The following is a 288,358-nucleotide window of genomic DNA, read 5'->3' on the forward strand; positions in this document are numbered from 1 at the left end:
TCACCTTCATTCTGTTCTTACGATCGTTATGCAAATTTTTGTTGTACATACAATTTACATAATGCACCTATTTAAAAAATGGTTCACAAATAACAGGTCTGGGACCTGTCTTTTATTTATGAATTGTTAATTCTTTTATCTTTTTCGTTTGTTTGTTTCATTCTGATTCGCATATAGACTGTATGAACTAGTTGGTCTTACTGTTTTTGTTTTTTAAAGAACAGAAAACCCTCTTTGAATAACTGTCTTTTAGTAAAGCCTACTGTATTATGTAGTCTCTGTCCAGCCCCATCACCTCACCAATTTCTGATTTATAAATCACTCAAAAGTTTCTTCAGATAAAAAAAAAATATGCATATGAATACATCTATATACACAAGAGCAAAAAGATGAGTGCGCGGTCAGGAAGAGGTTGTGAATATTACCTGATACATTTTCAAATTGTACTGGGGTTAGGAAATTGGAGTGGTAAGGAAACTACCTTTTGTTGTAATTAAGAAAAATGTTAGTTTGAAAACTTAAGTTCAAGATTAGACTTAAGTTGAGCTCTCAACCGTTTGTGTTAGATTTGCCAAGGCGTGCCTGTTTGGTTTTCTGTTTATGTCCTATATTTCAAGGGCATGTTCATCCTCACAGCCACCATATTGTGCATTTTCTTTACTTTCACTCCTCCTTCCCTTCTCCCAGAGCTTCGCTTTTGTTCCATGCATGCAAAGCTCACTTGCCATATTACTATATTATTTTCATGAGATGGAGATTTTTCCACGATCAGTTGCTAAGCTGCTCCTCAAAATATGTATGGCCACTATTCATATTCCTGATCCTCCTACACCAGCCTTTGCCAATCCAATGCCCGCCAGATATTTGGGACTGCAACTCTCATCAGCCCTAGGAACTGGGGGCCAAAAACACCTGGAGGGCACTCGGATGATGAGGTGGTTCCTACACAAATGCTCAGAAAAAAATTATTATTATTATTTTTTTAAAAAAACCCTTATAAATAAGCTTTCTTTTATAAATATGCTTTTGGGTTATTTTCTCTCTCTTTCACAATAAGCATTCTTGGAATGGAGCAGCTTTTTAAAATAAAAAGAAAAGAAGCATTTTATGTATTTATCTTTTTTGAGTTTACTAGCAGATGTTTGTTCAGTTCTTGGGGCACCTGAAGAGATTTAACATCCAGGCAATGTGCTTATACACACATATGTATGTATGTGTATATATATATATATATATATATATATAATATATATATAATACATACATGCATGCATGCATATTTTAATTGTATTCAATGGGAAGCGATGCTTTTTGCTGTTCTGGTTGTCTTTTGTTTGTTTTTTTAAAAAATGTTGCTACGGTAGCTTCTTCACACTTCAAGTCTCTGTCATCTCTCCGTTTCCCGCTTTTTGTAAACACACACAAACAACAACAACGGTTGGTTCAAGTCTTAATTCATGTAGGGTGCCAGGGTTGTGTTTTGCTTTTGCTTTTTGTTTTGTTTCTGCCTTATATCCCAAGCTGTCTGATAAACTCAGTGAGGGAAAACGAAAGAAAACGGAGATGAAACTTACGCCAACGTTTTATCCTTAGCACTGTTGCTTCTACCGATGGTTTACTACTACTGTTCTGTAGCTGTGTAAAAAAAAGAAAAAGAAAAAAAATGTGAAATAATTTCAGGGCGGGGGGGGGGGGAATAAATAAACTGTAAGTGAATATCTTTTAGTGGCGTGCATTGTCCTTTCTTTTTGCGTAATTGCACTCCCACCCCCACCCCCCGCTACGGTTTGTGGGAATGTCACAAGATGTCTCGGAGAACAGTTGGAAGGCTTATTGCTGCTTGAGGGGATAGCACATTGGATTAGCCTTGTAAATGCTCTGGAAGGGAAGCCGCTTGGGAATGGTACATGAACCAATCTGAGCTCCTTCGGTAGAGCTAGGCCTGCTTTTCAAGACCTAGCTCTGGCCCATGTTTCCTGGAGGGTAGGGGTAGGGAACCTTTTTCAGCCAAGACGCCTCATTCCCTTCTGGGAGCAACACCTGTGGCAGGTAAGGCCAGGGGCAAATGCCAGCAGCATACAGATTGATACAGCTAACCTGACCTAACCACATCTCCCCCTTACACTTGCAAACAAAACTCACTGCGCTCCACTGAAGGCAACCAACCATGCCCTGGGCCCCCAACCTATCTTGCCAACCAATGATAACTACTAAATTAAAAAGAAAGAGAACCTACCCACAAAAACCTTGCACATACACTATGCAAAAGAATGAAAGTTTGCTGCCTCTCTTCTCCCCCAACCTTGTACTATCTATTAACATTAGTGTCTCACATCAATATAACTGATCTGTAGGAACTGAAAGCAGAGGCGCTGTATGTCCTTTTGTAACCCAATAAAATCTTAATAAAAACCATTTTTTTAAAAAAGAATTTAATGGGAGCAGTTGGAAGCTACATTTTTCCCCATTCTGCAGAACTCTACCCCCTTTCTTGTCATGAAAGAGAGTGACAGAGTATGTGGAATTGGCTTTACTCAGAGTGAGAAATGTTTGCTACAGAACAGGTAATGTGTTTATGGAAAGGGTTCACAGGACTTCAGAGTTATCCTAATAGTACAATTAAACTATTGTGGTTCTCTTGATCATTGGTTTATGCACAAGAGACAGAATACTCTGGTGAGAACTTGTTTACAATAAGTACCATCTTTTCTAACTCTCTTTTAAAATTCTATTCTAAAGTACTTCTCTAGATATTTAATTACTGCATTTATGCCCTATCTTTCATCCTAGGAGCTCAAAGTGGCATGAGCATGGCTCTCCCCCTCTCCATATTATCCTCATAACAACCCCGTGTGGCAGGTTAGGCTCAAGAGATTATTATTGCTATATATTCATTTATAAATTTGCAAACCTATTCTGGAGGAGGTCCTAAATATATTGAACAGAAGGCCATGATCAAGTACCAGCTGCTCAAGTAATCCAGTTCAAAAGACAGTAGGAGATGCTGGAAATTATTTACTTTGCCACCCAAATGCCCAGTGAATTTAGCCATATAGATAAATGATATAGGGGCCTGTCTCAGTCCATGAGTCTTAAAAATAACCAGAGTGAGATTCAGGTAGGTAGCCTGAGGTGTTAACTTGTAAAGAAAGCATCACAAGCACTTGTTCTGAAAACGGGGGGCGGCACAAAACCTATAAGATCCAATGAGGAAAACAAAATGGCAAAAGTGACAATTCTGTCATTGCACAATCTTAAGAGCAAGCTCAATTCTCCACCTGATTATCCTTAAGGGAGCTAAAGCAGGACCATCTACACAAAAATGGGAAATAGTAGCCGGTTTGGGGAAACCCCAAGATGTGAAGACGTAAAAACAAACAAACAAACAAAAACTTAAGAGGAGGAATTCCTAAGGGGGAGAAAAACCCCAAACTACATGGTCAGCCGCTGCATAACTTGATGTGGGAGGGGAGAATGGGAATGGAATGGAGTGCCCTGAAAAAGGGTATGGCTGGCTGACTGGCTGGAACCCTGAACCTTTCCCACTCCCCTGCAAGCAGGCCAGATCTGCATCTGCCCTACCCCACACAGGGTCAATCATCTGACATTACAAAGGATAACAAGCCTCTTTGAGCATGCCTTAAGGGGCTTTGATCTGAGATCACAAAGGGGTTTGCCTTGCAACCACTGCTAAGGTACTTGTTATTTCCTCCATTTTGGCAGGGGGTTCAAAGCAAGCCCCTTCTTTATTCTGGAGCTAGGGATGCTCCCACTGCCCATCAGCTGATTGGAATCACTTTAAGCTCACAGTTGTTTCTCTTTAAGCTCACAGTTGTTCCTTTGAAGCCATGCTAGTACCTGTCTCGCACCTGACATCACATATGACAGGTGTGGTGAGTGGTTTGCCAAGAATGGCTTGGCAGGCCAAAATGGGACTCCTGGCTGGCCAAAGTTGGCCTGTGGGCTAGAGGTTCCTCATCCTGGAACAGAAGGTGTCCTCAACTAGAGGACTGTTCTCTACAGAGTAGGACAGTTGGCCACCCTATGTCAAGAGTCAGCCAGCCACGGTGTGCCACTAATCTGTCCCCAGGGAACAGTACAAAATGTCATGAACGGTGTCTTTCTACTATATTATGACTACCAACACAAAGGCATAGTTCTCTAGAGGTACAAAATAATCAGGTAAGATTTGAAATTGAGGGTGGGGAGGTGGTCCCTGCCACTAAATGGCACATCGCATTTGTACCCATTCCCAGACAGAGCTCCTGCAGTGCTGCATTTGTAATCTACCACTCTGTTCAGGATTCCCATAACCAGAGGTATTTTATGCAGCAATGCATGAGACTATCAGCTAAACTGTCCCTGCAAGGCTGCTGCTTGGACCGTCTCTACTTTTGAGCCAAACTATAACAAAGGGTGGGGGAGGAAGTCATACTTGAGGTTGCCACCACTTATCCACCTCAGAGGCCGTGACATCACTGTCGCCATAACGACTACATTTCCACCCAAGGCCTAGGCCCCCTTGCTTGGCTGCCAAGGGAATGAATGTCAGTGACAATGTAAGTGCCCTCTGGCACAAATCGGGGCTTTCTTCCCATTCCCTGCATATGGACCTGAATCAGAAAACTAAGTAACTCTATTCAAATGAATCCCAGCCCCTTGATGAATTGGTAAGGATTTGGGTCTGCTTGGGGTTTCAAAAACCCATGAAAGATTTGTGCATCCAGCATGAGAATTCATAAAAGACGGGCCGTTGCCCCGCTCCCTCCAGAAGAACCCTAATTCCTAGATTCTGAGCTTCCATTCAAAAGAAAAGTATTTTTCTAGTATTTGTAAAACCTGAGATATGAGGCACTTCATTCTTCAGAGTGAGGCCTTGGCCTTCTGTTCTAAAGTCCTATCCTGATTACACCACAGACGATAGCTTTCTAGGCCAGGAGTCTTGAGTACTCTGCTATCATTCTGCTCTGTTGTTCTAATCTGGGGAATGCCTGAACAGTGAGATTTCAGTTTAGGGAAGTGAGTGGAGTGACTCTGATACACCCCGGCTGTCAAGCTTCAGGGTCTTGCATGCACGGCTTTTCCTTGGAAGAAATCTGTCTCTCTCGAGTGACTCATAACAGAGGCATCATATGCAGGGAGCAGGGGATGGTGGCGAAACAGACTGGGATTCTGTTGGCCTTCATGACTCCTCAACTCTGACTCACCCCATCTAAGGAGACTAAAACATCTTAAGACTCAGCAAAGATAAGTTAGGTCACACAGCTGCAAGGAAAAACTGTGTGTGTGTTGCAGCTTTCCTGGTGTTGGCAATGGCACTATATGTAAACTGTTTTTATTTTCCTTCTTAAACATCAGAAATTAATTTCTAGTTGTTCCTGTTTCACAGGGAATAGCATCTTTTTGCTAGTCCCTACCTGTAGAAAACCAGTGGCTTTATTTCTGCCCCTGTTTTCATTTCCAGGGCCTGCCTTTTTAAAAATGTTGTTAACATGAATTCCTAGAGTGGCCCCCCAGCTGGAGGTTTACCTGACGGTGGCTGCAGCTATTTCACTCCCTGCTGTATCCCAGAGTGCCTGACACAGCATCACTCCAGGGCCTTGTGGGAAATGTAAGTGGCCCACCACATCTGGGCAAGTTCATAGCAAGGGATGCAGCGCAGGCTCCACTGCCAGCCAGCCCTGCTAGGACCCCGGGGTCCTGACAGCTGCCCAAGTGCTCTCAGTGTTGACACTGGGCCTACAGAGTAGTAGTTGTTTGTTTTTTTGAGGTTCCTTCTAGGGTAACCACTTACATGCTGGCAATAAAAGACACACCTTTTCATCAAATTGTCGTATGCCTAATTTATGTGTATAGTTGGACTTTCAGAAATGTAACAGAAAATGTCATAATGGCAAAGACTGTGGTCAGATGGCTTGGCAGCCTATTCAGTCCAGGTGTTTACTGTTGATGGGCAACTTCAAGGGCCCCCTGCTCCTAATTCTTTAACTTTAAACCGGACTTTGACTGAACAGTCCTTTTAATAGAAAATGCCTTCACACAGAGGATAGTCATCTGATAGCCCTTCAATAAAGGACTGTTCTCTGTAAAGCAGAGAACATGGACTCACCCTAGTTCAGTTCCCTTTCCTGTTCTTCACAGTTAAATGTTGAGGGGCAGGAATTCACTGTGTCTCTAGATCACAGGTACCTGTATATAAATGCAAATACAAGAAACAAGGCATTATTATGTGTTATTGTGAACTGGATTTCTTACCTGCCTTTCACCACAAGGTCCCAGGGTGGGTTACAACAAAGGATGTAAGGCAGCATGGATTTATGTTCTGGCCCACATTCGTTCCACGCAGCGCTGTTTCTGCTCCAGTTCAGCTTCCAACTAAAACGACAGAATTCGTCTCACTGTGGCAGAATTTTATGTAATTAATTGTGTTGTGGTTATGCTATTCCACACCGTTAATTTCAGTGCAAAGGAAACTCAATGCATATGGCAGAGGGGTTAGTCATCCAGAGTGGCTGGGGCAACCCAGTCATATGGGCAGGATACAAATAATAAAATTATTATTATATTGCTTGTGGACTGATAACAACAATCCGCTGGTATCTGTTCCAGACATGGGACAAAAAGAGAACATCAGGAATTTCTGCTCCCATTTCTGTTTCCATCAAAATTATCAAACATCCCTAGTTACCTACCACAATGCAAAATGACAATTCTGTATGGTCTCAAGGGCCATACAGAGAGGCCTGGGGGCTACATCTGGCCCCAGGCCTAAGGTTCCCCATTGCTGTTCAAGAGGAAGGGCACAGGCCATGCAGAGTTTACTGCTGGAGAAGGCCAAATTCTGCTGACACCCTCTAATACCATTCCTTGCGATGGAAAGGGAGCTACCGAAAAGGTGGCATAGAACATGAAACCTACCCAGAGTAGACCCATTAAAGTTAATGGACATGACTAAAAGGTTTATTAATTTCAATGGGCCTACGTTGGGTAGGATTTATTTGGTTACAACCCAGTGTTCTTGAGGAAGGCTCTAATACTTGCACTTCTGCAGAAACCTATGATTTAAACATCAAATGTGATCAATATTAATCTCACTTCTGCATTTTTTAAAATATCGACTTGGCTGAATACAATTTTTAAAAGCCCCCTGGGTTGCATCCCATTAATTTTTACTCAGAATAGACCCGTTAAAAATAATGGACAAATCATGACCATTAATTTTGGTGGGTCTGCTCTGAGTAGGACTAACCTTGGATGCAGCCCTGTGATTGGACTCTCCAATTTATTTCCATTTCACAATCTCTGCTGCCCTCATTGGGCAAGAATAGGTAATGACAATTCCCACTCTGCTCTTCCAAAAGCATGTTTTCATTTCCCTACATGGCAGTAGCAAGGTAGTGCAGCATGGACACAAGGGACAACACGCTGTTATTTATTTCACAGCATTTCCTGTGGTGGTCTACACTAACCCGTTCCAAATAAATATACCAAGAAAAATATGCTAGTTAAATTTACTAGATAAATATATTAGATCACTCCCAAATTTCTTTATTTTTAGAGCGGGTCCAGAAAATGTCCCTGATGCCAGTGTTCATTATTTTATATTGCCAGCATAAGCTGCTTGCTATGCCTTCTTTCCTTAAGGGTGAGGCTAGGACTTGCTGATCAGAAGGTCGGCGGTTCGAATCCCCGCGACGGGGTGAGCTCCCATTGCTCGGTCCCAGCTCCTGCCCACCTAGCAGTTCAAAAGCACGTCAAAGTGCAAGTAGATAAATAGGTACCGCTCCAGCGGGAAGGTAAACGGCGTTTCCATGCGCTGCTCTGGTTCAACAGAAGTGGCTTGGTCATGCTCCCTCGGCCAGTAATGTGAGATGAGCGCCGCAACCCCAGAGTCGGACACAACTGGACCTAATGGTCAGGGGTCCCTTTACCTTTACCTTTAGAAGTTTACTGAGGGACATTCTTAGAAAGCAACTTCCAAATAATTGGTGATAGGTCATATCCAAAATCTCTTTCCCATTGTCCTTTTGTTAAATAATAATTTCATTTATTTAACAATTTTTGTATTGCTATTTTAAGCTGCTTCTTTTTTATAAAAAAAATTAGCACAAAAAATTAGTACAGGTATCTGTGTATTCTGGCTTTATGTCTGAAGAGGGCAGCAGAAGGCAGTTCATTTCAGTGAGAAATTTCTCATCCCTTGTGTTGTGAAAGGAATCCCTTAAAGGCTCCTCCCTAAACTTTCAGCCCTATGGGAAAAGATTATCCCCACACGCCAGCATATTTACTTCCATGCCTTCTTTACAGCATGTGAAGGGATATTAAATGGACTAGGGTGTAAGAGACCAAGGTTAAAAATAAATCACCATCTGTGAAGCTTCCTGGGTGACCTCGTGCTTGTCACTGTTATATGTTTTAAGGTTGTGAAGATAAAATGCGGAAGAGAAGAATCATAAATGCCACAAAAGGAAAACCAGGCACATGTATTAATTGGTTCAAGACGGAACAGCTGGTCATGGGAAGGTAGCGACAAAAACAAGCCAATTCTATTGGGTCTGGTGACTTACCTGTCTGCTCTGAAATTCAATAGAGCTTACAACCAGGTACGTGGGGTTAGTTTATTAATTGCATTTATATCACCTCCCAAAACAGTTCACTGGGTGTCTCTCAAACCAAAGCAAGACAGTTTAAACTTAATTAAAATCAAAACACAATATTCAATTTAAACCGTTATTAAAAGTATACTTCAGGTTAAGGCTTCTCCAAGAAAATCCACTTTAGCACACACACACTGCAAACAGAATATGCATGTACTTAAAACCAGGACAACATGGAACGTGTTTGGGCTGTGCTTTTTAGTTTTAATGTTTGAGAAATAAGAGGAGAGTGACACTGCTGGGGTGGGGTGAAATCCAAAGAAAGAAGTGATGGTGGAAGGCAGGAAAAGATAAGAGTACTGTATTTTCTAGCCAGAAAATAAAGAAAAAGAAACGTGCGCACACTCCTCCCTTATCCCCCCACCCCATACACATGAAATATAAGTAAAACAAGGTTCCTACTGTGAGTGAAATCTCTCCTCTATGTACTGCAGACTGCAGGAAGAATGCATACTTCTTTTTTTAAAGATTTTCTTGATTTAAGAATGCATACTTCTGATTTGGCTAGTGAATGCAGGAAGCACACATGGTCCTGATTGGTATAAGGTGGGCTAATTTACAGGGAGGGCCACCAGGTTCCCTCCCCCCACCCCATGGCTTCCTTACAGGGAAAATGAGGGAGGGAAATGGGCAAAAGATTACACCACACAATCAAAGCCATTTATATAGGGCTGTGACCTGCTGGGTGGTTATTTTGACTGGCGAACTGGAGATGGGAAGAAGCATCTAAGAAGCCTCTCAGGCAGTGGAAAATGTAATAATGACTGTGGGCGATAGGAGAGAGATTGGATTCCATTCCACGAAAATGTCAACCTACAGAAAGTATTTGAAAGTATTTGCAAGACTCCTCCCCTTTAAGACTGCAGCTAGATCAGGCTTTCCCCTCCTTCCTTTTTAGTGTTGAGTTTGGGTAGGCCCAAGAGCTCCCTGCAGGGAGCCTGTGCACACCTGATGGTTTTCTGAGGCCACCATCAGGAAGGATCACCCCTCTCATAATGCGGGGAGAGTGATCCTGCTTGGTGCTGGGTTTGGGTGTGCCCAAAAGCTCCTTGCATCAGCTGGTGTGAAGGGGGCGCAATCCTGCTTAGCACTGTGGCCCCACTTTATGCGAAGACTCCTGACAACCAGCTTGGGTTGCTGCAAAAAAAGCAGCTTTCGGCAAGCATCGTCCTCATGCTCAAGTCCCACCCTTACCTATATGATGTAAGGTGTAAGGTGGGGGGCCATGGCTTGCCCAAAATGGCCTCATGAGCTAATTGGGAAGTTGTGCAGGCCAAGGCTGGCCCAGAGGCCAGAGGTTCCTCACACCGATTTCGAGATACAACAATTTACCTCAGGAGCTAAAGCCTTGACCGAAGCAGAAGAGTGGTACTATTACTTCCCTTGATCTGGACGCTATACTTTTGTTGATGCAGCCTAGAATAGCATTAGCTTTTTTGCTGCTGCATCACACTGTTGGCTCATGTTAAGCTTGTGGTCTACCTAGATCCGTTTCAGACGTCCTCTATCTTATATTAGTGCAGCTGGTTCTTCCTACCTAAGTGAAGAACCACTTCAGGTGGTTAGCCTGAAAGAAAGCGCAGAACAGAAATAGCCACTGAAGTACTGGTGTTAGTGGGCAATTTTGTTATTGTTGCGTTTGAAACTGGCAAAGTGAAAAGAAAATTTGTTTGCCAGGTGATGCAATATGACAGTCATTAGTACTACATTCTTTTTTTTAAAAAAGTCGAGTCGCTCATAAGTCGAGGTACCACTGTATCCAAATTGCAGGTGAATTATTGAGGTTGCAAAACTGTTGCATGTGTCACAAACAAATAACAGTGTTAACTGGAGTTAAATAACATTAGCTAAAACACAAATTATTCTGCAAAAACCCTCCAAATATTACATTGGTCACTACAGAAAAAAACCCCAATCAAATTTCTCCCCCAGACCTGTCCCCCCCCCTCCATTTGAAATTGAATTTTATGGTTTTAGGTTTGAAAGCTGCCCAGTGAGCAGTGTTATTGGGCACCCATACACAAATGGCATGAGATGTTTATGCCGTACACAGATTGTGTCATGTTAAAACCTGACGTGTTTAAAGTGGCACTGTTATAAACTGGGTAACAAATTTGCAATATTACTTGAACTTCCAGTAGACGGTGACAGTAATTTGGTATTCAAAATATGGACTCATTTCTTTATGAAATGTTTTCCATGAAGCAATATTGCCTCTAAGAATATAGTGTGAAAATTTGATATTCAATTTCCAGCAAACACTACCTCTGCGTGCAAGTGAAATACTCCACATCATTTAGCATTGTTCTTGCTTTCTTGTTGATGGATGATCTATGTAACTAAACAAATGAGCTCTGGGCTTACTGAAACAGAGTTTGCATAATGGAATACAGAGCCTTCACACAATCATCCAAAGCACATATTTTAACCTTTCCACTATATTTCCAGAAGCTCATTTTCAATGGCAGTGACATGAAGTCCCACCAATCTGATTGATGATTATGGTTTTGTTTACTTATAGCCCATCTTTGAACCCAAAAGTTTCCAAGGTGGCATATATGAAACAGTTCATAAGATACACATGTTAATACCAAAATAAGCAAACCAGCATACCATATTTTTCCATGTATAAGACTATGTTTTTTATTATAAGAAAATGTTAAAAATTGGGAGTCGTCTTATACACAGATAGTGCAGAGGGGGGACTGGCGATTGGTGGCAGCTGTGAGCAGGAGATTGTCAGAGGCGATTGGGCAGATGATTGGTGGGTGCGGCAAGGCCTTCTGACAATTGGGTGCTGCTACGGCAATTGGGCGTGTGATTGGTTGCTGCGGCATGGCAAGGCCTGCTTGCGATTGGCTGCTGTGGGCAACCCCCCCCCCAAAGCTCAACTCTGGGCAGCAGCTTCAGTGTCATATCATTTCTGTAGACCTGAATAAAACAAAATGTGTCTTCATCTGATGCCTAAAAACAGCCAATGTGGGAAACTTTATCTCCTTATGGAGAGAATTCAACTTCTGGGGTGCCACAATAGACAAGGCCCTGCTCTGAGGGGAAAGCAAATAGGCAGAGGCAATGGTTAGGAAGAGGATGTGGGAAAGGACTCACTGAGATGCTTGCCCAATTAAGCTCTTCTATATTCTGTACTCTTGGCAGAAGCAGCTCATTGAGTGTGGCACAGCTGCTATACTAGCTTCTTGGCAGGAGGGGTGAGGTGCCAATCACCCTCCTGGTTAGCAATGGTGACTCACCTGCCCCACCCAACAAGCCACTTCTGATTCTTGGGGAGCATTTTGTTCCCCAGATATTAGACCAGAAGGGTATTTTGTCCCACAATCCAACCCCCTTGGAAATTATCAAGCTGTAAGCAAATATTTATCCTCCCTAGCAGCAGGGCTTTTTCAGCTGGAACTCGCCGGAACTCAGTTCCAGCATCTTTCAGGTGGGTGCCATTGCCTTTATAAGAGACCAAGGGTGTCGGGGTATGGGTGCTGGAGCTCCTCGTGCACGGCCTTGGACTGGTATGCACGAGGTACCAGTTGCGGGGAAAGCGGCCAGCGTTCCGCGTGCTTTGAGCACGGTCGCCGGCCAAGCCTCACAGTCTGAAGGATGATGAGTAAGCCAATTGAAGACTCTGATGGTGTGTGAGTTCCTAGTTGCCTTCTTTAAAGAAAAGTTGCCTCGTGAAATAAAATATATACCCTGACTCTGAATAGACGGACCAGTTTAAAGAAATAAAAATTTTTACTTTACCCCCCGTTAACCCCAAAGGAAGACAGACACCGGTTGTATCTTTAGTGGCTTCGGCAGAACCCGCGTAGGCTCGTCCCCTAAGCTAAGTTCTCCTAAGCTTAAAGACCCTGCGCGCCCAATCTTCCGCGAGGCTAACTAAATAAACTAAAACCGAAATATCTTCCGCGGGCCTATCCCTAGGCTAACCTAAAAGAACCTAACTAAAACTAAAACCGAATGATCTTCCGCGATCTAACTCTAACTAAAGAAAAACCCATCCAACCCGTCCAGCCCGCTCCTAGCCCCTTAAACTAAACTTGACTTCAACTAAAACCCAACTAAAAGACATAAACGAACTTCTCCTAAAGAACGTGCGGTCTCTTGCCTAGCGGGGTGCCTCTGCCTTTATTAGGGAACAAACGTGACATCATCATTAGTATTTAACCAATAAAATCACTGTTGCTGCCCTCCAAAAGGGCGGAAGCAAATTTAAGCAAATTTAACGCTCATTAACAACTTTGAACATGACCGGATCTACAAAATAAAGGCGGATTAATCTTGTAAGTGAATCACACTATTCATTCATGCTTTCACTTTCACTTTTGCGCGCAATTATACCAAAAGTAAACCTTAAAAAATCCATAAAATAACCAATTAATTATGAATCCATGGCGGATCCGTGAAACGTATTCCGACATATCATCTTTCTTTTTTTGTTTTAAATTAAATTAATTTGATTTAGTTATATAAAAAGGAAGGTTAGAATATCAGCATTATCTGACACAAACATTACCATTTGTTTAGATATAGAACTCGACATGAAAGGGCAGAGCATCAACAGTGCCAACAGTGTCCACATCAAAACTGTGATATAAACACTAGCAACACCATCAATATTCATCCCCTTCATCAGAGGAAATACTTGTACAATAATGTAGCAATAAAGTCATGAAAATAACAAACCACTAGCCGAACATAAAAAGTGATCGATCCGATACACTATAAACCTTCTAGGCATAATAAATACTTCAATATGTAGTGTAACACAACAAATCACCTCATAAGCATGTATACTTTCGCGTGCAGCGTAAAACAAACAAATTACTCCCCAAACACAAGAGAGGACCTGATGCAGGTCCAAAATTAAGAATAACGGATAACGACTGCCCAAACATAAGAGAGGTCCCGATCCGGGACCCAAAATTAAAGTATAACTAGAGCTGGGGCTACATGGCCTACCCAGACCCCTCCCCATTTTTTTTAAATTTTTTATTTGGAAACTAAGGAAAATGGATAAGGAAACATAAAAGGGTTGTGGCTCTGAGGCTACAGAATCGAGGGAACTTTAGATTCTGGACTTACCACAGCGACCACAGGTAACGGGGAACTAGGGTCCGATTCCAGAGAGGGGATTTAAGCCACCTATGTACAAGTGGTTTTCGCCACAAGAGGGGATTTAAGCTACCTACATAAAGGTGTCCCAGCCAGGATGAGGATTTAAACCATCTACGCAAGAGTTTCCAGCGAAACGAGATGGGAATTAAACCAACTACATAAAGGTCTCCCATCAACAGCAGGAAACAGAGTGAAGGGAAAAGCTGGGAACCTGGTTTACTGCCAAAAGGTAGCATATAGAGGGGTATTCTTCAAAGAAAATAGGGGTACCAAAAGGGTAGGATGCCACCAGACTTGACACATATATCTTGAACAAATCCGAGAATGACCAATTCTTTGACCAAAGGAAATCATTTCAAATAAAGCATATAAGTGTTACCACATTTTGAACTACAACTTTTGCAAGCACAACGTGGAGATTTAGGATTATTGAAATAAAACATATATGTATGAATATGTCTATGACTAGAACTGCACAAAGACAATGTTTTTAACCTTACATAAACATTTCCATATCATCAAAGTTGTGACGCTCTAAATGGAAACCATTGCAGAAAAGCTTTGCATATATAAACATCCATATCATTAATTACCAAGCTATATGGAAAACACATGTAATATGCGAGGCGGATATTTCAAGAAGCATACAAAGGCAAATATGCAATTTTTACAAGTACAATAAAGTATAAGACAGGTTTAGAACTGCAAATTGGTGTTGGAGAGGAGGATGAAGACGATGAATGAGTTGCCGGTCGTCTTCTTCTCCGACTACACATGACCATGTAGAAGAAATAGTCCTGGAACTCAGGAAAAGTTCATGGAGCTCAGGAAAGTACTGAAACATCGAGTTCTGAAGAAACAACGATACCTGTAGAAGAAAGGAGGTTAAGCAAGCAAATCAAGGTGATCTGCTAGTGAGTGCAGGTATGAGAGTAACTGGAACAAATCTAGGCAGCCAGGAACCAGAGGCCGCCCAGAGGCAAACAAAAGGCCTAGGCAGTAGGAGGGTAAGGCAAACTGCCCAGAACTCAACTGGTGCTGTCAGTTGAGCACTTTTGAAGAATTGCTGCATTTGACACTGGAAACTAGTGCAGCCAAACAACGAGGTGGATATTCTCAACTTGGTTCCTTAGCTCTCCAAGGGCGCACACATCTGGCAGGCACCCAAACAGCCTTTTCTTCAAGGGCAACGGCAGCATACCCACGACCCCAAGTGATGAGTGGAACTGGTCCTCGCCATTCAATGTCAGGCAAGAGGCGATAAGAGACCAAAGGTCGAGGAAGCTGTTCTTCTTTCTTGAAGTGGAGATCCACTGGGGAATGAGGCTTGTTATGTGGAAAGAGAAGAAAATTTAAGGTGAACAGCACCTTTGCAACTGCCAAAGGGATCTCCGAGGCTGGAAGGTGACGTCCTGCGGTCTGTTTGTGGAGCAGAGTTTTGAAAGTGAGGTGTGTCCTTTCAATGAGAGCTTGGCCTGTCGAATTAAACGGAATCCCGTGGGATAGGGAAATATTCCATTGCACACAAAAGTCATTAAAGGCCTGAGAAGCATAGGCCGGGCCATTATCTGTTTTAATGGCTTGAGGTTTTCCCATAACTGAAAAGGTTCTCATGCAGTGCTGTATGACGTGCCTCGTAGTTTCCCTTCAGTGCTGTAGCCCAAATGAAACCTGAAAAGGTGTCCACTGTGACATGCAACTTAGACATTGGAGCAAGGGCTGGGACATGTGTCACATCCATCTGCCACAGCTGATTCGCCTCCGTGCCTCGAGGATTTACAGCGTCAAATGGCAAGCAGATAGGAGACTTGGAGCACGAAGGGCAGCATGAAATAATGTCCCTTGCTTGTGACATTGGAATGTTGAAGGTCTTGTGTAGAACCTTTGCTGATTGGTGGAAAGTTTCATGGCTTGTCACAGGATTGTCAAACAAGGAGAAAGCTAGAGTCCTGAGGGCAGCGTCTGCTACTGCATTTCCTTCCACCAGGAATCCTGGAAGGTTAGAATGAGAGCGCAAGTGTGCAGCAAAAAAGGGAAATGAACGTCTCTGTAGTAGTTCTTGAAGCTGTGCGAACAGATTAAAGAGATTTTCGTCCATGGACGGAGACAGATAAGCAACTGGAAGCGATGATAACAGTCTATATACATACTGAGAATCTACAACGAGGTTGAATGCTTCTGTAGTGAAAGTTTTAAAAGCGAGAATCACTGCTGCCAGTTCCGATCTTTGTGCTGAAAGTTGTTTCTCTGTAAACACAGTTTTCCATTGTCCATCCTCCTTCCATGCAAGGACACCATAGGAAGAGGAGCCATCTGTGAACAGAGTTTTTGCAGTGGGAATAGGCTGAAGCACCAACATGGATGAAAGGTGATAGTTTACTTGTTGCAACAAAGTGAATCTTTTGTCCTTAGGAGGATTATACAAGAATGAACCGACAAAATCTGCAATAGCAATTGGAAACTATCTGAAAACTGAATCAAAGTTAGTACTTGTTCTTGAGAGAAAGGAAGGTAGATGGAAAGCAGATCATTTCCACTCAGGCGAATTGCACGGCCTCTGCACTTAACAAGGAGATCAGCAACAGCGTCCATACTGGGGTACACATTCCTTTGAGGCGTGTGCGAAAGATGAATCCACTCCACGATTGCCACCTTTGAGGAAGTATCCGGAACGTATAAGGCTGCTGTCGGCAATCTTGGTGTAGTGAAGATAGCACATGAAAGAGCGCAGTTGGCTGTTGGCACACGATCTACAGCTATTTGGTGCAGTTTTGTGTTTACCCCTTGTAAAGCAAGACGCATCTCAGAAGTGCATGGAATAACATCTGAAGGAGATGTATGTCCCTTAAGAGCAGAAAACAATGGCGAGAGTTCAGATGTTGGAACTGCTAGAGACTTTCGAGCCCAGTTTATCTGTCCCAAGAGATGCTGCAATTGTGTTAAGGTAAAGGACTCTGGGATGACTATGCTTGGCATCTCTGGCAGGGCTGTGTCTTGAAGCAGTCTGTGACCCAAGTAATGAAATGGAGCAGTGCGCTGTACCTTTTCTGGGGCAATACAAAGCCCAAAAGAGTTCAGGATGCGCGTAAGATGCTCAATATGATGCTCTGAGACCTTTTCTCCATGGATCAAGATGTCATCCATGTAATGACAAACTTCTAAGGCTGGATATTGTGCTCTGAAAGGCTGTAATGCTTTATCTACAAAGTTCTGGCAGAGAGTCGGCGAATTCACCATTCCTTGAGGGAGTACCTTCCAAGAGTATCTGGAAGCTGGTCTGGTGTTATTGAACACAGGTAGAGTGAAAGCGAACTTTTCTTGATCTGCAGGTGCCAGTGGAATGGTAAAGAAACAATCTTTAAGATCGATGATTGCAAGCTGATGGTTTCTAGGAATGAGGTTAGGGTTAGGAAGTCCACATTGAAGGGGACCCATTGGAACAATTCTTTCGTTGATTTTCTCAGGTCTTGAAGCAAACGCCATTTTCCACTTTTCTTCTTGATGACGAAAATTGGAGTGTTCCAAGGGCTATTAGAGGGTTGCACACGATCCTGGTGTAGCAGCTCTTTGATTAGGGCCTCTGCTGCAGCGAGCTTTTCTGACGTCAGCGCCCATTGGTCGACCCATACAGGGGGTCCTTCCTTCCATGTGAGTGGAAGAGCATGTACTGGCGCTGATGCAAAGGCCCACAAAAAATGCGTATGGACAACAGTTCTTGCTTTAGACAATAAGTCTCTACCCCAAAGGGTGATAGGCACATCCATAACAAGTGGACGGAGCTGCACCATGGAGCCTGAGTCTGACTGGAAGGTAATCGGATGCACGCTCTGGTGGGCGGGTTCGAAACCTCCGACTCCGAAGACTTCCTGGGTGACAGTCGTTGCCCACTGGTCAGGCCAATCTTTTCTGGCGATCACTGTAACATCTGCGCCTGTATCAAGAAGACCCTTGATCTTTCGTCCACCCATTTCTAAGACGAGATGAGGGCGTTCTTCTGTAATCTTGATTAGCGCCATTGCTGTCTGAGGAGGCAAAGAGTCTACAGGAGCTGTAGGCGTAGAAGTAAGCAAATAGAGTCTGGCAATTTCCAAACCTTTTGTTAGGACACAAGGAACAGTTGAAAATCCTGGAATCAGCAACTGCGATGAATCTGTGATTCGAACTAGGCCTGCAGTCAGTGTGACTGTGGCAGGGAGGCGATCCATCCTAGGCAGGATAAGGCAAATTGAGGTGTCTGGGAATGGACCACGAATGGATGTTGGCAATTGCTGAGCAAACCATGGATTTGAAAAGTAACAGTCCTCTGTTAAGAAGAGTGGTATACCTGGGACAGAAGATTCTTCTTGTTCTTCGTTAGCAGTGTCTGAAGACATCTTTTTGGCTTCGGGTTTTTGCATTGCTGAAGTTGGCAACTCTGAAGCTGCTTGGCGTTGAGTTGGCAAACTTGAGGTTCTTCCGTTGGTAAAAGTTGCTGATGCTGTTGAACCTGCTGGCATTCAGTCAGTTGTGCATCAAACTGGCAGGATGGAACTTCTTCTTTGACACAAGACAGTTGAAGTGGTTGTCCATGATAATTATTTGATTGTGGCGGGTTGAGCTTAAAAGCTGGAGGTGACACAAAGGTGTGGACATTGTTAACTGGAGTGATGTTTAAACTTCCACAAGAGGGAGCTGTCTCACTCACTTGCATTCTTTGGCCACATGGAAAGTGATCATCAGCTGGGTTGCAACTTGAACACTGCTGTTTCATCAAGGGCAAATGTCCTTCAATGACAGATTGACCTTGATTTGAAGATGAATAAAGCTCAGGAGTTGCGAGATTGATCTCAGTAGGATGTCTTCTCAACGTTGAAGGCAATTCTGCGATCAGAGACTTGACTGTGATTGCTTGCTGTGAAGCAGGGGTGACATCAGTAGGAACTGAAGGGCAGTTAGCAGAAGGTGAACTGAATGCTGTGTTCTCTACTGGAATCCTTTGAATAGGTAAGGCAGATGATGAAATCTCTGGAACCTGAATGCTTGATGAGGTCACATCTTTTCTCTGGACATCTGAAGAGTAGATATCTCTCTGGATCACTCTTTTTTCCTGATGACCTGGATAAGGAGTAGCGTTGTTCACCTTTCTGGGATGGTTGACCTTCATGATGTTCTTGAGCTTGCACCCTATTGTTTTACCGGGGCCGGGGCGTGGCCCGCAGAACCGTTTCCCTGAACTGGAGATGAGGTAGGTGATGTGTTTTGTGGATTCAAGCGACAATCATTCGCCCAATGAAATCCTTTCTGACAGATGGGACATCTCTCTGGTGGCTTGGCAGAAGGCCTTGGCGTTGTTGTGCACTGCGACCTGAAATGCCCATCGCCTCCACACCCATAGCACTTCTTGACTGGCGTAGAGCTGTCTTGACGTGGCATCTGTACCGCAGCTGCCAAGAGCTGTGCTTTGTAGGAGTGGGTACCAACATTCTGGCAGACGCGTAGCATCTCAGTCAATGTGGCATCTGGACGAGCTGCAACTGCTGTTAGGGCATTCTTGCAGTCATCATTAGCATTTTCAAAGGCAAGTTGTTTTGTCAGCATGTTTCTGGCATGACGATCTTCTATCTGGCGTTCCACTGCAACAATCAGGCGATCCACGAAGTCCCCATAAGGCTCTTTTGGACCTTGCCTAACTGCAGCGAATCCTGATACTGAGCTAGCATCTGTGCGATTGGGTAGTCTGCGCCAAGCTTTGACTACAATGTCTGCTATGGTGACGAGTGCAGCATCAGGTATGGCTAGCTGTTGATTGAGATTGGAGTAATGTCCTGATCCTGTGAGCATATCTTCTGTGGCGAGTGGCGTTGCACGTCTGGCTGCTACTTCTTTCCACTCTTGCAGGCACAGAAGAGCATCTGTAGGCGACAGAAAGGTGCGAAGAATCAACTTCCAATCAGATGGCAGAAGTCTACTAGTGGACAGTCCTTCAAGTAAACTTCTAGTATAAGGAGCTTGAAGTCCATTTTCGCGTATGGCTTTTCGCAGTTCACGTAGTGTTTCAAAAGGAATGGCTTGATATCTTGCAGGTTGTCCTCCATTAGCACGAATCACTGGAAAGATGTGCATTGGATCAGCACTAAGTCTATTGTCCCCAAAGCTGCTTCCAAAGCTTGGTTCTGCAGATGGCGCATTGCTGTGGATCTGTAGGTGGCATCAGTGAGTTTAAATCTTCTTGATGCTTTCCAAATGATGAGCCACTAGATGGTGCTAAAGAGTCTTTGACATCTGGATGCCTTGAAGATGGCTGGCTATGAAGACAAGATGGCTGACTTGAAGTTGGATGAAGACAAATGGCTGACTTGAAGTTGGAGCATAAGGTTGTTGGCTCTGTACTGCAAGTCCTGGCATCTGGATCATCATTGTTTGGCTTTGCTCTTGTCTTGGAATCTGCATTGGCATTGGAGGTGCTGAGGGTTGGTGAATTGCTTTTGTGCTGCTTGCATCGAAGCTTGGATTGCTGTTGATTGGAAATCAGCTTGCTGCAAACTGGAGCTGCTGGCTGAGCGCGGCCTGCAGGTCAGCAGGTTTGCTGGCAAGAAAAGGCTGCTTGCTGCTGCTGCTGCTGGATCGCTGGCAAAGCGCGGCTTGCGATGAAGGGAAGCGGGGACCGTTGCTTGGAGCGAGGTCCGCGGCTGCTGCTGACTTGAAATCGCTGGCTGGTTAAAAGGCCTGCGATGACTGCTGAGCGACTGGCGGTGGGGCAGTCCGCGGCGGGGCTTGAAAGGCCGACGGCGTCTGCTGCACCGGCACAGGCGGCAATGAATCTGGCAATGACAAATTGGACAAGGGCGAGTGCGGTGTACGACAACGTGGCCTGAACTGGCTGCTGCGAGGGGGCCGAAAATGGCACAACTGCAAGCGGCAGCACAGGGGCACTATTAAAAGCAGTATTTCCTAAATTCACTGTTCCATTAAGCAAAACATTTCTTGGAGCGATTGTTGAAAACAGTTTCTTACTTTGCTCCATACTAATTGTACAGGAATTCCGATTTTCGGGTTGGCCATAAATTCTAACACCGATCCTTTCCCATGAGGCTAAATCTTTCGTTCCCTCCTTAGGGACCCAGGGACAAATTCCCCAATGGTTTTAACTAAAAGCTCTACTTCTGATTCAGAGACAGGGTGACCATTTCTTTTCAAAAGGTACAATAAATCTTCACAAAATTTTACTTGAGCAGTTGAGAGTGAGGAGCCCATTTTTAAACACTTTTCCAAAAACTTTTCCTCCCCCACCCGTAGGCTTCTACTAGGGGACACCGGTTCTACCCGTAGGCTTTAACCGAAAAACCTGGCACCCGTAGGCTTTAGCCAGAAAACCTCCGCCCCCCACCGTGGGCTTCTACTAGGGGCTACCGGCCCTACCCGTAGCTTTGACCGAAAAAACCTGGCACCCGTAGGCTTTAGCCAGAAAACCTTTCCCTCCCACCCGTAGGCTTTTTCGGGAGACACCGGCCCTACCCGTAGGCTTTGACCGAAAACCCTGGCACCCGTAGGCTTTTGCCAGACCCTGGCACCCGTAGGCTTTTGCCAGAACCTTCCCACCCGTAGGCTTAGGGAAGACCTTACTCTGCCCGTAGGCTTACACTAAACTCCTTGCCGCTCTACCCGGGGACCCCTTGGGGCAAAATATACGCGCGCGACTTCTATTTACACTACTTTGGGCAAGCGGTGGATTCGCGCTACTGCAGCGAAATCCTGGATAAACCGGGCCGTTATACCTCACCTCTCAATGTCTGTTTCCGAGCCACTTCCGATATGTTGCCTTCAACGAGTCTTCGTGGAAGCGATTTTTTGACTACGCTTTGCCTCACACGGGGCACCACTTGTCGGGGTAGGGGTGCTGGAGCTCCTCGTGCACGGCCTTGGACTGGTTATGCACGAGGTACCAGTTGCGGGGAAAGCGGCCAGCGTTCCGCGTGCTTTGAGCACGGTCGCCGGCCAAGCCTCACAGTCTGAAGGATGATGAGTAATCCAATTGAAGACTCTGATGGTGTGTGAGTTCCTAGTTGCCTTCTTTAAAGAAAGTTGCCTCGTGAAATAAAATATATACCCTGACTCTGAATAGACGAGACCAGTTTAAAGAAATAAAATTTTTACTTTACTCCCCCCGTTAACCCCAAAGGAAGACAGACACCGGTTGTATCTTTAGTGGCTTCGGCAGAACCCGCGTAGGCTCGTCCCCTAAGCTAAGTTCTCCTAAGCTTAAAGACCCTGCGCACCCAATCTTCCGCGAGGCTAACTAAATAAACTAAACCGAAATATCTTCCGCGGGCCTATCCCTAGGCTAACCTAAAAGAACCTAACTAAAACTAAAACCGAATGGATCTTCCGCGATCTAACTCTAACTAAAGAAAAACCCATCCACCCGTCCAGCCCGCTCCTAGCCCCTTAAACTAACTTGACTTCAACTAAACCCAACTAAAAGACATAAACGAACTTCTCCTAAAGAACGTGCGGTCTCTTGCCTAAGCGGGGTGCCTCTGCCTTTTATTAGGGGAACAAACGTGACATCATCATTAGTACTTTAACCAATAAAATCACTGTTGCTGCCCTCCAAAGGGCGGGAAGCAAATTTAACGCTCATTAACAACTTGAACATGACCGGATCTACAAAATAAAGGCGGATTAATCTTGTAAGTGAATCACACTATTCATTCATGCTTTCACTTCACTTTTGCGCGCAATTATACCAAAAGTAAACCTTAAAAATCCATAAAATAACCAATTAATTATGAATCCATGCGGATCCGTGAAACGTATTCCGACACAAGGGAGGCGTTCATGGTGAGTTCCAGCATCTCTTTTACTAGAAAAATAGCACTGTCTAGCAGTAAGTGATTCTCAGTTATGGAACACAAGGGCCTGCTGGCTATAGCAATGGGGCAGAATTTGACTCAGTTTGCATTTAAAAGCAACGCTAACCTAATTCAAACTTTCTGAAACAAAATACAAACCAAAACAAAGCCATCCTTGGAAATTCATACTTCTCTGAATTTTGTAATGCAGTTTTTCAGTCAGGTAATATATACAAAAATGCATATTCCAGGGTAAAGAGTTTGCAAAAAGGTATATGCTATGGAAAATAGCATAGAGAAAAGGGGGGGGGGACTGCTTTGCGAAACTGGATATATATTAGGAAGAAATTGCCCTAATATACTGGAGAATTTTCATAAGAACTTTTTAAAAAAAAATCACAACAACTTGTGGAAATGTGAAGATTAGAAAAATGAGAATCTGGGGGAAACCAAAATCAATGGATTCATCCACTCTTAGCTGGCTATGACATTATTACTGTCTGAGTGGGTGGCACGACCCATGTGATAGCAATGTAATGTGATTGTGGCATCTAATGGCTGCTCAAAGTAGGGCATTTGGCTAACTCATATTAGACATAACACCCTAAGAGAGAAAAAGAAGAGAGAGAATTCACAAACATATGGACTCTCTCACTGTTTTTGGAAACCTTTGGGTTAATTAATTACACATTTGTTCAAAACTGGTTGCGCTTCTAGAGGCAAATGGTTGAGGATGCCTCAGAGACCTCATCCAACCTAATGACTGACAGCTATCTATCTCTTATCTAGATGCTGCATTGCATTTTCCCAGGTGCAAAACACTGCATTCGGGCAAATGTGGGACTTTCCAGGCACTGTGGGGAATTGCCCAGCTATGCTAAAATTCCTCCCCTGCTTACCAGAATCAATTTGAATACCACTGCCACACATACACACATATATGTATGTCCTGTTTTTCCCTTCCACCCTTTATAGCTTGGCCAAGGAACCTGTAGCCCTCCAGATGTTGCTTCCCATCAGCCCAGCAAACATGGCCAGGGATGATGGGAGTTGTAGTTCAGTAGCATCTGGAGGGCTAACAGCAGAGAACAAAAAAAAGTCCAGTAGTAATTTGAGACTATAGCAAATGTACTGCCTATTAGGATCCCCAACCTGATGTTGTGCATTTTCTTTCAACCAAGGAAAGAAGACAATGTCAGCTTGTTCCAAAGATTTATGTTGAACATGACTTTGTACAAATAAATATATATATATATATATTTCAGTGTTCTTGACATTTTTAGTTACCCCTGAAAAGGCAAATTCCTTTAAATTACAATGATTTGCAATTAAAACATGTTTCATAGCATTTATTTATATAAATGTGTGTATGAAATAAAATAATTAAAACGATGGTACACACAACATACAACATCTATTGTATGCCAATTAACACGTTCCCTGTTGCCTGGAAATTCTAACCTATGGGGTTGATAAATCTAACAGCTGGATGCCTAAACTGCAGTCCAGCCACAAAATGTGATGCCATAATGGTGCTATACTGGTTGGTTGTTTTTTCTCACTCCCACACCCTTATTAGCAATTGGAACAAAGGTGGGAATACAACTGGCTCAAGTGGGTGTCCTCCCATAAACCATGTGATCTAAAATTTGCTTCTTGGCATACTACTGTTTTTTGAAGAACCATGACCATTAGTGGTAACTGTAAGTTGCTTTGCTTAGGATACATACTTTTTTGAATTTGTGGGTGCCTATAACCCTAGCAAGTGCTAAAATTTGTGGGTGCCTATAACCCTAGCAAGTGCTAAAATACAAGCCAGGCTAGCTTCCTGTTTAGAGGTAATCACCTGGGTGACGGGCCATGAAGAGAACAAAGAAAAGGTGATGAGCCATTAAGTAAGCAAAGGAAAGGGGGCTCTGTGTGAGACTGCCCACTTGCAATTCACAGGTAGTGAGAAGGATAAAAGCCAGAGTTTAGAGTTGAAAATGTTTGTAATGTGACCTAGAAGTAAAACAGCAGGCTAGAAAGCCAGAGAGGCAGACCAAAATGTTTGATTTCTGTTTGAATTAAAGGCTGTGGCAATGGAAGAACAAGACCCTTTGGGGGTGTTAATGCTGTGAACCCTTCCATCATAGGCTCAGGTTGTATATATGTGTAAATAAACCACATATCATAAAGACACTAGTCTCTGCTGTGCCTCATTTCCAAAAGCACTTGGGTAAGCACTTGGAAAACCAAGGAGTGGTGGTGCTTGGATTTTCTGAAATGCTTTCCCTCTAACTGTGGTTCCAGGAATGTGATTGCAGAGAAGCAAGTGTGACAGCAGGGACCCCTTTTGAACTAAATCTAGGTGCCACCAGCCTTCAGTGGGTGAGGGGTGTCACTTAGAAGGGTGTATAGCCTGTGGGGAGCCTCAGGGGTCAGAGAGAGACCTGCCTTAGAACAAACCTGCATACCCTATGAACCAAATATAGTTCATCAACCATATATTGCTGTGACCAATGCTATTTTTATAGAAAAAGAGGTATCAGAACTCACCATTAATGACTCTCTTGTTCTCTTATAATGGTAATGGCACCCATCTGAGAGATGCTGGAACTGAGTTCTGGTGAGTTTCAGCTGAAAAAAAGCCATGGTGGTCACAGATAACCTCACTGCTTTTTTATTGAGATGGTGAAATGTGATATGTAGCTGTTAGGCTGCATTTAATTTAATGCATCCAGTTCATACCTTCTTGTTGTGTCTTGACCTTACATGGAGATACTAGCCTAAATAATACGCTATTATGTAATGTGGGTTCTGTGTCTCCATTGCACATTAATGCACAGGTGATATTAAACATATGTCAACTTTTTACTAGTCTTGCTCCTGTTACTTTAAATAGCAGAAGTTTAGCAGGTGAACCTTTTTCAGGCATGCAGATAAAGGGAGGGGACAAGCTTATTCTGCTAAATATCTGCTGTCAGAAGCATGGGGGCAGGAAAAAGTTGGCAACTCCATGTTAAACTGATCTACAAATTTTAACTGCTAGTGAGGCTCAAAAATTGAATTGTTGTTGCCAGGTAGTTTCACAGTAGGACCTAAGATTTACTGCACGTAGAAAACAGAGAGGTAGAAAAATTAAAGATTATTTAATACGCAACAGTCAGCATTTGCTTGCTTCATTCTTATGGGTGGAGAAATGAAATCAAGGTGTGACCCAGAAGTACTAACAAGATAGTGATCTTTTCCTGATCCCAGTCATCCAAGAGGAGTGCCTTAAAACTATCAAGGTTTTACTCTTCTCATTCTAAAATCACTTTATTTCACCATTGGGTATTAATGTTTTTATTATTGTTGTTTCAGAGAAGATCTGTCTAATACTGTATATCAGAATACACATTTACTGAATTCTTAATGTACACAGAGTATTTATAAGCACACAAAATTAAAAATTAGCTGTCCAGAACTTTTGAATTGTTACTTAGGTCAGTTGTGCAACAATTATTTTTTAAAAAACATTTGAGGAATGAATAGTCCATTAACAAGAGGTAGGTAAATGTTCTAGTTAGTTTCGTAATTCAAATAGATTTTGTGCCAAAGGGTATTAAGCAAATTAACTGAAGATGATCTTATCCAGATTGGTTCATTGGTATAAGAAAATTGTAGGTTTGAAATAAAGTTAGTTCAGCGACTGTGACTTCCTGCGCAAAAATTCCCAGAAGATAACCAAAACCTCTCTGGCAGATGCTTATCTTTCTCTTTAAAATATTTGAAATACCTTACGCAATCCCTTCCTTTTATTGTTTTATGAAATTTACATGTATGCTAAACTGATATTCCGGGAAGCTTTGAACAATTTTTTCTTCATTCCTTGTCCACCGGAAAATGAGACTTCAATAATCCAAAATTCTTTCCCCTTTCTCTTGAGAAGCAGAAATAACTAGATCCCTCCTGGCTGTACATTTACTCAGTTTGTCTCTTTCTTTCTTTCTTTCTTTCTTTCTTTCTTTCTTTCAAAAAACCTCCGTATCTCAACTCTTCCCAGAGGAACCAAAACACTCAGAAGCAAGGCTATTTTCACATGAAATTATGGAACTATTCACACAAACAATGCCATGATTAGTATGTCACCACACAAAGCGATTTATAAAAAAATATATTTATCCCCTTTTCATCGGGCTTGTTCTTGTGCCCTCAACAGCATCCTGGCAAAGCACAATGTAGCAGCTGCTGCTTTCATCATCCTTTAAATCTAAGCAAATCAAAACATCTCAAGCTAAATATCTGCCTCTTGGATTGCTGTTCAAGGATACAAGACAGTTTAAAAAGGTTGGCAAATAAAGTTGCATAACAGGTAGAAATCCAGGAAGTGAAGCTTTCCCCAATCTTACATCCCCATGCCTGGTGTAATTGCGCCCCTTTCCCAAAGGCAGCCAAACAGACCCAGGGGGCAGAAAAACAACGAGGCAAGGCAGCCTAAGGGAAACCAGAGCAGTGGGGGAAATGAATCAAGACCGACCCAAGAAAAAGCATTCCCTCCCTGCTTCCACTTACAGAAGCCAATTGGACTAGCAGATGAATCTTACTTTAATATGGACCTGGGCCATCATTATTTATTGCACCTGAGGTAAGCAGACTAATTCAGGAGGCACAGATTAACCTGTGTGGCACATAGTTCTGTCTTTGCTGCTCATTCACCACTCTGCCTGGGGCCTACTCACTGCTTGCTCAAGCAAATGCTGCAATGTAGCATTGGTGCTGCTGGTGTGCATTATGTGAATAGAATATAGCACATGCTTGTTGCCCGGAGTAGTCAATGGTCTGGGCTGGTAGATTTTCTGTAAGCATACTCAGTTAAGGGCTGTGTTGCATTGGGTAAAAGGGACTAAGTGAGACAGCCAACAGCTTAGGCCAGCAACAAATATTAATAGTTGTCGGGTGGGGTGCTGGCTCAGGAAAATGTGGTGGTGGTGGTGGGGAGCTATGTAGGGTGGCCACTTCACACATCACCCCCCCCAAAAGGGAACCACATTATCACCACCCCACCCAGGACAAATGAAGACAAATTTGCATGAAATGCGCCTGTTTTAATTTATAGAAGCAGATTTGGAAATAATTACTATAATTTAAATAGAAATGCAATATATACCACCATGTGACTTTTGTGCCTGCCCAGGAAAATAGCCTGGTGTTTTGCCATCACCCCACCCCCAGTACCTGCTGCCTTAGATCGCCACGTCCGTCTACCAAATAAGAGTAGCTGCATGTACATGTCGAAAGTTATTTAACATAGTACATATTAATCAAATTGCTTTACTGCTGCTTCTCATCTATCCTAGCACCTTTGCACACTGGAATACTGAAAGCTTAAATTGTGACTTAACAACTGAGTTCAATCCTGCTGCACATTTTTTTCTTTGCCTACCAACAACAACAAAAGTGCTAGGCAACTTTAAAAAGAAAAGAGATTGGGGCTGAAATTTCAGGGAATTGGCCTGGAATTGCTCCAAGTCTAAGGGGGCTAACAAGTCTTCCTGTGGCAATAGCCCGCAGTGCTAAACTAAACTGAGGCAGTAGCCTGAGGCATTTTTTTTTGAGGTATTATTAATTTACATACTGCTTATATGTCAAAACGACGTTGGTTTGGCCTCCTGTGAAGATAACATTGCCAAACGTAGCATGAGGGTTCCCAAGGTGGGGTCAGTGGTCTTCACCAGTGTTTGGATGCCAGGCACCATTTTGAATTAAGACTGACCAAAATGTAATTTTGGATTAACTCCATCCGATTTTGGGCATGATGGATCCAAACTCACAAATTGCATTACCCTATATATATATATATATATGTAGCAGTCACGAAATTAGAAGATACCTGCTTCTTGGGAGAAAAGCAACGACAAACCTAGACAGCATCTTAAAAAGCAGAGACATCACCTTGCTGACAAAGGTCCACATAGTTAAAGCTATGGTTTTCCCAGTAGTGATATGGAAGTGAGAGCTGGACCATAAAGAAGGCTGATCACCGAAGAATTGATGCTTTTGAATTACGGTGCTGGAGGAGACTCGAGAGTCCCATGGACTGCAAGAAGATCAGACCTATCCATTCTTAAGGAAATCAGGCCTGAGTGCTCACTGGAAGGACTGATCCTGAAGCTGAGGCTCCAATACTTTGGCTACCTCATAAGAAGAGAAGACTCCCTGGAAAAGACCCTGATGTTGGGAAAGATGGAGGGCACAAGGAGAAGGGGACGACAGAGGACAAGATGGTTGTACAGTGTTCTCGAAGCTACCAAGATGCGTCTGTCCAAACTGCGGGAGGCAGTGGAAGACAGGAGTGCCTGGCGTGCTCTGGTCAGGAGGAGTCGGACAAAACAAAACAAAACAAATATATGTCACACACTTTATCTCCCATTCTATACCTATCTGTTGATCGATCTATCTCTGAGCATATGGATTGGATGTCACCCACCCTGTGTCCGGTTTTTTGTTTTTATTTCACCCACTTGCGTTTTCCCTCCCAAACCCATAAGGGAGACGGAAGAGACTGGCCACGTGAAGAACGTTTGCGTTTTGCACCTACACATCAGCGGACATACGAAGGAAAGGAAGGGAAACGCGGGTGTGCCTGCTTGTATATACGCACGCACACACACACATCTCTCTCCTGTAGGCTACACACACACACACACAAACGGCGCGCTCTTTCCTTCCTCTCATTCATTTACACACACGTTGCGCCCAGACGTCTCCCTCCGCCCCTCCGCCGCCGCCGCTCTGTGGCTCCGCCGGGTCACGTGGCCGTGCCCTCCCCCGGCCAACCCTCCGCGCCTGCCTCCCTCCCGGGGCTTGAGAAGCAGAAGTGGGGAGCCTTCCTGGGGCAGCAGGCGGCGAGGAGCAGGGCGGGCCGCCAGCGACGACCGAGCGAGGGGGACGACTCCGGCTCCCCGCCTCTGGGACTGAGGCGCAGGTGAGGGGAGACGCCGAGAGAGAGAGAGAGAGAGAGAAGGAAGGTACCCCCGCACTTACTTACCCTCTCCTCCTCCAGCCCCACCGTGCGGAGCCCTCTTTCCTTCTCGCCCTAGATTTCCTCAGCTGCGGGCGGGTTGGGGCGGCGGTTCCTCACACATTCTTGCCTTCCTGTCCCGCCTCACTTAGTTATATCGCAGGTATTAAGAGGTGCGGGGCGGGTTGAGGGATCCCCTACATCCCAGCTTCGGGCTATCGGTTGGTTGGTTTCTTAAATACTCACTACTACTACTAATATGCTGATGTTCCGTAAAGATACTCTCAGGGAGTAAATGCAAAGAAGTTTTTGTTGTTTTTAAAAGGAAATTTAGAGAGCGTGAAGCAACAGATTAAACACTGGCTGCGATATCAAGACTGTGTACGTGTTCCGTGGGGTTATTTCGAGTGCTTTCCTTCCAACCCGAGACAGGTTGTGGTTACTTCGGCATCTTTTTTCTCCTTCCTGTCGCTGACCCGTCGCCCACCAAGTGATAGCGCTGGGGATCAGAAGTTGACCAGGAAAGAATAAACCAGGGAAACTGGCTGGCGTGTCTCGGCTGTGTAGGGAACACGTCGTTCTGCACATGCTCTACGGGTACTCACTTGACAGCCTTCCTATTACTGCAATTTATTCATTAGACTTATGTCACATGCTTCCTCTCAAAGGACCCCAGGGCGGCATTCATCCTTAAACAAGTTATGACTGCTTTGCATCTTCTTCCTCTTCTGTTCACACCCCCACTCTTTTGGACTTCACTGTGGATTAAAAAGGTGTTTAGTCTTAAATATGGCTGGAAATGCCCTTTAACTTGACGCCTGGCAAGGCTGGAGCGGAGCTAAGTTTATGCACATGTTCTGGGGTACTGGTCCCCCCCCTTACCCTCCTCCAGGCCAGCTCTGATAGAAAGGAACTAACTGCACATGCTCTTGGCCACTCTGTTATATTAAGGTGCTGCACCTTCACCACGTCTCCAGTTTCTTGTCTCAGGTCCCTCCTTGCTTGGTCAAAATTTACTTTTTCTTTGCACAGACTTTTAAACGAGGAGATTGTTCCTGAAAGAGTACTGCAGCTTATTTTCTTTAGCTTTTTGTTACATATTTTTTGAACTTCTCATTACTTCACCCTTTGCCATTTGCCTTTAGTGTCGTTGAACAGAAAGGCAATAAATCAATAGGTTTTGTAATAAATCAGTCTTCCTCTGGGGAGCCCTGGCTCTTCACCCATTGGACAACCTTGCTTTTGACAAACTCTGTTTCATTTGCTGCCACCTCTGTCTCACTGAAGAGCCCGCTGCAAAAGAGGGAAGGAAACCAGCTGTCCTCCCTCCCTCTCCCCCCCCTTCACTTTTCCCCCAACAGAGAGGTGGGTGGGTTAGTAACTGCCCGTTTAAATGCAGAGTGAAGGAAGGAAAGGTAGTGGTATGAACAAAGAGGTGAATCTGGGTTCAGAGAAAATGTGTGTGTCAACTTTGTAGGAAGGAAACAGATATGTTTATCACTATTTCAAATGTATGAACATTGTTTTAAGGTTGAAAAGCCAGTTTTTCATGCTAACCTAAGCCTCTGGGGTGCCCTTGAAAAGGAAGGGGTTTCTGTAGCCACCCAAACTCCCTCAATTATGTTGGGTTAGGGAAAGGACTTCATCTGGGGAGCAGTGGACGCTTCATACAGCAGAGCAGAAGGAACAACTTCAGGTAGGGTATCTTTTGTTGTTGGTTCAGTATATGGTCATCTTCGTACATGATATTGGATGAAAAAAAATTGAATGCCAAAAAAATGGATTATTTGCATTGTGAGGAAAAAGGAAAACTGGTGACTGGCAGTGAAATCTTATGCATGTCTACTTGGAAGAAAGTCAGTCCTAATGAGTTCAGTGGGACTTCCCACCAGGTGTGTAGAATTACAGTATGTAATATCAAATACACCAAGTATCTAAGAACTGCAGTGCTCTTTCATGGGGCTACTTTGATGCCGAAGCAGCTGTCCATCTTTTTGTGCTCTCCACCTCCCTCTTTCACTACCTTTGATCGATAAACAATTAGAGTAGCTTTTATTCTGTCATAATCTTTAAGGCCAATCAAAGATGCTTGTTTTACCATATGTATGCCAGGTTCAAACAAGAAGGGGATTTGTAATTTTCTCTTCTTGCTGTTTGTACTCCAGTTTTTCTAGTTCTGCTCTTTATATTTCCTAAAGCCTGATAAAGCAATGAAACTTTCTACAACTTTTGGACAATTAGTTAGGGTACTTGCGGTAAGCAACATCTTATGTTAGTAATAGTACACTTTAACAAATGTAGGCTAAAACTGTGTGTTCTCAAATTGTGTAGCTCAACATGAATCCTCATGGTTTATAAAATCAGATAGATAAAGTGATCTTTCTGGACCATATTCTCTGTGTATGTTCATTATATGGTTTTGAGTTACTCAGAGCGTATAGCAGGTTTCAAACAATAGTGAAACTGGTTATAGATACTGTTTTATTTTCATTTATTTCACACAACTTTATACACACAAGTCCAAGGACATAGAACATGCTGATCAGAAGAAAAGTAGCGTAAATGATGGTAACAAACCTTTATTTAATAAAATACAACTGGAGAGCTTCAGAAATTATTACGCCTTACACATTTTGTGTTTTGAAGGGCATGACCAGATGGGAGCTTCCTGTGCTTTTGATTTCATGTATTAGTGCCCAACTAAGCATATGGAAATAATTTCCTTTAAGGCAGTTGTAACATGACAAAGGAGATCTGATGGGTCATCCTGTAACACTGATCCCAAGACTTTGGGATAGCAGCAATACATGACTGAATCCTTTGATGCTGAACTTCCCGTGCCAAGATGTGTTGTATGATTAATTTATTATATTGTAGCTAGGTAACCCACATGTACAAACCCGGGTGCTTTGATGTTCTAGGCTTGGTACAAATAAATATCAAGGACCTAATTTTCCATGGTACTACTAATTCACGTGAGTTACCTGTGGGCTTATGCGTCATATCTAGTTTCACTGCTGATGTATTAACTTCCAGCTGAGCTACTGGCTTTCAAACTGGTGTTTGGATTTTGCATAGGCTAGGGGTTTCTGACTTGAGAGACACGGGAGGCAGTTTAACCACACACACACAAATCCTCTCAATAAGCACTCAAGACAGAGTTCACTTGATGGTTTTTGCCAGCAAGAAATGTGTACTGACCATACTTCCCTGGTTTTGACTTCTTTGGAAGTTCACATTATTTGTTTAGACTAATCTGATCCACACTTGCACAGGTTTGTTAATTGATCTGTCATGCTTTGTAGATAGTTAACTTCATTTGCAGGCTAGGTAGAGAAGATGGTTGTGTAACTCAATTGTGGCCACTGAGAACTCTTCAAGTCATTATCTAGGGAAATCTCCCCTGGCTGCATGATATTTCCAGGTTCCAATGTAAATTTGAGCAGGCTGTAATAAAAGCCAGTGTAGTATTCCAGTGGTGGATCAAATCTATTACAGTATATTTTACCTGCAGAATTTCAAGATTCATCATTTAGTTTGTCTCCTTTTGTCATACACACTGAAAGGTTTTGAGAATGTTTCAGACAATAATATTTCTGACATTCATAGATCCAGAGGCTTTCCACATAGCTACTGACTATTTTTACTTCTTGTTCAGTCCTGGCCACAGAAAATTCTATACTTTTATCCTGGCTGTCCTGTAATTGCTTCTCATCATTCCATTTCTTGGTATTGCTGCCACTTCTTCAGTGCCCGTTAGTTTTATGTATTTTTCAATGCCATATTTTATTTTCAACTAAGAAATTCTGCACAAACAATTATGTATGTTATATACCCAACAACAACAACAACATACCCAGGGTTTAGAGTGCAGGCATCAGTTCAGGTGCTGAATACATTTATCTGGCATGCTGTGCAAACAAATAGGCATAAAACCTCTGACTTTGAAGGATAAAGTCTGCTGTGTAGGAAACTGCCATAATGAGTAATTATGATTTGTTCCATTGGATTTGTTCCAGCAGCTCAGGACCAGGGAGGGCAGATTGCATGCTTGCTGTATCTACTTTTGTGTTTTACTGGGACTCAAAGATCCACCAACTGGAGCAAGGTGCACAGAATATACACTAAAATAAAAAATAAAGAAGAATAATTAAGTGCTCTGAGCTGCTGCTGAATTCAGGGATCTGTGAGCTACCCTCACAGTCCTTCCACAGAAAACTCTATGATGGTTCCCTCAGGCTTTCTTCATTTTAGCAGCCTAATTTGGACAAGGGCACAGGGAAAGAGTCATTTTATTGGTGTTCATGTTAAACAGTTGAGAGTCAGAAATCCTTGCCAGTGTGCTGCACATCATCTAGAGATCAACAGTACCAGTAGCCTCTGTTAAGATGGTGTTTGTCCCCAGGATTTTGGTAATGCAGCATTTTTAAACTCCCTGCAAGGAATTCGAGAGTAAGGATGTGGAACACTGTGAGTAGCATTTGCTGAGGTTTGGTTCATATTTTCCTTTTCCATCAGGCAGCAAAGTGAAAATTAAAATGTCAAAATACCTTTCACTTTGTGCTTTGCAAGGCAATTTAAAAAGGTAGCAGTGCAACCCACCCTGGACCTGAAGGTGCGTTTCAACTACAACCCATTTGCTCATAGCTCTTTTTGGGGCAAGATGATTGAGAGGATGGTAGACAGCTTCTGGTGTACTTGGGGAAAAGGGATTATCTGGACCATTTCAGTCTGGCTTTAGGCCTGAGTTTGTCACTAAAACTGGGAGACAGGTGTCAGGAACGTAGCCCTGTTAATTCTACTTTAACTCTGTTGCGTTGGTTATATTTGATCAGGGGTCAGCAAACTTTTTCAGCCGTGGGCTGGTCCACTGTCCCCCAGACATTGTGGGGGGCCGGACTATATTTTGAAAAAAATATATGAATGAATTCCTATACCCCACAAATAACCCAGAGATGCATTTTAAATAAAAGGACACATTCTACTCATGTGAAAACACGCTGGTTCCCGGACCGTCCGCAGGCTGAATTTAGAAGGCGATTGGGCCGCATCCGGCCCCCGGGCCTTAGTTCGGGGACCCCTGTATTTGATGATGGTATCTTCCTGGAATGCTTCTGTCAGCTGGGAGTGGGAGTCATGGAGCTATGGTGGCTCTGCTTTCATTCTTGCCTATAGGCTAGCACCGGGAGACCCCCTGATTGGCCCCTTGGCAGTTATACTGCAGGAGTCCTGCAGGGCTCCATCTTGACCTCTGGGTTTCCTAACATCTACATGAAACCTCTGGGAGAAGGTATTCCATAAATTGTGAGGCTGAAATGCTTCAAAGATCGCCTTTCTCTTCATCTGCTAGTCCAGGCCTTTAGATCTGCTGTGGAGGGCCTTGCCATCCTGCCAATGAGGGAAGCCCACTGTGTAGTGACGGGGAACAGACCTTCTCAGTGGTGGCACCTTGCCTGTGGAATTTCTATAAGACACTTCACTCAGGTCTTAGTTTGAAATGTATTTTAAGTATTCTTTGTAAACTTCTCTGCAATCTTAACAGATGAAGGACAGTTTAAAAATCGAACAAATTGGAATTGCAGTTAATTTATTCACTGTTAGAATGATAAAGTACAAGATGCAGTTCAGCCACATGTTATGTTAGGAGCAAATTGAGTAAAATACTCCCATAAGCATTTATCTTCTTTTTCATGTTTCTTCTTTTCCCCGTCCTTTTTTGTGTAATCTAGGGTCTTTTTTATTGATTCTTGGAGAATCTGAAAGGGCTAGTGAACACATATGTTTCTATATATGTAAGTAGTGTTGATTGCTTTGTTATACACAACTGCTATAAGATACCAGATACATGGTATATTGTAAACTTACAAATAAATAAAATAAAAAGTGAACAAATTAAGGAAATAAAAGGGTGAAATATTTGCATTTCTAGAGTAAGATAGTGCTTTAAAAATTTCTAACTATTAACAGGCAAAAGGAAGGAGTTAAGCTGAAGATGAGGACTATGAGAAGGAACAAAATAAAAAAATTCATTCCAGTAGCACCTTAGAGACCAACTAAGTTTGTTATTGGTATGAGCTTCCTCATACCAATAACAAACTTAGTTGGTCTCTAAGGTGCTACTGGAAGGATTTTTTTTTATTTTGTTCTGACTATGGCAGACCAACACGGCTACCTACCTGCAACTAGGGCTATGAGAAGGAAAACAGATAATTGGGGCCTGGTTGTTAACAAGGAAACTGAAACAAGAAGCTTGTAATAAAAAGTAGAGGGCAAAAAGGCTGAGGGGAAAGAACAGTAAGGGAGATGGATTTGTTTTTTGTCTGAAGTCATTTTTGGGCTTTGGCTGAAGATGTTTTTCCAATCCTTCTTGTGTCCTGCTGTTGGTTGGTATCTATAGTATGATTCCAGGGGAAAGCTTGATAGCTATTTCTTCCTACTGTTTTTCATGAAGGAGAGCAGACTTGCTAATATTTGTGCCATGTAAGAGAAAAGAGAAGAGACCATAATTCACTGGTAATTCACAAGGTTTGAGTTTCAACTTTGCAGTTGTATGGGTGTGGCAAAATAAAGAAATACTTCAAACTGGTAAATTTTAATATGCCAACTAAGTCCAAAATTTTCTACCTTTTTACCCAGAAGTAAGCCCTTCTGGATGCAGTGATTCTATCTCCTGAGTAAATAAAGATTGAATGGCATTGTGGCTTAATTGAACAGGTTGTCATTTTAAAGTAGTGTAACCATTTATTCATGATTGACAGAGCATGTTTGAAGTACTGGAATGGGAAGCTTAGTTCCACGCTTTTTCAATATTTTACAAGTTAATCCATGGATTACAACTGCTACTTCACTGACACTTCATTAGAGCTTGCTGCACATTCAGAATATTAAACTGAGCATGAGTAAATTTATAATTTAAGAATCGGAAGTCTTGTTAGCCCAGCAGTGTAATTGATGTCACTATCACTTTGCATTTCAGTTCCTCGTAAAAAAAAGGGGGGGGGGTTTCCACCCTCAAGGTAGTTGTAATACAAGGCTTGTTTCGGTGTTACCATTCCATTCTTATTTTTTTCCTTTTTCTTCCTATCTGTATGCCACAATTGAAGTGCAAATGTGTTCTTTTCCATTTCCAGATGCTTTCCAAAATCATGAAATAATCAAGAAGCAAGGTTGAGTCATTGAAGGAACACTTGCAATTAAGAATGCAATCCTATACACGTCTACTCAGATGTAAGCCTAATTGAGTTCAGTGGGATTTACTCCTGGGTAAATGTATATAGGATTTCAGACTGGATGATATAGCTTAGTCTTAACCATGAATCAATAATGCTATGCCACATGCTTCATTTGATCCAGAGTGCTAAACCTGCTATAGAAAAAGTTGCTTGCTCTTTATGCACTTTCACTTGGCAGCAAGCTTTGCACCATGTCCTTTTCCTGTTAATAGCTACGTTGAGTTGAGTGAATGGGTTACATTTAAATGTTAGGGCCAAAGTAGAAATAATGTTGGAAATGCTATATCTCCATTTGTTTAAACCTTTTCAGATCAACAGTTGCATGTGGGGGCAGATGAGAATTAGGGGTAGGGTGGGGGGAAACCATTTCCCAGCACTATTTCTCCATTGGAAATTGACCTCCCCACAGTTGATGATTTCCCATTAGGAAAAACATCTACATGCATGTATTTTTTCCTCATAAGAGAATTAATAGCTTCAGTCTGGGCTGGGGATTTTCATCGGGGGAGGGGTAGAGTTGAACCAGTTTCCCCACTGAATTGATATACATTCAAATATCTTAGTCCTGATCACTATTTGATTCTTACTACTTTATCAGTAATCGCTACTTAAAGCAAGCATTGCTAATTTGAAGAGCTTGATGTTTGCTTGATATAAGAGGTAGATGGTAATTAATTATATCACTGTTTCCCATGAAAGCTTAATTGAGTTTGATGGATAGCTCAGTCTGTACTAATCTCAGGGTTGTGGGTTCGAGCTCCACGTTGGGCAAAAGATTCCTGCATTGCAGGGGTTGGACTAGAAGATCCTCACGGTCCCTTTCAACTCTACAGTTCTGTGATTCTATGAAGCTAGTGGGGATATTGAAGAAATAGAGATTGGTGGGTCTGGTATAATATCTTGGAATATACTAATGTTGTTTATTTATAGATGGTTTGAGATCATTTTATGATGACTTTGAGGGATGAGCCTGAATATGCCACTCTCCTACAGAGACACCAATCTCCCAACTGAAATATATGTTTGTTTATGTTGGGTTGATGTTTTTACTATTCAGACCCAAGTTGACTTGGTGACTTGGATACAGAGAACCCCTTGTGTTACCAGAAGGAAATTCTGCTTATGCAAATATGGTTCTCCAATTTCTATGTTATCTACATATGCTTACTTTGTTTTGGTGGACTTCACACTGAGGCCTTAATGCCTGGTGCAGCTTGGGAGTTTGTAGCTTCTGTGATAACTGTGAACCTGTCTGAACTGTTTACAGTATACCCAGTCTGACTAATTAGGTATTCATTCATTTTTAGCTCTAGGCTATGTAAATTAAAAGAGATAGGGACTTTTTGGTGACCAGGGATATCATAGCAGTGAAGACCTGTAAGACTCCTTCTCCTTCCATTTTTAGATGGCTTCGGTAGATTGTTAAAAATTGCAACCAGCTTTTGATAATGTGTTTGAAGGAAGAGCTGGTTATAATAGCATTTTCTGTGAATGATTTAGCACTGCCATTTTTTTGTTTGGTGTTTTGCATTTAACATTTATTTGGTTATTTTATATTAGAAAAGTGGGTAGTAAATAAATCCTAATAAAACTGGACCATATCTACTGTACCTTTTCCTTGGGAAAGAAGATCTTTTACATAATAAAAAAAAATGTTTATATAGCCCTTCTAATATTAACAGCAGTCTGTATACATTGTCTCAGTAATTTTTGCCAGTGTTCCTTTAAATGAGGTCAGAATAGTGACCTCCATCTTACATATGGTGAGAAATAGGTGATAGTGTCCTGTCTTTGGAGAACTAGCTATGGCAGAGGTGAGATTGGAGGCAGATACTTCCTGGCTCTCAGCTCCATCACTTACAGCCTAATCCTGTGCATGTTTACTCAGAAGAAAGTCCTGTTTGTTCAGTGAAATGTAATCCCAGATAAGTGTGTTTAGGATTGCAGCTGTTATTCTCTTGCCTTGTGTCTGATTTTGATCCAGAAACAAACCACTGTCAGGATTTTGATCTTCTTAAAACATGGAAAGCCATCTGGAGGGCAATACATAATCTGGGGAAGGGGATGGAGCTAAAATCCCCATTCTTCTACAAATCATTGCATAATACTATTAAGGACAAACAATTGATGGTGATGCCTTATTGCTGAACTAGAGGCATTCTTGCTTTGTTTTCCATAGAGTGAGATCATACTATGTTGACTGCTCAAGCTACTCCACCCCGGCCATTGTTAATAAGCAGTACATAATTGTATTGTGTTGGCTAGTGCAGTGCTGATTCCTGTCTTCTAAAACATTTGGTTTGTTTTAAAATGCACCTCATTTAGGTAGGGATATTTGTTAAAGTTCACCAGATAGTAATGGAGATCTGTGTACCTTGACCCTAAGAGTGGTTATTCGTGCTAGCCTAGTTTCACTTCTAGAAATTCCTTTTGCTTGAAAAAAAAGCTGCAAAAAGTTTCTTTTTAACAAAAAAAAACCACACACCCCTATTTTAGAATGATACATCTTTCTTCCTCTGCTTTTTCCTTTTCAGCCCGCTGAAGATTTGCTGCCTTTACCCTGAAAATGTCCAGGAAAAGCATAGACTATGGGGAGCTACCTGAGTATGAGAAGAGTCAAATCAAAAGGACCTTGGAGCTAGGCACCGTCATGACACTGTACAGCCTCAAAAAGAGTAGTCCAGAGAGGAGGACAATCCAAGTCATTATGGAAACTAGGCAGGTGGCATGGAGCAAGACAGCTGACAAAATAGAAGGTTTCTGTGAGTATCTGCTTATGGTCGTCATTGCAAATAATTGAATTTAACCCGGTCATGAGCTGCTATTTTCTTAGATGTGTTGATGGGAATGAAGAAGTGGTGTATGTTTACTGCTTTAGTGTATAACTCTGTATACCGTGTACAGGTCCAGTTTAGAAAAAAAGAGGGGATTGAAAGTGACCCCACCCTTCAGCTGACTACCAGGCCTTTTACTCAACACTTGTGACTTTGTAGATGGATGGACCTAGGACAGACACATTAACTTAAGCCAGCAGCAGGGAATTTTGACCCGGGGGGCCTAATTAGCTCCAATGGGGATCTTAATTTGTCCAGCGAGGCTGTTATTTGTCAGGCCACATCCACCTGCCCCATATGTGGCATCAGATGTAGGGCAGGTAAAGATGCTTCCTGATCGTTCATTGGAAAGTGGGGCTTGCTTGCAATGTTTAAGTAAGTTTTAACTGTGGTTGGTGTGATGTCTAAATTACGAAACCAGGGCCAGCTCAAAACATTTTGCTGCATGAGGTGGAAGACAAGGTTCCCTCCTGTTCCTAAACTGACTAATTGGTAGCTGAATCTTACTCCAACACTTACTTACTTACTTAGACATGTTAGTTTGCTACAACAAAAACAAATGACTGCATTGTGGCACCTTAAAGACTAAAACATTGATTCAAGCACCAGCCTTCATCCAGTTTGTGAAGTATACAGCCTAAGTAAAGCAAGAAGGAAAATAATTATTGGTTGCTGTTGCTGTTGCTTTTTTTTTAAGGTGGCACCAAGAGATAGCAGTAGGTGCGTCACAATAGTTTATTGAGCCTAATTGAATGCAACTGCATGCATATGAGTTTTTCATATCCATGTGGATTTCTCTTTCTAAGGTGAAGAATGTCAACATATTTCCAAGTATAACAATAAAAAGAATTTGGTCTGCTTTTTTCTTATTGAAGTTTTTTTATGTAGAAATTTTAGTTGTGATAAATAGTGTGATCCAGATTTCCTCGACACTAATGTTACTGCATCTTTAATTGGCTAATAGGAGTTCTGTTTCTGAAGGTGGATATTACTAAAATTTCAGCTGCTGTTTATGAAATATAAACATCAGGCTTTTGTTTTGCATGGATTAATAAGTTATCTTTCTACAATCTAAAAATAACTACTAACCTGAGGAACAAGTTCAGTACAAGACTCCCACGGTGGGAGTATTTAAAAATAAGAAATGCAAAAACAGCTACATATAAAACATGGAAAGTACAATAGAAGCCTTCCTAGAAGTGTCATCCAGGGCTATTTCTGGTATAAAATTTTCATCCACATCTAAGATTAAATAAATATGTGAAACGTTATGTTGGGAAATAGCGTTTGTTGGAAAGATTTCTGGGCAGGTCTTTAGATTCTTGCCCACCTGTAGTTGCAAAACTCTCCTTCAGAATCATGTGCATGTTGTCTTGCGTAAAGGATTTTAAATATGCATTTCAGTACCACATTGGATCCACCCCATTAACCTCTGTGGGATTGCAGTGTTCAAAAGCTTTTTATGCTACCAGCACCTACCACGAATCCTCACATTGAACCGGAACTAAGCTTAAGTATGTGGAACTGCATTTGTACATACCAATTTCCAATTAGCACGGTATCTCTCCTTCCCTCCCTGTTTTCTCTCCCACTTTTCAAAATGTAGGTTGTAAACGTCTTGTGGAAGGAACCTATTTCTGTCTCTTGGGCTACTATGTTAAGTTCTCTCTACATTGATGGAGTTAAATAAACAATAACTGTAATATCAAGACAAAATAAAAAATTCCTTCCAGTAGCACCTTAGAGACCAACTAAGTTTGTTCTTGGTATGAGCTTTCACGTGCATGCACACTTCTTCAGATACACTGAAACAGATGTCACCAGACCCTTATATATAGTGAGAGAGTAGGGAGGGGTAGCCCAAGAGACCCCGCCCCACTCTCTCAACTTAGTTGGTCTCTAAGGTGCTACTGGAAGGAATTTTTTAATTATTTATTATTTTGTTTTGACTATGGCAGACCAACACGGCTACCTACCTGTAACTGTAATATCAAGGTTTCAGAAGCTTTGAACAATAAGTACACAAAGTTAAATAAAGTTTCAAGCTATGTTAAGGTTATATAATCACAGAATGGAGGCATTTGTACCTGTGGTTTTTTTGTTTTGTTAACTAAAATATTACATAGGAGTTGTAATTTCTAATGAATAGCTTTTTTGAGAAAATTGAGTGGTTAATGATCAATATTTTCTGACAGTTAATCTCTCAGAAGATATTGATCGTTGAACCAGATCTTTTTTTTTTTTTTAAAGTCTCCTCGTGGTTCAGCCTGTTTAACAGCAAGCATGAAGGTGGAAATTCCTTAGCTGCAGGTTCAGTCTGTTCAACAGCAGGTTAAAATAGCTATGTTTTAAAAAATGTGCTGAAGTGCAAGTAAGAATTAAATCCCATTTGCTTAATGAAGGTAGAAAAAGGTGGCTGTGTCCTTTCCTTTTAAAATAATGGTTGTGTTGAAGTTAGGCATATGGTTTCCTTTTTGAAGTTTTTCTTCGTGATTCCTGCTTGGGGATGTGGGATCAATCAAAACCTATTGCAGGCTTATGTGGAAAACTGTTGTTTTATTTTAAAATTTGTTGAATCTTTGATGTATACTTTTTGAAAGATATAAGGCTTTTTGTGCCACTTCCTCACCAGGTGTTTTAATGTGGAATTTCCACTCTTTACCCTGTGAAAAGCAAGTGAAAATTGACATGACAGAAAACGTACATGTTCAAGTTTGGAAAGCTTTGTAGCTTACAGTGAGAGAACATTGAGAGTGTCATTCTAAAAACATCATTGTTTGGAAGCACCCTTCCTTTCTTAGGACATGTCCATATTTTTTTTTAATCAGTTTGCATTTATGAAATGTGGAATTTTAAGTATTCCCTTTTAATTGATACCTACTCCAAAATCATGGGAAACAATAAATTAATGACAGTGGATAACTATAGTTGGAAAGATTGCAGTATGCCTTGTAAAAACAAATAGTACATTTTGTGCAAAAAAAGCCAAACCCACAAGTTTTAGATGCTTAGATTATATAGATGTCTAATGAGTTGACGAGGAAAAAGGGAAGAAGAAAAGAAGGCCTAGTTTGTGTACCAGAAGTAGTAAACAGAGCTTCATAAGCACATTGAGCATTATCTCCTTCCGTAGTTATTCATGAAGCAGCTTTATAAGCACAAGAGAGGTCTCTCTCACTTGCTGATCATGGCTTGCATCATCATTATTAGTGTAGGGTGTTTGGCACACCACTAATAAATGAATATTGGACGGAATTTGATAGTTACGTCTCAATATATTGATGCCATTTCACTAATGGCACAATCCTATACATTGCTGCTCAAAAACAAATCCCCAAAAAGTTCAGTACACTGGAAACTGGATTGCAGCCTGATTCTTACTGAGATGTTCAGAGTCTTGTAGGCATGATCTCCAAAGGACTAGCATTCTGTGTGCCTGGCAGTGAGAAATGTGCTAAATGTGCACTATTCCAGTTTGTGGTTTTCCCTTCCTGCCACAAGTATAGGGCTGGATCCTGCAGTTTTTTATTCAAGGCAGAGCACCAACTAGCTCTGTGTAAATTTTAGCCTATGTGTTTTTCTTCTCACAAGCCAAGGCAAAAATACTTACTACAATTAGTAAAACTTCTTTTGACTAGCAGCTGCCATTTGTGATATGATGCAAATGTGCTAGAAGAGCAGCAGTTGTTGTGGGCAGAGAGACCTGAGTTTTGCAATTCAAAAAGGCTTTTGATACTTGTTGTTTTGCTTTTAGGTTTGGGGGCAATAACCCATCTTCCTTTCAGGATGGTTGACTTTAAATTCTGTCATGCATAGCATTCAATACACTTCCTTCTTGGATGGCTAATTTGCAGCTGTATGCATTCTCTCTTTCTGCCCCCCCCCTTGTTTGGCTTGGCAGGGGAGGGGGGAGGGGAACTTGCAGGTGGAAGTGTGGGGATTCATGGCTATCAGCCCCCTGCACAGTTCCTATTTACTCTTGGATATCCTGTGTGAAAGACACTTCTACAACTAGTGACCAAGGAAGGGTTGTTTAACACACTTGAGACAAGGCAGAGTTACCAATACTGGAGGGTGGCATGGAAGAAAGAGATGGGAGGCATTTGCAGGGTCATACTAAAGAGGCATGATATTCCTGCTTTACTTAAAGGTCAGCACCAACACTTTGAATTGTGCTCGGAAACGTACTGGGAGCCAATGTAGATCTCGCAGGACCGGTGTTATGTGGTCCCAGCAGCCGCTCCCAGTTACCAGTCTAGCTGCCACATTCTGGATTAATTGCAGTTTCCGGGTCACCTTCAAAGGTAGCCCCACGTAGAGCGCATTACAGTAGTCCAAGCGGGAGATAACTAGCGTAGCCAGGATTTTTGTGGGGGGAGTGCAGAACCTCAGTTAACTATGTATTTTTATTGATTTTAGGGGGGCAGTTGCCTGTCCCTTCCACCACCACCCTGGCTATGCCCATGGCCAGCATTGATCGCTGATCGTGACATTGTCCTTTACTAGTGCAGGGGGAATGCACCAGATCTCAAAAAATTTTCAACTGGCATAATTTGAGCATATGATTTCACCTCTAGTCTCTGTTATGTTTTCTGGTGTGCTAAAAGGTTTCCTTGCAAGTGTATCAGACTGGCAGGCAGATTCCCCATGTCATCCTTCTTTCCATTTCAGGTCTTTTCCATGGTGTGGACAAACATTTTACTTGTGCTCCATGTGTGACTGAAATTGTTTACCTAAGGAGGGATTTTTACCCTTCTGTCCAAAGTTTCAGGGAAAGTGCTTTCCACTGTTTGCTTGAATTGGAGTCATTCATAAGTCCTCATGTTCTTCTAAAATTAAATGTGGGGTATGTTGACACAAAATCGCTAGACCACGTACTTCACAGGGTAAATGACTACAATTTTCTTGACTCAACTCTGGCTGCATGCATCTTCATGTTCTGTATGTTGCCATAGCAGAGAAAGATTGCTGTTTCTTCTGTCTTGAAGTAAGAATTCTCATGTTGTTTAAGCGGGGAAGGATGAAAACTTCATTGTGTAGCCTAAGTGAGATGGCACCATATAGTATAACATTCCTGCAGTCTACCTGCTGCTCCTACAAAGGTTACAAACAGTAGTACAAACCTTTTAAAAGAGAGAGAAAGAGAGCTGAAGTTCTCACAGATGAATTTTGTGCCCAGTACCAGATTTTGTGCTTGAGCCCTGTTCTAGGGCTTGCAGTATTTGTCATGATCTATCAATACAGTGAAAAGTATGGAGTTTGTTCTGTGTTTTTTTTTAATACTTCAGCTGAGCTATGAGAGTGAACTGTATGAAATTTCCTTAAAGAGGCTTCTTATTTTTGCAGTCAACTCATATAACTCGGATGTGTAAATAAAACCGAAACAGGAGTCTAATGAACTTTCACAGTAGAAGCAGGTACACAATAAACATTTTCTGTGATTTGGCTCAAGGCACTTACTGTGTTTCAGTGATAGAAAAATAGATTTATTGCCCCCCTCTGCATGCAGAAGACTATTATGTATTTATTAAATTTGTAGAATGCCCTTCTCTTAGCGGAGCCCAGATTACAAGATAAATGTCCAGCATTTCCCAGTAGGGCTGGCTAAAACTCTTGTCTGAAACTCTGGAGTGTCCCTGCCAGTCATTGTAAACAATACTGGGCGAGATGGACCAATGGTCAAATTCAGTAGAAAGTAGGTTCCTGTGTTTCAGGAGTTTGATCACTCTAGCTTTACTTGCACACGATCTTTGTTTCAGTCCTTGGCATTGCCAGGTAGGGGTGGAAAGTCCTCTTGCCTAAAACAGTGGAAAGCCACTCTGCGTCAGTATAGACAGTACAGGGCTGGATGGGCCAGTGGTCTGATGCAGTAAAAGGCAACTTCCTAGGCAAGATAGTGAGAGGCACACACCAAATTCTTAACATGTGCCTGCTTCTACAGCAACAGAGAGGAACAAAAAGAAATTAGATCAGGCACCCCCAAACTCGGCCCTCCAGCTGTTTTGGGACTACAGTTCCCATCATCCCTGATCACTGGTCCTGTTAGCTAGGGATGGTGGGAGTTGTAGTCCTAAAACAGCTGGAGGGCCGAGTTTGGGGATGCCTGAATTAGATAGTAGTGCGTGCTTCATTCTTAGATATAAGATCTTCAACAAGGCAATTGATGAGAAAGGGAGAAAGCTAGCAGTTTTTCTCAACTGTCACTTCTTTACTTCTGCCTTAATGGATGATTCATGGCAGTGTGAACTTGCACTTATTTGATTCACTGCTTCTTCCTCCTAGTACAGAAGCAGCAATATTTTTATGCTTGTATGCATAGTCCTTTACCTTTTTTGCACTTGGGTTATGATTAATTGACTAAAACCTATTTGATCAATTAAAGACATGCATTTTTTTTTAAGTATTTGCATAATCCACAGATAGAAGGGCTTCATCTTCGATGAGGCAGTCCCTTCTGCCTTTGGGAATGCTTTTGTGCCAGCTTCTGCCGCATTATCACTGAGGCAGGCACTAACACCTTCTTTGCTTTGTGGTTGGCTGGACCAGCATACATTTCATTCACCTCAGATGCTTTTCCAGATTTAGCCCTCTTCATTGCCTTCGCTCCCTGGATCTCTCTTATCACAGGCACCTGGCATTAAATAGTATGGTGGAGAAGAAGAGTGTGTTAGAAAAGGTGCTGGGAAAGGCATCAGAGGTAATAGTGGAGAAGTCTCTCACAGGTGATAGCTCCAATTAGAATAGACGAGTAGAGGCATAACTTGTCTAAAGTGTGTGACTTGCTACAAGCCCTTTGGGTTTGCGCAGTTTGTAAATATGGTCAAGTTCCTTTCAGAAGACAATATCATGCAGAACAAAGCAATCATTTCCTCTTTCTTCCACACGGTGCACCACAGATGTTTCTGGGCTTTTGCTGTTTCTTTAGTGAAGATGTGCAACAATTATAAGGTTAATTCAGATTAATTTTTTAGGCTGTGTTGCTAACAGTGTGTGAGAGTCCTCCTACATTGGCACCACCTGTTCAATAATAGCCTTTGGAGTCATGTTTACTATACATTAGGTATCCCAAGGCAGTAGTGACACAACAAACATAGTTTCCATTTATAAATCCTTGTCAACGTTTAGGAGTTGTGGACATTTGAAAAGATGCTGTGCAGCACGATTGTGTGTGTGTTTACACAGAAGCAACTCTCAGAAACCAAAGGCACAACAGCCTTCATTAAATCTTGCAATCCTTAACCTTCAGAGAAGAAAAGGTTGCATCGTTAATGGGAATTTGCAGAGTTGTGGGAAATAGTTGCTTCTTGTCTTTTCTCCTGCACCCATTACTATCACCATTCTGGAAAAAGAGGTGAATATTTGCATACTTGTTCCGCATGACACAGCAAGAGGTCCTGGGTGCTGCTGCTGCACTGCCACATGACTCTTCCATATCTACCCCATTTTTGCTAATTATATCTGTTCCTGTCTTGCCCATCTGGAGTGTTAACATATAACATTCCAGGTAGTAATCTCAGCATGATACAAGTGAATTGGCAAATGATGGAGACATACTTCTTTACCCTGGCATTTGATACCTCTGATTTTATGACCCACCCTATTTTTCTTTGTAGTTGTGAATTTTTAAATTGTTTTTAATACTGTATTTTAAATTGTAACCCATTCTGAGACCTAGGGCTGAAGTGCAGATGGTGACGATTAGCCTCATACCATAAGGAGAAGGAAACAAGTACATAATAAGAGCCTTGTTGGATTAGCTTAAAGGTCCATCTAGTCTGTCTTCCCCCTGTGGGCAACCAGATGCCTCTAGACAACATTGCAGGAGTGAATGTAGGATCTCTCTGGCCCTGTGAGCAGGGCCGTCTTATCCATAGGGGCTAGTGGTGTGGCACGCCAGGGCGCCGGCCCCCCCAGGGGTGCCCCCGCGAGCCTGCCGGCATACTGGGCGCCCCCCTCCCCAACCTGCCCCCGTCCCCACGGGTGGGCTGGCGGCCGGGCGCTCATTCGCCGGCCGCACAGCCGCTGCCGCCCATGCCGCTCCCGGGCGGGCTGCGAGCTGGCCGCCCTCGCCTCCCGTCCCGGGAGCACTGGAAGGGTGCGCAGAGCCCTGCGCCGCTCCAGCGCCATGCCTCTCATCCCCCGTTTGCCCACCCCCCCCCGAGGGGTGGCAAGCGCGGGAGGCGGCAGAGAGCCGGCACACCGGGGGCGCCGGAGGGATCGCCGCGCCATGGCGGCCAATCTCCCTAAGACGGCCCTGCCTGTGAGCCATATTCTCCTAGGCCAACAACTGTTTGGAGTAAGTTAATGCTACTCTGTGGATCTTAGTTGATATCTCTGTCTAAATTGCAGAACCCTGCCCACAACAATACTATGTTTGTTCCCATGAATTTGATCCAGAAACAGCAGTTCCGCATTTGCATCTCTTAATATACTGTTACATACTCACCAGCTTCCTCAAGAGGTGAGAAGTAGCCTTTCAATATAAGATGACTGGATGGTGCCTTTTTATGTTAGTAAGGTGGCTTTGCAATATTTGTTTAACTTAAATATAGACAAGCATAGTGTGTTAGAAGCAAATTGCAGACAGATCTGCATTAGAAAGAGGGTTGTGGGATCCCATTTTCAAAAGCAAAAGAGTTGGCTGGGTGAAGAGTGCCCCCTCTCTATCTCTCTGATCTAGCTCTCTGTAGCCCTTTTGTCCCAGTGGCTTGAGATGGAGGCTGTGTGCAGGTAAACCACACATGGGATTGAGGATTCTGTGTGTCTTTCACACTTCTCTTTTGCTTTGAAAATCTGATCTCCCTCTTTCTATGTAATGAGGGTGATGCCAGACTTTGAATATGAAGAACTGTCAGTGTCATGGAAAGTCTAACTTGCAGGCTGGCTTGTATTTCCCTCTGCCTGGCTGGTTGCAGATGTGTGTCCTGGCTGATACAATTCTATTTTAAGGGGTGAGTAGGGCAAAAAAGTGTCTGATTTAAAAGCTGCTACGTACTACATGCTGACCACAATACATAAAGTATTTTTCTGAATTATTTTTCCGAAGTATTCCTCTTTCCTTTTGTAATTATTTGACTGTGTTGAAAGCTCTCTTCTAGTCCCTGTTCTTATAGTGGTTATGCAAAAGCCTGATTTCAATAATGATACAGTTGTTTACCTGTCATGATGCAGTAGCTTTTGGGTTCGGTCATAGTGAAACAGATAGTGTCCATAGTGAAACAAATTGTGGCTTCCTGCCAGCCTGTTAGGTTGTAACCAAAGTCAATAGGATCCAGTGCCCAAGCTATGATACTTGAGAACGTTAATTTGAATAATCTTGCAAAATGGCTTTTATTCACTTTCTTATCTAAAACAGATGTTCTAATTCATGGGACGTCTTGGGCGCACCATTTTGTTTCTTCAACTGGGTGTCTGTGGTCACATGAAAAAATCAACAAATGTGGCCTTCTAACTGCTTGCAGGTCTCTTGAGCTGTTCATTTCCTCTGCTTTAATGCTCGCTTACCTAGGCCAGACTTCCTGTTTATGGTCAGTCAGAGGAAGGGCTAAGTGAAGTTAGCTATAATTCTCTAAATGTACTCTGCAAATAGGTTTGGTTTGGACATATTCTAGGCAGCCTTCCTTTTTATGATTATTTTACAAAATTCATATCCTGCCTTTGGCATAAGGCTGAAAAGCACTTCTGTTGACTGGTTTTACTGTCCAAAAAATTGTTCCCCTCCCCATCCCATTACTTCTGAATTGAAACTGATTGGGTGTGGACTGTGGAAGAAGGCTGGCATGGCCTCACAAAAGAGAGAAGACCAAGGTGGCTCAATGGTACGGGTTCTGAAGGGGTGTGTGTGTGTGTGTGTGTGTGTGTGTATAATTGACGACAAGCCAATATTGTCAGTATGATTAAAACAGTGGGGAGCCTACCCCTATTTATCTGCATTAGATCACCCTTCCATCTCCATATCTCTACCCATTTCTTGGTCCTTCTGAGTGTCACGGAGGCAGTGGGCTTCCATATTGGTAGCTGATCTTCTGAGGCTTCTGCAGTGGGTGGAGATACCTGCATGTGCAAAATTGGACAACCAACAGACTGAGCTGCATGTGGCCCCCTATCTCATTTTATGTGCTTCCTGAAGCATCTCCATTCTTCCATCCCATCAAGACTTCCTTCCTTCCTTCCTTCCTTCCTTCCTTCCTTCCTTCCTTCCTTCCTGTTTGTTTTCTCCTCATTTTCCTTGGCTTTTAAAAGGTGGTTGTCTTTCTATGTAGTTTCAGTCTGGGTGGACTGAATTGGAAGGGACAGTTTTTTTGAGAGAAATAAATTGAAGTATGTTTCACTATTTTCTAATTGTATGGCTTCTTCTCTGTCTCCCGTCCCAGCACCACCATCACCCCGGCTATTTGAGAAGAATTGGCTGACTTTTGCCATGTGTGTAGACACACATACACCCGGCAGACGCCTACCAGTTTTTGCTGGGAAGTGTGTGGGTGAATGAGGAACAAAGCATGCACACCCACAATCACTTCTTACTGATTTGAGTGTAACTTGCATCCTCTTTTTAAAGCAGGAGCTGTATTGGTCTGTTTTATTCTTAAAAATCCCTCTTTATGCTTAATTGAGAGTGAGCCTAACTACCCCAGTGGAACTTAGTTATAAGCAGAGCTGCATAGTACTGCGAATTCTAATAAGACGTAGCCATGGTGAAAATTGAAGCGGGGTGACCTTTGTTCCAAATTAGTTAGCCCAGAATACTTGTCTCTCTGGCTCTGCCCCTCATCAGCTCTGACTTTGTTCACCATAGTATACCTTCAAGGGAATATGTCCCTTGCAAAGGAAATAGGTTGCCCACCTCTGGCCTACTGTATGCTGCTGTATGGAATAAAGCAGGGCAAGCTACCATTTTAGTTGAAATATGAATTGAGAATGTTGCATAATTTAGCAAATTCAATAGATTTCGTTCTGAAAGATTCAAACTGGTGAAGATAGCATAAAAAAACTCTTGATTGATAGGGCTGATACTATAGTTCCCAGTTAAAGCTCCTCAAGTGTTTTCTTAGTTATCTAAAGGCCAGTGATCTATAGCACCAAACATCTGCTTACCAGCAACTGCAGTCCACATAACAGATACAGGGACTGGCTCAGACCCTGTGGCAGACCCAGATGTGTTGCCCTCTACTCTGGCAGCACTATTACAGGATCTAATATTGTAATGCCATCCACAAAACCAGGGGTTAGTTTACTTGTTTCTTTTCCAGTGTGATATACGCCATCATCTGCCAGCAGTACTCTTATTAGCATTCTGTGTAGAACAAATATAGACCATTCTCTGTGTGAACAGAAGTCTGCATTAAAAATGGCAATATTGAGAAACTGGGGTGTGTGGGGGGCATTTCAACCTTCCAGGATGCTTTGTAACTGACTGTAAAGTGACCACACTGGAACAGAGGAAATTCAAAGGTAGAGTGCAATGTAAAACCACTGAATTGCAATACATCAAGAGATTCAGCGCTATCACTTACGGACTGAATGAGCACAATAATCTTATGATGACATGGTTTTTCTAATTGGCTTATTGATGGCAGTATGTCTCTGTCTGTTGGTTTTTGTGAATAGCTACTGTTAAGAATCTAATTATCACCATCTGTGCATTTCATTTCCTTCTGAGCTCGCTGATTACAACCCCCTCATGTGTTCCATTTAAACCTGAAACTCAGTGTAACACTAATGCATCTGATGGGCTGTGCTACACAGAAGCTTATGCATAATGGTTGTGTAAGTCTTTGAAGTGACACTTTGTTGTTTTATAGCGAACATTTGAATTTAGAATGCATGTGTTCAACTTAGGACTTCTTGCTTTACTAAGTTATGGCTGTGGTTAGAGAAATTATAGCTGCTGTGTGGGGTCTAGATTTTTCTAAACTTTGTGGTTTCATTGCAGTCCCTCCAACTAAATCCACGTGGCACCATGTCTTTGGACACACAGCCCTTATGTAACCTTGATGTTAGCTGTCTGCATTTTAAGTCCTGGAAATCCTTAATAAATTTTGTTGTCCTAAAATTATGTGCTCGTAAAATTGTGTGCTTCTCCTCTATAAGAAATAGCTTTTAATTTTCTGTGTAGAGGAGAAGTATATCACATTTTCAGCTTTATTTCTGAAGATAAATGTTACATTGCTTTAATCAGGTGTGTGTCCCATTTACTTTTGAGGCTGCTTCAGAATTGGCACCACATTATCTTTGTGTTGCATCCTATGGTATATTTGATAGTCAAAAACCAAATGGTAAAATGTAAGAATGAAGCCATTGTTTTTGCCCTTGAGGACAGTAAGGCAGATTTGCAAAAGGAAACACAGGCTTTTTAATTTTGTGCTTCTCATTTGCACACATTCGAACCTTTCTGAGGTTGAGGAGTGGAAATAAGAGTCAAGTTCCTTCTCTGAAAAAACAAAACCCCACATTCTTCAAAATGACTACACTACAGCATTTTCCACATTTTCTACCACATTCTTGCGGATTTTATTGCAGGATCATTTATACAGCAGGGGGACAAGGCTAAAATGGGGGCAGGGAGGTACTATGAAGGAACATACTCCCCTTGCCCCCTTGTGCCTCTGCATGCAATGCGATGCAGGGCAACAACAGCATACAGTGGTACCTCTGGTTATGTACTTAATTCGTTCCGGAGGTCCGTTCTTAACCTGAAACTGTTCTTAACCTGAAGCACCACTTTAGCTAATGGGGCCTCCCGCTGCCGCCACGCCGCTGCTGCCCGATTTCTGTTCTCATCCTGAAGCAAAGTTCTTAACCTGAGGTACTATTTCTGGGTTAGTGGAGTCTGTAACCTGAAGTGTCTGTACAGTGGCGGAGTAAGGCTCCGCGGTACCCGGGGCGGCAAAGGAAACGCCCCGGGGGCGGGGCGTCGTGACATCACATTGTGACGTCATGACGCTCCGCCCCCAGGGCGTTTCCGGGAGTGCCGGCGCCGCTTCTGCAGCCCTCTTTTAAGCCGAAGAGCTCGCTTTTAAGCTCTCCGGCTCAAAAGGAGGCTGTGGAAGCGACGATCCGATGACAGAGTGCGCCTGCGCGTGCAGGCGCACTCCGTCGTCGGGCCGTGCGCTGCCGCTCCCAGGGTGACGGAGGGAGCGGCAGCGCGTGGGAATGGTGGGAGGGGCTGCCTCTTGTCACCCCCACGTGCCGCCGTTCGCTCCATTGCCCCAGGAGCAGCAGCACCGCACACACCGTGCGCTGCTGCTCCCGGGGGGACGGAGCGAGTGACGGCGCGTGGGGGTGACAAGCGACGGCCCCTCCTGCCACTCCCCACGCTGCCGGTCACCTCGGGAGCAGCAGCGCTGCACGGACGGGGTGCTCGCTCGGCCGTGCACTGTTGCTCCTTGGGTGACGGAGGGAGCGGCAGTGCTTGGGAATGGCGGGAGGGGCTGCCGCTTGTCACCCCCACGCGCCGCCGTTCGCTCCGTCGCCCCGGGAGCAACAGCGCACGGCCGAGGGAGCACCCCGTCCGTGCAGCGCTGCTGCTCCCAGGGTGACCAGCGTTGCCTGGGGAGTGGCGGGAGGGGCGCGGCTTGTCACCCCCACCCGCCGCTTGTCACCCCCACCCGCCGCTTGTCGCCCGGGGGCGTACCGCCCCCACCGCACCCCCCTAGCGACGCCCCTGCCACTGTACATAGTTTCTGCTTAAGGCAGCTATCACAGGAATCGAGCCATTAGTCCACCTAGCTCAGTACTGTCTACAATGACGGGCCATGACTTTCCAGAGTTTCTGATGGAAGAGCTGCTGGAAAGTGAAACTGGGATGTTCTGCTTGCAAAGCAAATGGTCTGTTACTGAGGCTTTCCCTGTAAAAAGCCAATTTGCTTTTTGTTGTTGTTTTTGCATGATAACAAAAAACCCAACATCCTATTTAATCACATTTTGCTGATTTTCTTAAACATGCAATATTCATTAGAGCTGAATAATCCCCAAAGGTGAGATTTTAATGTTTGTACCACTACATTATGTGAATAATCTGAATTATGCTTAGCATTAACAAACTGGAACAAACTGTGGTATGGCTCAATAAACACATTTGAGTGAAAGTGGTACAAATAAGTAGGAGCAGCCATCAGTTCTTGTATCCAGCCTGCAAAGCGGAATGAAACCACTTCCTCAGTTTACAAATGAGTGTTTTATCAGAAGAATGCACATTACTTGTGTTTTGGGTAAATTGAAATTTCTTTCCCTAACAGGACCAGTGGTCAGGGATGATGGGAATTGTAGTCCCAAACATCTGGAGGGCCGGAGTCTGCCTATGCCTGCTTTAGCAAGTTGTAGAATACGAGAGAGAGACATACCAGTTCTCAATTTTTGCAGGCTTCCTAAAACTTGGAGGAGCGCTGCAGTTTTAACACCAGCTTTTCACTAAGGAAATAAGGTTCCTCATGGCTGTGATGAAAACTTTTCAACAAATGTTTTTGGGGAGTGCAGACAGCGGTTTCCCATTAGGATTGGCAGGGTAGCCAACAGTATGTAGAGCCAATGATAAGCAGAGCCCACCAGTTCTAGTCTTGCCTCCATTCTCATTCTTGCTGAGTTCTATAAGGGAAACGCTGAGACTAAGAAGGAAGTTGGCAGCCAGGGCCATCCCTTGGACTGGTTGTAAGTAGGAAGGCAGGTAGGCTTGAGGAATCAAGACTGAGGTTGGTGGGGCAGTTCCCAGTTTGCCCTAATCGTCTAACCTCCCCAGGGTATAGAATTGGTGGTGAGTGAGAAGGGGGTCACTGACCTTTGTGCCTCATTACCATGAATTATTGGAGCAGTGCCGGTGCAAAAATATGCCAGTGAAATGCCATAGTGTGGTCAGGATAAGGCATTCTGGAAAGCAAGTGGGTGAGGGGAAAGGTTAACTGGCTTCTTTGAGAAGAAGGGCAGGAAAGAAATCTAATAAATCAATTTATCCTTTCAGCAGGATGCCTCTTCAGCTATTCCTGTGCAATCCTCTGCTTGCTCTCTAGTTGTTAAACTGAGGAATACTGCAAATTAACTTGTGCTCTTTTTGCTTTCTGTTGCGCAGTTCCTTAGACAACAATTTCTTCATGCTGACATTGCAATTTATAAACTAGTTGCCAATTTATAAGCTAGTGTCTAAGTAAGTGAACAGTCATTCATTCTCTGTATGGGAGCATATGTTCAATTGACAGTTATGTTTTTCTTTTCAGTGGATTTGATGGAAATAAAGGAAATCCGACCAGGAAAAAACTCAAAGGATTTTGAGCGGGGGAAGGCAGCACGGCAAAAAGATGACGTTTGTTTTACTATTTTCTATGGTACTCAGTTTGTTCTCAACACCTTAAGCTTAGCAGGTAAATGTGTTTTCTTTGGATTTCTCTTTTTACGATCAGGGATGAAAGCCCCACCTCTTCCATGTTGTCTTTAGTTTATCCTCTTAATCCATATTCTCAAATGTAACTGAATTTTAAAAGTTCTTTTCAGTTCTATTCATGATACTCTGTTTATGATTCTCCTTCTACTCTGTTTTCTCTCCCTGAGTTTTCTGTGTGTGTACTTCTCCATGTCTTATAAGATGAAGTAGCCTTGCAAATAAGTACCAGAAACGCTGCATACACTTAGTTAGGTTGTGTTTCATGAATTAATATATGCCACTGCTTGGCCCTTAGCTCTGACAAGTTTCTTGCTTGGAAAGCATCCTGGCTCACTTTAAGGCTTGATTAAAAGCTGAGTGGTTAAAACTAAGAAAATGGAAGTACTCTTACTGAATGTGGTAGGCATCTGTTGAGCATCTTCATTTCAAGGTTAAGTGTTTTCTTTCACTGGCACAAATAAATAATGTGGGCATTTCCCCCCTGAAATTTTACTGTTTTGATTAGCACAAGTCAAACACAGTGCATTACAATCGTACCTCATGTTACGAACGCTGCAGGTTGCGTTTGACACGGGTTACGGACCCACCAAACCCGGAAGTACAGGAACGGGTTACTTCCAGGTTCGGCAGTTTGCGCACGCGCAGACGCGTCAAATGACATCACACACATGCGCCGAATCGCGTCATGCACATGCACAGATGCGGCGCTTCATGATATGGACTGTTCATGATGCGAACGGGGCTCCGGAATGGATCCTGTTCGCATCCAGAGATACCACTGTACTGAGAAGTTTTAAATGACCGGGGTAGGTGGTTGAGAAAGGGGTTAAATAGATAACTCAGATTATCCAGAGTTTTAAAAAACATACTTAATTTCTTATTCTGACTTAACCTTATATTTAATCTATCTGAGACTCTGTGGACACATCCTATATAACAACACTAATGTCTGTGCACAGTATTTGGGTGACTAGGAAGGGAGCATGTCATCCTATAATATTGCAGACACTCAAGAAGTCTGTAGATGCTCTGATGTTTAGAAGTCATGTTCATTTCAAGGGATATGTGGAATATCGAGGAAGGAGAAAGCACATGTGCATTAACTCTATGCTACAAAATGAAAATCATTTGCATATATCCATATTTATTCCTCCTGAAGCTTTAAAAATCCTAAGTTTTAGTGCCATTCTTTTTTAAAGGAATGCCTTTTTGGTGAGATTTTACTGTTTCTTGCTAGCTTCCAGGTGCATGCAGACAGTTTCTTTCAGCATTATGGGTTGGTGTTATAAAGCAGTGCAGTTGAAAAAGTTCAACCTGCCTTCTTCCTGATTGTGTGTTCCTTCACATACCATTTAATTTTGCAGCTGACTCAAAGGATGATGCTGACAAATGGCTGTGTGGCTTGAATATCTTGCATCAAGAAGCAGTGAATGCTTCCACTCCAGCAATTACAGAGAGGTATGTGAAAGGAACCATTTCCCATTTTTCTTATGACAGGAATTTAAGAGTTTAGGAATTCAATTAATTCCACAGGGTAAGAAAAGCAGTAACAACTTCTTAATGTGCTACATCATGTGTGCTGTACGTGGTACTGAAGAATGCTAAATTATTTTAGGAACATAGGAAGCTGACTGACAGACTCTCCAGGGTCTCAGATTGGAGCCTTTCTCAGCCTGACCTGGGGATGCCAGAGATTGAATTTGGGATCTTCTGCACTCCAAACAGGCATTGTATTATAGCCCCTCCCACTGGAACATAGAATATTATTTGGGGATTATTACCAACTCCATGATTCCATGAATTAGCCTTTTGGACAAACTGACATGGGATAGCTGCAATTGTTAGTTGTGGACTTGCACCAAGAGCATTTTGTACTTTACATTTGGGACAGACTGCACAGTGACAAACCTGTGCATTCTTCTGATCTACAGCCTGTCACATCTCCCTGATTAATGCACTTGCATGGTGTAAGTATATGCAAAGATGTATGTATTTGTGACATTCATATTTTTAGGTGTACGTTTTAGCACTGAAAACCATCTGGCGTACACCTAGAAATAAAATAATTGAAGTGGCCCTTTGTCCCTCAGCTCACATAGAGACTCGGACTTAAGACAGTGAGCAATAGGTTCATGGAGCTCTCATTTTTCTTGAAGTGGTAAATACAGTTTTGGAGGGTGATTTGGATTGGGCCCATGGTGCTGCAGGTATGGGAGTTAATCTCTTTTCCCTGTCCCTTTTCTGTTTCAAACTGTCTCTCTGAATATGCTCTCTGGGGGTGAGAGAGAGAGAAAACACGGGGGGTGAGGGTGGGATGGAATTTTGACCTCCAGTGCAGCCCTGATCTAAATCCCTGTCATTCACCTGGTTCACACATCATGTCAAGCGTACTGAAAATAAACTATGGTTTAACATGAATGAGTACTGTGGTACCTCAGGTTACGTACTTAATTCGTTCTGGAGGTCCGTTCTTAACCTGAAACTATTCTTAACCTGAAGCACCTCTTCAGCTAATGGGACCTCCCGCTGCCGCTGCACCGCCAGAGCATGATTTCTGTTCTTATCCTGAAGCAAAGTTCTTAACCTGAAGCGTTATTTCTGGGTTAGTGGAGTTTGTAACCTGAAGCATATGAAACCTGAAGCGTATGTAAGTAACCCCAGGTACCACTGTAATGTGCTTCTCAAGTCACAGGTACTTCACTTCTCCATGCCAGGAAACAAGGTATAGTCTTTTGGTTTATTTCTCTCCAGGCAAGTCATAAATGGTAAGGCAAGAACAGACTTTGCCTTGTACTCATGATGATGGCTTGTTTCCTGGCAGCAGTAGAGGAGCAAAGTGCCTGTGCTGGCAGCACACTGCTTATTCACACAAACCATAGTTTATTTTAACTATGTTTTAATGTTACATGTGAACCAGGTCATTGGCATCATGTGTAATATTTGCAGTATTGTTTCTTACATGGCATGAGTTGGTTTTCCTTATTAGCACCTCTTTTGTACAAAGAAGAGAAGAGCAGAAAGAGGGCTGGAAGATCCATGTAAATAGGAAGAAGTAATTTAAATTGCTGCTGTTATTTTTGTTTTTCTCCAACTCCTGCAAATGAAAAACTGATTACAGAATGAAGAGGCAATTCTGCTTCCTTTTATCTGCCCTGAAGCCAAAATTGCTGAATGAGTTTGTTTAGTTCTTCATAAAACTTACCAGTGCTGTGTTTTATGCGTTCCTTATAGCTGGCTCAGAAAACTGATTTACTCTGTGGATCAATCCAGAAGAAACAGGTAAAACTGCTGTCTTTCGTGTTTGCATTGTTTGTGCTTGGGTCTGTCTGTGTTTGCGACTTTTTAATTGGGATATCAGTACAGTAATATATGTATGCATGCATATTGAACTCTTATAGAAATCAGGCCTGAATAGGGGTGTGGTTGCTCTTGAGCAAATCCATAGCTGATTATTGCATCCTCTTTTTGCAGTCTGCACCAAAGATGGGTGGTGGTGTGATCTGAAAGTCTCCCATCATATGAGGAGTAGTTTTCCTGATTGTGTATAGTCTTCTTTAGATGTTCCTTTTGAATGTATGAAAGGCAAGCAGCAACACTTGTAGTGAGGACCCCCCATTTTGAAAACCCTACACCAGGCATAGGCAAACTCGGCCCTCCAGATGTTTTGGTGTGGTGTAGTGGTTAAGACTCGTAATCTGGTGAACCGGGTTCGCGTCTCCGCTCCTCCACATGCAGCTGTTGGGTGACCTTGGGCTAGTCACACTTCTTTGAAGTCTCTCAGCCCCACTCACCTCATAGAGTGTTTGTTATGGGGGAGGAAGGGAAAGGAGAATGTTAGCCGCTTTGAGACTCCTTCGGGTAGTGATAAAGCGGGATATCAAATCCAAATCCAAACTCCCATCATCCATAGCTAACAGGACCAGTGGTCAGGGATGAGGGAAATTGTAGTCTCAAAACTGGAGGGCCAAGTTTGCCTGTGCCTGCCCTACATGTTAGTAAGGCAGCCGCTGCAGACTACCTCCTATAATGCATTGGCTGGTAAAGGTGCCTGATTGTCATCAAGGGAGTTTCACTTGCCCTTTCACCCATTCAGAGCGAACAACTGAAGAGGGTTTACATTGTTGAAGCCTAAGGGCATATATGTACCACAAACTTTAAATTGGTTTAATAGTAATTTCATATTCCAAGGAAACCAGTGGTGGTGGACTAGGGATTTCCAGCAAGATTCTTGGCACCTCCACACACGGCAATTTTCTGATTGTGGGGTAGGAGTCATGATAATTAAATTATATAAAGCCAATATATGTTTATAATGAAGGCAAGACTTACTGTTATTGTGGCCCGCAATGGTTAGCCCTTTGACCAGGTGGCGAGATTTTGAAATAAAGCCTTGCAAAGGGGCTCATGCAAATTTGGAACAGACATGGAAGGATGGGAAGGGGCTGAAAATGCACGTGAGAAGTTTGGTTTGGACATCTTGAGCAAGGCAGACTGTGAGATGTTTCCATATGTTAGTGTTCAGTCATGTTTGAGAAGAGAAGCTGAAGTATTGGACCAGCAGTGGAATGATCTCCTGCCAAATAGCTGACAGTGTGTCAATGCTTGATCAGCAAAGAGTACTGCAGCACTTTTACAGATGGATAGGTTACTTTAAACCATAATTAGGGCCCATCCAGACTTCCCTTTGTGCTGCACTTTCTAGGGATAGATCTGTACTTTGAAGCTCTATGTCCAAGCGGGCCTTTTTTTGGTCCTGGTGCTTTCCCTGGGAAAACCCATGTTTTACCACTGAATCAGAGCAAATGGCCCAGGGAAAGTGCCAGGACCGAAACAAACAAACAAACACCACCACCACTTGGACATAGAGCTTTAAAGTGTGGACCTATGCCTAGAAATGTGGGAGAAAAGGAAGTCTGGATGAGCCCTTAACATGCCACAAGACTTGTAGGCAATTTTGGTGCAAGAGATTAATACAACTACCCCTCTGGAAGTTGTAAATGATTGATCAATGCATCTCAGTGCATGTGGCTTCTGTGGTATGTGGCAGCAACAGGGTCAGGTTATTCAGCTAGAGAATTTTTATGACTAAGGTTGAAGTTTTCTCTCGGAAGAAGGGCAAAGTGCCAACTGCAGCCTGTTTATTTGATGGCAGCTGTGCTGGCACCTGTGTTTAGATATAAAACACCACAATAAGGAAGGGTTGTGATGCATGGGAGATCCTTGGAGCAGCAACGCCTTTGCAGCTGCCATAAATGTGCCCTATCTGACCTTAAATCCTTTTTGCTGTGTTTTGTTCAAGATTCTCTTCCAAGATTAAGGAAGAGAGAACTGGTAGCATTGCTTTTTGGGCTCCAAATTTCGTAGGGAAAAACATGAACTTGGTTTAAACTCTCAGAATCCTGATAGTTGATCAGGAGGTGCATGCTTAGCAAGTGTAAAATCCCAAGTTCAGACCTTGGCATGTCCATTTAAATGATCTCTAGTAGTGGGTCTGAGAAAGATCTTTGCCCAAGACTTCGGGGAGCTGCTGTCAGTCAATGCTGGGCTAATTGGACCAGTATTCAAATTCAGTATTGTGACGTGCAGGAGATCTTTAGTGGAACAAATCTCATGCAAGCCACGTTAAGTGTTGGGAAAATGGAAATATGCGTATGTAGTATCTATTTCCCTCCCAAATTATTTTTAACTTTTCACTCTCCTGCTATTTGAGTTGATAGGAGACTCAGTATGGAAAGGCAAAGGTAACTGAGAGGGTAATGTGAGGGCTTACTTAGAATTCAAAGGCCACTTCCTTTTTAACATTAAAGTTGTATTCAGACTAAGTTGAACGCAATGTCAAAGTCCACCTACCTTAAATTAAAATTCAGCAAGTGTATAATGGAATTATATTGATAGGAAATATCTCAGACACAAAGTACAAGCACCAACACTGAGTTCTCTGATTGCTGAAATCTGGTTTCTAAGACACATCTTACACATTTCCATAATGATGATGATGATGATGATGATGATGATGATGACAATTTTATACCCTGCCCATCTGACTGGGTTTCCCCAGCCACTCTGGGTAGCTTACAGCATATCTAAAAACATAAAAAATAGCAAGCATTAAAAAAAAACCCCCGATACAGGGCTGCCTTCAGGTGTCTTCTAAAAATGTAATTTATTATCTCCTTGACATCTGAAGGTAGAGCGTTCCACAGGGAGGGTGCCACTACCGATTGCTTTTCTCTGCAGTCATGAGGTCTAGCCACAAATTCCTATAATTAAATACTAAAGAAGCTTCAGACACCCCTAGTTCTTGAATCCCTAGATTAGGGACTTATTGGGAAAGGCAGAAAGCCAAAGTTGTCTGGTTCTGTGTTTTGAGAGTACTTTAAGACCTGCATTTTACAGTTGCATAGTCATTGTACTGTTTCTCTGACACTGGCATCATTCAAATGTCACAAATAAACCATAGTTAATGGTTTGCTGTGAATGCATTGATCTTGCCCATTTGCTCCTCCCTGGTACTGTGCAGGAGCAACAAGCACGATCTCTAGCTAAATGTTGCATCTGAATTAGTGATGGTGGTCTAAACAAGCCATGACAAGAACAAACCTTGGCTACAGATTGTGATTTGTTTGGCGCTAAACAGACCATGGTCTCCAGTTCTGGCATAGTGCTAAGTCAGGGGTTGTAGTTTGTTTCTCCTGCACACTACTGCGGTGGTTAAAATCTAGGAAGATCAGCCTCATCTTGATAAACCATTAAATGTACTGTGTAGATTGTGCTAATGGCAATTTAGTTTTAGTCAAGTCTACAGAATGCTCCGCCTCCATTTTTTGGTAAATGGGGTTTTCAAAGGGTAGTTGGTACAAGTTGTATATGTAGAATACTTCCAGGGTGGATTTTTTTTGGCAGGATAAATCTGAAATCAAAGCACTATGCCATTAAAATGTTGTGGTATATTGAAAGGAGGACTAGTGTCAGAGAGAGAGAGAGAGAGATTTGTAAATGAGTAACACGAGTCTTTCCTGCTTACTACGGAGTGCTTTGTTATAATTTCAGTTCCAACCGGCTAGTTTCATCAGTAAAGTAAAGCCTATGTTGCTTAGGGTGGCGAAAATATAGCAGTTTAAGCATGAACTTCAAACTTGAGGCAGCTCCCTATACTATGTCATATACATTCCTGGTTTGAAAAAGTTACGTTAATCTAAGCTTCAAACTAATGAATTAATTGCTGCAGAGGTGAAATTTTAAAGGTTTTTCTGTTGGCTGTTTTTTCAACCGAGAGTACCCAAACTGACTTCCCACTGATCTGAACTGATCTGAACAAATTCATAACGCTCTGTAACAACATTTTAATTTTTAAAAAAGGTTAGAAAAGTTGCACACTTTTTTCACACTTGTTTGACCTTGAGGCTGATGCATTATACCAAATCTGACAAGTGGTTCATCTTGCTTAGTAGTTTCTACTCTGGTAGCAGAATATCAAGGTCTATCTCTGATTCGTTCAGCTGGAGATGCAAAGGGTTGAACCAGAGACCTTTTTCTGCCATATATTCCAGGCCAGTCATTTAAGTTGCATGTTGGTGAAATACAAGGCCTGGTGCTATGCAGTTTGGCTACAAGAACATTGCTGTTCATCTTTCTCCTTGTTCTCTGACTTTCAGCATCAGCCTTAGAGAGCTGAAGACTGTTCTCCCATCGGTAAACTTCAAAGTGAGCAGTGTGAAGTTCCTGAAAGATAAGTTTGCAGTAAGTATGTGCTGACTGCGGGAGAACTGGACTTCAAGGAAACATCCAGCAGAATGCTTGTCTCCAGGGCCCAATTCCCTCTCCCTTGGTGATTGCTTCATTGCCCCAGTGGAAAACAGTTAGTGTCTGTGCACTGCCCCCCTGTTGTTTGGGATATTTGCTGGTGGTGTGAGGGAAATGGGTATACTTGCAGTCTGGGGAGTAGTTGGACGGATGTATTTATCTACCAAGCTAGAGGCTCTGCTTCCAGTTGCTTCCGTTACTCTGCTTCCAGTTTCATCACCAGCAGAATTTCTATGCATACTCTGGCTTTGGAAAAAGAACTGTATATTTCACTTTTTCAGTCCCATTTGTTTACTTATTTAAAATGTCTTTGTATTTTTCCCTTCATTATATTTCAGGAGAGGTTACAGTTAAATGATTAATTGTGTTTGCTATGTAGCATTATCAGTATATATTAAGGATGGGGAACCTCTGGCTCTCCAGATACTATTGGGCATCAACTCCCATCAGTCTCAGCCAGCAAGGTCAGGGATGATGGAACCTGTAGTGCATTGATATCTGGAGGGCCTGGTGTAAATGGTGTTCTTAAAGATAAGCAACCTGACCCAAAGGTTCCTCCTTTATCTTTCCATATTCAGATTGTGGAACATTTACTAAGATCAAGGCCAATGATTTTCAGAGTGTAGCTTTTCTTTTTATTAGGCAGGGGGAAATGTCAAAGTTTTTTAGAAAAAGAGCTTGAAAAGACCATAGAATCCAGTATGACATGTTTTCTCTGTTTAAATTGTTAGACATTGCATACAATTGCATTTCTCTTGCTTCCTAATCTACAAAATAAAAACAGTTGAATTCATTTATAACCTTTTGAGATTTGTGTTTTATATGGCTACAGCCTTTGGAGGAAAACTAAACTCGGTGTCATTGCTTGTTTCCCTTCCCCCTTACAGGAAATAAAAGCTGTTAAAGAAGAACTTAGCTTTGAGCAATTTCATCTGTTCTACAAGAAATTAATGTTTGAGCAACAGAAATTGGTAAAGCTCTTATCTCACATTACTTCCCCTTAGTTATCATATGTGTTGTAACTTGAATACAGTACTTTCCTAGAATGCAGGCCTTCCCTGTCCCATCACATACAAGCATGTTGTGTTAGTTCCTTTCTTTCAGTTTTGAAGATTGAGAAGCGTAGTTGTCTCTTAAGATGAGAAAATCTGTACTATCTTGAGAGAATAGGGAAGGGTGAATGTGTTTTGCAAAATTAGGAAGTGCCTGAATGAAGAAACCTTTACTTGAATGAGCAAGTTTACATGCTTTGTTTGTTTGTCATTGTTTCCTTCCCCAGATTCTTGATGAGTTCAAGAAGGATTCCACTATGTTTCTTCTAGGGTGAGATGTCTTGTCATGCCACTTTATCCACATTCGTGCTTTAAATTTTTGGATATGAAACTTTTTGGGATGTGATGATAACAATAATTTTATTATTTTTAACCCGCTTATCTGGCTGTACAGGACATATCAAAACATAATAAAACATCAAATATTTAAAACTTCCTGATTCAGGGCTGCCTTCAGATGCCTTCTAAAAGTTATGACATCTGAAGGCAAGGTGTTCCACAGGGAGGGCACCACTACCAAGAAATGATTGTTTTTCATAATATATTAAGCAGCGAGCTACGATTATGAGTGGGTGGGTGGGTTTACTGTATCACTTATAAACAGTAACAATAATTTCATCACCAGTCTGCAAATGAAAAATAACTCCCGTGTGAAGTTGGACATTCTGTTTTCATTTGACAGTCTCTTGTAAATGACCTGAGGATGTTTTTGTCAAGGATTAGTAAATGCCCATAAGAACAGTACACAGAAGCTGTTAGTAATATCTCACTAAAGGGAACCATGGTTAGCATTAACTTTGGTACAGATGTTTGAGTACCACGCCATAATGAATACCAAAAAAGGAAGGGAGGGAGGGAGTGGAAAATTCCAGATTACTCTCAATCTCTTACTCTTAGTTAACAGACTGAGAAATACTGTGCCTCCACCAAGCCAATGACTACAGTTGTATTTCGTAGATGAAGTAGTTTGTGTATAAATGAGATTTCCTAATCTAATCAAGATTAGACTCATTAATCAGCGTACCACAGTGCCTTTGTTGTGTGTTTCAAGAATAACGTAACTACTCTTTTTCAATTTCTTAATTAGATAAACAATTTTTAGTACATATTTGCATATGTTGCTACAGAGCCCAGTTTGTTAGTTTTCATGGAGACTGCTTTTTTGAGTTCTGCATCCTGTATGTTAAGATCATGTAGGTAGGTTCAGGTAGATATAGCTAGTATTCGGGCTTTAACCGGTTTTTATAATACCAGTATATCTATTTAGTATATCTAAATTAATATTGGTGAATAAAGACAGCAAACATAATTTCAAATCCTCAGTGACTGGGATTATTTATCAGTTTCATTTTCTTAATTATGTTTCCTCAAAGGGTAGAATTCTCTTATTTTCTATGGCATGGTCAAATATTTTGGGTATGTTGTTTTGCTGGTGTTCTTTTTTTTATAATTGTTCTTTTCTTTTCCCTTTCTGTTGTAGAAACACAGATCGCCCAGATGCTTCAGCAGTGCACTTGCACGACTTTCAGAGATTTTTGCTACATGAACAGCAGGTGAGATGATTCCAAAAATCGTAATCAGCAAAATGAAAAGAAAATATGTATGAGTGTAATATAGTGATAAAGCGTGGTTTGAGGGAAATGCTGCAGGGCACTGGTAGAGCATCTGTTCTGCATACAGGCTGCCCCAGGTTCAATCCCTTTCATCTCCAGATAGGGCCGAGAATATACTCTTTCTGAAACCCCTGAGAACTGCTGCCAGTCAATATGGACATTATTACAGAGCTGGGTAAATCAGTGGTCTGACTCATTCTAAAGCAGCTTCCTGTCTTCCTATGCTTAATGAGGCATTTCTATCTTCTTCATTCAGGGAGACCCTCTTGGTGTAAGATGTGGCTTTGGAGGCCACAGACAGGAATGAGCAGAAATCAGGGTCACAGATGAATGAAATTTGTGTCAGGGGCTCACTGGATCTCACCTAATGATGCCTCAAATTTGCACATAGAAGTAGCTATGAATTTACAGAATCAGATAATTGGTTGCTGTTGTGTATGGTATTATGTAGAAAATATAAGGTGGTGCTAATATCTGATAGCCTTCATCAAATATTTGAAAGCTAGATGATGGAGCAGATTTGTTTTCTATAGGTCCAGAGGATGGAACCCAAACTCACGGCTTCACATGGCCATGTGTTTGGATAACGTGGAAGACGTTACTGTAGCCAATCACCTCGCTTAAATAAGCACGTGCCATACAACATTGCTCCACATCTGGGAGGAGTTGAGCTTTCAGTGTGGCAGCATCTATGCTCTGGAATAGGCTCTCTGCCTATTATCTTTAGACAGTCACCCTCGTTCTTAAAAAAATGCTTGCTAAAAGCTGTTTTGTTTTGGCAAAGTTATCCAGACGTGTAATGTGTATTTTTGAATTACACTGATTTTATTTGCTTTAGGTAAATGATGGAGAACCTGTGGCTCTCCAGATACTATTGGACTCCAACTCCCATCCACCCCAGCCACCATGGGGAATGATCAGTGGTGGAATTTATAGTCCAGCAACATCTGATTCTGCACAGGATCCCCCTCCCTGTTTGAGGTTTCCCATCAGCTGCTGTAAGAGCTTTCAGTCCCCTGCAACTGTAGACAAAAATCTCCTACCAGCTCATTTCTGTGGTGGTGGTCTGTGCCTGAAAAGAAACACATACATTAATTTAATTACTTGAATCAATGATGGAGATATATGGAGATGTATTTAAAGTACACTTGTATACTCTTGAATTTCCAGGAATCTTGGGCACAAGATCTTAGTAAAGTAAGAGAACGGATGTCTAAATTTGTAGATGACACTATGAGAGAAACGGATGAACCCTTTCTGTATGTTGATGAGGTAAGTTATTTATTTTATTTGCAACATTGCTACATAAGCAAAAAAGGAGCCCTGTCTAATTCAGCATCCTATTTTCCCAAATGATTAACCAGATGCCTCTGGGAAGGCGATCAGTAGGGCATGTGCAGGCAATCACCGTCTTGCAACCAGGAGGTAGTAACCCTTAATAGACTTGGAGTGTGTATAATTCTATTTTCAAATTCACCTAAGAGCCCAATCCTACACACCCTCTCCCATGTTGATGCCTGGGAATCGGGATTAGGAGATGGCATTATTGCAGCTATGCTACTGGAGAGGAGTGCTGCTGGCTTGGAGGGCTCTGCTGGTTGGGGTTCTCCCGCCAGTGGTAGCTGGAGGACAGCTCCATAATGTGGTGTTTTGTAGCAGGGTCAGACCAGAGGTCACTTTAGTTCCACTGGATCCAAAGCATCCTGGAGCTGGTCTAACAGCAACAACGAAAAGGGTTGGAAGCTTCCATTTTCTACCCTGTCCTTCACAAGCCAGTAGAGCAATGGATGTGGTTCAGTGAGTTGTTTCCCACCATCACAGCTTGTGGCAGTGAATTCAGTAGTTTAATTTGTACTCTTTAACTCTAATACTGTTTCCAGAGTCTCTTAACAATTAAAATAATCCAAAACGTAACAAATTGGAAGTAAGATTAACTTGATTAAAAAAATAAAGCAACTGAACCCATACCAGTAAGATAAAACAATATCAAAACATCTTTTTTAAAAACCCTGGGCAAATAAGAAGTCTTCGCCTGGCATTGAGAAGGCAACAAGAGGTAGCACCAGGCAAGTCTCTTCTTAGGAACACAATTCCAAATACTGATCCATAAGTATTTGGAACAGTCACCTTCAACCATTTTAGACTTGGGGCCCACTTTTAACTTCAGTCAGTTAGCCTATGACCCACTTTTGACCACAGAAATCCATTTTCCTGCTTTTGAGTGATAGTCAACAAAATTTTGCTCAGAGTAGACATATAGAAATTAATTGTATGACTAAGAATAATTGATTTCAGTGGGTCTACTATGTGTAAAACTTAGCTGACTACAATCTAGTGTCTCTAGGGTGACCCAATGAAAGGAAGGACAGAGTTCTTGTAATTTTTAATAGTTGCCCAGAAGAAGGAATTTTGGTAGATGAGCTGATCATGCAGGGATGAAGAAAGGAATGCCTTCTAAACTTTGCAGCTATTTAGAGATACAAGAGGCATGTCCTTTTTGACCTCTGATCACCCTCTCTCTCCTCCTCCTCTTCAACAACAGCAAATCCCATAACCAAAGCAGGAAAATGGTGCGGATGCCACGGCTGTGATCCATCTTAGGTTGCGGGTCCTAACCAACTAGTTGAAAACTAATTGTTTTGATTTATTTTCTGTTTCACATTGTGCTATGATTCTAGTTGGGGAGATTGGTCATTTGGTTTTGTCCTTTTTAAAAATTGAAACTCACTTATATTTCTCTCTCTTTGTTTGCCTTAGTTCCTTACTTACCTTTTTTCAAAAGAAAACAGCATATGGGATGACAAATACGACTCAATAGATCCTCAGGACATGAATAACCCTTTGTCCCACTACTGGATATCTTCTTCACATAATACGTAAGTTTCTAAATATATATATATCTATTCGTCATCCTTCATAAAATGGCAAATGTGCAATTCCTTTTAACACAATCCTTTATGACCTAGGTACCTCACAGGAGACCAGCTTCGTAGTGAATCTTCACCAGAAGCTTACATAAGATGTCTCCGAATGGGGTGCCGATGTATTGAATGTGAGTAACCTGTCTTCCATACTTCCCCCAGAATTCCAGATGTAGGAATTTGAACTGTACCTATTATTAGGAGAAAGCGACAATTACAAGAGGATCTTGTGGAACCCCATTACTTTCTAGCTTTGTACCTCTCCATTTTAGTTTGGCGTCTCCTGATTTTTTCTTGTCGCCTTAGTTAAAGTAATTAGGGGCTTCAGTGTTCATATCAGCCATTGTATCACTTTTTCAGTTTAAGGTACCAGAGAAACTGCTGCAGTGATCCTCATGTTGGCCACTAAGAAACCACATAAAAGTTGGGGATCAAATAAAGAAAATGCCAACGAAGCACAAAGGCAGCTGCAGAGGTTGGTTTGGAGCTTACAGTCACTGCATCTGCCTTTTGTTCTTTCAATAAAGACAAACAAACAGTTTTCTCCCTTTTCAAATCAGAGTTCCACAGGCACTTTCACTTGCAAAATATTTCTGTAGTTCAAGGGTCAGCAACCTTTTTCAGTTGTGGGCTGATCCAACATCCCTCAGACCATGCCGGACTATATTTTTTTTTTTTGGGGGGGGGGGGAATGAACGAATTCCTAGGCTCCACAAATAACCCAAAGATGCATTTTAAATAAAAGCACACATTCTACTCATGTAAAAACACGCTGATTCCCGGACTGTCCACAGGCTGGATTGGGAAGGTGATTGGGCCGCATCTGGCCCACGGGCCTTAGGTTGCCTACCCTTGCTCTAGTTCATAGCAGCAGCAGTAGAGAAGCAGACGTCATTTCCCTCTTATGTACTTTGCATTGTTCTTTCTTGCTGTCTGAATTGCTGAGTTGTCTTTAAACTTTGTGGCCCTTAAGCATGGCTACCTTTTTCTCTGTCTATGGGATCAAGCACTCCAAAGCTCTGGAAACAGAATGTTGTCAGTTGAACATTGCACTTTTTACGTTTCCTTCATTGTCTACACTAGTGGATTGCTGGGATGGTCCTGATGGGAAGCCTATCATTTATCATGGATGGACAAGGACAACGAAGATAAAATTTGATGATGTTGTGCAAGCCATCAAGGAACATGCATTTGTCACATCCGAGTAGGTTTCCATTACTTTTTTAAATGAAAGTATTTCCTAAGAATAAAAGATAAAATTATTACAGTCTAGGTGATATTTCTTTAAAATCCGCCATTATGATATTATGGCTGTTTGAGGTCATTTTAATATGAATAGAATCATAGAATTGTAGAGCTGGAAGGGAACCAAAGGGTCATCTGGGTCCAACCCCCTGGTACAGCTGTGTTCTGTTACTAGAACCTTGTCATGTATTGGTCCAGTATTGGGGACAGGCACTAGGTGGGTGGAAAGGAGAGTGATGAATTGAAAGTGTGTTGGCTTTGCTCAGCCTGGGTCGTACCGAGATGCGTTTATATTAGCTTGATTAGGCAAAACAGGAGCTGGGTAGGTAATTTGAAAGTCTTTACTCCTGCATCCTCATAAGTACACATACCTAGACCTCCCCTTAGGAGGAAAGACTAAAGTGCTTGTGGTTTTTCAGTTTGCTAAAACAATGACGGAACAAAAGAAAAACAGATTTATATAATAGTAGTAGTAGTAGTAGTAGTAGTAGTAGTAATTAATATAAGATCAACCAGCTTAGATGGCTTTAAAAGGGGATAAGACTATCAGTGGCTTCTGAGATTGCTATATGGAAACTCAATGTCCAGAATCGGCTTGCCACTGATCAGCAGTTGCTGGGTATTCAGAAACTTCAGTGCCTTTGTGCCCTGTTTATGAATTTCCCAGAGGCATGTGGCTGGCTACTATGGGAGGAAGGATGCTAGGTTAGATAGACTCATGGTCTGATCAGATAGAGCTCTTACCTAGAATTGACTTCTTCCCCTTGCCTTTGTTTCTTTTGCCCAAGGTACCCAGTGATTTTGTCAATTGAGGAGCATTGCAATGTGGAGCAGCAGCGTTACATTGCCAAAGTGTTTAAGGAAGTATTTGGGGATCAGCTTTTAACAAAGCCCATTGAAGCTAGTGCTGATCAGCTGCCATCACCAACTCAGCTGAAAGAGAGGTTCATCATTAAGGTAAGTTGCATCTACTGAAGAAAATGTGTTTGGGGGATGCTGGTGTTCTCCCTCCTCGCCTCCTACGGAAGATGGCAGCTTCCTGCACTTTGCACCTGGCACTGAAGCACACAATCAAAAATATATAACGTTTTCTGGAGAAAGCCTTGTATTTTCCAACCCTAGTATGAGAGGCCAGCTCAGGCTTCCTCAACCTCGGCCCTCCAGATGTTTTCGGCCTACAACTCCCATGATCCCTAGCTAGCAGGACCCAGTGGTCAGGGATGGTGGGAATTGTAGTCTCAAAACAACTGGTGGGCCAAGGTTGAGGAAGCCTGGGCTAGCTGATTAGGATGCACTGTTCTGGTTCTCCACCAGCTGTGTGGACTGGTTAGCAGCTAACTAAGATTGAAGCATCATGCACATCTGTATTGAAACAGCTGCAACTACTTTTAAGTGTTCATTTGAAGTGCTGTTTGCCTAGCACTTGAGAGGCACTGGACAAAGGGAAACATCACAAAGTCAGAAGGCAGCTTTTTCCCCAGGACGAGAGCAAGCATTTGTTAAGGGGGTGGGGGACTCCTCTCATTTTGTACATACTTCTAATAATATGAAACAATACATCTGTGAGAAATGTTTCCAACCAAAACAGCCAGTGTACATGTTGACAGATATGCATTGCTCCTTAACAAATCCTGGAAATGCAATGTGTTTCAATGAAAGCCACTGAGGAAGTTCTGCTTTTTGAATTTGCACGCTTTAGGCTTGAGCTGCTTTCCTTTAATAAATGGAGGTGTTTTATAAATGAAGCATGATTTGCACACTCAGCCTACAGCATTCCCCATCGTGGCAAGCAAAGTAACCTGGAGAGACTACATATCTGCTTTTAGGCAGAGGACTTGATGTGATAAATGAATTTGTGTGTAAGGAGGGAAAGCTGCCAAATTGTATACATTTCATTAACCCCTCCCCCCTCCAAGTCGCTGCCTGAGTAGTTGGCAGCTTTTAAAAAAATTATTCAAAAGTTATGAATCAGTTTTAAAACTGGTTCATCTACTAAACTTTACAGGTCTGCTCTGTGTATTCAGAGTGATCTCTGATCACAGGCTGACGATTTGCAGTGATAAACAAAGAGATAAAATAGCAGTGCATCCAGGTTGGTACGGAAGATTACATCTGATATTTGTAGCCCCCTTACACAGGATGTGCTCTTAGGTTGTCAAAGCAGAAAGAAAGTCCAGCTAAGAGATGCCAGAGAAATCCCCCAGAGTCTTCCTTTTTCATAGCTGCTCTGTTCATTTTTTATTAGCATAAAAAATTGGGACCAAAAGGTGACGTAGATGTGAACACTGAAGATAAGAAAGAGGAAAAAAAGCAACAAGGAGAGCTCTACATGTGGGACACCATAGACCAGGTAAACATTTTTTTTTGTTCTGTTTCTATTTTATGGCACAGAATTTCACAGATGACTGAAATAAATCCTACAGAGTTGTACTTGAAGAGGGAAAAGAATGCTGTTCGCATATTGCTGTAATCTTACAGTGCTTTTGTACAGTATTCTTATAACAGTTATTTTGCGTTCTAGAAATGGACTCGTCATTATTGTGCTGTAGCGAATGAAAAGCTCTCATTCAGTGATGATATAGAGCAAAATACTGAAGAAGAACCATCAAAGGTATTAAAACCATACATTTGTTTCTGTTTGATGTTAAAGGCATAGTAGAGTCATAAGCATTTATAATTTGAGAACTGCATTTCATTGCTTTGCTCAGGTTTTAGAGTGTGTGATGCAGGAATATGTGGCATAGAAGGATGGAGTAGCAAAATTCCAGGAACCTTGCAATCTCTGGGTGAAGCTCAGTAATAAACTGTATGACCTGTTGTGTCACTTAAAAAACTAAACCTAAGAGATAATGTTTCCCCATGGTTCTTTTTTCTTCTTTGAAGTATAAAAGTAGCCTTTGACTCTTACTGCTTGATCAGGGTTAAGAGATTTAAGTATAGAGGTCAGCATGCTTGCTAAATTAGTTTTTGTTTTAAACAGACTCTTGAGCTGCCTAGGAAGCTTATGGCAATGGTGAACCAGACACATGCTTCATTCTCCAGCTTCTTAGCCACTTCACTTCACTAGATGCATTAAAAAAAAATACAACCCTTATGAGTTCACACTTTACAAGAGAGTGATGATCAAATTCTTTATATTATCCCGCGGTGTAGATTGTCTCCTTTAAAAGGGCTGCTGCACCTCCTACGTTAAAAGAGGTGACCACCAGCAACATGTGAAGCCAAACAGCACCCCTTCCTCTCTCTTGGCAAGTGCTTCTCCAAGCACCCCCCCCCCTTTCCCAGTTTGGAGCACTGCTTCTTCAGATAAAACTTTTTGCTTCCTGATGAACCCTGCAAGAGTCGAGCTCAGTGTTAGCTTTATAGAGGAATGGCAAATTGAATCTTAACAAATGGAAACTATCCCCTTTTATACTGTAGGAAGTGAAGCGTGCTGAACTGCACTATGGTGAGAAATGGTTCCATGGAAAAATGAAAGAAGGGAGAAATACTGCTGAGAGACTGCTCCAGGAATATTGTGCTGAAATGGGTGGCAAGGATGGAACATTCTTAGTGAGGGAGAGTGAAGCTTTCCCTAATGACTACACACTGTCATTCTGGTAACAGATAATTTCTTTCCTTTTGACTTCTTCTTAATGCTTTAGCAGGTTGCAATTTTCCTGGTTTTTCTATAGGAATAGCATTTTGAGATATACATATAGGAGGACACTCACTCAAGCAAAGGAGAGAGGAAGGCTTTCATAATTATCTCTTCAAACTTCTGGGGTTTTAAGGTGCAACAAGGAGGGGGGGCATCTGAAGGTGTGCTCCTGTCTAACCAATTGATGGGTAGTAGGACTACGCCTTCAAGCCCCCCTCATTTTTCTCCTTCAAACCCAATGATGAATCCTGGTTTACACATCTATTATATTTATGGAATGTTACATTTTCACATGGGCTAATTGATTTGCTGAACTCTACAGGTAAACAAACTGAGCAAATGGACTTCGTGCTTTGACAAACATTTCCTGTTTCCAGTGCCAAAATCCTTGGACCATAATGTCAGTTTCTGGAACACTGATTTACATGTCATAAATTCTTAGTCTGAATATTTGATCAGTCCCTATTTTCCCTCAGTCTTCCTTCCCACTCCTCTTGGTTCACAAGCTGAATAAATAGCAAGAAACTAGAGGCAGGTGTATGGATGTGTTGGATTTGGAAAACTAATTGGCTCATTCTTTTCCATGTTTCCCAGGAGATCAGGTAGAGTCCAGCACTGTCATATCCGTTCTGCAATTGATGGAGATACCGTAAAATATTTCCTGACAGACAACCTCACCTTTGATAGTGTCTGTGATCTAGTTCAGCATTATAGAGAAGCACACTTGCGGTGTGCCGAATTCGAACTACGTTTGACTGATGCTGTGCCTAACCCCAACCCTCATGAATCTAAGAAGTATGTATGGCCAAAACAAAATTGGGGGGGGGGAGTGAAATGCTGTTTTTAATGCTGAAGCTTACTGCTTGTCACAGTTACTGTGGATTATGAGGAATTAAAACAAAAACAAAAAACTGGCTTAAGCAACCACGGTTTAGCAGTTTTGCATTGAATATGTGCTTTGACTTGAACAGTCCGGAAAGGGAGAATATTAAGCCTGCTGGAAAACCAAGAGCTCCCAGATAGCAGACCAAGGCAGACTGAGGAGATTTTAGTTACGTGGGATGCTCTTGCTGAGTCCCTTCTCTTTCTGCTTTTAAGTGACACCCAAGTTTTTTTTTTTAAATTCTTATTGTTTTGCTATGAGCTGGAATAGTAGTTAGAAACTGCCATTCAAGGAGCACATCTAGACCTCATTTGTATTGCAGGATATCCTGCTCATTTCGTGTTTGCTTTTATTACATTGGTACAGCTCGTTACAGTCTGTGTTACAATGTTAAATGTTGATTTCCTTTTACAAGTGTTGGTATGTGTTGGTTTATTCTGGAGTTACTGGGCCAGGCTGTCAGATATGTGGAGAAGGTTTGTTAGTCTGTGATCCTCCCAGTCAATGACTTTTCATAATAGTTATACCCTAGGTCTAATCTTGAGTTTCTCGAGTTCTCCTTCGGGCTGTCACTGATGCACAGGAAAGGGCTAGTACAGTCCTGGGGGGGGGGAGGAGGAGGAGGAGGAGAGTGTATTGGAGACAGATCTCCCTCTAATGGTGAACACAGAAGTAACAGCAGCAAAAAGACACTTGGCAAGTTCTTCAGTGAATGCGGCTTCACAATTGAACTGTCAGATGTGCATATCAGTAAATCAAACACTTTCCCCATTTAGAAAAGGCTGCAACAGTGACGGCAGGAGAGCAAGTTCAGGGCATGATACGCAGTGGGGCAATACTAGCATTTGCCTCGCTGTTGTGCACATCTCTCGGAGCCAAACAAGACTCTTACAGTCGTGCGAAACTAATGGATCTGTTAAGCAGGATATATAAAGCAGAACTGACTGGTCTGATGTGTCAGGTAGATTAGGTGCTTTAGATACTCATGCCTGCCAAGAGAACAGAACCCAACTGAAATGCACTTTGAATGAGCACCTGCAATGCAACCAATGGCAGTCAGGAGGAGAATTAAACTCACCCCGCCCAAGCACCTCTATGCTCTAAAGGTGCGGTTTAAATCCAAACCATGCCTGGTGATGGGCAGTTACAGTGAGCCCCTTTGAAGTTGTTTCCTGGCATCATAATGATGTCGGGTAAATTACGAGTGGGTGGCTCTGCCCACCTGTCGAAGTTGGCTCACAGACCTGCCGACTGGATGCAGTTCCCCACCCCTGCTGCACTCAGGTGCAAACCAAGGAGGAACTACCATGAGATGTTGTCTTATATCTATTTTACTTACAAAAATTGGGTTACAAGATTGACAGCGATGGTAAGATCGTTCTCCCTGCCCCCCAAAAGAAATACACTGCTGTTGTCCATCAGTAAAAACTCATTGTGTGTATTATTGCTCTATTAGTTGTTAGGATGACCTTCTCCTTCCTACATCCACATGCATGTTCTTTTCCAGACTCCAAATTGTCTTGTTTGGGCTTCTTATGCAGTGTGAAAGTGACAAAAACTAATGCTGTCAGCATTTAGCAGTAACTTGCTATTTATTTCTTTTATAACCGGGACAAAGTCTATACATCACTGAGCATCTGATGCCTGAAATCACAATTTTATCACTGACTTAATGGCTTTTATCCTAATGACCCAATTTTATCATTGAATTAATGGGAATATGTCAAGCTCTGAAAGCACCTCTCTTCCTGTTTTTGTAGTTGGTACTACAGTAACCTGAGCAGAGGAGAAGCAGAGGATATGCTGATGCGAATTCCTAGAGACGGAGCCTTTTTGATAAGGAAGAGGGACGAACCCAATTCCTATGCCATGACTTTCAGGTGAGACAGAAACTTTGTAAATACGACCTGACCTGACATGTATGATCTGCAGGTCGGACCTTAAAGCTATTTGTTGCAAGGACCAGAGGGGAGTATGTAGTCCAGTTCAGACACAAGTTAAGGTGTGTAACAGTGAATGGGTATCGGAGGGGCCAGAAGCACGTAAGTGGACAAAGCAGGTAGATAGCTACATTCCGTAAAGCAGAGGCCCGAGGGAAGCAAAGAGATGCAAGAAACAGGAAACTCTGGGGCAGCAACTCCATCAGATAAGAAACTTGGAGAGAGGAATCAAGCCTGAAGCAACGGAGATAAGGCCACGTTACCTGGTTCAGCTGGACTAATGGGTGGCGGTTCTCTACTCTGTTCACTATCTGTATTAGTGCTACAGTGCAGGAAAGACCTAGCTAAGAGCTGCTTACTCTGCATGGTGGCTACTCCAGCGGCACAAATTAAGACACTCTGGCCATACTGGCAAAGTATGGAAGATAAGTGGGGGTGGGTGGTGTAGGGGCTGACTAGGTGGGAATGGGGAAGGAGTGGATTAAATGCAAGAATTTCGGAGCTTGTAATGCTCACCTTATGTAGAAGGCAAGTACTGCAAGCCCCTGAGATGTGCATTTCTGAACCAGGAAATTCAGGGTCATCGTCGTCGTCCCGTCCCCCCAATCTGTCTCTAGATAACGACATCACTCCTGCAAGAACTTGCCTAAATAGGAGGAAAATGAAAATGCCACTTCAAAGCTTGAGGACTGATAATATGATATGGCTGGGTTTTTTGTTTTTTGTTTGTCTTTTTCTAAAGCTTGCTCTCCACCGTTTAATCCCACAGAGCTGAGGGGAAAGTGAAGCACTGCCGAATCAAACGAGAAGGCCGCCTCTTTGTCATGGGAACATCTGCTTATTTTGAGAGCTTAGTGGAGCTGGTGAACTACTATGAGAAGCATCCGTTGTATAGGAAAATGAAATTGCGCTATCCTGTGACAGAGGAGCTGCTGGAGCGCTACAGCACGGCAAGCATTTTACCTTTTTAACCAAAGTGCCAAGGCTTCGCATAGAATGCTGGGTGGCTTTCAGGGATTTATTGCATACGAGTATATTTCTCCCTCCACCCACAAGAGGTCATCCTAAAGACAGCTTTAGCCTGCTGAGCATTTTGGGATTTTCAGAATTATCCATGGTACCTAGGCCCCTTGCCCATCCCAGGCAGCATATAAAGCGGAACCAACTGGGCTTCAGCACTGGAACGTGCCTTCATGTGCCTTCAGAATGTTCTCCAGACCAATATTTAATGCTCTGGGAAGACCATTGCTTTTTAGCTATGGATAATGGGGTCCAAGATGGTAAAGTAGGAATCCCTTAAAATTAATAAATAGAAAACCAGGGATATCGCTTACCTGGGATTTGAAACCAGCTTTGCATTCTGATTAAGAGATCATAATGTTTTATGCCGGTGCATGCCCTAAATATTTTGCTGTGGCTTTTAGTCCTGTCTACCCTAGTAACATGCAAGAAGGCCTAGTTGGCTAGTAGTTCTCTCTTTTGACCAGTGTGTCTGGCCAATTGCAAGTCAATGATTCCAAATGCCTACCTACAGGCTACAGTTTTTGTTTTGGAATGGAAGATGAATATACTAAATCAATCTGTTCTCCAGATTTTGGACTATAACTTCCATTGCCTTAGCCAGCATTTTTGTCCTAAGTCCTTATCCCACCCAGGGGGATCCATGTGTGAGAACATTTATTCTTTTCTGTGCAGAAAGCAGAGGCACATGATTTAAATTCTTTTCACCAGTGAGTTCAACGATAAAAGAATAGTAATTATTTTTTCCCTAGGTCTTAAAAAAATTACTGCTAATAATAATAAAAAAAATAATTTTATTATTTATATGCTGCCCATCTGACTGGGTTGCCCCAGCCACTCTAGGCAGCTCCCAACAAAATATTGAAAACACAATAAACATGTTGTAATCCACTATGAAAGCTTCAATTTCTACTTTTAATATTAAAAGCCAGGCAGAAACCTTTGCCAAAATCCTACTGACACACACAAAAAGAAAAAAATCCCCGAAGCTATGATAGGGTGGGGAAATCACAAAACTCTGCTCAGTTGCTACAATTATATTTGGACAGTGTAATTTCTTATGTTAACACATTAACTAAAAAGCTTTGAGTTAATTTTTTCTAATTTACTTTCTTTTTTTCTAATTTACTTTCTTTCCTTTTTCAATCTTAGGAGAAAGATCCTAGCTCATTATATGAAGTGAAGGCATATGTGGAACCTGGTGAAATAACACCTTCTGTGGTATGTTAAAGTTTTGCTCAAACTTATTCTTGATCTGAGAGAAAAGAATAGCTGAGAGATCCTTTATCTTAATTTCCTGTTAAGAGAATTGAAACGACTGATTGTAGGTAAAGGTGTATTTGGGGTGGGTGGGAAAATGTGTGTGTGTGTTTGTTAGAGAGGGAGAGAGAGACTGACTATAGCCTAACTTAGCCTTTGCCAAACGTATAGGCTACAGCTCCCATCAGCTCCTGCCAGCAAAATGTCTGGAGGGCAAAGGCCTCACTTTGAGCTAAAGCTCCTTTTCATTTGTTTCTCTTGAAGCCACAGAGAACTGTTAAAGCCTTGTATGACTACCAAGCGAAAAGAGACGATGAGCTGACTTTTTGCCGAGGGGCTTTAATTCATAATGTCTCAAAAGAAGTTGGTGGCTGGTAAGAAGACATCTTTAATATTTTTGCTACGAGTTGGTGATGTTTTCTGTAGACCAAACTGTTTCTCAACCATACATTTCGCAACATGCCTTTGAGCATTTTTTTAAAAAAATGTGAACCTCTCTATAGTACCTCATTTGGGTATGGTGTCTCAAATTTGATTGGTACATGTTTCCCTGTCCCCCTCCCTCAGGTGGAAAGGCGATTATGGGTACAAAGTTCAGCACTACTTCCCAGCCAATTACGTGGAAGACATGTCCTCTGATAACACAGAAGATCTTGAGAATCAGGTAGGAAGATACTTGTTATCTATATTCTAGAGTTTATGATATTGACAAAATCCATTCAGTTATTCCAAAAAAAGTGGTAATGCATTCAGACCCTTCTGTGTGTAAGGTTGCCTTTCTGGATGCTGCCCCACATGCATACAGAGATGCAACATTGTGGACAGAGGGTGGGATTGTATGCAGCACTGTGCTGTGCACACAAACAGAAAGTTGGGCTTAGTAGCTCTTCTCTGTATGAAGAATGTGTATTGTCAGCTTTGAGATTCTTGGCATGTGCCAGTTTCTCTCTATTTCTAAAGTGGTGACAGTCATGTGGAGTATTTATTTTCATACGACTCACATGCCAGTAATAATAATGATAACACAATAATAATGATAACACTAACAGTTTTTTAATTTATATCCCGCCCATCTAGCTGGGTTTTCCCAGCCACTCTGGGCAGCTTACAACATACAGGTGAAACTCGTAAAATTAGAATATCGTGGAAAATTCCATTTATGTAAGCAATTGTTTTCATTAGCTACTGGAGTTTAATATATGAGATAGACTCATGACATGCATAGCGAGATATGTCAAGCCTTTGTTTGTTATAATTGTGATGATTATGCTGTACAGCTGATGAAAACCCCAAAGTTGAAATTGCTAATTTGGGGTTCTCATCAGCTGTACGCCATAATCATCACAATTATAAGAAATAAAGGCTTGACATATCTCGCTTTGCATGTCATGAGTCTATCTCATATATTAGTTTCGCCTTTTAAGTTGAATTACTGAAAAAATGAACCTTTCCACAATATTCTATTTTTTCGAGTTTCACCTGTATATAAAAACACAACAAAACATCAAACATTAAAAAATAAAATATTCAATACAAACAACAAACCAATAAATCAATAGAAACCAACGACAACAACAATAACAAACAGTTTACAGTTATACCCAAATTAAAATAGCTGCCAACCCCAACTAAACATACCAACCTGACAAAAACAAAACAGAGGAACCAAAATTTGAACCATTTGAAACATTTTAGCCAGTTGTCCCAACCCAAGAGGAGTTCCAGCAATGTCCCAGTGGCCTGCCAGGAGTCTCTCTTAGCTGTTCAGGGTGAGTCTGGGCCCTGCCCCTAGGCCAGGTGGAAATGGGCCTTGCAGCAGGGAGCAGCCTTCTCTCCAGCACTCAGTGTGGCTTCCAAGCAGTTTAAAACTATAAAATCAATACATAATTAAAGTACACAGTAACAGTTCTATTGGGGCATTAAAGCAACCTCGATTAAGCCATACAATAAAATGATATGTTATAAAACATGACAATTAGAAACTCTTAAACACTTCACCCACCAGTTAAAACAATAAAATCAGAAATTCAGTTCTGCCTAAACAGGTGTCTTCAGAAGTGCTGTACCAAGTCTGTGATTGCATGCCTGAATAGGTGCTAAAGTATATGCAGAAACTGGCCTGGAAAGATGTTAGGGGAACTCATGCCTTTGCTGTGGTAAATGAGGCTGGACTTAACTTTCACCTTCTGGTGCTGCCAGGTTAACATGAGAGGAGCCCATGCAGTGTTGGGAGGAGTAGTGTTGCTACAGCTCCCAGCATGGCAGTGCAGATCTAAATTTCATGTGCAACGCTTAGCCAAAAATCCTGACTTTTAATAAGGAAGTATATGCATGAGCTGTGTGTGAATGCACAGAGCTTTTTGGGAGGTATTTTGCTTCCCGTGATATATATTTTATAAGTAACTTTAAAATAAAAAATAAAAATATTGGTGTTCAGTGTTAGTTATGCTAGTGCCCAGAGGATAAGACTATCATACTGGGAAAAGATGCTTAGCTGTGCTGGTTAAGAACGTAATGGAGCGTGAAAAATCTGCAATGGTCTCACAAAGGAGAACCTGATCTTCTGAAAAGCTTTCCAGCTCTGCCAATGAAATTCAAGGAAGGCAACTATTAGAATGTTAATAATTACTAGCTTTGGTAGTAGTAAATGGACTTCCTTAATCTTATTATCACCAAGCAGTTTAATTTTTTATGGTTGCTAATATTATTCAGTGACAGGAAACCCATACACTTCAGGAATGAATATGAGTGTAGTTCCTATGTTCTGTCAGCTACAGAATAAGTAGAAAGTATAGATTGAAAGCAAACTTGGAAAACGAATTGGTCACATCACTGTAGCAGTTTAATTAAGCAGCAAAACTGCTTAATTAGTGATCCAGAAGCTCTGCTTTAAGCACTAATTCTTCCTTCATGGTGAAGCACTGGTCTTGGGAATTTAATGAATTCATTTTTTTTTACATTGCAAGGACATTTGATAAAGGGGGCAAAACAACCAGATTCAAATATAATAATTTTTCCATTTCAGATAATTGAGGACAATCCTTTAGGGTCGTTATGCCGGGGTATTTTGGATCTCAATAAGTATAACGTTGGTATGTATTCCTCTCTCTTCCTGACTTGTTACATGTAAAGCAGCTTGTGTATGTGTGTGTTAGAGAGAACAGTTTGTCAAGTCTACCTATTTTTATATCCTTTATATCCTATATCAATTGCTTAGTTTTAGTGTCTCTGTATTATCACCCCAAATATGTCTGAACTGTATTTTAATTTTTGAATGACAAGGGCAATACTGCAATTTCTTATCCAAGTATAATTTTGGAGGGGAGATGCTCATTTGGAGGTGAGAGGGAACAGATGTACTCCTCTTTTAAAAGTATGGATTTAATGCATGCTCAGAAAAGAGTGGGGAGGGCACAACCTCAAATAAAAATGCACTCAAAAGGTTCATAAAATGGTAGAGTGTTTCTGTGAGGCAGAAGAACCTGGTATTGTTGCCTTTCTGCCACTTAAAAATATTCTTGTACAACTGAGGTTGTACACTGAAGAAGTGTATGGTCCCCAAAGCATTAAAATAAAATTTGAAAAGATATGAAAACAACTACTGGTGTCTTGTGACACCTGAAAGTCTTAACAGATTATGGTGATCCTCGTCTGAGGCCCTTTTTCATGTGCCACTTCTGTGAGAGGTCTGGAGGGTGGCAACATGAGAACGGGTCTTTTCTGCGTAGCTCCTTGCTTGTAGAATGCTCTCCTAGGCACCAGGCAAAAGCATTCCTCTTCTCCCAGGCCTTTGGCTAATTAAACAACCTGTGGTCTTTTAAATTGTGGGATGGGGAGGGTGTTGTTTTTGTTTGTTACTGTGTTGTGTATTTCTGTGTTTTTATACTGTAACCCGCCCTGTGATCCTCGGGTGAAGAGCGGTATAGAAATCTAATAAATAATAATAAGCCATGACAAATAAAAAACAAATAGATAATGGCAAATTTATTATGGCATCTGTTGTAGTGAACTCTGGTCCATTAAAGCTTATGTTATAAATGAAACTGTCTTTAAGGTGCCCCAATACTTAAGCTGCTCTCATATGAATCAAAGGATACTATAGAGTAGTTGAAGAATGCTGAGGCTTTTAATATTACTGTTTTGTAATAAATGTATGTTTTCAGTGATTAATGGGATCCTACCAGGATCTGGTGCAAACTTCTCTAAAGTGCTGTTTGATGTCTTAAGACGTGTTTATTATGTACATAAGATTTATTGTTTTGGATTCCCAATAGTAAAAATGACACAGGGAAAACATGGAAAGTCTTTTGTCTTTATCCTGGAACCCAAGAATCTTGAAGATGCTCCTGTTGAATTTGCAACAGAAAAGGTGGAAGAGCTATTTGTATGGTACCAAAGTGTCAGGGAAATCACAACGAAAACTACTGAAGAGGTACTACGGAAGCCATAATTTGCAGCACTTAATTTTTAATGAGAGTGATTTTGATTTGAGCAAAAACTGAAGGACCAGTAACGTGGTCCACACCCAACATCTGATTCCCTTCCAAGCAAAGGTGCTTTGAGAGAAGCCTTTATCATCACCATTTTAAAAATTCTATATCATGTTATATTTCAAAGAAATAGCTGAGTGGTTTCCAATACAGTGGTACCTCGGTTTAAGAACAGCCCTGTTTACGAACTATTCGGTTTACGAACTCCGCAAAACCGGAAGTAGTTTCCTGGTTTGCAAACTTTACCTCAGTCTAAGAATGGGATGGAAGGGCACCGGCGGCGGAAGGCCTCATTAGGGAAAGCGCGCCTCGCTTTAAGAACGTTTTCGGTTTAAGAACAGACTTCCGGAACAGATTAAGTTCGCAAACCAAGGTACCACTTCTATCATGAAAGCATAATATGCATCTTTTTGTTTTGCTTTATGTGTCAATAGCATGCAAGTTTTAACTTGAAAATAATACCTCAAAGTGTGACTATGAAATCAAAGCAGGATTTTTTTTGGGTGGTGGAAGTTCAGGGTTTTTTTTTTTTTTTTGCTCTGCACTGCCAAAATGTGTTTTTCCTTAAAAAAAAACACAAACCCACACAGAACCTGAAAGTCAGAGTTCATACTTGGAAAGTAGGGAAGTCTTTGTGCAGGCCTCCACTAGCAGAGCCAGTTAGCTGAATCCGAACCCTTGTTTCAGCATCACTGCAATTTGGGCACAGAGAGCGTGCAGGGATAAAGGGAGTGTGCAGGGACAAATCTAAAGTTGAAAATTTGGTTTCACAATTTTCTGTTTCTCTGACACCAGCTGAATGATCTCAGTGCAGATGACTGCCCTGGACTAATGTTTTAACTGTGTTAAATCCTCAGGAAAATTTCAGGGTGTTCTGGGAGAAGAAGCAGTTAATTGCCATGGAATTGTCTGATTTGGTGGTATATTGCATACCCACGAGCAAAACAAAGGACAACCTAGGTAATGCATTTTTAATTATGAATTTGAACTCTTCATCTGCTAGATTGCTAGACATGATCAAAGAGTATACTAGGATGTGTCTAGAGAATAGCAACAGATATTCAAAGGAGGTTTAGATGCCTGAGGAGTGAGAGAGAAAGAGTGAGTTTGGTTGGCTTAGTGAGAATGGAACACTGGGAGAAAACTTAACCAGTCTTCAAAAACATGTGACATATGAGATTCAGTTATTCATTGCTTGCTTGGTTGGGGCAGGATTAAAAATAATGGTTAAAAATTGCAACCAAAGATTTGGACATTTCTAACTGCAGTAGTGGCTGAGCATGAAAGCTGGGTGCCTAATGTTGTTAATGAATCTTTATCTCTAGAGGCCTCTTAGAGCAGGTTCAGACTTTGAGGCAATGTAATTCTTTGGATGACCTTTTTGAGGTTAGTGGCAAATATCAGAGGGATTAGGCTGGGCCACCCAGTGTCAGGGAGAGTGGCTTGCATTGATAGCCCTCCATGCTTGTGTAGGATACGATAAATGGGTATGCTTGAAGACACCAATAGAGTGGCTTCTGAGGCTGCCCTTCACACCCAGTGGTCCCATTTTCTGAGCAGGTTGTATGACCTGTTGGCAGTCCTTTCACATTGTAGTAACCTGCTTCTCTTATTTCATAGAACTCAGTGGGAGCCACTGCAAATTAAGCTAGCCCTCTTCAGTGTAGCCATTCGTTAACTTCCATTACTTGGTTTCCCTACAGTGCATTGCAGGAGTGGCGAAACTCAGGGAATTGGCTTACATATAGACTGCCAACTCTAAAAAACAACAACCACATAATTAAAACTTCATAAAATTCTAAAATCATAAAGATGTTTGTACATATAGCTCAAAAGTTTATACACTGCTTAATTGACCAAAAAACCTCTAAATGTGTTACAAAACATTCATTAGATATATGTATAAAACTGAATGTTAAAAACAAGGAGACATGAAATATATCAAGCTATAAATGAAGCCTGCATTTTAAAAAGAAATATACATGGTTAAAATTACATTTCAGCGTGGGCTTAAGCAAATTTGCCTGCTTCCCTGCCACTTTGCTGCATCCTGTTCTCTGGCTTCCTTAGACCAGAGTCAAAGCTGCACAAGGTGTAAAGGGCTGAATTCAGATTATAATGTGTTCTGGAACCATGGTTTAGACTTGATGTAGCACCAGTGCCAAAAACATTGGCCATCACTTGGAGAAGCATATTTAGTCAAGGGACAATGAAACTTGCCATCAGAGCTTCAGTGAAGGCATATATTAATGAGTGGCTTCTTCCCACCTCCCTGTTTTGTAGAAAATCCTGATTACAAAGAAATCCGTTCCTTTGTGGAGACCAAAGCAGAAGGCATTGTCAAGCAGAAACCCGCTGATCTACTAAAATACAACCAGAAGGGACTGACACGAATATACCCAAAAGGGCAGAGAGTAGATTCCTCGAATTATGATCCTTTTCGTTTCTGGTTTTGTGGATCACAGATGGTGGCTCTTAATTTCCAGACACCAGGTAAAAATCTCACAATGGAAGATTTTACCCATTTCTCAACCCACCCACCACTTTATAAGCAAGCACCTCTTTCTTTCCATGGTATCCTGCTTAATTGCTTTTTCATACATCCTGAATTGCTGAATTCATGCATTTGGGGAAAGTGTGATACCACTTGTCTTTATTATTTAATGTTTTTCTAATCCCTTTAGATTTATTAACGTAGGAAATCCGGCTAACAAATCTTTTAAATCTTTCTCCAGATAAATACATGCAAATGAATCATGCCTTGTTTTCCCTTAATGGACGGACTGGTTATGTACTGCAGCCAGAAAGCATGAGGAGTGAGGCTTATGACCCGGTGCCAAATGAATCCAAGAAGAAACTACAGATGATTTTGACAGTGAGGGTAAATGATGATTTTTTTAAAATTAAAAATAAATAAATTGCTAATTAATTAATTAATTTAATTATTACCCACCCTTCCTCCTAAGGTCCCAGGGTGGACTACAACACGAAAACCATATTTAAAACAACCTACAGTAACAAAAATAATGTGGATCACAAAATATAAATCTCAAGTGTCAATAGCCATGGCAAAGAGCTGGGTCTTCAGCTTTGACTGGAAGCTGTATAGTGAAGGTTCCCTCTTCTGTGAGGAGGGAGTTCCATAGCCTAGGGGCTGCCATAGAGCTTGCCCCCTCCCAGCCACCACTCCCCATGTCTATTAAAGGGAAGGGAAGCCAGGAAGGCACCTGGGAGGGTTTGTAGGGAAGGAGGCAGTCTTTCAGATTAACTGATTGAAGTCCAGATGTTCCTCATCTGTAAAAGTATGTATACTTTGTTTTCAGCAGTACTTCTACAGACTCAGCAGTCTGTAACTTCTAGGAGAGATGCCTTGTGGAAAGGAGCTCTTCCATGGAAGGGGACAGGGTCTTTGTGTTGTATCTACCAGTAGCCTGTTTGGTGGCACACCCTATCCATAGTGCACATGTTCCTTCCCAGTGTCAAACAGTGCTTGCTTGTGAGTTCATTGCCCTTGTTCTCCTGAATACAGAGACAGCCTTGTCCTGCTGTTGCATATATATTTGGCAATATTTTTTGGTCTTCCTGGGCTTGAGAAGGTTGAGTCAGATTACCTAGATACCCTTCTATTTAGATAAGGGATTTCTGCCAAGAATTTGCTAAAACAGAGTTCAGAAGAAAGCGTCTTAGAAGAAAGACAAGCTAAACGAATTCTGTCACTTCATAATATAATATAGGTCATTCTCATTGTCCTGATGATTAAGTCCTAACATAAAGTATATACATAATCTTGAAGGTCTGTTTGGCTGGATCCACTATCAAAGTAATAAGGTGCTCACAGCAAAAACTGAGCTCTTAAGTCACATTGGTTTCAGTGGGTGGACCTGGATCACTCGTTGAAATCAGTTGTGACTTAATGTGTGTGGGGGGGAGTTGGGGGGGAGTTACCTACATAATTCAGCTGTTTGGTGTTGGACTAGGACATGGGTTCAAATTCCCATTCAGCCATGTAGCTCACTGGGTGACCTTGGGTCTGGTATTGTGTTGCAGCCTAACCTACTTCAAAGGGTTGATGTGAGGATAAAATGTGGAGGGGAAGAAGTGTGTAGGCCATGTTGAGATCTCTGGAAGAAAGGTGGGGTGTATTTAAAAATAAAAAATTTAAAAAAATCAGCAACTCAGTTAAACTGTCTGAAACAGGTAATCGGAGCTCGCCATCTTCCCAAGCTTGGCAGAAGTATTGCCTGCCCATTTGTGGAGGTAGAGATTTGTGGGGCTGAATATGATAACAGTAAATTCAAGACAACTGTTGTGAGTAAGTACTTTTTAACTCTATGGAAATATGGGTTCTGTGGCAATATAAAAGAAAGAAGTTGCATCGTGCGTTGGAATTAGGGCATGAAGAATCGTGTTCAAGTCTCCATTCATCTTCAGAACTTACTGTGTAACCTTGGGGCAATCACTGTGACTCTTGGCCAAATAACTATCATAGAGTTCCTTGGCTGGAATAATAGTATCATAAATAAGTAATAAATAAACAGTATCATAAATTAAAACAAGCGGAGCAATTGATCACGTTACATAGCATTGCAACCTGGTATGGCATAGTTGAAGGAGTGGCCAACTCCAGCCACCCAGGAGGAACATCATGGCAAGGGGAAGCACTGCTTGAATGTTTCCTCACCTCCTTTCCCCTTCCCATTTCCTTTTATGACATCTCTACTAGGTTGTGAGCAGGGACTGCTTTATGTTTTATAGCACTTAAGAAGCAGCTGCTTTACAGGTGTTTAATAATAAGAATTGCATCATTTAAAAATTCCACTAGTTACATACAAAGGATAGAAAAAGTGACTCCTTGGAATGTCTTCAGTATGCCTTCAGCATTTTCTTGAAAACCTGGGACGTGGTCTATCCAATGTTAAGCATTTCTGTTGGAGGGAATTGACAGTGTACTTGACACTCTTAATGGAACTTTGGCAGGATGGTGCACAAGTTACTTTTGGAATTAGCCATTGAATTTATTGAACCCAAATTAGTCATATCTGTTAACTTCATTGAGTCTACTTTGAATAGAACTAGCACTGAATACCACACACTAACTCCCCTGCAAGAAGTATATCAGTGAGGTAGTCACACCCCCCCCTTTTATAATTCGTTGGCACTCTTTTAATTCCAACATCTTGGCTGCTTCCTTTCTCTGCCTGCATTGTCCTAAAAATAAATAAATCAAAAGAAGCCATTGTCTTGCTCTATGCTTCTGATTATTCCTGAAGAAAGCCCAGAGAAAGAGGATGGAGAATATTTTGACATCAGCATCGCTGAAGATCATACTGCTACCAGATTATTTCATAATTGCTTTTTCTTGGCCTTTGTTAGTAAAAGCAGTGGCCACTCCGTGTCCGCAACCAGAGACCCCTGAGTCAGCTCAGCCAACATCTTGCAACTCCTGTGATTTGAGTCCACATTAGCCTCCAAAGAGTTTAGCTTGCTTTCTTCTTTTTCTGAGGTGTTCAAGCTTGAATGGGCCGACCCACTTCAGAATAAAAACAACTAAACTTCTCCAAATGTTCTACACTTGCCTCAAACCGTGGAGGAGCAGAATGTCACAGTTGCATGCTTTATATCGTGAAATGTTTGTTTCATTACAGATGACAATGGCCTTAACCCAGTCTGGGCATCTCAAGAGCAAGTGAAGTTTGAAATCTATGACCCCAACCTAGCATTTCTGCGCTTCGTTGTCTATGAGGAAGACATGTTCAGTGATCCCAACTTCTTAGCACATGGCACTTTTCCCATCAAAGGAATCAAATCAGGTAAATATTAATTATAACGCTGACAGGTTGAACCAAGTTTTTGATAATTTGCACATTTCTTTGGCTTTCAGATCCTAGGCGACATGTTTGCTGCACACCAAAAGGGGAGCTAGGAAAGTCTCCCTCAACTGATACTGATCAACTATAAGTGACTGCTGAATTAAGCTGGGGGGGGGGGTCTTTGAGTCTCACTCTCTGCATACGATAAATCAATCAATCACATATTAGATTTTATTGTATGTGGTAAGCTAAGGTGTTTTTTTGTTTGTTTGTTTGTTTTGCTATAACCATGCTGATCGTCCAGGCCCTGGAACCAAGTAAAACCTTTAGCTGTTCTGGCTTGCAAGCTTTTGACTCACCCTTGTCAAGATTTTCCTGACATGCCAGCTGCTCAGCGTTTCATCATGAATAAACCCCCACCTGGAGTTAATTATCCAGTGCTTAAATGATAAATTCTGCAACTACGTCTTTCATTTCCTTAGGCTTTCTGTAATTCTTTGCTTATTCGTGGTAGTCTGCTGCTCTAGATATACAGAAATAACTGCTCAATAATTCCTAACACCTGGAACAATATTTTTATCTTGCCTTTTTCTGAATTTATATTTATTTTATTTTAAATCATTTATGGACAAGGCTCTTTACAAAATAAAACATGCAAACAGCTATTCAAAGTACGGTAGAGCAGGTATTAAGAATTCTTGATATTTTTTCCCTCTATGATATTTCTCTCTCTATGAGAACATGGTGAATCAGCAATAAATCAATGGCCATAGAAAATCTGCAAGTTTTTTCAGTGCAAAAGAAATAAGCTCTGTATGTAGTATTTAAGCCGTTTTGAGATGGGGAGGCAAGAAATGTGAATTTTATGGCTGAAATTTCTTCCTCTTGGGGAAGCCCCTCCTCAGCATTATCAGTCCTGCTACAGTGGACTTATTCCTGTATCAGTAATAAACTTCAGCCATGATGGAGTTAATTCTTTCTCTTCATCACACTCTGAACCTGGAATGAATCCTGAAATAAATCCCTGCTAAAGATTGTCTGGCTAGCTTAGATTCTACTTTGCTTTTTGAACTGTTGCAGAAATTGAGATCCCTTGTGGCAGCTTGTGGTTTTTTCCAGCTCTGGTTCATGTGACTGTCTTGCGATTCTCCATGATGCCCTGTCTTTCCTGCTCTGCCTGCTGCTTCCTAGTAAATCTCCAAACTCTGTTCTACTTTCAAGAATAGAACAGGTGAGCTATAGGCTGTTCCATCATGTGTACGAGTTTGGGGCAGCCTTGAAGTTATAAGTTAACCTTTCTAATCCTACCCCTTTAGGCTTTCGGTCTGTCCCTCTCAAAAATGGATACAGTGAGGATATAGAGCTGGCTTCCCTCTTGGTTTATTGTGAGATGCAGCAGATCCTGGTAAGTGCAGAAGCTGTTTGACTTCCACCATCCACTAGGATGGAGACCTACCATGCACCAAAATGTCCCCTCACCAACTTTGCAGCTGTATTTGCATAATTGGTGGGGGGATATGAACCCCATTCATGTCAGTGGGAGCTATTTCTCTAAAACTAGCTGCTGCATGGGTTCATCAGGATTAAAGCTGGGGAAAGAAGGATGCTCCACCCAACGTGCTGCGACCCTAATGACATTCTCCCCACCTAAAAGCACATATAGAAAATATTGCAATGTTGTTTGAGCATCAGCACACATATACAAACTGTGTGTTGCAAGGTTTACGAAGCTAATGTATGTGAAAGTGCTATATAAATGCCATTCTTGGGTTGGTACCTAATAACCTCTGGCGGAGTTCTGTTTCCAGTATGGGTTTTTGCTGTAGCCTTTTCTGCAACATAGCCATTGAAAGCCACTTTTGAGTGTTGGCAGGTCATTGAATGAGATGCTAAGCAGTGATTGCTGCTGGGAGGGAGAGTTGGTGGAAATTGCAAACATGAATGGAAGTCTGCAATGCGGCAGAATTGCGGGACGGCCAGCGCCTCCTCTGCCGACGCTGGAGAGCTGGGTGTTGGGGAGTTGTCCCCAGGCTGAGTGTAAGCTTCCAAGTTGAAATCTGGCTCTGTGCCAGCCTGCTGGATTGATCAATGGCAGACTGGCTTGGAGGGCAGGACACACTCTGGGGATGGGCCTGACGGAGCAATCAGGCTTCCCTCAGGTCCACTCCTGGGGGATTTAAAGTTGTCCATGCTAGCCCCAGCACCCAATCTCCTTTGTCAACCCACTCCATCATTGTTGCATTTTACATCCTGATTTGGCCTTGCTATGGCAACTGTGAGCGCCGTATTTGGGGCCAGGTAGGAATTTGCCTATCAGGCTAATTGGTTATGGCCTGGGGGTTTTGCCTACCTCATAGCAATCATCACAACTTAGTCGGTTTAGGCATCGGGCAACCTTAGTCTTTGATGGGGGGGTGTTGTATCCTTGGCCTTTCCCTCCAGAAATAGGGTATCCTGTTAAAGGGATTCATGAAGGAGTTGCTTCTGTTCATATGCCCAGAAGGGCCTGGGCCTCAGAGCTCCTCTAGGTGGCGATCCCCTTATTTGATGTATGTCATTGCAATCCTGGCAGGCGGGCCGGAAATACAGTCGTACCTTGGAAGTCGAACTGAATCCGTTCGACTTACAAAGCGCTGCTTCTGATTGGCTGCAGGAAGTTCCTGCAGCCAATTGGAAGCCACAGAGGCCCCGTTGGATGTTCGGGTTCCAAAGAACTTTCACAAACCGGAACACTCACTTCCTGGTTTGCGGCATTCGGGATCCAAGGTACGACTGTAAATGGTTACCCATCTGCCTATGCCAAACCTCTTCATTTGTAGACAAAGTTGTGGCCTGATTTATTGTGTGGTGTCTTTTACTGGTGGCTCATTTGAGTGGAGGTGCAGGGAGTGCGTTGTCTGGGCCTGCAAGTGCTTTAGGCTTACACCCCTTTGACTCCAACCCATTTGTATTATTAACTTGGTTGCGAGTTTTCCATTCTATTATTTTGCAGTCAGGTGTAACATGGCCCCTGATATAGACCCAGTCCAGTTGCTTTAATGGGAGAACATTGAGCAATACCTTATTAAAATCAGTGGGACAGTAAAAGAAGTGCTTAACTTTGATTTGATCATGGTGTGTGCATTGCTAGAAGGGCTTTCTTTTCCTTTTAAAGGAAGGTGAAGAAGATCTCTATTCATCATTTCGGCAACTACGACAGCGCCAAGCAGAGCTGAACAATCAGTTATATGACACCCGACGAAACTTAAAGAATCCCAGCCGAGACGATTTATTGCAAGAGTTCAATAAGAACGAGGGTCAGCTGCAAGTGTATCAAGAGACATGCAACAGGAGGTACTTTGATGGTGACACTGCTCCCAAGAAATCCCCAAAGATCCTGGATAATATAGCATAAATAAAGGAAGTACGAGGAAGAGTCCAATGAATCACCTTTGTTTCACCTTGATCTGCTAGGAACTATTTTCTCAGCCAAAATAGGCCTGGCTTCTTGAACTAGCAAACTCAACAAACAGGGCTGTCTTCCAGCTGGAAGGCAGCAGTTTTACAATGCTAGAGTACAAGGCAGCTCCATGATTCTAGCACATAGGGAATTAAGACTATAAAATCAATCAGATGTTCAATGTTTAAAAGCAGTTTATAATGATGACTCTTAGTATTTTCTTTCCTTAAATTATGTATTTCCTCAGATATCAACTGCTATATAAATGCAATGCTGGCCAGGTGGGGGACTTGGATAGATGCATGTTCTGCCACAAGCCTGACTTTTTTCCTTTGTCCTCTTTCAGACTGAGGGAGAAGAGAGTCAGCAACAGCAAATTCTACTCCTAGAGGAACTGGGTTTCTTTTTGATGCGTTATTTATAAATTCACCTGGTAAGAGACATTGATTTATTCTGGAAGCGCAGCTTAGAATGGAGGTTCAGCAGTCAGAAGAATATGTTTTCTTGGCTGTTTCAGTTGGGTTGAGGTTTTTTGGCAGGGAATGAGGAAAAAATTACATTGTATATACTAGAACAATCTGTATAAAGCAACAATGCTGAAGGGTGGAGTAGCTTGTATAGTAAACTTTAGTCAGCAACAATGTGTGATGTTTGTAAAGCAAGCTTATCAGTTGAGAACTTCAAGCTCGTGTGTACCACAATGATTTTGTGCCACTTGTATGACCTTTGTTTTTATGATGGCCATAATTCAAGAGCTGTGTGTGCTTAAGCCTTTCCAGATCCCACCGTGACACACCTTTATCCTTTTTGCTAAGGTCTCTTGCTTCTTTTGGTAGGTGGAATTACTCTCCCAAAGTTGCCTGGCAGAAGCCTGCCACTGCCCTCAGCTGTCATCATCTGGAGTAAATTGCCTTTGAAGACACAGCTGAAATTGCAAGGGAGAAAAAAAGTACCAGATATTATGGACTGTGCAGGGTTATTTCTACACAATGGCTTGATGAATGCCAGATTTCAAGGGGGGGGGGACTTTGTGTGTTTTAGAAATATTATCTTATCTGGTTTGTTTTGGGTAGAAATTTTATTTTTAAATATATGTATGCATCAGTGATATGTGTGTGTAAAGGCTGATTGGCACTAAAATTTACATGGGTTTGTACTATTTTGAGAGATTAAAAGGTGCCTAACAGTTAAAACTTTGTGTTATGTTTTTACAAAAGCAAGCCACTTACCTCATAGGCATGCCTTATTTGCGGCCGGTTGCTGAAAGTTAAAAAGTGCCAATTCCTCCTTTACAGTTCTGATTCTAGCCACAGTTGCAGAGTTGCAAGAGAATCTAAGGGTCATCTACCCTCTGCAATTCGGGAGCACAGCTAAAGAATCCCAACAGATGGCTATCCATCTATGCTTAAAAACCTCCAATAAAGGATAGTCTGTCACCTTCCACCGTAGTCCTAATGATTTAGTTAATGTCATAACAACACCTTTTTGGCGGAGAACACAATGTAAACCAATAATTAGCATTTCAAAGCAATGGTAGATAAAAATGAACCACTGAGAAAATAAAACAATACTTCAACCACTATACTGTAGTACTTTTATGGTAAAGTGCTGGTTGAGTGTCCTTTGTCTCCCTGCAGGGCGATAGAAAAAGGCACTCAATTCAAGCCACGGCTTGAGAGGTGCCTAATGCCAGTCGATTTACAGATGGGTAGGGCACTCACATGTCAAAGTGGCCCATGTGAAATTGATCACTTGGTTTTGGTTCTCCAGTGAAAGTGGTTCCCTGCCCCCTAGTGTAGACCAGTGGCACTCTCCATTTGGGTTTGGGCATCAATACCAATACCTCAGGTTACAGACTCCGCTAACCCAGAAATAACGCTTCAGGATAAGAACAGAAATCGTGCTCTGGCGGCGCAGTGGCAGGTCCCATTAGCTAAAGTGGTGCTTCAGGTTAAGAACAGACCTCCAGAACGAATTAAGTTCTTAACCCGGGGTACCACTGTACAGGTGTGTTCTGTAGAAATGTTTTGGAATGCTGGCGAGTCAAAGTGCATACAGAAGAATGGTACTCCTCCCAGGATAGACATTGGCTAAAGTGAATGCAATATTTTATTTGGAAAAAATACAGACCTCCTGTACAGTAAATACAACTTAATGGGCGAGATAAAAAAAAACAACCTTTAGACTTCCTGGTTATAAAAAGCTTTCCTCCCCCCTCCCCAAGTCAACCCTCAATCTGTGACCAGTATGCCACCCAAAGGGTGCATGGACATTCTTGGAAAAGTACTATCTACCCATTTACAGCATGGTAGCCTGCAGCTATTTAAAACAGCAGAGCTACACACAAATTTTGATCTAATTTATTTAAATAAACTATTAAAACATCTAGCTATGCATTTATAACAGAGTGTTCCAGCTAAAAATGGCCTGCAGGCAGCAGACGACAATCATTAGTCTACACTGGTTGCTTTCTAAAATAAATAGAAAAAATAAATAAGGGGGAAGACAGGGTCATTTTCAATGAAGAGACCAGTAAGTCTCTTGCATATTGAAGCAATCTACATACATAATTTTCAAAATTTAAAATGTTTCTCAAAATGTAATTTTTTATTCAACACAAATTTGGAGCTGAGTTTACAAAAATTGTGTGTATATTTTAAATAAAGGGATGGCTAACTCATGGCCCTCCCTGATATTGTTAGACAACTTCCATCGTCTTGGGCCAAGGTAGTCCAAAAACATCTGGAAGGCCACAGCTTAGCCACCACTGATTTAGACAGTGATGGTTAGGTTACTTCCCCCTCTGTTACTTACAAGTTAGAGGATCAGCAGCAGCAGAAACTAGCTGCCCTGCAAAGTGCCCCCTCTAGACCCTACAGTAAAGTATTTGTTTAAAATATTCCTACCTGATAACGGAGCTCAGTTCTAATATATTACATTCAGTTACTAAAAATTCTGCACTTTTATTTCCTTAAAAAAGAAGAAGTTTCAGTATCAGAACTGTACAAACGTCTGCCAGAATATGAAAGCAGAAGCAGAGCTACATCAGAGTCATGATTAAATGTGTCCCTAAGCAGAATGGTACAATACAATCGCACCCCGAAAGAGATATGTATGTTGGAACTGGAATAATGCAGTGGAACATGCATTATAGACATACAGTGATTTGTGTACGCTTTGCGGGAAAGAGAATAGTTCAGAGAGAGGCAGAGAGAGAAAAAGCCCCATTTTCCATCAAGAACTGGAATGTCCTTTTATCGTAAAGGGGAAATGGTGTCAGGTGCTGTTGTGTTTGGATCAAGAGTAGATGGTGATGACTTCTCGGCCACCACCTCTGACAAGTAACACTCGCTCCAAGCCTTCGGTCAAGACCTCAAGAAATTCCATATCTGGGTCAGCTGAAGTCAAGGCAAAAAACCTTTATAGATTGACATGAAAAGCCTTTATAGAGTCCTATACCGAGTAAATAGCCTTCACGCACACTTAAAACAATCTAAAATCTCTTTGGAAACAAGTGCATACTACATTTGTAACTCAAGGGGCACAATTCAAATAGAGATTAACCCTCACAGAGCGTTGAATTAACTCTTTCACTAAGGCCAACAGGACTTCAAAGAGTTTAATTCTAGCTGAATGATGCATTGCTACTATAATTTGCAAATGTTAAGAGAAAAATCTCTACCTGGAAACTCTCAAGTCCCTGTATGCCCCTCCCTTTGGGTAGAAACAGAGCTGTATTTTAGTATCATTATGGCCTTGCCTTTCCCACTTTCAATTTAAGAATACACAAGGTGATACAGATTGTTTTTATATCATGATGTGCACAACAACAAAACAGAACCTAAAACTAACAGATGAGCACCACACACCTGCACAGCAAAAAAATAATAATAATTGTACTGGAAGGGACCCCAAGGTTCATCTATTCCAACTCACTGCAATGCAGGAATAAAACGGAGACACAGCTAACTAACAAGCTCCAAAGGCGCTTGGCATCAGCACCAGTTGAGTGAAGTGTCAAAAGGAAGATGAGCGTACCTGGGGACCAGGCCATAAACAAATAGCAGAAAACCTGCAATGTTCCTCTGAGCCAAGCAGTCTCTCTCCTGGATGCTCAGACGGCCTCTGGCTAAAAGTGCCTTTTTCAGCTCTTGCCGGTTCACCAGCCAAGACTCCTTTTGAACAGAAATCATTTGCCTACTCTACATGGGGCTGCCCTTGAAGATAATTTGGAAACTTGGTCCCAAATGCAGTGGCCAAATTACAGGCTGTGGTTCCATTTAGATCACATATAACCAGTATTCTAAATCAGCTGCATTAGTTGCCGGTTTGTTTCTGGACTCCATTCAAAGTGCTCATTTTTGCGTTTAAAGCCCCAATCAACTGAGGGCCCAAATATCTGAAAGACCACCTCCTTCCCTACAGACCTACCTGGGCGCTGAGATCAACGGATGGGCCCTCTTCCTCTGCCCTTAGAAGTTTGGGGTGGCGGCCCAGGAAGCAGCATTCTCGGCAGCAGCTCCTAAGTTGTGGAACTCCTCACAGAGCTGCATCTAGCAACTTCATTATACAGTTTTCGGCAAATGCTTAAGAAGTACCTCTTTATCCCAGCCATTGACACCTGAGATGTATATAGTCGTGCCTCGGTTTTCGAACAGCTTAATTCTTGAACATTTTGGCTCCTTAACGCTGCAAACCTGGAAGTGACTGTTCCTGTTTGCAAACTATTTTTGGAAGCAGAACATCCAACGGGGTTTCCACAGCTTCCTGCAGCCAATCAGAAGCCACGCTTAGGTTTCTGAACATTTTGGAAGTCGAACGGACTTCCGGAACGGATTCTGTTCAACTTCCAAGATACAACTATATATAATTTTTTAGTTTAAAAAAGATGGTTTTAATGCTGTATTTAAAACTTTTGTAACTTGTTCTTGGACCTTAGAGTGAAGGATGGGTAATGAGTTTATTATTATAGTATTAATAATAATAATATTCATCCTTCCTCAAACTCAGATGAATCCAACTGCAAAGCCTCTTTCGAGTTTGTTTGCTTCTGTGTGTTTTACATGGGGTCATTAAATTGCCATGAAAAAGGATACAGTTTTCATCTCCATCAGTGTTCTTGGGAGGTCCAGGCATGTTGAGAAGAACAAGTCGCGCATCATGGGATCGGTTTACAATGACTTCGTTCAGCTTCACAGCAGTGTGCATCCTCCGGACATTTGACTGGTTTCTGTCGAAGGGTCACAATTACAAGTGGTGTTAGAAGTCAGCATTTGCAAGCTTAGAGTACTAATGAAAAGCATTGCCAACATGGAATGTTACAAAAACTTTAGTTCCCTCCCATTAAAAAGGTGGGTTCTCAAGGACTGTCAAAATCTTGAAATGCTGGTGTGTGCACCCCTCGTCCCCATTCTGCTTCTGTTTTGGGGTAGGTTGTAACAGCAAATGCCACACAGACAAGGTTATCAAAATGCGATTCTCTCACTTCGTATCTCATTAAATGTAATATGAAATTTCCCCATTTTTGCATTGGCCCATTTTATACATCCTGTAAGGGCCGTGTAGGAAGAGCTGTAACTAAGTGAAAAGCTAATGCCATTATATGATTTCCTATCTCAATCTCCTGGAGAAAAAGTAATCAAGAACAAATCAAGGTACAGAGTAAAACTGAGTGAACAGGAAATCTTCAAGTGGACAGTCAACCGGAATTACAAGCACTTTGACATTAGACAGAGGGAGAACCAAAGAAAACAAGGTTTAGGATGTTGCATTTCTTTTGACACACTGAGTACCAAAAGGAATGGGATAGAAAGGGGGCTTGTTTTGACTAAAACAGGATGCATTTGCTGTAGCATTCCACCATCCAACCAGGATGCTAATAAAACAATTGCCAAATATCAATACATTAAGTCATGCAACATCTGCAGTCTTTCTCTGACCCACAAGAAATTCAATCTGCTCCTTTGAGCCTTCACAACTATTGCCAGCATCCTTATAAAATTGCAACTTCTGGCCAAATGCCCATCAACCAACCTAATGATCAGTTTCAACTCTGATGAAGCTAGTAAATACCTTTGCTTTTACTTTAATTTCTTAATTTAATTTACTTTAATTGCCCTGCTTTTATTTTACTTTAATTTCCCATTTCGTGTAAGTGAGAACATAAGACTTCTGGATCAGACCCGTTAATCATGTCTAGCAGCTACTGACAGTCTTTGCTTCCCATCCAAGAGCTACTTTAAGCACACCTAAGGGTATGACCCATCAGATTCTTTAAAAAATCCTGTCCCCTTCTGAGAGAGAAACTTGGGGGAGGCTTTTTGCTGCACACCCCCCCCCCGTTGCTGTTAAAATACGATCCCAAACCCACACCTCCTGACTATGCAACTGCCACCATCACATCTAGCTTGGACCTAAGAGGTGGATATAGATTTAGATTATTCAAAACAAGCAAGCCAACTTACAGATTTTCCCATTCACTGACAGCGTGAAAGCAAACCGTAATGATAAAATTAATGTTAGCATAAACAGAAAAAAGCCAATTGTTTCAGACACAAAAAGAAGACATTTTAGTCTGGCCCTAAGAGCAGAACAATAAATCACAGTAATCAAGATACCCTGGCTTATTGCAAAGCACAATCATGACCATAGTGACCTGGTTCTCAAGGCACATTAAACCACAGTTAAAACAAATGATGGTTTGATGTGGATGAGCAGTGTGCTCATGATGTAACTGCAGGTGATGTAACTCCTCCAACTCTTGGTGCTGCTGCCCCTACTGAGAAGGAAGCCAAAAGTGGATTTGTTATGCCATCCAAACCCAGACTCGTGCTTGGCTTCTCAAAACAAACCTTGGTTTTTGCTTGGCTACAAAGAAATCACAAGACAGGGTTTGGATGACATTGTAAGTCAGACCATAGCTTGTATGGCAGTAGGGGATAAGCTTGGCGCCCAAGATTTCAGATGAATGTACAGCACACTGCTTGCTCCCATGAAACCATGGTTTATTTTCATGATGGCTTAATGTGACATGTGGACCAGGTCACATTATGTCCTCCCACACATTCATTCTCCAGCAGCCTTTAGGTCCCTCCCTGTATTTTTCTCCCTCAGCTCTTACGCCACTCCTTATCTTTGCCTCCAGACTGACATCACAAGGCTCACAGCAATATGAGAATCTCACAACCCCACTCTGTAATCAATGCTCTCAGCATGCAAATGAGCCACACTTTCAGATAACTAGTGCATTACCAAAGAGGCGTGTACCACTCTATGCATTCCTGGACTCCCGATGCCAGCAGAGTCCATCCCACCCTTTGTGGAAGAAACACCATTTCAAATACTTTGCTCTTGTGCTGCCAAACCAAAAGGCAAAGTATAAAGCTTAAGCCCCCAACGATGCTACAGACATGGATTAAGGTGTGGGTATCCTCGCTCAGAAGGAACCTCCACACTTACGGTTTAATACTGATGAGCTCTCTGAAGTTCTCCACTGCATTGTTACGGATTCGCTTATCAGAGTCGTATTTCTCCTTTGTCCATGTCATCTGGATCCTTTCTGGAACTGCTTCTCCTTCATCCTCCTCATCGGAGTACAGGCTCTCTAACCTTATGATAGAGTGCCTGTCCTTCACCAGCTGAGCCTGGAAGGATAAACATGCAGGCATATTGTTTTCAGAAGTCAGCAATCTATGGCTCTTCTACTCAATGCTTTTTGAGAGTCAGCAGCTGGAAATGATTGAGGAGGAAAGGGATTTTGAAATGTCTTGGTACAGCACAAGAAGGCAATGAGCTATCAGTGCAAGTGTGGCCCAGACCTCAAATTACAGGGGGCAGAGAGGCCTGGCCCCCTTACTTTTTGGAGATTGCTCTCTTAACTGCTGTTTTTGAAGCTTACAGAAGGGCGAGGATTCTGCTAAATGTGGGTGTGGGTGTGTAGGTCACATAGATTTCATTAAGGGGGGAGCTATCATCTTTCCCACAATCCAAGCTTTGCTATGGCCTTGCAAATGCAGTTACATTTGCAGCAGTCTTGTAAACAGCCCCTGGTAAGGCCAGCTTTTGCAGGTCAAGGCTGTGCTTCCAGGTGACCAAGCAGGCAAGAACAGAAGAAAACAAGAAGAGCTCTATTGGAGCAGACCACTTCCCTAAACAGATGCCTATGGAAAGCACACAAGGAGGGCTAGAGCAAATCAGCTCTCTCATGCAGTTGTTCCTAGCAACTGGTATTCAGAAGCACTGGAGATAACACACAGCAGGTTTTAGCCATAATTTCATACGCCACTGCCATGTTCCCACACACTCAGCAGCCCCAAAGGTTGCAATCTTTCTTCACAGAAGAACCGATCCAGCTCCTTGATCATTTGCGCTGTTCTTTCGCTCAGTTCTACAAATACCCTTTTTAAGATGTGAGGATGGGAATTGTACACTGTATTCCGAGGGCAGCTACATCATCAATTTGCATAGAGGCATTATGATACTGGCTGATATGCCATTGGCAGTTCATATTTTCAGTCCCGCCCCTAATGATGCTGCCCGCCTCTCCTCTTTCAAGCTACCAAAGGTACATGTGGGCACAATGACTAGTAAAAACATTTGTGGGCTTATACGCAAGGCTGACTGGCTGAGAGAAACAAGGATTTTGTTTTGGCAAAACTGGCATTTTCTTTTAGAAACATGAAAGCACCACTGAAAACTGAGGCGTAGGAGTGAAACTTGTTGCAGGTGTTCAGGCACAGAAGACTAAGTTTTAAATGCAAACCTCATCTCAATGCATGTGTCCATTTCCAAGGTGGTGGTGGTGGGGGGGAATGTGAAACGCATGTGTTAAAGCAATCACCTCCCAGTTCCCCCATTGTCTGAGGTGGGCTGGGTGGTAACTGGAGAGTGGTTTTACAGTGGTGGCATCTCTATGACCCAACCACCCAAGTGAAGTTTCCCAGAATAGCATTTTTAAAAATAAGCCTTTTGTTTCCAATACGGTGAACGTGGCAATTAGAGAAGAAATGGTGAAAGAGGTGTCTGCAGATTTTGGGACACTTTCATCAACACTTTACATGATTTGATACCAAAGCAAAACATACCTCCCTTTCTCTCTCTGTTTTGGTCAATCTCATCTGCCTCAGCATCTGAGATCTCTGTTCCATCATCAGAGTCCGTTCGTAAGTGTAGGCGGAGATATCGCTGTTTTGCTACGAAAACAAGAAAGACAGTCTTGTAGCTACACATAATGCATTGTCCCAAACCCTGATCCACCACAGAACAAGATAGACCCCATTACCATTTCCACTACTTCTACTTCAGCCTCTATTCGGAGGTGGTAGAGGAAGGTGGCCAGATCTTTCTTCATCTGGATGCTGTTGTCATCCATCTGAGCTACGGTGAAAATTCTCATTTTACATTTTCGCCAAACCTGTAGAAGCAGAAAATATATGTGTATCTTCTCAAAACAGAGCCTGTAGAACCTGGTAGTATACAAGGCTGCACAAACCTTAAAAAAAAACCGAAACCAAAAACCGCTCTTTTAATTTTTATAAATGCATAGTTCAGTGGTAGCCAACCTGCTTTGCACACCACACGCCCCAGGTACAATTCTTGGCAACTCCAGGTAGGGCTGGCAGACCCACCTGCCTGAAACCCTGGAGAGCCACTGCCAGCCTGCTTCAACAGTACAAAGCTAGGTGGAGCAATGGTCTGATTTATATAAGGAGCTCCCTGTGTTCCTAAGTTACATAGTTGTGTATAAATGTGTGAAGGGCTGTAGCTCAGTTGTACAGTACATGCCTTGCATGCAAAAAGTCGCAGGTATCTCCAGACAGGGCTGCGGAAAGCTCCTTCCTAGAACTCAAGAGTCGAAGCCAACCTTAGTAGTAGAAAACAGTGAGCTAGAGCGACCAATGGTCTGACTTGGTATTCAAACAGCTCCCTATATTCTGATACTGAGATAGGAAAATAGTGTGTGTGGCATGTTACACCAGGATGGGGCTGATGGGAACTGTAGCCCAAAACACCAGGTTGAGAAGTTAACATGAACTAAAAAGTAGGTGAATATCAACATTTGGCTCTCCTAATCGGAGCACCGGGCACCTCCAAATCACCAACTGAGGTTCTTTGTCTCCTTCCTAAATGCTGCTGCAGCAGTGACAGTCATGCCAAAATAGCAATGGCAGTTTGAGACCTCAGCAGAATGAGTTCCTCTTCTTGGAGGGACTTTCTGTGTAGCTTCCTGTTTCACGCGACTGTCATCTCTTGGAGCAGCACCTACAAATGCAGCTGAGTAAATTTCAACCATATGGACCGACTGCCAAGATTACTCTTCAAATGTTGCTTGTTTCAGTGGCCACTGCTTCTGTTGATTTATATATGGTTTTCACTATATTTTGTTAAGCATTTTTCTAAAATGGTTTTAGAATATGTACTCTCTTTTAAAAACCTTGTAGATTGCTTGGGTGCTTCCAGGCAGAGCCAGTTATACAAAATAATAAGCTAGTGGTCACATCCACATCATACATTTAAAGTGCTCGGAAACAACCTTAAACAGTCGCAGCTTCCTCCAAAAAAATTCTGGAAGGGTGGATGAGAATTGTTAGGAGCCACCATTCCACTGCTAGAGCTACAATTCCTGGAAGTGGTTTCATTATCAATCCCTCTTCACAGGGAACTCGGAAGAACTGTAGCTCTGGGAGGGAAACTGTCAGCACCCTTAACAGACGACAGCTCCCAGAATTATCTGAGGGAAGCAATGAAAGTTTAAAGTGGTACCGTAATGTTTTAAATGTATGGTGTGAACATGGCCAGTATTCCACAGCTTGGATTGACACATAAAAGCAAATGGGTGAGCTCAACCTATCCATCTAGCTGCTGGCACTCTTACTTTATGCTGTTTGAGCAGAAAAGGAAGCAGCATCAGCATGCCTCCATCATGCACAATCCACCAGACGTCGATGTTCCCTTCATTGTAACGCTCATGATTGCCAGGGTAGAAGGAAACGTTTTTGGGCACCAGCAAGGCAAGGTGGGCTGCAGTTGTACAGCGTACAGTGTCTGGAGGCAAAAGGAATAAAGACACATTGTAATACAAAGCAAACAGGATTGTGCACCACTGACCTGCCTTCTTACTAGTGGGTGGCTTTGGCTGTCCACTTCCTCCTCCTTAGTCCCAGTGCTGCTCTTGTAGAACTCAACAGGGAGGAGGATGGAAGGAAAACTAGAGTCAGCTGGCTCAGCCTCTCTTTTTTTTTTTTTTTAAACATATTTATTGATTTTCCAACATATATTTCCAATTACCAAACAAATTACAATGCCAAATTAATTATACAATTCCAATTATAACAATTCCAATTATGCCAAATTTTTAACTTGTGAATTCCCCATGTCTCGGACTCCGGAGCGCTTTCTTATGATCTTTTCCAGTTGCTTCATAAAGTCAATATTTTCACAGCCTCTGATAAATGCCAGCAAGCAGACACTCTTATAGTAAATAATGTCTCTGTGTGGAAAAAGCCATCCTCTCCCAATATCGCATTTCGGCTGACGCCATCTTGAAAGTCTCTCATAAATCAAACTTGTAAATCAAACTGCGACACACCAATTTCTTCCCCTGTGAGCCGTCCCCACTCTTTTCCGGGAGGGCCAGACCCTCGTAAATTCCACTATCAATCGTCCATCAAATCCGGCTTCTCCCTTTGAAGTGGTGTACAGCTCCACAGGCTATCATCAGCACTCGGCAGTTAATTCTAGCTGCGTCACAGCCAGCCGAGGATCCTCCATTTCTGTTGAGTCAAGTCCAGATCAAGTTTCACCTCCACACAGTTTATTTTTGTAATTTCCATTCTAATTTCCATTCTGTCTTTAAAGTCCACTTGCCATTTGCCTGTGAAAGTGGATTTTCTAGGGGGAGGTTTCGCCCGTGTTAAGTAGATATTGAGGCAAAACAAACGGAGATTCCAGAGCTTACCCCCCCTTCTTTTCCCTCCTTCACATACCAATGTAAAGTCCGCGTCTTCTTCCAATCTTCATTCTTAATCACTCAGGGCTGCAGTTAGCAACATTCTTCCCACTCCTTTGTCCGAGACATGCCCAAAATCTTTAAACAAATTTATATATCCAATTAAAGGGAGCGTGCACGAACGGGGCCGGCTCCAGGAGCTGCATCTGAAAACGAGCCCTATGTGCCCAGACTCCCCCACCGGTCCCGAAGGACCCAAAGCGGGTTAAGGAGTACCGCGGGCAAAGGCAGCCCTCCCCGTCGTCCCGGGGAGGTGGGAGGCTGCTTACTCCCATCGCAGCCGCCAAATTAACTCGTGATAGATAGCAAAGATGTTAAAGTCCGCCATCCTCCCGCTGTGCACGCCGGGAACTCAGCTGGCTCAGCCTCTCATCGGCTGTGGCTCCACCTAATGTTGGCCACTCTGCCTTCCACCCTACCAGTTCCAATGGATAGCAGCCACCACTGATGCAAAGCACAGGCAGAGATATATACAATGACATCAAAGCATGGTGAAAGTCAACACCAGCTGCAATAAATGGGGAAGGGGGAATTCATTCAAAGTGATGCTACCACACCAGAAGCAACTTTCTTTTTTTCTTTTTTGAAACATATTCCATCCCAAATTGGGCTTTCTAATATGAGAAACCAAATTTACAGCATTTTCCACACATTAAGAGCAAGAACACCAAACAACATCCTAAGAACTTGCCTATAAAGGTTTTCCAGGCTCTTGAGTCTTCACTCTGCCTCCAGCCATAAGGCCACCCCAGGACCACCGTATTATGCTTCATGCCTCCCAATCCGCATGACTGTATCAAGTGGGAAATGCCATCCCGGACTTTATTAGCTACAACGACTTGGCAAAATCCTTTCACCTTCTCAATCTCGATCATATTCTTGATTGTCTGGAAGACAGCCAACAGGATTAAGGTGTCTCCCATTAAGAGGTCAACCCTCATGGGGCAATTAAAAAACATTAGAACATGCAAACAGATTTCTCCACTTGCACATCTTGACTTGTATTTATGGGAGGTTCTTCCTTACCAAAAGAATAATTAGTACAGGGATTTCCAAGAAATGGATTTATATATGTGGCCATGTTGGCTGAAACACCGGAGTCTAGAGGGATGCCTGAGCAAGATTTCTGAAGGTTGGAAAAATGGTGTCTGTGCCTGCTCTCTACTAGCAAAAATGGAATAAAATTGATAAAAAAGAGGGAATATGCAGCATGAATTTTGCAAATAACAAGAAACTGCGCACAATACAATATATCTGCGTAAATTTTAAGTGTATGCATTTAAATGACTGTTTCTTTATTATTCTCCTCCTCTCAAACTGATTCCCAGGGGCAGATTATGAAATTTCAATACACAAGAAATCTAATGAAAAAAACTTACAAAAATACATGAAAAAAAAATCTGTAGAACAGCATAACACCAGCACACCAGCAAAGTTAAACTTAAAGATCTGAAAAAACAAAGTCTTGCCTTAGAACAAAATGATGTCAGACCAGCCTCCCTAAGTAGAGCATTCCATAATGGCTGCCACCACTGAGAAAGCTCTTTCCTCAGCAACCTCTCACCATAACTCAGATGGTGGAGAAACCCAGGAAAAGGCCCGACTAAAATATTAGTGTACAAACAACTCCCCATTTGTGTAGGGATTGCGTTGGGTGATTGCATGCGTAGACCCACCCCTCCCCTCCCCATCCCACCCCCTTTTGGAGCCAAAAATTACACAGCCGCACACTGGTCAAATGTGTGTAAAATGGCCATAGTCTTAACTTAAAGGCCCTGATCTCAAGCCACAAAGTTCAAGACCAGAACTCTAAACGGAGCCCAGAAACAGACCAGGAGCTAGTCCCACTGACACAGCACAATTTCACTTATTTTTGGTAGAGAATTTAATTTTTAATCTTTTTTGATGTGGAGGACACACAGCCTTGGCAGGAAAAAAGCCTTGAAAAAACAAAACAAAACAAAACAAAACACTGCACTCATTCTTTAGTCTTTGGTTCAGCTGAAGCCTTAGCACATCTCTGAAAACACATTATTGGCTAGAAAACAATTTGCTTGCCTGCCAAGAGGCTTTTTCTGGATGGAGCCTCAGGCCTTAGAAAGCCATATAAACTTTATTGCCAGATGCTCCATGATACATACAATTTGTGTCTAGCCTCCCCCCCCCCATGCCCACCTGTTCAGCCGCCTGTGCTTCTCCATAGCTCTCCAGGAAGTTGCCTTGTATCGCTGTTCCAATGATGGTTAGTCCCTTGCCGGCTTTCAGCTGAGAAGCAAACGTCAACAGTCTGGGGTATTTCACATGCAAATCTTCGTCCAGTTTCAGAAGCACCAACAGCTGCGGTCTGAAAAGAGAGGAAAAGAAATAGTTCTGGGGCCAGGTTTTTGAATATTAAGCAGCTCTTAAGGAGCACTCTGGCTTGGAAGCGTTGAAGAGTTATTTCACCAACTGGCTTTTATACATTCAGACAGCTTTCACTAGGAGACTGGCTCATCAAAAATTCACTTCACATGGGACGTTCGCCTCTAAATCTAAGCCAAACAGGCTGAAGGCTGCATACTAAATAAAGCTACCCATCCAGACTTTCAAGGGGCTGACGGACGTGGGGGTGGGGTGGGGAGACAGCTGGATCACCATAATTATTTGTGCAACGTGTGACATTTCTATAAAAGAGGACCATACAGTCAGAAAGTACGTAACAATTTGATTTATGACAGGGCTTTTCATATCAGTGTTCCTAGAATGCTGAGGCAATCCTTCATGAGAAGCTCAGTAACAGCAGAAAAACTTGTCTGAAAGACAGTCCCAACACTATTTGTTTCTTCTCCCTCTCTCCAAGGAGCTCAGTGTGGCGTATATGGCTACCTGCTCCCAATTTAGTCTTCTAACAATCCTGTGAGGTAGGCTAGGCCCAAGGTCACCCAGTGAGCTTCATTCATGAATGGCTGCCAGGTCCTAGTCCAACACTTTAACCATTACTCAAACACTGGCTAATTGCTATGCCTCTCTCATTACGACTCTTTCCCTGCAATAAGTAGCCTTGGAGAAGTGGAGGGTGTGCACGAGGGTGTAATCTTTAGTTGCACAAACCCAAGCAGGACATTAGATATGGTGACATGGGAGGAGATGGAAGAAGCAACAGAACCTTATGTGAAAATTACAATATCCAAGGCAAGAGGTTCATAGCTGAAAACTGTGCAATGCTGAAATGTTGCATTTCAGTTGTCTTCAGTTTGGCTCCTACTGGTTGTCTGCAGACAATCTTCCAGCATTTTTGTATTTGGGGGGGAAGAATCTGCACATAAGAGCCTCTTCCACACATGTTTTTTTAAAGTAAGTAAAAAGTCCTGCATCAAGGGGCTTGTAAAATAAGCCTTATTTTGATTTCATGCAAGTTCAGAATCTGGGGAAACCACAACTCTCCATTTCATTAACTGGGAAGAAACAAGAAGAGATCACCTCCAGTTCTTGGTGTGTGGGGGCCCTTCCTCCAATCTCAGCAGAGCATATCGGGCAGCACTTAGAGACAGGCCCCGGATCCCATCACCCCATTCCTTCTCCGCCCTGTAAAGCACAATTTCAAAATTAAACCAGCTTAGGGCACGACTGCCTTTCCAGAAAAAAAAAACCTGTATTTAGATCACTTATTTGCTGTCTCACAGTATAAATGGACTTCCCATGACTAGACCTCGATACTCTATTCATTTGTTACCCTTGTATCTCACTCTTCCTTAGGAAATCATAGAACAGTTTACATAAAGTTCCCAGAGTTCTCCCTATATAACAGGGAGGTGTTCCTTACCATTTGGCCACACAGACAATGGCTTCCGGGTGGTGGTGGAGGGCCACGTTTTCCCCTTCCCTTTCCTACCATATGAACACTGACCAGGTTTAGAACCACTTAAGAGAGCACAATGCAAGCAGAAAACCACTCAGTTTTTGTGGCACGGGACAAGCAGAAGTGTGGACAAGCCCAAAGTCATCTGTTTGCCCAAAGACTTCCACAATGATATTCCCCCTCCTCTGCTCCCACTATTTCAAGAACTGTCCCTGTGGAGCGGATTGTGGGGGGGTGGGGGTGGAAGAGAGGGAGAGGAAGCTCTGTTATCCAAGTAGAAAACCTTGCATGAATAGAACAACTTTGTTGGACACAACCCACAACAATTCAGAAATTAAATGATAGAATTAAGTATCCTTCCGAAGATTCAATTCAGGGCTCCCCAGGGTATAGCTACTGTTACACCCACACCCAGCAATCACATTATCATGTTATTTTGATCAGAAGCTACTTACCCCTGGTATTCAATGTACTTGTAAATCATGCCTGCAATGAGCATTGCCACTAAAGCATAATACCAGGAGGAGATGAACATCAGCGCAAGGCAGATACTCATGCCTAAAAAAGACAAGGCCCTGAAGAAAACAAAACTCAAATGTTAGCACATATTTAGAGCTGGTTCACACATGCATGTGGGCATTCCTTGATTTCTTTACCCTTGGTGACTGGCGGCTGAATGGGCAGATTCCACTGAACAGGACTGTGTTGGAGGTGACCCAGGAACTCTTTATTTGTAATGTTTATATATCAGTGATGGCTCATTCACACATGCAGATCATCAACTGATGTTGGTTGTCATCATGCAAAGGGCACATGTGTGAATGGTATGCTGAAAAGCATTTCCAAAACTCGTTTAGCTTTCCGCTTTTAGCTTTTCACAGGCTCCCAAGTGCCCTAGCCCTTAATGAGGAGGGATCAAATGGCCATATGAATAAGCTTGTGAGACACTCTTTCTTTCTTTCTTTCTTTTCTTTCTTTCTTTCTTTCTTTCTTTCTTTCTTTCTTTCTTTCTTTCTTTCTTTCTTTTCTTTCTCTCTTTCTTTCTTTCTTTCTTTCTCTCTTTCTTTCTTTCTCTCTCTCTCTCTCTCTCTCTCTCTCTCTCTCTCTCTCTCTCTTAACTTACCAGTGGTAGTACTTAAATCTGGGCCTCCAGTTTGGAGTTCTCAGGAGTGTTTGCACTGCACAGGCTAAGTTGACAAACAAGTAACACATCAAGAAAAACCTAGTTGAGGGATGAAACAGAGAAAAACACATCACATATAGGTCTGGGCCCACTGTAGAGAACAAAGCACAAAATTCACAGCTAACATAATGAAGACCGGTGTGAGGAAATGGAGGGGTTTTAAATTAACACAACCAATTTAAATTGCTTTTATAGTAACCCTCCAATCTAAAATTTCCAATGTTTGGGGAGAAACTTTAGTGATACAGTACTGTTGTAAGTCTGTAGGATACGCAGGCCTTTGAGGTTTCGATTTGGATATATCCAGGTTCAAATTCCTTCTTGGGTATGGATGGCCTTAGACAATCCCTCACACATGTTCCAAAGCTAAAATCCTGAATTGAACCCACTGGGAGAAGAGAGTGATACAAATTTATATTAAAGACAGTCTCTCTTTCTCTCAACCTCCTAATGACCCAGGCCTTGGCCCAGTCAACATATGATGGCTACATTTTAAAGTGCTATCTAAATGTTTTTTATATTATTACACCTGGAGGGAGTTGAAAGGATGTCATGTGGAACTTTTTTTTTTTATCCCTGGTGACATGCTGACATCCATTATAGTCAGGCCTGTACAACATGTGAGCCAGCAAGCCAAACATCAAGCTACCTGCCCTGGTATTCTTGGTGCTGCAAATCAGCAGAGGAGGCTGCCTGTCAGCTGACAAGCCACCATACATGGCAGATGGGTTTGGTTCAGCACTGTAGGTCATAAGCTGTGCAGGCCTGGACTACAAGGTTATCAGTGTTGTTGCTTCCTAACCCAGAAAATTCAGGTCCTGTTGTCCTTTGCACATTGTTCAATCCTGGCCTGAACTTCCTAGCATCAGGGTTTGACTCTGTCAACTTGGATTTGGCCTCATTGGTTCATAAATTGACAGCTGGGCTTAGTGGCATTTTACCCCTGAACCGAACACCTCCCAATCCTTTTGCTTTACTGTGACAAACTGGAGCCACCACTAAGTGGCGCTGGAAGCTTACATTCTACAGCTGGCTGCTGAAAGCAGAGAAGCATACAATTGCCATCCTGTTTCATGCTGCAATAGTTTTCCAAAAAGACACACAAACTGTGTTCCTGGGAACTTGTTTTCTCTGAAATAAGCTTGTTCATAACTATCTACCTTCCTCTACAGTGCACAGCCAGCATGTATTATTGGGTACAATCTCAGTACATACACAACTCTATAGCTCAATGGGCCCGGTCAGCAGTCTCCACAAAGTCAACTGTGCACTTTAGCACAATTTCTAGAATTGCCTGTGGTATGCAAGGTTTCCTGGGCAGACAAGTCTATGTGGAAAGCAAAGCTGAAGTATAATGGGCACCTCCTACTTCACCAAGACTCACAGGCAATCAAAGTGTGGAGCAGATTTTCAGCTAGTTTCAGCTAGTTCATGGCTACGGGGTGCAAAATCACTGGTGCATTTCTTCCTGGCTCCTCCTAGCTACCAGCTACCATCTTTAATTCCCCATAATGTCCCTAGTTATGGCATGGTATCATTCCAAGGGGCATGAGTGGATTTAAAAGGTTACAACCAGCAGCCACAGCAAAGAACCAGGACGTCTTAGTGACTTTTGTGATCCTTGCCTTCAAAATTCATCTCCACTAAAATTTGGTTTTAAAAAACCTTTAACACAGCTGATCTGCTTCTATTAAGTGCTGCTAATACACAACCTATCTTATGGGAGTAAAACTTAAAGGGGGGGGGAAACTCACATAGAAAGAATCGGGGCCACCATATCAAGGGATGCGATAAGAATGCCGAGTTCTGCGATCAGTGCTGTGAGCAGAAGGGCCCAGGTTGGCTCACCATTTGCCTTCCCGTGGCCAAACACCTGTAAAAAGAGATAGTAGAACAAAATGAGTTTGCAGTGCCTCACTTAAGTTTTGAACAGTTTATAGAAAGCATCTAAAGCTTGTGCTGGAAGTGAGGCGGGGGGGGGGGAGAGAGAATAGTAGTAGTCCAGGAATTTATTTGTGAAGAATCAAAATATGCATTATAGCTCCGGGGGGGGGCATATCAGCCTTTCCCCACCCAAAAAACATTCATTAGAACATCTGTAGGGAGCCCTCACATGCACAAGATAGTATTATTATTATTAATTATTATTATTATTTCTACCCCGCCCATCTGGCTGGGTTTCCCCAGCCACTCTGGGCTTCCAACAACAAAAGTGAACGCCTGAAACAGGCTAGCTCTCTGATAGCTACCAGTTTTCCACTGCTCAGTATATATGACCATCATAAGCTCCCCCTCACTAATAATTTTAATAGTAGTAGTAGTAGTATTTTCCCTCCTTGCTTTCTTAAAAGACATGGAATCTAGCCTTCACGATCAAAGAGTCAGCTCCCTGTTAGGACCCTATTTATGCCTCAGAGAGCACACAAAGCTCCCGGATTCACAAGGCTCTTTTCCAGGAACTTGCTCAGCACAACATGTACCAACCCATAAGAAAGGAATGATGTTGTCCTTGGCGATTGCTTGAAGCAGCCGCGGGGCACCAGTGAGGCTCTGCAAACCCGCTCCGCAAGTAGAGAAAAATGAGCCTATCACAATGACCCACGGAGAGGGCCACGCAAGAGTGCCCACCACTAAGTTCCTGTTCACGGCATCACCATATCTGCAGAAAAGATGGGAATGAGTCGATATATATATGGTCTTTGACTTGGTGGCTCACATCTCTAACTGGATATGCAATTTCAGATGCAAAAGTAGCTGGCAACAAAAGGTCTGTTATTTTCGACTGCAGATGCCATGCAATCCCTTCCCACGACAGTGTCCCCGTTAACACACAATGCTAAGCCAAACCATGAATTATCACAAATAATAAAACAGAGAGTTCTCTCTCTATCCTGCAGAGGAGATCACAGCCACTTTGCTACTCCTCAACCATTTTGCTGCCGTGCTGCACTAAGCCATGGTTTGGTTTAGCATGGGGCTTGTGGTTTAACCCTTCCAGACAAACCATGAACTCTAAAGCATAGGCCAAACCTTGGTTACAGTTTTGCTTGCATAGAATCAGCGCACACGCACACACAGAGAGCCTTGCACATTAGCAGCTGGAATTGATAAATGTGATACAGAATGAACAAATATCAGGCAATATGCTAAAGAGAAAGGTAATTCCACACAGCAAAAATGAGAGGCAAAGCCATGATTTTGACCACATTGTTTTACACATAAAAGTAAAGCAGAAATTTAATGGTTACTTACTTATCTCTAAGAACAACACCTTCAATGCAAGCACCAAACAGCAGCACACAGCTGAAATCTGCACATTCCATTAAAGAAACCAGCCTGATTTCGGACAGTGTCAGTAAGACACAACACATCCCTATAACTATAGCACTTGCCATAAAAATCCTTACATATTCCTACAGAGTTGGGGTGGGGAGCCTGTGGCCCTCTAGGTGCTGTTGGGACTCCCACACACATCACCACCAGCCAGCACGGGCCAGTGCCACTCAAACTGCATTACACTGCACTGCATGGGTAAATCAGAAATTTAAGGGCAAGGGTGGGGAACCTTTGGCCTGCGGGTCAATCTCGGCCCACCAGGATGTCCCAATTAGGCCTGTGAATCTATTTCCTCAAATCTACGTCTACCTGTTTATCAGTTCGTGTCACTGGGTGACATCAACTGATGGGCATGGTGATGGGTAGGGTTCAATCCTGCTGGGTGCTACTTCACCAGTGCATGTCCTTCAGGGAACATGCTGACGAAGCAGCCCCCCCCCCACCAGTCAACTGTGATATGCAAGTGGGACCACCCACCTATCAGTCACTTGGCATCAAAATGACACCAGAAGATTGACAAGTGTCAAAATTGGCCTGCAGGGTGGATGGGCGAGATAAAGATCGGGCCTGGCAATCTGAAAAGGTACTCTATCCCTGGTCTAAAAGGGGGGGGGGACTTGTAGAAGGGACCAGTTACTAAAATGACACTTAGAGGGAGATAAGAGTTAGGTTGGAATGTAAGTTAAGAGATGTCATGCATGCACACGAAAGCTCATACCAAGAACAAACTCAGTTGGTCTCTAAGGTGCTACTGGAAAGAATTTTCTATTTTGTTAAAATATGCAGAGTTAGGATAACAGCCAGGGCCAGAGGCAGCTGTATTAGTGTAGAATCCTGAAACATTGGAAACTATTATTTAAGAAAATGTTACTTGGTTCCTTACTTAAATAGGAAGCAGACCACACCAGTGTGAAGCAGAGCTGGGGTTGAGTGGGCATACAAAGGGAGAGTCCAACTGCTTCCTCCAAGTCAGTTGGTGGTGGCAGCAGGAACCTAAGGGAAGTGTGGACCCAGTGGAGTATCTGTGAGGGCCTACCCTTAGGGACAACCTAAGGACAGGACCTTGCAAGAAACTGCAGGAACATCACAACGGGCAAACAGTCTGACCTAGTATGGGGCAGCTTATGTATTAGAACCACCACAATCTTTTTATTATTATTATTATAAAAAGGATACAGACTAGAGACGTAGTTATAATAGCTAGGATAGTTCCAACAGGAATAGACTTCTGGGCATCTTTGAGGTCTCCAGATCGGTTTGAGCCAGCCATGATCCCTTAAAAGAAAAGCAAGAATGTAGGAATGAGAAGCACTTCTCCCCCACACACAGTTCCAAAGTGCCCAGAGGTATAAAAAAATCTGCCCATCTCCGTATTCTCACCTGTCACTGAAGGGAAGAAGATGCCAACGAGCACTGTGAAGGAAGTTGCTATGTCTGCATAAACGTAAAGGTGAAGGTTGCTCTTATGCCCAGCCACATCAACAGATGGGCGACCTGCTTTCTCCAGAATCTCATCTTTCTCCAAGTAATTGCTCCAGACGTTATCTGGGGTGGGGGAAGCCATCAGGAGCACAGAGTGAACAAATAACTTACTGAAAGAGACCCATCGCACCCTGGTCACCGTTTCTTTGAGCTTCTGCCATCAGGACGGAGATACAGAACAATGAAGGCGAGAATGAGCCATCTCAAGAACAGTTTCTTTCCTAGAGCAATTTTGCCCTTAAATGGAAACTCTGGACTCTGAAGTCATCTTATTTTACTTGTTGTATTATATATGTATTTATTAGTATTTTTAAATTATGTGGAGTGCCTTATTTGAGTTGATATAGCAACCGAGGAATTTCGTTGTTTCCCGCAAGGGGACAATGACAATAAAGATCTATTCTATTCTATTCTATTCTATTCTATTCTATTCTATTCTATTCTATTCTATTCTATTCTATTCTATCTGCCCATTTTCTTTGCTAGACACAAGGAAAATGTTATCAGAGGATGATTTTTTTTAGCAAGTCCAAGAAATATCGTATCAGGTATCTTATTGTGCAGGAGTATGTCTCTGTCTCTGTTTCTCTTTGTCTCTTTGTCTCTCTCTCCACACACACACACACACAGTCATGGGGAAAAGAAAGTGCACCACCCTCTTTGAATTCTGTGGTTTTACATATGAATACATAATAACAATCACCAGTTCATTAGCAGGTCTTAAAATTAGGTAAATACAACCTCAGATGAACAATAGCACATGACATATTACACCTTGTCATGATTTATTTAACAATGACTCTCTCTCTGTGTGTGGCACAAGCTTACCCAGGTTCTGCATCTAAAGCATTTTGGTTCTACAACTTGTATAAATCATATAGTTCCAATTCATTAGCAACTCTTTTCTTCTGTAGCTAGGAAAAGCAAAGAGCTTAACAGGAGGACCCCGTACCTCCACACTATGACCAATGGAGATCTCATTCAGAAATCTTTCTACACACTAAGCAGTTAAGAATTTAGTATCTTGAATTTCTTTTTTTTAATCCAAAAGAAGGAATATTTTCAGGATGGTTAATTCTGTACCTGATACTGAAGTACAAAGCAGTGTGCTACAAACGTTCAGGTGTGTCACATCACTGAATTTAAGCTCATATTTTAAGGCCACGTTTTCAGTGTAGCTTCTGGCATACCCTTTAGTCCAGGGGTCAGCAAGGTTTACCTCGCCTGGGCCAGTTCACTCCCGCGGAGATCGCTCCATGGGCTGGATCGCCTCTGCGCAGACACGATTTCCGGCATGTGCAAATGCGCAGATGCGATTTCCGGCGCCATGGAAGCGAGTCCCCGCTCCGCCGGTTTAGCGCAGCGTGCGGGGACTCACCAAATGGGCAGCTTGGTTCGGGGGCGGCTCATGGGTCGTTTAAACGACACCCCATGGCCCACGGGCCACAGGTTGCCAACCCCTGCTTTAGTCCTCTGTACTATTTTAACGAAATCTAAGTATGTTTAACTGAAGGAAACACACATTCTTCCCCTTTTTACTCTCCCTTCCCCATTCCTCCGTACTCTCCCCTGTGTTGAATTTCAGGTTGCAAGCGCCTTTGTAAAACACAGTGCACACTGCTTGAGAAACAGAAATAATTAGAAAGGAAGGAAGCAGCCTTATGCAGAATCAGATCACCATCCATCTAACTCAGTGTGGTGTCTCACTAACTGGCAGTGGCACTCCAGGGTTTCAGACAGCATATTTCCTTTCCTAGAAATGCTAGGGATTGACACTGGGACTTCCTGAATGCAAAACATGTGCTTCACCAAAGCCTTTGGCCATAACCAGTGCCAGTGCTATCATTAGGCCAACTAGGCAGCACAGACCTCAGAGGGGTGCATGACTGACCGCTGAATGGCATAGTTTTATACCGATTACTTTTTGTTATATCTTATACATTTCTGATAATATTTCACTTTTATTTTGTATTTTGAAGGCAGTTTCTCAAAATTCAACTTATTAAAAACTCACATAGGCTAAACAATGTTGCAAAAGAGGCTAGTTGGCTTGGCAACTGTATCAACTGAACAAGCTCAAGTATCAGCACTTGACCTGGAGGAATTGGTGACAAATTTTGCAAAGAAAAATATTTTTATGTGCCTGGGATGGAAATTTTGAAGAGACATGCATCACAATTCGCAAGATTATTCAAAACGATTTGTGTGCTAAAACATTTTCTTCTGCATTTGAGAAAGATTGTCAGAGATTGTTGCATGACTTATTGCAATTTAAAATAAATTTAGCAATTGGGTTTTGGGCTTTCCATTTTTTCTACAAATCATATGTTTTGAAAAACTGAGGTTAGCATTTGGGGGGGGGGGCAGGCAGTGCAAGTAGTTAGCCTTGCCAAGGGTGCATAATATCCTGGCACTGGAACTGGGCATGTCCCAATAATAGTGGAGAATCACACAGTAAAGATATGTAATATCTTTGCCTCTACCTTTCAAAACGCCACTAGCAGGTCCAGGAATCCCTACAATTTCAGTAACGTTGTTGAACTGGAAATACTCATCACAGAATCCAGAGGTTATATTGAAACCTGGGCAGAAAAGTTCCGTCAACTGGGAGGGCACAGTGACGTTGTCAGTGACTGTAGTTTTGGCACAAATATCAAACTGGTCCCTTGAAAGAGTCCTGTTGCTAACATGCAAACTCTGGGAAGACACAAAGGTTTGGAAGTTTGTTATATATAAGCTTATAGATTTCTTGCAAATCCACAAAAGAAAAGCTCTCCCCTTAAGTCCATAAAAAGCAGCAGAAAATAGATCACTTTTATAATGTAGGAATACAACAAGAGCTCTGCTGGATCAGACCAAAAGCCCACCACCTCCTTAAGCATCCTGCTTCCCAGTCACCGATCAGATGCTCCCAGGAAGCCCAAGAGGAGGCCATGAAGGAGCCACCCCTTTCTGGCTGTTGCTCCCCAGCAACTAGTATTTGGTGACTTCTGGACCTTACGTTTTGACAAAGCTATTATGATTCGTAGCCTTATTTTCCAAGACTCTGCTTAATCCTCTCTAAACTCATCTAAGCTAGTGGTCATCAGCATACTTTATGACACCAAATTCCATAAATTCAGTATGTGTTATATGAAGTAGGTAGGCGATTGACTGATTAAACTTATGCTGATCAGTTCAAGTATTAGGAACGCACATTAATTTTACAAAACACTATCATTTCTTTTCTTTCTCATCTTTTTTTCTTCTATTTCTTCAAAAAACTACCCTCAACATTTTTAGTCTTTCCATGCAGAGAAAAATGCAACCTAAACATTTGGAGGACCCTTTTCTGCACTTTTCCTTTGCTCTAAAAAGGCACTGAATGTCTTCTTTTCTCTTAAATGCTCATTATCTCTTGCTCTTCCCTATGCTCCTTCCCTAAACATGCCTTTCTCCCTCCCTTAAAGTGCCCCCTTCAGCTTATCCGATTAATCTAGAGGTGGGAAAACTTTTCTCTCTGTTGAGAGCCAACATTTGTATTTTCATCCTTATTTTTCAAGTGTATGGACTGGATTGGAAGGGGCAGTATTTCATTTGATAAAAATAAATGGATGCAGGTTCCCCCCTTTTCCCAGCTGTATGGGCTTAAGGGGGGAAAGTCCCATCTCCCAACCCAACAGCTACGATTTTTTTATTTTCATTGATAGCACTATTGTAAGGAGCTTTCAATCAACTCTGTTTCAATTGTTGGCATTTACTTACGGAAAAACGGGTGGCACAAAGATGGATTTGATTGCTCCAGCATAGATGGACAAGATGGATATTATGACACAAGCCAAAAACAGAGATGCAAATTTGTTGACATATTTCACGCCTACAAAGACCACCACAGCCATGAACGTGAGGAACAAAGTACCATACACTCGCATGTTATTCAACGTGGCGTTGGAAGTGTCATGGGCCCCAGTTGGATGGAAAATGGCCGCTTGAGGAGCAATGTATGTCTGAAACAGTTAGAACACAATGTCTACAACAAAAAGAAAGCAATTTATGATGTCCTTAGGTTTAACAGGACATCCCTGGAAAAACACATATATATCCAAACTAAACCAAATTGAGTCTCGCGTAGCCTATTATCATAAACAAACATGAACCAAACAATTTTTAATCAATTTTGCAAGATCCCAGCATGTAATAAGTCTTCGCAGTGGTGGCCCTGTAGTTATGCAATTCATGCCTTCTGAAAGGGCATTCTGAAGGCTTAACTCTGCTCAGTGACTTTCAGAGAGTAATCTATCTTGCAGATTTTGTGCTGTGGGGGGGTTCCATGGATTTTAATGTTCCATTACTACTTTAATTTATAGAATTGTTTTTGCTTCGATTTTCTTCCTTTATTTTTTATATCGTAATATTGCAAAACAATTTGAGATGTCGTGAAATCTGTATTGTGAATATAATTTCTCAAAAAGCAGTATATACTGTACATGTAATAAATATGTAGATAGAATACCCTTAAGGTATTATTTTAAGGCTCTCTGGAACTGTGAGCAAGGTAAGTGAGGCACTGGGCTTTGTTAAGGAGGCAGGGGGCCCTGGGACTTTGCTAGAGCCCTTGTGACTCCTCAAAGCTGGGTAGGAAGCCCTGCACCGGGGGGGGGGGGCAGTTCTGGAGGGTCCTGACTTTACGCATTTTTGTGTTTACATGTGAACCCCTAGAACTGAACCCTTGTGTAATATGAGATTTGCCTGTAATTCTAACATGTTTCATATTTCCCTGAAATGTATTTGTCACTACTTACTAGCAAAATTTCAATGGCACCAAGGATGTACATAGCGCCTGCGAATGTTGTCCCCAAGTAAAAGCACAGTCCCACTGCGCCACCAAATTCAGGGCCCAATGATCTTGAGATCATGAAGTATGAACCGCCAGCTATAAAGTTAAAGAGAGAGAAATGTTTTCTTTAGGATTACACAAAGAGCAATTGTAAGCTAGATGTCCAAAAAGAAGAAGAAAAAGTTGCTTTACGTAAATTAGGTACAATTTTTTTCTATGCTTATTGAAAACAGGCATCACTTTCGTAACTAACAATAGCTCTGCTGTTAAATAAACTCAAGGAATGCAGAATGTTTCAGAACTTGGCTCAAATAAAGTTTTGCTCTTCCGTTTCCCAAACAGAAAATTTTGCACCTGAAATACTAACAAATTTATTATGGCATAAGCAAGTGTTTCTCAAACTTGGGTTCCCAGTTGGTGTAAGAAGTGGAAAGAAAATATAGGTTAGTACACAAACTCATAGTGGGTTTTTTTAAAAAAGCTCTCAAACTGCAGTGCCTTCTCATTTGAAATATTGGTTTCATAACCACAAGGGAAATTATCTTTTCCATAAAAATGAAAACAGGCCCATGGGATTCTAGAAGCAACCAGTCACCATTGGGATTGTGTGCACACATGCATACACGCACATGTCCAGAACAGCATTCCCAGTACAGCAAAGCATATAAATCTATTAGCACCAAGTTCATTTGGTTAAAAGGGAAAGGGGGGGAAGAGAATTCAGCCATCCAAACCATGCCAAACCTAACAGCTTGCATTTCCTTTCATTCACAATTTAACCAGGCAAAAGATATCACCATAGCCAATTTTCCATCTTGCTGAATGTCATGACAGAGAGTGGTACTCATACTCATTCATTTTGGCTTAAGTGAGAATTCCATGCAAACTAGTGCAATGAACAGAGGCGAAACCTTATAGATTACATTCAGGATCAATGTACAATAGAAGCCAATCTATTGAGCTTTAAAGGATACATGCTTCCGGTACTCATCTACTTGGTACACGGATTCCAAGTGGTTTAAAACAGCATCTACAATGGTTAAATTACACAGTACCTGGAACAACACCATTTGTTGCAATAGCACTCATCGATATGGCTGTCAGCATGGTCTGTGAATAGGAAAATAATGGATGTTTACAAGTAACCTTTGCAAGGAAGACTACAGCTGTTCCACTGTTAGGGAACTGTCCACGGCTCAGCGCAGGGTGGTGGAAGGGCTCTTGGGATGTTACAGAGAGCCCTGGCCCCACCTGACCAGCAGCACCTCCTCTTCCAGCAGAAGAAACAGCAAGGTCTCCAGTGGGGAGGGGCAGGCAGCTCCGGGTCTTGAGAGCAGAGGCTCTGGGGATGTTGGAGAGACCCTGCACTCCCCTCGCTCAGTGGGCGAGGAGGGAGACACGCCATTTCCGGCACCCCAAGTGCGCAGAGGGGTGAAACGCAAGGAGGGGAGGTGGAGATTTGGGATACTGAGACTCTTATGTTGGGGTCACAGCCGGAAGGGGCCACTCCCAGATTCTGCAAGTGACTGATACAGACATGAACTTGTAGCTCTGCACTGTAAATAGCATGCACAATAAACCTGTTAAAAGACGGTTTGGAGTCTTGCCTGGTTACTCGCGAGCAACCACCCCACAGACCTTACATCCACTATGCTACCTTTCCTCCACCTGTTGCTCTTCAGATATTTTGAACTACAACTCCCATCATCCCTGATCACTAACCAAACTGGTTGAGAGCACAATAGGCTGTACTATGAAGATAGAAACCACCAAGTCTGAAAACACAACACGTTTTGGTGAATTCCCAAAGCCCCTCTCTACTCACTTTCCCTCTTTGTGTGAATAATGTGTGAAGAGGACTTATTTACTTTATTTATTATTACATTTATATCCCACCTTTTCTCCAGGGAGCTCAAGGTAGCACATATCTTTCTCCCCATCTCCTAATTTTATTCTCACAACAAACTTGTGAGGTAGGTTAGACCGAGAGATAGAGACTGGCTCAAGGTCACCTTCATGGCTGTGTGAGAATTTGAACTGTGGTCTCCCCGATCCTAGTCCAGCACTCTAACCCCTACTCCACACTGGTTTGGTTTGTTGCCTGGCTACTATTACAAAGTGGAGATAATGCACAAACTTTTACAGGGTTTTTAATTAATTTTTCTGAGGCTTTTGTAGTGGACAAGAGTGTGCTAGACTTTTGTCATTATCGTTCTCCTTTCTGTGTTCTGTAGCCAAATTATTAGATTTATAGTGCTCTCAATGAACTATAGTGCCCTGCAAAACAAGTCTTTTCCACAGAGCTGGCAATTTAGACAGTGGGAAAGACAAAACGGAAAGGGGTTGCACAAGAGACACACCCAAGCAAAATAAATGGCCAAGGCACTGAGGCACCCAAGCAAGGTAAGTGGGCAGACATTCCTCCAACTAAACACTCACTGTTTTCTATCTTTTAGGAAATAATACAGATATTACATGATTGAGCAAGGAGTCTTATTATGCAAAAGGAGGCAGGCAGGAAGGCATCTTGAAGAGAAGAGCTTTGCAACAGAGTCATGTACTTACACAGCAGCAGCAGATTAAGACAATCAGGAAGGACTGCAGAACACCAGCCGTTCCCACCATCCATGTCAATCGCAGGAAGAGAATGACCCCAAAGATATTCTGCATACACGGCAGGTAAACGCCCATCAAGGTGCCCATGCTGGGTGACTGAAAAAGACACAATGTATGTAAATCAACCTCATTCCACAGTGAGGAATTCTGCAGTATTGCATGTACTGGTTATTGATCCAGGGATGTCAATTTGGCATCTGTGGGCATTAGTGTGGCTGGAAGTACCTCCTATGGTGCCTTAAAAAGGTCTTAATAAGCATCCATCAAAATAATTACAATGATTGCTCTTCCTGCCCATTCCCTGTTTGCACTGGCTCAGCCTTTCTGACATTAAACATGCCTTTCCTACATAAAATGTGCCACCTCAGAGATCCTCGCATTTCATTGGGTGCAAGAATTGGACAATCTCCTTCTGTTCTGAACAATTTCAAATAGCTCCACTCTTGTAGGAAAGTGCAGTGGGTGGCTCAGGTACTTGCCCTCTCCGTGTAAGTTGTGGGTCTACTGTATATGAAACAACTGGAATTTACTTGAATTTGATTACTGAACAAAAGTATAATAATCAAAGTTGTTCATTCTGGGTTTTGGCCAAACACACAATGCAACTTGTGTCTAGGGTCCAAATTGCAGCACAGCTTCTAGTCTTCAAAATACTGCCTTTCCCTTCCAAACCTGCCTGCTGGCCAAGGACTTCAATGAGAGTCCTGCTACCTTTTAGAGGTTACATATGTGGCAACCATAACGCTGGGCCTTGTCAGTGGTGGTGCCCCCAAGCATTGGCATTCTCTTCTGAGAAATGTTTACCTCCTAGAAATGTTACTGGGCAGCCACCTTCCCTCCATCTCAGCACCAAGTTAAACTCATTTTAAGAGCTTGAGCATTCAGAGAGAGGAGAATAGGAAAGTTTTAAGGTGCTGTTGGGATTATAGCTGTTTTTATTTGAGAATGAAGTCTGTATTTTTAGTGTTTTAATTAATGTTGTTAGCCACCTTGCATAGCCTAGGCTTGTAGAAAGGCAACTACCACTTCTGAAGGGCCAGCAATCCCAAACCACTCAAACTACCACTTTCTCCACATCTCTTTTGCCTCTAGAATGGGAAACAAGGTGCCGGGGTCGGGGGTTGTTATTTGTCTTGTCAGGCAGAAGGGACAAGCATAGGAAGGAGACTCTGCTTGCTGACCTATAGGGTCAGGGAAGCCTCTTGTTCACAAATGTGGAGAATTATTCACAATTAATAGCCTCTCAAACAAACTCCAGGGGACAAAATTGACTAAAACCTTCATTGATTTCTCTGTATAACAGAAATAGCTGCTATAGTTCTGAATCACAACAGAATCAATGCCCTCTGCTTTGAAATTAAAACATACAGTATTGAGCTTTTGTGGTTGAACATAGAAGGGAATCGTTATTCCATGATGGATATAGAGGTTAAGCTTAAGCCCAGACAAAATGCTACTACATCATGCTACAAACAGCAAAAACAAACATTTCCGCCACAAATGATTTATTAGGAAAGCAATAACATGGAAATAGGAATTCATGCAATCTTAGCTTATCTTCCATTTTATGTAAAGAACTGTGCCCAATTGAAATGTACTGTATTAGTACTAAGCCCGAAATGGCTAGTGACCCAGGTACCTAAAAGAGCATCTTCCCCAATGTCAATCATCTCAGACCCTGCAATTGCCAGGTGAAGCCTTGGTGGTGGTCCTGTCACTGGGGCACCGCCCAGCTGGCATTGCTGTGTGACAGGGCCTTCTCAGTAGCAATTCATCTGTCACCCTCACTGAATTAAATGAGGAATTTTAAAATATTCCTGTTCACTCAGGCATTTTATGCCGGAACCTGGCCACCCTGAAATTACTGGCTGAGAAATATGATGGTTTTCAACTGTTTTAGAATGGTTAGAATGGTTTTCAACTGTTTTTTTATTTTTAAAAAATATGATATTGGTGTTGGGCTCCTTTGGGAGGAAGGGTGAGGTATAAATTGAATAAATGAGGAGGAGGAGGAAGATACTACTAGTAGTTGTAGTTGTTTTAATTGAGGAGAAAACCCTACATACTTTTGATATTTTCTTTCTTGCCCCTTCCGTGCTTTCTGCTTCCTCATGTTCCTTTGCTCCTTGAGTGAGATTTGTGTAGCTGACCAGCTTGCCAAGCAGGGAAGAGACTTTTGGCCGAATATCCAATTCCTCCTGCAAAGGAAACACAAGATGGTGAGGTTTAGTAATGACAGTAAATACATAATTACATAGTACTTTCCGTGCTCAAGGCACTACATTTATATGATCTCAGAAATTGTTATAACAGCCTTTGAAGTAGACCATGGGTAGGCAAACTAAGGCCCGGGGGCTGGATCCGGCCCAATCACCTTCTCAATCCGGTCCGCAGATGGTCCGGGAATCAGTGTGTTTTTACATGAGGAGAATGTGTCCTTTTATTTAAAATGCATCTCTGGGTTATTTGTGCGGCACAGGAATTTGTTCATCCCGCCCCCCAAAAATATAGTCGGGCCCCCCCACAAGGTCTGAGGGACAGTGGACCGCCCCCCTGCTGAAAACGTTTGCTGACCCCTGAAGTAGACCATTGGGGTGGTTTCCATATAATGGGGAGCACCTCTCCCCAACATACCACCTCCCATATCTTCTGTCTGCATATTAAGTCTCAGAGCTAGTTATTCTGCACATTTCCTGCCAACCATCTCGGTCGGCAGAACTGGCACGACTACAGGTACCACATAATACCCACTCCACATTTGGTAGCATTCCTCAATAATTTAGCGTGGCAGTGCCTACACTTTCAAACTCTCTGCCTATTGAGATCAAGCAGGGAGTTTCACTGTATACTTTTCGATGCCTGCTAAAAACATTCCTGTTTAGACAAGCCTACTCAGATGCTTAGAAAGTTGAGGTAATTTAATCTGTTCGAGTATTTTTATTTTTGTATGTTTTAAGCAAGGTTGTATTTTTTCTTGATTTTACTGTTTTATCTTTTGTAAACCGCTTTGAGGTTGTTGTTGTTGTTTACACAATCAAGCAGCATATAAACTTTATTAAATAATGAATGAACGAACGAACAAATTTAAACCAGCAAGCCACCCCTCCCTACCAGCTACCGGTAAAGACCTCTCTCACACAGAAAGCATTCCTTACAGGTGGTTCTGACTTGCGCTGACTGACTGTTCTTGCATTTTTCCATACAGAATTACACAAAGTGTAATTGTGGCACAGGCCACAATAAATGTGTTAAATTTTTAAGAAGGTGTCATAAATCTTTCTGCAGCAGACCAACACAGCTCTCCTCTGGAATTCAGTGGCAATTCAAAGTTCTTCTGAGTTGTCTATTCTGTTTTAGGGTTATTGACCCTTAATGTTTTTGATGATTTATTATTTTAAGCTGCTTTTAGTGCTACATCTGGCAGATACTTACAGCTGATAAAATGATCAAAGAAAAACCAATAAAATAATGTTGTCTGGGTAGAGAATGACAGCAGGCTCTACAGTATAACTTATCAACTTTGAAGCCAAGCAAAGAGTTGAATAAAGATCTTCCAATTTCTGCCTTTGTTTTCCCTCACCAGTTCAGCCTGCAGGTAAATGTGGTCTGCCATATATATATATATATATATACACACACACACGCCCACCCTGGACCAATATGGGTAAAAGTATATTGCTGTTGCTAAGCAACTATATCATACACCAGTCACTGTAAAAGGCCTATGGGACAAGGAAGGCCTAGTCCCTCAGCAACCTTCCAAGCCCTGCTTCCTGAACTTTCTGCTGACATTACAAATAAAAATAAATGACTATTTTGGAGGCCCAGTGCTTATCAGCTTTCCCAGTGTCTTTTGGAAGATGGTAAGGCTAGGAGCATGCTTATTACTCTGCAAGCAGCTGAGTAGAATCCTGAAAGCAGGTTTTTCCTTATAGCTGCAGAAGTATTTTTTTTTAAAAAAAAGATTAGATAAGTCATTTATTTTTATTTGTAATGTCAGTTTGATAAAATAAAACATGTCATGTTGTTAAGAATAAATACAATGAACAATTTCCAGAGGCATACCTGTGTTAATCTATTGCAGGAAAAAAGGGAAAAAAAGAAACTGTTTTTATGTCGTAATAAAACATGTTAGTCTTTAAGGGGCCACAAAACTTTTAGTTCTTTCAATACAATTAAACAACTGATAACCTATTTGGTTACATGAAGTTTATGTTCTGGCTGTCATGCAATGATTTCCTGCTCCTTTATTTAGATCACCCCTTACCTTAAAATATTATTTGTTTGAATTCCTGTTTTTTATACTTTTATATGCTTTCATACTACTGTTTTGGGTTGTTTTTGTTCTAATGTTATTGTTTGTTTTTATGTCATACACCACTTACGAGATTTTTAAGTGGTTTATAAATGCTTTTAAATTAAAAAACTATATGGGCCTACTTTTACAACTTAATTCTCTCATGCACATCAACGCAGTAGGGCCTACTGGCATCTTGCTTGTCAGTCTTTGATGCCACAGATGGGATTTGCAGAGGGTCCGGACGTTGGCTGAGGGGATCTGCTAAATGGACACCAAAGGCGTAGCTTAGCAAATGAAGTTTGCTGGAGGGTTTGCTTTCAAGAGGGAAACTGACATTTGCTGAAAAAGCAAGCAAGTCGGCCAACCTTTCCCAACAGTTACCACAAAGATGTGTTTTTTTAAAATACAATGCAACACACCCAAAACAAAAACAAAAGGGTCGACTGCTGGAGCCAAGTAGAACATTCCTCACAGCAAATGGGAAGCTTCTGAAGGAGCTAATGAACTGAGCAGAGGCCTGCTGAGGCAACCTCAGGAGACCTGAAGGGCCATCTCCATGGAAATGATTTGCACAAAATGGAGCATCTCACTTGAAACCTGATGAAGCAGCTGCTTGCTAGCATCAATTTAAATTTTTTTTTGTAAAAAAAAAAAAAAAAAAGGCCTGGCAGGAGACTGAGGCACGGTTCTATAGAGACAGGCAGAAAACTGCTCTCAACTTTTGTAGTAAAGTCAGTACCCAGAAGGTAGAGCAACCATCTGGCAACATTTCTACCCTGCATTCATATGCTTCGTAAATGCCCCCAACTCCAGCTAATGTAACTGTTTCAATTAGGGCTGCAATGTTTAACATATTAATCAGTTTACAGTGAAATACTGCATATGCAGCTCAGAAGTAAGTCTCAGTGAGACTCACATCCGGGCAAGTGTCCATAGATTTGCAGCTTAAAAAACAATAGTCATACCTCATGTTGCGTTCGCTGCAGGTTGCGAACGGCGTGGGTTGCGGATGTGCCGAACCCGGAAGTACTGGAATGGTACTTTACAAGAATTCAAGTCTGCCTTTTTTAATGCTAGAGGTGCTGGGGATTAAACTTGGTAACATGGGCAAACAAAGCATGCCATCTACCACTGAAACCTGAAACCTTGCCTGCACTAACAAGCATCAGAGAAAAAGAAGACAATTGAAACTTTCTATTGTGTTCTCTCCCACCAATAACTGCCCCACTAAAGGGATATCAAGAGCAAAGGCACAAACCTGTGAAGAACCAATTTCCCAGGACTCATTTTGAGACATGACCACACATCCCATGGCAGAATGGTCACCGCATTCTCTTATTCAAACACAACACAGGCAGAGGATTCTCCTCTGTGATGCAATGCTGAAGGTTCTGGGTTGAAAAGACTAATGCCAATAAGACATTACAGGGTTAGGACTTGTCTTCTTTTTGAGGCTGCATTTTAAAAGGAGGCATTCCAGAATTGTCAACAGCAACTTGGCTGGGGCAAATTGGAAATGCCTAATAAAAATTTCTGTAGACTAGTAACTGCTGGATTTCTTTGCAAGGCTCTAGTTTACTCAAGCTGTGAAAATGCAGATCAGAAAAGGTCAACTTTGCACTTGTTTATGTGCTCTTTTGCATGAATTTTTAAATGCCTTCTTTAGCTCAGCCTTTATCAACCTAGTGCCTGCAATTATTTTGAACTACAGCTCCCATCAGCCCCAGCCAGCAAAGCCATATTGGCTGAAGCTGATGGAGTTGGTAGTTCTAAACATCTAGCAAGGGCTGCTTTAGCTACTTGATTCCCCCACGAATTTCTCCAAGAGCATGATAGGAAATGGTTAGTCTCCAGAAATAAAATTCTGGACATGGACAGGACATGGTTTTCTGGGATTGCTCAAGATAAGGAACCAGCACACCTAAAACTGCCACAGTGGGCCATGGCAGTCAGTGATGGGCCTACATAATAGGGAAGAGGCATTCAGAGAAACTAAAGACACATTGGGGACTGAGACAACCTAGATAATGTGGAGACACGTGCTGCAGGGATAATGAGATGACTGTAGTTCCTATGCTCTTTGTCAAGAAAGATTGCTCCACTGGCTCTGCTAAAGCAAGGGAAGGAAGAGTTGGCAACAAGGGTGAAACAATTCCCCAAGGTCATTGCGGGCTTTCGCAACAGCCACCAACTTAGATACACAGGGAAAAGAGACTTGAGGAAGTGGCTCAACACATTTTATCCTTGATGGGGCAAGGGGGGTTAAGCACATCCATCCACCTGCCACCTCTCCCCTGAAAGCTGTCCCTTCCTTGGCTGGGGCTTATAGCAGCTGGCATCCAGCAACACCTGGGCATAAAATGAGCCCTGCTAAATCAAGTCAGCATCCTGTTCTCACTGTGGCCAACCAGATGTGCAAGGGAGGCTGACAATCAGGATCTCAGTGCATCAGCACTCTTCCTATTTGGAATTCCAGCAACTGGTGTACAGAGGAGAGCAGTCAAGAAACCTGGAAACTGTATTTATTCCTACTGTCAAAACTGGGAATCCTGGGAGCTGCAGTTTGTTGTGGGTGCTGAGTGTTGTTTAGAGACCCCTATTCCCCTCACAGAGCTACAATTTCCAAAGTGGTTTAGCAGTCAATCCAACTTCCAAGTGGACTCTGGGAATTGTAGCTGTCTGAGGGTAATAGGGGTCTCTAAACAACTCTCGGCACCCACAACAAACTGCAGCTCCCAGGATTCCCAGCCATGACTGTTTAAGGTAACATGATACTGCTTTAAATGTATAGTGCAGATGGGGCCAGAATCAGCTTCCCACACTTATGAGTAACTGTTCAAGTGGGAACATGGTTTAGGTAGCCCTAAGAAGCTGAAGAATGAACAAAAAGTCAAGGCTGATTTAAAAATTATTATTATTATTATTATTATTATTATTATTATTATTATTATTATTATTATTATTATTTTACCTCAAACAAAGCCAAGTTTCTGTCATAATAATCTCCTCCTTTGCCAGGATCAGAATTGTTGAGGAAAGGACTGCTTTCTTTGTGGTTGCCATGGCCTGTGGGAAGAAGAGAAGAAGATTCTAGATCATTTGGGGAAGAAGACCACCTCATAATTCTGAGAAAAGGAAGAGACATAATTGGCTCACTTTCATCGTTTTCTTTTCTTTTTCCACCAGCCTGTGATCTTAAAATTGATGGCTTTCAGAAATTTATTACGCCCAGAGAACTCTTTATTTCTCAACTGACAAATGTACATGCGTGAACATGTGCATGCACACACTCACACTGCAGAGCATGCTGGGACTCTCACTACATGCGGAACGCCAGCCAGGACAGGGGTGAGAGGGGGTGTCATTACCCTATAGAGGGGTGGGCAACCATTTTCCTGTTGAGGGCTGCATTCCCTGGCAGGGCCCACACACTGGGGGGAAGGCAGAAACAAAAGTGTTCTGGATTAAGCAGTCTGAAATAAAGCCCGCTCACCTTCAATTTCTACCATCAACTGCCTCAGATTAGAATATTCAGTCTTTTACAGGTCTATTCAGAAATAATCCCCACTGTGTTTGATGGGGTTTACTGTCAAGTACAGTCGTACCTTGGTTCTCAAACGGAATCCGTTCCCGAAGTCCGTTCGACTTCCGAAAACATTTGAAAACCAAGGTGCGGCTTCTGACTGGCTGCAGGAGCTTCCTGCACTCAATCGGGAGCCGCGTTGGACATTCGGGTTCCAAAGAACGTTAGCAAACCAGAACACACATTTCTGAGTTTGTGGCATATGGAAGCAAGGCGTTCAACAACCAAGATATGATTGTATACAGGTCATGTTTGTTTTATTTATACAAAATATCAAAACAGTTATGGTCCAGGAAAGGAAGTGGAAGTAATTCTTTCCTCCTCCCTTAATATGTACAATTGGAGGTGGGGGTGGTGGATATAGCCCCTTCCCATTTTTTTATGAAACTACATGGAAAAAGAAGGAACACACAATTTAGAAAGCCAGAAAAATAGAAGCAGGAAAACAAAGAAGGAACAAAATGGGACGGAAGAATGGGGCAGATTCAAGAGTCATCATGGGTCTCAAAGTAAGTTTTGGTGCTGAAAGGTATCCACCTGTGCCCTACTTTATCTTTGATATGCCTTAAATTTCACCCAAATATCCCCTTTTGGGAAGAATGGTAATGACAAACACTTTCAGGGAAGCTTTCCCCAAACCTCAGTTTGAAAAACACATGTCTGGGTGTGAGACTTTATATACAACAGAAAACAGGGCTTAAGAAACTGAGTCCACTGAGGAGCAGGCAGAGGAAAAGCTGTGCCTTCCCTGAAACGTCCAACACATAGAAATGAGTACATCTAACTTAGCTTTACGCTTTATATGCTAGTTTTCTATGTGCAGAGATTAGTGGTAGCAGGATGAAGGAAAAAGCAGACATGAGAACCCCCAACAATGAAACAGCCAAGAAACAAAGTTTACTAACTCATTGAATGAGCACAGTTCGACCCTTATTGATTGCACAATTATATAAAAATCATGCACAATTCCATTAATCTGATATTTTGACATTACCGGTACTTCAGGAGGTGGCTGTCCTCCGCCCCAATTAAGGTAAACAAGTGGGCAGAAAGCAGCAAGAGAAAGAAAACAGTTCTGCTAAATTACTTCTGGACTTTTAAAAAAATAATAGGAAGAGATACATAATATTCAAAAAGTTAACCTAACCGTGACAAAACTAATGACATTTGGGGCCCACCAGTCTTGACAAGTTTCCTTGCACAGTCATCTCACAGGAGTCACATGCCAAAGAATAATTTTAATTTTTAATTTTTAGAGCAAACTTAAAAGGCAGTGCTAAGAACAAAAATTTACCCAAAATGACATTTTGTCAACATTTTCTTTGACGTTACACTTCCTCCTTGCTTTTACTTGTCTTTAAACCTAATTTAGCGATTATTATTATTTATTACATTTGTTAGCTCGTTGTTGCACAGAAGTTTCTAAGATGCTTACAACAATTTTTTTTAAAACATAAATATATTGTAATATTGAGATATTCATATAAAAGCACAAACAGTTCGCAAAAATATGCAAAACAACCACAAGAACCGCAGGAGGCTTTGGTAGCAAGTTAGCAGCAAAATCATCCTCGTCTATCATAAGCCTGGAGGGAAAAACTTAATTTTTTACCTGGTGCCAAAAAGATGTCAGTGAAGGTGCCAGGTGAACCTCACTGATGGAGATCCACAATCCTACGAGGCTGTGATATGAAGTTGCTGTGGCAGCCAAACCAATACAAATCTTTCCTGGGATCACACCAGCAGGACAGAAGTGGGGTGGAATTCTCCCACTTTCAGTGGCATTTTTAAAAAGTATTTTCCACTTCACTGTTCCCAATGGGAGGGAAGAGGAATACACCAGCCCTAGAGACAGCATACAGTACTTATCTCATTCTGGGTGCCTGAGGGGGGGGGGGTTGTTGCACCCTGATGTACTCCAAACACTCTCTCAGAACACCCTCTTTCCCCATCTCTGCTCTAGCATTGACAATGGACCTTCCTGCAGTGGCCAGGAGAGGACCTTCGAGGGGAGACCTCTTCCTACATCCACAGAGAGGGAGATCCACAAAATCCTAACCCCCCCCCCCCGAGTCAGATTGCTCTGTAAAACACTTCCATAAGTACTAATACTTCTCAAAATGTGCCACCCTGCAGCATACATCCCATTGACTTTAAAGGATATGTAATTAATGTTAAAAACAACTTGCACTTGGAATTGCACCTGTCAGTGGAACGTTATGAAATGTTGTACCAAGAATTGTAAGAAAATCTTGATTTAAAACTTTGAAATTCCAACTTCAGCACAAATTTGAACTTCTGGCTTTAAGCTTTTGTTATAAGGAAAATCTACCCTAAGTGACCCAGAAAAACCCGGCCCACCCCAGCCAACAACTCACTAATTGACTTAAGGGCTGCCACTCTTCAGTCAGTCTCAGTTACACATCTAAAATAAAGGGGTGAAAACAGTGGCCTGCTTTACTGAGATAACAAATGTGAAGAGCCTTCAATGTTTTCTGGTGCAAGTATTATACAGATGCTGATAAATTATAGGGGAGCTCTGCAACTTTAAATGTAGATTTCAGTCTTTCAAATCCACTCTTTGTCCCTAAAACCTGGACTTTGCTCAATTCGAGTCCCACCAGCTATGTCCAAATTTCCAAATAATGTTTTCAGAAATCGCAAGATTAAAAAACAACAGTAGTAACAGCGATCTGTACGCTCAACTAGCCAACTGGCATGGGATCCATTTTGCCTCACAGATAATTATTTTCAGAGTTAAGAATTAAAGCCAAGTATAAAAAAGAGGGTCAAGTTTCCAGTTAGCTTCTACACAGTAGTATCTTTACTTGGTTACTTAGTTATAGAACCTGATACTCTGAAATTGTTTGCTTTACAAACAAAAAACCCTCCAATCTATTCAGGGTTGTTTTAGATGGCTCTCTGCCAGGAGAAATTATGCCTGCCTGCTTCCAAATGCAATACAAGGGGGAAATGGAACCTTCAACTATTCAAGTAGAATAGCAGTATAACTAATAAAGAAATATCTTGCCCTCCTTTTGATTGAATGGTTTCTAAACCTGTCAGCATTCCGACCGGTTGTGGAAATGGCAGAACAGGAGGCCCCATCCCACGTAGTCGCCAAGGCAAAATTTCAGACTTCCTCACAAAAACCTGATGACTTCCAGAAAGGCAGAGCAGGATTCAGTGTGCAGGATCTAATCTGTTTGTTTTTTGTGTGTTTACAAGGTTCAACAGCTACAGCCAGATGCAATAGTGAGACAAGCAAACATGTGTACACTAAAAAGTAATGAACACATTGCCTCTGAGCACATGATCAACTCAGGAATTGGTGTTCAGTACCAGAACAAAGCTCACAAGTTTGTTCACAGACAAATCTACTCCTGGCTTCTCTAGCTCACCAGACATAATTCTGTGCTTCAGCAGCTTCATTTGGGGGTGGGGTGGGGTGGGGTGGGGGTGGAGCATTTCAGTTGTTGCTGTAAGTGTAAAGCAATTGGAGGTCAGAGATCCTTGCCAGAGAACCTACTGATAATCACAGAGATCTTCCAGTAGATTGTGATAAGAACCTAAAAAGAACCCTGCTGGATCAGGCCAGTGGCCCATCTAGTCCAGCATCCTGTTCTCACAGTGGCCGACTAGATGCCTGTGGGAAGCCCCCAAGTAGGACCTTTGAGCAACAGCACTCTTCCCACCCTCCCAGCAAGAGGCATTCAGAGGCATGCTGCCTTCGAGAGGGGAGGTAGAAGAGCCTTATCCTTTATGAATTTGTCTGATCCTCTTTTAAAGCTATCCAAGTTGGTGGCATCGCTACACCTTCTGGAAATGAATTCCATAATTTAATTACCAGCATGTACTCTGCAAAGTTCCTTATTGTCACATGAATTCTGGACCCTACATCTGCAGCAACCCTCGGTTTCAAGCATTTTAACTGCAAGTTTGCTGATTTATAACTTACCTGAAGCATCTAACCAAAAGTTGTTTAATAACCCTATTTATGCGGAATTTGTTGAAATATTTAACTGTACTTGAAGAGTTATTCAGAGTTCGGGTAATGTAAGAACAGGATTGCAGGATATTGCTCCATAAAGATATACAAATTTATTCCAGAAATATGTGGTTATGCAAGCGGTGTTAAGATATAATGAACTATGGATATTTTGACAAGTACTAGAGGGACAACTGAACTTGCATTTGCCAATGGGTAGGTCAATGTGGGTGGTGTTTGATGGTTGTCCGTCAGTCTCGGATCATGACTGATACACATGGGGGAATACATTATTTCTTATTTCAACTGAGCAGACTTCAAATCATCCTTGCCTCAATCCTGGTGGCATAGCGGTTGGCAGTTGGCCAGAAGGTGCTCATACGTGCTGCCTTTGGCACCTGTGCATCAAAGGCAAGCCATAATAGTCGGTCAAAACAGTTCTCTGTAATGAGCACCTTGTAGCATGCTGTCATCAGATCTGCTGCCAACCACCAGAGAGCGGCTCCCAAGTGTTAAAATGTAAGACTCTAACCTTTCCAATGTTCAGTTGTAAATGGTATTCATCATACCTGTTAAGGATTAATAGCATTAATCGTTTTTGGATTTACTTACTCTGACCCACTTGCACAAAGTTTGTAACCTACAGGTTGAGAAACACTGTATTACAGGAAATGTAGGCAGGTGAAAATGTTTGAGGGCTAGTAGCCTGTGTACACTTATTTACAAGGTTGCCTTTGATATGTGGTTCTCTGTCTAAACATGTACTTTTGCTTTGCTCTTTTCAAATCACTCCCATAAGTTCCAAATTCCTCCACTGTCAGCTCCAGAGTCAAAAGGTTTAAAGTCAAGTTCACAGCAAGGACATCCTATTTTAATCTCCATCAATATGTTGATTTGGCCATTGCGGACAGCGCATTAGATGAATTGTTATATTCTCAGTGGGAGTACATTACTACCCTGGCAGAAACATTCATTAATCAAGATCACCTTCAGTTAAATATCTGCGTAATCTGCACATTTCACAATTGCTCCTGCTCCAGCTCCAGCTCGGAGAGCCAGTGTGGTGTAGTGGTTAAGAGCGGTAGACTCGTAATCTGGGGAACCGGGTTCGCTTCTCCGCTCCTCCACATGCAGCTGCTGGGTGACCTTGGGCTAGTCACACTTCTCTGAAGTCTCTCAGCCCCACTCACCTCAGAGTGTTTGTTGTGGGGGAGGAAGGGGAAGGAGAATGTTAGCCGCTTTGAGACTCCTTCAGGTAGTGATAAAGCGGGATATCAAATCCAAACTACTACTACTACTTCTTCTTCTTCTCATAAAGCTTAAAAGGCATCTCATTTCAAGGCCAACTCCCCCTTTATTAGGAGAAATGCTTTGTAACTGCTAAAAAATTTCAAGCAAACAAAAATCATGATTTTTTTTTATGTAGTGGATTTTTTGTTTTCACTCTTTCAGCTGTCAAGTGTTATTTAACTTCTCCAGACACTCAACAGGAAAACCACCTTAAAAGCATCCAGCTAAACTTGCAAATAAAAGAGAAACAAGACACCTGCCCATTCACAAGTTGTGAAGTCATTCATCTTCAAGCACCTTCAGCTGTCTTCTATACAAGCCTTCTAAGAAATGAGCATGAGGAGCATGCAAGCTTTGTGGAGTGCTGGTAGCTGCCCAGAAAGGATTCCCTTTATACCATCCCAACTCCAAAGACATTGGCGTCTTTAGCAATTTTCATTTTTTGAACCAATCTCAGGACTAGCCTTTAGCATGCGTCACATGATAATATCAAAAGGCCTGGGGGCACATTGGCAACTAGACCATATTCGGGGAAGGACCATAGCTCAACAGTAAAGTTTGCATGCAGTAGGACGTAAGTTCAATCCCCAGCATCTCCAGATTTCACAGGAAAATGTATTGCTTATGGGTTGCAATCAGCTCACAATTTCCACTTATACTCACAGCAGATCCACTGAAATTAATGGACCTAAGTTAGTCATATCGTTTAATTTTGATGGGTCTTGTCTTGAGTATGACTAACACTAGATACAACCCTGTTTTCATTTGTTTCAGCATTTTAAAAGCTGCCTTTCTGTAAAACTAAGAGGGGGCAAAATGTAAAGCATGAATTCTACAATGCATATTTGCAAAGATGTGCTTCATACCTTTGGAGTGGCTGGGATTCCCTAGTGAACACATACTCCGTGGCAAACTCAGGTTTGTTGACATGAAATGTGTGAAAAGGTTGTTTGTGACTCACTTTCCCATTCCTTCCTATAACAAGGGTTTAAGCCAGGCTTCCTCAAACTCGGCCCTCCAGATGTTTTTGGCCTACAACTCCCATGATCCCTAGCTAGCAGGACCAGTGGTCAGGGATGATGGGAATTGTAGTCTCAAAACATCTGGAGGGCTGAGTTTGAGGAAGCCTGGTTTAAGCCAACTTCAGTCAATGAGTCCAGCTGCAACATATGTAAGTTCTCCAAAGCGAGCTGACGTCAACAGTTTGATCTTCATTAGCAATATTGAATTTTGCTTCAGAACAGACCAATCAATTACTGGAAGCCTGAGGCATTTGTGTCTTAACTTTAGGAAATGCAGTTGCCAACACATGGGCAAATCATTTGCCTTTCACCTTTTTAAAAAAAAGGATTATTAAACACAACAGAATTTCATTTAAGGAATTATGGGCTAGCTCAGGCTTCCTCAAACTCACCCTTCCAGATGTTTTGAGACTACAATTCCCATCATCCCTGACCACTGGTCCTGCTAGCTAGGGATCATGGGAGTTGTAGGCCAAAAACATCTGGAGGGCTGAGTTTAAGGAAGCCTGGGCTAGCTCGCATGGTTTGTTATTACAGTCATACCCCGGGTTGCGCACGCTCCGTGTTGCATACATTCGGGTTAAGAACACCCGCAACCCGGAAGCGTTTCCGGAGCGCACGCGACCCCCAGATGCGCAGAACACTTCTGTGCACTTCGCACATGCGCAGAAGTGCTCAAATGGCACTACTTCTGGGTTTTTGTTTTTGTGTGCGTTCAGGATACACACGCCCGCGTTACGCACAGCAACCCGGAACGGATCGTGTGTGTGTGTAACCCGGGGTTCCACTGTATTACCTGACCAAGCCCAAGACTTGTGACCTCTCTCTCTTGAAAATATGTGAAAAGTTTATCCAATAGCCAAAAGTAACTCAACTAAAATATTTGATTGGGGCAAAAAATTAGTAATAATTCATATGCCATTTAAGTGAATTTTGGTTGCAACCCTACACCCACTTACCTGGAAGCCCTATTAAATGACTTGACATGTAATGTATAGTTATGATTGAGCTGTTCAGCATGGTTTAAATGCTAGATTATTTTTTTTTAAGTTAAAGGGTTTTCAGGGCACACTGTCCTCACAAGGCACTTTACAGCTGGAGTAAGAAGATGGGAGATCATGAACTACTGGCAGATCTCTGAGTGACCTGGAATTGTGACAGCACCAAGAATTGGCCTCCCAATTATTTTACAATGGCAACAAAAATAATGACACCCCCCCCCCCAAATTATACTGCTGAAATGAAGAAAGCTTAAGGGGTGTGGTAGAGAAAAGAGGACATTTCGTGCAGTAGTAGGACTGTAAGCTCCATTACTTTCTGATGCTCAAAACAGATTTTGGGACTCAAGAACCTCTCCTTTTAAGTAACTGTCTTTTGCTCCATGCTCTTGTTGGGGCATCTAGGGGAAAGATCTCACAAGCCTTAAGTCTGTCCAGGGCTGGTTTACAAGGTTCTTAAAGCACACCAAAATATAATTACAACACATCACAACAGTAGCTAGGGATTTTTCCAAGAGAAGGACAACTCAGCCAAGCACAAGCTTGAATAAATGTGTCTGCAAAACATTCAGACAAGTTCAAAGCTTTAATATTATTATTTTGATAATCATAATTTCTTATTTGTATGTCGCCCATGTATCTGAGTTGCCCCAGCCACTCTGGGCGGCTTTCAACAAATTAAAACATCAAACACAGTTTAGGATAATTGAATGTATTTTAAGACACAGTAGTCCAATAGGCTACCCTTACATTATATATCGAAGGCATTGAAAACTAGCAGCATGCTTATTTTAGCATGTCTGAAGAACTGCTCAGCACATGCAGAAGTTATTTACAACTTCAATTTTAGATTTGGCAGGTATCATACCCATTCCAATTGCCCAATTATAGAATCACAGAATTGTTAAGTTGGACAGGACCCCAAGTCCCTGCAATGCAGGAATCACAGCTAAAGAATCCCTGACAGATGGCCATCCAACCTCTGCTTTAAAATCTCCAGTGAAGCAGAGCCCACCAACCTTCGAGGTGCATTGTGTTCAATACACACTCTTTAGCTAATTTTCTGAAATGAAGCATTTCCAAAAATGGGAACGAAAAACAAAAGAAATAAATAACTATCCATTTCAAATGTTGCCACCTGAAGGATTCTACAAGAGAAACAACTCTGCTAAAGGAAGGAAGGAAGGAAGGAAGGAAGGAAGGAAGGAGGGGGGGAGCATAAGCAGACCAAACCACAGAAATATTGCAGGTCCCAAATCAAGGAATACCTACCCCTTAGCAAGAACCCTTTGCCTTTCTCTGCAACGGGGCTCACCATTCTTCTCCTTCCAGTCCTTTAGACCACATTTAGCACCAGGTATTTGTGAAGCACCAGGGTGCCAAGTACAAAAACAACACAGATTCAGTTGTGTACTTCCCTGGAATGGACACCAACAGTCTCTGACTACCGGCTGCACAGCTGCATGGTATTGATCAGCCAAGCTTACTACGTAGGGCTCCTGATCATCAGGCGAAATCAAAACCAATATGACCCTGATGGCGTAACCCCTCCAAGCCTCGCTGCCATGGATGAGCTATTAAAGAAGATGACAGAAGATGTTTGAGTGGTCATTGAAATCTAAAGCCTTGTTTGTGGCAGTGGTGGCTGTTACCCATCAAGACTAGCAGGGTGGAAGGCAGAGATGCAGTCAGAGCCAATGACAGGCAGCACCAGCTTATTCTATTTTTGCCCCCTATTGAATTATACAATGGCAGCACCAAGACAAGGGAGGAGGAAGAAAGCTGGCAGCCACTGCCACCCCCCTAGGCTGGGTGCAAGGAAGATGGCAGACAGGTGGGGGTTGGCTGAGAACGAACTGAGGTTGGTGGGGTAGTGGTCGCTTGCCCTAATAGACCAGCACTACTGCCTTGTGGTATGCAGAAACAGCACACCTACAGTGCAGATAAATCCCTTTCTGAACGGTGATAGCTCCCAGATAAAGATAAAATTACATTTTACAGATAACAGAAAGATGCAAGTCCACACAAGCCAAGAGGGTTATGCTTTCCAAAGCAAGACAACAGATTCCCACCCCCTGAAGCTTACAAACCAAAGGATGATAATGGCGGAAAACAGAGGGTTGGGGAAAGATACAGGACAACATGGTGATTTGGTAAAGGATGTTCACAAGAGCCCAGAGCACACTCTCTGCATGCATTAGGGCTCAGCTTCAGTCTTTGGTATCTCCAGCTGAAATTATATCAAGTAGCAGAGCTAGGTAAAGAAAAACCCTTCTGCCTGAGCCTTTGGAGAGCCACTGCGTAGTACAGTAGATGCTACTGGAAAGGCAGGACTCAATACAACACCACTTCAGAGGGTCTTCAGGAGCAGCTGGAGATCTCTAAGAAAACAAATCCCAGTTTCCTAGGCTTCGTTGGAGAAGCCACAAATAGTAAGACAGCAACAAAAACAAGTCAAAATTGCCAATATAGGTGTGTCCTTAGGTTTAAACCATTGGCTAGTCATTAGGGGTAGGGAACCTGTGGTCCTCCAGATCTGAGTTCTCCAATCTTGGACTCCAACCCCCATCATCCCCAGCCATCATGGCCAATTGTCAGGAATTATGAAAGCGGCAGCCCAACAGCATCTGCAGAGGAGAGGTATTTCCTTTCTTTCTTTTTGGGTGGCTAATCCTCTGCTGGGCATTTTGCCAAACCATCACCAAGGAGAGACGGCTCCTTCTGGTCAGTCAAGCAAGAAGAATGCTGAAGAGTTGAGCAATAATTTGGGGGGTAGGGAAGAGGACACATACCGGTACATACATTCATCAACTGGGCTGATGTTTTATGGCAAAACCTGTGGCCATCCAGATGTTGATGAACCACAACTCCCGTCTTTCTTGACCACTGGCTAGGCTGGCTTGCGCTGGAGTCTACCAACACCTGAGTCTAAGAGCCCTGCTAGATCAGGTCAAAGACCCATCTAATTCAGCATCCTGTTCCCACAGTTGCCAACAAGAGGCCCATGGGAAGCCCACAAGCAGGACCTTCACACAACAGCACTCCCAACACTTGTGATTTCCAGCAACTGGCATTCAGAGAAATTCTGCCTCATAACAGTAAAGGCCTTCATGGCTAGCATCAGCTGATGGCCTTATGTTCCATCAATTCGTCTAATCCTCTTTTAAAGTCATCCAAGTTGATGGATGCCTATGGGCTGTGAAGACCTACTTCCTTTTGTCTATCCTGAATCTTCCAGCATTCAGCTTCCTTGGATGTTGACAGGTTCTAGCATTATGAGGGAGAAAATCTTCTCTTTCTCCACAGCAGGCATAATCTTATACACCTCCTTAATGTCCCTTGTTATTATTTGCTGGGCCACAGCATACCCACTCCTGTGTTTAAAGGTGTATACATTTTAGGGAGCCTAGGCCAATGAATGGCATCCAAACCAAAGCCATGCAAATAAGCCCACAAGTACCAGTCATTACCAAACTGCCTGCCCATCCATGCCAACACTGCAGAGTGCAATGCAAGGTGTCTACTTGGCTTGTTTGGCTGCTATCCATGCTATGACCATGAAGGTTTTACATGACACTCTCCCATCTGGCATCTTCCTAAAGTAATAACAATCATAATAGCTTTTGTACATCTAGGCTGGTTGCCAGAAAGCTATTTAAGTTTGCCACAGCAGAGGCAGATTTAGGGGAGTGCACTGGGCATGGAGCCTTTGGGATGCCACAACTATGATGTTGAATGAAAGGTGAGACATGGGAGGGTGAAGACCATCAGACAAGTGAATTCCATCAGACATGATGCTGCTATCAAAAGCTACCAGAATGTGGAAGAATACAAAGGGTATTCAACCACAGACTTGCCAGCTCTTGCAATTTAAGACTTCAAGGATGATCTCATTTTCACTCAAGTAAACCAGGTTAGCAAAGGCTAACTTGAATGACTTGAATGCACAAACCAGCCATCACAGTTCCAACACCACAGACATAATTTTTGCATCAGTACCGTATCAATACACAATACAGTACTTTTTGATGTAGACAGTTCACACATTCAATGCTTGTGGCAAAGAAACCAAGTGATAGACAAGCATGTCTGGAGCTGGTTCTGGAATGTTGCATCATGCAACACAAATGTGCCTTTGCAGGGGGCAGGGGGACAGGCACTGCATGCTTGCTATGAGCCCCACCTATAGGAGAAGGGTGGACCACTCTAGCCAAAACATCGCTCAATCTCCTCCTCATTTTCCCCAAGAAGGAACAGGAGTTTTGCAAATGTTGGATAGGGCAACTGCAATTAACATGCTGGAGCCTCTCTCTCTCTTTAACACAGCACAACACATTCTTGGGCTCCTATTTCAGCAATTTAAACTATGCAACAGCAAGCCTCAACAAGTTAGCCCTCTTGGAGAATTAACACAGCTCAGCAAAACAAACTCCTTGTTTTCGAAAGGCTTTGATCACACAAAACTTGCATCCAGAGGTATAGACAGACACAGACAGACAGACACACGACACTTCACACAGGCCTTGTTTCCTGCAGAGAGCTAAATCCCCTGCCATGTGAGAAGTACAGCGGGAGCATTCATTTTGTCCTGAAAACACTTACATTGGGCGGTTTCCATGTGCGTGAAACACAACGGCCTTAGGCCACTGTGAGAAACTAATCCTCATTGTAGTTTTCTCCTTAGGCAGCTATGCCCCTTGGACAGAAATTTCCACAAAGGTCTCATTAGTTTATATGGCTAGCGATGGGGGAGCTGATGATGACTTAGGCATGGAAATACGGTACATAGTGTACTGGATGGGGCGGATTGCATGGGCCTCTCTAAACAGAAGGTGGTCCAAACTGATAAATCAAGGGAAGGACCTGAAATATCACTGCAGGTGGCCACATCCCTCAAATCTCCCATGGCTAATGAGAACTCCAGGATTGACTCCTGAATTGACTTGCGGGGACAAAACGAGACACATAAAACCTATGCATGAAGGGTGTTTGAAAACTGCAAAAGTAAAGTACCCCTGAAAAATCCCTACATGAGTACCTTGGACACCTTTGCTCATGCATATGGAATTAGGTAATTGTAGACTCTGGACTAAAAGATTGGGAACAGGGTGTTTTAAAAAGCAGAATTTCCAACTACACAAATTCCCCATAGAACATCCCACACTAAAAGAAAGAAAGAAAATTATATGACATAATTAGGCTAGCAGGCTAGAGGTCCACAATCCCAATCAAATGCTTTAAATACAGCAACCTACAAAGCATCCTGCGTGCAAAGAATAAGAACACACACAACAGAAACCAGAACATTTCATCATCTGGCCCAGTGGTCTTAAACTGCTCTAGACCTGAGACTCACCTCTGATTCCCATTCTGCAAAATGGGATCCAGTTGTACATTTTCACTCTTGATTTATAAACAGTGCTAGCAATGCATTACTATTCATTCTAAAATGGCAACTCACAAAGCACTATTCTTAGCTTTGCCTTAGCATTAGTACTAAATGAAAGCCAGTGATGCTAACATTTGATCTTAGGGCCAAGAAGCGATTGACAGACTCACAATTTCAGTCTGACACCTGGGCATGTTTCTTCTAGGTTTTTTTTTTTTTTTTTAAGGGTTACCATGGTTGGTACCAAATGGCAGGAAGCAGATGACAGCATCAGTTGCCAATTCTGGGTATCATTTACTAACCAAAATCCTACATTTTTGTGATGTTAGTTACTGAAAGTGTACTTGCGTCACATTAGAGCTCAATGAATTGTTTCTGGAACTCATATCTTAATTCCAGAGACTGTGTACAGCATATAGTGACTGTATCCGCTATATACCCTCAGAATTCTGGGTGGAAATAGGAACCAAAACGTGTAATTACCTGTTTTGCACATTGCATAACAACTCCTCTGATATAAGCAAATTTTATTGTTTGACCTTTATAAAAATAAAAAATAAAAAATTGTGCAACAGTTGGAACTATGTCAGTGGAATTTTCTTACTAACCTCTCAATCAGTTCCAGCATTTTTTAAAGGCCTCCAATGTCTTAACAGTCAAAAATTGTAAAATTTCTTCCTGGCATTGAGGTTTTTCATTAAAGCAACTGAACACATCTATAAGGTGTGCCAATCTTAAAAAGCCACATTTATGAGTTGTCAAATAAAAAAAGCATAATGTCGGTGATTTATTTCTCAAAAACTTCAGAACTTCATGCTGAAGCACTTGTGATTGCTTTTACGTGTAACAACAGTTTTGTGTTCGGAACCCATTTCTTTGCTGAGAATGTCTATCCAGAATACTAGCTTTAATTTTCGATTTCCGCACCTTTTCCTAGAACAGAATTAAGGATTTCACTCATGTTTGGTCCAGTCATACTTAGCTGGATTACAACATGGTGGCGGCAGCTTTGTTGCAACCCACCTGGTGTGGGTCCCAACTGACAGGTAGAAGACTATAACTAGCCCATGCTACATATAAACAGAACAAACACCCTGAACAAGGAACACAGAAAGCTGCCTTATACAGAGACAGGTCATTGATCCATCTAGCTCAGTGCCGCCTCCACTGACTGGCAGCAGCTCTCCAGGGTCCCAGGCAGGGTTTTCCCCAGGGATTGAACCTGGAGCTTTCTGTATGCAGAGCTGGTGCTCTACCGCTGAGCCCCAAGCCTTTCCCCTTGTAAGACTTTGCAAAACAACAACAACAACAACAACCAGAATGCTTGGTTTGCCATGCTGCAAATAAATCTACCCTGTTAAGGTAGAAAACATTATCAACAAGTAAAAACACTTAAGACTTTTTTATTCCAAGCACAGAAGTCCCACCAACATACAAAAAACTTGGAAACCACTTACCAGGACCAGCTCTTATGCTGCTGTTGTGCTGAGTGTCGCCCATTCTGTGACATTTGCTTATAAAAGGAAATAATGAGTGCATTAATGAGGGGTTTTTTTTTTTTTGGTAGACTTCTTTGCTGGCCAAGAGATCAGGAAAGGGCCTTAATCTCCACTTAGCAGGGGGCTTCACAGCTGCAAACAAGCCAGGTTTAAGCTGTTCATTAAAGGGTAATCAGGTAGCTTTTCCCCCCTTTTTCTTTTTTGCAGCAGAGGGTAGAAGAGTGGCCACTGCTGCCGAGAGAGGCAAGGGTACCAACAAGCTGTGAACCAGGAGGCCCAGAGTTCACATTTCACTTTGCCAATGAACACACTAGATGGCTCTTTTAGGACCACATTTCCCAGCAAAAGCGGTTTCACTGAGCATCCTCCAGACATATGAAAAACAAAACAGAAAAGCATCCATGGGAGATGGCAAAGCCAGAGTGGCTGGGAAAACCCAGCCAGATGGGTGGGATATAAATAATAAATTTATTATTATTATTATTATTAGAGTGCGAGGAACTCTTCTTTCTATGTTCCTTCTCAGAATCTACCTGCTCCCCAAGAGTACAGTTCCTATTTGTTTTCCATAGCTGGTGGGAAAAGCTGCAGGGATGTATATAAGGACGTAAGAGCTTTCTGGACCAGGCCAATGACCCATCTAGTCCAGCATCCTGCTCTCAGTGGCCAAACAAATGCCTGAGGGAAATCCACAAACAGAATCTGAACACAAAAACATTACCTTTTCCCGTGGCTTCCTGCAACTGTTATTCAGAAGCATTGCTGCCTCCAACTGTAGAGGCAGAGCATAAATTGGTCTAATCCTCTTTTAAAGCCATCTAGGTTGGTGACCATCACTGTCTCCTGTGGCAGGAAGTTCCAAAGTTTAACTATGCACTTTCTAAGAAATGCATAGATAAAAATCTTCCAACATTCAGCTTCACTGGGTGTCCATGAGTTCTAAGTGTTAGGCGAGAAAGAAAAGCTGTTCTCTATCCACATGCATAATTTTATAAACTTCTATCACATGACCCGGAAGCTGTCTGCAGACAAACATAGGTTCCCTCGGCCCCAGAGTCGTCCACGAGTGGACCTAACGGTCAGGGGTACCTTTACCTTTACCTTTATAAACCAGAACTGTACACAGTAAAATGGTCAAGGAACAGCTGTAGCTGAATGGCAGAGCACCTTCTTTGCACACAGGAAGTCCCAGCTTCAACCCACAGCTTCTCCAGACAGCGCTGGAATGTCCCCTGCCTGAAACCCTGGAGAGCAGCTGCCGCTCAGTGTAAACAATACTGAGTTATATGAACCAATGGTCAGACTTGGCACAAGGCAGCTGCGTTAGCAGGCAATCTTCCAGCTGCAAATTACAACCTCCTGGAAGGCTGTTTATAATACTGTTTGCTCATCACACAAGTCCTTTCTCTAAGTCTTCCAATACACTTGAAAAGTCCAGATATAATTGCACGACTGCTCATTTACCTGACTGGAAGACATTATAAAATTAAGATGACACCTCCCCTTGGATGTGACAGGCAGGATCTTCAAAACTTTGCCACCGCCTCCTCTCCCAGAACAAATGTAATAGGCTAGTTTCTAGAGTCCTATTTTCCAGATCTTCTTTGCCTCAGAGAATTGGGGTGGGGGTGGGGATGAGCTTTGCCTCAGGCCTCACAAGGCTGTTGGAAGGATTACGGAGATGAACATGAAGCACTTTGAAGATTAGAAAGTGCTATATAAATGCAAAGTAATAGTATTGTAATCTTTACTAATAACTAGGGCTGCGCAGAGATGTGGAGGCTAGGAGAGCGGCAATTTCTCCTACCCAACCTCCAGCCTTTGCAGCTCTAGCGATGACTGGACAATTAATTTGTTAGTTCAAATGAGAAAAAAAAACGTATTTTGACCTAGCTAAGAAAATGCCCCAAATTAATTAATCAATATATATATATATATATATATATATATATATATATATATATATATATATATATATATATATATATATATATATATATATATATATATATATATATATATATATATATATTAACTTAATTCTTTTTAATGCAAAAGAAACTTTTTTTATTATTATTATTTTAAATGAGTTTTTCTGTTCAATCACCAGCATCTTCAGGTAGGGCAGGGAAAGACCTCATCTCAAAACCTTGGAGAACTGCTGCCACAAAGCTAGCGAAGATGCCAGAAAGCTATATGGCCCAGTGGCCTGACTCAGTATTAGGCAGATTTCTACGTTCCTAATAATCATAATGCAACTTGGAATCAGTAGCAGCCCAAGAATGTCCCATGCAACATCCATTAGCTACAGCCTGCCCACACACATCTATCTGTAGATGGCAGAAGACCTAGGTCAGAAGATGAGGGAGCTTCCTCAGCAGTTTGTACCCTTCAAGCTGTCAATGAAATCCAGCCCCACCGTATGCCTCTTTCCCTTTGATCTGCCTACCCCAGAGCCCAGAGCAAGAATATTTCAAGATGGGACAGCCATTTTCAGTTTTCTTAGCAACTTTCAATCTCTGCTGCTAGGTTCTGTGCTGGCAGGACACAAGGAGGTCAGGGGCTGGGCCAGCAGGCATGACCCCACCCCACCAGACATTGATCTGTACATACCATGAACCTGTGTGCAGAGAAGGGGTGGAGAACACTTTTCTGCCCTAGGGCTGAATTTCCTTGTGGGCAGCCTTCTGGGGGGCATGTACCAGTGGTGAAATGGGGCAGAACAAATGTAATATGCTAGTTTCTACACAAACGTACACACCCTTCTCCAACCAGGCAAGCAAAAGGCATTATAAGCCTCAAGTTAACCACCGCAGTATAACCAACCTCCAGATGAGTTTCCCAAAGCTCTGACGCATTTCAGCTCTGTGTATTTAAAACCTCTACCTCCAAAAGAAGTGTCACCAAGAAAGTTACACACACCATGTTTAAAGAGTTAAAAATGATTCCTCACATGATTCCTAACCCATAGTTCATAAGATTTTTTTTTTAAAAAAAAATGATTGAAAAATATTGGTATCAGAAGAACCCATTTGATCGCTGGACTGGAAAGGCCAGCCTCCAATACCTTAGAGGGTTTACATCTGATTGCATTAATGCTGCCATGTCTGCAAACTCAAAGAATTTATGTACCTGGCAATCAAACACGACAGTAAAGTCAACAGTGGCACACTCCCAAACTGGATCAGTGACAGCCTGCCTTATTAGCGGTTTCAGAACAAATGAAAGTGACTGGAAGATATACAACTTTCTGCAGGACATCAAATGCAGCTTTGTCCCACTTGAATTGGCAAAATACAAAAATGACACTGGCTCTCTTTGTAGAAAAACTAATCACAGTCATTTTATAATGCAACCTTATGCATGTTTACTTACCTTAGTCAGCCCAGAACACAGGAAACTGTCTTATATCGAGTTAAACCATTGGTTGAACTATCTCAGTTTTGTCTGCACAGATTGGCACTGGTTTTAGACAGGAGTCTCTCCCTAGTTCTACTTGGAGATGTCAGTGATTGAACTTGGAACTTCTGACTGCAAAACAGATGCTCTAGCAATAAGCTGTGACCCTTCCCCATCACCCTCCCCAAACTGAAAGCTGCGGTGGAGAGGAGATTGTTCCCCATCTCTCATGGAGGTACTGTATAAAAAAAAAACCAGTGACAACAGGGGGAACCAAGGTCCTGGCAACCACAAGTTTAACTTGGTTAGCAAAACCAGCCAAAAAATGGCAGCTCCCTATACCCAGGTAAGTGTGCATAAGGACTGTATCGCTTCAGACTCCAAAGGGGCGGGAGAGATCATAGTTGACAACCCAGCTCAGGAGGAAAATAATTTTTAAAAGAACAAAGAAACACAAGGCACATTGGTGCAAACCAGGGAGATAAATTGCTCGGGGGGGGAGGGGGGAGAGAGAAGAAAAGTTAAATGTTGACGCACGCAGAGAAGTTGGGTCTTTGAAGGTGTGGCAAGCTGAGACAAAGCCTCATCTGTATTCAGAGGCTTCTATGCATCAACAGGGAGAAAGCTTTTGAAATTAATCTTATTCAAGCAGCACATCCAAGTCACCCGGAGATATAGTATCTCATATGATCTCCTGAATTTCTGCCAACCAACCATCAGCAGCTGATTCACACTCCACAACTGCCACAGAACTCTTTGGAACCCTCTAGGCTCAGCCATACCACCCTCAAACCTGATTGGCTCAGAGAGAAATAGGAAGCTGCCTTACACCAGAGCAGATGATTTGTGCATCTAGTGTTGTTGTTGTTCAGTCGTTCAGTCGTGTCCGACTCTTCATGACCCCATGGACCAGAGCACACCAGGCACCCCTCCCGCAGTTTGGCCAAACTCATGCTAGTTGCATCGAAAACACTGTCCAACCATCTCATCCTCTGTCGTCCCCTTCTCCTTGTGCCCTCCATCTTTCCCAACATCAGGGTCTTTTCCAGGGAGTCTTCTCTTCTCATGAGGTGGCCAAAGTACTGGAGCCTCAACTTCAGGATCTGTCCTTCCAGTGAGCACTCAGGGCTGATTTCTTTAAGGATGGATAAGTTTGATCTTTTTGCAGTCCATGGGACTCTCAAGAGTCTTCTCCAGCACCATAATTCAAAAGCATCAATTCTTCGGCGATCAATCTTCTTTATGGTCCAGCTCTCACTTCCATACATTACTACTGGGAAAACCATAGCTTTAACTATACGAACCTTTGTCAGCATCTAGTGTAGTGTTCTTTAATCTGATTGGCAGCCGCTTTCCAGCTCATCCGGCACAAAAGGGTCTTCCTGACCACCTAAGATCCCTTTAACTGAAGATTCCAGGGGCAAACTATATGATCTGTCACTGAGCTATGCTGCCTCCCTCCCCGCAGCAACTGTTTTTCTTTGGACACATAACCATTGCAATTGTCTTAATATTGTCTTAGTATTATATTATTATTTCATTGCAACTTGCCCTGAGACCTTATCATAGTGAAAGGTGGGTAAGAGTCAGTAAGTATCATTGGTTAGGGGGTGCTGAACTAGGCCTGGGAGACAGGGGTTCAAATCCCCACTCAGCCAAGAAACTCACTGGGTGACCTTGGGCCAGTCGCCATCTCGCAGCCTAACCTTCCTTACAGGGTTGTTGTTGTGAGGATAAAATGGGGGAGGAAGAGAACTCTGATGCACACCACTTCGAGCTTCTTGGAAGAAAGGTAGGGTATAAATGCAATAAATAAATAAACAAATAAACAAATTCCTATAGAGAAAATAGCTGCCTTTTCTCCCCATTATATGCTTTCCATGTGCCTCCCTCCGACCCCAACACACACTATTACCCTCTCGTCTGGTATTATTTATAATTTTGTTTATCACATTTCTGCATTCCAAAGTATCTTCAAAGACCTCAGATTAACAAATATGAGATTCTTCCCATTTTATCATCACAACAAGCCTTTGAGGTAGAATAAAGGAAGAAGGCAGTGGTTGGCCCAAGGTTTTCCATTACAGTGGTACCTCAGGTTAAGAACTTAATTCGTTCTGGAGGTCCGTTCTTAACCTGAAACTGTTCTTAACCTGAGGTACCACTTTAGCTAATGGGGCCTCCCACTGCTGCCGCGCCACCACCACGCAATTTCTGTTCTCATCCTGAAGCAAAGTTCTTAACCCGAGGTACTATTTCTGGGTTAGCGGAGTCTGTAACCTGAAGCGTCTGTAACCCAAGGTACCACTGTACATAGTTTCTGCTTAAGGCAGCTATCACAGGAATCAAGCCATTAGTCCACGTAGCTCAGTACTGTCTACAATGATGGGCCATGACTCTCCAGAGTTTCTGATGGAAGAGCTGCTGGAAAGTGAAACTGGGATGTTCTGCTTGCAAAGCAAATGGTCTGTTACTGAGGCTTTCCCTGTAAAAAGCCAATTTGCTTTTTGTTGTTGCTTTTTGCATGATAACAAAAAACCCAACATCCTATTTAATCACATTTTGCTGATTTTCTTAAACATGCAATATTCATTAGAGCTGAATAATCCCAAAAGGTGAGAAAATCTGGGGTTGTACCCAATGTTAGTTCTACTCAGAGTAGGACCCGCTGAAACTAATGAAATCAATGGGCCTACTTTAAGTGGAACTTATCTGGATACAGTCCTTGGTACAGGACACTAGAAGCTCCAACAGCAACCTAGGTCTTGGCTTGCTTTTGGAATTCTGCAACAAGAAAATTCTGCAATAAATTATGAAATAATAACCCATTGTGCATAAACGATTGCAAAAGGCAAAGAGTCCTACAAGGCATGGATGGGGTGTGATTGCCTGGTGTGGCCATCACTGGCAAATATGCCAATGCAATGCATTGGGTGTTTGCAGATCTGCCAAACCTCCATATCTGAGCTGCTAAACACCATGACAAGATCACGCCCCAAGTTATTTACACAGTGGTTTTATATCTCATTCCTGCTCTCTGTCTGATCTAGGTATTTTAAAGCCCTCTACCTCTGCAGGACTAAGTGTCTGAATGACTACAAGAGGAAAAGCAAACAGCAGCCCAAGATTAGAGAGTTTAAACTTTAATGAACAGAGAATCACAAGTTTATGTCAACAAAAGAGAAAGCACTTGGTTAAATAGTTATATTATCTACAACACACACCCCAGCATTTAAGTCAATGGGGTGATTTCAGAGTTCCATTCATGGAACAAGGGGCTCTCAACTTCCACTTCTCTGCTCCAAAGGACTGGGTTAACCCTTCAAATCAGCACCCAGTGGTGGCACAGAAGAAATAAGTGAAAATGCTCCATGTCTTTCCATTTCTGTTTGCTGAAGGGCTCCATCAGATCCAAGCCACTCTCTTTAGCACCAGAGTCCCCACTTTCTTAAAATGCAGAATCCATATTATTATTCAAACAAATGAATAACAGGACTCCATCAGGATGTTATGGACTCTCCTTCACTGGAGGTTTTTAAGCAGAAGTTAGATGGCCATCTGTTATGGATGCCGTAAAAGGGGTTGGACAAGATGACCCTTGGGTTTCCCTTCCACCTCTATAATTCTTTGATTCTATGAACACCTGAATGGCTTTTTTCACCCCAGTGTTTAAGGCAAATTTACCAGGTGGGTAGAGAGGGTGAAGGAAGGAAGTGGACTGCCCCACAGCAGCAACCAGACTTGGCAGAGGAGGGTGAAACAGACATAGGACTACTGCTGAAGATCCAATTCCACATAGGTCATTCATAATCTCACAACACTATTATAGGTTGCAGGGGCTGAAGAGTGGAACAGTTTATTATGCAAAAACAACTTTGACCGAGACCGGAGAACATAGGAATCAACCACATGCTGAATCATGAGACCATTGGTCCATCTAGCTCAGCACCATTTACACTGATAGGGAATGGCTCTGCTGGAAACCGCCAGAGGAGGAGAACGCTCTTGCGCTCAGGTCCTGATTGCATGCATCCTACAGGCATCTGGTTGACCCCTGTGAGAGCAGGATGCTGGACTAGATGGACCACTGGCCTGATCCAGCAGGCTTTTTTATGTTCTTATGAGATGCTGGGGATTGAACCTGAGGCCTGCTGCATTCAAAACAGATGCTCCACCACTGTGTCACAGCCCTTTCATTGGAGATCCATTGCTAAATAGCAGAAATGTCATGGGCCAAATGAAGCAAATACCCTTAAGTTGTGTAAGGCAAATGTTCATATAAATCTGAACAGGAACTTGCAGCATCACAGGTTGAAATCTTGAGCACAGGAAAAATTAAAAAAAAACACAACTAAATATGTATTTTTAGAATTGCCAACCCTTCTGCAGAATTTCACACAAGTGCTTTTAAAACATGATCTGTCATTCTTGTTTTTTTAAAAAAATCCTGGACAGCCCGACTTTTAAAAAACAAGCTGAAGCAGCTCCCTGTTGTTTCCTCCACCCATTAAAATAGCCACTCACTAGGCCTGTAGTGACCAGCCTTCGGCTAAAATGCTTCCAACTTTGCAGTTTACCAAGTAATTGTTGAAAAGGCTACCACCGCCCAAGCTTCAGCAAATGGGCACACTTAAGTTCTGCTGATCTGCATCCAAACCAAATGTCTGACAGCACCAAGCTAAATAAGAAACCAGCTGAGCTGAGCTAAGACAGCCAGAAGACCAGTGGCGGAGAGTCCTGCATAAATTGAAGCTTATGGACAACCTTTAGATATAACCCCAAGCATTTCTTAAAAAGTAAATAAAATTATTACACTTATTCTTCCAAGGAGCTTAAGACTGTAGGAAGGGCCACAGTTCAGAAGGTTGCAGGTTCAATCACCAGCATCTCCAGGCAGAGCTGGGAGAAGCTCCTGTCTGAAACCCTGGGAAGCCACTGCCAATCAGTGTAGACAATATGAGCTAGATGGACCAATGGTCTCATTCAGTGTAAGGCAGCTTCCTATCTTCCTAAGGCAGCCTGCATGGTTCTCCCTGTAGCTCCACCTTGACTGACTGACTGGTTACTTAGGTACTCAACAATACAGTAGTCCTGCTCAGTACAGACCCAGAAATACCAATGGAAACAACTAACTTGGGTTGATTAAATTTACTGGGTCTACTACTCTGAGTAGGACTTAGCTGACCACAACCCTGAGTTTAGTTTATTGAACTGATAAATTGGTTCCCACAATATAATAATGTACTAAAACAATTTGCAATAGTATTAGACTTGGATATTACTTTATACTAAAAAGTCTCAAACAGATTTACAATATATACTATGCAATAAAACCTAAGTAAAAAAAATATATGTTGAGGTAGGTTAGGCTATGAGTGTTTTGCAGACCAATGCTCAACACAACAACTTCATGGCCATGTGGGAAAATCTGAACCCAAATCCCTATCCCAACATTCTAACCCCCCGTGCCACTGCAACACCCCGTACAAAAGGCTACCCAAATAAAGGGTTACAAGATTAAGTTCTTACCATCATCCTGCCCATTAGACACCGCTGCTCTAAATGCAGGTCATTCAACTGCATGGCCCCAAGTTACTAACTGGACTCATTTTGCACCCGGTTCTGATTGGTGGCCCCTGGTGTCCTAGTAAAAGACTACAACATAGATCCTGCAAGCCTGATTTACAGCATCAAATGCAGCTGAGCAGCCTAGAAGACTGAGTAATAAGCTCTCTCACACCTGAATATCATTAGCCAATTAAATCAAACAAAGCAGCTCCACTCCCGAACCCTACTGTGAACCATGATTGGTTGGTTGCAGAAGATCCACCTCATGAAGACTCCCTGGAGCTGCATTACATTTAAATCAATGCATACCAAAAATCATCATTTTAAACAGGTGTCTAAAACAAGAAAGTATTTCTTTCTGACTCCCAATGATTAAGATAGTAACTCTGGTCATATAAAACCAACCTTCACCACCTTTGCGGTCCTCCGAATGCTTTGGACTACAACTCTCATCAGCTCTAGCCAGCATGGCCAATGGACTCAGAGGACATCAGGGTGGAGAAGACAGCTGTAACCATTCCATTGCATTTCCCTGTAATAAGACAGTGCCACCCTATTAGGGGTGAGTTCTTGAGATCATTTCCTAAGGCTAAGCCACCCTCTGCATCTGAAAGAAAGGGCTGAGCCTTATGACTAACGTGGCTTTTCCACTCCAACCTCAACAGGCTCCCCATTCATGAAAATGTGAACTGAAGTGGCAGGGTGGGTGAAAGCACTTTGAGCCATTTGGCTATTTCCATTCAGAAGGAAGAATCAGAAGAATGGTGGAGTGGGGAGGAACCAGCGGCATCGCAAGGGGGGGCAGTGGGGGGCAGGCCGCCCCAGGTTCCAGGGGAGGGGTGGTGACACTTGGGCTGGCCCCACCCCGCCCCGCCAGCAGGCCTTGAGCAAGCCGCGGAGCGATGCTGCTCCGCCCCGCGGCCTGTGCGGGGCCCACCCGCTGGTGTTGCTATGGGGCTACGGGGGCTGCCCCACCCCTGCTGTTGGAGCTGCCGCGGAAGCAGCAGCGCTGGCCCAGACGGAGTGCGAAGGCGCGAAATGTCGCACATGCACACTCCGTCTGGGCCGGCGCTGCCACTTCCGCAGCGACGTTGTGAGCCCATCAAGTGAAAAGGCGGCTTGTGGGGCTGCCGCGCACGATCAGCAGCTCCCCACAAGCCGCCTTTTCACTCGTCGGGCTTGCAACGCCACCGCAGAAGTGATGGCAGGGGCCCAGCAACGGCGTGCACACACACGACATTTCGCGCGTGCGCACTCCGTCCTGACGTTGCGTCATGATGTCACGACACAACGTCACAATGCCCCGCCCCCAGGGGGTGCCTCCGTTCGCTGCCCCGGGTGGCAAGGAGGCTTCCTCCCGCGTCTGGGAGGAACTTTAGAAGTAAATCCCCATCCGGTATACAGAGGGCCTTTTTAGAGTCTCCAAAATAGTTAGCGGGACGTGGGTGACACTGTGGTCTAAACACTGAGCCTCTTGGGCTTGCCAATCAGAAGGCTGGTGGTTTGAATCCCCGCGGTGGGGTGAGCTCCTGTTGCTTGGTCCCTGCTCCTGCCCACCTAGCAGTTCAAAAGCACGTCAAAGTGCAAGTAGATAAATAGGTACCCCTCCAGCGGGAAGGTAAAAAGCGTTTCCGTGCGCTGCTCTAGTTCACCAGAAGCGGCTTAGTCATGCTGGCCACATGACCCGGAATCTGTACGCCAGCTCCCTTGGCCAGTAATGCGAGATGAGCGCCGCAACCCCAGAATCGGACACGACTGGACCTAATGATCAGGGTTCCCTTTACTTTTTAAAAATAGTTAGCAGTTCCCTTGGCTTCTTTTAAAAAAAAAAAAAATATGGGAAGCATTTCCACAATACATAAGTCCCACTCAGTGTTCAAAGAGGCTGACTCTCTGGTGTTTTTAGGACTGAAGCTTTCATTTCTCAGATTTGTACACATCCCAGCTGTTCTTCATTTTAAGGAGTGAAACTTTGTTACAGATTAACAGAACTGTATAGTAAAGAAGAGCAGGCAGAAAGGAACTGCATAGCCCATCAGATCAGTGCTTCATTTCAAGAAAAAGACGCCAGATTCTGTTTGGTCTGGAAATAAGGCCACAACTGCCCTATGCATTTAGAGCAGCATCATAGCACTATAAACAGACATGGCTTCCCCCATAGAATCCAGGGAACTGTAGTTTGTTAAGGATGCTGAGAATTGTTAGGAGAGTCCTGCCCCCCCCCCCCCATAGAGCTACAATTCTACAAATCCCCTCAGAGTTCCCTGGAAGAGTAACTGGTTGATAAACTAAACTACACTGGAAATGAGAAACCAGGGTTCAAATCCCTGGTTGTCTAGAGACCTACCGAGTGGCCTAGCCTCCCCTACAGTGTGTCACTATGTCTACCTCAGCGTTGCAAGAGAACACCACTGTGGGCATCCTGGGTAGGGCAGAGGGGAAGAGCAGGATACAGATATAACAGGCACATTTTAGTTACTTCAATATTTCTAGGACCAGGTCCACCCAAAGCATTATTTTATATGGCCAGGTGGAGTCCAACAACATCTGGAGAGCCAAACCTGCTTTGACAGGTGTGCGGAAGCGGGAGGTCTTTGGCAGGTGCTGCCACTTGTCACACAAGGCTAGCGTGAAGATGCACGAGCTAAAACTCCCCCTCTTGGAAGGTACAAATATTTAGTTGGCTTTTCCATCCTGTCACTTTCCTGCCAAAGCCTAGCCTCCTGTCAAGCATATGTCTACCAGCAGATATCCATTAACCACCACAGATAAGAGCATTACAGCATCAGGTCTGAAGTCCATCTAGTGCAGCATCCTGGAGCTACAGGGAACCAGCCTGTTCCAGCATATGCACAACACTTCAGATATTCAAGGACAGTTATCATGCCTTCCTCTAGAACAATGTTCCCCAAACTTGGGTCTCCAGCTGTTTCTGGACTACAACTCCCATCATCCCTAGCTACCAAGATCAGTGGTCAGGGATGATGGGAACTGCAGTTCAAAAACAGCTGAAGACCCAAGTTTGGGAAACCCTGCTGTAGACCTTCTCTGAGCTAGGCTGAACATGCTTTCCCAATCCTTCCTCATGGGACCTGCTTTCCAGGCCACTCACCACCCTCGCTGTCCCTCTATGAGGATGCTCCTTTGTCATTTGTCTTCTGTTGTTTCTACAATGCCCTGAGACTGTAGGATGAAGAGTGGTCTAAAAGTCTAATAATAAAAATAATAGCCTTCTTAACTTGATCATAAACAACGTAGCATGAAGGGTGGGCAGCGAGGGAGGTCAAGTTTCCCTGATGATGCCCAATTGTTCAGGTTGGTCAAAAGAAAAAGGGTCTGTATATGGCACAGATTAGACCTGGGAGTTAGCTGCAAGGCAAAGGCATCTCACTGCCATTCTGCACACACTCACGAGACGCACATTTTCTCCTCCGCAGGGATCGGGAACGTGTGGCCCTCCAGATGTTTTTGGACTGCCAATCCCTATCAAGAATCCAGAAACACCTGGAGAGCCCCACACTGCAGTTCCCTTCCCGGCAGTTCCTCACAAGCTGAGACCACAAGGCGAAGCCGCCGCCGCCGCCCCCCAACCGCTCTCCACATGCTCAGAGACACCCCTCCGTTACTCTGTACACGCCCTGAGAAACGCCTCTCTACTCAGCCTTGGTGGAGAGCGGCTCTGGAATTCTTCGCATGCTCGGGGACCTTTTCTCCGCGGGCTCCACCTGCTCCCTCCCACCAGAAGTAACGGGACACAAAAACGGTATCTAGAAAGAGAGAGAAAGGCGACTGGAGGGAAGGAGAGGGAGAGGCCGCCGCCGCCGCCGCCGCCACGCACACACCCACAACACACCAGCCAACTTTTTTGCAGCCGTCGGCCCAACTTTCCCTCCACTCACCGTCGGAGCTGACCGTGTCGTAGGCATCGCGCTGGTGGGAAGCGCGGCGCGCCCCGTCTCCGGGCTCGCTGTAATCCACCCAGCTGAGTCCTTCCAAGTTGTCGTAGTCCGTCCGGTGCTTGTCCTCCACGGGCACGACGGTGAAGTGCGGCATCGTCTCGGCCACGCCGCGGCCCGCCTCTGCCTCCGGTGGGGCTTCTCAGGAGCAGGCGGTGCGCGGCGGAGAGAGCGAGAGGCGCGCAGCAGCAGCAGCAGCAGCCGGGCCAGGCTGGCATTCCAGCAGCCTTGGGTCACTTCCTCTCTGGAAACCCGGCTCATCGACTCCACCCATTCCCCCCTCCAGGCTGCAAAAAAGAAGAAGCTGGGATCATGGGGTGGGGGCTGGGGGGTATTCACCACGCCCCCGGGGGTGGGGTCTGTTTCCCCCAGCAAAACGCTGTCGGGGATGAGTGAGGGGCAGAGAGGAAGAAGGATTTCGGTTGCGGGAAATGGAAGAGAAGGGCTCCTGGCCCCCGTTTGCCAGCCCGCGACCGTTCAACGAGAAGCAAAGATCCCATAAACAAAGAGCATATATAGAAGTGCTTGGCCGTCTAGATGTTGTCGGATTCCTCCTCCGACCAGCTGCGACCATTGGCCACGCTGGCTGTGGCTAATAGGAAATGGGAGCCCTACACCAGCTGGAGATGGCCACAGATTTCCCGCCCCCGATCCGGATTGCAACGGTAGTGCCCTTAGGCTCTGGGGCAGAAGTCAAGGCGCCCACACAGCAGGATGTGCAGGAGGCTGAGTCCCCCCCCCCACCCAATAAGGCAGGACTGTCTTGCCACATTTTGAAATAAGGCACTTTACCAGCTGAAGAGTACCCCGCCCCTCACAGATATGTTTTGGACTACAACTCCCATCAGCCCCAGCCAGTGCTTGCTGGGGCTGATGGGAGCTGTAGTCCAAAACATCTGGGAGGCACCAGATTGGGAAAGCCTGGCCTAAAAAGAATTCAGCGGAGGCTGGTCCATTAGGGAAAATGAGGTGCTGTCCCACCAACCTTAATCTTAATTCGGATTCCCCCAAGCCTGGTGGACTTCCTACTTACGACCTGTCCAGAGGGTGACCCTCACCATCAGCTGCCTCCTCTTTAGCATCCGTGTTGCCCTATTAGAACTCAGCAGGGTGGAAAGTGGATCAAATCTCACCTTAGTTGGCGCTGCCTGTCATGGGCTCTGGCTTCGCCTGGCATTAGCTTTGACTCCACCTACCACTGACCTTGCTTTGTGCCCCATCATACCCAAAGGGCGACAGCCACCACCGAAGAAATCTTAAGTGAAAAAACGCCTGCCTAACGTCACCTGTTTTGGGTTGCAGCAGACTGCCTAGAATACATTGTCTGAGCAATGCTTGCAGTAATTCTGTAAAGTAAGTCGATTTATTATGTGTAAAGCTTGTGCACGTCACTTAGTAATTATGCAGGTTTCCAAGGCGTAGCAGATTCCACTCTAGGGCAGGAGTTTTCTTAGACATGTTGCGTGCTCCTAGTCACAAGAGTAAAGCCTGTGCAAACTTACTTTTGCTTGTGTTATCTACTCATTGCATCTGTTTGCCATCCTTGCATTTAATCACTTTTATATTGTTTCGCAAGTGACTTGTTCCTCCCTGATCACTCTCAAATCTAATTGGCTGAGCTAGGATAAGAGGCAGAGTCAGCGTTGGTTCCAAATGTCCTTTATTATAAACAACAGAACTAGAACTCAAGAACAACCCATGCTGCGTGTGAGCCTGCCCAAGCCAGACATATACAGGATCCCCTGGGGCAAACCCCTTAGGTGCCTTCCGCTCCACGGTGGATGGTTGCTGCTCTAAGGCCCTGTCGGGATGTATGCGATCCAGGAGAGTAGTGAGCCTCCTTCCCATAAGCAACTCAGCTGGGCTACGGCCAGTTGTTGCACTTGGGGTGATGTGTTGAGCCAGCAAAAACTCTTAATCTCCAGGTTAAGACACAGTTCAAGGACACATACTAGCCAGGCAACAGCACTTCAGGCAGGTGCAAGATGGGGGGTGGGATCCCACATTCAGCTCCCAGTCTTCCAAGTACTGCAAGCTGATAAGGGACATTTATTCTTTATGGAACCCTTTCAAAGTAAATAGTGGTGAGAGGCTATCGCCTCCCACACAGTAATTTCAATGACACTTAAAAAAAATCTTTCAAAAATAACAACCATAAAAAAGCGCCTCCAGGCAAACACTTAATCACATTTGACATTCAGTCTAATTTTGCCCTTCATTGTCCTGGAACAAAAAATGTGTTTCCTATTCATTAGGGCTTCCTCTTCCCAGAAGTGTGACGGCGGCTTTTATTTTTGGGTCTTAGTTAACATTGAATTTGACTCATTGCGCCCCGTAATAAATTTTGAGTGAGAGAAGCCAAGATGATTATTTTTTAGGCGGTAGAAACTTCGTGCTGTATTGTGAAGTCACTGAAGCAGCCTGGTTGAACTTATGCAGTGACCTTTGGCACGTGAATAGAAATCCTAGAAGCACGGTCCTGTTCTTGTCTGAAATGATGACCGTTGTGCAAATTCTCCAGGAAAATTGGAATGGTGAGGGAAATTTTTGAAGGCCCAGGCATACTCAGGGCCAGATTTAGATTGGATGAGGCCCTAAGCTACTGCAGGTAATATGTCCAGCTGCCCTTTGTCGACAACAAATTGTCGCTGTTTTTTTGTGTTGAATATATGCTATATGGCAGGGGCGGCCAACTCCTAAGAGACTGCGATCTACTCACGATCTACCTGTTGGATGTGCCTACTATATGACAATTTATGGACCTAACTGGTATTCAAAGCCATTTGCACATGTAGAATGTAGAGAAAACCAGTGGTATTTTAAGGAGCAGGCTAGCAGGCAGGGCCCATTACTTACAGCATAGGAGCCTACACAACACAAAACACTGTTGCTGTATGTAGGTTTTATTTCATTTGTTTTTTATCTTATATTTTGAAAAGCATTCATATCACACCCACTTCTTCAGCCTATGCCCCAAAAAACACAACTCCTCTTTTCCATTCTGCCAACCTCCCTATCTCACCTTTGCTTCATGGCTTTCTAGCTGCAGACTCAATCTGCTCTCTTGCAAAGCTGAAGTGCCTTGCAACATTTTATTCTCTTTACAAGTGGAACCGGTTAAAAGTTACCACACTTTGATTATAGCTTAGGGCTTGCAGAGGCCAGATAAAACGGACAGAGGACTGGCAATTGGCCAACCTGTTTAAAGGGAGGCTCCTGGTGAATTTTAGAAATTAAGCTTCAAATGTGAAAATGAGATACTGCATATCAGACGAAGTAAATTTATATAACCCCCAATCACACAGGTCTAAGATTATTCGCTGATGAATTTATTTCTAAGGAATCCTGAGAACATCCTTAATAAGCTGCAGTTCCCAGGATTCTTGGGGGGCGGGGGGGTGCTTTAAATGTATGATATGTATACAGCCTAAGATCCATTGCTATGCACGCTCAATTTAGGGCAAGTATCACTGGACTCTGGGAGACTTACTTTTGTGTAAGCATACACCGCATGGTGCTATAAGTCACCAGTGATCTTGTCCACAAATGTGACAATATTTGGGATTAGGTACACTTTACAAAGGAGGTGAACCTTCTTGTTTGCTTCTCTGAAATGTGGTTGAAGACAAAGGGACTCTTTGAGAAAACAGTGCTTCTGGAAAATTAAATATTTGCTGTTTTGTGGTGTTCATTTAAAATGTCTGGTGTACTGTGGATATAGAAAAGTTTTTTCTCCCTCCCTCATAGCACTAGAACTTGCAGACACCCAACAAAGCTGCCTAATGGAAGATTCAGGACAGAAAAAAGAAAATACTTCTTCACACACAGCGTGTAACTTTGAAACTTGCTCCCACAGGAGATCGCAAGGGTCACCAAATTGGCTGACTTTTAAAAGAGGCTTAGACAAATTCATGGAGGAAAGGGCTAGCCATGATGGCTATGCTTTGCCTCCATGGTCAGTATTCTGAATACCAGCTACTGGAAACCGCAGGAGGGGAGAAAGTGCTCTTGTGCTCAGGTCCTGCTTGGGGTCAGCAAACATTTTCAGCAGGGGGCCAGTCCACTGTCCCTCAAACCTTGTAGGTGGCCGGACTATTTTTTGGGGGGGGGGCGCGGATGAACAAATTCCTATGCCCCACAAATAACCCAGAGATGCATTTTTAAATAAAAACACACATTCTACTCATGTAAAAACATGCTGATTCCCGCACCATATGCAGGCCGGATTTAGAAGGCGATTGGGCCTGATCTGGCCCCAGGGCATTAGTTTGCCTACCCATGCCATACAGTCTAGACATTGGGTCAGCCACTGTGAACAGGATGCTGGACTAGATGGGCACTGGCCTGATCCAGCAGGTTCTTCTTATGTTCTTATTAATGTGTGACTGGGTGACTATAATCAGAAGTTTGTTGTGTTGGTGTCTGATATTTTCATGTTAGAGAAAGGGGCTTCTTCCAGACTATTGCTATTTTGCAGGTGGGATTTAACTGCATACAAACAAATTCAGGTTGTGCAGCTGAAGTAGATTTGGTGATCTTTCCCAACAAACTCACTTTTAAAAAGTGTTTTGGTTTTTTTGTGGTAAGGAAGGTGACCAAGAATTCACTTGCAAAGTATAACAATAGCTTGACACAACATTGCTTAACCTCCCTTGCTAATGTTGTCGTTCAGTCGTGTCCGACTCTTCGTGACCCCATGGACCAGAGCACGCCAGGCATGCCTGTCTTTCACTGCCTCCCCCAGTTTGGTCAGACTCATGTTGGTAGCCTCGAGAACACCGTCCAACCATCTTGTCTTCTGTCATCCCCTTCTCCTTGTGCCTTCAATCTTTCCCAGCATCAGGGTCTTTTCCAGGGAGTCTTCCCTTCTCATGAGGCGGCCAAAGTATTGGAGCCTCAGCTTCAGGATCAGTCCTTCCAGTGAGCACTCAGGGCTGATTTCCTTCAGAATGGATAGGTTTGATCTTCTTGCAGTCCATAACTCATGTTATTCCAAAACATATAAGGGTTCTATCTAATAGAAAATTAGGAATAGAATTTGTTGCCTCTGATAAAATTAAAAAGAGAGGTGTGGTGATATACGCCAAACCCCACCTAGAACCAAAGATGCTGTATAAAGACTCAGAGGGAAGAGTAGTGATAATAGAAATAAAAGTACAGGGAGAACAAATATTCGTAATCAGCATATATGCCCCAAACAGGAAAGGAAATGAGTTTTACCAAGCCTTGGATATGAGATTAATTGAATTTGTGGGAGGAAAATTTATAATGTTAGGTGATTTGAATGGAGTGACTACACCGAATTTAGACAGAACAAAGAAAAACCAAGGAAGCAAACAAGTCAAATTACCAACTTATTTCCCCCCGTATGATTGAAACATTAGATTTAAAGGATGCGTGGAGAACCCAACACCCTTTGGAAAGGGGATATACGTATTTTTCAGACCCAAATAGCACTGCGGGAAGAATTGATGCTGTCTGGCTATTAAAGGAATTAACATTAAAAATATTAAAAGCTGAAATACACCCAAAAACAATAGCAGATCATAATGCGGTTTGTTTGGCTCAAAGGAAATGATGTAAGATCACGAAGATGGAGATTAAATGAAACCTTATTAAATGATGAAAAGATATTAGATAGAGCAAAGAAGGCGTTGAGAGAATTTTTTGAATTTAACTTAGATAAAGGAACTGACATTAAGATTGTTTGGGACACGAGTAAAGCGGTACTTAGAGGCTTTTTTTATAAAAGAAAATACAATATGGAAAATCAAAAGGTCCAGCTCTCACTTCCATACATCACTACTGGGAAAATCATAGCTTTAACTATACGGACCTTTGTTGGCAAGGTGATGTCTCTGCTTGCAAATAAACCCAAATAAGTGCTTAGATAACAAGTGATATGAAAGGAATGCAAAATTCTGCCCCCCCACTTTTTCCAGTGGTGTCTCCCCCACTCCCTCCATGCTCTAGAGAGCACACCATCCTGCTTTTTCATTTTTTAAGAAAAGACAATGGCACTGCTATCGCTTCCATTACAAGCAAACAAGACTTTTGCTTTATTTTCCTTGAGCCCAGGGTGTGTAGGATTAAACTGCAAAGGCTAAAATGCAATTGGTGCTGCATGCTTTGAAGTGGTAGGCAGTCAGGATAAGCCTAGTCTGATTCACTGATAAAAAGCAATCTTGGTTAAGGCTAAGCAGTGATGCATTCTCTTAAGACTTAGTACCAAGAGGAAACTTTCAGAAGTTTGTTTAGATTGTTTATTCGATTGCTTCTTTCAAAGGGCGAGCAGAGATGGACAAGAAGCAGTGTTTGTTTTTCCATGTCAAATTAGTTAAATCACTAGAAAGTAAATCACTCTCCTTTGGGGAGGGACAATAGCTCAGTGGTAGAGCTATTGTTTTAGAAATTGTAGGAAGCTGCCTGATACTGAGTCAGACCATATAACACCTCTCCAGGGTTTCAGGCAGAGGACTCTCCTACCTCTGCCTGGAGATGCCAGGGATTGAACTTGGAACTGTCTGCATGCAAAGCTACCATTGGGCCACAGCCTTTCCCCATACGGCTCCAAGTTCATTCTCTGGCCCTTTCAGTTAAAAGGATTAGGTAGCCGATGATTAGGAAGATGCTTCCCTGCCCGAGGCTGAGACATTTCCAGGCAGTATTGCTTTAAGAGTCGGACACAACTGAACGACTGAACAACAACAAAGTTCACACATAACACTAAACCATGGTTTATTTAAGCCACATGTTATTTAGCAAACCATGAGTCAAACACAAGTTGTCCCACAGACGTCCAAACAAACCATGGCTTCTTTCTCTAAAGCTTGTCTTGTCTGCTCTTGCCTTATGACTTTGTAGTCTGGTGAGCATCTGCAGTGGGGTTCCTAAAGAAACTGTGGTTAGGAAAGGGTGCTGGCTTCACGGATAATGCAAAGCTACAGTTAAAACAAATTAGGAATGGGAGATAAATTCGATTCACTTCACATTTAAAGGCGAATCTACTTAATTTTCACTTTCTAAAACAATAGATGGAAACACAGCCATCCTGCAAAGTTCACACCTCTCAATATTTTGCAATCTAGTTTTCCAACAAGTAATTTGTACCAGAATGCATATGGTATATTAAAGTGTCTGTAAAGTGTGTGTCATGTTGTTGTTTTATTACCTGCTTTTCACTGTAATGTCCCAGGGTGAGTTGCAACATCAAAACAACATTAACTATAATTTAAAACAGCCCATTAGTGAAAATAACATACATAAAAGGATTATATTAGGAAAAACTGACTTGCAAAAATGTGTATATGTCCTGAGCACACCCAGCCCCCAATGAGGTAAGTTCTTTATTGTCAAAGCATGCAATTACATCAGTACCTGTGGTGCAAGAATTACATGCGCCACTCCTGCTAAGTAGCTAGCTAGGCATATCGAGTTTGCACAGGAGCAAAATGGCCCTCCTGTTATTAGCTCTTACGAAACAAAACCTCTTGGCTTTGGGAAGTGTTTACCCTGTTGCTTGCATTTGTGTGGAGCTCTGCACACAAAGTATCCAGCTACGTGAGATTAGCAAAATCTTGACCATTTGGTAGCCCCTGGGGAGAAAGCCAGCCTCTTCAGTAACCAAAGATGGATTGCTCTGTTTCTCTGGCAAGCCTCAGCTTTGGGCTTCAAAGGCACCAGCTAGTCTGCGATGCCACCTGTCAGAATCTCTTGTCAACTGATGTCAAGGGCCAATCCCAGAGTACCCATATAAAGCTCTGGCCTCAGATGTGGAGCAATCTTTCCAAAGTGTTGCACCTCATGCTTAACCTGTTGGCAGCTGTGGAAAGCACAGGATTTGGGTGTGTGTTGGGGAAAAAAAGGTTTGGCAGTGGGGTGTGTGTGTATGTGTTATTTCTAGTTCTAGGCAATCTGCTTACTTATAATTCATTTGCTTGCACAAAGTTTGTAGCTCAATGATGTTGGCTATTTACTGAGCACGCATTCTCCTTTGCTGAGGCTGTACGATGTCACGGCAAGCAATTGTTCTCCCACACTTTCCTTACTGTCTGTTTCAATTAGCTTTGGGGCAAGTCACATTGCAGCGCCAGTGGCTTTATTGCAGAGCTAAGAAAGTGCCTTCAGTTTATATTCAGAATTTTCACATATGAAGAAGAAGAAGAAGAAGAGTTTGGATTTGATATCCCGCTTTTTACTACCCGAAGGAGTCTCAAAGCGGCTAACATTCTCCTTTCCCTTCCTCCCCCACAACAAACACTCTGTGAGGTGAGTGGGGCTGAGAGACTTCAAAGAAGTGTGACTAGCCCAAGGTCACCCAGCAGCTGCATGTGGAGGAGTGCAGACACGAACCCGGTTCCCCAGATTACGAGTCTGCCGCTCCTAACCACTACACCAAACTGGCTCTCAGTTTGCACTGTTATGGGCCTTCCAGCTCTCTATAGAGGGCTGGGGTGTACCAAAACTGATGCTGAGGATGCCTTTACATGCTCCAAATGACTCCTTTCTCTGTGGTCAAGGCCAGCCCCCTGATTCTGAGGTGTTGTATCCTGCCATAGGATTTAAGATGTTAAGCAGGCAGCAATAGTACGGCTGCAACAGATCAGGACTGCCAGCAACATCAAGTCACTGATGGCATATGCATCAAGGCTCCCCAAACTAAAAGTTAGCAGCTTACCTGTATTTCTTTCTTTGGGATTCTTACATCGCACTTGATATCTGCAAGAGGCTCTCAAAGCAACCCATAAGAGAGTCTCACAGAAGCTATCAGGTTCGATACTAGGAAGGCAAATCATGATATGTGCCCCTCCGGTGCCAGGATTATTTAGGAGGCACTTCCTGCCCTCAATCTTGGTGTTGTCCTTTGACCTCTGCCTGCTAGGCCGCAGGACCCACTGAGGTCCTCAGGGGCAAGAGATTGGGGCTGGGAAGCTGGAGCTCACTTAGGCCATGGTGGAAGCAAGTCTTCCCTTCATGTCCTTACTTAACTTCTATCTATACCCTTTTGAACCCATTATTTGTTTTTCATATAAAAATAAGGTATCTGATTCGGCATTTCCCTTCTTCTAGAAGGCTAGTGTCCCTCTGGAGCCGTCTGACTGGTGCTGAAGGCAGGGGGCACTGAATACACCCAGAATTGAATCAGCTGTTTGTAAGGCAGGTTTTAGCCAGGGATAGAGAACATCTGGCCTTTCAGATGATGCACGACTCAGCCCCCACCAGCCTTTTTCAGCATGGCTCATGGTCAGGGATGCTGGGAGCTGGAGTCCATCATCACCTGGAGGGTGCCTAACAGGTGCCCAACCTCTGGTCTACACCAAACTAAAAAGCCTCTAAAACAAAAAAGGAGTTGGGTGAAGGGGGGCAGGGAATGGGACGCTTGCAGGGACTGCATAAAGACACAAGAGGGCTCTGCAGCCCAACAAATAAGGGTCAAGGCAGACTTCAAAGCCAAGCTCACATTCTTCTGTTGCTCCAATGATGAGCCCGGCTTCCTTTCTCTGAAAGAGGAAATTGCCACCTGAGGTTTGCTTTGGGCAAGAAAGTGTAATTGGTCTGGCTGGCACACACTTCCTCCCTCTGCCTCTTAAAATATTCCAGATGGCGGGCAATATTTGCAGGCAGCAAGTGGAATAAGAGCCACTTCTGATCCTGCCAACCAGGTCTAACATCTTTCCTGGTCTTTCCGGAGTGTGTCTGAAATTTGTTCATGATCAGATTATAAAGGTGCACTTGGGGCAATTGCACATGACTGCAAGGATCCCCAGACTTAGCAAATTGTGCAAGTACCCTTCTAAGTGATACCTGTGAGATGACCCACCTTGGCTGCTCTTAGAAATGTTAACCAGTGAGTGAAGTCAGACCTAAGATGGATGAGCGAGTTGTTTGGACACCAAACAACAGGAATCTCTTAGGTCCTAAGGAACTGCTGTTTCAGCTCTTTGTGGCTTAGATTAATTCTAACAGATCCAACTTTTTCATACTATTCCCTCAGAAATGTGGGTGTGCACACATTGTCTCTTCTGTATCTTGGAGGGGGGGGGTCAACGTAACCAAAGGGGGTGGTGCTCACAGTAGTCACTCAAGAATCTGAATGGATCCATCTGCCAGTCAGGTCAGGGACCAGTGTCGTTTGAAGCCTGGGGGAAAGGGCTGGACAGATTTGGCTCTTGGCTAGAGGTTCCCCACCCTTAAATTAAAACAAAACTACTGGACCCAAGTCAGACATTTGATCCTTTACATGTTACTGCCTTTCTAAAATTTTCAGCCAAGTGTTTTTTTTAAAAAGCAATGTTGTTCAGAGAATTTAAGCCCTGTGCTTCATACCAACATGCACGTGGTTGTTTTTAATAATAATAATAATAATAATAATAATAATAATAATAATAATTTTATTTATTGCCTTCTATACAATTGTCACAGCATTCAAAAACACAAAAACATATGTTTAAAACATAACAAAAACCCTTCAAAGCAGACACTAATGGCAAAGATCCATTTATGCAGTTGGGAAAGCATGTTAGAAGAAAAATATCTTTCTGTTTCCAGAAAGTGAAGAAGGTAGGCTCCTGTCGTATTTTGACAGGAATGGTATTTCACAGAACAGGGGCAGCCACACTGAAAGCCCTGCTCTGAGTTACTGTGGAGTAGGCATCTGAGATGTTTGGAACTTGAAGGAGAAAATGTGGAAAGTGCCAAGTTTTGTCCATGAGACTAACTGGGGTGGGAAATTATCATCCTTCCAGATGATGTTGGACTCGATCAGCCCCAGCCAACATGGCCAATGGACAAAGATAATGGGATCTGTAGTCCAGTAACCCCTGGAGGGTCAGAGGTCCTGGAACCAAAGTTTCTGATCCAACTCAAGTTAATTAGGATGATTGGCAGTGTAATGTACACGAGGCCCATTGAGTTCCATGAAGCTCACTCCCAAGCATGTAGACTGGGGCTTTAGCTTTCAATCTGCTCTAGCGAACCCAACAATGAGCAGTCACAGAATTGCTCATTATAATCATTTTACATTTATATATTATACAGCAAAACTCTTCACAACTCCATATATCGTATGTGATATTTTCAAACGAATTTTCAGCATTTTATAGGATCCATGAATCTAACTCTCCTCTCCCTCAGCAGCTGTCCCTCATTTGTTTTGGTGAAACTGCTGGATATTGATCTGGTTTTGGATTTATTTAACAATTTACTGCCTTTAAAAAAAAAAAAAACATTTCTTTTCACTCAGCATGCTTGAGACAGCAAAGAGCTAAGAAAACAAGCTAAAAGTAAAAAACAAAACAAAAAACAGCATACCACTAGAAAGAGAAGGAGAAAGAGAAAGAGAGAGATCATTAATCTCAGAGGTCAAAAGCCTGTCAGAAGAGGAAAGCCCTGAAACAGTGGTGAAAAGTCATCAATGCAGGGATGGACAAGCCTCCTATGGAAGGAATTCCTGTATTTCGGTATGGTAGCATTGCCATATTTCAAAAAGTGAAAATCCGAACAGAAATGTTGTTGAGCTTGCCATACGTCCAGATTTCACTGGACATTTAAGCAATTTCCAGACACTGTTTCCAAGGGCCAACTGCCGGCTATGTCCAGGAAATTCCGGGCGTATGGCAACCCTACGGTACAGCTATCAAACAGGCCTCCTCCTACATCCCAGCCTTTCTCTCAGGGCAGAGCAACCACATACATTTAAAGCGCATGTTTTCCCCCCAAAGAATCCTGGGAACTGTCATTTCCTCTCATAGAAACAACAGTTCCCAGGTTTATTTGGGGGAAGCCATGTGCTTTAAATGTATACGGAGTGTGCTTTAGATGTATATGGTGCAGCCAATCTGCCCCAAGTTTCTCATCCCTCCACTCTTCAGTTCTCCATACAGTGGTACCTCGACTTACGAATTTAATCCGTTCCGAATGCACATTCTTAGGTCGAAAAATTCCTAAGTCGAAAAAAAGCGATTTCCCCATAGGAATGCATTAGAAACGAAAAATTCGGAAAAAAATGTAAGTCGAGTAAACCGCATCTAAAATTCGTAAGTCGAGTAAACCCCATCTAAAACCGCCAACGGATGTCCTTCGGATGTCGAAAAATTTGTAGGCGTGCGGGCACTTTTTTCATTCGTAAGTCGAAAAATTCGTATGTCGAGTAATTCGTAAGTCGAGGTACCACTGTATTTGTAAACCAGTTTCTGGTTTTCTTTAAAAAAGAAAAATAAAGTCCTTGTGAAAATTTAACAGCGATTTAGCACAAAATTATGGATAGTTATGGATGCCTGTGTTTTGAATTGCATATTGTTTCGGAAAGTGTGTATTAGGCAGACTTGCCTATCAATGTGGACTGCACTGAATGTCTCCTACATTGCTAGCAGTGACCCTCCAGGTGATGTGGGGCTCTCAGCTCCCATCAGCCCCAGCCAATGCAGGCAAGGGTCAGTAAGGGTGAGTGCTGCCGTCCCACAGCATCTGGTTCCCTGCCCCAAACTTAACACCTGCTGCATTTGCAGGTGGCGTTTGCTGAAACCTGGTATTCAGCCCAAGTATTTAAAGCAAAGGAGTCTTATCCTTGTATTTCACTTGACTGCCCTTCGTGTCCAGAGACAGCCTCTTCTCTTCATTCACGGAAGTGAAGAAGGCATAGCGGGGGGCCCCACACAGCAGCATCTACATGCATCACACTTCACATTGCATCTTCTAAACAGCCATGCAGGGCTGTTGCACCACTGCCTGAGATGATGGTCTCAATTTAGCATTGCATATACTACAATTGTGAGTATGAGGCTGTACGGCTGCTGCCCTCCCCAATGCAGTCCACGGGAATTGGTCGCCGGCTTAGATGGGGGCTTTAGTTTTGTGCGACAGGAATGATCGACTTTTTCAGGAGGAATTTCCACTTCGCTCACGCCCTCTGACAAGTTCTCATTACGCACCTAGAAGTATTCAAACACAATGATAAATCAGAAAGCGAGACCATTGCATCAACTATAAACATATGAAGCTGCCTTATTCTGTTGACCCATCTGATATGTGGACAGCATCCAGAGTAGGGCTGTTGAATTTAATGGGAACGACTAATTTAAGCCCATCAATTTCAGTGGGTCTACTTTTAGTACAACTTAGTTGGAGAAAATTGAGGCCAGGACTGGGGAACATGTGGCCCTCCAGATGTTGCTGGACTGTGGCCAGGGATGATGAGACCAGTAGTTTAGCCACATCTGGCAGGCCAAAGGTTCCCTAGTCCTGATTTAGGCTGTGCATAAACTATCTAATTATGTTTCTTTGGGTTGGCAGTGGTTTACTAGGGTCTTGGGATGTCTGGTGATGCCAGTAGTTGGGACCTTCTGTGAACAAGGCATCCTAAAATAGCAGCCTGGCGATGCTAGCTGAGGCTGATGGAAGTTGCTATTCAAGACTTGTAAAGGTAAAGGACCCCTGGACAGTTAAGTCCAGTCAAAGGGTGTGTGAGTCCAGTATGGGGTGTGGCACTCATCTTGCTTCAGGCTGAGGGAGCCGGCATTTGTCCACAGACAGTCATGTGGCCAGCATGACTAAACCGCTTCTGGTGCAACGGAACACCGTGACAGAAGCCAGAGCGCACAGAAGCGCTGTTTACCTTCCTGCCACAGCAGTACCTATTTATCTACTTGCATTGATGTGCTTTCGAACTGCTAGGTTGACAGTAGCTGGGACAGAGCAACCACTGGTGGGCACCTGGTTGGAGAAGGCTGCTACATACAAATAGTGAACTCATGCTCTAAATTCTGGTCCTTATCTGGGAAAACAAACACCGCCACACCCAGGAGAAAAGTATCATCAGACCTGGGGGGGACTTCAAGGTTTACAGAATTACAAATTCAAAAAAACACAAAAAACAAACCTCTAATATGTACACACACACACACACACACACAGCCCTATATAGACTGAACATGCTTAGTGGATCCAGACTGCTGTCTAATCATTGTGGGATGGGGGAGAAAGAAAATGTAGGGGAGTGGAGAGTTTAAACTCTGCTACTCTCCTGCTGGAGAGTGAATTTAGCCCCAAGTTGTGAATCCAGGCACCCAGCTGATACTTTTTCTATTATTTACCCCACACATGTGGGTCACAGGGATTATATTTTCCTCCCACACTAAGTGATACCCATCTTTAGGCTGGCCTGCTTTTACCCTCAGGGGCATTTGACTAGCTGTTTATTGGAGGCTGAGTACTGACCTAAAACAGTCTTAAATTTGATCCAGCAATGAAATGTTCCCGTTTTTATTCTCGCATTTCAAATTTTCTGGGTAACCTCAACCCTTAGATCAGGGAACATCTAGAAGGCACAGGTTCCTTCACTTGGACCTAGAGGATCTCTTTCCCTCCCTCGGGGAAACGTAATGCCAGTTAAAAGGGGAAACCAAATATTAGCAGTACTTTTTCCACCTCCTGGAAAACACGAAGGAAGTTCTCTCTCAAAACACCCTTCAGTTCTTCCTCACTCCAGCCTCTCCTCAGCAGCTCTTCGATCAAGGCTGGATATTTGGAGACATCTTCTAGTCCTGCAGGGAATCTGTTAGCAAAGAAAGCTCACACTGAGGTATGGAACAAACAAAATGTATATTGGATGGCATTTTTCCCCCTAGAGGAGGAACTTAATAAGTTCCCGAGTTCAGTTAACTGTGCAGCTAACTCCTGAGGGGATATACATCCTTCTTGTGCTAAATCAGATTCAAGAGTCCGACTGAGGAAGCCTTGCTGGCATGCAATCATTTCCTCCACCTTGCACTGTGTGATGTAATTCCTTTCACAGAATGAAAAGGCCATGAAAACTGTGGGATATCTAAATTGTTTTCAGGGATTTAATCCCAGTCAAGTTTGGAATGCCCCTCCTGAGCAGGATGCAACCATTTTCGTAGGTTTTTTGTTCTACATAAAGTCCTTACACTCTGGAGGTTGAAGCACATGTTGCATGCAACAATGAACACTTATGAAAACGGTGTGCAATGCTGGGTTTCTCCCTGTATTCCATAATGTACAGAGGTTGGACAAGCAGAATTTAGGAAACTAGAAAGCTACCTTCTACAGAGTCAGACCATGGTCAATCTAGCTTGGTCCATCTACACTGACTGGCAGCAGCTCTCTAGGCAGAGAATATTGCCTGCAATACCTGGAGATGCTGAGGATTGAAACTGGGACATTCTGCATGCAAAGCAGATGCTCTACCAGTGAGCTACAGCTCTTGGATCTTTGGTGACAGGACAATATCATCTAACATTCCTGAGGATATCAGGTCAAATGGTAGGACTGGCCCTGAACACTTAGTTGGTGGTCTGATTCAACCTGTCTTGCATTGTCTCACCCAAAGGGTTGCCAACTATTTTACACATGTGGGAATGTGCAGATTTTTGACTGACTGTCACAGGCACCATCACCTCTGTGTACTTCTCCCGCTCCTGGATCATCCGCCCATAGAGCGACAGAAAGAAGGTGTACATGCACACACACAGACACTCTGCTTTCCCAATATATCTGGGGAAAAGTTGGATCCAGCAGAAGTAAGCTGAGAGCATAGAGCTGAAACAGGAAGTGGGGAAGAGTGTCATTCTTCCAACTTCCTCCATTAGCTCAATGTACTTTTCAAGGGACGAAAAGGTAACTAACCTCACCACCTCAAGACTGGGGGTGGCTACAGTGTGCTTGGAGGAACATCTCAAGGGTACCATTCTTATGCTGCAAACCACCCTGTGATCTTTGGATGAAGGGTGGTTTATAAATTTAATCAATAATGATGGTGACCCCTGGTCCTCACCATTGGCTACCAACAGTGGAGGTGGAGAAACACAAGACACGATGATGTCAAGAGGACATGGGGTGATTCTACACTGGGAGGGTGGGAATTCCAAGGATGCCATTCAAAACAGCATCCCACTGTAGTGCTGAATATATAACTGTCTTGCACGACAATGAAAAAAGGTTACTAACCGAACTAATCCATCATAGTCACCGCCAATTCCTATTGAATGTGAACCTGCAATTTTCTTTATGTGGTCAAAGTGATCTAGATCATTTAAAGGAAACAACAATGACAATAGTTGTCAGAGCAAAGTACATGTCAGGGGGGAAATGCACAGCCATTATACAATGCCTGATAGAAACACAACATGTCCAATTGTGGACAAATTCAGTTGCAAGTTGGGCCACTGAAGCATGTGCAATCCACCCTGATGTTCAAACTACACATTACCCCATGATTCCCCATGGTTTTTTCACCCTTTGCATTTTAAAGACCAAGATAAGCTTGGTAAGTCTTGAAAGTGAGGCCTCTCTGTCTGGCCCTTAGAGCTTTTTCCAGGCCACACCCCTCATTAGTCTGCTTTACCAGAGAATGGTGAGGAAACTGAGTGGGACAGGTGTGGGACTGTGTGGGATTCTCTGCTGTCAAGGGACATCTTATAGAAAGCTAACCAAAAGGTAAAATAAAACATCAGATCTACTTTATGTTTTGCAATTTGAATGTTTACCTCAAAACTACACCCTAGAACATTTTGTTCTTAGTTGCAGAAATGCCACAATTGAGCAAATGAACAAAAACATTTGTAGAGATTTTAGGTTATTTTCTTAGTAACATTATTCATTAGGACAATTTTTCACAGAGGCTTGACCTCTGGGGAACAGAGAGGTCAGAACAGGCTGAAGGAAGGCAGCTGCCACAGTAATGCAAGCTCATAGCTGGAAATTTTCAAGGCAGCTGACCTGATATTTATTCATTTCCCTGGTCACTGACATTGGGATAATAAGACCTGGGTTCAATATTACCCCCAATTACATATACAAAGGGCAAACCATTTGAACCGCACTGAAAAAGAAAACGTCATGAGCTGGGAGTAGTAGTTATGTTAGTGCTAGAAGGGTTACAAGTGGGAGCTGCAACGAAAGGTTGCAGCATGGAGCTCTGTCCAGCTATGCTCTCTTCCAGGAACCTCCAATCCACCCCACTCTCTACTACTCTCCAACAGATACTCAACATACTCAGTGAAAGAGGGCTTTCATTAAAGCCACAAAAAGTTTAGCTTCCCCTAACCAGCCGTAAAAATCACCACACTTTTTTTTAGTGGTGGGGGTGGTATTTCATTGCAATTGTAGCTGTGGAGGAAAAGGTTCAACTTCCCTTTCGTCTGTACTGCAGCCCTGATGAAAACCATCCTCATGCACCTAAACAGACACCCTTTTATAGCTCCTAATCACACCATTAAGTAAGGTCTAGTTTGTTCCTTAGGATGGATAATAATAATAAGCACACCTGCAGCCTTTATATGTGGCAGAATGACACAGGCTACATTCACATGGCAATTTATTCCATTTTCACAACTTCCCCCTGAAGTTCAGTATTCTGTTTGAGTTTTCGCAGAATGTAAGAGCCACTTCTGGAACTATAGTGCACTGTGGTGCAAGTTTAGTGCTCATTTCTGTGTTGTTTGCTTCCAGAAATATTCCATTTGCAAATAACATGGAAATGAGGGCTAGACTTGTGCTATATTCCACTCTAGTTCTGGAAAGTAGTGTGATATTACTAATAGAGTGATATATAGAAAGGTGCTTCTGCTAACCTGCAACAGTTGAAATGCTCACTGCTTGGCTACCACAGGCCAAGAATTTGGTTGGGAATGTCACCATCACAATCCCACGATTCCTTTTCTAAAACAAAGGAAGAGGAAATGAAGCAAGTCAGATACAAGTAGACTGGTACCATCAATAATGATATGGATGTTGGCAGCTAGAACATCAATGACAATATAATCGTATCTAAAAGTGAAGGCTGAAGTGGGGAGCAAAAAACTCTCAGAAAAGAATATAAAGTCAAACCCAGATTTGATGTGGGAAGACACCAGGGCTAGATCTACATTGATCTTCTAAACATTATTAAATATAACATTCTATAACATTTAATGGCCATTCCCCTTTGCCCTGCAGCACCCCCTGGTGTCACACTTTAATAACACATTTTTAATGTTATAAACCGCAAGTGCAGATACACCCCAGGCTATCTACAGAATATACAAGTGGAACAAATGAAGGTGTTCTTGTATTAGACTGATTAGGTCCAGGCTACCTCAGGGACCACCAGAACCCTTATATCCTAGCTTGGTCACTGAGATCATATGCAGAAGCATTATTGGTAATTCCCTGAGTTGGCGAGGCTCATCGGAAAGCAAGAAATAGAGGTTTTCATGTCATTGGCCAGGACAGGAGAGGTGCTTATCCCACACTTGGCATGCTTTCCAGGCTCTCCTCCCCCCGCACATGAGCTTTCCCCATGAAAACCCACCCTTTAATGCTAAAGCACAACAAATGGCAATTTGGGTTTTCAATGGATTTCCGTTTGCTCTGATTTAGCCTTAAAGAGTGGGTTTTTCTGAGAAAAACACCAAAGCAACAGAGAAAGAAAAAGAGAGTGCTCAGACAAGGAGCTTTAAATCCCAGACTGTGAAGGAAAGCACAGAGGAATGGTGAGTTTGGATAAGCCCTAAGTCTCACTCACCAGATCCAGCAGGATATCATCTGGAACATTTCTTGAATGGTTGCAGATTGAGAAGGCGGATGAATGGCTGAAAATGACCGGTGCTTTGGAGATACTAAGAGCTGCCCTTGCTGTTGCGTCAGACGTGTGAGATAAGTCCACCATCATCCCCAGTCGATTCATCTCCTTCACCACTTCCTAGCACAATATGGGCAGATGGTGCCATCGGTTATGCTACTCTGACATGATCTAAGAACATAAGCAGAGCCTGGCTGCTGCATCAGGACAAAGGCCCACCGAATCTAGCATCCTGTTCCCATAGTGGCCAATCCGATACCTCTGGGAAGCCCACAAGCAGAACCTGAGTGCAACAACACCCTCCCCACTGAACACTGTGCGCAGTGTGGTTCCCCTTGGGGTGTACAATTTACAAAGGCATTGTGATATTGGCAGCTTTATTATGATCCCATTATTAGTGATCCTAATATGGAATTTGCCTGTAAATTTCAAAGACATTCAGGTGCATATCAGCCAGCAATTTGCTAATTTTCACTTCACTAATGCTTACTTTGCCGAAAGTGCTCAGGCCCTCAGTGCCGGGATAAAATTCATGTTCCTGCTTTGCTGAGGTCTCTGCCCTGTAGGGGAACAAAGATGGTAAGAAGAAACTTAAGCCTGTCAAGGAAATATTTCAAACTCTGAAGTGGAACAGTGTTACAAACACACACAGAGAGAAAGATGTAATCGCATCTAGAACACAGAACTTTTCGGGGATGTTGTGAGCATCAGTCAAAAATTGGCTGCCATGGGGTGTGTGGCATGAAACAGAATGGTAGCTGTGGGGTCGTGACATAACACCTCTATCAGGCACCTCTATCAGCTCCTACACTTTCATTTACAGAGAGAAGCTCTTTGCACCTCTCCTCTGGTCAGAACAGATGGGATGCTAGGTGCCCAATCCCGGCATCCCATGACACGTGAGCATGTTTAAGGGGGCGTGTTCAGTGTAAGGGGAGGCTGAGCCAGAGCAGGAAGAGCAAAGGGTATTGTGGGGTTTTGAGGGGATATTCACTTAGGCCTTTCATGGGTGCCATAGAAGGTACTGGTGGGCATCCCAAAATGGCACATTGGCAACCCCTGAAATATATTAATTTATTACTTATTTAAACCAGTGTTTATTTAAAGAGCACAGAAAAACATAAACAATGCCCCTTTTTATTTCCACAACTGCCCTATGAAGTAGGTTAAACTGAGAAATGGCGAGGCCCACCCAAGGGTTTCATGGCCAAGCTGGGAATTGAATTCCTCTCTCTTCACTCTAAGTCCGTACTTCAACTCAGGGCCTGCCCTCCCATGAGGCATGGTGAGGCAGTCACCTCAGGTGGCAGGCTGGGGACAACTGGGAGGGGTGGCAGATTCGTGCCCTGAGGAGCGCACCACTCGCTGCCTCCTGTGCTTGTCACCCACCACCGCCACTGCCTGCTCCTCTCTGGCCTCCTTCAGCATGCTCCGCTGGGCCACCTCCAGTCACCTCAGGTGGCTACAGGTGCCATTTTCTGTTTTGGGTCAAGTAGCAAAACTTCCTGAGCCACCCCTGCTTCAACTTCACTGCTTCTTTCTTCAGTGATGCAGAAACACCTACATTGTTCACAGGCCTTGCATTAGAGCCCTGCTATTCAAACGAAACGTCCACCTCATGCAATATCCTGCTCTCTAGTGGCCAACAAGATGCCTCCGGGAAACCCACAAGCAGAGCATGGAGGCATCATCCTGTTCCCTTGTTAAATGGAGACCCTAAACCCAAACAGGCCTGAAAAACTTCGCCAGTACTCCAACTCAGGAAGCTGCCTTATACGGAGTCAGACCATTGGTCCACCAAGCACTGACTGGCTGTGACTCTCCAGGCTTTCACACCTTTCTAGCCCAACCTGGAGATGCCAGGGACCCAACTTGTGACCTTCTGTATGTAAAGCAGATGTTGAACAAGTGAGCTACAGCCTTCCCCCTGTCCTTCATTTTGCAGACTGACCTACCCCTACTGGCACATGTATTATCTCAGTACAGGAATAAATACATTGCAGTGTTTTAAGCCATGTTGGCAAATCCCAGAGAAGCTGCCCCTCTCTGAAGGAACACTTGTTTGTAGTTTACCAGGGAGTGTTGCAGTTATGGGTCAGCGTCATGTACCGAACTCCCAGCTCGTAAAACATCCTCAGGGTCGCGAGGCTGCTGTCAATGGAGTGTCCCCCTTCGATGCCAATCAAGCATGCTATCTTTTTGCTGTCAGTGCTGGCAATGCCTGGATTTCAATCAGGAAGACGGATCCGGTTTTTTAAAGGCACATCAAAGCAGAACAACATAGTTGTGCAACTACGGGATGTGGGAATGTGGAATTTTGTTTTCACTCGGTTTCTTGTTTCTCCAGTCTTAAGTTCAGTTCCTCACATTTTCACATCGGTTTTGGGGTTGGTTGGTTGGTTTGTTTTTAAGTTCTCATTAAGATTCACCAGCACTTTGGTGTGAATTTCTCCTACTATACACCATTTAATATGACATTTCCTCTAATATACACATTTTTGCATAGCAATTTCCCCCAATATAGTGCATTTTCACTAATCTATACACATTTATATGCACGGATTACTATATGCATTTTGACACACATTACATGGCTGGCGAACTGAATTGCAAAATTCAGAAAAGTGGGACGTTTGTGTTTGCTTTGCATATTGTTATGAAAAATGTGAATTAGGTAAGTTCACCTTTCAATGTAAACAGAATCAAATTTCTCTCCCATCCCTAACAGCTTTTCATGTTTTTACTGTTAGCAATGCCTGCATTTGGAAGGCAAAATAATATCTACCCCCCTGCCAGCCCAAAACAGCTACTAAACATACCTTCCCTCCTCAGATTCAGTGCTCCAACCCTGCCTCTGGCACCCCCTGCTTCCATGTGGGGATGGGGCATCTGAAGGGGCTGCGGATAAGCTAATATGCTAATGTGAAAACTGTGTCACTGGTTTCTGGATCTAGCATATGATTTTTGGCTGATGTACATGGGATATTTTTCTGCCTGAGTAGGGCCAGCCCAAGACATTTTTCTACCTGAGGCATAACAGCAGATACAGCCCCTGCCACACACACCGTCAATGTGCCTAGTACCCCAGCCCAGCCATGTTATTTGGCATTTGAGGAAGAAAACCCCACAAGCAGCTTTCTTCCTCCACCCCCTCCCCCCGGCTGTAAAAATAAAACGATAATATATTCAATAGCTAGCCATTTGCTCCCCTTTCAGGTTATCAAAAATTAGCTGCCTAATGAGACCATCTCACTCTAGCGAACGCAGGACACGTTACCTTGAGAAGACGTCACCAGCTCAAATTCTTCATAGTCTTTGCACATCCGCTTGACAACATCGATCTGTTCCAACGTCAAGCGGACAGCATCTTTGTTCTGTGCACTGCAGAGAACATACACTGACCAAAACTGGAAGAAGGTTGACAAAATGCAGCTTTAAAACAGAATTTCAGGTGTATATGTGCCTGTTTGGCACAACTACAGGTACACACAATGGACGCTCGGTTGATATGCCGTTGACCCAACTGCCTTCAAAGGAGCTGATGGGTGCCGAGAAAGGATTCCTTTGAAACCCATCGGTAGGTGTGGTATGAATTCAAACTGTAACTGCAAATGGACATTTCCCCTCCATAACCCAACCCCATAGAAAATACCCATATCATAGATGGCATGCTCACAGGCCTTATTTATCTTTTATATATATATATATTCTGTTGGGAGTCACCCAGAGTGGCTGGGAGACCCAGCCAGGTATGTATAAATAAGTAAGTAAGTAAGTAAGTAAGTAAGTAAGTAAGTTGTTGTTGTTGTTGTTGTTGTTGTTGTTGTTGTTTGTTGTTACCAGGAACCTACACCCTTCCCTGCTACCCTTCCTTGCTATACTTTCCCTCTTTCACCTCTTACATCAAGGGACAACACAATAATTCACTTCCCACACTCTTTTGTACCAGCAATTGTGTAGAATCAGCTGATGAGTTCAATCCTGCATTTTGCAGGGTTTGGGTGCACACTGATCACCTACCTGAGCACCAACATGGCCAGTTTGGAGCTTCTGGATGTTTGTGTCGGTTTTGTTGAGTGTCCGCAAGTCAGCCTTGCTCAGCTTGTTCCGGTAGAACCATCTCAGCTTCAGGGGCAGGTCATTGTGTCTGCATGATAAGAAGACAGGACGTTTTAGTCTATTACTGCTTTCTAAAAGGTACGTCTCTGTCTGCTATTGCTGTGGGAGCTAATGAAAGAGGATGGGCTGTAAGGCCTTCTTTGAATTACTTACCGTATTTCACACACGTGCATTTCTGTCATAAAACTTGTGGCATGCCTCCCCCCCTCTCTTGACCCCAATGACCTGGACTTTTGGCCCCATCATGGCAGCAGTTTGCCACATTACACTTTTTTTTATAAAGAATTTATTGGTTTTTCCATAACAAAGAACAATCCAACACCTTCACCAACATTAACCCAAACGCCCACCCACTACAACTAAAGCTAAACAAATACAAACATACCAACGATTCTTCTTCTTGTTTAAATACAAAAAAAAAATTCTTGGTCGAATCATTACAGTTGACTTCCCCTGCCTTCTCTCCTTCAGCTCCAATTCCAAATTCTACTTTAATAACTTCATATCACTAAAAATTAAATTCATTTAAAAAATTCTTCTTAAAATCTTGTTTTTTAGTTTACAATAATATTTCACTTCTTAACTTAAATACAATCAAATCGTATTATAACTTCATATTAATTAATATCAAAACTCCATATCTTAACATATTATTCTTAAATCAAATCATAACAGACATCTTCTTTCCCTTAAACTGCTGCTAATAAAAAAGAAATCAAAATATCCCTTTTCTAGTTCAGAAAACTTAAAATCTTGACACACCGGCTTCAGGGTACCACAATAAACCGTTTTTACTTTACCCTTAATACAATTCACCCTATCCCCCTTTTAACCATTTTCCTTCTCCGTCTTACTCCGGAACCACTCCTCAAATTGTCCTTTTTTCTTGTAAGTCCACAGATCCAGACAAAGTCCACAACAGTCCTTGCATAGAGCATCAGGGTACGCAGTTCATCTTCTTCCAGCTTCTCCGGTTCCATGTTCCATTCTTCTTTTATTTGTAGACATATTAATTTTTTCCCCATCACTCCCGAGCTCTCACCCCGAAAGTTGGATATAGAAATTTTCCCCGTCCTGGGTCTGCCACCCCCAAAGGACGTTTCTTTTTTCCGGGGTCGCCAAGCCATTTCGCTCTGTTCTTCAATCATCCCCTTCAGCTCTTTGCCAAGGCTCTCTTCCATTGCAGCAATGTCCTGAAAGGTCTCCTCTGTGGGAAATACCTTTTCTGCCATATCCCGGTTCAACACCACCAATTTCTGGTTAAGCAGTTCCAGTCTCAAAAAAATAATCCTTTGTTCATCAGTCAATCGAGGGGTCAGAACCAACTCAAAAACGAAACCCAGCATGGCAGAAGCGGGCATAGGTATCAAATTTCAGTTTCAATTTCAATGTCTTTCCATCTTAGTACCAGTAGTTTTCCACTCAGTCTCAAGCTTTCGCAGCCATTTTCCCTGGAGCCAGGGCGCAAAGACTGTAATTTTAAAAAGAGATATTCTCCACCGTCTTGCTCCCTCAAAGGGAGATCTAAATAGTCTCACTTGTCAAAAGATCAGAACATTGTAACCATCGCTGTAACAGCAGTCTCTCGAAACAGTTATTTTCTTTCCACCAAAGGGAGGGAGGCAGGCTTCCTTTCCACAATACCTCCCGGATCGTTAAATATCAAAGATAAGTTCAATCATGTACTCACAACCACCGGGCTTCCTTGTTTTTTTTCCCTCTGCAGGGAGAACGATGTCGCTCACCGCGGGCGGCCGCCGCCGCTTCGCCAACCCGGTTGGGGCATGTCCCCTAATGGCCCGGCTCCGTTGTCCCTTCACCCCCACTCCCCCTTTACAGGGGGAGCGAGGGAAGGGTTCGGAGCCTTAGCAGGCCCGCCGGGGAGCCCAAGGCGCGGGACGCTCTTCCCACGCCTCACCGGAGCCCCGCTTAGCGGTAGCGGGGCTCCAACCGCCGGGCCGGCCTGGGTCGCCTCGCTGCCGAGGCAACCCACGACCGCCCACGATGGCGTCCTCGCCGGAAGTGCACATTACACTTGATATTGAAATGCTGCAGGTCAATGAGGCTCATATTTTCACTTTTGGGGGCCGGAGATTGTATAAAGGAAATATGGCTGCCCCCACGTTAAAACAGTCATTTTAATATCCTCATGCACTATATGCTCTGGGAGGCTGGGTTTTCTTTCTTTCTTTGTAATGTAAAAGGAAGAGATAAGGCAATGTGGAACAGCCCCTGCACTACCTTGTGAATGAACCCAAAGGACTGCAGGTTATAAGGAGGACTCGCAATCTGATTTGGCTCATGTACAGACTGGAATCAAATCAGGTGTGTCTGCATTGAAATTCGAGTTGGGGAGATTCCTTCCTCATTGCTGCCTGGCAGAGGCAGTTTGCAACACAACCAGGAATGTAATTCCAGAGGCAGGCAGGTAGAAATGACTGAATATTTGCAAGCTCTGTTTGTTTGTATTCAAGAAAAGCATTACATTGAATCAGAAGAATACGGTATTCACAGGGGTCGAGATCCTCAGGATCCTCCAAATCCACCTTCCAGGCCTCTCTATCTGCCTCTTGGGACTCTCCCCAGGTCATAGCTAAAGGTAAAAGTAGCCTGACCATTAGGTCCAGTTGCGGATGACTCTGGGGTTGCGGTGCTCATCTTGCTTTACTGGCCGAGGGAGCCGGCGTACAGCATGACTAAACCACTTCTGGTGAACCAGAGCAGCGCACAGAAACGCCATTTACCTTCCCACCTGAGCGGTACCTATTTATCTACTTGCACTTGACATGCTTTCGAACTGCTAGGTTGGCAGGAGCAGGGACCGAACAACAGGAGCTCACCCTGTTGTGGGGATTCGAACCACTGACCTTATGATCGGCAACCCTAGGCTTGTGGTTTAACCCACAGCACCACCCACGTCCCCCCCAGGTCATAACCCACCCCTAAGTCACACTCTTTCACCTCAAGCTGTCTTTCTGCCATGCCAGAAGAGGGTTTTGAATTCTGATAATGGTTTTTGCTTTCATGGATGGAGAGGGAGGGAGGGAGGGAGGGAGGGAGGGAGGGATCGAAAGAAAGAAAGAAAGAAAGAAAGAAAGAAAGAAAGAAAGAAAGAAAGAAAGAAAGAGAGAGAGAGAAAGAAACTCGCTTTCTGTACAAAAGTAAACTTTACATTCATTGCTCTGTCCACTTTTTTATCTGATCCCACTAGTAACTGGCACACAACCCACAGAAAGCTAAAAAAAGCTTCCCCAATCCTTGCTATATCAGAATATAGACCAGACCAGACCACAGTGATGCTTTCGTAGTTATGAAAACAAGGAATTCCACCTACCCATCAATTAACGGGACTTGCTTCATTAGGTCATGAGCCTTCTTTCTTAAGTCTGCCTCAGCTCTGGATCCCAAAATGTCAGCAAGTAGCAGGAGCAGCAGCCACAGAAGCATCTTCCACGGATCCCTCTTTGGACCCGCAAGCATGTTTACCGAATGGCAACGTTCACGTGGCACCTTGAATAAAGAGCAGCACCAAGCTGCCAAGCTCGTGGAGGTTCCTCAGGCAATGGATTCCAAACACAGATGATGCTCTGTGTTTTGTTGGCTGGCCACTGAAGGAGGGGCGGAGAGAGAAAGAGTGCTAATTACAGATGAAAACCTTGCAACCCCACTTTCAGACAGCAACGTCTTTAAGCTGGCTCTCCAGCAGAAAATGATTAATAGTGTTTTAACCTAGAAGAGATGTATTTAGCTTCACATTCCATGGACGTGACTGGGGTTGACTCCCACATGGATAAAACACACACTCACATCCTCCTTGAGGGCATTTAAGGATAGCCTTGATCCTTTCCTTGCCAAGACTGAATGAGTCCCCACATGTCTTTTGCACCCTCACCCACAGAGACGGTTCTCAAGCAAGGCAAAATGTTTCAACAGGTTATATCAGTTGGGCTGGAAAGAATTTACTTTTACAAATGCCTCGTGACGTACATTCCGCACTTTCAGGTAATCAATCTTTTCATGTGGCAGCAGCATCTACACCACGGAACTTCCTGTCCATTGATATTAGTCAGCTTTTATTTATTATCTATTTTATAGTATGACTCCAACACTGTCCAGTAAGGATCCTATTGCCCTGACTGAAGATTTGGACCTGGAGATCATGGGAGCTCCCTCCCCTTAGATCAGGCAAGTCAAAACTATTTTAAAGATTGACGAAGATTGATAACTACAACAGCATAAGGAATTAGTAAGAAATAACAGAGAACGAACAACACATACAAGGATTTCACATATGTCTAGGATTCCCAGGGCCTTCTTGCTTCTCTCTTGCTCCTACTTAGTCCCTCCCATTCCAGATCTCACCCCTCTCTCAGCCTCATAGAATACAAATAGTACCTTCAGAGAGGTGATTTTAAAAAAGTAGCAGGGATAGAAAGAGTTAAGCTGTTCCTGTCCATCCCTCAATGTCACAAGATTGCTCAAACTTTTCCGTAATTGCTGTTTACATAGCAAAAAACAAAACAAAAACAGAGGGGCACTTGAGGATGTTGAAGCATTCTGACTGGCACTTTTTGAACTCATATATGGATGCAAATGAAGGCATCTTTTGATTCCTGCACTTCTCTGAATTTTGCAATGCAGTTCTCAGTTCAATGCGTCTATTATTCATTTGTCAGTCTGATACACCACCTTTTGCTTGCAATGCCCCAGGGAGATTGACACAGATAAATCCCATAACTTCAAAATTGAAATTATTCATGGCTGTCATAGAAACCCAACTGTAAGGGCTCATCCACATTTCTGTGGTCTTAGAGGATATACTAAAGAGATTCAAATATACTGAGAGATCCAAGTCTGGAGATAGATCCACCACCACAACAATTCACTAAAATACACCCAAATTACTGCTGAATGCAGCCTTGGATTTATGAACACATATGAAACACCAATGCACATATACACATTCTTTGGAGAAAGGGAAGGTGGATGAGTCATGCCAGAGACCTGTGGCCTTGAGCTGTTTCAAAAGGCCTATCACAGCTTGCATCCTAACACTGAACAGAAATAAGATGTGGGGGAAGGGCAACTCGAAACACAGACCAAGCAGTTTGTGCCATTTCACACATATCCCCAAATTACACATTCCTCACCACCTGACACTGCTGCAATGTCCCTGCAGTTTTGGGAGCCCACTCTGTCATCATACTGGTCCTGCAATATAGCACCATCTGTCAGCAACCAAGTGAACTGCTGTGTGATGACAGACCTACAGCTCTATTATATTTCAGGGACATTTACTGACACCTTTCACAGGCAGCATGGGAGGTACTGGTGGGCACACTGGTACCCAAAGTCACTGCAGTGGTGACTCTGGCCTTATGAACTTTTGCGGTCTCAAGACTACCTCTTACACCGTAAAAAATCTGTTAGTTAAGGTGTGACAAGGCAGGTTGTTTTTGCTGCTGCAAGAGACAAATGCGACTACCGCTGTTTAAAAGGGCATCCTTAAAAGGCAAAACTGGGACAGCAATTTATCAGGGACCAATGGAAAACAGGGTCACTGGAATGTATGATCATAACAGAGTTGCAGGCATTTCAGTTTCTCAACCGCATGCTGTGAGAACAGCTAAGAATTTATAGCAACATGTTTCCAGGCTGACATGAAGTCCTTTCTCTCTCTCCTCCCACCTCACAATGCACCATCTCACTCACTCTCCTCTTTTTCCAACTGCCTAGGCACCTCTACATTTCATTTCTCCCAACATTCAGGCCTTTCAGCCTATCCCAAAACATTACACCTTTCCTCTCTCTCTCTCTCTCTCTCTCCTCTAAAACCACTAACTGGAGACTCTTCTGTATGCTGCCAAAATAGGTTGTGTGGATGTAGCTACGTATGGGGAGGAGCCTTCATAGCTGAGTGGCAGAGTACCTGCTATGCATGCAGGAGATCTCAGAATCCTTCCCTGGCCTCTGTGGTGAGAAGGACCAAGTGGCACTTGATGTTCAACATCTGTGAGTCACTACCTGTCAAAACAGACAGCACTGGGCTGGTGTAAGGTTCTGGTGTAAGGTAGCTTCTTCTGTGCTTATTGCTGCCTCAGCACAATAAGGTTAAGTGGGCATACTACTGATGTCACTTTATTTTAGCTATTTTGAATTATTTATATCTTACCTACTACCCAAGGTAGGATTAAAATGCAATAAAATGGAAAATAGCAGTGCTGTGTATGCCCCCCTCTCCCCAATCTGGTGCCCACTTTGGTGCGTTAAATTGGGCCCAATTCAGGGTCTGGACAGAACCAAGGGCCATGCACAGCCCTAATTCACACTTTTTGAACCAATACATGAACTGAAACACAATTACCCTTCAAAATTCACACAACTCCTCATTTTGCAGTGTAGTTCTCCAATCAAACATTGTGTACAAAAATGCGTATATTAGCAGGGAAATGCAGACACTCCAAGTGTCCCTATTTTCCAGGGACATCCCTGATTTAGAGAAGCCGTTCCGGTTTCTGTTTTGATCCCGGAATGTCCCACTTTTCCTTAGGAAGTCCCTGTTTTCTTTGGAGAAATGTTGGAGGGTATGGAGTTATCTGACCCCCGAGCTGTCTAAAGGCAATCCTGTATAGGGAAAGTTTTTTTTAAAAAATGTTTAATGTTTTATTATGTTTTCATATATGTTGGAAGCTGCTCAGAGTGGCTGGAGCAACCCAGTAAGATGTGTGGGGTATAAATAGTAAAATTATCATTATGGAATGGGACGTCCCTATTTTCATCGGAGAATTGTTGGAAGGAATGACATTGTACATCCTATCACATCAATGTATTCTGAAACATTTAGCTGTGTGAATTTCAAAGGACAGTGAATTTCAAAGGATACCGGTAGTTTTGTTTCAGTTCAGATATTGATGCAAGAAGTGCAAATTAGGTAATTTTTTCATGAATGCAATCACAATCAAATATTTCCCCCATCTGTGTTTTGGAACTATAAAGGCCAACAAGCTTCCCAACCTCTCTATTCTTTCAGGGTTCCCCCCCCCCACCATCATTTACAGACTCTGGAGAGCTCCATGTAGAGATGATGATTTTTAGAGTAGGCAGGCAATCCATAAAAATGCCTGACCTATTTTATTGGTGCACTTTCTAAAAGGGCTTTCAAGTTTATATTTTCACCCACTGTGGGTAGGAAGTACTCACAATCTCTACTACAATTTTTCTTTCTGTCTTATAAAAAAAGAAACGAGGAGGTAAATGACTGTAAACCCTCTAGGAATGGCAGCTTGGTCTTCTCCCTTAGAATGAAATAAGATCTAGAGACAGTTTGCAGCAGTTGCTCAGAAGTCTGTGGCAGACAAAAGAGAACACTTACATTAAGTGTAGTCATTGCAGAAGCCTGATGACCCAAGTTGCAGCAGATCCATTGTCTGTAGTTTCAGAGCAATTTGGACAGGACCGAATATCCTCACTCTCTGAGATTTCTCGGCAGTTGTTCCCAACTGTGCCCTGCAGCGGAACTTATGTCTCTGTGTCATTATCTATGAATGCCAGCTCTCCCTTCCCCAGCAGAAACCCATAACGCAGAGAAAAAAACAACAATCCACCCCATTTTAGATTGCCTGACAGTCTTAACCCCGCCAGACTCCAACAATAAATGGCCAAGTATTTTTAGAACGCAGGACAAGTCTGCTAGATCAGGCCAGTGGCCCATATAGTTCAGCATCCTGCTGTCACAGCGGCTGACCAGATGCATGTGGGAAGCCTGAAAGCAGAACCTGAACACAACAGCACTCTGCCCACCTGTGGTTCCCGGCAACTGGTATTCAGAGGCATAATGCCTTAATAGTGGAGGTAAAGCATGGCCATCCTAGCTAGTAGTCACTGAAAACGTTGTCCTCCATGAATTAGCCTAATCCTCTTCCATAGCATCCAAATGGGTAGCCACCACTGCCTCCTGTGGAAGTAAATTCCATAGTTTAATTATGCGCTGTGTGAAGAAGTACTTCCTTTTATCTGTCCCAAATCTTCCAACATCCCCCTTCCTTGCATGCCTCTGAGCTCTGGTGTTACGAGGGGAGGAGAAAAACATTTCTTGGTCCACTTTCTCCATGCTTTGCATAATTTTTTGAATTTCTATCACGTCATATCAGGGGGAAAAACCTGAATGCATAGCTCTTCTGCCAGCAACAGTGCATGATATGATGACAGCTGGCAGGACAAAGATTAACAAGGAGTTGCTCAACTTGCTTAATATCAGGTCTCTCAGCCTTTTTACATCCACACAGGGAGGGAAAGATAATAAAGCTTCTGGCAATGATGTTGGACTATCATGAAAACTTAAAAAGAGAGCCGGTTGCGTTTAGCTAGCTGGACTGAAGAATCTGGAGAACTGTAGTTTGTTAACAGTGCTGGCCTCACAGAGATACAATTCACTGAACCCTTAACAAACTGCAGTTCCCAGGATTCTCTATGACTTTTCAAATTAAAATATTTTTATTAATTTTACGATAGATATGCAGTAATAAAGTGAAGAGAAAATGTGAATAGAAAAAAATGTATTACGAAGGGAAGGGAAAGCGGAGATAATTACATGGATGTAAATAAGGAGGTTGTTATCTGCCACGTTGTCTTTCCAGAAATGTATAAACATTGGTCAATACATTTGCTTTGGTAATTACTCTGTTGTTGTTTTTCTATTATATGGTCGCTTTATCTGCAAGGCTGTTTCCCAGGTTGTCCTTAGCAACTGCATAATTGTTGGAGTATTTTTTACATTTCCAAGATTGGGCAATACAAAGTTTTGCTGTCATCAACAGAGTTTGTATTGGTTAAAGATCAACATATTTAACTGCAAACTGGAACATTCCAAGAAGCATTTTTGAAAAGATTTTCGGGTAAAAGCATATCCAGTAATTTCCTGTGCTGTTTTCAACATTATTGTCCAAAATATTTTTTCCTTTGCTACAGTTCTAGGAATTATGTATAAAATCTGTTTTCATTCTTCTACATCTCTAGCAGTAGATCCCTGTACTGTAAACTTTGTCCAGTCTCTAGATTCTCTTTGGTTACAGCACTGGTAATGGCTTAGTATCCTCCACCACAGCTGAAAACAGTAGGTTAGCTTAGGGCAGTGGTTCCCAAACATTTTTCTCTGGGCCACACTTTCAGAATGAAAAAAATTGCTTGAACCACACTGATTTTTTTAAAAAAAGAAATACAACGGGGGGGACGGACTTCTAGCAGCGCTTGATTTATAACATAGGACACAACTACTTTATAATATGAACATGGGACACCCAGGAGGCAGCTACATAAGAACACGAATCATTCCCAAAATATAATTAGAAATGAGTCTCTTACATGTGTACCTTCAGTATGTATACCAACTTAATGAGAAGCGTGAACCTGCTTTTGCTAGGTAATCTAATTTCTCTTAGGTCTAATTTGAGACAAGCAAACTCGCAACTCCTCATCAACACAAATGAAATATTTAAATGTTTCATTGATGGTCCTTGAATCTTCCTGCCACACTTACCATCCTCTCTTGCCATGCCAGTGTGGCATGCCACACCCTTTGAGAACCACTGCCTTGGGGGATATGGGACATGTTATGTGGCACACACAACGCTGTCCTCAAACACCTTGAAGCTGCTTCCCACCACACACCATCTGCCTAATGGCAGTGCCAGCCCTGAACACTCAAACTGAAGCCTCAAATGTGTGGGCTATGATGCTCCTCAGCATTAATTGGGCAATGATGCCAGATGGGGTGCCATAGCAGAGAACTCCCTATGAAACTCACTCAGGGGCAGGAGAACACAGGCAGCTGCTGTATATCAAAGCAGACCATCTAGCCAGAGGCTGCTCAGGAAAAAAACAAACAGACAGACAAAAAAACCTAACCTGAAAAACCCAATTGTCACATACACAACTCACCTCTAGAGTCCCTAGACAGAATCTCAACTTAGGAATAGGGGAGAAAGTCAATTCAGTGTGCATTTAAAGGCAAACCTACCCAATTCACACTTCTCAAAACATAATGTGAACCAAAACACAGCCATACTTTGAAATCCACACTTCTCTGAATTTTGCACTACAGTTTCCAAAGTAAGTAATTCATGTACTAGTGTAAATTGTGTGAGAGAGAGTCCACACACACACGTATACAGTATGTAAACAACATTTTTACTATCTATTGTATTAGGGGGAGTTGCTTTGCAAAAATGTGTCTCTTAGACAAAATTGCATAGAAACGTGCCTGTTAGGAGAAATCTGCCATGGTCACACATGTATAGTCCTATCCTTTGAAGCCAGATGGAGCAAACCAGGTTCTTGGTGCCCTTCCACTTATCAAGTGGAACACAAGCTGAACTACAGTGTAGCAAGTACAAACAATTACAATCATATAGCAGAACCCATCATTGGCAACCAAACCACCCTAAAGTGAAATGGCAGCTTTGAAAAACAAAACACGCTATTTGGGTTTTTTTTTTTACCTTACTTTTCCCACTGTCTGGAAAGCATGAAGAAGTTCTCTTTCAAAGTGCCCTTCAGTTCTTCCTAATTCCAGCCTCTTCTCAGCAAATCCTGGATCAAGACTGGATATTTAGAAACATCTTCCAGTCCTCTAGTCTAGGGTGTCTGTTGGGGGGGGGGAAACACCTCGTGATGAGTCACCACAAAACTCATTACTTCTTGCGTCCAGTAATTGTATACGTGGATCCTTCTTGCAGCAAAGCAAGGGCTGAATGCGTGGAAACTGCTTACCGAGGGGTTTATAATGGGTTTCTAGAAGTCAGAGCCACACTGACTTCCAGTAGTTTGCGACAGTTTGGTACATGGTTTTCTTTCTCCCCAGAGGTAACGAAACACAGAGAACTGAAATGCACAGGCTGCCAGCAAAACAGTTTCAGCAACTCTGGCATGGTAAAAGCTGCTTAGTGAAAATGGTGCACATTGTCGTTCAGATGAAAATAGGTTTTACTTTTCTGGCAGAGCTCCCAGGCCTCAAAAGCCATATAAGGCTAAAATGAGTGCACTTAAAAGAAGAAGTGGGAGGGTAAGAGAAGAACAAACCATTCCTACTATGGAGATTTGGTGACAGGCAAAGCGTCCAGTGGTGTTTTCTGCCACCAGCACCTTATCAGTGGGATAATTTATTACTGACGATGTTGTCTGGAAATGACAACACACTCAATGCACTGATAGTCACTGATAGCCTTATCCTCTACAAATGTGTCTAATCCCCCTTTACCACCATCCAAGTCGGGGGCCATCCCTCTTGTGGGAGTGAATTCCTCAGTTTAACTATGTGCTGCGTGAAAAAAGTGCTCTTTTTTGTTTGTTTGCCCTAAATCTTCCAACATTCAGCTTCATTGGATGTCCACAAGATAGAGGCAGAATTTTTTTTCTCTAGCCTCTTTCTCCACCCTATGCATTATTTTATACGCGATTATCATGTCACCTCTTCCTTAGTCTTTTCTCTAAACTGAAAAGCCCCAGATACCTTTCCTCATAGGGGGGGCTGCTCCATCCCCTTCGACCTTTCTCATTGCCCTTTTCTGAATCATGTCCAGGGCTGCAAGAGTCCAGCTTTTGCAATAAAAGGTCATTTCGGACTGAGACTCAGAGCTCATCCACACTTCCGCTTGCCCCAGGCCTAGAAAGCAGAAGTCCAAGTGGCTTTCCACTTGATCCACACATTCTAGGCATAGGTCAGAGCGGTTTCCCCTGAATTCCCTAATAATAATAATAATAATAATAATAATAATAATAATAATACCAGATTCCTTCTGGCTGGGTTTCCCCAGGCACTCTGGGTGGCTTACAACATATCTAAAAACATAATAAAAACATCAATTCTTAAAAACTTCCCTAAATGGGGAAGCCTTCAGGTGTCTTCTAAAAGTCAGATAGTTGTTTATTTCCTTTACATCTGAAGGGGGGACATTCCACAGGGAGGGCACCACTACCGAGAATGCCTGACTGGTTCCCTGTAACTTTGCTTCTCACAGTGAAGGAACAATGCAGCTGGACCTCAGTGTCTGAGCTGAATGATGGGGGTGGAGACGCTCCTTCAGGTATACTGGGCCAAGGCCTTTTAGGGCTTTAAAAGTCAGCACCAACACTTTGAATTATGCTCATAAACATACTGGGAGCCAGAGAAGATCCTTCAGGACCAGTGTTATACTGTCCCAGCAGCCACTCCCAGTCACCAGTCTAGCTGCCACATTCTGGATTAGTTGTAGTTTCTGAGTCACCTTCAAAGGTAGCCCACGTAGAGCACATTGCAGTAGTCCAAGCGGGACATAACCAGGGCATGCACCACTCTGGTGGGACAGTCTTAGGGCAGGTAGGGGCTCAGCCTGCATATCTTTGCTCTGACTGAGCCCTAGAGCGGAAGGGTGGGGAGCAGCAGGACAAGAGGAAGTGTACGTATGCCCTCAATTGGGAGTAAGTCCCTTGCACCCAGTGATCTGTCCATGGTACTGCAAGCCTTGTATTTGACATCTGTGGTTCTCCTGAACTCTGGACACATATTGGCTGCCTCTCTCTGCCTTTGGATAGCAAAGAAGTGTGCATGCACACGAAAGAAGTGTGCATGCACACGAAAGCTCATACCAAGAACAAACTCAGTTGGTCTCTAAGGTGCTACTGGAAAGAATTTTTGATTTTGTTTTGGATAGCAAGTTGGACTGCCCTCCTCATTGATCCTATCACTCTAGCCCAGTGATGTGCTGAAGCTCATTTCTCCAATTACTCCTCCCTGCTGCAAAGGCGGGGTGTATTTTTCTGCTGCTTCTGCATATTTGGCATAAGGAGCTGCCTGGTTTTCTCTCTCATACTAGTTTCTAATTTTAATGCCCCCTCCCCAAGCTTTTGTTGTCCCTGAACATTAAATTGACCATTCAGACTTGCTGTAGCTTGCCAGCGCTTGCTGCAGTGTCCATTAAATCAGTCTTGTTTCCATGGTAATGCCAGCAAGCAGAGCCAAGCTGAGAAACTACAGGAAGTGGAAGAGTATCTAGCAATTGCTAGAGGTCTAGCAATCTTACGTTGTTAACAGAATGCAAGAGAAACAAAAACAAGAAGCACAGGGACGGTTGCCTAAGAAATTTCTGTTTCATCTACCCAAACATCATTAGCATTTCTATTTGTCCCTCCCCCTCCAAGAAGGGTTGCATTAAATGCCAGTAAAAGTATCAGTCCAGAACTATTCCAGGCTACTGGTTTGCTTCCTCTGCGACAGTTGCCATCCATGGGACGGGACAGGAAAAGGACCAAATGATATTGACACTGGCTTTGTCAGTGTACAAATACATCTTGTGTATCTTGTTTGTACCTGGGCCTCTTTCATTCGATCCTTTGAGGAATCAGTTCCCTTACTGATTTTGCTGCTGGGGGGGAAATCATCTCTCCAAGTATCCTACTATGATCCTCTCTTTGCACAACTATGGACAGGCATGAAGGATTTGCCACATTCACCAGAAACTTCAAAATAGGATTGGGAATGTTCATTGGGCTGTTGAGAATCATAGAATCATAGAATTGGAAGAGACCACAAGGGCCATCCAGTCCAACCCCCTGCCAATGAAAGGCTGAAAATGGCCAGTGCTTTGGGGATGCTGAGATCTGCCACTGCAGTTGCTTCAGAGAAGTGAGTCAAGTCTATTATCATTCCCAGACAATTAATCTCCTTCACCACTTCTTGGTGCAACAGAGACAGGTGGCACCATCAGTTATAGCAACCTGTCTAAACACAGCTCTTTATCTCAGTTCATGTATTGCACAGACAACTCTCAGGATGGCACTCTATTATTTCAAATTGTGTTTTGAAACTGAAAGAGGAAAGCCATAAAATGGGCATACTTCTTTGTAGTGTTAGAAGACAATCTACAAGCTCCCTCCAGCCCTGAGACCCCATCTACACTATGCATTTAAAGCAGTATGATACCACTTTAAGCAGTCATGGCTTCCCTCAAAGAATCCTGGGAACTGTGATGTGTTAAGGGAACTGAAAGTAGTTAGGAGACCCCTATTCTTTTCTCAGATGCGGGTGGTGCAGTGGGTTAAACCACAGAGCTAGGGCTTGCCGATCAGAAGGTCAGCGGTTCAAATCCCCACGGCGGGGTGAGCTCCCATTGCTCGGTCCCTGCTCCTGCCAACCTAGCAGTTTGAAAGCACGTCAAAGTGCAAGTAGATAAATAGGTACCACTCCAGCGGGAAGGTAAACAGCATTTCCGTGTGCTGCTCTGGTTTGCCAGAAGCGGCTTAGTCATGTTGGCCACATGACCCAGAAGTTGTACGCCGGCTCCCTCGGCCAATAAAGTGAGATGAGCGCTGCAACCCCAGAGTCGTCCGCGACTAGACCTAATAGTCAGGGGTCCCTTTACCTTTATTCTTTTCTCAGAGCTACAATTCCCATAATAGTTTAACAATCAATTTCCCTTCATGGAGAACTCTAGGAATTGTAGCTCTGTGAGGGCTGGATGAATCCCAAACCGGAATTAAGATTGCCGGAAAAAATATCAACAACCTCAGATATGCTGATGATACAACCTTGATGGAAGAAAGTGAGGAGGAATTGAAGAACCTTTTAATGAGGGTGAAAGAGGAAAGCGCAAAATATGGTCTGAAGCTCAACATCAAAAAAACTAAGATCATGGCCACTGGTCCCACCACCTCCTGGCAAATAGAAGGGGAAGAAATGGAGGCAGTGAGAGATTTCACTTTCTTGGGTTCCATGATCACTGCAGATGGTGACAGCAGTCACGAAATTAGAAGACGCCTGCTTCTTGGGAGAAAAGCAATGACAAACCTAGACAGCATCTTAAAAAGCAAAGACATCACCTTGCCAACAAAGGTCCGTATAGTTAAAGCTATGGTTTTCCCAGTAGTAATGTACGGAAGTGAGAGCTGGACCATCAAGAAGGCTGATCGCCGAAGAATTGATGCTTTTGAATTATGGTGCTGGAGGAGACTCTTGAGAATCCCATGGACTGCAAGAAGATCAAACCAATCCATTCTCAAGGAAATCGGCCCTGAGTGCTCACTAGAAGGACAGATCCTGAAGTTGAGGCTCCAGTACTTTGGCCACCTCATGAGAAGAGAAGACTCCCTGGAAAAGACCCTGATGTTGGGAAAGATGGAGGGCACAAGGAGAAGGGGATGACAAAGGATGAGATGGTTGGACAGTATTCTCGAAGCTACTAACATGAGTTTGGCCAAACTGCGGGAGGCATTGAAGGATAGGCGTGCCTGGCATGCTCTGGTCCATGGGGTCACGAAGAGTCGGACACGACTGAACGACTGAACAACAACAACGAGGGGAACAGGGATATCCTAACAGTTCCTAGATCTAATTTACTTTTGTTCTCCTTCCTATTCCATTCCTTATTTAACACATTTGACTTCTGTTCTCCTTCCTATTCCATTCCTTATTTAACACAGTCTGGCAGTTGTATATTGCATTTATATCCTACAAAGAACATAATGGAACAGTCCTTTTTACAGTCCAAGGTATGCACGCCAAAGCAACTGATTTATCAAACCCTGAAACCAGTTGGGTTTATTGATCATTCTAAGAAGGACATTGATTCAAGGCTGCAGACCTGAGTGAAATTACGTGTTATGCTAAGCACATTTAAAAAACCAAACATGCTGGCCAGTTTCTTGTTCCTGAGGAAGCCCATCCTGCCATGTGCTAGGGTTCTAATCCAGGACAGGGGCTCTCACGGTTGCTTTTTCTGGAAAAATGCTAAACACACTTCAAAAAGCACACACATAATACACACTGAACATAATGCATGGTCTGCAACACTTATCTGAGCACTAACGCAGCCAGCCTGGCGCTTCTGAACATTTGTGAGGGTGGTGTCAAGGGTCCTTATGTTAGTTTTGCTCAACTTGTTATGTTAGAACAATTTCAGATTCTCAGATAGATCGTTGTCTCTGCATGGTAAAAAGAGGAGAGATTAGCAATCTGCACAGGTGACCACTTCTAACTAGCAAAAGTTGCACCCTGCTAAATAGCACATTTCTGATCCAGTACTTTATATAATAATGTGTTTGGGACAATTTCATATAGGCTATGGTTATAAATCAAATAAGTAAGGGTAAAAATAATATAATATTCTTCATTTAGAGGACATTGTTATAATTCTGCCTTCCTCTTTCCCTCCTTCAATATTTGGCTTCAGAGTGGAAATAGCAAAAATAATAGGATCTTTGTGCAAAATGAGCATATTAATTTAATTGCATGACTCATTTGGGTACAGTATTTGAAAGGCTTTTCTGCGTTCAAAATGATGGGGGTTTTTTTTAATGCATTACATGATAATACATTTAATACATGATAATGTGTTCAGAGTGCCCAAAACAATAATGTGGCAAGGTGCCTTAATGCATTTGGGGAGGGAGAAAGAAACTGGGCATACTAATCAATTAAAGGGGCTCCTGTCATGAGGTCGAGGCAGCTCTGCCTTAACAATCGGTCAGTTCTGGTATCCCAAATGCTAGAAAACAGAAGCCACTTCAGCAGAACCTCTTTCAAGTCCACAAGCATGTTCATTGGGTGGAGCTGCTCAGAGGGTGGCAGAAGATTTTAAACTCAGTGGCAATTTCTGGATCCATTTCAGTCGTGGTTTAGGCTTGGTTTTGGCACAGAAATTGCTTTGGTCACCCTGTATGATAATCTCTGTCAGGAGAGAGACAGGGGAAATGTATCTTTGTTAATTCTTCTCAACTTCTCAGTGGCTTTTGATACCATCAACCATGTTATCTTTCTGAAGTGGCTGTCTGAGTTAGGGGTGAGTGGCACCACTTTGCAGTGGTTCCTGTACTACTTGGATGGTCATTTCCCTCTCTTTTTCAGAATTCAAAAATGTTTGAACATACCATAGTGAGGCTGCTTTAGCACCTACCTACCTACCTACTATCTATCTATCTATCTATCTATCTATCTATCTATCTATCTATCATCTATCTATCATCATCTATCTATCCCATCTATCTTCATTTACGGACTTTCAGCACTGTGTATGTGAGTGGCAAAAGGTAAACATATGAAGTGCAATCCTTTATGATAAAGAAAACAATATGGAGAGTTCTCAACAGATCACACAGAAGTAATCTAAACCTCTTAGTTTTCGTTTATGAATGTAGTCATTGCGTATATCATTTTCAAGTTCCAGACAATGTGGTGAGAACTTTAAAATATATTGGAATGAAGCAGGGCGCCTCTTAAAATGCAAAAAGCAGTCTCTGGGCTTGTACTTTGGGGGAAGCGAAATAGGGAAATGGAAATGGAAGAAACTGCATTTGCTCACTAAGGGAAGTCACGCTTCTGACGGAGTTTGCGGAAATGCATTTGCCTCAGTTCTAAAAGCGTGCTACAAGTGGCACTGACCGGGGGCGGGGTAGGCTTATACCTTCACTTTCAGGAACAGAAAGTTCCCCCCCCCTCCCCGCCGCTGCCTGGAAGATGATGTCCATCTTCAGGTCCAGAAATCAAAGTGAATAGCTTTTAAAGTCACTGCAAAACAGGGTGCCCCCAGCTTCCTCCTGTTCCATTACCTCCATCTGGCAGAACTGTTCAGTCTGAGTTGTTCAAAAGGTTATTGTATATCTTACATATGGGTCGTGTTATTCTTTGAAGTGATGCTAGAAGAAAACATCTTAGATGAAACATCTGCTGCTCACAAGAGCCCAGCTGCGTGTGTTTTAAGTTTCAGAGAACTTCATTTCTCGTTAAGGAGCAAGGAAGTGTTGAAAACCCTCTTCAGTTTTTCTCATGATCACAAGGGGTGTGTGGGGGGGAGAGAATTCTTGGAACTTGAGTGAGGATCTTTTATTATATTTGGTTAACTGTGGTGACAGGGCTGGGGAACATTTTTCAGCCCAAGGGAACGGCTGTTTCCTTCTGAGCAACGTTCCTTGGGCCACATGCTGGGGTGTGTGGGGCCAGAGGCAAAATTAGGTGGAGAAACAAATGTAAATCTTGCATTTGTATAATAGGTTACTCACTAACCCAACCATCACCATCCTCCATCCAGGAGGCATTATCAGACTCCAAGGACACATTCCAGCCAGGGTAAACCAAACTCTGTGGAACTCCTACCCACAAGGGGTTATACAGACGCCATCCCAACTGAGTTTCAGGTGCCCAGTCAAAACTGCTGTATTTCAGGAGGCCTCTGTACCCAGAAATAAGCTTCCCAGATATTTTACATTTAAAAAAAACTTTTATTTTTAAGATTTGAAATTCTGGAGGTTTAATTTATGTTTTAAATTTTGTATATTGTTTCTTTTATTATTGTATGCTGTTTTGTGACCAACATGGTGAAAAGTGGGATATAAATCTCTATGTAAACAAACAAACAAACATGTGGAGCATCACAAATTAACCACCACAGTTGCATGATATTCCACAATTTTATAAATGCTGACACTTATTTAGTTAGCAGCCTTAAGTGAATTTTGTTCATCTCCTTTGAAAATCTGGACTCTCTCACTGTCTTTATTTTTTCTTCCTTTCCTCTTTGTGACACAAACTAGATCTCCCGAGGGATGGGGAAAGAAATTCATTTCAGTTTGTATTGAAAGGCAAATCTACCTAATTTGCACTTTCTGGTATGTGAACCAAGAAACACCAGTCCCTCAAAATTCACACTTCTCTGCATTTTGCAGTTCTCTGGCCAAGTAATGTGTGCAAAAATGCATATGCTAGGGTAATTTGTGCATAAAAATGCTGATGAATTTTCATGAGGACCTCTCTCTCTTTTAAGCAAACTGTTGAGGAAATGTGGGGAAGTGAATTTAAGACTGGAAAACTGAGAAACTGACAGATTTGTGCATCCCTAGTTCCTATCTCACACTTCTTGCAAATAGTTTCTTAATTCCAGAGAGTCTGCTTAGTTTCTTGGCCTAACACTTCATCCTTCTTTTGGTGATGAAACATTTCTTCCTCTGTTCCGGAGACATCAGCCAAATATTCCTTCTCCCACAGAACTGCATTTGGTGCCAAATGCAACAGCTTCAGTGATATGCCCTTTTGTATTTCCTTCCCTTTAATCCAGCCGTGGCTAGTAGCCCCTGGACCTGGTTAGGCAGCTCTGGACAAGGAAGTCATGTAGGTGGGGGCCAATAAGGCCACATGGGTGGGAGCCAGGAGGTCACACGGACAGGCCCAAGTGCTGCTTTTCTTCCCATCATCTCTTGCGAACTTGTGGACACAACAGCATTGCATTTGGTTCGTGGGGTGGAGTGGGGTTTCCCTGGTCTCACAGTTTCTTGTGTGGGTTAATATCGCAGTGATCATATATTACTGAGAATTAAGCCCCACTAAATTCCATGGGGATAGCTCTCAACTAGTCCATTTGATACAAAGGCCTCTTACCTACAGGATCCAGTGATTCTAAAATAAAGCTTTCTCGAGTTTAGAGATGAATACATGCAGGTGTAGACTTCTTCAGTCTCACTCATGTGTGGAAAAAGTGGATTAACAGCCAAATAATACTAAAATGTGAACGAGCCCCAAGGCTATGTGGGAAACAGAGCCTGAATCGCCCAGCAAAAAAATCTCAGTACTGTACCCAACATGTTACAGAGTCTTCCCTCCTACATTATCAGGCCGTGTAACTTTTTATATCGACAGGTTATGAGATGTACATTACTATACGACCAGGGTGTGGGTGGAGGAGAGCCTTTCAAGAAGAGACTTCCAGAGCTCATTCAGAACAGGGTCAACATGTGTTTTCTTTCTTTGTGGGAAGAGGCCAAGGCTGATGGATGATTTCAGGTGGGTATTCCCCTCTTCCTTTCAGAGCTAAACTAGTAAAAGATAAAACTACCAGTTGAGTTTAAAGCTGCCCTGCTTCTGCCACTCAGCAAACATGTTTTTGGACCTGAAGAGGATTGTGCTGAAATGGCTTCTGCTGGAGCTGTTGCTGCTGCTTCCTGGCATTTGGGATGCTGGAGCTGATGAATCGTTAAGAGAGAGGGCTGTCAACCTCATGGTGGAAGTCCCCTTAATCGATGGGTAGGCCCGATTTCTTTCTTCGTCTCCCTGTCCAAAATTCATTAAGACACCTTGTTGTGTTATTATTTTTTGGCACCATGGGCAAGCCTGAGGTATCACATGCTGTGCTAAAAAGACCTCATTTTGTACCCAAGGGAAAGCTTTCAAATTCTGCACCAACATGATTATGCCATTAGATGATGGTGCTCATATTACAGAACTCTTGTTTAGATTTACTATCTCAATGTTGACATTTCAATATTGTTATTCACGGTACTTAAAACACTATTTCTTGGGGTGGCTGAGGGTCAGATTAGTGAATTAAGTGTTCCCTTAATTTCCCCTTATTTACTGATAATCAACTTTAATTTCTCATAGTGGGGACTTAGATTCCAGTTTCTTACTATTCTTTCCCCTTTCCCCCTCTTTTATCATAATGGAAAGAGAAGAGGGGGGAAATAATAGGAATCAGTTATTTAAAACCCCCACTTGGGAACAAAACAGCATGAAAGAGGGCAATTAATTACTAATCCCCAGGCCACACTGAGCAGGAAGCAATAATATGGCCTGAATCTGCAAGCAAAAAGCTTTCAATTTAATCAAATAGTTACAACCCAAAAGTCTTAGTGGGTGCTGTGTGCTGCTAGCATTGTCTGAATGCCATTTTTTAAAATACGGAAATGATGTACACACACACACACACACACACACACACACACACACACACGTTGTTGTTCAGTCGTTCAGTCGTGTCCGACTCTTTGTGACCCCATGGACCAGAGCACGCCAGGCACCCCTATCCTCCACTGCCTCCCGCAGTTTGGCCAAACTCATGCCAGTCGCTTGGAGAACACTGTCCAACCATCTCATCCTCTGTCGTCCCCTTCTCCTTGTGCCCTCCATCTTTCCCAACATCAGGGTCTTTTCCAGGGAGTCTTCTCTTCTCATGAGGTGGCCAAAGTACTGGAGCCTCAACTTCAGGATCTGCCCTTCCACACACACACACACACACACACACACACACACACACACAAAATCCTTTAACTCTTCCACTATGTATTTTTTATCTTTCAGGCACAATGATCTGCCACTGAAGCTGAGATGGTTTTACAAAAACCAGTTGAGTAAAATTGATTTAAGGACCCTCAGCACCACATCCACAAATATTGAGAAGCTCCAGGCTGGTCATGTGGGTGCCCAGGTAGGCTCTCTGCTGGGTGGAAGTAGTTTTTTGTTTTTGTTTTTACAAGAATTTTATTGGTTTTCCACACAACAAAGAACAACAAAACACATACAACAACACATACAACAATCAAAACAGAATAAAAAACAAATACAAACCACCACTAAAACACCAATAATTCTTTTTCTTGCTTATAACAACAACAAAAAAATATATCTTGTTTTGAATCTACACGGGGTGACTTCCCCCGTTTTCTCTCCTTTGGTTCCAATTCTAATTTACTTTAATAACTTCTCATCTCTAAAGTTTAAATCATCCAAGATATCTAAACAAACTTCTTAATATTTATTTTTACTTCATAATACAACCTATTACTTCTTAACTCAAATCATACATCTTATTTCACTTAAACTGCTGCTAATAAACAATTCACATTTCTCTTCACTAGTTCAAAATCTTAAATTCTTAACACACTGACTTCAGGGTACCATAGTGAGCCATCCTAATTATATTTTAAATATTCTCACCCTATTTCTTTAAAGCCAAAGGTCCAGACGCAGTCCATAAACATCCTTGCAGGGAACTCCAGGGAACACAAATCACCACCTTCCAGCATCTCCATTTCAAAATTCCAGTCATCTTCTAGTTGTAGATTCACAAATCTTTTTCCCTTCATTTCTGGGCTCTCACCCCAGAAATTGGATATAAATTGTCTTCTAACCCTGGGTCTCTCACACCAACAGGGTTTTCCATCTTCTCGGAGTTGCATAGTCACTGTTCTTTGTTTCTCAAAAATTTCCTCAAGTTCCCTAACAAGGTTTTCTTCCAATTTAACCAAGTTCTCAAGAGTCTTTCCTGTGGGATATAACTTTTCCTCGACATCCTGGTTCAACAAATTTAATTTCTGGTTTAGCAGTTCTAACTTCAAAAGAATAATCCTTTGTTCATGTGTCAATCCCGAGTCTAAAGCCAGTTTAAAAACGAAACCAAGCATGGTAGAAGTAGGCAGAGGGTATCAAGTTTCAGTACTTTTCCATCTTTAACCATAAGTTTCAGCCGCCATTTTCCCCGGAGTCAGGGTGAAAAGATTACAATCCAACAACTTCAAGAAGAAATATTTCCAACAACTTAGTTCCCCTAAAAGGGGTTCAGTCAATCTCACTTGTCAAAAAGCTCCATAGAAACTTTGTATCCACTACTGCAGCAGCAGCTAGAAACAATGTTATTTTCTTCATTCAACAAAGGGAGGAACGGGCTTCCTTTTTAACGTACCTCCCGGAGTGCCAATTGTCAAAAGTTTTAAATCCAATTATCTCCGTACTCACGGCCTACGGGTTTCTTCTTTTTTCTTCCAAATTAGGTAGAATGACTGTCTCAGTGCAGGCGGCAGCCGCCGCTTCGCTAGCCCGGTTGGGGCATACCTCCACAGCCCGGCGCCGTTGTCCCTTCACTCCCGCGCCCCTTTTACAAGGGGAACGGGAGAAGGGTTCAGCGCCATAGTGGGCTCGCTGGAGAGCCCATGCCGCGGGACGCTCGACCCGCGGTTTAACGGAGCCCGCTGTGCGGTAGCGGAGCTCCTACCCCTGGGGCTGGCCAGGGTCGTCTCGCTGCCGAAACGACCCTCGACCGCCCGCAATGGCGTCCTCGCCGGAAGTCCTGCTGGGGGGAAGTAGGTCCGTACTCTTGGATTGAGTTCCTTGCTGGAGTGAGCCAGAGACCAAGCATGGGGGAAGGATGAGTACACTTCAAGCTTTGGCTGGATGTCTGTTGCCATGATGGGAAAGATGGAGGTGGAAATCAAGGCTAGATTGTAGACCATGCTGGAGGGTGTGTATGGAAACATATTTCCCCTTTATTTGCATTTCTGTATGGGGTACACAATTAATGCTGCATCTAGGATTTGGGCAAGGTATCAGCTTGTGACCAACCTGTGTCTCCTCAGTCCTAGTCTGGTGCTCTGACTATTATGGGACACTGGGTGTTGGTTGGTTGGCCAACCTGGACCCCTCTGGTGGATTTTGTGTTAGTGACCAGGCCAGCACCATATGTCAGGAGGCCCTCAGCAGCATGTGCTGCCAATGCCTGCCCCCAAATAACCACACTCCCCTCCACTAAGATGGCTGCACAGCGTACGTAGAGTTTTAGTGTTGGCCATGGCAACACTTTCGATTGGGAGCCAAGTTCAGCTCCCCTCTGTGGGCAAAAGCTCTTCAACACTCCTGCCCTTCCTTCTTTATCTTTAAAATGGTGTTGGACTGGAGCTGCGCAAATGGAGGACTGTCCCCTGACAGCTCTTCAAAGGAGAGGGCGAGTAGAACAGTGTTGTGGACCTGACAGATGAGAGGGCAAGTTAAACATGACCCACGACCCTCCTGACAGATGTAGCAAGTCTCCTTAGCGGACAAGTCCCTGACTGTAGGCAATTTACATTCTCCTGGCTAAGGGGCAGCGCAGCCTGTGGAAGGGAACCACTTCTCTCAGCAGGGAGCAGTTTGGTTTCTTTCAGTGGCGGCAGTGGAGGCTGCTGATCAGAGAGAACAGGGCACTGCCCCATCAAACTCTGTCTGCCCTCAGCCAACCCCACCTGGTGGCCATCTTACAACTAGGCCATGGTTAGCACTGCCTTTCAGTTCCCTCCTCCTTAAATCCCAGGGTTGCCATTGCAGGATCCTGCAGGCAGAAGTAGCGCTGCCTGTCACTGACTGTCTCCCTCTTTCATCCTTCCTGCCTTCCACCTTGCCAGTCCCAATGGGCACCAGCAACCACTGGGAAACGCAGGCTTATTGGCATTTTTGCGATAATTGACTGGTTTTCAAATGGGCAGGTTAAGCACAGCTTAAATACTCCAACAAATAGCCCTAACCCACATTAGATCTCGGGAGAGGCAGCCAGCACCCTCAAAATGCTGTTCGCTTTGCAGAGCCCCAAAACTCAATTCTCTGCCTGCCTGCCTCACACTGCAGGCCTAGCCTGCCTTCCTACCCCTGGCTGGGAGTGAGGTGACAAGTCATCATCTATGCCTTTTTGAACCACCTTGGTTCCCATAGAAACGCATTGCCAGAAATTGTCTAACAAAAGAATGCTCCTGGCTAGATCCATCTGATCAGTCTGACCATTTTAGCAGCCCTCCCCTCTCTTGGCCAGATGCCAGTCTTACAATTGCAGAATCACAGAGCTGGAAAGGGCCGTAGAGATGCTCCAGCTTTCCACCCATCCACCCACTCATGCTGACAAACTCTATTTTCATGTTTCTTTCAGTTTTGGTCAGTGTATGTTCTGTGTAGTGCTCAGACGAAAGATGCCGTGCGCCTCACTCTGGAGCAGATTGATGTTGTCAAAAGGATGTGTGAAAGCTATGATGAACTGGAACTGGTGACATCTTCTGAAGGTGACGCTTGATATTGATTTTTATATTCGGATGCTTTCCAAACTTTGAGCTCTGGTCCATGTGGCCCCTGGAACTGCCCAGAAGGCAATGTGGCCCTCAGGTATAATAAAGTTTCCCACCTGTCTTAGACAAGCACTAACCACTGCACTGCACTACACTGCACTGTCTCTAACTATTAAAGACCACATGTCTCCATGAGTTACCGGTACACTCCATATTTATACATAAAAGGAAACCATTGGTTCCACTAACAGAGCTTTGGGAAATTAGAGGTGGGAGATAAGAATTCTACCCTCATAATTGTTCCAAACACTCACCCTGTGAGCTTTGTAGCTAAGAGAGGATTTGAACTCAGGTCTCCTCATTCCGACACTCTAACTACTGCCCCACACTGGAACTGAAATTACTGTTAAGCTAGTTTATGACTACATGGTAAGTGTGCCCAAACAGAGCAGTCCATGTATATATTAGCTCCCTGTATTGCTCTCTTTTGATCATTCTGTGTTAATGTGCCTGGTAAACTTCAGATCTGTCTTCCTGATCAAAATACAGGCATTGACAGAACTGACAGCAAAAAGATAGCATGCTTGATTGGCATCGAAGGGGGACACTCCATCGACAGCAGCCTCGCGACCCTGAGGATGTTTTACCAGCTGGGAGTTCGGTACATGACACTGACCCATAACTGCAACACTCCCTGGTAAACTACAAACAAGTGTTCCTTCTCTGGGATTTACCAACACTGCTTAAAATACTTTAATGTATTCCTGCAGTGAGAAAATATATGTATTTTTCCCTTCAAGGAGGTGGGATTATAGGAATGGCCAATAGTGGTTAAAAAAAAAAGCCCTACCACTGAAAGGAACTTGTGAGGTTACATGAAGCAAGTGAGTGCAGGGCCCATGGGTAGAAGATGTCAAATGTTCAGATTCCACAGGTTGATGGTTGACCAGTGAGCCACAAGCAGAACAGAAAGAGATTGGTTACAGGTAGGTAGCCGTGTTGGTCTGCCATAGTCAAAACAAAATAAAAAACAAAAAATTCCTTCCAGTAGCACCTCAGAGACCAACTAAGTTTGTTCTTGGTATGAAGTTTCATGTGCAAGCACACTTCTTCAGATACCCGCAGAAGTGTGCATAAACATGAAAGCTCATACCAAGAACAAACTTAGTTGGTCTCTGAGGTGCTACTGGAAGGAATTTTTTATTTTTTATTTTAGAAAGAGATTGGGGACTCAGCTACATTAGTAAGGAAAAAGCGTTTTGTATGCGTTCTAACAGTGTGACAACAGATGGCGCTGTGAAGTCCTGCCTTTTGCCAATGTGATTTCCCATTTGGAAGTCTACAACACGTTTTCCTGAAACACTTTTTTTTAAAAATGTGTCTAGATCCAGCCCGAGATTACCTGTGCTGATTCAGAAATGAGTTTAATACAGGTCACTATAAAGAAATACCCAAAATACACAGGTGTAAACAGTACTGGGCTAGATGATTCCTTGTACTTCTTTTCCATTTGAATAATCATTTCCCTTCCCTGCATTTTTAGGGCTGAGACATCATCAAAGCAATCACAAGACTATCCTAACACTGTTGGCTTGACTGATTTTGGCAAAGTACGTAAACTGATGAACTGCAATGCCCACTACTGATTCTCTACGAAAGAAGCATTCTAGCATCCTATAGCAACAAAAGCTTATTATCACCTGTCTGGGTTTTAGGCCAGTTTAATAGTCTTTCCCCAAAGAATCCTGGGGGTTTATAGTTTGCAGAGGGGGCTGAGAATTATTTTCCTGGAATTCTCTATCTCCACCCAACTCCCAGACTTATAGGGAGGAATTCAACATTGTCAGCAGAGACACTTCAGTTTGCCAGACAATATCCTTCTTAAACTGTGGTGCCCAGAGTTAGACCCAGTACTCTAGCTGGGGTCTTACCCAGGCAGAATAGAGTGGCTATATTACTTCTTTTAATCCAGACACCATAATTCTGTTGATGGAGTCTAGAATGACATTAGCTTCTTTTGCTGCTATGTCTCATTGTCAACTCGAGGATACATGTCCAATTTCTGGCTCTCCCTTCCCCACAGACATTTTCAAAGCTCAAGAAAAATAGAATGCATATATTTCCATTGCCAAAGTGAAATATGAGTTGTGCTCTATTTTTGGCCAGAGTAGCAAAACTGATGAAAGCGTCTTGTTTATTTTTGTGCTAGGAAGTGGTGAAGGAGATGAATCGTCTTGGGATGCTAATAGATTTATCTCACACATCTGACGCAACGGCAGCAGCTGCCCTCAGCGTCTCCCGCGCACCAGTCATTTTCAGCCATTCTTCGGCCTTCTCCATTTGCAACAACCCAAGGAACGTCCCTGACCATATTTTGCACCTCCTGGTAGGTGTAGCTAAAGCTTAATGCTTGTCCAAACCCATGCAAAGGGAGGACATAATAGGGGGCTCAGAGGCACATTTTCCCTCTCAGCTGCAAAGTCAGTAAAAAAAAAAAATGCTTCCTCAGAGAACCAGTTCAAAGATGTCCAGGTAAAAGCAAGGTGGAGAGCTACTTATAAAGCTGTATTATAATGGTCCATCTAGTTTAGTACTGCCAACACTGACTGACAGGAGCTCTCCAGGGTTTCAGACAGGAAGTCTCTTCCAGTCCTGCCTGGAAATGCTGGGGATTGAACCTGGGATCTTCTGAATGCAAAGAAGATGCTGTCTTGCTGAGCCACAGCCCGTTCCTGGTCAGTGTCTTAAAGCATGGGTGACTATTGCTTAAGAAGGGAGGAGAAACCAAACTGATCCCAAATTATTCTCCTCTGTGACTGTTTGGTGACTGATATACTTGGAATATTCAAATATTTGTGGAATATCGTATCTGCAACTGAAAATATTGTACCATTTGATACGGGCACATAATGGCATTTTGTGTTTTGCACATGATCATTTCCAGAGGGGTAGCTGTGTTGCAGAAAAGCAACAAAAGAGTAATCTCTGCACAAATTGTGCGTACTTCTGCACCACACCACCAAGAGGCATTGAATCATCTCCATCAATTTATTGATCACCTTGCACACAATCATCTCAAGGCAATGGACAATAGAAACAGCAAACAACAGTTAAAAAAACACACCAGCAGATAACATTAAAGCAAAACAAACACAGCAAAACAGATGCTCGTGGCAAAGACCCATTTATCTAACTGGGAAAGCCTGTCAGAACAAGAATGTCTTCAGCTGTTTCCAGAAAGTGCCGGTAGTGGGAGCCTGTCACAGTTTTACAGGAATGTTGTTTGAAACAACAGGGGCAACCACATTGATGGCCTCGCTCTGAGTTACTGCAGAGTAAGCTTCTGAGATCTTTGCAACTTGTGGGAGAAACTCTTCTGCAGACTGCAGTGATCTCCTGGGTATATAAAGGATAAGGTGGTCCCTCGGATAATCATAGAATCATAGAGTTGGAAGAGACCACAAGGGCCATCCAGTCCAACCCCCTGCCAAGCAGGAAACACCATCAAAGCATTCCTGACAGATGGCTGTCAAGCCTCCGCTTAAAGACCTCCAAAGAAGGAGATTCCACCACACTCTTTGGCAGCAAATTCCACTGTCGAACAGCTGGTCCCAAGCTGTTTAGGGCCTTATATGTTAGCACCAACACCTTCAACTTGACCCGGTAGCAAATTGGAAGCCAGTGCAAAGCCTGCAAGATATTACACGCTGGCAGTAGTTTTCCCCTGCAAGCAAACCAAGCTACCGTGTTGTGCACCAGCTGCAGCCTCTGAACTGACCAGAGGACAAGATTTGCCTGGTGCCAGACACAGGGGCCAACACAGGTGTCATGACACCTGGGGCGGGGTGTCACTATGTAGGGCGCATGTGTGGCATCGCTACATATGATGCATGCACCGTACGTAGTGACGCCGCACATGCGCTGTACATAGTGGTTTGCCGGCAGCGTGGGGATCCTCTGTTTGCGGCTGCAGCTGCAAATTGAGGATCCTCCACATGCAGCTGTGGCGGTGTGATGGCTGCTCACGCCGCCGTGGCGGGGCGAGCCCCTGCGGGGTGCCTTCTTGTCACCCTCCCCAAGACATGGCACCCGGGCCACACCGCCCCCCGCCCCCAGTTGCGACGCCACTGGCCAGGCAAATACATTGCTTTTTTGCCAGACTTTTTTTTTTTTTTTTACCAGGCTCTTAATTATCTGTGGCCTTGGGCGGATGGAATGTTTTAATCCTGCCTTTAAAAAAAATAGGATTGTCTTTTAGATTTTTCTTTGTTTTTCCTTTCATGCCACTTTCATTGTATGCATTTGTTTGCTTATATATTGTAAGTCGCTTTGAGTTCCCTTGGTAAAAAAAGTGACCAATAACTTTAATAAATAATAATGATGACAACAATAACCCAAAGGGTAGCCCCACGCGGAGTGCATTGAGGTAATCCAATTGTGAACACTAGGAAAACGCTATCAGACTGCAAGTGTTACTTTGGATTGTGGTGAATGGGCTGACCATTCATTTTGCCTTCCTCTCCTTGCAGAAAGCAAACAACGGAATTGTGATGGTGACCTTCCATACCAAGATACTGGGCTGTGACAAGGATGCAGTTGACATTTCGACTGTAGCAGGTGTGTACCTCCCAGGGCAGGAGTCAAGTGCAGTGGGGGGGGGGGACAAATCTGCCACTTTCAGTTCTCCACTGTTCTCATTTTCCCAGTCTTAAATTCAGTTCTCCACATTTTCACAACACTCTACCAGCAGGGATTTGGAATGCAAGCTTGTGTCTCCTTACCTTTTTACAAAAGTGGCCTATACAGTTTAAAAATTAAAATGATATTGAGTAGCCAGTAATTATAATGATTGTTCAGTTCTGCTTTTCAGTGTTGGTTTTATATATCTATGTCTATACAGAATCTATATCTATATATCTATATCTATATCTATATCTAATTGCTGTACACCACCTTGATATTTTATGAGTGGGCAATGCACAAACATTTTTATAAATAAATGAAAATTGCCACTGCTGCAATTAGCAGCACAAAAAACCCTTCCGTGAATTCCAGAGAGAGATTAATTTCTGCTGCTGATTGCAGTGCATGCATCGACTTTGTCAGGATCAGAGTGGGAGGGAGGGGTTACACCTCTGTTCCCCACATGCTGCAGTCTTGATGGAAAATGGACAGCCCCGCCATGCACTTGTTAGCAATTAAAAAAAAAAAAAACCCACACCCAGTACTGACCCCAGTGTTGCCCAGTGAACTGCATGGCTGAATTCTGATTTCATCTCTCTTCTCCCAGTCCAATTACTTACCAACCCCAAACCACACTAGTCACGTTTGCCGGTCTTTCTGAATCATGTAACTCATGTTTTGCTGCCTCTTCCATCCTCCCCTTAGATCATTTTGACCACATCAGGACAACGATAGGCTCAGAATATATCGGAATTGGTGGTGACTACGATGGAGTGACCAAGTTAGTAAACATTATTAGGGATAGGCAAGACTGAGTGACTTAAGCTAGTAAATCAATATGTTGTTAACAACTTAATGAGTTAGTTAAACTGTGGGCATCCCATAAGCCGCTGTGAGAACAAGGGGCTGGACTTGTGGCTCATGGATTTCCCCCATCGTGATTGCTTGGCTGTTTGGTTTGCTGCACTCTGCTAGGATCTAATTGGTACTGTATTACTGTTTTTGGCATTACGGTTTGCTTTTTGTCTACTGCCTTGGCTTCATTTGAAAAGAAATGTGGAAATGACAGCAGCAGGAGCAACAACAACAACAACAACAACAACAACAGTGTTTTACACTTGGGATTAATCTGCAAGGTGTGAAGCAGTTGTTTCCATTTCACCTGGAATTTTACCAGACCTGAGTCGTTGGGAGATATTGAGAAGCTCAAGTACATTTGCTACCCGCCTCCCTCAATTGACTTTCCTCTGAGGGGAAAAGAAGAATATACCATACAGCAGCCTTTGCCAACCTGGTGCCTCTCCTCAAATACTTTGGACTACGACTCCCATCAGCACAAGCTGTGCTCGCTGAGGATGCTGAGAGGTGCAGTCCAAAACCATGAGAGGGCACCAGCTTGATGAAGGCTGCAAAAAGCATACCGTGTAGGAAGCTACAAGAGTTCAATGTGGCCTTCCTAGCTGGGCTCTTGAAGTCCACTGAAAACACCCAAGGGTTGGTTGAAAGCAGCTTGCCCCTTGCTTTGTTCTTGCCCCTTCTCTGCAATTACTGGCCAAAGGGCACCGTGGCTTATATGGTGAATTGTAATTTCTTTGCAGGTACCCTGAGGGGCTGGAAGATGTTTCCAAATATCCAGCCTTGATCGAGGAGCTGTTAAGGAGAGGTTGGAGTGAGGAGGAACTGGTGGGCGTTTTGAGACACAACTTCCTTCGTGTTTTCCGGGAGGTGGAAAAAGTAAGACTGAAATAATTCCTTTCTTTGTCCAGCTGGCTCTCTTGCTTAAAGCAACTCCTGTTTAATGCGGCTTGGTTTCTAATGATAGAAACTAGCTATCTGTTTATCTAGCAGATCACCTTGGGCATTTGGATGTTCAGCTGAACTCATGCTAGGGATAAGGAAGAAATTCAGTTTAATGCAAAACTGCACTCATTTGCACTTCCTGAAACAAACCTAAGGGTCTGGTATAGATGCCTGAAGGGCCACATTTGGCCCCTGTGTTCCCTATTTTTGGTTTACAGGCATAAATGATGCACCAAGCCTCCTGAACAAGCAGTAGCAACTTTGGGACTCTTATAGAAAACACATGTTGGACCCCAAACCTGTAATCTCCATATTCACACAACATGCCACTTGGGAATGTTGACGGGATACTTAAAACATTGTGTGATTAATTTTGCTTAGCAAAATTCTGGGGTGATGGTGGAAATAGATAACTTTGAAATTTGTTTGAATGGTTAAGGAAAGTTTAGATGATAGTTATAATAAATTGATTCACCTTATTGTAAACATTTACAGCAAGGCAAAATTCTACGAATTGAATAAGAATTTTAAAAAAGCCTGATATTGTATACTGGAACAGAAGAATGGGGGACATTGACTTAGATCCTATCGAAGTTAGTTGAGCTTAGGTCACACTGAAATCATTGGGACAAGTTAGTTGAGTCTTAAATTAACTCCTATTGGTTGCAATAGGAACTGAGTTCAATTAATTAAGTTGGGATCCAGCCCATTAAATATTATTATTATTATTATTATTATTATTATTATTATTATTATTAATACCCTGCCCATCTAGCTGGGTTTCCTCAGCCACTCTGGGCAGCTTACATTATATATATATATATATATATATATATATATATATATATATATATATATATATATATAATCAAACATTAAAAACTTCCCCATACAGGGCTGCCTACATAACTTTCAGGTGTCTTCTAAAAGTTATGTAGTTCTTAATCTGCTTGACATCTGAAGGGAGAGCTTTCCACAGGGAGGGTGCCACTACTGAGAAGGCCTTCTAGCTATGCTAATGGTCCAGTGGTTTAATGTGCTTATGGCAACTTGATATTTTTAAATTTATTTTCTTTCTATTTCTCTGGCCTCTTGAATGAAAGATAAGCACCTAACATAGTAAGTGGCTGTCAACAGCAGAGAGATATTACAGGTTTGCCATGGGCATCTGATTGGTCTCTGTCAGAATAGGATGCTGGGCTAGATGGACCTTTGGTCTTATCTGGGCTTTTGGTTGTTGCTATTGTTGTTGTTGCTGCTGCTGCTTTTTTAAATAGACATACAGAACCAGCATTCCCCAGCCTGGGGCCTTTCAGGTATTTTGGACTACGTCTCCCAACTGCTTAAATACCTGAAGTGAAGCCCCTGCAGCAAGCAGGTTACGGTTAAAACTTAGACAGCTGGTGGAAACAAAAGAGCAAATGGAAAGATGGCGTGGTGACTGTAGTGAGGAGTAATGCAAATAAATATACCTACGGATTACATCTGCTTCTGTATTCTCCGTTCCTTCATCATTTTTAGTTTCATTGTATTGAAACTCCTATGCACCAATTAGAAAAAGATTGGTATACAAATTACTGAAATAGATAAAGAGGATGAACTCTAGATTCCAGTGGGTTTTGCCTTCTAGTTAGCTCTGGATTTTGGATTTTTCTAGGTGCGTGATGAGAGTGCTTCTATGACAGCCGGAGAAGAGGAAATTTCCCCAGATGACATACAACACAGCTGCCGTTTAGACTTGAAGCCCCCTCCTGGTTAATGTCTTCTTCCGTCTTCTTCTTGGGGACAACCAAGCACCTTAATATTGCTGTGTCCATGTGGGAATCATGTTGCACACAGAGAATAATAAAGCTACTTGACTCCACGGACATGTAAACTGGTGGCATCTGGTGATCTTTGAAGATCAGGGGCAGGGATCCTACAGCCTACAAGCAGAATTAGGCCTGACACAGGCACCAATTTGGCCCATGAGGCCATTCCCCCTAAACTACCCCTTCCTGCCGTACATCTGTATTTTCAGGTGTCAGGTAGGTGGAGCTGCCAATGCACAATTGAGAGCCTTAAAGTATGCACCCTATTGTCCAAGAAAGAAAGAAAGAAAGAATTAAAAAAATAGTATTCCATATTTATAAAAATACTATGCTTCTTTTGCTTTCAGAAATCCTCCTGGCTAGCCTGGACATATAGAGCACCCACATCACTATCCTTCCCATTCCCTACAGACAGAGCTAAGCTTTCACAATAGTGAATGACTATTTCGTATGTGTCAGATGGCATCTGTTTTATTCTCAAGACAAAACAAACAAGATGAAAGCCACTGAGTGGGCTGTAGCACTTCTCTCATCTCGCCATTATTGAGTCATGGGAATCAGCGGGATTCTAAAAATTGGAGGAAGATTATTTTTCTACCGAGATATTACTTTCTGAGGGGCACAGTCTTCCCAAGCACAAGGTATGGGGTAGCCAACATGCTGCCCTTTAAATGTTGCAAACTACAACTCCCATCATCCCTAGTCATTGGACATAATGGCTGCTTGCTGGTGGGAGTTGTGTTCTGAAACATCTGGAAGGAATCAGAATGGCTACACATAACATTGAGTAATGCTATCCAATTTTGCGCCTGTTGCATTTTTACCTAGTAAACCAGGAGTGGGAAGACTTCAGGCTTCTAGGACGCAAGGTCCACCAAAAGGAAATGTGGTGCTTCTTGGCACATGTTCAGCCCCGGAATTTGTTTTTGGTTCAGGGACTGGCCACACAATAATTCCACTTCCGGCCTCCACTCCGCCCCTGCAAACCTTATTCATATCAGCAGCCTGATTTGCTATTGTGTTAAACAATTGGAAACTAGAATCCTGATATACTGAGAAATCACCCAGAGACCTACTAGATAAACCCAATCTACCTTCTGTATGGAGTCAGAATGTCCATCTTGATTCTGGGGAGGGGCTAAGTAATCTGAGTTCAATCCCAGGTTCAATTACCTGCCGTTGCTCCCACCTCACAAGCTTCTGTTACAGCCACTGCCCTGTCTCTGACTGCCAACAGGGAGGCTCACGAGCCTGGCTCTGACCTTGTTTCCAGGGCTGCACCAAAGAGCATGTGCAGGTCCAACCTGCCCTTGTTTGCTTGCCCAGCCCTGTCATTTGGGATGGGACCCATGTGAATCACTGTGCCTGCCCCACTCTTTAAAAAAGGGCTGTGTCAGGTGTTGAGTCAGTGACAAGCTATTGCCCAGTCATGCACCATAGATCTCTGCTTTGAATTCCTGAGCTGTGTAACCTGATCTGTGTTTGGACATTGTAGTAATTTGGGGAATAAAACCTTTGGCAAGAGTGGTGCCAAGAGTCCATCCACGAGTGGGAGCCAGGACAGGGACATGCTTTTCTTGGGGGACATTGGCTTGCAGAGTGTAGCACTAGGCAACTTGCCTGTGAGAGCTTAACACTCCCATTGCCCAAACTTCTTCACAGCTCCTTTGGATGATTTCTCTACCCCTGGCACCGTATCATTACTTACCCTGAAAAACAGAATTCACCCCAAAAGCTGCTCAATTTGCAGGTTCCATAGCAAAGGGTGGCTTGGGAATGGTGTCGTGGCAAGTTGTTTCACATACACAGGACTGGGGATCAACAATTTGAAGGTGACGATAATGGCATCACCTATCAGCCTGGAGCTGTTTTCACCAAAACCGCAGCGATAGCAATGACAGGTAAGTAATTCTCACTACACACACACACACACACACACACACACACACACTTTTTATTTATGCTGCAAAGTGTTTCAGCTTCCACCTTCTTCGGCTTCTCTGATAAAAATAAATTGATGCTTCCCTCCTGTCTAGAGAAAACCTCCATCCAAGGAAGTTGGCAACTAACAAAGAAAATCTCAGATGGAGTCTGCCCTGTCATTAGTATTGAAGCAAAATTCAGCTACCAGCCCAGGATGAGGCTGGGCACTATCTTCTCCAGGCTTCCTCAAACTCGGCCCTCCAGATGTTATTGGCCCTAGCTAGCAGGACCAGTGGTCAGGGATGATGGGAATTGTAGTCTTAAAAACATCTGGAGGGCCACGTTTGAGGAAGCCTGATCTTATCCTTTGCCACATGGTCAGCCCTGTATGGGCCACTAGGCTGTTGTGTTAAGCCAAGAGGAAGGGAACAAAGTTATTGCTCTCCTCTCCCTTGAACTGGAGCAAAACTGGCAGTGTAGCTTCACACACACTTCTAAGAACACCAGGAGAGTGCCAGGCAAGGTGTCTCATCCTGCATTGAGCTCCAACTAACTCAGACTAAGGAAGCAGGCCAGAATTAGCAGCCATAGAAGCCCAGATGAGCCCCAGCTGGCTCCTCTGGTCACCTGATCCCACTGCAGTACATACTTTGGCAATCTAGAGCGATGGCACTGCAGTGTGTCAGGGACCAGGCCATCAGTTCCCTCTGTTTGCAGTCTGCCACTGCCTCACCCACAAGACATGACGCTGCTTGGGTTTTTCTGTCGCAGCCACCATTCCATTGCTCCTGTGACCCCTGCTGGAACAGGCTACAAGGGCTATCTAGTAAAATGTTTTTAGCAGTCTCTACCGCAGGCATAGGCAAACTCAGCCCTCCAGCTGTTTTGGGACTACAACTCCCACCGTCCTTAGCTAACAGGACCAGTGATTAGGGATGATGAGCCTTGTATTCCCAAAACATATGGAGGGCCAAGTTTGCCTATGCCTGCTCTACCAGTTACTTTCCTGAGGGAAACTCGCAGGAGGATTTTGCACCAGCTGTCAAGTACCGGTAATTTATTTTGGGCAATCCGATTATGTAAAGTTTATTACTGCTGTTTGAGACCAACTTAGCAACAGGCACACTCAAGAAATCTGCTGGGCAAATTATCACTTTCTAAGGTGATTGGTGTAAATACCTTAAGCGTGCACCAAACACGTTTTATCCATGGCACAAATACTCCCAGAAGCACAGCTTTTGCAACCTGATGCAATTCAGGGGTGTTTGTGTGTGTGTGTGTGTTTGTGTGTGTAGCTGTGTTTTTTCCTGCAACGTTTAAAAGCTGGAGCTAGGTGGCAGCACTTTCTCGGTGTTACCTAATGTAACAGTAGGGAAGTATATAGCCAGCAAAGATTCCCCCCCCCCCTTCTTTAAAAGTAAAGGTTCCTGAAATTATGGAGCACCATCGCAATTAGATAATTTTAGATTCTGGACTTAATGGGCTCGTGAATGGCATTGAATATTATTTCACTTACTTAGGGAAGGGCTATAGCTTTGCATGTAACAGTCTATGGCATTTCCAGATAAGGTTCCGAATGCTTGCTGTCTGAAGGCTGGAGAGCAGTTAGTATAGGTGAGCTACAAGACCAATGGCCTTATCTGAGTCAGTGTAAGTTCCAGAACATGTGTTGAGTTATAGCGCACTGATATACTCTGCCTGCAGAAGGTCTCATGTTCACCCTCCAGTATCTGAAGTATGTTGCCCAGCATGGCTACTACACTGGAGTAGATAATACAGCTGTGCGGATTGGAGCTGATGGACACTGTAGTCCCAAACACCAGGTTTGAGGAAAGCTGTGTAGCATGACTTAGTATCAGAACATTCCTGAGGAAACCTGGGCAGTTGTGGAGGGTGATGCCTCTAACCTCCTTACCAGCCCCTGCTCTCCACTTTCCAAGACGGTTATTACTAATTCATGGCCAAACAGTTCTCAGTATTTGCCTTTATATTTTGCCAGGGCTGCTTTGCAGTTGCTAAAAAAATATAATTTCCTCTCTGCATTGGATCACCTCCATGCCTCATATTTGTTGTTGTTAACAATGTGCCGTCACAAGAGTACTTGGAAAGAGGTTTGTTCTGAACTCACAGTGGCCGGCTTAGCTCTCAGTGGTCCTCATTCAATCCTATGGGACAAAGCATATGAGTTGCAATCCAGGACACAGTTGCGAGGGGGGCAAACGTGCCGTATGTGGCAAGCGCGAAGCCCACTGCAGCCCTCTCCCCAAGTCTTAGCCCCAAATCCCCAAAGGCGCATCTCTTCACTTTCTCCCACAGAACATTATTGACTCGTAAAATGTATGCTCTGTCGTTCTGCTGTAATCACAGCACTCTGGGAAGCTTCAATTTAAAAACTATTAACAGAATAGATCGTAAAACATTTACAAATGCAATAAAACGAGAGGCAGTTATAGCCGATAAAAACAGTTCTTTTTTAAAAAAAAAAAACACCCAACAACTAGGGGGGGGGGTCATGTTACTAAAAAAACAAAAAACCTTCAGTCTGGTAGGTCAGATGTGGGCCAGAGTAAGGCATCAGAAAACCAGTAGACTAGGAAAACCAGTGAGGTATGGACTTTGATTGTTCTACTTGCACAAAAAGGTATTAGCCAGGATAGATAGATAGATGATACATAGAGAGGCAGGCAGACAGCTATACTGTACCAGTCATCTAGTCCAGCCCCGCTTGCACAATCTGCAGTACAGGATGCAACAATGGCAGTCCTGACAGGTGCCCATCCAGCTTCTGCTTAATTCTCTTCCAGAGAAGGATTGCTGATCAGCCCACCAAGGTAGACTGCTCTACTGTTAAAACAGTTGACCCTGTTAGGATGCTTCTCCTAATGCTTAGCCAAGATCTTCCCTGCAATTTCATCTGTTGGTCTGTGTTTTGCTTCTGTGTGGCAGCCCTTCAGATATTCGAAGACCACTCATGCCTCCCCTTGACCTTTGCTTCTCTGAGCTAAACATGCCTGGCTCTTTCAAATAATTTGTTATAGGACTTGGTTTCCAGACCCCTAAGATAGTTGGGAATGAGACTGGGAGAGAGAGGTATTAACAGCTTCTCCTTTCCACCTCGATCCATAGCATGGATTGCTCTAATGCAAATTGTCTAGCTAATGTTCTATCCCAGTTCCTGCTGTTCATGGGTTCAGTTGCTGCCAGGAGTCCACTTAACCATTTCCCCACCTCTGCAGGTAAATATACAGAGTACCTTTTCACTGCAGCGTTATGACATGCTTTGCCTGATTTTAAAGTGCTTTTGAGAATGTCTGATGAAAGGGAGGTCTGCAGAGTGCATAATCAAGCCCAGACGGCAAAACAGAAGCATTTCAGAAATTCATGACCCCCCGATGCTCAGATAAACAGCATCTAAATGAGCCAAAGCAATGTTAAGTCATCTTGGCTCTGGCCAATTTACACGACTGTCTTGACATTCTCACATGCAGGGGAGGTACATAAAATGAAAAACAACCAGATTGGGCTAGCATCCAATCTCCCACAGGGGACAACCTGGGAAGCCCACAATCAAGACGAGCACACCAGTTGTCCTTTCTCACTGTGGTTGCCCAGCAACTGCTTTGAGAAACTCAAGCTGAACCTGTAACAAAATATTGCACTATGGAGTGTTTCTGTTCAGCCAGCCATGCCCCCCTCTAAGGCACTCCATTCCCTCTCCCTTTTGGGTCATCCTCTCCAAACAGCCAGCCAACATTCCACAATCATTTAATTTGCTCAAACTGCACTGGGCTCTGCACTTCGGCAGAACTTGGAGTTTTCCTTCGGCTGCTGATATGTCCTGTGCATGGATGGTACTGTTTCGGCTACCTAAGCCATGGCACTCTGCTTTGAACACTGAAAACACAGAGGGAATGACACAGCCTCTGAACACAGTGGTTGCGCATATAGCTATTGTGGAAAGCATCCATGGAGAGACCTAGCCTTCTTCAGAAGTTTGTCTGGTTTCCAGTTTCAAAGCCATCCAAATCAGCATATCATAAATGCAAGCTGTGTTCTGTGGGGAAAGTACTTTCTTTTATGGGGAAGAAGAAGAAGAAGCGTTTGGATTTGATATCCCGCTTTTCACTACCCGAAGGAGTCTCAAAGCGGCTCACATTCTCCTTTCCCTTCCTCCCCCACAACAAACACTCCGTGAGGTGAGTGGGGCTGAGAGACTTCAGAGAAGTGTGACTAGCCCAAGGTCACCCAGCAGCTGCATGTGGAGGAGTGTAGACACGAACCCGGTTCCCCAGATTACGAGTCTACCGCTCTTAACCACTACACCACACTGGGGGGTGGGGGTGGGCAATTGTTTTGCCAAATAGGCGTTCCTAGTCAAAATTGCATAGGGAAAAAAATGTGTATATTAGGAGCGATCTGCCATAAGATGCTGAAGAATTTTCATGAGGGCTTTTTGTTATCAGTGCAAGCTTATATAGAAATGTGGAAAAGTGAACTGTGAAAGTGGAAAAATGTGAAACTAATAGAAACTGAAATCGACAGATTCAGCTTTCCCTACCTTAGTCACTCTTGGCTTTTTCCAGTCAGATCAGCCATCCACCTTACTGTATTTGACATTTACATGATATTGCTTCACTGACTGGTCCCTTATTATCTCCACTTTTCAACACCTAATGAAGCAATCTCCTTTGCTTCTTTAGGCAGGACGTGATGATACAGAGCTGAAAGAGCAGCAAAATGTGTCAGAAGCCGGAACACTTTCTTCAGAGAGCAGTACATTTTAAGACTCTATTCTTGCTCCTGATGAAAGCAGAAAATTGCAGCTTCTGTGTAACTTAAGGCTGCAATTCTATACCAGCTTAACTAGGAGGAAGCCTCACTGAACTTACTTCTTCTGAGTACACTTGTGCCCATCTACAGGCTGTCAGTATTTTGCCAGAGAGATTCAGGTGCACCCCAGAACTTTAGGTTTATGCAATTAAAGTGGATTTGGGTGTTCTAGTCCAACTCCCTGCAATGCAGGAATCTGCAGGATATATACTTGAATTGTAATTTTTTTTTTAAGCCTCTTGTTTGCCTGGATGACTCTCCTTCATTGAAGGTTTTTAAACAGAAGTTGGATGGCCATCTGTTGGGGGACATATCCTTTGAAATACTGTTGTAAGCTTCAGGAGTACACAGAACTATTGGGCAGAAGAGCAGCCTGAGTGGCCAGGACCCACCGGAAGGGAGTGAGGTTTTTGTATTGTAAGACGTTATTTAGCTGAAAAGGAATTGATAGATGTATTAAATGATAAGTTTACTGGCCATTACAGAGTGGAGTGGAATGGGAGTGGCTAAATAATAAAGTATTTGTATTAATGTTAATGAGTAACCTTGCTCTCTCTCTCTATGGCTGTGAAACCTCCTTCCCTCTTCCTTACTGAAGAGTTCTGTGTAGCAGGAAAACTTACGTTAGTCAAATAAAAAGTATATTTTGACCTTAAAAAAAATACTGCTGTAAATCTGTCTTGATTTTATAGTTTTATCTTATTGTAAACTGCTTCAAGGGTTTTTCTTTTCTCTTTTTTTACAATCAAATGGTGTATAAATGTTATTAAATAAAATTATTTACTTGTGATTCCTGCTTTGCAGGGGGTTGGCCTAGATGACCCTTTGGATCCCCACCAACTCTATAATTATATGATTCTATGAGCCTCATTGGGTGTGCAGCAGGTCCAGGGAAGGGCATGACCTAGGGAGAAGGCGTGGTTTAGACCTGAGGGGCCAGGCAGGTAGGATACCAGAAGGTTGTCTATTGGAGAAGGTGGCCCTCAGATTTCAAAAGATTCCCTGCTCTGGGTTTCTTCAGGTCCCTGGGCAGCCTTCACTTTTTTTTACATAATATTGACACACAGAAAGATACACACCTCCTTTGTGTACATGTTCTTTAACACTGCACAGAAAGTTGAACACCTAGTGAGCCAGCAGAGGGACTGAAATATCTGTCAATTCTGATTTCTCTCAGTTTCTCACTTTTCTAAGAATACGTTTAGTTCTCCACCATTCCACACCAGTTTGCATGAAATAATTTAAAAAGTCCTCATGAAAATTCAGCAGCATTTTAGTGCAAACTTCTCCCAATATACTGTACACATTTTTCAATGCAAATTTGCCACATATGCACACATTTGCAAAGCAATTTCCCTAAGATGATTCACATTTGCATGCTGATATATGCACTTTTATTCACACTTAGCCCTAGCATATGCATTTTTATACACATGGCTAGAGAACTGCATTGCAACGTTCAGAGAAATGCAAATTTCAAAGAACAGCTGTGTTTCGGTTTGCGTATTGCTCTGGAAAATGCAACAAGCTTCACCTTTAAATTGAATTTCTGCCCCACCCCTAGAACATGTTTTTAATTTGCACTGTAGATTTTGGGAAATTGGGGGGAAAGCAATACTTTTGATTGCCCTTGTAGAAGCACCCACTATACCAGCACTTTCTCTGCTTGGCTGTCATCCCTCTCCCCTCCCTCTGACTACAAAGCAAAGGGAGGAGGAGCTGGAAAGGGCTCAGTCTGCCACTCTCAGCCTAGGCTCACAACACTTCAGCTGCAGATCTTTGGAAGAGGCTTTGGAAGAGTGCAGAGGTCTCTTTAGCTCTTTCTCTCTCGCATGCTGTCTCTGCCTGCTGCTGAACTTTGGCTTCCAGTGACAAGCAAAGACCAAACCCAGAAGATTCTCGTCCAGCTGCCTGACTAGCCACACACCCTTTCGTGGGGCATCACTGACGTTGACCACCACCACACTGGAGAAGGTACCTGAAGAGAGAGCATTCGGGATCCAACAGGTCTCCATCCTGGAGGAGAAGCCTTTGCCCCAGGGTCCAAGAACTCCCAAACCTCCAGACAAAACACACAGACACCCTCTTTTTCCTGGAGGGTCCAAGGAAAGGTAGTTCTATCCCTTAAAAGGGCAGGGGGGGGATCCCATCAAGTGACCTGGCTCCATGGAAGAAGCTGTGAGTAATGCTACCACTTGCAGCCATGACTTTGGGTTCGAACAGGCCAACGCCTCCCTTTCCTGGCCAAGCATATCTGGAAGTGGCCCAGAGACGGTGATTGTGCCTGTGTTGTTTGGGGTGATCTTCCTCCTGGGCATGGTGGGGAATATGCTGGTCCTGGTGGTGCTTGGCCATCTCCGGCCAGGTGGGCGCCCATCACGCAGCGCCACCAACATCTTCATCCTCAACCTGAGCATTGCAGACTGCTCTTTCCTCGTCTTCTGCGTCCCCTTCCAGGCCACCATCTACTCCCTGCCCGAGTGGGTCTTCGGTGCCTTCTTCTGCAAGTGGGTCCACTACCTGGTCATGACCACCATGCTGGTCAGCATCTTCACCTTGGTGGCCATGTCGGTGGACAGGTACATCGCCGTGGTGCACGCCAAGCGATCGCTTTGCATCCGCAGCAAGCGCAACGCCACCCTGGGCGTGGGGGTCATCTGGCTTCTGTCTCTGCTCATCGCCATCCCGGTGGCTCAGCACCAGGCCCTCATGAAAGGGCACCGGCAGGCTCCCAACAGCTCCTTCTGCTGGGAGCATTGGGCAGACAACCCTGCGGCCAAGCAGGTCTACAAGGTTACCATTCTGGTGGTGGGTTACCTGCTACCTCTGGTGCTCATCACCTGCTGCTATGCCAAGGTGGGTGTCGGGGCAAGAGGGGATGGAGATGGGTGGTTGGCAACAGGTTTCGGAATAGTGCCACAGACTTCTTCTCTGTGGCTTAGTTTAAACCACGACTACTTGGTCCCAGAACTTCTTTTGACAGCCTGCGTAAGATCATTAGGTCTAAGACCACGTAAACTGTGCCACTGGCAATCCCAGCATGTTTGAAGTTAGCTATGTCGCTAGACCTCTTGAAAATCTGAGATTAAGAAGTGTATGTGGGGGCATTTTCTCCATTCTTGCACTTTTTATCGTGGTCATCTTCATACTTTCTCTCCATCAACTATGTGCAGGTCTCTCCTCCCTTGCAGCTTTCTTTCCAGAAATGCTCTTCTTCCTGCTCCTGTTCTTTTTCTGCTTTGTTCTCTTTTATAGACTGCCTTGGCTCCCGTTATTATCTACATTCATTTTTGCTTCAGCCAAGTACAGGCACTAAGATTTTCCTTTGTCTTCTCCCTTTCCAAGTCCCCTAGGACAGTGATGAGCATCAAATGGATTGTGACCATGGGTGGACACTTTCTGGGGTTCTTGCAGCAAATGCTAAATTACAGGTGGTGGTCTAAGGAGAAAGGTGGTTCTTACTGCACATGTGGACCACCCATGGCCTGAGGACCAATCCCTAGCCTCAGATGCCTTCAGTGTGGCCCCCAAAGGTGACCCCTTGCCACCAAATCCCTCCCCCAAATTTTGCTGCATCTCTATGTTCACTCTCCCCATGTCCTGTGCACAGCCCACTCCATAGAGATTTGGCCATGCTCAGGAGCCACAACCTACAGCTTAACTCTAATATTGGTAGGTAACCCTTAACTGGTGCTACTCCTGGGTTACTGGTACTACACCTGTCTAGCTACTGGTGCTATTCTAGTGGACCTCTATGGCTGATGAAACCCTGGATTGCTGGGGGTGGGGGAATAGAGCTGCAGTTACGGGTGTGAATTGTTGACCATTTCCTCCTGATGTGCATCTATCAAAAGAAGGCCTTTCTCCCTTTTCATGCTCTCTCATTTCCCCATTCATTCAATGGGATTTCTCTCTGAGTGGACATGTTGAGGATTGGTGCCATGTGCCATGTGCATTATTTAGACAGAGGTTATTCCCTAAGTTGGGAGGATCAAATGTCCAAAGGCTTACCTGAGAGTAAACCCCATTGATCTGCAAGGGACTTGCTTTTAAGGAGACATAGTTAGGATTAAGGCAAATAGTTTGCCCCACCCTGTAGGTCTCCAGAGGGGATTTATTTTTCTTACTCATATTCTTTTTTTTCTTACTCATATTCCTATTCTTCCATGATTATTATGGCTAGTTTAATTGCATGCTAGACAATTGTCTCATGGTGCACGATTGCCTGTACAGCCAATTTGAAAAGGAAACAGGGCAGTATTATTAGCATTATCTACATAAACACCTGCCATTGGGAAAACAAAAACAAAAAAACAGATCGAATTGTGGCTTGTTACGTGTGCTTACTCCTGTGTTTGGAATTGCAGTCTTGGTTGTTGTTGGGGTTTTTTTGTATGTTTACTCAAAAGTAACTCCCAACCTTGATGTGATTTGGACAACACAACATCCCTGAAATCCTATGCACAACAGAACAAACGGACCTGCCTCATTGCTTTGAGGGGCTAAAGAGAGCCTTGAGACACTGGGGGTGAAGTGCAGAAAGGGAGTCTTAGTAGGACAGGATCCTTCAGAAGTAAGTGGCATTGAATTTAAAGGGGGTTACTCATAGGTAAGTCAGTTTAGGACAGCAGCCTTAGTCCAATTTGTTTCCTTAAATGTTTAAGTGCCAATCTTGGGGTGCTTTGGACAACACAACATGCCTGCAGTGTAGCAAATCCTAATCAAATAACTCCTACTCAAAGCAGACTGACTGAAATGACTGAACCTAAGTTAGTGTGCCTATTAACTTGAATGACCTACTACTTTCAGTGGAACTAGACTGAATACCACCCCAGGGAAGTCCTAATGGGGCTTACACTCAGGTAGGTGGGTTTAGCGACAGATATGCATTGTTTTGAAATTGTTGTTGTTAAAAATTTATATACTGCCCTATACCCAGGGGGTCTCAGGGCGATTCACAGAAAAAAATCAAGATATAAAACCACAAAATACACAACAAAAACAAAAACAACAACCTAATAGCCCCCCCACAGACAAAAAGCACATTTTAAAAGGGCATAGGATTCCAGCAATTGCCACCCTTGCACTTGAATGAAGTTAATCCAGTCCTGAGGACTAGCAAATTTGTGAATAGCGGCAATTTCTGCACTTGTTTCAGAATTCCCTGTGTGGGTTTGGTTTCTTTTGAATAAAGGTCAGTGGAAACTGTGGTGTCTTTAGGATATATGGTTGTGTTTTTTTAACCCATATATACAACCACAGCATAGGATGGAGGGACTCAAGCATTAATACTCCCACAGGTCTTCCTTCCCATTCAGTTTCCAGGAAAGCCCCAAACTCATCTTTGGGTCCAGCACAGAGCAAGGCATACCATTTGTCTCTCCAGCTTTTAGCATTAGCCAAAAGTCACACACAAAATTCTGCCTACTGTTCTTGCACCTCACAAGAGGATGCCACTTCCAACATTATTTATTTTATTTTAGCATATTTATTACCCAACCTTCACCAAAGGTAACAGAATGAGTTACAAAACAATAAAACACAACAGGCAGTAAACCCTTAAAACAACTACCCACCAATAAAATCATATGCAGAAAATAAACCATAATTTCACCTTCTCAAAACCTGGGCAAAAGAATATACATCTTTTCCTTTTTTTATGAAATTCACTGAAGTGCTGGGGCCAGGTGTAGCTCAAGGGGCAGGGAGTTCCAATGTATGGGAGCCACCTTTAACAATGATTGCAGGAAAGCCTGTGTTGTTTTGTGATGAGATAAATGTTGTTTGTTTGTGACTGTTTGTCATGGAAGGTCTGTGTATTTGAAGCATTTTTAAGAGAGAGAGAGAGAGTGAGAGACACTCCCAAGTGTATTTGTCTCTCCCCATAACCCCTCTGCCATATATTCTCTCCAAGGCTCCTCATTTATCACCCAGTTAGAATGTGTGAATATTTCAATTTCTTTCAATTTCTCTCTCCAGCCAGTCTGGTGTAGTGTTTAAGAGCGGTAGACTCGTAATCTGGTGAACAAGGTTCGCTTCCCCGCTCCTCCACCTGCAGCTGGGCTAGTCACACTTCTCTGAAGTCTCTCAGCCCCACTCACTTCACAGAGTGTTTGATGTGGGGGAGGAAGGGAAAGGAGAATGTTAGCCGCTTTGAGACTCCTTCGGGTAGTGATAAAGTGGGATATCAAATCCAAACTTTTCTTCTTCTTCTTCTCGCTCCCCCCCCCTAATCTTAAGTTCAGTTCTTCACATTACCACATCAGTTTGTGGTGTTGCAGATTTTTAAAAAAAAGTCCTCGTGAACCAGTTAAAAACATTTTAATTGAGTCATCATATGAGTTTTCATTCCATTTGCATATGAGTAAGATAGTAGTTCTGAAGCAAGAAGTGTGCTCCCGTTATTTTTAGGTGATGTAGAAGTGTGTCATTAGAAGACTGCATCTTATGGTACATGATGTTTAGATTACCTTGTACAAAGTAAATGTGTGTGTGTGTGTGTGTGTACCATCTTGCATGAAAATTTAGGGACACCATTTCAGTGATTCAAAGTTTCTGAATTGATTAAACTTTGAAGTCCTACTTTTTAATGTGTTTTCTTTCTGAGCAAAATTCAGACAGAGATCCTTTGCAGAATATTCTTTTCTTCTGCCGGTAATAGCTGGAGCAGTGAAATTGCTCGCATCAAATTCTATCAAGCAAGTGGATTACATTAGCACATAGTGTGTCTGGGCAAAGAAAGCCTTTCCAAGGAGAGGAATAGCTATGATTATGATCATCCTTGTGTAATTTTTTTTGGACAAGACCTGGTTACACATATCGCTACATAATTTATAAATAAGTTTTATAAAGAGCACAGGGAATATAATATGTACGAAGGTAAAATATATTTATTGATCTGCCCACTTCTGTCCCTCTCTGACAATGCCCAGAAGGGAAAGCAGCCCTTGCATTCCCTTCTGGGCCACTATGCTCTAGCTTGTCTCTGAGACAGGTGTGGCTGGAGACATGTATATTAAGGGCAGAGGAAGGAGGAAGCCTTCTGGGTGAGAGAGACAGGAATGGAGTGAGAATAGCTCCCATCCCACAAGAGTACAGCCCTAAACTTATCTCGCCTCCTTTCCTCATTTCTTTTGTTCCCCTCCAGCTAGGGTCTTGGGAACTTCCTCCTTTCCCTTCCTGTGGGGCACCAGGGACTCAGGGAGTGCCACTATCACAAAAGACAAAAGGTCGGGTCCAATGGACTTGATCCCCAATAAAATGTCCTTTTCATGACAGCTATTGAGTCAGATTTGTCTCCCACGGAAGCTGGGACTATCTTGAACAATCCATTTTCCCAGCCCGGGTGATGCTAACGCAGCAAACTAATTGAACTGAAGACAATAAGAGTTCGCTTTCTTTCCCCTTAATGCACACCTGTGCAGATCTTGTGCAGATCATTAGGCTTGAGTCAAATCCAGAATGTACCCATATGCCTACTTGGCTTTATGAATCCCCTCCATTCTTGAACCATGGCAGGTCCTATTCTACATACTCAGTCATGAGACTAGTTCAACACCTGCCCGCCTTTTCTCGGGTGGTCGTGTGTCCTGCTTTACAGAAGACAGCCCTCTGTTTGAAGGCACCCTCTATTTCAAGGGTAGGAAGCCTGTTCATTGAATGCAACCCACAGAAACGTAGGAAGCTGCCTTATAGCGAGTCAGACCATTGGTCCACCTTGCTCAGTACTGCCTTCCTTTCAGTAAGTAGCAGTGACCCATCTGCTGGGAAGCTGGCATAGCAGCTATGCTCCCCCTGGTGAGTCACTTCCACTTTCCTGAGTGGCTCCACCTCCTCACTGCAACGGGTCCAAGGGGAGGGTGACTTGTCGTTGTGTGGGCTCTCCACAGATACCCAGTTATTCTGACTCTTGGTGCTGGGCCAGGTGCAAAGATGAGCGAAATGATAAGCAGCAACGTTCAGCAAAGCAAAGAGCAGGAGAGGAAAAAACTGTCACAAAGAGTTAGGCTGGTGTAGTTGTTAGACCAGGACTTTGGAGGCCCATGTTCAAATCCCCATTCAGTTAGGAAGCCTTGGACAAGTCACTGGGAGTATTCCAGGTTGTTATGAGGGTAACACAGGAGCACATTGTTCCACTGTGAACCCACCTCAGGTGCCAACACTGCAGGGAAGATGTGGATCAATCAAAGGAAAGGTGATCAGTCTTGCTTTGGGACAGGCAGGTGGCTGGAGCCAATGAATGTATGTTTCCTTCCAACCAAAAAAATTCTGTAGTGTGCCTGCTTGGGAATAGTTTGATTGCCTTCTGCCTCATTGCTTTGTGTGAGTATGCCAGCAAGAGGTATACATGATGGATTTTCTTTTAATTAATTGGCTTAAGTACGTAAAGTCTCCTAGCATTAATGGCTAAGCACATTCATTGCTTGGTTACAGTGCTTGCTGTAACCGTGTTTTCAAAAGGTTAATCTAAATTTTGTTGGTGCACTGCATGAATTCCCTCCCCCTTAATGTCATTCTTTAAAAGAATAAAAATTAAATCTCCAGTGAGTCTAACGTACCTTATCTTGATCCTGGAATGGAGTTAAATAAAAGCAAAACCTTTATGCAGTGATTATTTACCTGAAAGTAAATAATAGACAGTTGTTTACAAGCAGCTATTTAAAAAGAAAAAGACTCTGTCGAGGGGAAGGGCATCTGTTTGGTTTGCATGAAGAAGGTTTCAGGTTCAATCCCTGATATTTCCAGGTAAGGCTGGGAATGTCCTCTGCCTGAAACTCCAGAGAGCTGCTGCCAGTCCGTGCAGACAAAGGTGAGGGAACTTTTTCAGCCCAAGGGCCACATTTCCTTCTGGGCAACCTTCCGAGGGCCACATGCCAATGGTGGGCAGGGCCAGAAACAAAAGTGGGCAGAGCAATGAATGCAAATGCCACGTTTGCACAGTAGCTTAGTTTCTGCACGTGCCCCTCTTTATCTATCTATTATTAACAGAAATATTTATATCAGGAAGCATGTCGGGATGGGCTGCGCATGAGCAGAAATGCCGTGCATGTGCAGTCCATCCGGCCCGCCACCACTGCTTCCGCAGCGACCAGACGGCCCGCCGAGCGGGCGGAGGTGCGTGGGGCTGCCCCGTCTGTGCTGCTTTACGGACGGGGCGGCCCCACACCCCACTGCCTGCTCGGTGGGTCGCCCTGGGTGCTGCGGGAGCAGCGGCACCAACTCGGATGCACTGTGCATGCTTGAAATTTCCAGGCATGCTCAGTGCATCCCGCCCAGCGCTGCTGCTCCCGCGGCGACTCGTGGGGCTGCCCATGGAGCAGCACGGATGGGGTGCCAGGCTCCTGCCCACCTAGCAGTTCGAAAGCACACAAAAAATGCAAGTAGATAAATAGGTACCGCTCCGGTGGGAAGGTAAACAGCATTTCCGTGCGCTGCTCTGGTTCACCAGAAGCAGCTTAGTCATGCTGGCCACATGACCTGGAAGCTGTCTGCGGACAAACGCCGGCTCCCTCGCCCTATAGAGCGAGATGAGCGCGCAACCCCAGAGTCGTTTGAGACTGGACCTAACGGTCAGGGTTACCTTTACCTTTACCTTTTATATCACAAAAACATATCATCCTCTATCCAGGGAAGCAAAAGTTGTCATCAGAGTTCAAGGATACATTCCGGCCAGGCAAGAACCCCCAAGGTGCAAAGCAGTGTCAGCGAAGGGGCCAGCCTGGGAAGGATAGGGGTAGGGGGAATCCTCGGGAGGGTTTGGAGGACCAGATAGAGAGGCTTGTTAGGCCACATTTGGGAATAAGGTTCCCCATCCCTGGTATAGACAATACTGAGCTAGGTGGACCAGTGGTGTGATTCACTGACAGGCACCTTCCTGTGTAATGGATTTACTAAGTCTTGGGTAGGCAAAAAGCAGGCTGGGATCTACTGCTAGATCTTTTTGAAACCTGCAGTAAGTAGATCACAAGAATTTCCGACCTCCAACTACCTAGCAGCAACAACAATTAGAAGTCTGCCTTCCTGGCTGTCAAAATGAAGAAGGCTTTGGGTGAGTGGCAGGAAGGAGTGTGTGTGTGTTTGTGTGTGTGTGTGTGTGTGTGTGTGTGAGAGAGAGAGAGAGAGAGAGAGAGAGAGAGAGAGAGAGAGAACACTCAGTTCTGGTAATGAGAATGAATCCCTGGGCTGAGCATAATGCTCAGAAGTATCTTTGTCCTTCTTCAACTGTGAGTGTACGTCTGCTGCACTGAGCCAGTGTGGAGGGGAAGTCCATGTGGTACCCTCTACATGCATGTTGCTGGACTTCGATTCCAGCTCTCATCATCCCTGACCAATGTTCCTGCTGACTGGGAATGACAGAAGGCAGAGTCCAACAACATCTGGAGGGCACCATATTGGTTATCTCTGCACTTGGTTCCAGTTGGTGGCTGTCAGAGATACCATACAAAAGCTAAGTAGATGACACAAGCCTGCCCACCACTGTACTTAGCAACACACACCTGCTGAGATTGGCTGTGCCTCTTATTTAGATATCATAGATGAGAAGCAAGAGCTCTCTAATATAAAGATATAAATAGAAGCCAGTACACAACATTATTTGAATATCCAAGGAGACAGAACCATTCCTGTTTTTACAAGACATGCTTTACCCATCTGCATTTCCACTTTCTTCCATTTATATACCTGCACCTGACATGTAAGAACCCAAGAAGCTGGATCAGACGAGAGACTTAACTGGCCCAGCATCCTCTTCCCCACAGGGGCCTTGCCTGATACCTGGGCAAAACCTGCAAGGAGAACATCGGGGCAATGGGCTTATCCTCTCGTTGTTCCCTGGCAACTGGCAATTCAGGGCCAGACTGGAATCTCATGTTAATTACATGAATGCAATTAAGTCATGTGGATTTTGTTATGTAAACAGCTGCTCCGGGGGAGCCTGAACAACTTCAGCACCACTGGGAAGGCAATGTGAAGTCGAATACTACTTTCTCTCCTTGCTATGGTCCAACTGTGATCGCCTTTCCAAAGCATCTCTGTGCATCCCACATTAGCATCAGTGGAAGATTCAACTGAAATCCAGAGAGCAGCTTCAGAAAGGCTGCTGTTTTCATAACAATAAAAATGCATGTTATTTGCATTCACGCAATGAGCATTATGCCTAGTGTCATCCACAAGGGAATATTGCTTCCAGACCTGAAGATAGCATATAGCCATCACAGCTAGTAGCCTTGGATAGAGAAGGGGGAGATTCAATCCAGAACACATTCAAAGCATAATCTGTCAAATAAACACTGTCTGACACAATATATGAAACAAAACACAGCCACCCTCGAATGGCTGAGTCCAATTGTTGAGTTGAATGGTTGCCACCGAAATATGTCTGTAACAATTTTAGTCCATCACACTTCCCTAGCAAACTCAATTCAAAAAACCACTTTCCCCCATTGCTAATAACAAGGTCAGATCTTACTTCATGTATCCATGCACTTGTCACTCCCAGACTGCACTGCTACCATGGCCACCTGTTAAATTTGGCTTATGGGGTGGGGTGGGGGTGCTGGGGGATGTTATAATTTGACCCACCAACCAGATCCAATTGAGCACCCCTGGGATTGCATCAATGTCGTGAGAAACGCAAATAGCAGAGAGCTTCCAAAATGAACCCCAAAGCAGAAAACAATGTATCTTAAGATGCTGAAAACATGGGTTTTGTTTTTCCAAGCAGCCCAACGTATTTCAGCCAATTATTGTTTAAAAGCTGTCTTCAGGGGCTATAGCAACAGAGGCAATACATCATGTGAATCATTTCTACTCAACATTTAAAAACAAACTAAATTGATTATGTACAAATTGCATATAAGCCTAGATAAACGAATCAATGTGGGAGAGGGACAGATCTGATTCTGTCAGGGGCCATGACTGGGAGCAAAGGGTTGAACCCTGTGCTTCCTGCTCACTCCACAGTCTGGCTTTTCCGCAGTGCCAACAGTTTGGTTCTGAAAACCAACTATGCAGCGGCCAACCATGTGACCAAGGCCACACTGAGTCTGACCCTCACTTTCTGACCCTCATCTTTCTGTAGCAAAAGCAGCTTCATTCATGCTGAAGAGGGAGATTATCAGCAATCTTGTGGGAACCTCGAGCTTCATAGAAGTAATATATATATATATATATATATATATATATATATATATATATATATATATATTTGGCTGGCAATGGGAGGGAAACTAAGGTAGGACGGGTGGCGGGCACAGGTGACTGCTGGGAAATGTTGGGTTGCATGTGTAAAAATGGAGGTGGGACGGAATGGTGTGCTCTGGTAAAGGGCATTGTTAGCTGGATGGCAGACCCAATTTGGTTCAAGGCCCAATTTAGCAATTCTGATCGGGTCCCAGTTTGGACTGGATCTTTCTATGTCTGATCCAACCTGAGCCCCAAACCAAATCAGGGGCCTTTCATAGCCACGAGGAGCCTTTTATAGGGATATTTCATACAGTTGGACAGGGAGGAGGGCAGGGGAAGGAGATAGTGCTGGCAGAGAGTCTCTGCTTGCATGATCTCCTTCCCCCTCCCCCTCCCTTGACCACATGTTTAATATCCCCCCCCAACCCTCCACAAAACACACTTTTGACAGCTCTGGGTTGCTCAAGGTAGACCAATCCCATTCCAGGACTGGCTTTCAGTGTGGCTACCTCTGTTTTGTGGAACAACATCCCTGTGGAGATATGACAGGCACTCTCTTTTTTTGTCCTTATGGAAACAATTGAAAACATTTTTGTTTCACCAAGCTTTTCCAGCTAGGTGAAAAGGGCTCTGCCTTATGTGTTCATTTTGCGTTTGTTTTCAACCTATGTTTAGCTGGTTTTGGGGTACTGTTTTCAAAACAACTATTTTTTAGCTGTTTCGTGGTACAGTATAAGTAAATTAACACCACCACATTCTGACCAGGCAAAGTCACCTGGGGAGAGCACAGGGTTGGTGCAAGGTGACCTGGTGAGAGTCCCAGGAGCTGACAAGAAATGGCCAGAGGACTGCACTTGCCCCCCCCCCCCGACCTAAGGTACCCCACACCCCTGATGCAGCAGAATAAGAAACATCTATTGTGCAATAAAGCAAGTTTCTTCCTTTCTTTCCTTAGGTCATACGCCATCTTCAAAAGAAGGTCAAGAATATTTCCAAGAAGTCAGAGAGATCCAAAAGAAAGGTAAATTAAAAGAAAACAACATCCCATTACCGGCACCAGGGAACATTAGCAAGCAAAATATTGCCTGCCCCAGCGCTAAAGTATAACTGATCACAGAGCCCTGTAAAATTATTCTATCATGCTCCATCAGAAGCATATACTTTTCAGTGCTGTCAGCCAGATCACTATTTAGATGCCTGACTATGGCCTGTGGTTTTGGTCTGTTTCCTTCCCAATTATGTATGTGATTAATTCTGATTCTGATGTGATTAATGAATTCTAGCAGGCACTTGTCTCTTCATCCAAGTGACCTTTGGAAGCTGTACAAATGTAAAACTCCAGAGATATTTATCTTGCTCTGTTGAAATGATGTCTAAAGTTGGAATACATTTAAGTTCCCAAGCAGGGGAGCAGACCTCCCACCCACCTCAAGTGAATGGCCTGAAGAGGCAGGAAAAGGTGCAGAGCAGGGGCAGGCACCTGTCACAAGATTTGGTTTGGATCCTAATTCAGCATGTCGGAAAACACCTTGCTTTGGTCTGAAGTATTTTGGAGACTGCTTAATTTGGCTTGGGGTCCGAATCTTAGAATTGTAGAGCTGGAAGGGACCACGAGGGTCATCTAGTCCAACCTGCTGCAATGCAGGAATATTTTGCCCAACCAGGGACTTGAACCTACAACCCTGAGATTAAGAGTCCCATGCTCTACCAACTGAGCTACCCAGCAGAAATCACTTTGGACAAAATGAAGCTTCATTCAATATGATGGGGAATTAAAAAATGGCTATTGTCTTGTCATTTGCAGGAATACAGTAGTAGTATCTATTCTCCAGAGTAGATAAAAACCTGCCAAATTATAAGCAAATATATAACCTTGTGGTTTGGTGATGAGTTATCTTTAAAGTTTGATTATCTTTTCTAGTCTTTAGACCATATCTGTACTACAGTATAGTTACTGATATCAATTCCTTGCCTTTCTGACACCATTTCCCATGCAACACCTCTCAGCCTCCTAGCTCTCACCCAGGACTCCACCCATCCACCCTGGCTCTCACTCAGGGCCCAAACAAATTCACAGATCAATGCCAAATAAGAAGAGTTCCTGCAAGATGCTGGCATGACCTTTATCTCTAGGCTTACTTTTATGACAGAGCTTGCTCAGGCTGCTTCCAGCTGTGTCCCACACACCTAGTTCCAGGCCACAGCAGATTTGCTTTGATTGGAGTTTCTTAGGGGGTCTAAAGGATGGCAAATAGAACACCCCACCACGCACAGTTCTTTCTCTAGCCTCTGCACACTTCTCTTCTAGCAGGGAAGGAAACATGCATATTTTAAAAAAAATTGTTGAATTCTTCAGGTGCTGTAGACCTTTGTGAAGGGATGAAAAACTTCAGAATAATGAGATTAAGGAGGAGGAAGCTAACAGGCAGCACTACCCCCTGGGTGTAAGAAAACAGTTAGTGGGAATCAGGCTGTGGGCAGACCATGGGTGTAGTCAGGATTTTTGTTGGGGGGGGCAGAACTGACATGATTAGTCAGTTAGTTAAGTATTTCTTAACTGTCCCTGTCCCCCCTGACTACACCCATGGGGCAGACAGCATGGCAGGGCAGTGCCCCCATTCACCCCCATATGCCAGCCTCCACTGAATACAACAGAAGGATGGAGCCGTCTTGTACTTTTCCACATACATAGAACTTACATATCATTCTCCATTCGTTGCTGTGTTCTTTCAATGCCTGGCTTCAAAAATTCAAACAGCTTTCAAGGCGGAAAAATGAGGGGATTAACTTGTGTATCAAGGGGGAGAGAATAAATCCTGGATGTGAGCCATATTGCCTGCGCTGCTCTTCTGTTTTCAGGATCATAACTCAGACCATATACTGTAGTCCCATATAGTGTCCTCTTTCAAGCCAGAATAGCCAGTGGCTCTTCTCTCCTTTGGCAGAGGAACTGTGCAGGGCTGCCTACAGACATTAGACCAGGGTTTCCCAAAACTGGGTCTCCCATTGGTTTTGAACTACAACACCCATCATCCCTAGCTATCAGGACCAGTGGTCAGCGATGATGGGAACAGTAGTCCAAAAACAGCTGGCGACCCGAGTTTGGGAAACCCTGTATTAGATCACAAGAATAACCTACTGGATCAGGCCAAAGGCCCATTTAGGTCAGCATCATGTTCTCACAGTGGCCGAACCCTTTGCTTATGGGAAGCCAACAAACAGAACACAAGCACAATTGCAATTCCCAGCAACTGCTGTTCAGAGGCATACTGCCCCCAACAGTGGAGGGAGAACATAACATAGCCATTGTGGTGGCTAGTTGCTAACGGTGGGCACTGACATTGGTGCTGTGGTCTTGGGGCAACAATAGATAGCTATAGTCCTCCATTTTAAATTTCCCAAAATGCTCCTGGAGAAATGCCCTTGGTGCCTTAGGGGTCAAATTAATACAAGGACTTGAACCTGGCTTGGTAGCAAATGGGCAACCAATGCAGATGCTTTAACAATGATGTCACAGGTTGTTAGCCATGTTGTGCTCCCATCAGTAGTCCGGCTGCTGCATTCTGTTCCCTCTGGAGCTTCCGAAACCAGGCCCTAGGGCAGCCCCACATACAGCGTATTACAGTAATCCAGCCTTGAGGTTACCAACACATGGACTACAATGTGCACATGTGTACATAATGCATATATTGCTGACAATAACAGACACAAAGGCATTATATTAGGGGAAATTGCTTTCAAAAATGTGTACGTTAGGAGAAATGCACACTAAAATGCTGGTACCTTTTTTGTGGGGACTTTTTAAAAATGGCAGCCTATGCTGAAATGAAAATGAGAAACTTGGGAGAAATGGAAACTGGCAGATCCGTCCATCCTTGTGAGTCACAAGTCCTCCCAGAGTATCCCCATTGCCATCTGCAAAATGTTGATGGGAGGTTGGATGGCAGCCTTTGCCAGAGGGCAGCTATTTAGCATCTGCTTCCCATCTGCAACAAGTGGGAACAACAAACTTTCTTGCAGTGCTCTTAGAGGGGTGACTCAAAATGATGAATGTGAACTGTGATCCCGTTCCCATGAGCAGCATATGATTCTTATATTTTGGACTGGCTGATGGCACTTTTAAACAAGAGTGGTTGGTCCTTGCAGTGCAGTTCTACCTCTGCAGCTCTTACATTTTTGGGTTACTACAAGACTGGAAGAAGTTGAATTAATTGGTTTGGATTGAATCTAAAAATCATTTCCCCATTTGGAGCATATTCTGCTGAGATATTTTTCCTTGCTCTACCTTCCTCTGTCCATTAGCTCTCTAGCTTCTGTTCCTGTGATATTACATCCCATAATATGATTACAGACTTTGCCACCTATTATTCTGGTATAGATGGGGGGGGGGAGAGGGAGAGAGAGAGAGAGAGAGAGAGAGAGAACATTCAGCACAGATATTTGAGTTTTGTTGTCAGTCCTGCTGCAGATTGCTCCATAACATTTTGTGAGTGTTTACACTCCTCTTTGTAGAGAACGAGCACTACCTCTTCCATTGCCAACCCTGCCCAATAGCAAAGGGTGCCTTCTCCTATTCTATCTATCTATCTATCTATCTATCTATCTATCTATCTATCTATCTATCTATCTCTGCTTGCTGCCACCTGTGCATGTGTGGACAGGGATGGGTGAAATCAGTTGATTTCAGTGTCTCTCGGTTTCTCCTCTCTCTCTCTCTCTCTCTCTCTCTCTCTCTCTCTTTGCAATTCATCTTTATAAGTTTCTCCTTTTTCCAATCTTAAGTTCAGTTCTTCACATTTCCACATGGGAGAGATCGTGGTTTTATTCGGGTCTTGCTGGCAGGCTTCCCACAGGCAATTGGTTGCCTCTTACTGTGAGAGCAGATGTTGGACTCAATGGGTCTTTGCCAAATCCAGCAGGGCTCTTCCTGGGCTCTTATGAGCAGCTGCAGGTTCTCTAACAGAGAATGCCCTTTCTTCACGTGTGCTTCACCTTCCCTGCCCCCACTCCACAAGCTGCTTTGTAATTATTTTCCAGAATTACCAAAATATGCTGTAGAACATCTACGCAGCTCCAAATGGCTGTGTTCTCAGATCCAAGCACAGGTAACCAAAGCAACATGATTAGGACGTATTTCCAACAGCGCTTTAGCCCATGTGAGGTTTGCACTTTTGCAGTGATGTTTGAATGATGACTCAAATTGAGATTACACTCAGGCACCCGACAGAAGCCAGTGTTAAAAGGGCAATGGCAGACGATATCAGGATGTTGAGCAGGGCTGTCAAAACTCCATAGGGGTCAGTGGACGAAATTTCACACCCAGCTAATGTCCATAGGAACATGTTAAAGGGTTTTGGTTTTTTTGTTTTTAACCACAAAGTTAATCCCACCTTGATTTACCACCGTCATCCCTCCCAGGGACTACACCTCAATTCTCTGTAATTGACGCATCCTGTAAAATCCAAATCAGGGCCTGCTAATGGTGAAGTGGAAGTGCAGGCCACCACCATCATCACACAAAAACACATACACCCATGGCCACAAACCCCTAACAGAAGCATCTGTTAGGGTCAGAGTGACTGCAGTTCTTTGCCTGATTACCTGCAAGTGAGCTTCACTGAACTCAGTGGGGCTTTATTTATGAATGTGTTGACTAAGAACATGTGCATCAGGCATATTTTTTCCCTGACTTCTCCGGGCAGGGCTTGGAGACCTCCACCTGAAATCCAGGAGAGTTGCTTCCAGGCAGTGCAGGCAGTACTGAGCCAGATGGATCAGCTGGTCTGTGTTGGTATATATATAGCAACTTGCTGTGTTTCCAACCCAGCATTCTGTTCTCGCAGTGACCAGCTAAGGAGCTCGTAAGAAGGACCTGTGCCCTTTCACCACGTGTGAGTCCCAGTAAGAGGCATTCAACTGGAGACATCTGGAGCTTTCTTAGGTTTCTAGATACACAGGTTGAGCAGGAAGGAAAACAAGCGTGCAGGCTGTACGAATCCCAAAGCAGCGGCATTCCAGCACTCCAATAATTCCCTTGCCAGCCAGAAACCTCTTGGCAGTCATCTCCCGCCAGCCTAATTCAATCACATGTTTACAGCTATGTTTTGCTAATGGGAAAATAAAAGTTTTAGAGCCAAGCCCTGGGTGTTTATCTTCTGCCCATGCATGAGCTCCCACAGGTATATGTACAAAGGGAATGACTTGCCTGTGATGGTGTGCCTGCAGTGCTGTGTTCTTAGACCTCTGGCCATTAGCAGACACTATTTCCCTCCACCCCACACTGAATCCAAAGGGGAAACAAAGTCTTACTTTTGGGCATGTGCAGATAAAGCCTGACTGGAAAAGAAGCTAATTAATGGGTTGTTAGACTGTTCAAAACAGCTAAGAGGATTAGCCTCCCCCTCCATGACCAAGTTCAGCAGTTAATAGCAGCTATTTTCCATTTAACATGTTCCAGATGGTGATAAGGCTATGCAGATTCATGATTATTCTAGCATCTTCTGACCATTTCTCAGTACCGCCTCTTTATAACATTCTCGTTTGTAATTGGTTATAAGTGGAGGTTGTCTTTGTTTTGTACAAACGGTTTGTTAAATGCCTCGTGCAAATTTAATGTGTGCTATTTCTGTTATTGTCTCTCTGTGCTCTAAGTAGGACGGGGGGAGTGGAACAGAATTTTGGGAGGCAGGCTCTAGAAATAAAAAAATATGATAAAAGTGTAAAAGACTATCCAACCTATGCTGCTGTGCAACTGCACACAAATTAAACATGTGTGGAAGCAACATTAACCTTTTGCACCTGCCTTCCCCACCTCAATTCCTTCCAGATGTTTTGGACTACAACTCCTATCATCCTCTACCACCGGCCATGCTGGCTGAGGCTGACGGTAGTTACAGCCAAAAACATCTGGAGGGCACTAGCCTGGGGAAGGCTGATTTGCATCTCCCAAAGTCAGCCAAATCTGTTTTAGATGGTAGCAATAATTTATAATAGGGGACGCGGGTGGCACTGTGGTCTAAACCACTGAGCCTAGGGCTTGCTGATTGGAAGGTCGGCGGTTTGAATCCCCGTGACAGGGTGAGCTCCCGTTGTTCAGTCCTAGCTCCTGCCCACCTAGTAGTTCGAAAGCACATCAAAGTGCAAGTAGATAAATAGGTACCGCTCCAGTGGGATAAACGGCGTTTCTGTGTGCTGCTCTGGTTCGCCAGAAGCAGCTTTGTCATTCTGGCCACGTGACCCAGAAGCTGTACGCCGGCTCCCTCGGCCATTAACGTGAGATGAGCGCTGCAACCCCAGAGTCGGACACAACTGGACCTAACGATCAGGGATACCTTTACCTTTACTACTTTATAATAGTCAGACCACATTCTGTGTTGTTGTTATAACTGCACACCCTTCACTTTAAGGTCCCAGGGCAGGCTATACAACTATCAAAACACAGTATTAAAATTTTAAAACCTTTGTTTGCTTTTGTCTTCTAGACAGCTCAAACAGTGCTGCTGGTGGTTGCTGTCTTTCTAATCTCCTGGCTCCCGCACCACGTCATCACTATGTGGGCCGAGTTTGGGAAGTTCCCCCTGAACGATATCTCCTTCACCTTTCGCATCATTGCACACTGCTTAGCCTATGGGAACTCTTGCATCAACCCCATCATCTACGCTTTCCTGTCGGAGAATTTCCGCACGGCCTGCCGGCAAGTCTTCACATGCAAGGGACTCCTTCGGCCGCCCCCTGCAGAGAAGATGGTGAGGATCCGCATGGAGAACTTCTCCACTTCTCACTCGACAACCAACGTATGACATGGGGCGGGAAGGAAGAGCTATCAGCAAAGGAAGAAACAGAAGAGAACACAGTGGTGTCCAGAAATTCCTTGCACAAACACAGATTCATCACAAAAGGAAAAAAAAAAGCGGGGTGGGAAGCAGACACATTCTGGATGTTCCCTCTGAGACATTAATGGTACTCACGGGAGCTGTCCATTCCTCATCACCACCATTGCTCATAATTGTGGCTTCAGAGCAACAGCTTTCTGAGATGTTTTGAACGTTTTATGGAGGGGTGGCACCTAAAGCTGCTACAGGCTGAGATTTAACTGTTGTTTACAGCTGAAAGTAAGGGAGCCACTTAAACCCTGCCCCAAGAGGATGATGATGTGCATATGTATAGGAACAAATTTAGAATCACTGTAAATTCAACCGAAGTACAATATGGGGAAGACACTGGCCAAGTGACTGGTGGGCCTGCTCAGTCCAGATGCTCACTCTTGGCAGGTAACTTCAAACCCTCCCAGTCTATCTATAGCCTTCTTAGGGTTCTTTATTTTTAAACTGGACTTGGACCACAAAACCCTTTAAAGTAAGAGCTGTCCTTTGTGGAGCAGGACACATATCTGCTTTCACTATGCATAAAGTGTAGTAGTGTCTTATGGAAATATATGCCCACGTGTGAAGTAAGACTATTTAGCAGTGACAGATAATAAAGGTAAGAGGAAGGTGAGGGAAGACACATTGGAAGGCAATTGTTGCTATGGATCCATAGTGCTAAAGCTCACTTTTATCTCCACCACCTCATTTGTGAAAGGCTTCCTTGATTATATCATGGTCAGATGTTGCATTGCACATACCAAGACATTTTGAATTTTTGGCCCAAGATAATTTTGCCCTTTCAATACAGAATGTACATTGGCATAGTCACACTTTTTTGCATAATTTATTTAAAAAATTAACCTGTATTATTTATTCTGGTTTAGGTAGTAATAGGAAGGAGCTAGCTAGGGCACTGATGCCTCCCTCTCAACCACTGAAAATTATTTCAGCTACTTTTCTGGGTTCTGATGTTTCAGCATGCCCCGCCTGGATACTGTTAAGTATATCTTCATAGCCATAAGGACTAGAAACTTGTTTCTCCATCTCCAATTAAACAAACAAACACTTTGATTTGCAGGAAGCAGAAATCTGCTTCTAATACATTTTGCTTCCAATGCCATCCTCTGTGCTTATTCTGTATCCTGCAGAAAAGATTGCCCAGGCATGCCCAGATGGCCCAATTCATATGTCTAAGTAGCACATTTATCATTTGAAACACAATGTGCAGAGCTTCATTTGTGAAAAGTGTTGATGTGACACCAGCTCCCTGCACAGTTCTGACAACATGAACAAGTCTGTCATAAACCTCTGCTTTTGTGATGGTGTTGCTCAAATCCAAGGGCTATGTTCTGAGCCCCCTGGAGGGTAAAAATTAAATAGATCAATCTCTACAATCAGAAAGAGAGTTTGATCTGATTCCACCTTACCATGAAGACCTGTGTCCACATAGCTGTGTCTCCCAAAAGTAACCATGTTGTGCATAATATTCCTGCCTGATCACTGAGGTCTTTGGGAGATTTGCCCAATCACTGCTAGTGGTACTCCCATGGTTCAGATGCATGGCTTGTAGCCACCAGAAGCCATGCATTCAGTATTGAAGGCCCAGTTTCATGGAACTTCCTTTCAGTTGAGGCTAAGCAGGCCTGCTGAACTTCCAGCACCTATTGAAGACTTTTTTTAGTTCAGCAGGAATTATGATTTTACACTCTTAATTGATTTTTGTCATTATTGTGTGGGTGTACTTGAAAGGATAGAATGATAGAATTTGAAGGGACCCCATGGATCATCTAGTCCAACCCCCTGCAATGCAGGAATATGCATCCATACAGGAATCAAACCCGTCACCTTGGTGTTATCAGCACCATGCTCTAACCAACTGAGCTAACCAGCTTGTACATAGCTTAGAGACTATATGATAAAAATTGGCAGATGCAGGTGCACACCAGATCCGGCTAACCCTGGAGTGGGGCATGGGAGACAACAGAGGGGGAGAGGCAACAAGAATAATCAGAAAATAGGAGAATGGTAGAGGCAGAGGCAACGCATCATGAATGTTAAGAAAATGTCATTAGACACATGTATACTTTGTGCTGAGCTTCACATGGTTTTCATAAGGCACCAATCTGTCTTTCTGTTCAGAGGCATTGCCTGCAAACTGTGTGATTGTGTATGTATATATTTTTATTTCCTTCTGAAATGAATACCTATACCTGCGGGTATAGGGCAGTATATTAAATAAATAAATAAATGTTCATTGGGGGGGGGGAATCTGTTACTGTGCATTATCTGAATGTATCAGACTAACCACCAGGCTGTGCATTTTCCCCTAAATTGTGTTGCTGTCGTAAAAATGAGGAACGCCATAGTGATCAGTCTGCAGTGGGAATGTCCTTTGCTTCACTCTGCTGTGCAAAATTGGAAAACACTGTATTAAAACATTGTGTGACTCAATGTTCAATAAGTCTCAGTGCTTTTTTAAATAAAAAAATAGCCCTAATCAATCCTGCATGGTGCTGCTTCAGGAACAGGCATAGAATAATAGAACTGTAGAGTTGGAAGTGACCCAAGAGATAGGTCATACTTGGAAAGGTAATGAATGAGGAGGCAAGTCTGAAGTCCAAGAATCATTATAGAAAGTGGTCCCCAGATGTTCCACAGGTGGTCATTCAAAACTGGCCAGTAAAGAAACCCAGCACAATAACGAAAACAAAATTTGAACTACAAGCAGAAATTCAAGCCATCGTAAAAGCTTCCATGGATTTAGGAAACTGTCTAATTGTGATCAGAGAGGCAGCATCGAACTAGACTTTCAGGATCCTGGTGTATGGGATAAATTCTGGTCTCTAATTTATATGTTTGCTGAATTCATTCAAATTAAAAGGTTGTCTAAACCACGCCAACCTTTCTCTGTACTTAATTCAGAAAGGGAATTGCAATTTGTAAAAGGCAACTTGAGAAGGGTCCGGAAGTTCTTGAGCCATAAGACTCCTGACTTTTGTCACCTATTCTAATAATATTCAGGTAAGTTCCAAGAAAAAAGAAGGGAAGATTCATTATATTGGATCAACTGCAGGTACAGTAGTGGAAGAAATATGCTCAGGTTAGAGGCCTCAAACTCCTACCCTACTAGCAATATATTTCCCATAAATCAAAGGAATTATCCATTAACAAATGCTCAAGATAAGCTCAGCCTATGAGTAATTATAGAAAAGCATATTGTGATACCTTCAGCTCTCCTTTAAGATACCATAACTGACTAGAAAACATCCAGAAAGGTCTTAACATTCTTTCCTGGGACCTGGCAGGTTGGGATAATAGAAAGGCAGAAAAGTTCTTTTTAGTACAGGCATCAAGCCTTCAGATCAGCAGCCAAAGTTATGCTAGGACAACAGATGCTGCATAGTCATTTGAAGGTCACATCCTATTGGTGCTGGTACAACCACTGTGGCTCTTACACCAGCATAACTGGTGGCCTTGCAATAAGTATGTATATTGCACCCACATGCAGATGTCAGGCTGGATTTAATCTGTTAGCTCAATGTGAATACCACTGAAGTAAATGGGTCAAATCAAGTCTTAACTCTCTTTGATTTCATTAGGAGTTAAGTTCAACTAACAGACTAGCTTCACATGCACAGGAACATAAAGGTAAAAGTAAAGGGACCCCTGACTGTTAAGTCCAGTCGCAGATGACCCTGGGGTTGTGGCGCTCATCTCGCTTACTGGCCGAGGGAGCCGGTATTTTGTCCGCAAACAGCTTCCGGGTCACGTGGCCAGCATGACAAAGCAGCTTCTGGCGAACCAGAGCAGTGCACGGAAACACTGTTTACCTTCCCGCTGGAACAGTACCTATTTATCTACTTGCACTCTGACGTGCTTTTGAACTGCTAGGTTGGCAGAAGCTGGGACTGAGCAACGGGAGCTCACTCTGTCGAAAGGGATTTGAACCGCCGACCTTCTGATTGGCAAGCCCTAGGTTCTGTGGTTTACACCACAGCGCCACCTGCGTTGGAACATAGGAAGATACAAATATTTTCCAGTCACAAGTCCTTTTAGCTCAGTATTGTCTACACTGACAGGAAGCAACTCTCCAGGATTAGAGGTAGGGGCTTTTCTCAGCTCTACCTCATGACGGCTGAGATTGAACTGGGAACCTTTGGCATGCAAAGCATGTATTTCACTACTGACCAACAGTTCATGCATCAAGAAAAATGTGCAAATGGCAGAGGGACAAGAAGGGCCCATTGGAAATTTCTGCCCCAAATTCTCTTAACTGCTTTGGCTGCTTAGGTAAGCGCAAGAAACAAAGGGTGCTTCAGGTATAGGTTGTCATTCTTTCTTTGAAGTTGAACCTTCACCTCTATAGGTGAAAAGAATAAGGGGATCCCACAAAATAGTTCCCCCTCCCCTATATCTGATGGATGTGCTCACCTAACACATAAGCATCAGCCTACATGAAACTGAGAAGTGAGACAATTCCATTCCAACAGTCATTTATGCTTATGCCTTTAATGAGTACACGATTATTTGGTTGGGCTGCTCTTTTGCACAGGTTCTCAACCTAAGCACACAGAATGTTTGATTGTACTTACACAGTCAAGAACCTATTCAAACATCGCTTTAAACTAGAATCCTTTAGTGAGACTCAGGTCTCTCTTTTTTTAGACAAAGCTTCTTTAACAACAGGCTCCATCCCTGGCAATGGAGTCCTTTTACGAGCTGCAGTTTCTATTTTCCGGACAAGGTCCACATCCCACTTGTGGGTTACAAAGCTAATTGCAGTCCCAGGAAACTTACTTCCTGTGCGACCAATACGCCCAACACGATGCAGGTAATCGTGCAGTGTTGGTGGGAAGTCATAGTTCACAACTAGCTCCACGTGGGTGGTGTCCAGACCCCGGGAAGCAATATCAGTGCATACTAAGATGTCGAATTGGCCTTTCTGGAAGGTGTCAAAGATGCCAGCTCTTGCAGGTGCTGCCATCTGTCCTTGCAGGCGTAGGTGTTTAATTTTATGATCATCCAAAATGTAACCAAGCCAGTTAACAGTGCTGGCCTTGTTGCAGAAAATCAAAACAGCTCCAGATGAGGGCCTACGGTCTTTCATAAGCTGCAACAGCTCCACCACCTTGTCAGAGCCTTTCAGACGCATGAACTTTTGCTCAACATGAGGTTGAAGACGATGCAGACTAAAGCTGGTTAGGACACTGAAGCTGCTCAGATCAGTGACTTTACTCAGCAGGTCACCCAACCCCTTTGGAAGGGTGGCTCCTACAGCCACTAACTGGGCTTTAGGATTCCAAACATCACCAACTTCCTTAGGGCTAGTGGCAAAGAAGGCATGCCGAAGCACATCTTCCACAAGGTCTACAAATGTGGGATCCAACAAGGTGTCCACTTCATCCAACACCAGGCAGCACAGCTTTTCCAGGGACAATCCTTTTCTCCGCAAAGCCTTATACAGTACACCTGGTGTGGCCACCAAGATATCGGCAGGAACAGCCCGGAGCTTCTGCTGGACAGAGTGTTTGCCCCGGCCACCACCAATTTCCCTCACCTGCAAGTCCAGTGGAGTGCACAGGTAAGAGGCAATGCGTCGCACCTGTCCTGCAAGCTCCCGGGATGGCAACACCACCAAAGAGCGGGGGGCAGGGATAGCAGCGGCCCCGTATGTGAGGGCTGGGGATTGCAAGAGCCGCTGAATAAGGGGCAGTAGGTAGGCCAGGGTCTTCCCGCTGCCAGTCTCTGCAGCACACAGTGCATTGCACCCCATCAGCAGGGGAGGGATGGCACGTATCTGCACAGCAGTGGGCTCAGAGATGCTCAGAACATCCTCTAAGATGGAGGCCAGCTGTGGCTGCACTCCCAGAGCTTGGAAAGAGGAGGGAGCAGCATCAGGGTCTCGCTCTTGAGGCGGCTCCTGTCGCATTCGCTGCAGCTGGAAATAGTCCCCCCGAGATAAGCGATGCTTCCAGCCAGCCGAGACCAAGGGCGGCTGTTCCCAGCGCCCCACCGTGTGGCGAGCGGCTTGACTGAGTTCCGGCCGCCGGCTCCGCAGCAAAAGCTTCCCGGTCCGGGGAAGGTCAGCCGCGGGGGCGCCTCTTCGTCTGGGCCTGAATGAGCCCCGCTCCAGCCGGAGTTGCCAAGCGCGCGGGATCCGCACCACCTTCTCCTTCTCCGACTCTGGTGGGGGCGGCGGCCCGCTGGAGCTCGGGCGGAGGAACCAGCGGTGGAAAACCAGACGCAGCCACGGGGAAAAGCGGGTCGGGGCGCCCTGAGAGGCCCCGCACGCGGCGAGAGCCATGAGACGGAGCCTCCGCGAAAGCAGAATAGGAAAGTTTCCGTAAGAGTCGCGTTCTAATGACGTCTTAAACCCGTTCTTAACCGCATGCGGTCGTCGGCTGATGACGTAAACCGCGTGCGCTGTGCCGCGTTCAGAAAATGGACAGTTGGTACGACATAGAGAAAGAAGTAGAGTGATACTTCCGACATGAAGTTTCCAGCCGTGATAGTCGCACAGAAATATAACAAGATTATTGCAGACACACAAAAAAGGTCTGTTTATGGACTATTTATGCACGTAGAGTGGTGTCGTTCTATTGCTGTAGTACCTCCGTATTATACCGTATCTAGCACTTCATCATACCGTACCTAAATATTTCAGGGCTGATGCCCAAAATTGTAACGGTTCAGTCTCTGTTGTTTTCTATGGACATTTCTCAGTTTCCGAAGAAGAACAAAAATGTTTCTTTTCATCTTTTAATTTTGTTTTCAAAAGTAGAACTCGGAAATCGAAGGTGTATTTTTCTCTATTTATAAATCTATGGGAAAGGGGAGACTTGTGCGGATGACGTACTGCGAGGGGGTGGAGAACGAATGGGCGCGCGTGCGTGGTAGCTGACTCATCGAGGCAGGAGGTGGGGCTGAGTCCGGCGCGTGGTGAGTTCGTTGGGAATGGTATTTGCCTCCTGTAGGCCGCCCCTCTGCCCCTCTGCTTCTGAAGCTCCTTAAAGGGATAGAGGAGGCCCCTATCCCCTCTCCTAAAATCCCCTTCCCTAACTTTGGGCTGGGCTCTCATTTAGCCGTGCTTGGAGAAGAAAGCAGCAGGACATTAAAGGCGATAAAAATAAGTCCATAATAAGTCGGCCTTCCTAAACCCGATGTTTTCCAGATGTTGAACTGCTGGCAGGGGCTGATAGGAACTGGAGTCCCAGAACTTTCCAAGGGTTCCCCCCCCCCCCAATTACTGCCTTGGGCTTTTCCTCTCCTTGGTGCATCAAATGACCCTATTGGAGACCACCAACATCTGGAGGCTGCTTAATATGCCATAATTAATTTGTTTAGTCATTAAGGTGCTGCAAGTCTGGGTTGTATCTAACAAATCAGGGTTGATAATTATGGATCTTCTCCATTTTGTGCCCCCTTGGCTCAATGCCCTGTGCAGGGAAACTGCCCGCGCTGCCCTACATCTGGCACTGAACTCATGGTCAGAGCAGACCCATTGAAATCAGTGCTGTTCAGTTTGCTGTTGTTTAGTCGTGTCCGAGTCTGACTCTTTGTGACCCCATGGATGAGAGCATGCCAGGCACTCCTATCTACCACTGCCTCCCGCAGTTTGGTCAGACTCATGTTGGTAGATTCAAGAACACTGTCCAACCATCTCGTCCTCTGTCGTTCAGTTCGTCACAACTAATTTAATTCAATTGGTTTCAATGGGTCTGCTTTTGAGTATGACCTAGTCAGATACAAGCCTTTTCTCTCTTTGCTTCAGCAGACTAACACAGTAGCTCCCAAATTGTAGTCTAGGAACTGTTTGTGCAGAACAGCAGAAGCAATGTACAGTATATTTTATTATTTACTAAAAAAAATGTAGCACCTAGCACAGCATATTGCAATTACTACAACAGACAGAAAAATCTTTAAGTGGTTTGTCAAGACACTGCAGTTTTCAAGTGGTCTGTGGGGAAAGAAGCTTGGGAACCACTCAACGAACACTTAGTTAAAAGATGCAGCAGGAGTTTCATTGATTCTTAAAGTTTGGAGAGGGCCTTGTAATCAATACAGTCAAACAAGAGATCTTCAGTATCCCCAACAGATTGCTTTCCACCCTCTTTTTGAAGGCCTGCAGCAAGGTTGAAAACCTATACCAAATTGATTAGTTCCATTGTTGAACTGCACTTACTTTTTAGTTCCTTCTTATTTTCCTTGCCTCTCATCATCCTTTACCAATTTGTCTGTGTCCTTAAATAACATTGTATTCTAGATGTGCTTGACTAGTGCAGAATTCAGAGAAATAATTCAGAAGTGTTTTTGCCCCACTCTTTGGCCAAAAAAGGCCCTCAGAGTGGCTTTCAAATAAATCTAAATCAGTGGACAGCCCCTGTGCAGGTTCCCCAAGAGACATGACAAAAAAGGAGAAAGGATTAGGGAGTACAACAAGCTCAGGTGCTATGTCTTACAGAGTGACCAAAGTGAAAGGGAAAAAATTATCACACATCCCAGTCTCCCACAGGGGCGGTAATTTCAAAGTGCTTGCCTAGCTGCCCATGAGGCTACTTACAATAAGGTGGAAGTGCTTTGGAAATACTTGCTTGGGTTGGGGCCTGACTGAGAACCAGGAAGGGAGTGAAGTTTCCAGCTCATATATAAGTTCCCACTCTGAACTGCTTCATGGCTGAAGTAAGATATACTATTGTAGTTTGTCATTGTTTAACAATAATGCAATTTCCCCCCAAAATGTTTTCATTTCAGACAATCCAAGAAACATGACGGTGGACACAACATCGCTCTCTTTTGGAAATAAGGCCATATTGGCACCTATGGTCAGGGTTGGGACCCTACCAATGCGACTTCTAGCTTTGGATTATGGTGCTGATATTGTATACTGTGAGGTAGGGTGGCTGAGTCAATGAGGCAAGAGAATATTTCTATTTTGCTCAAGTTGTTCCCAGTGGCTTGGCTTGCATGTTATGTTAATTTTGTTTCGTTATGGTTAACTGCAAACAAGCAGTGTGTTGGTGGATGTTGCTCAAAACTTGGAGTTTTGCTCTTTCTTTTGTCTGGCTGTGCCACACCAGGAGCAGTAGGTCAAAAGCCTTTCCTCAAAGCTACAGTGTTTTGTGGAAAGTGATGTGAAACTCTGCCAAACTCCTCTCTGCAATGCAGGAAAGTAGGAAGAGTGCATGAGCACAAGGCTTGCAGTGGCACCTTCCTTCTCATGTATGTAGCATTAAACCATGGTTTAGCATGGTGCATAAATGTAGCCTCTGGAGCAAATGCCCTACTCCTGGTTTAAGCAGCAAAGGGAAACTTCAACTCAGAACTTAACAGTGTTAAATGCTAACCAGGGTTTACATGTCTTTTTAAAATTTAAGGCACTTATACTTTGCCTTTTAGCCAAAAAGGCCCTCAAGACATCTTATAAAAATGAGTAGTAAGATAGATCCTTCCCTAAGACCTGCAATCTAAACCCCATGACACACAAGGAAAAAGGAATGGGCAGGAAGAGAGAAAAGCAAAGTCAAGCAGAACTTCTTAAATGTGTTACAATTCTTATAACACAGTTATATAGTTCTGCTATGCAGATTTTAGCAGTATAGAAGATCAGCAGCTCATTGCTGATTCCAGTGGCAGTTCTGGCTGACTTGCTCTTTAAAAACAGCAGTTCTTCCCTAAAAGCAGTCCCCACCCCCAATCACTTCTAGAAGCAGAGTTGGTGACCATGTCCCGGCAGGAGGATGGGGCAGCTCCTGTGACATGGTTCTCCCTTCAGACTGCTGACTTGATGGGAAACTCCTCATGGGAGGGACTCAATGTATCAGTGGTGGTTCTGGCTGCATAGCCCTCCCTGGAAGCATTCTTCTTTCAAGGTCACAGTGTCCAAGCCAGGAGAAGTGAGCAACTACCAATACAGTGTTACCTCGGGTTACATACGCTTCAGGTTACATACTCGGCTAACCCAGAAATAATGCTTCAGGTTAAGAACTTTGCTTCAGGATAAGAACAGAAATCGTGCTCTGGCGGCGCAGCAGCAGCGGGACGCCCCATTAGCTGAAGTGGTGCTTCAGGTTAAGAACAGTTTTAGGTTAAGAACGGACCTCTGGAACTAATTAAGTACGTAACCAGAGGTACCACTGTACACAGTTTTTCCTTAACATAAATGTCTTGAAGCTGGTTAGTCCAACTAAAGTCTACTTCTGAAAGTAGTTTTTGGATTGTGGTAATAGGAACCTGTGTCAGTTTAAATCATGATTAAGTTGGGGTGCCTTCGTGTATATGAATCCACCTTTCCCTGTAGAGCTCTTGGTTTGATGCATTTTTATAACTTTTGCCTTTTTTCTTGAAGGAGCTGATTGACATAAAGATGCTGCAGTGCAAGAGAGTTGTAAATGGTAAGTATCTGCTTACCGTGTTTCTCATAAAATAAGACACCGTCTTATATTTATTTTTCCTCAAAAAAACACACCATGGCTTATTTTCAGGGGATGTCTTTTTTTTTTTTACTGGTAAGTATTGGCATGGTACAGCAAACTACATTTATTCACACAGAATTTTACTTTCATGCATGCAGTTACAGCTTGCATCAACCATGCATAAATATTACTTTTGCACCAAGCAAAAGTACCCTGGTGCTTAGAGCAATTGCATGCAGTTACAGCTTGCATCAACCATGCATAAATATTACTTTTGCACCAAGCAAAAGTACCCTGGTGATTAAAGCAATTGCATGCAGTTACAGCTTGCATCAAGCAAAAATATCGGTACCCTGGAGGTTAAAGCAATTGCATGCAATTGCAACTGGGCTTCACAAGTCAGCCTGAAGGTTAAAAGCTAAACTTCCAACACAATATCCCCCTTTTCATTCAAGGAATCCCAGGGCCAGCTGTACCATTATGCAGTGTGAGGCAGCAAAGGATTTTCTTAATGGTTCTGCCAGCTCTTCCATTTAGCCTTTCAGGGAAAGCCTTTGAAACAAAAGCAAGCAAACAAAACACAATACCTATGCAAATCCCTGGCTCCCGGGTGTTGCTGCTGCTGCTCCTGGGTCCCCGCTGGCTAAGGGCTGAAAGCAGAGCGTTCCTCCTGCTGCTGCCGGCTTGGGACTCCACGTTGCAAGTCGCTCCTGCTGCTCCTGGGCCCCGCTGGCTTGGGGCTGAAAGCGGGACGTTGTTCCTGCTTTTGCCGAGCTCCGATGGCTCAGGGCTTCACGCAGCACGTGTTGCTGAGCGTTTTGGAGGGGTTTGCAGCAGCGGCAGCATCCACTTCCGGGAGCCAACCGGAACTGTGCCTACAGGTATCTCTACCGCTTATTTTGGGGGTATGGCTTATATTTCTCAACGTTTAAAAATCCTGCCATGGCTTATTTTATAGGCATGTCTTATTTTATGAGAAACACGGTATATATTGAGTCACTTGAGGGACAAAAAAGGTGAGGTTGTAGGTGGGGTTTTCCAGTTTTCTTCTCTTGGGCTCTCCATCATCCCATGCCATTATATATGCTTCCTGAGGCTGATGGGAATTATAGTTCAGCAACATCTGGAGGGTCAATGGTTCCCTGTACCTAGTTTAACTGAAGCATCCCTTAAACCAGTGTTTCTCGGAGCACTGGTAGAGTAGTTTGTTGTCTACTGCTTGTATTTAATTTAGTAGAAAATCTTCACAGATTGCTGAATATTCCCTGTAATATTGGCTAATGGAATGCATTCTAGCACAGCCCCAGAATTAAGTCCTTGGACCAAATGGTTGTCTAGATAATTGTGAATCTCTTCAACTATGAACTAAATAAACCTTGAAATAAAATAAATATAAGTACAGTATGTCCCTTCCTACTGCTGAAGATTCAAGTTATAAGTTGCTGGGACTTCAACCTTTTCAGGATTGTTATTAGAGATAGGTGCACTCTACACAGAAAAGCAGCATATAAATATTTGATATTTTGAATTTGAAGTGTGTTGTAATGGACCTGCTTCCATTGGAAGAGTTTAACACTAATCTAACAATGATACACCCAATAAATTTAATTGGGAAAATGGAATGCCTGCCAGTCATCTTTATAATGCATGCTTAAAAAAAATCTGACAGCAATTTTGTTTTTCTTTCTCTCTTAAGATCTTAGAACTGAAACCATTTGAGTGAAAATATGGATGCACGCTATTTATCTTTATGCTGTTCTGTTTCCCTTTTTTATCCTGCAGAGGTGCTTGGAACAGTGGACTTCGTTGCTCCCAATGAAAGAGTTGTGTTCAGGACCTGTGAAAGGGAAAAGGACCATGTTGTCTTTCAAATGGTAGGAAGTAACTAGCCCTCAACATCCTGCTAACCAAATATGATCTGTGATATTTACATTTTTTAATGTACTGCTAAGGACAGTTCCAATGAGATGTCTTGTGATTTCACGGGTGTAGAAGGAAAGAGAAAGGAAAGTTTTGTAAGGTTTGGATGAAATCATGGGTAATTCTTGTCTGCCATGTTTTAATTATTTTATTCATTTATTTCATACAATGGCAACACCACTTGATTGTAAAAAAACCTCAAAATGGTTCACAAAAAGGTAAAACCATTTTTGTCTGTGTCTTTTTTCTCTTTGCTGCTGTGCTGTTCAGGGGACAGCAGATGCTGAGAGAGCCTTGGCAGTAGCCAAACTTGTGTAAGTATCTGTCAAATTTTACCTTTTTATAAAAACCTTTTCCTCCTTTGGGGGCCTGCTGAAAAATGGCTTGGCATGATCTGTACCAATTCACCCAGTCTTGCAAATAAATTGACAAAAATGACTATCTTGCTAATTACTCTCTCACTTCATCCATTTTTAGTTATAAGTAGGTAGCCGTGTTGGTCTGCCATAGTCAAAACAAAATTAAAAAATTCCTTCCAGTAGCACCTTAGAGACCAACTAAGTTTGTTCTTGGTATGAGCTTTTATGTGCATGCACACTTCTTCAGATACCTGCAGAAGTGTGCATAAACATGAAAGCCCATACCAAGAACAAACTTAGTTGGTCTCTAAGGTGCTACTGGAAGGATTTTTTTTTAATTTTGTTTCATCCATTTTTGTGCATCAGGAGCAAAGATGATACTCCGCATGCCAGCATTTACACCTATAGCAGGCAAAACAGTAGCTAATAAGTGCCTGCTTGTTTGTAACAGCCTAATGGTGTGTTTAAGTTATTGTGCAAAGTGTTGCTTCCTTATATTAAAAGTTTTATTTTAATACCCCCAAATGGGACCTTGTGACAAGGGTGAGCTTTGGGCCGTATTCCCTTCTGGACAGCCTCCCAGGGGCAAAAGTAGATGGGCCAGAAGCACAACTGGCCAAAGCAATGGATGTGAACCTTACCTGTGTTGTTGTAGTAGTAGTAGTAGTAGTAGTAGTAGTAGTAATTTATTTGTACCCCGCCCATCTGGCTGGGTCTCCCCAGCCACTCTGGGCGGCTTCCAGCAAATATTAAAATACATTAAAATATCACAGATTAAAAACTTCCCTAAACAGTGCTGCCTTCAGGTATTTTCTGAATGTCAGGTAGTTGTTTATCTCCTTGACCTCTGATGGGAGGGCGTTCCACAGGGCGGGCGCCACTACCGAGAAGGCCCTCTGTCTGGTTCCCTGTAGCTTTGCTTCTCGCAGTGAGGGAACCACCAGAAGGCCCTTGGCGCTGGATCTCAGTGTCCGGGCTGAACGATGGGGGTGGAGACGCTCCTTCAGGTATACAGGACCGAGGCCGTTTAGGGCGTTAAAGGTCACCACCAACACTTTGAATTGTGCTCGGAAACGTACTGGGAGCCAATGTAGATCTCTCAGGACCGGTGTTATGTGGTCCCGTGGCCACTCCCAGTCATCAATCAATCAATCAATCAATCAATCACTTTATTTCAGCTTTAAGCTCATATCCCAGTCACCTGTCTAGCTGCCGCATTCTGGATTAATTGCAGTTTCCGGGTCACCGGAACTATACTATTCTGTGTATAGTAAAGGTAAAAAGGTAAAGGACCCCTGGACGGTTAAGTCCAGTCAAAGGCAACTATGGGGTGCGGTGCTCATCTTGCTTCAGGCCGAGGGAGCCGGCGTTTGTCTACAGACAGCTTTCCAGGTCATGTGGCCAGCATGACTAAACCTCTACAGGTGCATGGAGGACCACGACGAGTGCCAGGGTGCACGGAAACGCTATTTACCTTACCGCCACAGCAGTACCTATTTATCTACTTGCACTGGTATGCTTTCGAACTGCTAGGTTGGCAGAAGCTGGGACAGAGCAACAGGAGCTCACCCCATCATGCAGATTTGAACTGCAAAAGTTGAGTGTTTCTTCACCCACCCACGTGCTTCCCATCCAGGCAAACAAAATGCATGATCACTGTTCAAGGACACCTCCCAGCAAGGCAAAAGCTCTCGAGGAGCATGTTTAGCAGGCTTGGAGGGGATAGGCTTTTTCACAAATTGTCCCTTAAGCGTCTCTCTTGAGTTCTCCAATCCTGCTGAAAACAGTGTTCCACCTGGCCTGGTGAAGAGAAACACTGCCACCTAGTGACCGCCCAGTACTGCTGCGCAATGTAAGAATGGCAACACCAGAAATTTGGGAAGAGTTCTTAACATTGTGTCCCCACCAGCTGCCAGTGCCTCGGTAAGCCACACCACAGTTGAGAGATGAGCCGTTGTTTGTCTCTTTCTGTTTTAATCTGTAGAAGGCCACCTTGGAGATCCATTGTTCAAAGACAGTGTATAAATATTTGGGGGTCCTTTGGTTTTAACATACACAATTTCTTTTTCTCTCTGGCATTTCAGAGAGAATGATGTTGCTGGCATTGATGTCAACATGGGATGCCCCAAAGAATATTCCACTAAGGTAGGTTGACTCTTGTCCCCCTTCCTTTAAAGATATTGCATCTTGTGTTTACGCATGCGGTTCGACCTCATATCCATTTTAAGAAATAGGTTTTTGTAGTTGCAGGACATGGGGAAGCCTCTTGGTGCCAGCCCCACCCTCATACCTTACATTGTTGGACTGTTGGTCCTTCTGGCCCATGGGTTCAGGCATAGCTGAGAAAGACCCCAGCCTATCTGAGATGCTTTGAACTAAAGGGAAACTTGTGGTCCTCCATATATTGTTGGACTACAACTCCCTTCATGCATGTTGGCTAGTGCTAATGGGAGTTGGAGTCCATCAGGTCCCTCATTCCTGAATTGAAGATTTCAGGGGTTGAGAAACGTGTACATTGCTTTGTATCAGACGCGGGTGGCGCTGTGGTCTAAACCACTGAGCCTAGGGCTTGCCGATCAGAAGGTTGGCGGTTTGAATCCCTGCGTCGGGGTTAGCTCCCGTTCGGTCCCAGCTCCTGCCAACCTAGCAGTTCGAAAGCACGTCAACTGCAAGTAGATAAATTGGTACTGCTCCAGCGGGAAGGTAAATGGCATTTCCGTGCGTTGCTCTGGTTCGCCAGAAGCGGCTTATTCATGCTGGTCACATGACCTGGAAACTGTCTGCGGACAAATGCTGGCTCCCTTGGCCTATAGAGCGAGATGAGCGCCGCAACCCCAGAGTCATCCGCAACTGGACCTAATGGTCAGGTGTACCTTTACCTTTACCTTTTACTTGTCAATAGTTAGCATTGCAAAAAGTGTAATAATGATCCATGGGAGCAAACATGATTTTTCTGCATAGTATGTGGCAATTTGAAATTTTCAGGTGTGGGTGTGACTGTACTGCTTTATATTCTTTTTGATAAGTGCCTTGTTGGTTCTGTGGTACTGAGATAATGAATGCTTTTTGTGTGTGCCTTTTCCCAGGGAGGAATGGGAGCAGCGCTCCTGTCTGATCCCGACAAGATAGAATCTGTAAGTAATTTCTGTATTCATTTTTATTTTGTCTTGCTTTTGGTTTTATGCTGTAACTCAACAAAGAATAAACTGGAAAAATGTCCTGGGAATTGGATGGGTTGGCAAGGCATTAAAATGTCTGCTGTTGTATCATGAGTGTTTTAAGACAAAGGATGGTTTGTAGTTCTATTTTGCTATCTCTACAGCTATAGTTTTTGGAGTTTGGGGTGTTGTTCAGTGCAGGACCAAAGAACCAGCTCGTGCTTAGAATCCTTGATTTCTAAAGACTTCCAGAGCATATGGAATGTTACTGATTTTTTTTTTAAAAGCTATTAAAATATGTCAAGAATTAGAAGTGCTTGAAAGGATGAAGTACAAAAACAAGGTACTTGAACATTTCCGACCACCTGTGCATAGGACAAATGAGATTCAGAGAATGAACAAATGACAGCGGGGTTCCAGAAAACTGTTCAAAATGAAAATGCAAGCATTCCACAACTTATTTTTAAAGAAATCTGCTCAGAAGGAACAGTTGGGAGCAGCATGAAGCAATTGTTCTAGGGATTAGTTAAGTCAAACTTCCCAGCATGGTGCTCTCCAGTTGTTTTGGACTTCAATCCCCTCCAAGCATGGCAAATGGTTATGAATGATGGGAGCTGTATTTCATAACATCTGGATGACACCAGACTGGGGAAGGCAACTTTTGACCTCAAGTTGCAGGTAATGTTTATTATGTTGTGTATTTTTGTGCTTCTATATTGTGTGATCCTCGGGTGAAAGCTGGTATATAAACAAAGCAAAACAAAACAAATGGTCTGAGCAGATAGTGAATTAGACTTAAGATGTTGTTCACCTTTTAAGGTGCTTTTGCTCCTCCATGCTTCTTACTGAGAAAGGAAGTGAAGTGGGGAGGGATGGGAGCAGAGCAAGTGAGGAAATCTTAGCAGTACTAGCTAGGCATGCATAGCTGTCAACCCTCCCTGCTGTTTCCCAATGCTATAATAAGGGAATTTCCCACAAAAGGGAAAGGTTGACAGCACAATGTCAAGACTGAAGTCCTGCTTTCCTTTTGCTGAAACGGTCCTTTTTGTCTTTTTAGATTCTGACTACTCTTGTCAAAGGCATTTGTAAGCCAGTGACCTGCAAAATCAGAATCCTGCCGTCAGTAAGAACATCTTGTGTTTTTTGAAACATTGGATCTTGGGCAAATGTGCAGTGCTTTAACCAGAAAGCCCAGTAAATTATGATAATAGTTGTGTTTTATCAGAAATGAATAAAATAGCACTGCTGCCTAGGCAGTCTATGACACAAACCAATGAAGCTTAAAAAGATGAAAATCATTAGCTTTTAAATTTAAGATATATCTGTTGCAAAAGCTAGCTGAAAATAATTGCTCAAGCAAATGGTTTAATCATGCAAGAATTTCTTGTGAAATTTCCCCTTCTGTGAATAGGAAAATCAAATGTTGCAATCATGCGCAATCTGTCTAGACCAGAAATAGAGACCCTATGGCCCCTCCCCACAGCAGTCACGAAATTAGAAGACGCCTGCTTCTTGGGAGAAAAGCAATGACAAACCTAGACAGCATCTTAAAAAGCAAAGACATCACCTTGCCGACAAAGGTCCATATAGTTAAAGCTATGGTTTTCCCAGTAGTAATGTACGGAAGTGAGAGCTGGACCATAAAGAAGGCTGATCGCCGTAGAATTGATGCTTTTGAATTATGGTGCTGGAGGAGACTCTTGAGAGTCCCATGGACTGCAAGAAGATCAAACCTATCCATTCTCAAAGAAATCAGCCCTGAGTACTCACTAGAAGGACAGATCCTGAAGTTGAGGCTCCAGTACTTTGGCCACCTCATGAGAAGAGAAGAATCCCTAGAAAAGACCCTGATGCTGGGAAAGATGGAGGGCACAAGGAGAAGGGGACGACAGAGGATGAGATGGTTGGACAGTGTTCTTGAAGCTACTAACATGAGTTTGGCCAAACTGCGAGAGGCAGTGAAGGATAGGCGTGCCTGGCGTGCTCTGGTCCATGGGGTCACGAAGAGTCGGACACGACTGAACGACTGAACAACAACAACAACAACATGGCCCTAAGCATTGTCCCTGGCCTTGCTCATGCTGACTGGGGCTGATGGGAATTGAAGTCCAGCAACATCCGGGGTGGGTGTGGGTGGGCGGTGCTGTCACTAGTTGAATTTGCTCTCAGCAATAAGACAAGAAAATTCATTTTCTGGGGTTCAGGCTGCTGTTCTGCACACATTTACCTGGGAATCAGACCTCTTAAACATAGGGAGATTTACTTCTGAGTAAATATGTATAGGATCACTCTGTTAAAGTTGTTTGGTAATGAGCCAAGATAGACATAGCTCTTGCTGGCATAGAGCATACATGGAGAGGGGAAGCAGAACTGGGGTGCACTGGCCTCGCCTCCGTGGCATTAGGTATGTACAGCCCACTGCATGTAGACCCTGTCTTCACCCCTCAAAGTTGGGGTGTAATGTTTTGTTCACTGGGCCTGTGTGTGTAGGCTCTTAGCCAAACATGACATAAGGGTACAGACATCAGGCAAGGCCTGCCCAATTCCCATCACTCATTGGCCATATTCCCAGGTGATCATTGAGTTAAGTACTGCCTGCATTGAAGGGAACTTGCAAACGAATGGCGGTTTGTGACTTTTTCTCCCATTTCCAGAAAGAAGAAACAATAAGTTTAGTGAAGAAGATAGAGCGGGCTGGTGTTGCTGCTGTTGCAGTTCATGGAAGGTGAGTTAATTTTCCGTCTCTCTGGAGCAAAATAATTTCTGGTTAGCCCTTCTTGAATGTATTTCTGCGTCACAAGTGCCTGGCTGGCTGGAATTACATCTGTGAAGAAGAATGCTCTGTGCCAGTAATCTTTGATCTGTTTGTTTCCTTTCATTCTCTTCCTTGCAAAGGAAGAAAGAAGAGAGGCCTCAGCATCCTGTCCACTGTGATGTGATCAAAGCCATTTCTGAAGCAGTCTCTATACCAGTAATAGCCAAGTAAGTGGGACTAGATGGCTACTTTTTGTTGTGAGGCATCCCTATCTAGCAATGGGCAGTATGTTGAGAAAAAATAGAGATATGAACTGAAAGATTCATTCATGATAAATGACATCACACTAGCACTCAGAGCAACGTGTGTTGTTGTTGTTCAGTCGTTCAGTCGTGTCCGACTCTTCGTGACCCCATGGACCAGAGCACGCCAGGCACGCCTATCCTTCACTGCCTCCCGCAGTTTGGCCAAACTCATGTTGGTAGCTTCGAGAACACTGTCCAACCATCTCATCCTCTGTCGTCCCCTTCTCCTTGTGCCCTCCATCTTTCCCAACATCAGGGTCTTTTCTAGGGAGTCTTCTCTTCTCATGAGGTGGCCAAAGTACTGGAGCCTCAACTTCAGGATCAGAGCAAGTACAGAGTACAGAGCAACGTGTACTTAGTCCTAAATTCAATTTAAAAAAACAAACAATTGGTTTAGCATATTGTTTTAATGTGCACTCAAACTCCAAAATGCCTAGAAATTACAAATGTTAAGGACTTTGCATCATTTAGGTGACCTTGACATAGGCTGTTATCCTATCCTGTGGTTAATTGCAGCTTCAGCAGTACCTTGGAGCTGGGTGCCTTTCAGTGGCAGAGTAGTGGCCCCAAGTTCCAGATTTGTCTGTTTGCTTAAAAGTTAAAATTCTCAGGATTCCCCAAACCACATTCTGTGCTGGTGCATATCCACAGTCGTGCAGGTTCCTGATGTCAGTCCTTTTATTTTGGCTGAAGTGTTTCTGCTTGCTTTAAAGTATTCCTGAGCTTTTTTTATTACCAGTGGTACCTCGGGTTACATACGCTTCAGGTTACATACTTCGCTAACCCAGAAATAACGCTTGAGGTTAAGAACTTTGCTTCAGGATAAGAACAGAAATCATGCTCTGGCGGCGCAGCGGCAGCGGGAGGTCCCATTAGCTAAAGTGGTGCTTCAGGTTAAGAACAGTTTCAGGTTAAGAACGGACCTCCGGAATGAATTAAGTACTTAACCAGAGGTACCACTGTATTATGAATAAGAATTCTTTTCACAATTGTTGTGACTGCTTTGATGATAAACCTCCTTTAATCCTTCTGGCTGCAACAATAGCACCAGGTTTGAGTACCGGTACCTTCCAGGCCTTTGCTGGATCAGCATGATCTCATAAAATAGTGGGGCGCATTGTGAACCAAATGGGTCTAATTAGAACAGTGCCATTCTTGGCTTGCAAGGATTGTAGCATAGGGATATATTCATTTTAAGCTTTGTGGGGTTAATTGGAATTAAACTATATTGCTGTAGCTGGTTGGTTTTTTTAAATTAAATTCTAATACTGCATTTGTTAATACTGATAGAAGTAATGCTGTTCTTATTTCAGTGGAGGCTCTCATGACTTCATAAAAGAATATTCTGACATAAAGGTCTTCCAGCAAGTAACAGCAGCATCTTCCGTCATGGTTGCTCGTGCTGCCATGTGGAACCCCTCTGTCTTCAGGAAGGAAGGTCCATGGCCTTTAAAGGAGGTCATGCAGGAATATATCAAATATGTACGGTTTCTTGATTTTTGTTCTAAAAAATCTACATCCACAGTTGTTTCTGAATACCAGTTGCTGGAAACTATAAAGAGAGATAAGAGTCCTGTATGTGGAATTCCCGTGGTCACTGTGAGAACAGGAAGCACCTTAAATTCAGCCTGGAAATGAATAGGCAGCCAATGAAGATCTTTCAGGATCATCGTTACCTGAACCCTAAGGGCAGCCCCATAGAGAGTGCATTGCAATAATCCAAGAGAAGGTTGCCAGAGCACGAGTCACTGTAGCCACACTCTATCTAGGAATGATTGTAACTGGCAAACCAATCAAAGCGGGGAAGACACTCCGCAGCACTGAAACAGAGGAACTCTAGTGACAAACTTGAATCTGCTCTTTCAAGGGAAGTGCAAACCCTATCCAGAACATGCTGTCTACCCAATTTCCAGATTCAAGAGCTGCTCCATGACAGCACTTCCATCTTAACGAGTTTCATCAAGCCCTTTGTTTTTAGATATGTAAGCCCTCCAGGTAGTAGGATTTTAGCCAACCTAGACATTTCAAGCTAGGGATATAAAGAAACAAGATGGGATGGCCTGGGCTAGAACAGGATTGGGAGGCTTCCCCCAACCCCAAGGGCCATTTATCCAATAATAATAATAATAATAATAATAATAATAGTAGTAGTAGTAGTAGTAGTAATAATAATATGATGTTGGGGGACACTTCACACAAGGAAAAATGAGGGATAGTTTTGAGAGAAGTGAAAGTGTGAATAAAGGCAAAAGCATCCCTTCTCAGTCTACTATAATAGATTTATATTTAGATACACTTACTACGAGTGGGATGAAATTCAGTAAGTGACTGAAGGAGGCCCACAGGCTGTAGGTTCACTAGCTGATTACAATCTGCTTTTTCTTCTACCATGTTTCTTGTATTTCTCTCATCAGGCAGTGAGATATGATAACCACTACACCAACACCAAGTACTGCTTGTGCCAGATGTTAAGGGAGCAATTAGAAAACGCGCAAGGGAAGAAGCTACATGCAGCACAATCCATGCAGGAAATCTGGTAGGAATATTTCCTTTTGAACCAAAGTAAATAGCCCTTGGTAAAGCGACCATTGTACTGTGTCTGAGGAAGAGGGCCTGGAAGGGGATGAATTTTAAAATGTAAATGCATTTGAAGTGTGTGATTAAGGTCGCTGATTTAAAATTTCCGTTAAAAGTACCATACGAGAACCCTGAATTTTAAAAAGTAGTTTAGGACTACCTCCTAGTAGTCAATGGTTTATTGCATCTAGTAGAGAGTTGCCATCACAGACAAGTCTTTGAGGTCAGAGCAGCGTGTTCAATGTCAGATTGCATTCACTGCCAAGTGGCAGAGTGAGGAGGATAAAGAGGTGGGTAGGAGAGGATGCTTAACTTGGTCTACTGCTTTCCTCCTGCAATACCTACTTCCCAGTCACTTTGCTGACTGGGCTTCCAGGCACATAGTTGCTGCAGCAGGGTGGGGAGTGAAGATTGCAAGGCAAAATGGCAGTCAGGTTAAACATCTTCCTCTTCCTCTTTCTTGCTATAATTGCACCCCATGCTGCTGCTTGGCCGCTGTTCAGGAGAGATCTTGACTCTGATGTAAAAATGGTATCTCCAGCATGATCATTCAGGACAAAGGAACAAAATCTTTTTGGAAATCATCTCCCCACAGCAGCTTTCCATGTTTCCAATGTAATCCTGCAGTTCTAAAGAAACCTATGCACACACTTTATACACAGCTGTGCAACAAATCTTGTGGCATAGACTGCCCAAGACATTTCTTAAGAAGTTACGAAATGGGAAAATAGTAGTACCATCCCTGTGACAGATGCTAGCTTTGGCACCTGATGCATTCTTTAAAACTTCTCTGCAATTAGAGGGTATATTTCTAGTATTAATTTGGATGTATTGTGGCTTTGTTTTTAATTAGTGAAGCTTTTGAGATGAGCAGTTTTTACCAAGAAACTTCCACTCTTTTGGAAGCCAAGAAAGCATCTTTAGAAGCTAACAACCAAGATGAAGAAGACCACAGTGAAGATTCTGATGTCATAAAAATGGCTGTTAAATTTGATAAGTAAGAAAAAGGATTTGATTGTTCTGTTTCTTTCAGTACGGGGCGATCCCAATGTCTTCTGTTCTCCATTGAAAAAGCCTGCAAATACCCCACTCTGCCCCTGCCTTTAGTTGTGATGTTTTGTGGTCACGGTTCGGCACAGTTGCACACATATCGGACGCACCTAAAATGGTCACTTGTCTGCATTGGACACAAGGTTCAGCTTTCTGAGAGTCCCAGTTTTTGTATTTAAAGAAACGCTGATGGTGACACAGATATGCTTGAATGTGTGTGGGCAATGCTTGCTAAAATCTCAGAAGCCAGAGAGGAGCCAATTTCCAGTGATTGCAGGCAAGGGGCAGGTTCCTTTGGTGCCCCCCCCCCACTCTTTGATTTTGATTATGATTAGGAAAAGCGAGCAATAATTATGCAGAATAAAATAAATGAGGGTATGCAACTGCAGTCTACTCAGAGTAGATCCAGTGAAATGATTGAAACTAAGTTAATCATGTTCGTTATTTCCATTGGGTCTCCTCTGAGTAGAAGTAACATTGAATACAATCCATTGAACATATACTCTGTTTCCATAATTTACTCAGGTTGTAGAATTTGGGTTTTATTGGCTTGGAATTTGGATTGCCTGGATGCAGAACTTAATTTTTATTTTTAGCACAGGCACCACACAGCCATGTCAGTTGCCCAGAAGAATTTGTTCCTGCAGTCCTTTTTTTCTGCATTGTGCCTGCTTCAGTCATTCTTTTGCCATCCAAAGACTTAACATAGTGACTCTCCTGGGATGAGTAATAATTACTTGTTTTTGTTTTTCTCCTCAGACGAGAATATCCCCCACAGATCACACCCAAAATGTGTCTCTTGGAATGGTGTAGGAAAGAAAAGCACCCTCAGCCTCTTTATGAAACTGTGAGTCTCTGCGTTCTGCAACAAGTACTCTTTTGAAAGACACAGTGTAATCCTATACATGTCTACTGAGAAAAAAGTCCAATTGAGTTTGATGGGATTTGCTACCAGGAAAATGGGCTGATTCACACACAAACATACAAATCAGCTTTCCAGGTAGTTTGCAGCATGATTAAAAGCCATGCTGTATTTGTACAAAGTAGTGCTCATGTTTTATTTCTGTGTGGCAGTTTTGTCTGTAAATGAATATGCCACATGTGTTTAGTTTCTGAACACTTATTGAGTCTCAGATGAATGTGTGAGCTACCTGCAAAGTATAATTACAAAGATAATGTTTAGCAGGATTTAAGATTTCTCTGTGGTGGCTGTTGGGCACATGCAAGTTGTTATCATTTGAAGTTGCAATAATTGTGTTTGAAGTTGTGACATAGAAGCTTCCACACTATTTTTTTTTAAATATTTATTTATTTATTTATTTATTTATTGCAAACATTTGCATTGCCAGAAGTTATCTTACATGTCTGGAGCACTTTTTCTTCAAAGATGGGCAGCTTTTACAAGGGTGGTATTTTCTAATTCGTTTGCTTGTTTCTTAGTATTAGTGCACATAGTCCCACGTTCCAAATACAAAACTGTTCCTTGTAAGGGGAGAAGTGACTTTCTCATCTGGTTCCTCTGTCAAAACCCCAACAAACTGTTTTCTGCTTCTGTATTTACTGGATTATACCTCCACCCTGCATCTTTGAAACAGGCTTTAGCTCTAGTTCTCAAAAAGTGGTGGGCCTATTATCTGGACTGAGCAACTTTACTCTTCAGTTGAGAGCTAGTTCATTTTTAAAATCCCATGTTCATCATAGAAAACTAGCATGTCAGGGAGATTGTGCTAGAACTCTACTGCCTGACACCTAGATTTCTATGAGAACATTCAGTCAGATGAGTTCCAATCTGCAAGGGGAAGTGGTACAGGCCAAACTCAGGTTTACTTCTTCAGTGTTGGTGACGTTTGCCCCAACATCAAGTTAAAGTATCCTAGCTGCTTGGTGGGCAGGATCTGATGTTTCATGTTGAAGTACCACAGCAATACACCTATTGAATAAGTTACGTGTATTCCAAGAGAGCTGCGCTGTTGCTCCGATTTACAATTTCACAGTTGCAATTTCAGGGACCTGCCACCTGAGGGCTAGAGGATATATGACCCTGTAGCGAGAGCCAACTCGCAGCTCACAGGTGTCTTTTTCATTTTATGAAGACAACATGAAATTATCCTTTGATGTCTTGCCTTGTTTTAGGTCGAAAGACCACTAGATAGACTCTTCTGTTCTATTGTCACGGTAGCAGAACAAAAGTACAGATCAACCTTATGGTAAGTCTTTTTGGAGGGTGGTTTTTTTTTACCCCAAATGGGAGCTGGAGGGTCAGAGGGAACAACACATAACTGTTCATTAGTTTGCATAACCTGTAAATACAGAAGTGATGCTGGTGTGTAGGCATAGCGATTTCAAATGTTTAAAGAACTTCACATGCATTAGACTGGTTTAGATGTAGCACACTAAACTACCATTTTGCTTTGCAAGAATGAGCTGCAGCAAGCCTTGGGCTTGTCGTCGTCGTCGTCCCCCCCCCCCCGTTACAGCTGTGAAGATTTCAGAAGCTTTTGATTAATTACAGCTTGCCAAGTTGTCCAAAACCAGGCAGATTGGTTAATTGGAATGTAGGAGCCTGCTGTATACCAAGTCAGACCTTTAGTCAATCTAGCTCAGTATTGCCTACACTGACTGACAGCAACTCTCTGGGGTGTCAATCAGGAGTCTCTTCCAGCCCTACCTTGAGAATTCATTATAGGACATGTAAGTGTCACAGCTTGGGTTGGGCAGCATGTACGTTTCTGAATTTTTCTCTTTCTACCCTACGTTTTGTTCTTTCTTACAGGGAAAAGTCAAAGAAGTTAGCAGAACAAGCTGCAGCTATTGCCTGTTTACGAACCCTTGGCCTCCCAGAAGGGAAGTGGAATGAAGAAGCAAACCATTTGGTTAACAAACGCAAGAGGCAAGACCAGGAACACTTGAACAACGGAGAGCACGGAAATGACCTTGTAGCCGAGGCTGCTTGCAAAAAAACTCATTTTCTTCCAGGAGCCTCTAACCCCAGTGTTTCTTAAGTGTTGTGGTGGTGTGAAAGGAGCCATTCTACAACTATGCAGCTTGCCCCACTCGCACTCTATTTCTTCTGGATGCAGTCCGCTGGAACAGACAACTCTGGATTTTGAATTGCAACGTGTATGATATCATTGGCTTCTTTCTGCTCTTCATTTGATGCCTTTGTAGCTTGCAGTTTCATTGAGAAAAGAGAAGATTGGCTCTGCGTTGAATTCTCTTTTCAGTAAATGTATTTGAATGTGGGAAGGGGGAAAGTTAATGTGTGTGTTTAAATTGTCCTGCAGTTTTCCGGTTTGAAATGATGTTCCTACACAGCAGTCTTCAGTCAGTTAGCCAGCTGGTTCTGTCTTTGGTAGGAGCTCAGTGACACAAAGGAGCTCAAGGGCAGTAACCCCAGTGTCACAGATATATTGAATCTAATATCTATTCAATATCTGATGTTTGGTTGCAGGCTGGTGAGAATCTTAATACAGATTTGTAGCTAAGGAAGGAAGGTGGCTAGGGTGGAAGCGGATCTTGCTATACATCTTTTCCTTACCTTTTACAGCAGCAGAAGCCAACGTGGTGGACCTTGGATGTTGTTGAACTACAGGTCCCATCAGCCCCTTCCAACATGGACAGTGGTTGTGAATGATGGGAGTTGTGGTCAAATATGTGGAGGGCAACACATTGGCAACCCTTTTTACAGAATGTATCTTTTAAAGCTATATGAAATTCTGAATCCCAATTCAAAAAAGTGTACATCTTGTTATTTGTCTGTCTGCTGTAAGTATCAATTAAAAAGTTGACCCCGTCTCCTAAAAGTGGTTTTACATTAAGTGCTTTCTTATGTTTTGATTATATTCCTGGCCAAAGTGAGATGAGGGGGACAAAAGTCATTATCTGAATCCATTATATTTAGATGATCTCCTTACCTTTTTAGAATAGTCAGAATATTTGTATACTAGCAACATTCCCTTCATTATCAAAAAGCAAAATTTAGGCTTCAGCTGATTCAGTCCCAGATTTCTCCCACAAATTTGTATGGGGCAAAACAAATGGGATGCGGTTTTGAGACACGGTTAGGAGCTGGGAACGGGGAGATGGTATGTTGCAGAGAAATCGTGATGGGCAAATGAATGTTGGGCTACTGAGTGCGTCAAGGATGGGTGGCAGATTTTGCCCCACCGGAAAGCTGTCCTCGAGCACAATTGTGATTCCCAGCAACTGGTATTCAAGTAGGGAAAGTGTTCTTGCACTCCAGGTTTTGCTTGTGGGCTTCCCACAGGCTTCTGGATGGCCACTGTGAAAATAAGATGCTAGACTAGATGAGCTATTGGCTTGATCCAGCAGCCAGACTCTTGTTCTGTAATGCTTTCATTTCTGCCATATAAATGAAGGGCATTCATTCGCTTACACAGGAGAAAGTGAAGCATGGTACTTAGGGACCTTGTTGTTGTTGTTCAGTCGTTCAGTTGTGTCCGACTCTTCGTGACCCCATGGACCAGAGCACGCCAGGCACGCCAATCCTTCACTGCCTCTCGCAGTTTGGCCAAACTCATGTTAGTAGCTTCGAGAACACTGTCCAACCATCTCATCCTCTGTCGTCCCCTTCTCCTTGTGCCCTCCATCTTTCCCAACATCAGGGTCTTTTCTAGGGAGTCTTCTCTTCTCATGAGGTGGCCAAAGTACTGGAGCCTCAACTTCAGGATCTGTCCTTCTAGTGAGCACTCCGGGCTGATTTCTTTGAGAATGGATAGGTTTGATCTTCTTGCAGTCCATGGGACTCTCAAGAGTCTCCCCCAGCACCTTACTGGGACCTTACTGGGTGGTGATTCCCAAAAGAAGGCTCCTGCCACCCAGCACTCTTGTCTCTGATGATATCTCATTTATTTGGTTGTAGTAACTGTGGGAGCTATTTAGAACTGAGAGATTTCCTTCAATATTTTCTGTTTGTTCTGTTTTTATCTCTTCTGTTACATCTGTTCTGTACCTTGAAAAACAAGATTCCTGTCAACTAAACCAAATGCTAGGCGGGCGCTGTACTCTGTGTAAACTGCAGAGGGCAGTGTGGTCCGTAGCTCATGTTTCAGCTGTGTGCTACTGTAGTGCTGACCTTGCCGCCTTGGTAATGCTGAACCAGGAGCAGAGGAGGCCACTTTCTGGGTGAGCCCATACTGAAAACTACTTCTGTCTCTGCTTCAACATGGCTACTGGTATTTCTGCCATGCTCACCATAGCAGTCACACTTCAGCTTGCAAACAAACAGAAGTCCAGTGCAGCAAAAACGTCAATGATCTGCTTATGATTCACGCATGAAAACTAGGTCAGCATCAAATATGCACCATTGATTTAATCTGAGCATTGATTTTGAGGGACTGGGATTTTCTCGGCACAGCATTTGTACTGTCGTTCGTTCCTCTAAGGACTCCCTCTTAACGACACCATCTGTTACCCAGTTTAGCCAGCACAGATCCAAAGGGGGATGTCACACCACCACACACAAAAATATGAATCTCCCACTGTAGCCTACCTCTTTGGACTAGCCACTGAGAAGTGTTTTTCCTATCTGGATTGTGCCTTTGAACTCCAATAATGCTTCTTGCTTGCCTAAGTGCAGGAAAGAGGTGTGCATGAGTGTGTGTAGAAACTCGCCTCCTGCACAAAGGCAAAATTCACATTTTCTTTGCCCACATTGGCTTCTGACCACCAGGTGCATGTGGCCTCCAGGCAGCTGCCCTGAATGGAATGCGGCCTTCTGTCGGGAAAATGTTCCGCACCTTAGTGTTAGAGCTCTGGATTGCCCAGAAATGGTTCGGACGCTGCCTCTCAATGAACTCTGATTTCTTTCCCTGATTTTTGAATTGTGCGGTGTTGTTTTTAAGCATGCAAATCTAAATAAGTAAACAAACAAAAGCCAGAAATGGGTGCCCTGTCAAAGATCTCAGTGCAGGAGATGCTGCCATCTCTCCATTAGGAATGTGACTCTGAAGAGCTCTTATAAGCCCTTTGGCCTTAGATACTCCTGTGTTGGGGACTCCCTTCTCCTGAGGAAATGTCAGTGGAACGATTTTTGGAATGTCCCAGGCTTCAAGCCGAGCCCTGCCCTGGAATGTGGAGCCAAACGCTTGAATAGCGAAACTCCAGCAGGGCAGTTTCAGAGCCCTGTTGGCGGCAGTAGCCACATGGCAGCTCAGCTGCTCTCTGGTTCAGGCTTCAAAAATGCTTGGGTGGTTTTTCTTTCTTTTTCTTTTTTTAACTTACCCACTCTGACCTGCAGGGCAGCACAGCTTTCAGGAGGCTTTCAGCAGGGGCTGCAGTGCCATGAGAAACAGGTGTGAGCTTGTTAAAGGACTTCTCATTCACAAAAGGGTTTTGTCACCAGTTGTGACAACTAAAAGTCACCGGGGAAAAGCAGGTGGCCGGGGGGTGGGGGGTAGGGTTAACTGGGGCAGGCGGCAAGTGTCGCAGCCAAAAGGCCCTTGTTCTGAGCTAGTTGTTGTCTGGCTGGCACCAGCCTCTGATCTGTTGAATACACAACCTCTGTGTGAGCTTGTTATTTGTTGTGTCTCCCCCCCCCCCTCGGCAAAGGCAGAATGCAGAGAATGATAGGCAGTACACTTTCTGGCAAAATCCACTTGAAAGTACAGTGGTACCTCAGGTTACATACGCTTCAGGTTACATACACTTCAGGTTACATACTCAGCTAACCCAGAAATAATGCTTCAGGTTAAGAACTTTGCTTCAGGATAAGAACAGAAATTGTGCTCTGGCGGCGCAGCGGCAGCAGGAGGCCCCATTAGCTAAAGTGGTGCTTCAGGTTAAGAACAGTTTCAGGTTAAGAACGGACCTCCGGAACGAATTAAGTTCTTAACCTGAGGTACCAATGTATAGAATCATAGAACTGTAGAGTCAGAAGAGACTGCGAGGGCCATCTAGTCCAACCCCTGCAATACAGATTACTTCTAGTCCTCATGACTCCCTCCCACCCTCCAGTTTGTATGTTTTCTTTTCTTAGGTTTCTCACTTTCCCTTTAACCATAAGGTCCTGGGGCAGTAAAATATGCAATTGGAGAAAGGTCGCAACAAGAAAAGCATTAAAAAAAATTAAAAACAATTCCATACATAAATACAGGTAAAAACCAGTTTAAAAACCAGTTCAGTGGTTACATTTGAACCTGCTGCACAAAATAGAGAAATAAAAAAAAAAAGCAATATTGATTATTCAACATAGCAGGCAATTATTGTTTAACTGCAGGTTTGGAGTGAGAGTGGGGGTTGATACCAACAATAATATGCATTTAACATGTAACTTTGAAATTTATAAAACATACAGAAACTTCAAAACAATCAACTTGATGCATCGGTGGTATTTGAGCTCTCGAGTGTTGTCTTCTTGCCGTTCAGGAGTGTGGGCCTCCAGAAGCCTACTGTTGTTTATATTGTTTTCATTTCTTTATTTGCTACATTCATACTGCAGCTTCAGGTGGTTTTGGTTTTGCTAGAGTTGAGTAGCTAGGATCCAGCCCGGAATGGAGGTTCTCCAAAAGGGCGGCTTAGTCAGACAGGCAGAGCGCCTGGAGTTCAAGTAAAGCATGCGGCCGAGGCTTAGCCTATTAATAGCCTTCGCTTTAGTGGCGTGTGAACAAAGCAGTGACCTCAGGCTTTATATGACTCTGTGCAAAATCTGTTCAATAAGTCCTAGTGGGAATGTTTTCCTTGCTGTTGTTTCACTCTGGGAAATCTTCTGATTGGCAAGTTGTGACAAGAGAGAGTTTCCTGCTTTGATAACAGGAATAACTCTGAATTTGTTTTTGCCCCCCACCTTCTGCCACCCAGACTAAGTTTGCACACAAGATGTTCTGCAATAAAGTCGAAAAGCAAACCTGAAAATTACTTTGGAACTCAGTGCTGTAAGAATTGACTATATAAGGAAAGCTGGTTTTTGCAGCCCTTGCATCTGCTGAAAGTCCAGAACCTGCAGGGAAGTGGCTATGGGTTCAAATATTCTGCATCCCTCCTTGTCCTCTTTCCTGACTCTTGTGTGTGCCACCATCTCCCTGTATCTGCTTTCCATTCCTCCTCCTTTATCATTCTTTGCAAGTTGAGAAAGAAAGTGACTTGCACATAGTTAAATAGCAGTTATGTTCCTGCTTCTTTTTAATGAGCACGCCAGCTATCTTTCTCTTACGCTACAATATTCTGACTTTGGCACTCTTGCTTTAAAAAAGCTGACAGGGGTCTTGTAATGTACACTTTTGAAGCAGAAATGAATTTTGGCTTCATTCCCTAGACCCCTTTGAAAGTCATTACGTTTTCACATTCATGTATGCAACTCAACTGAAATTAATCCAGAACTATGAGGAGTCTTTTTTTGAGAGAGAGAGGAGCCGTATGGTACTGAGTCTCCTCGGAGGTTTTGCCTGTTTGTTGCTGAGGTTTTTAGAGAGCCATGGCAGCACTGCACACACACACACCCTCCAGTGAATTAAGCCCTGTGGGTCTTGTCACCAATGGGAAGGTAATTTCAGTTTGTTGTGCTGTTGTGACCTGGGTTTAATGCCAGCTTTCAAACTTTTATAAAATGGTGCAGGTGAGAAGGGAATAAGAGTTCAGAGATGATGAGCAGAAGTGCAGGCACCTGGAAGCAGGTAGTTTATTCATTTCAGAGCTGCTTGGGCCTTTCATGTAAGCCTTTAGCAAGAACTCTTGTCATGTGGCTCTTTGCCTGTGCCAAGAGATGGGGGGAGTTGATGCTGTGGCACCAAGATTTTAAGTGCCAACTGAGCATCATATTGATCCTGGATCTATGAAATGGATGGCACTGTGTTTTCAGGACGGGGGTGTTTCTGGCCCCCTTGCTGTGATTGGATGGTTCGCACAGGGCAAGGAAGGATCTATGTAACCTAACTGCTCCATTCTTCTTTTTGCATGACCTCTGGCATCATGAGGTTTTGTATTTTTGCAGAAGTTGTCTTGTTTCTTTGTAATGAGGATGGGGTGATTTGTTTGCTGATGTTTTGTTGTATTTTATGTGAAATGGGTTACTGAAATGTGCTTACAAGAATTCAGGCCTTTTTTGAATGGTTATAGGATGCAGTTTCATTGATTTTTGTTGTGTATTTTGTCATTTCTATGGCTGCAAACTACCTTGAGGACAGCAATGAGGAAAGCCTGTAATATAAACTGAAAACGAAATGAAATAAGTAGACAGCTGCCTTCTTTCATGTGCATTAGCTATCAAGTGACTGTGGATTTTAATATCATTTTCCTCCTAATTGCCTTACGGTCAAACTAGATGTTTGGCGAAACACTTGCGTGATGGAATCCAGCACTTTGTGGAACTTCCTAAAAAGTGGTGAGTCAAGAATTTCTGGGGGGGAGCCGGAAGGTGATGGGTCAAGCACCCCTCCCACCCACCACTCCAAATGCTATTCCTTTACCCTTGTCCCCTTGCTTTTTAGAAGTTTGTCAAATAATTAGACTCAAATATCTGAGTCTTTTTGCTGAAAGTTGTCTTTATCTCTTAGTTAGAGAGCCTGCAGATGATTTAGGGGTTAAAGTTAAAGCAATACATCATACCTGTGCTCATCTGTTTATTTGCTGATAATGAATTACACCCTGAGTGCAGACTTTGCAAGCTGGGATTTCTGTGCATCCCTTGGAGACGAGGCAGCGTTCAGAAACGGTTGGCTGGCCTGAGCCCAGGGATTCCCAGTGGAGTCACAGTGTTCTTCTGAGAAGGAGTGGGGTGGGGGGGAGGAGATGGTCCTGACACGATTTGGCAAACCGTAGCAGATCTTCAGCCATAATCCAGTTCTGGGTTGGATTACTTTAATCCCTTTGCTCTGCTTGCAGGAGCCCTCCTGCTAAGGGCGCTTTTAAACAAGCGTTTCTATCAAGTCGCAGCAATGATGTTGTTTTCCTGCTGTTGAGCACTGGGAATCTCCGCAACGGGAGAAGATGGCAAATGGCACAATGTGGTGATAAAGTGGGTTTGCAGAGGAATGTTTGCTGGGTGCCTGGAGTTCAGGCTTTTCCTTTAAAAAGAAAAAATTATAAATCACAGTCCGGTTGTTAACCTCAAATTATATTTCTTATTTTATTTCAATTATGTATATCCAAACAATTACAAATAATGTTTTTTTTCAAAGCAACTCATGAAAATCACAGATATACTAAAAAAAGAGGAAAAAAGTTAAGATCTGCCAAATGTCAAAACCATCACAACCGCAATACAAAGGAAACAGCATAAAACTAGGGGAAAGTAATCATTACAAGCCTTGATGGATAAAAAGGTTTTCAGCGCCTGTCCAAACACAGGAGAAGATGAGGATTGGTGTGCTTTCCCAGAGAGAGAATTCCTGAACCAGTGAGCCACTGCCCAAAAATCCCACTCCCTGTAACCTGCCATTCAAATTTTTGCTAATGACACATCAGGGAATAAGGTCACTGGTGCTGATCTTGGGACTTAGATTGCATTCATATGGGTGGAGGTGATCCTTAAGGTAATGTAGTCGTAGGTCAATTAGGGCAGTAAAGGTTAATCCAGTAGCGGCTGACCTGTGACCCTCCAGATGTTGGACTCATCTGGAAGATGGGAGTTGTAGCCCAACAACATGTGGAAGATCACAGGTTAGCCACTTCTGGGTGGAAACCAGCAGTTCATACCGAGCCTGGAAACAAATTGGTAAGCAAAGTAATTGGTGTAGGCTCGATATAGTCTGTGATAATGGTCTTACTCTTGCCATGATCCTAAGGTCACATTTTGAACCCATCGCACTTTCCAAACTCTTCTAAAGGCAGCCCCACATGAGAGCATTGCAGTAGTCTAGACAGGATCTAACCAACACGTAAGTGATTGATACCAGATCTGCTTTCTCCAGCGTGAAGCTGATAAAAGGCATTCTAACTATCAATGACACCTAGACATCCAGGAACAGTGTGGGGTCTAGGAGAATCCCCAGACTTCAGACTTGATCCTTCAGGGCAGTGCTATTATTCTAGAAAAAGAGGTGCTGGAACTCACCCCAAATGCCTCCCTTGTTCTCTTATAATGGAAATGGTGCCCACCTGAGAGGTGCCAGAACTGAGTTCCAGTGAGTTCTGGCTGGGGGAAAATGCCCTGCTTCAGGGGGAAGTGCAATCTGACCTGGAAGAAGCTGCATACCTCCACCCAGATCAGTAGAATGCCCAGCTACCAGAGCCTCTGTCTTGCCTGGATTGTTTCGGTTAGTTTGCCCTTATCAGGATCAAAACTGCCTGCAGACACTGGTTCAAAGTTTCCACCATCTCCCTAGGATCACCTGATAGAAATGAGAAGGGTGGCTGAGTGTCATCAGTGCACTGATAATGTCAACCCAAACCTCTGCGTGACCTCATCCGGCAGTTTTGTGTAGATGGTGAAGTGCCTAAAGGATATTTCTGAAAATATGCACAAACGTTTTATATGTTTTCCTTACTCCTTTTTGAGGAAAGGAGAACATAAGTGGAAGCATGACAATGAATTTAATCGCTGCATTAACTAAAGAAATCCCATCCCTTAACTGTTAAGGTTTCCCACTAATCCTTGTTGCTTTCTAAGCCTTTGGCAGATACTACGGATGTGTGCCAAGTGATTTCTTCATCTAGGGGATCTTGAGCCAGGCACGCATGATCTCGACCATATCTCACAGGGTTATTAAGAGGATAAAATGGGACATACCCATGTATAAAATACCTGAAAAGGATGACAGAATGCAGGTATGATCAAAGTATTCTTTTGGTGTGCCCAGTTATTCCTGGCTTCCCTACCTATCAAATTCTACTGATGCCAGAGTTCTTTTCCTGTAAAGTGCTGCGGACCTCAGAATAGGCTTGCAGATTAATGGGATGATCCAATAAAATGTTTGTGTCATTCCTCCTCTGGGCCTTGGAGTGCACAGAGCAGCCTCCAGCCTTGCCCCAGCAGACAGTTGGTTTCAGGAAACAAGTGGGGTGGGAGTCAGTGAGCTCTCAACTTGAGAGAGAGAGAAAGAGGAAGCTGTTTCATGTTTCCTTTGCTTCAAGTCAAGTGCATTTGTTCATTGCCTTTGAATAAGGCAGCCTAGGTTGGTCCACAGTGTCCCAAAATAGGCATGTGGAACTTTCCCCATTTTATATTGTGATGTTATGTTGAGAACCGCCCTGAGACCTGCAAGTATAGGACAGTATACAGATTTAATTAAAAAAAAATCATAATCATGCACAACCAACAAACATAACTAAGGGGTGAGGAACCTGTGGTGCTCTAGATGTTGTGGTGCCCCAGCCAGGATGACCAAAGGGCAGAGAAGATGGGGGGGGTTGTAGTCCACCAAAATCTGGAGAGCCACAGGTGCTCCACCCCTGTACCCAAGCTATAAGCAAACCTTTGGACAATATTTTGAAATATTCACTTAATGGAGGCATGGACAAGGGTCATTACTTTAATGTGTTGAATGGGAGGGGAGGAGAACTCTTTTTAACCACCAGTCCTTCATCCCTTAACATAAGGGAAGGGCCCTTCCTACACACCCACACACACCGGGCATGGAGAACTTGTGGCCCTCCAGGTGCTGACTGACATGGTCATTGGCCATGCTGACTGGGGCTGGTGAGAGTTGGGAATTTATCAGCATCTGGAAGGCTACATGTTCCCAATTTCTGCTTCACAGTTAAGCTCCAACACATCTGTGTTAAGTGATCTTGAGTATATCTTCATAGCTGGGTCAAGTCCAGAAGGCTTTGCGAGAAGCAGGCAGCCATTATTGGACAACTCATCAGAAACGTGGCTAATGGACATCAGTTCCCCCGTCTTTCCAACCTGCTCCGAGGCATCAGCTCAGTTCCTGCAGGGCACCGACTTGGCTTGCTGCTCTTCTGGAATGGAGAATGTGACGTAGAATATTCCTAGCCCCCCTCGGGTGCCTGCACTTCACAGTGGCAAGTTTATTACTAACAGACAAGCAGTGTTTCAGGGCAGCATGTTTTCCAAGTAGTGATCTTCCCTTTGAGGAAACCCCTGAAAAGTTCTAGGGAAACCTCAAACATTCCCAGAAATACAGTTGGAAAAGCACTGTTGAAGAGTGCAAGAAACTCTCCAGTCAAACACTCTAAATGGCAAGTGTTTTGACAGCCTGATTCAGCAGTTCCTTAACTTTCATCTTCAGAAGCTGTACCATATACACACTGCCGTCTCCCCCACCTCAGTTTTATTCAGTGTCCAAGCTTAGCGGTTTTAAGCTAAGCTTGGAGGATGTGAGGCTGCCTTGTTCTCTGTTGCCAACCAGAAAAAGCCCACAGGAAACTGCCTTATAGTGATTCAAGAGCATTTGGTCCAACTAGTCCAAGGTTGCAGGCAGGGACTCTCACATCCCTACCTGGAAAGACCAGGGATTGAACATGGGACCTTCTGCCTGCAGAGCAACTAGTCTATCATTGAGCTACAGCCCTTCCCAGCATAGGGAGCTGCATTATACTGTAATGTATCAGACCAGTGGTCAATCTAGCTCAGTACTGTCAACACTGGGAGTGACTATCCAGGGTTTCAAGCAAGATTCTTTCCCAATCCAATCTAGGGAGGTCAGGAATTGAACCTGGGACCTTTTGCCTCTGAGCTGCAGCCCTTCCCCAGCTGAAACTCTTGACTCCTTCAATCCATCAAAGATATTGGGCAAGGGTGGAGGTTGCCATCTGTTGCTCTATGCAGTTGACGCACCTGTTTGCCTTTTTGACAGAAGCAGAAAAGAGAACAAAGCCGGAGGCCAAATATAGATACAGATAGATCAATATAGCTGTATGCATGCACAGGCACACATACGTACGTGTGTGTGTGTGTGTGTGTGTGTGTGTGTGTGTGTGTGTGTGTGTTCAGAAGAACATTTTGTCTCACCCCCCCCCCACAAGTCCAAACCAAAACCAAATGGATGTGTAAGCAAGTTTAGGGGAAAGTGAGCCTTTGCCAAAAAACAAAACAAAAAAAAACCCCAAACCCCCAAGAAAACACAACTTGCTCTGTTGCCCTGAATTAGAAAGTCTTAACCTCATCCTGTTTGCATCAACAAAACAAACACCTTGATCTCTTTGAGGCTGGCTGTGTTCATACCCATTGCCCCAGGCTGTGAAGTCTCCATCCAAAATCTGCTGGAGGAGAAGAATGAGAAGAAGTTCGCCCACACAGTTCACATCCGACATGGAGGAGCTGCAGCTTCCTCGCACACCTTCTGCGCCATGTGCGCACTGACTTTTCTGCTGACCTCATGCAGCTGCAGACACACTGATGTGCACAGCCGGACTGGGTTGCCCTTGACGCAGCTTGGCAGACAGGCGCTGATGTTTGCTGTGGGGAATGCGCAGGTATGTTCTCTAAGGATCTGAAGGGCACACAAGGGACATATCCCAGTCCTGATGGTCCGGATAATCCTAGCATTTTTGGAACAGAGGAAACTACTGTACTGACTGGCAACAGTAATAAATTTATTATTATTATTATTATTATTATTATTATTATTATTATTATTATTTATACCCCATCCATCTGGCTGGGTTTCCCCAGCAGTCTCTCCAGGGTTTCAGGCAGCAGTCTCTCCCAGTTCTTCCTGGAGAAGTAGGAGATTAAACCTGGAACCTTCTGCATGAAAAGCGCCAGGATATGAAGAACCTGAATTTTGACAGTGGGGAATAGGGCAAAAGAGAGAGAGGAAATTGTCCAGAGCCTCCCAGTGACCTTTGGTCAAGGGATGTGAACCTGAGTTTCCCCATACTGAATTGCTACAATTGGGATTGGCATGGCTGAGTGAGAACAGGCCACAAAGCGTTCCCTAGACCTTCTCCAGCTCCCTTGCTTTCTTCCCTGACCTCTCTGGTCCAGAAGGTGTGAGCAACTGAATAATGGTGGCAGCTGTCATCACCTGCCTGCCTGCCAGCTATGTGGCCAGAGAGCAGGTTCTGGCATTGATGAAAAGGAGGCATAGCAGCAACAGCTGGTGACAGCAGCAGTGAGGAGGGATGGTCCAACCGAGGGAGGCAACTCACACTGAGAATGGGCTCCCAAAACCCAAAACCTGGCAACAACCAGATATTACAGTTCCCATCATCCTTGGCCACTGGTCATGCTGGCTTGGCCTGATGGGAGTTGGAGTCCAACAACACCTGGATCCCCATCCCTGATCTTGTCCTTGCACTGCACAGATCTTTTCAAAAGCTCAGATTAACGATAAATACAAAGGAGACAGCTATTTGCTGGCCCTTTAAGAAACCTATATGGAAGTTTCCCATAAACAAACAAACAAACAAACAAACAAACAAACAAACAAACATGAAAGGGTGTGTGTGTGTGTGTGTGTGTGTGTGTGTGTAATCGTTTGACAAAACCTAGAGCACCAGGAGGTTTTTCTCTTGATGGGCAAGGAAACTGCACAGCATCATTAGTTTCCTCCTACACCAAAGTATCTCCAACCACATCTTCTGCCACCCACGCCAGCGTGGCTGTCAACATTCAGCTTGATTGACTTTAAAAGGTCATCGTCTTTTAAGATCTTTGCACATGCATGCACATGTTCTTGCGCTTAAACCAAAATAGACTTTCTGAACAAGTGGAGCAGCCACAACTGTCAGATGTGCAAAACAGCTTCCGCCTATCTTAAGTTGGCCCGTCTTAGTGAAGCTGGCCCACCTTTAAAACAATACAAAAATGCAAAACTTGGTGTGGGCCCTGTTGGGTATTTGAGGCTTAAACCCCTGGTCCAAGGATCTAACCCCAGCTCCAGTGACAAGGGCTTGCACAGGGTTAGCCAAGTGCTGTATCCTTAAGCCCAGGTGGGATGGTTAGATGTAGGGTGGTCACTTACAGCCCTTCCAAAGACTGGTGGTGTTGTTGTCACAGACACAATGAAGTGCATCAGTGGTGGATTTATAATGGAACGTCCACGCATCATGCCAGTTTATTAGTTCTTCTGGTCCAGAATCCTGTTCTCATAGCAGCCAACCAGATATGCATGGGAAGCTCATAAGCAGGAGAGGAGCACAACAGCTGGTATTCAGGGGCATGCTGCCTCTGATCCTGGTAGCCATTGACAGCCTTGATTTCCACAGAACTTCTCTCCAGAAGTTCTTCTGCTCACCAGATGTGTTGCCCATCTCAGCATACCCACCACCATACCCCCTTCAGCACTAAGTCCAGTGTCTCCATCTCACACAACTCACGGAATATATATTATTTCCCCTAACTAATGAAACTAAGGCCAACATCTTCAGTCTTTGCCTATGAATATTACTGGTGATGACTTGAAACTCTGCCGTTTTCAGAACCAGAGAGATATTTTCCAGACACAACGATAAGCAGATAAGCTCTATGCCTGCCCTGACAAGCTTAGACTCTAAACAGAGTGAAACTAGGGAAACAAGATTGCTTAATCAAGGAGACCTTCCCTGTTTTCTCTGGCCTACTTTGCCCCCCCTTAAATTCACCCTGCTTTATTTTAGTAAACATACAAAGACAATAAAGAGGTATAGATATACACCAGGAACAAGGGGGGGAGGGCAGCATCACCGTGTCACCTATGCTGCTTTGCAGAGAGTTGGACTAAATGACACTAGATGAGTCCTTTCCAACTCTACAAATCTGATTCAGTGATACGATCTGCCTTATCACAGTCCAGAGCACTTCCTTGGTGCCCCTACATTGTCATCTGAGTGCTTCTGGAGCACTCAGTTATTTCTGTCAGGAATCATCACATATTGAAGCTGTACTTAGAAGTCATCAGAGCACTTAGCTATTACACCACAGTTTGGGAACCCCTGCACGGTAAGAGGGCTTATGAAGGGTGTTTTTACCCCACATGAATTACTTAATAAAGACAATAAATAAAGTGCTTATTTAAGTTCTTTTTTTTTTTTTTTTACTTAAATACCATCTTCAATGGTCAGGGATGATGCAAGTTGTAGTTCAACAACATCTGGAAGGCCTGTTTTCCCATTCCTGCATTAAGATGTGGCCTAGGAAGACCTGGGTTCAAATCCCTGTTCATAGTGAAGTTTTCAAGGTAACCTGGGGCCACTCGCAGCCTTTCAGCCTGGCATGGAATAATCCCATTGCAGAACCCTGAGCTGCTTGGCTGATGGGCTGGATGCAAAAATGACAATGTATTGCATGTGCAGCCAATGTGATTCCCTTTGAATGTTATACTCACTTGCACTCAACCTCCACCCTTTCCTCTTACATCAGCAGAGCCACCTCCTAGAAGAATATTGTGGCCCTCCAGAAACTGCCAGGCTGCAACACCCCATCAGCTCTGATCACTGGACATGCTGGCTAGGCCTGAAGGGAGTTGGAGTCCAACAGCACTTGGAGGGCAACACATTGACTCTCCCTGGTGAACATTCAGCACTCACAGATACTGTAAATCAAGTATGTTGCACTCAAGATGCAGTTAGTCCAGACATGCATGATGTTCCCCTGAGGAGGTGCATGCAGAGGGAAGGATGGGGCAGAGCCAGGTTCAGAGGCAATACATCTTTCTCATTGACTGATTGATTGATTGATTAGTATTTATATACCTCTTAATGCCAAAACACACTTCTAAGCATTTTTCAAGTACAAAAGCCAATTACACTAGCCTTATTATTTTCTGTGATTCCTGTACTCTCCTGCTGCCCTGCTTGTAAGCATTTTCATAACCTTTGTAGAAAACATGGTGGCCAGGCAGGCCTCTCATCTGATTCACAAGGCTTCTTCTTATGTTCTTGTATGGTTGTTGTTTTTTGTTTAAGGAACATAGGAAGCTGGCTCTGTCTGCCTCACTCAGTATTGTCTACACTGATTGGCAGCAGCTCTCCAGGCTTTCAGACTGGGGTTTCTCCCAGCTCTACCTGGATTTCCTGGGGAAAGAACCTGGGCTATGGCCCTTCCCCTACCATGTGAATCATCTTCTGGAAGGGTCCATTTATTCCTGTGGAAAAAGATGGCATGGAAGCTTGCTGAGGTCTCCAGATGGCACAGGGACATGTGGTCAGAAAGCAAATACCACTGGCTAGGAACAAGGAACATCAAGCAAGGGAAGAGTACATATTGATCTATTTCATCCATGAAACTTTTTTTTAATGCAGAACGACAGGAAACTAACTTTGAGCAAAGAGGCCAAGTCATCTGTTGAGCCACACACCATAATTACCTGGAAGTCTCCTTCCTAAGTAGCCCAGTTCTATGCTCCCTGTTTATTCACCATTTTTTCTGGGTGCATTTGCCACAAACTAAAGTCATAGGCCGCTGCTGGCGCATGCCAAAGATGCATAAAACCATCCTGATTTCTGACTGGATGCCTTGTTGAACAGAGTGGATGTGTTTATCTGAAATGAAAGGCCTTATTTGGCAGCTGATATTGACAGTTCATAGACGGGTAATGCATCCTTCTGCAACTTGGTGCCCTCTGGCTGTTTCGGACTATGACTACCATCAACCCCTGCCAGCACAGCTGTAGTCCAAAACAGCCAAGGTGGAGGTATTAGTTTAGAGAAGGGTGCAGTAGTTCTATGTGACTAAAATATAGGGGGAGTCTGCAAATATGGAAATAATAGCTCAGTGGCAGGGCATCTGTTTTGCATGCAGAAGGTCCCAGGTTCCACCCCCTGCATCTCTACGTAGGGCTAGGAGAGACGCTGTCTGAAATCCTGGAGATCTGCTGCCAGTTAGTATTAAGCTAGATGGACCGGTGAAGGCTGGTCCCCTAGGTCAAAAGGAGTATTGCCCCACTATCTTCAGCCTGCTCTCCTCCAGTCCCCACCTGTTTGCTTCTTACATCCAATCCATGGGACTCCTCCTTAGTCTCTGTGTTGCCTTTGTACTGCGACTCAGAGGGGAGAATTGGATGAGGGAATGGAATTAGTCGGTCCTGCCTGTCATTGGCTCTGCCTCCTGCTTGGTATCCTTGCCTTCCCCCCACCAGTCCCAGGGGGCGGCAGCCACCACTGAGATGGAGCAAGGGTCTGAGTCAGGATAAGGCCGTTTCCAAAGTTCTGTGTTGAGGATGGGAGGAGGCAGAGGTTGCGAGGCATAAGAGGGAGGGAGGGAGGTTTACTGTGGGTGGTATTCAGTGCTAGTCCTACTCAGAGTAAACCCGCTGCAGTTAATGGACATAACTAACAGGTTCAATAATTTCAGTGGGTCTACTCTGCATAGGGTTTTGTTGAATACAACCCAGTGGGCCTTGCAACTAACATGGTTATGAACTGGCTATTGATATCAAGTTTGGTCATTCTTGGGCATCTCTGCTTCAGGCAAGAGCTACTGCCTTTCTCCTGATGTCGCTCCTATGCCTTTAGCAGAGTTTCTTCCGGAAGTCTTCTTTCAGTTGCAATTCAAAGCAGAGATTTAATTGCATCTTTTGGAAGTCTGACAGAGCATCTTTATGTACTGAAAACCCATCTCCCTCCCTCCCTCCCCCCTCTCTCTCTCACACAAAAACAAACAACCTTCCCCAACCTCCAGATGTTTTGGATTACAATCTCCATCCCATCTGTAGTTGAAAACATCAGGAGGGCACCTGGTTGGTGAAAGCTGGTGTAAAGCTCTTTTCCTAAAGCTCATTGATTGTCATCTGTCCCGAAGTTGAAGTTGCTTATGCTGTTAGTTACATTTGAGACAATCTGGGAAACTCTCTAACTGGGGGAAAGCCCTTCCTTCTTTAGCAGCAGAGATAAATCCAGTACTTGCTTACTTTGTCTCAGGGCATTAATAGCTATGGTAACAAACTGGCAATGATGGCAACCTTATCCCAGTTACTAGAGTAACAGGAGCCAACATGAAGAGAAACATTTTTGTTGTTGTTGTTCTCCTTTATTATTATCTGTTGCTGAATGTATTTGCCATTGAAACCATCTTGGTTTCCACCCGTAAAATTGATGCCTTTACATTGTGAGTTTGCATCTAACAGGATCCTGACCAAATGCATGTAGCTGGGGCCCAGCCCCTTACCTGCTTTGATATTCCTTGCTGGTAGCACCACCTGGCTCAGCAGAAAGGATGTCAACAGCAGCCATCTTCATGGAGCAGGCTGATCCAGAAGGGAAGAAAGGGCAGAGCAGCACAAGAACACAAGACAAGCCTTCTGGATCAGGCCAGTGGCCCATCTAGTCCAGCATCCTGATCTCACACTGGTCAAACTGATGCCTGTGGGAAGCCTGCAACCTAGACATGAGCACAACAGTGCTCTGCTCACCTGCAATTCCCAGCAACTGGTATTTAAAGTCATGATGCATCTGACAGTGGCTAGCACTTGTTTATAGCCTTGTCCTCCATGGATTTGTCTAATCCCCTTTTAAAGACATTTAGGTTGGTGGCTATCACTGCCTCCTGTGGGAGTGAGTTCCATAGTTTAATTATGTGTCATGAGAAGTAAACCCTGGATCTCTATAGATAATACCCACATACCTATGTAGATAATAAATAATACAGCCTTGGTGGTCTGGGTGATATCATTCCCAGGTGTGGTATTCAACTAAGTTTTACTCAAGAGTAGACCCATTAATTTCAGTGGCTCTGCTCTGAACAAAACATAATTGACTACTGCCCTAAGAAGCCAGAAATATCTCATTCACTGTTTTGGGCTCTGGAAGAGCTTTCATCTGTTAGCTATTCTTGGCAGGGCCTGACCATCCACATGTAATCTAATTAATGCCGTGTTCCAATTCAGTGGCCGATTCAGCCAGTGAAGCATCAGCTGAGCCTTGCAGCAAAGGCAGGGCTGTCTGTCTCTGCTGTTCAAAGGCAGACAAGCCTCACCGTTTGGTTCTGATCCTTGTGCAATCTGTGTCCCTTGGTTTCTCTTTAAACTGCCTCTCGCTGTGCAATTCCATGCATGTCTACTCATAAGTAAGACCTACTCAGTTCAATGGGGTAAACAGATATAGAACTGCAGCCTAGTAATAAACACACTTACTAAGAAATAACTCCCACTGTGCATTTTAGGATATGTGCCATATAATTGGGGCTGAACAAATGCCAGAGGTTTGGTTTCTAGTTTCTGCAGGCAGCAATTATTTGTGACTAAACAAGTCAGTTCTGCTGAAATGCCAACTCTATTGGGTCTCCTCCCCCTCCACTCGTAGCGGCCACTCCAGCAGGCTGGCTCAGTGGGAGAGATGGAAAGCAGGGCCCAAGAACTACTATTTAACTTTTAAGAACTGGCACACAAGTTTGCTTTTCCTTTTGCCCTCTGCCCTCCTGGTCCGATTTTCCTTTTGCCCTCTGCCCTCCTGGTCCTGTGTCTTTTAGATGGTAAGCCTACAGGCAGGAACTGCCTTGTTTAACCTGACTGCATGTAAGCCTCTTTTGCAGTCTTTTTTGGCTGAAGAGCACTGTACAAATCCTCAAAGTAAACAAATTCACCTGGCTATCCTGGAAGGTCCAGAGGCTGTACAGTGGACTTGAGGTTTGATTGCCTTGGCTGTGAAAGAGACAACGATCTATCTTAAGTAAGCCTGGAAAATTTTCAAAATATTTGGCAGGAATTTCTTGAGCTATTTTAATAATACTGGTAGTTTCCTAAGAAAATGTCAGAACTTTATTATTTAGTGAAGTGTGCGCGCATGCCTTTGCAATCCTGTGTGTTTTTCTATATAAGCTTATAGTAATATGGCAGCTGTGCCACCTCTGGAATTACAAAAATGGAAGCCCTAAGCTGACAAAAAATGAATATTAGTAGTTATCAAACTGTGTGTGTGTTTGTATGATTATAACATAAGTCTGAACTAAAAGTGTTTAACAATCTTCAGGTTTTTTTAAACTTTAGATCTGGTGTGATGCCTGAACGTATTATATTATATTATATTATATTATAGCCTGTGCTTACCTAACAAGCCACGGTCAAACGAAGCCTCTGCTAGCAATGCGTTTTCCCCACCAGGCCCACTGATTCTGCTCCCAATGTAGCATTTCTCCAGAGTGATACCACAGCATGGAGAAAGTGAAGAGGGAGAGGTGTCCACCCCACAATACTAGAACTTGGGGCATCCAATGAAGCGGAAGATTCAAGGCACGGCAAATGGCTAAACTGTGGAACCTGCTAACACAAGATGTAGCGATGGCCACCAACTTGCATGGCTTTTAAAAGAGAATTAGACAAATTCATGGTGGAATAAGGCTAGCAATGGCTACCAGCCATGATGTCTTGTGTTCTACCCCCCCCCCCCCGGTGTTGAGATGCAACATGCTCCTGAATACTAGAATGCTGGGTATCACAAGTGTGGAGACAATGCTATACTCTGGCCCTTCTTGTGGACTTCCCATAATGGGCATCTGGTTGGATTCTGTGAGGACAGGATACTGGACTAAATGGACTTTCAACATTATCCAGCAGGACTCTTCCTGTGTTCTTAGCCATTATTTTGGAAGTTAAGTTGCTTTGAAATGAATGGAGCAAAATAGGTGTTGCCTGCCCTCTGGTCTAAAGAGCTTTCCTTCCTTCTGACCATCACTACAGCTGCTGGCAAACTGCTATAGAGGAGGGAAATATCCCTTCCCTGATTTTATTTATTTGCTTGTTTTAGCTGTCCAAGCACTGCATCTCCCAACCCCCTTCCTCCTCTACTTCCAGCCTCTGAAGCCCCAGGAGGGAAGCTGGCTGTTCTCACAATATTACAGCTGGGATCAGAATGAGATGCTAACGCCAGCAATCTCTCACAAACAAGCCTCATTCTCTCAGAAGCCTTCCAGGCTGACGTTTCTCACCCAAGAAACTAGCTCCTTCAGATGAACAGTAAGGCCTCCAAAAGCATCTCTGAAGTCTGGCCAGTTCTCATATATCCAACAGTTGCAGTTGCACACTAAGCTAGAAGCTTTCTGGCTATCATAAAATATTTGAGGCCTGGCTGCTTGTTCAGCTTAATTTCATTTTCACAGGTATGCTGCTGTGGTATGATGCCCTCACCCTCACAAATCTGTAATTTAAATTGCCGTGTGTGTGGACACAGTTCTTAAAGGTTCTTTCGGGAGGCATTGTGCTTTTCTTCACTTAAGTTTCAACGCATACTTTCCATCTATCCACTGATGTATATCATGCTTTCCCCTCACCAATACGATCCTTTGATGAGGCTTTTCTCTTTACTGCTCTGGAAAGACGGACTCAATATTTGCTAAGACACAATAACACATATACACACACAAGACCCACCGGCTATAATTTAGGAGTCATTTTTCCTTTGTTCTCTGCAACAAACGCTTCTGTTTGTTTTCTAGTATTGGTGCCTCTTCCAGTTTCAATCAGCCCTCTCATGTTTTCTTTAAAGGGCATCCCAGGAGGACAGCAAACAGTCCCCTTAGCTTCAGTATACACCCTTGAGTAAGCCGCTTGAGGTAACCAAGATGGTTGTTGGCTTCTCTGTAAACTTCAGGTTGCATTTCCTTGCCTAGAGATCTGCAAGGGAGACTCAGCTGGAATTTGCACCACCCTCTGAAGTCCATGGAGCAGCAGTGCATGAAATAGCCTTCTCTGGGGCAGCTCCCAGGTAGTGCAAAGCCCTCCCTTTTGAGGTGCATCTGTAAATGTAACCTCATCACTATAAATATTTTGATGTGTGGTCAAGATGCACCCTTTTCCCATAAGCCTTTGTTTGTGGAGGACAAAATCAGAATATCCCTCCCACCACAGAGTTGCTGCACTCTCCATGAGGAGAGTGTCAAGAGCATCATGGAGACATAATGGAGAGGGTAATTGATGAGGAAGAGTGGGAGGAGATTGGGGAGCTGGAATAGTCTGGCCTGGGAGAAGATCTGAGCCGACTGGGGTATAGGAATCCACTCTATAATTTCTATGATTCTGTGAAAGCTCCTTGTACCTTGGGGCCAGATTGGTCTCCTCTTTGCAGACAAGATATTCACCATATATGTGTCTGATGATCAAAAGTGTAAGATGACAAAATGTATTTTAAAATGTGTTCACAAACCCTGAAAAGAGAGCTTGATGAGAGAGAGAGAGAGAGAGAGAGAGAGAGAGAGAGAGAGAGAGAGAGAGAGAGAGAAGGTTTGAGAATTCCCAATTTAGCTCTCAGGCACAGGAACCAGCCATAATAATTTATTGCTGCCTGTTGCTGTGGTACATTCTGACTTTCTTATAGGTCAGAACAGACTGGCCGTGGTTTGACCCACTTGCATACAGAATGAAGGGATGCCCCTTCCATTCAGTACTGTGCAGAATGCCAGGCCAATAACGTATTTAGCTTGTTATAACCCACTTAATAAACGATACACATGCAGGCCAGTGTTGGTGACAGCCCTACAACTAGGGTCAGTCATTGCACCTGATCTGGGCTGACATTTGGATGCATGGCTGCTACATGGTCAGGAATATCACATCTGAGTAGGCATCAGGTCGGAATGGGGAGAAATTCAATTCAGTTTGCATTTACTGTAAAGGCAAACCTACCAAATCCACAATTTCCAATACAATATGCAAGCCATAATGCAGCCATCTGTTGAAAATTGCCTTTCTCTGAAATTTGCAATGCAGTTCTCCAGCCAAATAATGTGTACAAAAATGCATATATCAAAGTCTGTATATAAATGGATGTATCTGTAAAAACAGCATACGAAAATGCTTTGTGCTGGGGAAAATTGTTTCTCAAAAATGTGTATATAAGGTAAAAGCAAGAGCATATAAGAAGAGAGAGTCCCCCTTCCCTGCTCTACATCCCTTCCCTAATTTTTTGCTTTTCATTTCTTTTTTAAGTAAGCCTCCTTAAAAAAAGAAAGCTACTGTAGTCTCTAGTCATTAGAGACATCAGAAATTGTGCCAGCAGTTTGTTAACGCATGCAGTCATTAACAGTACAATCCTACTGACCAACTGCTAACATTCAGTAGGAGTTATTTGCAAACAAGCATGCATAGGATTGCAGTGTAAGATGTAAACGCTCCTCTCACACATGCCAGTGCTCTAGCCAATGTGGGCAAAGGCCTCTGGAAGATTGGCAAGCACTTGGCAAGCTAACATTTTAATTACAATGGAAACACTGTTAAAAATTAAAATGTTGTGTTGTCCTGTGATTTCACTTTGAGCACAGACTGTCTGTACTTAGCTGCTTCTGACATGCACTGATTTGGACACAGGAACAGCCTTAGACAGCCTGCCTTGGGAGCCACATTTTAAGTGTGGATGGCGCAGGGTAGGACCCAGTCAATTCATTTCTATCACCACGGAGAGCACAGTCTGCATTTTTGCCTTCAGGCCTCAAAAATGTCTTGGGAAAATTCTGCTTACAAAGGGCTATCTCCTAGCCTAAGCCCCCAAATATATGCACAAAACATTCTGGCCTAAGGCCTGGCAGGCACTTTCTTGCTCACATTAAATCCCCACAGATGTCTCTGTAATCCAGCACAGGAGTTCCCAAAGCGGGAGGTGGGGTGGAAGTTTGCTCTGGCTCCTGCTAGTAAATGGATTCTGCATTCTTTGGAACCATCTGTGATGTAGTGTGCGGGGGCAGCTGATGGGTGGGTGGTCTTGTCTTGTGTCAGAATAAGCTTGAGGGTCTCTTCCAACCAAAGCTGCATTTATATTATGATTGTACAGAAGTGAATATAGATGGGCACAGAAGATATTTCTGTTTCCTGAGAATCTATGCTTTGATAGGCTATAGTTTGCTTTTCTTTTTTTAACAAACAAACAAAAACAAAAACCAGCAGCACGATCCCCCCAAAGTTAAGCATTTCTGAATCACCCTGATTTCAACAGGGGACATTTGAGGATGTGTACTTAACTACCGGTATCCCCTTGACCTGGACCTGCATATAATAGATGTACAGTCATGTGCATTTCCCTTGATACTTTTTCAAAATAATTATTTCAGTATCCACAATTCACTATATATATTTTTTGATGCATTTTTACTTACAAATGGTGGGGAAATTTAGTTAGGCTCCTGAATTATTATTTTTGTAAACCTACCTAATTCTTGCTTCCCCAAAACAATGAGAAAACAGTAAGCTTCTATTCTTTGAAATTTGCAGTTCTTTGAATTTTGCAAACCAAAATAAATGCATAAAAATGCACATATTAATGAGAATCATACGGAAATGCACAGTCATAGAGGAAAAGGCTTGTTAGGCAAATTGGCAAGAAAGTATATTAGGAGAAATGCAAACTAAGATGCTGACATATTTTTGTGAAGACTTTTGTTTTTAGAAAAATTGCAAACGGATGTGGAAATGTGGCAAACTGAACTTGAGATTGGAAAAAATGAGGCAAACCAAAATCAACAGATCCACTCATCTCGACTCAAAAGTAAGTAATATGCTTAGCACTGCAACCATTTCTACATCAATCAATTTCTTACAGTCAGTAGACCAGAAACAATAAAGCATACAGTACATAAGAGTCTTGGAGCAAAACAGATTGTGAAGTACAACATTAAAAACTATCATATAAAACTACAATACTCTCAAGTTAATCCTTGAAGATGGTCCTTCCAGTTTCAAGTGCTGAGTTGTTCTCTTGGCCTCCCTGCTGCCGACAGAAATTTTGCTACTGTGTGCTTGTATCTTCCATTAGATATTTAACATAAGATTGAACTGACCTTCCCAGTAGTTTGGTCAGCAATGGGCCATTCGTCTGCTGCCAAACTCCAGCATAGGAACAAAAGAACATAATCTATAGATTCCACTTCCTGATTATTACAGGGGTAGAAACTTTAAGGAAAGGGGGCATGCAACATGCTTGAATTTCTACATGTAAAGCTCGCGTTAAAAGCACAGTGGCAGAGGTGGTAAGATACAAATCAAAACAAAAACGGCAGCCCTCTGTATCCTATTTCAGTTATGAGCACTTATTTGTCATGGGAGTCAGAGGCGATGAGCAGCAGGCACATAGGCCTACCTTTGTTATGGAGCTTGAACAGCTTCCCCAGTAAGTGCCTCCTCTTCTTCTTCTTCCTTCTTTTTTTTTATGGCTTTTGCCTTTAATCTTCCTCCAACAACTGTGTAAACCTGGCGGATTAGAGTCTGCAGGAGAGCAAGGCAGCTGTTGCTGTCTCCGGCATTTTCTGCCAAGCAGAAG

The 288,358-nt window shown here is 43.4% G+C and overlaps 7 protein-coding genes and 1 long non-coding RNA gene across 17 annotated transcripts; 4 read left to right on the plus strand and 4 right to left on the minus strand.

The window, feature by feature from the left end:
• Positions 1 to 1,297: 1,297 nt before the first annotated feature.
• Positions 1,298 to 9,096, minus strand: LOC117052190. Its single transcript, XR_004427226.1, has 3 exons — positions 9,060 to 9,096; positions 6,256 to 6,375; positions 1,298 to 1,635 (listed from the first exon to the last, which is right to left on the minus strand). It is a non-coding gene; the product is annotated as an uncharacterized LOC117052190 (long non-coding RNA).
• Positions 9,097 to 29,409: 20,313 nt separating this feature from the next.
• On the plus strand, positions 29,410 to 93,264 carry PLCG2 (phospholipase C gamma 2). Of its 5 annotated transcripts, none has more exons than XM_033157203.1 (34): positions 29,412 to 29,591; positions 39,365 to 39,594; positions 54,873 to 55,016; positions 56,401 to 56,494; positions 58,268 to 58,315; positions 62,692 to 62,776; positions 63,727 to 63,810; positions 64,119 to 64,162; positions 65,372 to 65,444; positions 66,675 to 66,776; positions 68,262 to 68,380; positions 68,471 to 68,556; positions 69,509 to 69,629; positions 70,459 to 70,627; positions 71,916 to 72,020; positions 72,192 to 72,281; positions 73,091 to 73,269; positions 73,905 to 74,105; positions 75,954 to 76,073; positions 76,903 to 77,083; positions 78,306 to 78,374; positions 78,678 to 78,787; positions 78,981 to 79,077; positions 81,439 to 81,505; positions 82,688 to 82,845; positions 83,761 to 83,863; positions 85,187 to 85,396; positions 85,639 to 85,784; positions 87,101 to 87,215; positions 88,549 to 88,713; positions 90,030 to 90,118; positions 91,868 to 92,046; positions 92,499 to 92,585; positions 92,989 to 93,263. In XM_033157203.1, exons 2-33 carry the CDS (start codon positions 39,399 to 39,401, stop codon positions 92,539 to 92,541), a joined length of 3,792 nt encoding a protein of 1,263 aa, XP_033013094.1. In that variant the 5' UTR covers positions 29,412 to 29,591; positions 39,365 to 39,398; the 3' UTR covers positions 92,542 to 92,585; positions 92,989 to 93,263. The 5 variants fall into 5 exon arrangements, 3 of the variants coding, with proteins under 3 accessions (XP_033013095.1, XP_033013094.1, XP_033013093.1); XM_033157202.1 differs by having other exon boundaries at positions 29,412 to 29,564; positions 39,367 to 39,594; XR_004427151.1 differs by lacking the exons at positions 92,499 to 92,585; positions 92,989 to 93,263 and adding an exon at positions 89,794 to 89,944 and having other exon boundaries at positions 29,410 to 29,564; positions 39,367 to 39,594; positions 91,868 to 91,891.
• A 1,826-nt stretch (positions 93,265 to 95,090) lies between these two features.
• SLC12A4 (solute carrier family 12 member 4) lies at positions 95,091 to 156,635 on the minus strand. The gene is made up of 24 exons (XM_033157205.1): positions 156,366 to 156,635; positions 128,702 to 128,796; positions 123,497 to 123,628; positions 121,380 to 121,526; positions 119,870 to 119,924; positions 118,780 to 118,910; positions 117,751 to 117,984; positions 116,482 to 116,695; positions 113,897 to 114,061; positions 113,693 to 113,791; positions 112,433 to 112,490; positions 111,665 to 111,839; positions 110,935 to 111,053; positions 109,121 to 109,219; positions 108,453 to 108,572; positions 107,619 to 107,723; positions 106,335 to 106,503; positions 104,851 to 105,046; positions 103,026 to 103,195; positions 101,433 to 101,564; positions 101,236 to 101,343; positions 99,611 to 99,795; positions 97,249 to 97,382; positions 95,091 to 95,541 (listed from the first exon to the last, which is right to left on the minus strand). The coding sequence occupies exons 1-24, from the start codon at positions 156,517 to 156,519 to the stop codon at positions 95,450 to 95,452; spliced, it is 3,288 nt and encodes a 1,095-aa protein (XP_033013096.1). The 5' UTR covers positions 156,520 to 156,635; the 3' UTR covers positions 95,091 to 95,449.
• An 11,956-nt stretch (positions 156,636 to 168,591) lies between these two features.
• LOC117051118 (dipeptidase 2-like) lies at positions 168,592 to 189,753 on the minus strand. Of its 5 annotated transcripts, none has more exons than XM_033157208.1 (11): positions 189,620 to 189,753; positions 182,453 to 182,726; positions 179,020 to 179,146; positions 178,277 to 178,406; positions 177,073 to 177,220; positions 175,490 to 175,559; positions 174,943 to 175,119; positions 174,011 to 174,098; positions 172,386 to 172,461; positions 170,838 to 170,973; positions 168,592 to 169,351 (listed from the first exon to the last, which is right to left on the minus strand). In XM_033157208.1, exons 2-11 carry the CDS (start codon positions 182,596 to 182,598, stop codon positions 169,163 to 169,165), a joined length of 1,287 nt encoding a protein of 428 aa, XP_033013099.1. In that variant the 5' UTR covers positions 182,599 to 182,726; positions 189,620 to 189,753; the 3' UTR covers positions 168,592 to 169,162. The 5 variants fall into 5 exon arrangements, with proteins under 5 accessions (XP_033013099.1, XP_033013097.1, XP_033013098.1 ...); XM_033157206.1 differs by lacking the exon at positions 189,620 to 189,753 and adding an exon at positions 186,491 to 186,832 and having other exon boundaries at positions 182,453 to 182,628; XM_033157207.1 differs by lacking the exon at positions 189,620 to 189,753 and adding an exon at positions 186,491 to 186,831.
• Positions 189,754 to 199,010: 9,257 nt separating this feature from the next.
• Positions 199,011 to 212,068, plus strand: LOC117051939 (dipeptidase 2-like). Its single transcript, XM_033158667.1, has 10 exons — positions 199,011 to 199,156; positions 200,210 to 200,336; positions 203,577 to 203,706; positions 204,259 to 204,406; positions 205,253 to 205,319; positions 205,919 to 206,095; positions 208,239 to 208,326; positions 209,098 to 209,173; positions 209,991 to 210,126; positions 211,850 to 212,068. The coding sequence occupies exons 1-10, from the start codon at positions 199,011 to 199,013 to the stop codon at positions 211,949 to 211,951; spliced, it is 1,197 nt and encodes a 398-aa protein (XP_033014558.1). The 3' UTR covers positions 211,952 to 212,068.
• Positions 212,069 to 220,541: 8,473 nt separating this feature from the next.
• Positions 220,542 to 238,806, plus strand: LOC117051121 (galanin receptor type 1-like). The gene is made up of 3 exons (XM_033157213.1): positions 220,542 to 221,612; positions 231,895 to 231,960; positions 238,421 to 238,806. Exons 1-3 carry the CDS (start codon positions 220,923 to 220,925, stop codon positions 238,736 to 238,738), a joined length of 1,074 nt encoding a protein of 357 aa, XP_033013104.1. The 5' UTR covers positions 220,542 to 220,922; the 3' UTR covers positions 238,739 to 238,806.
• A 4,490-nt stretch (positions 238,807 to 243,296) lies between these two features.
• Positions 243,297 to 245,174, minus strand: DDX28 (DEAD-box helicase 28). Its single transcript, XM_033157212.1, has one exon. It carries the CDS (start codon positions 245,106 to 245,108, stop codon positions 243,450 to 243,452), a length of 1,659 nt encoding a protein of 552 aa, XP_033013103.1. The 5' UTR covers positions 245,109 to 245,174; the 3' UTR covers positions 243,297 to 243,449.
• Positions 245,175 to 245,642: 468 nt separating this feature from the next.
• DUS2 (dihydrouridine synthase 2) lies at positions 245,643 to 264,350 on the plus strand. 2 transcript variants are annotated; one of them, XM_033157214.1, is made up of 16 exons: positions 245,643 to 245,743; positions 247,556 to 247,695; positions 249,150 to 249,195; positions 250,999 to 251,090; positions 251,407 to 251,450; positions 253,580 to 253,640; positions 254,582 to 254,629; positions 255,711 to 255,776; positions 257,308 to 257,378; positions 257,549 to 257,635; positions 259,027 to 259,195; positions 260,128 to 260,249; positions 261,144 to 261,287; positions 262,100 to 262,187; positions 263,474 to 263,547; positions 264,114 to 264,350. In XM_033157214.1, the coding sequence occupies exons 2-16, from the start codon at positions 247,570 to 247,572 to the stop codon at positions 264,340 to 264,342; spliced, it is 1,467 nt and encodes a 488-aa protein (XP_033013105.1). In that variant the 5' UTR covers positions 245,643 to 245,743; positions 247,556 to 247,569; the 3' UTR covers positions 264,343 to 264,350. The 2 variants fall into 2 exon arrangements, with proteins under 2 accessions (XP_033013105.1, XP_033013106.1); XM_033157215.1 differs by lacking the exon at positions 245,643 to 245,743 and having other exon boundaries at positions 247,589 to 247,717.
• Positions 264,351 to 288,358: the final 24,008 nt, after the last annotated feature.

The sequence above is a fragment of the Lacerta agilis genome, chromosome 8 (assembly GCF_009819535.1).
Source record: "Lacerta agilis isolate rLacAgi1 chromosome 8, rLacAgi1.pri, whole genome shotgun sequence".
Taxonomy (NCBI): Eukaryota; Metazoa; Chordata; class Lepidosauria; order Squamata; family Lacertidae; genus Lacerta; species Lacerta agilis.

Excerpts from the sequence above, each read along its gene's own strand:
- DUS2 (XM_033157214.1), top strand. The coding sequence starts at position 247,570 with ATGACGGTGGACACAACATCGCTCTCTTTTGGAAATAAGGCCATATTG. Across the intron at positions 249,196-250,998 it reads GTGCAAGAGAGTTGTAAATG|AGGTGCTTGGAACAGTGGAC; the intron begins GTAAGTATCTGC and ends TTTATCCTGCAG. Across the intron at positions 254,630-255,710 it reads ATCCCGACAAGATAGAATCT|ATTCTGACTACTCTTGTCAA; the intron begins GTAAGTAATTTC and ends TTGTCTTTTTAG.
- SLC12A4 (XM_033157205.1), bottom strand. The coding sequence starts at position 156,519 with ATGCCGCACTTCACCGTCGTGCCCGTGGAGGACAAGCACCGGACGGAC. Across the intron at positions 117,985-118,779 it reads GTGCCATTGAAATTTTGCTA|ACATACATTGCTCCTCAAGC; the intron begins GTAAGTAGTGAC and ends TAACTGTTTCAG. Across the intron at positions 103,196-104,850 it reads AGCCTGGAAAACCTTTATAG|ACACTGTACGCTGTACAACT; the intron begins GCAAGTTCTTAG and ends TTTTGCCTCCAG.
- DDX28 (XM_033157212.1), bottom strand. The coding sequence starts at position 245,108 with ATGGCTCTCGCCGCGTGCGGGGCCTCTCAGGGCGCCCCGACCCGCTTT.
- PLCG2 (XM_033157203.1), top strand. The coding sequence starts at position 39,399 with ATGTCCAGGAAAAGCATAGACTATGGGGAGCTACCTGAGTATGAGAAG. Across the intron at positions 62,777-63,726 it reads TCCTGAAAGATAAGTTTGCA|GAAATAAAAGCTGTTAAAGA; the intron begins GTAAGTATGTGC and ends TCCCCCTTACAG. Across the intron at positions 88,714-90,029 it reads CATCAAAGGAATCAAATCAG|GCTTTCGGTCTGTCCCTCTC; the intron begins GTAAATATTAAT and ends CTACCCCTTTAG.
- LOC117051121 (XM_033157213.1), top strand. The coding sequence starts at position 220,923 with ATGGAAGAAGCTGTGAGTAATGCTACCACTTGCAGCCATGACTTTGGG. Across the intron at positions 221,613-231,894 it reads TCACCTGCTGCTATGCCAAG|GTCATACGCCATCTTCAAAA; the intron begins GTGGGTGTCGGG and ends TTCTTTCCTTAG. Across the intron at positions 231,961-238,420 it reads CAGAGAGATCCAAAAGAAAG|ACAGCTCAAACAGTGCTGCT; the intron begins GTAAATTAAAAG and ends TTTGTCTTCTAG.
- LOC117051939 (XM_033158667.1), top strand. The coding sequence starts at position 199,011 with ATGTTTTTGGACCTGAAGAGGATTGTGCTGAAATGGCTTCTGCTGGAG. Across the intron at positions 203,707-204,258 it reads ACTGGTGACATCTTCTGAAG|GCATTGACAGAACTGACAGC; the intron begins GTGACGCTTGAT and ends ATCAAAATACAG. Across the intron at positions 208,327-209,097 it reads TGACATTTCGACTGTAGCAG|ATCATTTTGACCACATCAGG; the intron begins GTGTGTACCTCC and ends TCCTCCCCTTAG.
- LOC117051118 (XM_033157206.1), bottom strand. Across the intron at positions 175,560-177,072 it reads CATAACTGCAACACTCCCTG|GGCAGAGACCTCAGCAAAGC; the intron begins GTAAACTACAAA and ends GTTCCCCTACAG. Across the intron at positions 175,120-175,489 it reads GCCTGAGCACTTTCGGCAAA|GAAGTGGTGAAGGAGATGAA; the intron begins GTAAGCATTAGT and ends ATATTGTGCTAG.